The sequence below is a fragment of the Anopheles ziemanni genome, chromosome 3, assembly GCF_943734765.1.
Source record: "Anopheles ziemanni chromosome 3, idAnoZiCoDA_A2_x.2, whole genome shotgun sequence".
NCBI classification, from domain to species: Eukaryota; Metazoa; Arthropoda; class Insecta; order Diptera; family Culicidae; genus Anopheles; species Anopheles ziemanni.
The window spans coordinates 40,924,872-41,213,229 of NC_080706.1; the positions used below are offsets into that span (position 1 = coordinate 40,924,872).

Here is a 288,358-nt window from a genome sequence, read left to right on the forward strand (position 1 = left end):
CAAACAAGCCATTGTTTAGAGTTTAGGCAATAATTTTGTATCATCATTTAACGTGGAAAGGTCGGTGAAGGTAGGCAAACAACTGCAACCGTCAGAGAACTATCTTTTTCATGTGATGTAAAGGGAAAATTAACTTGCCAAGCTGAAGAACCCTGTGGCAAATCTCTTGCTTAGTCTCAGGATCTTATAATTTGTCGAATTAACCAGGGTGCAACTAGGGTAAAGCCGGCAAACAGACATCTTTCGTGGTTAGTCAGTCGCGATGAGATGCTGATTGCTAGAACAGCTATGAAGACCATACTTGAGCTCTCAAACAAGTCGAACGGAGTGTCTAGATCATCAATCATAGGATTTGGATTACAACTCTTATGAAGGTTCTTAGGCAATCATAATAAAGACTGGGAGAGGTGGTACAATGTGTTATACATTGTTGAGACAAAAACAAACAGTTTTATCCCAAAATACGAATAACTATAGAGACCAGACGTCAAACTGAACCATCCACACGAGCAACGTGTTGCTCCACCTAGAAAACACAGTAGTTTTGAGTTTATGTTGTGGTGTTCAAAGGCCATTCATAAGTCTCCGGAATCGATTTCTATACAACGTTTGTTGAAAGATGCTCTGATTTACAGTCAACGGAACATTAACTTGATCTTAGCAGGCCTCTGTAGATCTATTATCGAAAACGGGTCAAAGTTCCAGCATCTTTCGAAAAAGAAAAGCTAGTAGAAATGATACCTTGGCACTTGGCAGGCTGTTACTGAAGCATTGAATGCACCATATTGGCACAATAAATAGCAAAATATTCATCATGTACGGATACTTTGTTGTCATCGATGTTGAGCCTTTTTATGGGTTTTTTTCAAATCGAAATGACTTACAAGTATTTTTTTCGAAATTTTGATGACCAATTGTACAAAATAGTGGTTTACCTACGATATGTCGTTTAAACGGTTGTCCTAGGTCTCGTATTCGCTCAGATAACCAGGCTTAAAGATTAAATTTGTGACTGTGCGGATAATATCCTGACTGACTGTATGTATTACTCCCGGCCGTTCCGACGCGATGACTATGTCAATCTTCTCCGTCGCTCCACTCTTGCTTTATGTCTATTTCGTGCCCTTTTTGGTTTTTTTTGGATGGTTTCCCAAAGAAAGCTGATGGAACATACTATCTGCGATCCAGTGTTGAAATGTAGCTACTATTTACCTCGAATCACCTAACCGGCGATGAGATGATGCGGTCGATCCTTTCGCTATGATATAATTTCTCTAGCTGGCTTGCCATCGGCTTGCCGATTACGTTAGGTGCGGATTGTGTCTACCGGCTAATGCGACTTTACCGTCGTCGTGGCGAGTGTCGTTCCCCTCGGAACCAACCAACGCCTACCACGAGCTGTGAGCTGAGTTGCGCCGTAATGAGTGCCTCGGGCGAGGGGAGGGGGGAGGGTAGTGATGTGTCTCGGAGAACGGTTTGGACAGATGGGGACCTCTACTCTTGGGCGCGATCTGCCGTCGGTGATCGTTCTTAGATGACGGCGCGATGGGATGGATTGGAGAGCGTGCCGGCCAGAAGAGCGCCGAACGTTGTCATGAGCCAAGGGATGACCGGAAGTAACGCCATCAGCGCCAACCAGGCCGTCGTTGATCGGAGCGCGGTGGACCGGTGGAGTGATGTGGCACCGGAGCGCGATGTTGAGCTGGCCACCTGCATCTCCTCCGAGTGGATGTCGGACGTTAACCGTTGCGTGTAGAACTGGAAGATGTCGCTCACCTGCAGATAAAAAAGCCGTTGAATTCGGTTAGTTGTGGAATCGCAAGGATTTCGTCGTGGATCTCACCTCGTTCCAGCCGTATCGGTTCTTCGCCTGCACGATGGCCTCGTACACGGAGCTGTGCTGTAGGCCGCGCAGCGTAAAGGCCATGACGTGCGTCAACGGCTCCGATGGGGGTCGGGGAGCCGGCGTGAGGATGACGTCGTGCCATCGTCCCGGTTGCTGGAATGTCTCGTTCATCTGATGGGTAGAACAAAGGCACAAAAAGAAACAGGGACATCTCGTTTACTCCGAAGACGCACCCATCTTAACCCCCGTGGCCACTTACCATGAGCTTCCGGTAGAGCAGCCGGACCTCCTGCAGCGGCGGGTAGCTCTCCACTTTCCAGGTCAGATTGAAGGTGTCCGTCGAGCGGCTCCACGGTGGCGACAGAAAGTCGGCCGGTCCCGGCCGTCCCGACACTTCCATGTACTTTTTCGACCTTCCGAGCGAGTTATCCGCAACGCAGCTGCGGAAAACAGGATGAAGAGAAAAAAAACCAACGATGATGGCGATGACCCCGACACACGTGTTGTTCATAAATGAAAAACAAAAACCAACGGTTTTCGGGGAACCCGGGAGATCAGAGTGCACCGAAAGATCGTCGGAAGTCGGTACCATCCGTCTTATCGTATGTGCTTTCATAAATAACTTCGTTCGGTGCTTGTTAGCCGGTGCTCCAAAGACCCGAGGCTGAGGTTGGCAGGCTTTATCAAACTTTTTGAAAACGTTCGCTCCAATCGGTGACCAACGATGGTGCACGCGACCCCGAATATTCGTCCAATAACTGCCTGGGAAAATTTGTGGAAAACAAACGACAGACATCGGTGAAAAGGGTCGGCAAAAAAAAGAACTCCACCACTCGACTATCGATCCACGATCGTACGGGAACATTTTCATTTCTAGTTCTCGCCCTTCCCAATGCGCTCCAATATTAACGCTCTGCCAACATGCACTGCCGATTCATTCGCAAGATGAAAAGCGTCTCCGGGTCAGGGGGTTAGGAAAATAGTGTGTGGCGAAAAAAGATGGATCAAAAAATCGAAATGCAAACACACACTGGGGGGAAAAAAACCCCAAGGGGAGCAAAGGGAAAGATCAAATGCAGTCCTGCACTAACCTGTAGTTGCCAAAGTCTTCCTGCTGCACGTGGAGAATGGTGAGCGTGTGTCGGTTGCCTCTGGACGACATCGTACGCCGGTCGGTTGGCTGCAGCGGAAATGAGTTCTGATTCCATGAGACCTGCAAAAAAAAAGGAAAAGAAACGGACCAAAACGGACACGAGTGAGCATCGGTGGAGTACGATTGGCTGGCGTTTAAAAATAGAACAAACAGAGCGCGGTTCGAAATTGGGGCCAAATCTGGAACTATGGTCTGAGACTGGTTTCGCTGGCAATGAATGGTCCCGGGTTCCGAATGGCGTGTCCGTTCCGACGTTTTTGATCCCGATGTTTTTTGTTTCACGTTGTGATGTTTCCTTTCATCTGGTGTTCATTCTGGGTGGTTTTGTTTCTATCCTTTCCATCCCGAGAAACGGTGTGTCCTATTTCCGTGGAAACCAAGGCGACCTGTAGCCTCGCTCCGGAATGAACCAACCAATAACCAAAGGTTCCTCTGAAGTTTTGTACGCCCCGAAAACTGGGAGAAAGGTGGACGGGGCGGAGACGGTGGTCGGAGGATTGCTTTGGTCACACATCGTTTCGCTTGAGGTTTGCCATTATTGCTTCGCCGGGCGATTTCCTCGTGGCTTCGCCCTACGTCCCGTGACCGACCCCGATTGACAATTGAATAAAGTTAGATCGACCCAGTGCCAGCGCCGCATGGAAGAAACTAGGTCCGGGTTAGGCGGATCCTTGGTGTGGGACCACTTTGTGAAGTACGCCTGCCCCGAAAGGAATGGCGAAGTAGAGAGAAAAGCAAATACACTCAACATACGGACCGAGGAGAGGGGGGGAGGGGTAAGGGAGTGACGGAAAAGATTCGCCGACAATTGACATTACACAGAATTGCACCAACTTTCGCTGCCTCGCTGCTCGTGCTTGTGGTAGTAAAAGAGGAAATCTGCCGTAGCAATAGTAATAACAGTGAAATTTTATAACTTCGAATAACTCAATTTATTTAGTTTAATTGATTGTAAAGAAAATATGTCTGGTTTGCTGCTTGAGCGAGAAATTGCGCTCGGGAATTGCTTTCGGGTGGTCGAGAGTGTTTGGAAGTGCTATTATGATATTTTTTTTTTCTGAACCCACAGATTGTTTGCCAAAACATCAGGATAATCAATTTGCTTAGTTATGGCAGCATACATTGCCAAACATTTGGGATTGAGTCTTGGCTGTATTGTATGTGCATGATTGACTAGTCAATAATATAGTTGTTGTTTGTATCTAAAAGGACCTCTGCACTAAAAATAAAACAGAAATTGAACAAACACACTTCTCAGGATGTTCGTCTTCTATTTATCCAACTATAGATTCAACTTAACTAGTTTAGTGTTAGGACACATATGTTAAATAACCAGTTAATGAATGTTATCCAATCGATTTCTTTGTACTCAATTTAACAAATAAGATCTCATGCTAGGCTGATATTGGTGTGTAATTCAACTTTTTGGATTTTTTGATCTCGTTTTCATTTAACTAGTTCATCCTGTTTATAACCCTCTCAGAATGCAATTTTAACGTAAAGGTATAGAACAATGTACACTAATAGTTATTAGTTAAACAGACAGATTCGTAAATGCTGTAATAATTGTATGTTTTGTGTTTCAATGAGCAGTTTGTTAAACAATATCATTTCTCGCGTATTTGTGCAGAAAAATGTTAGGTATTGTCCTTTACACGCTCGTCCTGCGGTCTAAAATATGGCTATACAATTTATCTTAATATGATCGTTGGAACCAAACCATATTACAATATTACTTGACTGCTAACAAACTTACAAATTTCACCTCGTTGTACCATACCGGGCATACTAACAGGACCGTAGGGCTTACATTTAATATCACTAAAGACTTGGCGACCCTTTGTGTATTAAGCCGATGTATTGTAGTCTCGTTAGGGTTGTCGTCGAATAAGGCTTGATCATGTCTGGTGTCGATATACATCAAATTGGAGACAAAGGCTAGAGCCAATATAGCGGAAATGTTCACATTGTGCCGTAAGCAAACTAAATTGGACTGTCCGAAACATTATACCGCTTGCCAGTTATTCGGTTTAGAATCATTACAAATATGTCGACACAACCATCAAGCAAGCTTCACTGAAAGAACACCATTACTTGTGAGTATCGATGCTCCATCCTCACTCGACAGACTCCTTCTTACAGTCCCCCGTTTAACAGCTATGCATCACAGACTACTCCATGAGACAACATGTAACACACAATACGCCAGAAATGCTCCTATAAATGCAATAATTCGAATATTTAATACTCTAGCCGGAATAAAATAATAACATCTTTACAGTGGCAAAGTGCCTTTTTAATTTTTAGTTTATGAATACTCATATTAAAGGAAAAACTGAAATTGGTTCAATTCGATTTTCAAAAAATGTTTCACATTCAAAGGTAGTCTTAATTATTTTTTGTTTGTGAAGAAATTTCTAAATTTCCTCGCGAAATAAATATTGCTGTTGGTTAAACTTTCGACAAGAAAAACCCTCTTCAAACACAAGCGGCTGAAGGCGATGCTATTGAAAACGTGGCCGTGTGTCGTTGTGGGTGTTCATGCTTATGCATGCCCGCAGAAATGCCTGCCAAACCGCAAAGTCTAAACTTCAACATGTTGTCTAAACGTAGCGTCAGTTAGGCCAGTCCTAAAGGCACTTTCGCCGATAGCAGCAATGTGTTTGGTTGGAAAACATTCTCTCACCTTCGACAGTTTGGGGAACACTCAAACACACACACACACATACATAGGGATGGTGTCCCATTTGCCCGAGCGATTGGTAATGGCTTGCCAATGCGTGAGGCAAATTGTGGAACCAATGTGCAAGGGCGTATGTTGATGGAACCAACAGAACCGGTGCAACCAATTAAGAGAAAATTAATACCCAAAACACGACCAGCGGTTGCGTCAAAAATCCCTTCACAAGTCCCACGGTGCACCAGGAACACGGAATACGAGCGTACATTGCGGTTAGCCTGTCGTCGGAAAGCGTTTCCCCATGGAGGGCCATGCAGTTACCATATCCTCGATGCACAGAGTTTGTTCCATGTTGACGAGCATGAGCACTGTTAATACTCTTCAAAGGGTTCGATGCAATGGTCGCTTGCAGCAAAACCATAGAACTGACGTGTGGTAAAGTGTTCCTGGTATGATCGATCTCGGAACACGCGTTCTACATTGGATGTATAGCAAGCACACTGTGTTGATTTTTGAAAGCACAAATAACGATCTCTTTGGAGTTCTGTTGACATGACGGAGCTCAAGCTGGAATTGTTGATTTTTACTATTCCCAACTTTTGATTGCAATTTTAAATGAAATACTCAGCACTTAGCAAGGTAGTTTTACTTCCCGGAAGTATTACAAAGTTCTTGTATAACAACCTTAGTAAGTATCAGATACTTAATTGGTTCTAACACAGTTCAATTCACAATTATTGACTCATTAAACCGAGATCCCAAGTGAACGTTCGTCGATTTATTTTAAGCTCGACAAGCCGGTAAAAACCCCTTCGTTTAATACGGTCGATGGCCGACGGGATCATCCCCCCAACAAAGTCGATCCAGTTAATTGGTAAAATAATTCCCGCAAGCATCAACAACCATCGCAATTGTCTACACGGAAGCCGGCAGGAAAGTGACTTCTATGATAAGCTTTTAATCACTGTGTTTTAAATGTTAAACGCTTCGATGCCACCGAACTGACTGATCCACGGTCATCCGACAGTCAAGTCCGGTGGGTTTCGGAACGCCCACCACCACCACCACCACCACCACTACCACCATCACCACTAGCACAAGTCAACAAACTAAGACCTTTCTAACCTTTCCCATAATCGGGCAAACCGCACGGCGATGTGTGGTGGAAAATGCTAGCGCTAGGTTATTCCACAATCCTACTACCCCCTCCCCTTCCTCCCCTTCTGATCCTCCTCCTCCTCCTCCACCCCCTAGGCACACCAAAAATTTCCTCCCACGAGTAAACAAATCGGGCTCAAAAGGGTTATGCTAACGCAAACAAACGTACGTACGTACGAACAGAACAGTGCGAGCCGCGAGTTGGAGCTAATCCTCTGACAAAACAAATTGGATTTTACGTGTTACGTGCGCTGCACTTGCCGGGCCGAGGGTAGGTGTGTGTATGTGTGTGTGTGTGTGTGTTCGCACCACGTTCGGTTGATGCCCTTTTTTTGGTCACTTTTGGTGCTGGGACTGCCGGTTTTTCCCTTCAAATCCACACGACGCGCCTACACTAACGACTACGTGTCCTCAACGGTACACACGGAAATACACGCGTGTTTCCATTCCCTCAAATACCATCCCAGAGCGATCTCGGATTTCACCATGGAGTGGCGGCGGAATTTCGGGCCAAAGTTGGATCAACGATTGTTTGACGAAAATTCGTTTTACGGCATAAAAGTAGGCTAACCCCTTGGTTACCTTGACTACCTTGACATCCTTTCTGCCATCGGAAAAATTCGGATGAGTCAATATATTAGCGTTCGTTCCGGAAAAAAATGTCAGTTCCTGAAGGAAAAGGGAAAGTCTAAGGGAAAACCCCAGCTGCTCCTCCTCCAGAATTGGTTTGTCGGTAATCCTTTCCAACGAAAGGCTTATCGAGGAGGGCTGTGATGAGGGGGTGGGAAATGAGAAAAAGAACTCCCTGGAGGGGAAGGTGCGGTCCAACAACTGCGGTCAGCATTGTGGCACTTAGTCGGAAGTGATTCGGTAACAACAACAATTACTTGAGCCGTCCGCCGCTCGAGGACCGTCGGATTAATTGATGTAACGGATTAAGGCAGGCAAATCGAACCCACCGGAGCGGCTTTGGAAAGGAAAGGATTGGGAAAGTTGTTTTTCTTTCCATTTCGGCCACATGGCCGGGTGGCGAGGAAATGGAAAACCCATCGAACGTCGCCCCAAAGCCGAACGAAGGAGGTGGATAAAATCATCCTTTGTCCAGCCGTTTTTCCCGCCATTTCCCAGCGTTTACTTCTGGCCGTAGGTCTCATTCATACGCAGCACTGACTCTACTTCTCACTTCCTCCCTCCCCATACCCTTGCTGGAGGAAATTTAACTCCTTCCCGTCACCACCATCACCAGCAAACGGAAGCGTTGAGTGCAAAGGATTCACAGTGAAAACCGAACAACAATGGAAGGCGATTATGCGATTGTGGTTTCTGCGGGTAAATCCAATGCCCCACCATCCCACCGGCAAACTGTCCCCGACGGTTGACCCTTCCCCACCCACACGCACACTTCCCGCTGGCAAACAAATAGGATTATCCCTTTTTTGCTCGCCGAACCGGTTCTGGGGTCGTGTCCTTGTCGTCGTCCTTGCATTTCCCGACGCCGGGACAACCGGATCGTTCGTTTGGGTCGGGGATCATCGGTGCGGGTTTCGAGGATTGGCCATTACGACTGTGGGAGGGTGCACCCGCGGCAATGGGGGAGATTTACATCTTCGTTTACCGAGTTTCTTCCACGTACCGCCGCAGGGCACACGCACTTTCCCGACGAAGGACGCGACCGGTAGAGGGTTTCAGGGTCTTTAAAAAGACCGAATGACGAATGTGACAATATTTCTGGGCGGCCCGCACCGCCAAGGAAAAGAGCCATTTAACAGCCGCAAAGAGGATTAGCCGGGTTAGATTGGGACAAATATGAAATGATTAAAATGTGTCCGTTTCTTGAGCGGATAGAGAAAGGAGCAAAGCCCTAATTAGCAAATGTAATGCTGGTTCTACTGGAGTGGTAAACGAGTTTATGCTACTAGAAATAAGAGAAGTCAGTCTTATTTAATCGTATCAGCTGCCATTCTATGCAGTAATTGCATCATAAACACTAGAAATAAAATATATATTCTCGTCAAATGGGTTATTATTTCCTAAAGCCGTTCAGAAGTTACAAATAAAAGAACTTTCGAACTTTTTTCGTAATAGATTTGAAACGGATTCGGTTCAATGTTTTTATCCAAATTATTTAGTCTATGATCATTATTTTGAAGAATGCGTTCGGACCATTTCGAGCTTGTGAGCTACTGGGCGGCTCCATCATTTCAGATTTTGTCTGATTTAAAATCGCACGTAACAATCCACGGCAAATTATTGTGTTTTTATATCAGCAGAACTTTAAAAGCAATGTGCTCGATGCTATTAAACTAAAAAAAAAAGAATATTGTAATGATTTAACCACAAATCATAGAGAAGCAAACTGGGAAATCTTAGAAACACTCAAAACACGACTAATTAGCTGAATTGTTGTTTACTTCGGAAACCAGTGAGTTTTATTCTAACAATCAAAGATGGTGAATGCTGTGCATATTTGCTCTACTTTTTAGAAGCATAAGATTCCATTTAATCATCATGAACATGGTTCTTGTGGGGATGGTGTACACCCACTAGGCCTCAAAAGTTATTCGTTTTATAGACAAATCTTCTTCCGTGCACTATTGGTGAAATTTTATTTAATTTCTAATATTAATTCACCACGTAACGTATCTTAAGGCAATCAAACACTTCACACAGGTATACCGAACGCATTTTGAGAGAAATAATAACAATTCTGGACACGCGCAAATATACGCAAAAACGGTTTTTGTATTGATTTTGTTTTATTTTAAATTGTCAAAGTACTCTACATCGTTTCAATAAAAGTTGGCACCGTTATAAAAAAAGGTCCACCAACTGTCGCAATCTTTTTAAAGCTGGCGCAATCATCGAAGCAAGTAACATAATCGTTCGGCGGTAGGAAAAATTATTAGATTCTTGACACTGCTCGAGCGGCGTTGCGGAACGACGCCATTCTATTTCGGTCCTTCGGCAAACGATTGCTCGGAAGTGCTCCACCGTAAACATTGTTTATTTGTTGTCTCGAAGCACCCTTCGACCGTAAAATTTCATATCGATGTGCGTCCGCCCACCGACACCCCGTACCGCTGTGTTCATTGTCGTCCCTTCCCACCCAGTGTGTCCAACACCTGCACAGTCGCACTTCCTTCGCCACAATGCGGGGTGGGAACAATGGACGGACGGGAAAAAGGTGGCGGGAAATGTGTCGACAGGGGAGTTTTGCACAACAGTTTACGCCACGTACCGCTAACACCTCTCCCCCTTCCTCCTGGGACTGCCGGGAAAGACGGGGTTGCGGGTGATCGACAAGGCAATCGAAGGAAAGTGAAGATGAGAAATACAGTGGAGTGGAAGCACAAAAGGAAAAAAATAAACAGGCGACAACACATAGAACAACAGTTTTGCGTGACGCTCGAAACCATCATCATCATCATCATGAAGTTGTCTTCGCTCTTGACGCGTTGATTGATCATAAACCAAATGAAAACAACCTCTTAAACGACGCCACCGACGGTTTCGGGATGGTTGTGGCAATGCAATGCCATAAACGTTAAATTTAATGCCAACCGCCAAAGTGTAATAAACACAAGTCGCGAAAAAACGTGTCGGTCGACGACACCGGGGTGCTTCCGGGTGGCAGGGCGTGGGAAGGGATGGTAAACGAAAAGTTGTGTGTGTATGTGTAGAGAAAGGAAATGGAGAAAAACTGCACCCAAGAAAGTAGCAAAGTAGCGGAAAAGTGTGGACGGCACCGCGTTGATTGTAAATTATTGCTTATTGAAATCACACACACACATAGAGAGAGGGACCGACTTTTTGTTTGTTTCAATAAAACGCAACGAAACAAATGGAGAAAAGCTCCGAAACACCTTCGCACGGTTGTACCAGGGAACATAGTTACAACAAACGCCAAAGGAAATGGAAACACGCTCAGCGTGTGATGCATATCTGGACTGATTTAAATTAATTTAGAGCATTTCCAGATGTCCCCAGGATATGGACCCCACGGTGTTCAATATGGTGGCAAACATATACATTCGTTATAAATTGCGCCCAGCACAAAGGAAGGGGCGCATTTCTTTACCTTTAGCTCTTGGGAAACACGATAAGTTCGCCCTTGGCACGGACTCCAAGCCCGTGCGGCCATGAAGCATTTCGCTTTGATGCTTAAAACATGTGACAACATTTCCTTTCCTTAAGGTGTGTGTAATCCGGCCACGTGCGGTGGGACTGTGGATTCATGAATATAAACGATCTCGCTTTCGCCGGGAAATATCCCCGAAGGTGCAGAAGAGCGTATGCCGCAATGGGTGGGAATGTGCTTTCCCGTGTGTGCGTGTGTGTGTGTGTGGGGTTGGGGATTTTTCGACCAGTTTTCTAGGGCCGTTGCTTGGGGGTTTTCTGCGAACGGGTGAAGAGGGGAGGGGATACTGTTGAAGGTAATTCACATAAGTACGGTATAAAGCTTAGTGAAATTGGGTTCCAGTTTGCATGCATGCGCACAAACTCTCGCCCTCGAACATTTATGTACGTCTGTGCACGTTTGCATGTTTATGAGTGCTCTTTTGCCGCTGTCAACCACAACCCATACACCCAACACTCCCCCCTCAAGCGAGAGTCAACACGGGTAGAAGCGGACCGGAGCAGAATCCAACCGAGCGTACAGTAGTTTATAAATAGTTGATGAAGTGATTGCCGGTGATTACCGTTGTTAGGTGCCAATGAGATTATCCGGTGACGATCTCATCTCATCCCCGCCCGCCCCACCCATGGCACGCCCCTCCGACACACTCGCATTTCTTTCAAGTGGGCCATTTTGCAAAACAAATTGACGGTGGCTGGAAGGTTGAAGGTGAATCTTTTAGTGAAGCCAACCCCGAACCCCGGCCTTCCCCGCGGACAGACGAATATGGAAATTCGTTCGGAAAATTGTTTACGACCGCACCGACGTGAGGAACAGATTTTCCAAGGCCTTTTCCCAGGGGAAGTGTACGCATTTAGTTCCACTCCGGAGAGATCTTTGATTTGGTGAACGAAAGTACGCTATTTTCCGGCGAAAGAAATTTTCACAAATTCCATCCTTTGATGAAAGTTACCTTGAAAGACGTTGTAAGATCATTTTAAATTCACCCAACGAATGTGTTCGATTTAAAGTGCTCCATCGCTCTCGCTCCATCTCTGTAGCTCAATCTGTTGATGCACCGAACGGGATTGATTTAAAATGGAGATTAGCGGCAGACTCTATAAATTATCTCCACGGGTCATTCCGACGTTCGATTGCGCCCGGAGAAAATGTAGTTCAAGTGTAGGGCAGGACTAGTGGAACCGCTAGGGCGCGAAGGGAATGAATTATTTATCAAACATCCGCTTCGATCAACCGTGCCGTAGCACCTTTCGCGAGATGTTCTACCACTTTCTAAGATTAGATTTCACACAACCGTGCAAACCGGTTTCGCTGAACCACCCACCCTCCTTCGCCCCGCAGGTTCGGATCGAAAGGAATCGGTCCATAAATTTAAAGCACTGAGGTTGTGAAGCGAAGTAAATCTGTCTGTCGACTGGACGATACACTTGGTGGAAGATTTCCCGTTTTGCTGTACATTCCGAAACCACTACTACGTGACGTTTGGTCTGCAAAGGGAGTTGTGCAGTACGGAGTCCTGGCATCGTTAATACGCTGCTTCCACCAGTCTCATCCTTCGACGTTGTGACCCTTCCGGAGAGTAGTAATTATGAGCATGCAATTTCCCAACCAGGTCGATGGATTTGCTTCTAGATATTCTATTTTTCGGACCCAATCTAGTCCCGGGAGCGGACTTTGTTTAAGCACAGGCTGCAAGCGCTGGACCGGTTCATTATGTTCGCTTCGTTTTTCCCACCCATCGCACGCACATAGCCACCTCCGTTCGGACGGCGTCCGCGGAATAGGAAAGTCTATTAAAATGAACGGATAATTTGCTGCCTACGCGGGCCGCACGAACCGTGGCCTGAAGGTAAACGAAACAATAGACAGCGCGCACGGCGACACGGGCGAGCAATAAGCACCCTTATAAGCGTGGGGGGGCAGCTTTATTAAAATTTCAACCCCGACCGGGAGGGTGGGAAAATTTGTTCACCGACCAGCAAGGGGCAAAGAAAACAGACACCCTCGGTTTTTCCCTGCACAACGCTACCCTTCACTCCACGCTGCACAATGTTGCGGCGGTGGAGGCTGTGCTTGTTGTACGCTGCAACAACGCCAAGCCGCAATGGCCCCTTGCCATTTTCGCAATCATTTATCATCCGACACAAGTGCCCGGACGGTGCGCTCTCCTGCCGGCCATATTTGGGATGGAAAACGAGACTCGGAAGCCGTCGAACCGAATACCGGGCGCACAAAAGAGAGACATCACACGGAGCGCGATAAACCAAAAATAACATCACAATTCAATGAGTGGGAAAATTGAATTTTCCTTTCCCCGTCCACCAAAGGCCACCGGGTTGGCATGTTCCCTTACCGCATCCGGTCGGAAAGCCGCTCTCGGCCGGAATCAGCCACAGCGCAACCATTCACTTGACGTTTTCGCGAGAGAAAGCACCCGGGGTTTTGGGGGAGGAATTTTCTTTTCCATTCCCACCCCGAAGCGGGCGCGCTCGGCTCATCTGCAACTCGACGGTTCACAGTTGTTCCTTGGAATGCGGACACGCGATCGGAACCACGAACCCATGGTTTTTTTCCCCCCATTCGAACGGAATGTGACCCGCCGCCCAATAGGCCTTCCTTTTATTTTTATTCCCGCCTTTTACAATCGATCTCACAACTTTTTCTGCAAAATTTTCCATTCCATCGTCCGCCTGGGGGCGAGTTTTTCTTTTCCAGGGAAGTTTACATTCCCGCACTAATTCCTTAATATTTCCTACGTGCTCGGGGTGCAATAATAAGCTTCGTGTTCGGCCCTTTTCTTCACTCGTTTTGCTCTTTTTTCGGTCGATTTTGTTTTCTTCGGTAGTTTGATTGGGGAAAAAGTTTTCCCTTCTGTTTCACCACCCGCAAGAAATGATGCGTTTTTTTGTCGTTTGTGCCCAAACGCTTTTCTTTATTATTATTGATTTGAAATTTTATCACTTTTCACAGGTTTCGTTGCTGCTCCTTCCTGTTTTCTTTCGGGTTTTCCCTCCGATGGGACACTTTTTTCCCGCTTCTCACCGCACGTGGCACAATGATGTTTACCCGCCGGCTTTTGTTCTGGAATGTTTTCATTCTCTTTCTCCCCCGTCTGATCAATTTTAGGTTGAAGGAAACGAATCCTTCATTTCGGTGGTTTCTATTATCGTAATTTTCGTTCGATTGAATTTAGTGTTGCCATTCTTGGGCATTCGGCACATAATCATCAGCGTCATCGGGCACAGTTTTCGGGACGCAAAAATGAACGAGGACGTGAAAATGGCAGAATCGTGCGGTGACGATTGTGGTAGTGGGTTTCTTTTACTTTCCACTCTCCGGCTCCCTCCCCGGGCGAATGCTGCGGTATACTTTTTTACGACCTCGTGTTGGAATTCCGAAACCGCCTGCCGGCATTCGAGTGACAAGGTGTGATAAGCTACATGACCGTTAACGATCTTTCAGCATAGTCGTAAAGCAGGGGTTAGGGGTTAAAAGAAGAGAAAAAATTCGACCGGAATGTAGTTATGTTATTTCTTTTTTCCTTCTGTTTTGAAGAAAATATGACGAACTTAAAGAGGACTCATGGTTTTCGGAATGTTTTAAAGTGCTGTTTGAAATTTGATTTCAAGAATATTAAAATAAATACAGCCTTTTCCACTTATGTTAAGCTCTAACCCACCGATGATTGAAATAGCTCAACAACTGTTTTCTCTAACTCATCTCCTTTACTTTATGAGTTTACCTATAACTCATCTGACTTTGTCTCTAACCCAATTGAGTTTATCTCCAGCTGAAATTGGGAATTAAGAAATAAATGGTGGTTATACTACATTTTACAACTCCAAAACTCAAAAACATTTATATTTTTGTATGCTTTAAAGCTACTCTTATGTATTTTTGAAGAATTTTGCGTGTATTTTTTATACGTACATGTATGTCAACTAAGAAGGCTGCATTGTGGTGTTTAAGTCAGTGGTATAAATGCACTCTTTTAGCTATCAAGTGACATTGGTTGATCTAAGCTAGTACGTTTATGGCACCTAGTTAAACACCACAATGCTGCCTTCTTAGTTGACATACGTTTGAATGTACATCAAAAAATTATAAGAAAAATCATGCAATAAGAATAACTTAAAAGCATACAAAAATAATTTGTTTATTGTTCTTGGAGTTTTACAATGCAGCATAACCACAATTACTTTGTTTATTCCTCGGTTTGCGGATTAAGACAAACCCAAATGGGTTAGAAACAAAGTCAGATAAGTTAGAGCCAATAGTCGATGAGGTATTTCAAAACAAAGTGCGTTAGAGACAAAATCACCCTATTTCGAGGCAAAGTTGTCTGGCAACGCCTGTAAGATTCACACTTGATCAGTGTTTATTAAGGCTCTGTCGGATGTATAACAATATTACAAGCTTGTTTTTGTTAATATCTTAGTTAAATAGTTGGCTCAGAATATTTTATATAATATCAGAGTATGCGCACCAAAACTTTTTCACAGAACAATAGAACAAAATACATTGAATTTACATATTTTCTATTCAACGGAAAGCACTGTAAAATCACGTTCATTGCAAACGAAAACAATCACATTAATAGATTCGTTGACTAGACCAGCTTGCTTCTACCTCTGATGACACATGCTCCGAATCGGAACCCCTTTGGCTTAACACCGGCTGAGCGCATGTTTGCATCCGACGTATGAACCCCGTGTATCGCACATCATTATCAGCAACTCATCAGCTGTAATAGCAACTGTATCGCCACGTACACGAACACTTCCCAGCGAGCAGTCGGGCGAAACGTTCACTTCCTTCCAGGTTTATCTGAGATTCAGGATGCTTCAGCATGCTGTTGCCGATGGGTAGTGAGACACCGGACAATTACCTTGCTTCAAGCGGGAAGGCGCTAAATGGCTGCCCTTCGGTAGGATAACCCTAGTGACGACGTACGGTAGATCGGTGCATCGGTTTGTTGCTGCGTCATTGCTCGCCGGACGAAACCAGACGAAGGATTATGAAATTAATTTATCAACACAATGCCCGATTTTCTCCCCGATACGCGTTAAAACAGAGCCTGGGTTAAGGGTGCAAGCCAAAGGAACATGGCAAGGATCGGGTTGAAACCGCAACTTCGAAGGCATCTGTTAGTGAAAGCACGTCATCGTGGCTAGAGATCAACCTCGAGGTATCCCTGATTCGGTGAACGGAAGAAAGGCTGATTCCTGACCGGAAAGGACTTGTGAAAGGAAAATAAAATTGCAAGCCACGTCGCTGCAGCCACCGTCTATTATGGCCACTCGAATGGCTGAAGGAGCATCAATATTACTCTATTATGAATTTTAATTACACTTCAGTGTCGGGTGCCACCCTCCCCCGAACCGAAGCGAATGCACCGGCGGAACGGGAAAGGCGGTGAAAGTTGTTCACTTTTCCGCCCCATGTTCAGCCCATGTTGCCGGCCAACATCCAACGTTTCAGAGGAACGACGCTGGAAGGACAGCATGCGAATCGTTGAGATTGAAGTGGGCCTATGATTACATGCTCAATGTGCGCCCCTGTTGCATGTACCACTCCTGCTGGGTGGACGGAAACGAGGCGCGGGAAGGACGATGGGGTTATTTTCCTGCTCTTGACTTTTTCTGCAGTCCTTCGGCGCTGTTGAAGCCGTGTACTGCACTCGAGTAGTGCCTAGCTCGAGGGCACGCCTCGTGTCGGACGTCGCTAGGCGGAGGTAGCCGCGCTTGCACCACTCGAAAAACAGAGCGCTCCAGTCGAGGGTAAAATTGATGACAAGGATGCTACTCACATCGGGCGGACGCAAAGTGAACGCACCAATTAGAAAATTGAACCCACTCAGCAGAACTGGCCCAGCCTGGAACGGATCGGTGCTACGGAACGGGTGGCGGTCACTTATCAGCCGCATCAGCAGCCCGTTTCCTTACACGTCAGTTTGCCAGCAGCAGCAGCGACTTCACCTCCACACGAGAAAATCGGTTTGCATTAATCAAATTGACGGATGGGAACGGGGCGCATTTCGTTCGCCCGTGGTTAAAAGCAGCATAAATTTGTGATGTGCCATAAAATTGAACTGAACAACGCGCCAGGACTTTCCGAGGAGCTTAGATTTGCCACCCCTTCCCCACCCCCTCCCTCCCACAAACTAGTCACCCCGAGCTGTGGTTTTCATCTTGTCTTGCAGACGCTCCGAAAACTTTTACGATCGATCACCATTTTTTGGTGAAAAATTTTCCACACCAGCTGTTTGTGCTGCAAGCGCATGAGTTTATGCTGGCCATGTTTGCCGAAACCATCGGCAGCATTATCGCGTCGAAGCAGCATGTTTTGGCGGTGGACGAAGGTTCTCTGTCGATGCTCAGACTTGCGACGCTTTAATAAAACTTTTGCGAATTTGAACGAGAATGGGAGCGTAAAGTTTCAACAGAGATAAATATGCAACGAGAACGAAGCTTCATATTTGATCTGACGAAAACACACAATGGGGTAGACTAGTGTTTGTCTCTACGGTTGATGAAAGCTCGTTGTTATTTATTGAATTTATCTTTTAGTTTTAAATTTCACTTTATCTGGAACGATCAAATGTACAAGCATTTTCAAGCTCGACCATTTCATTACTTGATTGGTTCCGATGTTCGTGTTGAGAGGAACTAAAAAGTGCATCGAGTCATCGGCTCTTGAACAACGTACGATTTGCATCATGTTTCCGAACCTGACTCTCTATCTAAATATTTAAAATTCCTTTGTTCCCTGCCCCGCCCCGATCCGGAAAGCCATTCGATGCGGGGTTGTCGAGAAATTAAAATTCAATTTGTAGTACAGCCCTAATAGAATTTGAAAAGTTGCCATGTGAGCGTTACGAGTGTTTTTTTTTCCAAGCCGCGCACATATTGGAGCGCATTTGACCCGAGTCCGTTCGAATTTGGGGAAACCGAATATCGAAACTCAATAGCCAATCATTCAAATCTGCTGCACAAGTTGCAGCACTGAGTGGTTTGACATAAAACTGAAGAGGTTTCCCCCTACCGTCGGCCAGTTTCCACTTTGCCATCAAAGCTTCCCCCATCGACTTTCATCGCCGGGAGTTCCATAAAATAATAGAAAAAACATGTTACCAAAAGATCGTCCTCTTAAATTGGATTACCCGGATGGAAGGAGGAAGAAAAGAAAGTTTTCCCCCAAAGCACTCGGAGCGGAGGTTTGTGGCTGGCAGTTTTTTCCTTTTCACCGTTCGAGTTCGATATAGAATTACCTTTTTCGCACCGGGTTTTCTTGCCTTTCCGGGCCCCAAGATGGTGGAGCTGATGGCGATTTCCCATTCGTCTAGCAGTTTGAGGCAAGACGTTCCGTCCACCGGGCCACATGTCAGGAACGATTGTGGGTTTGTTTCTTTTTGCTCTTGCTGCTGAATCGTGCTTCAAATTGAGATTGGCCAGACGGAATGGAGAAGAAAAGCGAGAACACCAAGACTAGACTTCGACGGGCAACCGAAGCATGGCATGATAGGAGTCAATTTTCACACCAGGCTAGAACCCATTCCTTCGTGCACCTTTTCCAACGCACGCAGATGAGTGTCGAGTTAAATTCATCCACACACACTCCCACTCACACACATACACACACTTACCATTTGCTGCGGCCGATTGATCCGCCTCAAGAGCGCCTAGTTTGATTACCACTTGCGCCCGGACCTCCCGCTGCGAGTCTAAGGCCGCTGGCCACACTTTCCGTTTGTCAGGTGCGGGGCAAACAGTGTTTTTATTTAACCTCCATCACACTTCCTTCGCCAGGAGCTTGGACGAACCTGACTGAAATACCAAAAACGGGCCACGGCACCGGGCGAGGCTGTGTCTTTCGCCACATCGGCCATCCCGACCGAAATAAAGTGGTCCATTTTCATTCAATTCAGCCAACTTTTACTCCCCCCGGGTTCCTCCAGGTTCGGAGCGCTTTGAGTTCGAGTTTCATCATCATTGCGTAGGAGAGCGAGATACGCTCGATGATCCAGTTACGGCCAATCTCATCACGGGGAAACAGTTTTGTCCCCAAGCGGTTGGCAATGGGCTTTCCGAGTCGAAGTGTGTGCTTCGAGACGGTCGCTGAAGCGCAATGGCCGGTGCGTGCCGGTGTGAGTGAAAAAATATGATATGTTTTTGCCATTTTCTTCCCCCCTCCTCCCATACCGCACACCTGCCACCCGGGCCAGGTGTGGCACGTGCGAAGCCATGCGTTCGGTTCGAAGGGCGAATGAATGACCGGGCGTCTCCATTTCGTGGTGGAAACAGTTTGGACCGTTACCGGTGAGAGAGCAAGCAATCACTCAATCGTATTAGAGTTGTTTGATAAATGTTCCGGGACGCAGAGGGAATTTTAATAACAGGCTAAATCGCTCCTCACTTTTCTCGTTCGGGTTTTGTCTTTTACTTCCTCCATAAGGTCCGGAGCTAGTGTTAAATGCGGGGTGGGCCTATTTCCACACACGCGGTGCATGTGTGGGGGATGTGAATTTTCAAACTCACTTGTTGCCCGGCCCCGGTGCGGATGACATCCTTCCGAATTCTTTCGCGTCCGACGTAAGTGATTTTCCCCCCGAAGCGTAATTCTAATTTGATAAATGCTACGTGACTTATTTCATTAAACCCAGCAGCACATTCCCAAAACAGGGAAAGCACTGCATGTAGAGAGCTGACGTAAAAACCAAAGTGAGGGTACGCAAAAAAAAAACAAAATGGAACGGAATAATCCCCGATTCGGAAAAGAAAATCGACGGCAAAGCTGATGCTGTTGCCGTTCCGTATTTCCAATTTACAGATGGACTTACCGTCGGTTGCGGATCCGCGTGCACGATACACTCCAGCTGCGCCTCGAACCCCTCGCCCGAGTGGATCCACGACTTTTCCACGCTGATATCCGGCGGATCTGGAATGAAAGTTGAATGAGAAAACATACCCCTCGGTCAGTGAGTTTCGGTGGCGAAAAGCGGGTTTGGCAAACGGGAGCATTAAAATCAATCAATCAGTTTTCGTTTTCGCAGCCGGCCCTCCTCCCCTCGGAATGGATTGCTGTACGGTCGCGTAGGGGAGGGAGGGGGAGGTGGTGAAACACGGGAAGCGAATGGAATGGGGATGGCTAATAAAAATACTGCTTTTAATCAAGAGTTCGCTTCGGTGATGGACATGCTGGTAGCGATTTATCAGCAAACGATTGCGTGGAAAATGAAGCCAGAATCGGAGCGCGGGGGGCTTTCATCGAATGTTGCGACCATTGCGGCCTACCGTTAGGCTGTATTTCGCACACCACCTGACCCCCCCCCTCTTTCCCGGGAATGCGCATTCGCTACGGGAGTCAATTGTGTTGAGTAATATTTCATTGAATGCATCATTATGTTCGTTGCAGGAACCGTATGGTAGCTGGTTGTTTCATTTAAATGCATTTCAATGATGCATTCGCGATTAACTGGCGAAAAAACACACCCGCACCACCACCACCACCAATGCACGGTAGGCCTCCGCTTTCTTGCTGAACATAAACTTTGCGGTGAATCAATGCCAAACTCATGTGTCAACTGTCATGCTGGCCGGTGGAAATGGAAACGAATTGTATGCATACCGGGCCAAATTTGGCTGCATTGAAATGGTGTAGGTGGGGTTTTGATTGGAAGTGGGGGGCTGCATACCACTATATGACGGAAACAAAGCAAATCATTAGTATACGTAACTGAAATGAACGTTGAAATTGACAAGGTTATTTTAAACACACTTTAGTTCAAGAAGTATGGTTGCAGAACAAATTATATTTGAATTTCAACATTGATAGCATGGTCATAAATCTAATATGTGTGACTCAGCATTTCACTAAAACAGGGATCGGTAAACGTTTCCGGAAAAGTTAAAATCCCGAAAATGAGAGAAAAATAGCACAAATGATAGTTCAATGTTTGAAAAATAATGCTACATCAATTTTAAATTGATTATCAATTTTCCAAATATTAAAGGTACTTAAAACTGTGATGTAAGGTAATATATTTAATGTTTTATTTTTTATCGATTTTAGTTATGTGGTATTAATTTAGTTAATTTTGCACATTTTAAACAATTTTTTTTTCTTTTACTCTACTCAAATGACTTTACCATATTATGAAGTACTCTCAGTAACAAAGCTATTTCAGCTTCTTAATAATTTGGGTACTGTGAGTCATATTTTATTCGGTAATGTAAATTGTATTTAATGAATGTAGCTATTGATGTTGTAAAGGAAACATGTTATTTTGCCACTGGATTCTTAATGAGATTCACGAGACAGGTAAATATCAAAAAATCGTCTGATATTTAACTACTCATTTAACATTTTTAATGTTCATTTTTGTCAAAAATTACAAATGAATCGTGAACAAATCCGACAACTATTGAGACTGTTTTTAGTACATTTTTAACACACATTAACATTTTTTTAAGGGTCAGATAAAATTAACTATCAGGTCGGATATGGCCTGCGTCCCGGAATTTGCCGACCCCTGCCCTAAAATATTGATCATTTATCAAGTATAATAACTAATTGCACGTGGCTTCACCGGCAAAATTTCAAATAACAAAAATTCTATAAAATATCATTTGGGTATTCAGGGTTTTTGTTTCTCTCACTGAAGAGATCGAAACGGAACGAACATTTTTCCTATTTTCATTTCATTTCATTTCAATATTTTAATCGGTTTTTAACCAGAATTAATTGAAGCTATGAAGGGATTGATTAAGTTGGAATCAGAGGAATTCATACTGATTTCAATAAAAGCAGTTTAAGTGAAACTACTGAAATGAGTCCACCAACAGGTAGCATAAATCAGTAAAACATTCGATAACGCTGAACTCATGGTTATTTTTAATTTATTTTTTAGGTTTGTACCACTTCAAAACAAATCAAATGTTGCATAAACGTTCCTCATTTAACCACCGCGCAAGCCGCCTGTTTACGATGTTTAATACCCTTTGTGGAATCGCTTCATCGACCCATTTCGACCAGCGCTGCGAAACAATCAGCATCCAGCGCTTATCGTTGGCAGAATGAGAATGTGAAAAGCGTTCCTCTGGGTCCAATTGTCCCGCCGTTGTATAAATGGTTCCAACTCTGCAGGGAGCGACTTACGCCATTGGTCGCCCCACGTCTTCGGCCCCTCGCGGTTCATTAACGCGGATCGAAGGGAAGCTGATTATTTCCCATCGATCGTTGCCTGCGCCACCGGGCCAGAACGGGGCGTCCAGATTTAAGCGTTTACGCGACTGCGAGCCCGTTCGGCCGTTCATTCCGGGCCACCGGAACCGGGCCGGGCCCGTATGCCAGATGAATAAATGATACGCATCCGTTGGCCGAGTCGAGCGACCGCGGCACCCACCGGTCGGCCGGAAGGAAGCTGCAGCGAGAGCATGGCCTCGGGCAGTGAGTGTGTGTTTGAGCGTGTGTGGGGGAGTTGATAAAAAATTCAATCTCACTCTCGCCGCCGGGAAGCTGGCGATTTCACGCAGCCGGACAGCGAATTCCGTAGTGGCAATTTTTGATACGGAAGCCATAAACACTCCCCCCCTCGCTCCGAGCACGACCAGCTCTGGCAGAGCACGCTGGTTGGAGCTGGAATTGGAGCTGCATATTTTATGGCACGCCGCCGATTCGCGGCAGTCGATTGTCTAATCCGATCAGCGCACGCCCCCGGGTTTCATCGTATCGATGTGGTAAATTTAATTAGCGCATTCCCCGCTCGGAAAAGTGCTCTGGTGCATGTGTGCCATGCGCTGCAAGGAATGCACACTCTTGGCTTGGCCCCACCATGCAGCCGGTGCTTGAGAGCGAGGGCTAAATAGTTTGATTTACGGTGCGTCTGTTGGGTGGTGGTGTTTATCTGGGCGGAATGGGGTAGGAAAATCACGGGTGTGCAGCCAGACGCAGCACACTTGTGCCGCAAGAAATATTTTCCACGAGCCGGCGGGGAGCAGGGGACGAAAGGGAGAATTGAGGTGCAGTCGTGTTTGGCAGTTGAAGCAGCGATGCTTAAACAAATACTCTCGCTTCGGTTTAGAATGGCGACGGGAGCTCTATAAGGAGCAGCCTTTTGCCAATTTGCAGTTGCCCCGTTTTCAGCAAAAGGCGAAAATGCTTTCCTCACACTGAAAATCGTAACGTGGTAAGAAGGGATCCAGCAAGGGGAGCTCCACTACGTGTCAATCATCGGTGCCACACGCACAAACGGACGAATGAACTCAATTAGCCCGATGGCTATCCAATTCAAAAGTTGCCAACTTCCGGTCGCGGAAAACACACCCACCAACATCCGCGCTTAACAAGGCCACGCAATGCAAACACACCGGCATGCGAAATCTCTTCTTGGGTAGGTGCATATCGAGCAGAGGGGAAGGGGAACCGTGCCGAACTCGGGAGTAATCGCAAGCATGGTGGAAAGAAGGTCAAAAGTCACGCCGGCTGAAAGAGTTGGTGCACCGGTACAGCACCGTCAATCACCCGACGGTGAGTTGGGGTTTTACGCAACTTCCGGCTCCACAAAAGTTTTGCGATACATCTACAATATCTTCGGGTTGGCCAAGCGGTTCGCATTCAGAGGTCCAATACGTGGCGCAAATCATTTACTCCATGTCGATGTGATGGATGGAGCTGTTGTGGAAGGATTAATTAAACATTGACAGCTTGTTAGGCATTCGGTCGGTTTAACACAAATCACGCCACATATCAAAAGGTAACCAAATATGATGAATCATTTTGTTTCATCAATAAAAAGTGAAATGAACAAAATGGACAACCAAAACGAGCCCAGTGTTTCGAGTTAATACCCCGAAATGCTTAATTGCGAGCGGTAAACGTTACGAAAAATTGATTAACCGGACGGTAGAGTGTTTGATTGCACCGATAAGAAATGTTGCATCCGGGCAATAAATGAAATTAATTGTGGATCGATAAGCTTGTAATTTACCATCCCATAACAGACTGGATTGGGGTTGCTGCTATAGGGTGAAGCGAGGAATGCGAATTTCAATCATAAATGATTGTTTGTTTCACTTTTGAATTCATGTTTAAATTGCTATTGAATTATGCACCACGGTGGTTTCATGTTCGGAGTGCAGCTGAGGTCGAGGTGGCAAATATTATCAACGCGAACCTATGGTTTTGCCTCACCCAAGGGTGTAGGGATAACGTAGGAAAGGTTGTGTAAACAGTTGTGCTAAAACATTTTAAGTTAAAAAACGTTCCAGCAGATTTGTTCATTCAATTGGTGCAGTGACTATTGATATGTTTTGTAATTTTTAAAAGTAAAACCAATAGTATGACAAAACTTTTATGCTTGAACAATTATTAAATTTAATTTATTCCCAGCTTTAAAAATGATTCTCATCATGTCATCGTAATTAATTAACAATGCCATATTCAGTTTTTAGAATCATTCGAAGCTATTACAAGCTTAGTTGTAGTGAGGTGTTTGTGCTTTATTTGCTCAGAGAAAGCAAAGGGATTCTACTGGAAAGCACAGTAACTAAGTAACACAGAATTGGTAAGTAACAAATAAATTTGATCAATGAAACAAAGTAAAATTAGAAAAATTTATAAAGCGAAACACGCGCTTTTAAAATAATTTATTGTGATAGTAACATACTTTATGGCATAGTTATTTTGTGTAAGAAGCCACAACATATTGAGCTCACTTTTCAGTGCAGGAATAAAAAATTCGATTTTTTTTCAATTCTGCAAAGTCTTATTGGTATGAGTAACATTGCGCATCATAGTCGATGTCACAATTCTAATATTGATGATTCGAAAGTAAGGAAAACTTTTTATGCTAATGCTAATGTATATTTTCACTGCATGAACAGTTTTGCTTACTTTTGTACTGTCAATATTAGAATTGTGTAAACATAAGGGCCCATTCCTGTTGCAATTAAGTTGATTGTACATTATAACATAAATCAACCATATGAAATGTGATTTTCATATGAAATCAATAGAAGGGCAATGCATAATACTCCATTACCAAACTGCGTCAGGCAATTAAAAAATAAAAACACATTGTGTTAGCCAAACCCAACGAAACGTTCTTTGGAAGTTTATTCCGCACTTTTCCTAGATGGAAAATGTTGCCGTTTGTAGAATATTATTCAATTCCATTCCAGCGGTGACTGAAATTAATTGCAACTGTAACGCAAACAAAACGAACGGTAGACGGATGGAAGATTAAAGAATGTTCCACAACCTTTCCTAAGTTTTCAGCGTACATAACATTAAAAAAAAAGACCACCGCGGATGGGAAGTGTTTTCCCATTTTACATCATTCAGTTCCAGAGAAAACTAATAGAATTGTGCCGGTAAGAAAAGTCTCCGCTTCGCTGCACCGTCGGGCAGCACAAAAAGCAGTCAAATCGTGTTGCAAGTTCACCCAGCCGGCGCAGTTGCATGCAATGGGTACCGGGAAGCCTCGGTCCGTACATCCAATTATGCCCGATCGTACGGTTTGCCTCTTCTCACCCTCCCCACCCCCGTATTTGAGGACCTCGCTGTTCGCGCATATCGCGAAGAAGGAAGAAACTGTGCGAGAAAAAAAAAGTCCCACCATAATATATTTTAATGTATACGCTCCCGTTTCCGCTTCGGGGTGTCGGTGGAACGAACGATTCGTGACTGGAACGGCGACCACATTCGCGAGGAATGGAATGTGCAAGGAATGGGCGGGAAAACTCTACGGAACAGACCTCGCCTCCTTGCAATGTGCGGCGCTCGGGAGAAACAAAAATGCCAAAATAATAATGTGATACTTTATTTCAGCTTAAGAAGGTTATTAAACTGGCTTCCGCTGGCGGCGGGCGAGGGACGGAGCGCGGTGCGGGACCAGGATCAGGATGTACCGCCCAAAGGCCATGCCATCTCGTGGCTGATTTATGCCCCGTCGCTCCGGCCGTTCCGTGGCACCGAATCGGTTGAGAGCAGAAGCATTACGGGTCGTATAATTTGAAATTATGCCTTCGGGAGGGCGGACGGTGGCTCCTTGGAGCAAAGGGGGAGTGGGGATAAGAAATACTTACACAACACGTCCAGCCGCATGTCCACGGTGACCGGATCACCGACACTGTTGTCCGCGGTGCACTGATACACGCCGGCCTGCTGACGTTCGACGCGCTCCAGCGACAGGACGGGTCCTTCGCCGATCTTGGCCGCCGATTTTCCGGCACCACTCTGCTGGGAAGAATGCGAGAATGAAGGTTGTACACAATTTGGGGAGGAAGGAGTAAGCGATGAGGCTACTTACGCGTTTGGTCCAGTAGATGGATGGGACCGGATTACCGGACGCTTTACACTCGAGCGTAACGGCGCCGCCTTTGCGAGCTGTCACCTGGCCCGTCGGTGGGATGGCGCGGACACTCGGTGGCACTGGAAAGAAGGAAGAGAAAACAAATGAAACACCCGGTATTATTAAAAGCAGAACCAAAAACCAAACCGAGCAAATAAAGTGCCCGAGATGACAAACCATCGTTCATTTATTATTCTGACCAGCCGCCAAGCATGTCACAAAAACCCGGACGGATGAATGGGTAAAATCCGTTTCCTATAAATACGGTTAAAAGCTTTCCGTACTTATCCTAAATTTTACTACTGTCGGCCAGCGGTCCGGGCGATCCGAACCGATGCCTGAAATGTGTACATCCTCATGAACCGAACCGGCATCGAGCCATGTGCCTCAGGCAATGGACTCCGCCGGACGTTCGGTTTCTAAATTGAGATGAATAGTTAATGCGGCTGTCCCAGTGCGCTCATACACCTGAGCTACGAGGTAGCCACCGGCCCTCCCCTGTACCTATCCACCCTTTTCTACACACCCGCCATTGGCCCATCTCACTCAAAAAGGAGCTGTCAGAAATCCATTAAACTAATTTACGTCGATAATACAGCCCCACACAGCCGAATCCGATTCGGATCTTCGGGAATGGCGTGGGTCGGGGAGTGGAATTAAGCAGAGGGTGGGGTGATTTTACGTTCAGACGCGGCCAGGAGGACGGGGGAGGCATGCGACCGGCTGTCATTAATTTGCGGCGGCATGCATGCAATAGTTATGAGGCCTCCCTGAGAGGTGTTTAAACATTGCGCTTCCACCCTTTCCCCCTTTGCTAACGCCAACGCCACCGTTTCTCCTCCCCCTAGCAGCCGGGTCTTGGGTCTGAAGCTGAAGGCAACTGATTGATTCGGTTGAAAAATGGGCAAAATGGTTGGCCATTAGGAAAAACCCACCCGGCATAAATATCGTCGCCCCGGCTGAATGTGCCGTCGTTGGAAATTTATTATCCACCTTCCTGGGACGAGCGGGGTGGTGTGTGCTGGAGGAATGGTAGGGAATTTATTTTATTATTTCACGATAAAAAATCGCTCCCATTCATCCACCTGTTCACCGGGAGCTTTTGGCTTCTTCACTTCCCTGTTTTTTCCTTCCTAAATCCACCGGAGACTTCACAAACGCCCAGAGCGAGTCACATTTCCATCACGCCCATTTCACCCCCTTCCCGGGGTCAGGGGACGCTGGGACAAAACAAGACGTTGATTTATTCAAAACACGTGTTTTCCCAGTGTCCTTCCGGACGACTGCCCTGTGGAGGGAGGGTTGGGAGAACGCAAACGGGGTTTTTGTTGTGCCTGATTCCGGTTGATTTTCCCCAGGGAAGTGAATCAAACTTCCGGCAGTCCGAAGCTGGCCGACCGGGGTGGCAGGTGCAAGGCAGGGGAGAAAGAGTCGTCGTCCTTCAATTCCTTCCCTCGAAAGCCGATTCAGGGGATTCGGGTCCGAGCGGAAGACGAGAAGGGCTCCCCCAAAGGTCATCGGTTTTTCGCACCCCGGGAAAGCCTCGCGGGGTAGGGTTTGCTGAAGGCCGGTGTCGTAAGCGGTTTGACGACTGTCCGTAATCTAGATTTGTGCACGGTACGTGTTGGGCCACCAAAATGTTTTCCTTTTCCTTCCGTCGAACCTTTGTCCGCTTTCTTCTTTCCACCGGCTTTTTTTTGTTCCCAGGGAACATCGCTTCCATTGTCGCTCACCCGGAAGGTTGTTTGATTTTTGCGTCTCCAAAGGCATGGGGAGAGGAAGCAAGGGAATTCTAGGAAGAAATTAATCAAAGCATTTATTCCCCCGCCGCTCGGTACACTTTCTTCGGGATTCTTTCGCTCGGGCAGGGAGAGCCTGAAAAAAAGCAAACCGTCTCAGCATCTTCCTGTTTATTATCTCTGCTTGTCGTTAATCGAATCGATCGAACGGCGATCATTTGTCACAGTGCCATTAACAGTGGGAGCTGTTAAATTGATTTAGGATGATCAAACTCTCGATAGTAAGCATTTTCCCGTACCATAACGAAGGCGAATGAATGCTTTAAGAAGTCCATTTGCATGCCGTAATGATTTATGTGTTCTCGATGGGTAGACAATTCTTTTCTTTGTTTTAAAGAAACATCCATCGCAACGCTTTTTCGTTAAACGGTGAACGGAAGTTCTTTTGAATTATTTGAACATTACTATATTCCAGCAACCATCATACCAAATGGTATTGCATAAAAGCTGTCGGGGTGCAATAAATTTGGCAAAGAAATAGATCCATTTCCCGGTCGCTTGCAATGTGCAATGATTTATTGCCCGGGCAGCTGCAGCTGCGAAGGAAACGGAACCCGGCATTGTGCTGCTGTAAGTTTTAAAAAAACCTTCGCAGAAGCACGACCGCGAAAGGTGGGAAATAAAATGGCAACTACAAAGTTATGCTTTATAGTTTTCCCACCGACTGCGCCCTTGTTAATGGTGAAGCCTGGAAAAAAAAGTGTTGCATAAAAATGTCCATTCGTTGCGAATTAATAAATGCATCGCTTGCTTCCTTCGCACTCGCACGCAACGACCGTCGTCGGTCGCATTCGCTCGGTGACATGTGAGCGAAACAATAGTTCAAGTTTTATGTATTTCGTGAGAACAAAAGCGATTGCCAGCAGCCGGCGCGGGGAGCATAAACTTCGTCACGTGAAAGAAGCAACAATTGTTGCAAAATACATTCCGCAACCGGTGTAAACGCCCCGTATTCATAAATATTGATGAATTTGATCGACAATAGGATGCGATCGGTGTTGACGGGGTGGATTTTCGGTTTGGTTCTTTTGTTTCGTGAGATATTTTTATACGTTTTATGATTGCTTTTCGGTTTGCTCTATTTTGCGTGAGAAAACTTATTCCCGCGCGCCGCTCGGAGGGATCATTTATTGATGACGGGCGCCCAAGAATGGTGATGCACCGGAAAAACTTGTCACCACCGCCAGAACGGTCCCAAGCAGGGACCGGTTGGGGGGAAAAAACGCCGAAATATGGCCAACCCCGGGAAAACTATGACGAACACCGTGCGCGCGACAAGCTGCGAATCAAGTGTCATAAAATAAACGGGACACAATTCATAAAAAGCAAATGTGCGTGAGAGGCGCATAAAACGAAGCCCGTGCACGGACGCACGCACGCACGCACGGTGCGCCATAAACATGGAGCATACGTGAATACAATGGGTGCGATGTCCTTTTTTCACTCGGTTTCCTCCCATCCCGTCTCGTGCCGTACGAGCCCGTGGAGCACTGGGTGGAGCATAACAATACAACTTGAGCTGCTTCTGCCGGAATCGTCACCAGCGATAATAACACTGACGATGCTGATAATGTTCGCCGCGCGCGCGCGGGAAGGGGGTAAAGCGAGGACATGTTGACGTTGGACAATGATTATCCTGCCACTTTCGGCACGCTGAGCATCGAACACGCAGCGCAAGGGAGGGTGGCTTTTTACACTTATTTGCTGCCAGTCCGCATCCTCCCTCCAGGGCAAGGCCGTCGTGACACTGATGGGTATTTATTTCGTGTGTCTATGTGTTTGTGTGCACTGGAGTGAAGGCATCCCGGCGAGCGACATTTTCGGGGTGTTGTCCTATTTATGGTGCAACAGCGCCAGACATCGTTCGAGCGACAATAAAGCGGGCCCCATAATTATATGGCCGCCCGATAGAACCAACCTACGACAACCGGCGGCCGCCAGAGCGAGGGCCGGGAGCCGGGAAAGAATGCGGCAAAAATGTGGAACCCGAGACTCCGCCCTTTCGTGATACTGTGTGTGTGCGCATCCGGCGACGTTCCGAAGGTCCGACGAAGCGGATAATAAACGGGGGAACATGGTTGAAATAAATCCGGTATAGGTTTTTCCCCTTTTTTTTGAGTAGTGAAAAGTCTATAAAGCTGATGTGGATAGGAGTTTTCACAATAAAAAGGAGAAAAATTAGATCGCAAAACAACAGTTTGAATTTCAGACAAGAACATGGCGATCATTTTCAAACGAAAACATCGTGTATTTTGTTTGACATTCCTTTGGTAAAATAATAGTTTAAAGATCAACGTTTTCAAAACATTCAAATGGTTTCGTAATTCAAATTCAAATTGAAAATAAAAACGCACGAAAGTGAACAATGCGTCGAACAACAAGCCTACACAACCATCTGTTTTCGTGAACATTTCACTTAAGGTGGTTCATAAATAAATCACATTTTGTTTGCCTCAATGTACCTCAATGTACAGTGTCCCGGCCATATCGTGTGATTTAGATGATCTCCACCCGATTTGACTGCCATTCGTTTGGATTAACATCGTAGCCTCATAACCGTCCGTCCCGACTCACTCCACCCCACCGGCGCACAAGAAGTGCCAGTATATTATGTATTTAGCAGCTCGAGCGGGACAATTCCAGACACTCTCCGCGTCCAGAGGGCTCCTGAAACATCAAATCCCCACTCCATCATCGCGCGTGTCCTTCGACCGGATCAGTGAGACGGGGCGCCAGAAGGTGCAATAGGAATCGAATGAAATATACATGACACAAATGGACGGTCGCCCCGGGGGAGGGGTACACACAGGAACGGCACTGCGTCACACACCAACATCGGACGGAGTACCGCGGTCACTTCTTCCGGGCCGTTGGGAGTCCGTGATCGGGCCGGGGTCGACAGGAAACGACAACAGCTGGCGTAGTACACCGAGAGCGTCGGCCCGAGGCGCCCTGCGATAGTGATAATGGCAGTAATAAACAGTCGCACTCACAATGTTTTATGCTTTTTATTGCTGTCTCCGCTTGGAGGGGGTGTGGGGATGGGGAGGGGGCATATCCTGAACGAACACAAGTGAAGCGACGAAATGAATCGTTGCCAAAAACGAGCGAGGCCATCAAATTATATGGAGCACCGCTAGAACGCTTCTCGGTGGCGGGACTACGCTGTATTTCTGTGGAGTTCTAGTGTTTGTTCAAGTGTTTGCGACTTACACAAGCCCAAAAGTACCGGCACTAGTCGCAAGTGAACAGTTCATCGGTACTGGAGATATTATTGGCGCTCTCATACGCTGGAATCCGTCGTCCCCAAAAGCTGCTTATTTAGATGAAAAGCGACCATCCCTATCTAGGGGGCCATCTGCAAATCCTTTCTTCCTGGTCTGGCTGCTTCCGATGCAGTACTGCATTGCTTGACTGCAGCGTAAATACATTACTGTGTTCTGTGCCGCTGGTGGTGATGGTGGTGGCTTTTCTTCCGGGTTTTTGGCCCCCAGGTTTCAGAAATGCATCTAATTTCCACCACACTGTCTCGTACTCTCCGCTCGTTCCGTAACCACGAGGTTCAGTACGACGGCACAACAATACCCGAACCACAATTAATGGAGAGAAATTTCAACCAGTGCATTTACGACTCACCGCGCGAGAAGCAGATTTGAAAAACTTCCATAAAGATGTAGCTTTACCCTGCTGTTGTTGCTGCCGCTGTAAGTTGCCCTTTTTCCATCCCCACCCCGGCCAAACAAACAATACAACCCTCGCGGAGGGTGGCAGCGTTAACAAAACCATAATGCATTTTCACAGCTGCTGCCGCAGTATCGATGCATTGTGCAGGCGAGAAATTTGGACCGCGGGGTAGGAAACACGGCGACAGGCGACCGGGAGCAGCCCAACTTGGCGTTGTTAATTACGCTAATGTCGAAGGGCAAACTTCGCGAAGCTGGCTCTTTATTTACACAACAGCAGCAGCAGCAGCAGCAGCAGCGATGGGGTTGCAGTAAAGCAGAACAAAAACAAGCGAAACGATAGGGTTCGCATCGGGAAAATTTTCAAAATTGGAGCACTCGACAAAGTTTTCCCCCACCCAGCCGGGGAGCAGATGGCAAGCGAACGTCCATGGGGAATGAGGGGGAGGGGTTAAGGAAAAGAAATCTTAACAGATACCAACCCGAAAGCTAAGGGAACAATTTATTTTCCCGCGCGACATAATCCTAATGGAAGCAAATATTATTATAACTAAAAGCAATTAGCATCTCAAGTAAGTAGCCGACTTTTGGCTCCGGGTTTTAACCTACCCCCACGCTCGGATCGATGTCTCCAGAGGATCGAGACGGTGGGAGGAAGGTGGGGGGGTGTTAGATCTCGTGCCACCGGCTATCCGTAACGGCCTTTAGTGGAGGGGAAGGGGGGAACACTAATAAGCACCAGATATGCCAGTCACATCGTCCAACACCCGGCAGGGAAGCTTGGCGTTTGTGTGTGTGTGTGTGTGAAGGTGGAAATTTAATTCACATCTCGCACCGAGCTCCTTTTGACGCTTCCCGCTCCAAATGAGTAATGTCCTTTTTTGTGGGGACAATAAGCTACGATCGTAAAACTATTCGTCATTCCCGGCATCCGGAAAAGCGGTTTACCGGAAGCCGCCTCGAATGAATGAAGTAATTCCCGCAACGCCAAAATGGGAAACCGACACCGGTCGTGAAAATTTCGGGCATTTCAAAGATAACACCGTAGCGGGAGAAACTATAAATACATGGGTAACGTCCTCGGCGTCAGAGACTTCCTCCCCCCGGGGTGGCCTTTTTGCCGCTTGCCGGATTATCCGACATCAAACACTTTCCGGTGGTGCCTTCGGGGACGTTGTGGTAAAATTTCCCCGCCCCCTCCGACAAACCCACCCGCTGGCGGTAAATCGTCCAAAGCGAACGACGCTTCCCGAATGCGATGAGGAGCCACTTTTGCCGTAGAAGGTGGGTGTGTGTGTGTGTCCCAAGGTGATAACGATTTCCTACTGATTGTGGCCCTCGAGCGGGGTGGGAGCAAAAAATCATAAAAGATTCAAGAGCCATGCCAACAGATCAGCTCTTAATTCGATAGAATATCCTCCAGCCCGACTTTTCCCATGGAACCGGAACCTCCGGCCCGGAAAAAGGCGTATCTGCGTGCTTTAATCGACACTCGGTCGGTGTCTCTCGAGACACCCTCACACGATGCGGAACGATTGTTCCATATCTCTCACCTGTACAAGCAAGGCCGCCCCCTCCCAGGGCCCCCCCCTCGGATCGGTAGGCACCGAAGTGATAATAGTTTAATGACTGCTGGCCATAAAATCAAAACATGGAAACATTGCGAGGATCATAATCCAACCGGCACGGAATGGCACGTTTCCATGGGGATAAAACCGAAAGTGTTGTGCCGTGACGGTGGAGGCTGATCTGATCTGCCGTCGGAGTTGGGGCTGTAGGCTGCCCCCCGTTCTAGCCTTCTATCCCATGGAGATTCTTTTTTTATCAGATGAAATTTGGATTGGATAAGCTGTGCTTACGAGTGGCTTTAGATGCCGTGTTTGCGATTCGTACCGGGGTTGGCAGTGCACGGCACCTTTCCGGTGAGGAAAACACAAATTGCAACGCCATTTCGGCATTGGTGTGTGGTGTGCCGATGGCTTGGAGTTTTGGTCTGGTAGGTCTTTGAAGACGATCTTCTATAAAATTAATGCACCGCAAACGAGGATATGCTCGACTGTAAGCCACGGCCGATAGGAGAGTACGGCAAATTATCAGGCAGAAGCAACCGGTAGACATAAGGTAGAATATAGTGTGAATTCACCTAATCGGGAGTACTCGGTGGAAAAGAGTGCTTGAATAAATGATAAAGACTATAAACATGAAAGCCTTAATTTGATCACCAAAAGAGAAAACTATCTTTAAAACGATTTAAATCAAAGGCGTGCCTTCGCTTAAAATTTCTCTCAACAGGAGAAGCTTATGACAAGTTGTTGTTTGTATCACCATTTTTCATATTTCATTGTTAAGCAGGATGTAGAGCAAAAGTTTAAACAGTTGTATTGACTTGTTTTATCATGTCTGATGACTCATCTATGATACAGTTTGTTTTGAGACATTGAAACATACATTAAAATACTCGTAAGACAATGTTAAACGAAAATGTCCATTCTTGGAAGTAGCCTAGTAAAATTAAATAGAATTTCTTCACTAAAAGTAAATAATTTTCGATATTCAAGTATCCTCAAAAGTTAGCCTGCATAATTGTGATAGCTGTAACTGTAACACATTCTATTAGAAGAAGAAGATAAACATCCAAAAACGGTTTTAATTCTAAATATTTTACAAACATAAGTTATGGTTATGTTAGAAGTTTTCCTACCTTGAATAACAATTTTTATAGCAGTTCTTATTCGAAAATATAATATATCAGTTTCCATTCGAATGAAACCTTTCTCAAAATGCGTTTTCCAACACAAACTCTTCAGGTTCTGATATATACGTTTTATTCTCCACTATTAGAGCGCTTCTAACATCATATGTCAAATAAAATGTGCACTGTAACATGCTAATTGCAAATGCCCTTTTACTCCACTCCCTCGCTGCCTTATCACGGCCAGGCTCCATTTGTTAGGCTTCCGTGCAGTGCTTCGGGTGCAGAAAATATCGTTCACATAAGCTGACATGTGGAAAATTTATCTGACATTTTTCCCTGTATCATGGTTCGCTGCAAAATGGTGCTCCTCCACTTGCAAATGGCTGTCCCATGCAACGGGTTGGAAAATTCAAATCTAGTTCCAATTCATTTCTAACCCCCTTTTTCCTCCGTCATCACCACCGACCGGCACCGTAACCGTGTTGCCATAAAACAATTTAGAAATTATTACTTGCCTGCAGCCCACTTCCGTTTCTTCCACATCCGTGTCGAAGAGCAACCATGGTACCGATTGCGTTTGGAAGGAACCGACTCATCCGACAGACAAGAGTGGGTTGGGCGAGCATCCATTTTGCTTTCCTTTTCCGCCCAAAGTTCGTGGTTCCTTTCGCGAAACTATCGTGTGAGTATCATTCCGACGACGAAGACAATATATGCTCAGCCCACAAGTGCCATGCTTGATGCTTTTTTGGAATTATGATTGGAAGTCGAGGGATTCCGGAGGGAATTGGCGGCCACGATGGGGACGGTTCTTTTTCCGCTTGCAAACTTTTCCCCCGTGTGCGGATATTGCACGTCGGCGAACCACGTGGCCTCGTGGAGCGACGCTATCATTTACTCGTTATAGGCAAAGTACCTACTCAGCGTGTGCTTCAATATCCGAAGCTGAAGCACTACCCAAGTACACTTACGCTGTCTCGGCTAGGCTAGGTCTTCGCTTGGGAAGACACTACGTTTCTTGCTTGATGCCAATGAAGCGAACGGTAGAACATAAATTTAGTGGAAAAATTTGCATAACATTTTATTAAAACTAATATGAAAGTCAATATAATGGCTGGCCCAGAAGGACCCTGCAGCTCCTTCTTTCATTCCATTTAATGGCTGTGTTCTTAGTAACCCTTTACTCATCGTTCCATTGAGTTTGGGAGGGTTGATGCTTCACTTGTTCGTTTTTTGTTACCGAAGGAAAATATTAAGTCTTAATATTTAAATTTAAGAATATAACATTGGAGGATTTCACTTTGTTAACAGAAGTGTGATCTCAATAAATTTAACTGTCAAAAAGTCTAATACATGCGGTGAAACTTCATAAATGTTAATGTAATATTGTTACAGCAAAAGTTTGTTGTTAACAATAAAATAACATTATAAAAGTGATTTCGGGGCTTTTGGAAATGATTGAGTTTGATTTAATTGTATGTTTCGAATTTTCAATTATTTTGCTACACTTTGCTTAAACAGAATGTTATTAAGTAAACTCTCTTAATTGACTTCTCATGATAAAAGATATTTGTTCGTCGAAACTTAATTAATAGAAAACAAAAATATAAACAACCTAAGCATTTAAATTAAGTTAAAAGTATATTCTGCAAAGAAAAACAAATTTTCCTTTAACACCGAGTTTACCGATTCCCTGGCTGTCCATATTGGCTCCAAAACGTTATTTTAATAAATAAAATTGTGTTTGATGAATTGAACAAACATAAATCATTACAAAGATTCATTTGGTCAAGGATGATGCTTGAGTTAACAAAATTGGCTGTTCCCTTATACCTTACACATGAAGATCAAAACAATCTATACAATAAGTTGTCCCATAAATACGTTTGTTTTACAAAGTCTAACTCTAGCTTCCTTAGCATCCGACAAGTTTTCATCTATAGACCATCACAAACCCAGTTAACGCTCGATCAACAAGAACTCGGAAACAAACTCATTCCAAACATTGCGCGTTCCCAAGCTGCACATCGATGATGTGTTATTCCGGTACGAAACTTTCGCCCGACCAATTTTGCAAATCTTGCCCGCAAAACAATTTCCTAACAAATTCTCCCGCCTGTCCTGACAGTGCAATGTTTACAATATAAACGTCGTGTTCCCACTGTACGCCGCATACCTGTCAGGCCAATCAGAAAAAGCTTATTAATAAACTTCCGCTTCATTCAGCTCCGGCACACAAGATTGTAGCCGGCCTTCGTTGGATGCATGGGCGTGCGCTTTTTGCGGCCGAACCCGTCCATTTCCGGAAAGTTCACTCAATCCATTTAGCCCCCACTCGCCCCGTTGACGCCATCGAATGATTTCTTGCACCGAGCGTCTGCCATCAACTTTTGGTCCATTTGGTCCGGCACCGGCGGCCCGAGGCGGCCCGAAACCCGCACAACATTCAATTTAAAACATCATCTTCCAAGGGCGGCCCCGAAAGTCCGCGGAAATTGTGGTAAAACGGAAGAACCCGAACGATGGCTGCAGCAGCGACGATGGCGGAAAATTGCTCGTTTTCTGAAATATTATTCACACATTCCCCAGGCGGAATGTGGGCCAGTCAACCGCACGCTGGCGTGGAAATTCTTGACCAACAACCGGAGTGCGGGAAGGATAAACTGGTCAAGCTCCGACCAACGCCTTCGAGCAGCAAAATGCAATCGTTTGAGCGCCACGAGTTGGCGGTCCGGGTTTTCTATGTGTTTTTTTTCTATCATCCTTTCTTCCTTCCTTTAACGTTGCTCGTTACGACCAACAGGAACCTGGATCAGAAAAGCCAAAACTATTCCCGAGATTAGTCTATTCGTTTACGGTGGCCGCGGGCGTATGTTTCTTCATGGGCTCTGCTGTTTCTGTTTCGAACGACACAATCCCGAAAGGGGGCAGCCTGGGGTATGCGAGGGAATGGGAGGCCCACGGGGGAAGGGAGGCAACGAGGATGAGGAAAATTGTAAATTATGAATTATGTACCACCATTTTACACATGTACTTTTCATTTCCGCCCACGTTTTCCCTTCTCCGGTACAAACCAAAATAATGAGCATACCCTGGCACTCCTCCAAACCCCATCACTCCCCCACTCTCCACCTACTCCCTCCCTCTCTCTCCGACGATGGTGGTCAGCTTGGGAAACTTTGCCAACCTCGTCCTTGACTTCCGGCGGTGGCGTTGTGTTCGGGTACGGTGTACGTGTTTATGTTTGTGAGTAATTGTGTGGAGAGGAGTGTTTCGGGGTCCGGTTCTTCTTCTTCGGTTGACCCTAAGGATGTGTGCTTATGCTGTGCTGCAGCCCTGCCCAGTGCTGGTGACCGCACTGACCACCTACAGCCACCAGCCCTGCCGCATGTGCACGTTTGTGTACGTGCCGAGTTTGTCCTACGTGAGCGAACGTTGGTTGCGGTTCTCAGTGCTGGTTCGCTTTCCACCCCTCTTCTCCCTCGAATGAGCTATTCTATTCTCCCTCTCTCTCTCTCTTTCTCTAGCGTTGCCTTGAGGCCAGTTTTAAATCAGTCATGTGAAACGAAGAAGAAAAGAAAGCTCCCTGCTGATGCATCTGGAGAGGAGGCTATTTGGAAGATTGCAGTTGTTTTTCTCCTATTTGTGTGATTTTTCCTTTCCAACACCGAACAAAAGCGGGCGAACATAAAATCAACGACCAGCTGGCAGCAAATGCACTTCCCACCCGTTCACGTTCCATTTGAACCGAAAGATGTACCGTTTTGGGTTCGCAGTGAAGTTGCAAACGGGTTGTTTGTTTTTCTGTTACTGTTGTTGCTACTGACTATTTTCCTTTGTGCGATGTAAAGAAAATCCTACGAATCCTTGTCAGCACTGTCCGTTGACTGCGAGGCTTATACCCGTTGCGCAAACTTTGCTCATTCACCAGCGTGTCATGAACTCGAGCCGACCGGGAACATATAAATAGAGATCCCCGTAACCATTTTCAATCGCAAATCGAACCGACCCGTCGGTGGGCGATTAAGGGAAAGGGGTGAAAAAACCACCATCAACCACAGGCCGGACGTAGGTATAGGTTTGCGGAAAAACTTATCTCACCGAAGTAAGCGTCGTCGTGGAGCTTTTTTGGTGTCGCTCTTGATATCTTCCCTTATGAAGACATGGTTGAATCTTGCTTTTTCTTCGTCCCTGGGTTATTGTGGAGACCACCGGTCGGAGCAGTAAACGACCCTTATTTCTGGGCAAAAGTGTGGAAACTGTGCCTGGGAACCTGGGAAAAAACTAAAGTGTGTTGGGGGAAAAAGCCATCTGGCGCAGGAACCCGGGCGTAGTGGCGAAGATGTCTCCGGGACACTCACTTCGGATCATGTTTTGCCGGTTGCTGGATGCGAGGAACTTTATAAATTATGAAAAAGTTTCACCTTCCATCCTCCCCAACCCCTCGCCACCACCCGGGAGAATGTTGTTTGAGGAAAGGAAATTGGGAGAGGGCGAAGCTTAACGTGGCAGGATGTGAAGTTGTACTTTCGCCGGGAACCGGGTGTCAGCCGATGACGCCTAGCGTTGACGAGAACGAAGCGAACGAAACAGAAACGGATGTGAGTGTGTGTGTGTGTGTGTGAGTGGGAATAACTGTTGGCAAACCTGTTCCGTCCGGGCGAGTTAAAGTTTCTCGATGAACCTCCGTGGCGCTGTGTCGTTCCGTTCAAATGAGCTCGACAAACGCGGCCAGGCGAATGGTTTATCCAAACAGCACGCGGAAGACATGACCGCGACGGCTGTCTTCAAAAGTCGGCGGAACTATTTCGGTTAGCCGGGCAACACACGATTGCCCACACCACAGACCGTGCGGGTATGTGTCCCCACGTGGTGATTATGTGGACGCGTGCACGATGGTGCTGGTGGCGGTGTTGTACGTGCGATTAAGAACGGAACAAACGGAACGTGTTTCCCGAGGACTCCCGTGTTGGCGTTGCGAGCAGAAGTTCTTCCAAGCATACGGCAAAAAAACCCCAAGCAAAACAACTCCCTGTCGACCGACGGGCGGGGGGTAAGGGGGGCCCGGAGTGGAGTGGTCAAAAGAAACGTTCAATTTCTTTCATTTTCTTCTGGTGTAAATAGCACAAAGCATTTAATATCCTCCAAATCGTCCACCGGGAAAGGCAACCTTTGCCGACGACGAAGCGGACCGTGGCTGTGGCACATGTAGTTTTGTGTGCGAGATCGTTTCATTTTCCACAAACACACTAAAGAATGAAGTTTCCCCTTTACCGGGCGGCTCCGTTTCAGGGCACGCGGCAAGTTTTGTACCGCACGTTCGACGACGCCGATGGAGGCGCCTGGTGGTTTGTCGTACGTCGTGTTGGCCTTGCGGGTGGAATGCAACTCCCTCGGGAGGTGTGTGTGTGGGGGGGGGGGGGGGGGGGGAGGGGGGAAGAATAAAGGCAATGCGCATTGCACTGGAAGAAACGGGGACGGGTGCCGAGGGAGGGGGCGTGGAACAACAATTTGTGGGACAACAGAAAAAGGATTAGCTTCATATCTAATTCTGTGGCGTTTCCGTTGGGACCGATTCAACCGAGACCAAGCGAGCGATTCTTCGGGAAAGGAAATTGGAAAGGGTCGGGTTTTCCTTGTCGTTTTTCCCCGCCTATGCCAACGTTTGGTCCGGTTTTTTTTCCTTTATTTTTTTGAGCCGCTCCATTTTGTGATTGCATTTCTTTCGCGTGCCATTCGAGCCGGCCCTTCTTCCGCCCACTCCATTTAACTCTCACGACCGGACTCGACATCATGACCGATTGCCTCGCACGATTATGTTTTGTGTAAGGCCATAATTTGTGTGATTACGGGTGAAATGGAAAGAAATAATAAAAATCGTTCAGCGTCCCCACATGGCTTTTCCGCTCCAACCTTGGATTGGATTGCAGTACCACCAAAACCTACCCTTAGGGAAGTTTATTGGAAGCAAGCTATTTTTGACCAATTACAGCTCCACATTTTGTGATTTATGGTAAAGGGAGTTGTTTTGAGAGGGATGGAAGAAAGCCCATGGACCTAGTGAGATCTTTAATGTTGTCAATGATTTTCCGTTTGGTATTTTTTTATAGCGGACTCTGATAAAAGTACTGATATACATTATCAAATGCGTCACGCAGCGAAATATATCTGATTCGATGATGGACAAACTGTTGAATTGTTGAATTTGAGCTTTTAATTGTTAATTTTATTGTTATTATGTAATGTTTTTAGTTTTCTCCCTTTTTGAACTTTGTTATATTTTGTTTAAGCAACGTTGTTCATTTTCAGCCCTCATAAATTAATGTTTCTTTGCCGGAAACATATTGAATAACCATGATGTTGGATATTTATTTACTTTTTGTGTTATTTTGTAGATTGTGTTTGGGGTTATTACATAGTTTTCTGTTATGAATGCCAATCCTGTCAACCATTGTAAACGCCAGATGAACGATATAAGACTATAATTGAAACGTGAATTATATACCGTTAGTAAAAATGGTAGAAATAATATCGATTCGTTACCCATTTTTCCTTTAAACACAAACAAATAGTCGTACAATCCTAGCGAAACAGAATGCAATTAAGGCAAAATCATGCGGCTCAACGCGTCGGGTCCACACGGAAGGGTAAACAACATCGAGATGCGTTGATTCAATTTAATGCATGTTAATTAAAAATTAATAATAAAAAGCGCTTGCTCATCAGACTCACATAGGGCAAACATCATTTCTCATCAGTCAACCTCATCGTGCTGGAGAATGACAGTAGGAGACATAGTTTGGCATGGGAACGAGATTCCACTTCTATCGATCCCACTCGTTGTTTATTACCATCATGGTTCATCACATGTGGTTCAATTTAATTTTTAATTCACAAAGGCAGAAATAAAACTTTTAAATTTCGAACCCATTATTGATATTCTTTTGTAAGCAATAATTAACTTCAGGCAGGGCAAACTCTCCTCGTGACGAGGAGAGTGTTCTTCACTTCATAAATTCATCAACTCGAACGAACCGACGAAAACTTCCGCCATCAGGTTTCCGGGGGGTAGGTACACAACGAAAGCAGCTGAGATTCCGCCCCGAAGGAGGCCCGGATGGATGGACGGGCGTGAAAGTAACGTAAACTTGTGTCTAACAAAAGGGATTTCCTCGCGCACGGGTGGAATAGTGCAGCGCAAAGAGAATAATAAATCAATTGAAACTTTTTTAATCCGAACGCAAAAAAGCTGCTCCGCGCACCATCCCGAGTTTATTTCGTTCTATTCAAGGCGCCAGGGATTTTTTTTCTACTCTCCTCCACTTTCTTCCGGTTTGTTATGCATCTTTACGAACACTTTTTTGCCATGCAAAATTTGGATCTTGAACGAGCTTTTTTTTTGTCGAGCATTTGGCGCAAAAAACAGGAATGGCGGAATAAATCCTTTCAATTTGAAGCCCTACATGGCGCCTGCTCTGTGTCGAGTCCTGATTGCAACTACAAAAAGCGAAGGTGGGGGGAAGTGGGTGGCAAATACCAGGCATACCACACACACACACACACACACACACACATGCCAGCGAACCAACCGTCGCCAACCGGGTTCAAACATCAGACGTAAGTTCTTATTCAAATCAACTAAATCTACCTTCCCGCGACCGGTGATTGCAACCATTCCGAAAATGGGGACATATGGCGCATCGGTAGAGGTTGTTTCGCACCGGTGAACATGTTTGCGCTCGGTTTGGGAGAGTAAAAGTGCATTCCACGGTCGGGCGCGAAATACAACAGAGGAAGAGAGGGAGCTATGAATTTGAGTTATTTCAATATAAAACCTGCCCAACGACCCAGCCCGCCCCGGTTCCGGCTCGAATCGGGGTCGAAGTGGAATGCAAGCGAGGGTGGGTCGAGGGTGGCGGGGTTTCATTCAACAATATTTGCTTTCATACCAGGTGGGCGGTAGTTATGATTGGAAGTCCCCGAGCGCCCGAGAGTGTCTGGCTGCCGGCGTCCTGTTCGCTACGCTTTTCCCCTTCCCCCCCCCCCCTAGCCCGTCGTACGGAACAAATCAGAGTTTTAAGAGAGACAGACAAGCTGTCGAATGAGGTACGAGCTGGCGAAAAAGTAGAGCCCCGTCCCAGCGATTGCGTGGCGTCCTAAACAACGGCGGGCCAGGAAAAGGATGTGTGCCTCGGCGGCGGATGCTTGGGGCGAGAATGGAAAATTGCATATCTCACACACACACACACACGTGGATTCAATGAACTTTGAAAATGCGATTTTGTGTAGAAATTCGTTCCATTTCTCATTTGCAAAGAGCTAGCAAGGTGCCAATTCGCGTCGGTCGGCGCCACGGCGTTTTCTCCGGGCGAATCCTTACGTTCCGAGCGGAGATGAATGGAAAAGAAATGGCTCCACCAAAGCCTACGCCGGCGTCAGTGGTTTCTGCAACAAACTAGTTCCTAAACAAACATGAATACCTGCCCCACGTGGGGGTAGCGCCAGAGTGGTAAGATGGTAATGAAGATAGCGGAAATGGAACCGAAACCGTACCGAGAAGCGGCGTTCCCTTTCGGTGTCTGTTGCTGTGTCCCACCATGCCGAGCCTGTGTGTCGTCGATGAGGTTCAACTACCTTTTGCACCTCGAACCGGTGCCCCCCCCCCTCCCCCCCCCCCCCCGCTTCACCCGCAAGCAATAGCAACAGTCAGTTCGCTTGCTCATCCGAAAGGTTGAGCCCACCTTCCGGTGCCTCCGTTTTCACCCTTCCGCGCCATACTTCGCTGCCTTCAATTTTCTTTTCATGCATGTTTACTCAACGAAACGGTTCCCTGCAGGAAAAGAATTTGATGCGCAATGATTGTACTTTCGTCCCCGGTGCTACATCCAGTGGACTTCAGGCCGGGCGCTTGAGCTCATGATTGCGATGGCCGATGGGGACGGGACGGTGGGGAGGCACAGATAAAAAAAAAAGAAGCCGGCATATTGACGTTGCCTCATCTCATCATCATTACGGCGGACGCGATACCGGGAGACGCGAAGGTGAAGGTGAAGGTGAAAAGACAGTGTCGTAACATCCAACAGTTGAGCCAGCAGCAGCTACCAGAAGCTCGAGTCGGTAAGCCTTCTTACGAACACTTTGCGAACCGGTCCGTGCGTTAGAAGTCAGGTACTCCGGTACGGCGTTGAGGCGATGTAATGCCGCGCGTCACTGAAGCGAAGAAATGAAATGAATGAATGAGAAGGACCCGGCGGTCCTGGCGCGGGTTGGGGGTAAATGTGCGGCGCAACGTTACCACTTCTGCAGATCATCATTCGGCGCGCACACACACACACACGTCATCCGTACTAGTGACAGCAAACGGTATTGACTTCTAAAAGCGATGTTTTTATATCCTTCATTCGGTACTGCATTATTATCGTTCGATGGCTTTCAGGCGACTCTCGCCAGATGCGCAACGGCGACATTTAACGAACTGAAAGCCATGCGTTTCTCTAACGAGACACACACATGCACGCTGAAGAAGAGTATTCGCACCTGGTAGAAGGGCCCGGTGCCCTTCCGGTGTATGCAAATAGTTTTTTACAGGAAAGGAAGTCATGTCTTGTAAAACCGTATCGTTAGTAGTATCATATGATCGGTGCATATCCGTCAACAGATCTCTAGGACGCGTACACACATTAGTCCGTTTTTGATCTTGTTGAGACATCATGCACTACTAAGCTGTGTCAACGAGGAGGTACGCAATTGTACAAGATATGCCATTATTCAAATTAAGCTACATGAAAGACGCAGGACTCTGTCTGTCGTTCAGATACGGCTTTTAATTTTTAAGAGGTTTGTAGGCCTTGCTTTGGCATCTATATTTATGATAGAAACATTTAGCCATGTTGGAGCCAAAACAAAAGTAGTAAGACTATGCATTTTAAACTATTTTACATTGTTATAAATCCATTATCATTCAGATCATCAAATAGTACTGTCTTCTAACTTTGTTTTATTCCAGTATTTGATTATTGATTTGATTGCTTATTATTGATTTGATTGTTTGAAGCTAGATTTGATTTATTTCATAGGATAAATCGATTCGTATTGATATTTTGTTACGCTTAAAATACTTAATAACCCAAAGGAGTCCCAGCGTGCAAAATCGTCATGCTATCTCGTTTTGTTGTTAACAATTGCGAATTAAACAAAATGATTTGATTTGATGATTTGAGCTTTTTCATGGAGATGGAGATCTTTTTCATAACCAATGGGTTTTCTTCAGAGTTGTGTCATAGGGATCTTTTCCCGAGAATCATTCATATGAATTTTCCTCCATAGATCAATTCGAATTAATTCGTGTATCTTTAAAGACTCTTATCTTAAGAGGAAACTATCAAGAATTTTTAAAAATCTTCCATAAATCTTGCTAGAATCTTCACCGGAGGATCTACCGAGCAAAAAAGAAGGAGCAGAATCTTTGGGCTCCAGGAATTGGATATCCCAGGAAAGTTTCATAACTCTGAAAACTAACACAAGACTCATTTGGATTACTAAATCTGAATCTCAATGAGTCTACTCAAGTTGTGTTTTATCAGCAGTTACTAAGAAACAACTAAATCTACATAGAAAATAGTATCAATAATATTTAGTGGAATGATAACTTCCCAAAGATTCACATTCTTTACATGTTCAACTAAACTGAGGTTTCAATTCCAAACCCCTTCGATGTCTGTAAAGTATTTCAAATAATTGAACCTTTCTTCAAACTTTCAATTGTTGCTTTTTGGCGTTTGGCGGCACGAAGGGAAATGACGATGCATGTCCTTACCAAACCAACAACTCACTAACCACACTTTTCATCACCGTTTCATCGCTTGCGGCAAGGTTTTTCCGAGCGAAGTCATCTCCCTTCGTGCGCATCAACTGCATCCCGCACCTTCCGATGCGTGAGCCCAACACGTCGTCAAACGTTCGTTTAAATTCAATCAAGCGAAACAACTTTCAAGCTCCTTGAACGATGTAACTTTTTCTCCCCATCTCACCGTGGCGCCCATCGACGCCCTTTTGTGAGGGAAAATCAGTCGTAGGCAGCAGCGATGGGCGTTGAAAATGCCTTCGTTCATGCCGGGGCGCGTGGAAACGCTAACAAGCTTTCAATCATGGACGCGTCCGTTTGGCGACCTCAGTACAAAACCGCCGGCACCTGTTAAGTGATGGCGTTTACAGGCATTTTCTGAACCAAGCGAGTCTTCTGTCCCCCGACGTTGTTAGTGGGGATGTAATTCTACTTAAATTACATTTTCGCCCATCGCTTCGCGATCAGGCTGGTTTCTTTTCGGCTACAATAAATTACACTCGACGCGCGCGCGTGACCCGTCAAAAACTTACCGAGAATTTCCACCGTGTGCACCTGGTCCTTGTTGACCTTGTCGCTGATCTGACAGACGTAGTCACCGGCGTCCTGCGGTTCCAGCTCGGAGATCTCCAGATTATACCCGTTGACAAGCCGTATTCGCTCGTCGCGCGTTACCATCAGCTGGGACGCGGTGAGCACATTCGAGCCTCGTCGCCACAGCAGCACCAGCGTTCCTGCAAAAAAACACGGAGACCGAAAGCGAATAAGAGACGATAATTAATAAGATTTATGTTTTCCTCCCTCCGGCCGCGTAGCGTGACGTTTCGTGACGTTCTCGCCCGTGCGGGCCGATTGATATTCCACCCGTGTGCCGAAAGCAAAATGGTGACGCGTGCGTCAAAGCAAAGTCGTCCCATCAACCCGGAGCCGGATGAGCGCCGAGATGATCGTGGCTTTGGCTTTGACGAGATGGTCGAGGCTGCTATCACTTTAAGTGCGGGGCTGACATCAACCCGGGTCGCTGGCGTGTAAGAGCTTTAACGTATTTTTAATGGCCGTGGAAAACCGCAACCACCCCGTGGAGGTGCCGTCTTTTCCGACGACAACTTCTTGCCGACTGACAGCTCGCGCAACGAACCATCGTGATCGTAAAGCAGACAAAAAATTACCACCATTTAATTTTCCTCCATACGAATCCGGCACCTTGCGTCACCATATGTGTCGGTGGCGCGTAATGGCGTGTGCGTGTACCGCCGTGTGCACACAATTCACACCCGAGCTCGGGCGGCCCGCGTTGTCCCTTTGGCAAAAGGGAAAAATCCTCCCCCGCAGGGTTGACAAATCTCACTCCCACCGGAAGTGTGGTGAGATAAATTTTAGTATCGTAATTAGATTTCGAGTGGTGCGTGCGATAAATATTCTTTCTTCGCAACCGTCCGCCATGCGGTGGGAAGAGTTTTGGGGGTTGGGAGTGTGATTTTTCGGCAGTTCAACAGTGCGGTTCTAATGGGAAAACGAGTGCCGGGTTTGGTTAACGAGCTCGATGCTTGCGCTAACTTTCTCATTAGTACTTTTCCTAATGGACTGCACGGATGGGAGCGAATATTAATAGGACATAAGACGTCTTTATGTTTGTTTGGCGTGCGTCGAGGAGAGCAAAGCTTCAACATGAGTTATGTGTGAAGCATACTCCAAGGTCGTTTCGTGTGCTTTTCCTTAGAGCAGTGATGTCGAACTAAAATAGATTTTTGGGTCAAAATGTAACATTAGGTGGGTTTATGAAACTAGGTTCTTATCAGAGTGCTTTTAACTTACCAATCATGATTTACATTTTTGATGAATTATTTTTACTCTTATAAATTTGCTTTGAATCATATCCAACTTTTCATTATCACGCCAATATATGGTGGACAAGAGCAAGTGTTTAACATGTTTGACACTAGCAAATTAATAGTGTTCATGGAAAACAAAGCTGGAAAACTACAAGAGCATTCTACATGAATTTACTGATGTTGAGCAATCAGTTAGCTGTAGTAATAATACATTTTTACTCTACCAACAAGCACAATAGTGCTGAATTACAAAATATGTTTAAATAAAAGCACAATAGAATTTGGAAAGCGATTGCATGTCTGCGAACATTGGCTTCAAATTCCTTGAACATCATGTATAAAAAACGCGGGCTTTACTCTCCGTTACAACCAGAGTAAAAAGAACATTTTCATCTGCTTATTAAGTAAGAAAGTAAATCTATTTTGTTCGTCGTTCTGCTATTTATTTCAGGTAATAATCAGCTTTCGTCAATTCAAAATAGACATTCATAACCATTTTTTGCCATTCAAACAAAAGCCAATACTGAAGGTTTAAAACTTTCCATGTATCGTTTCAAAGGGTTGTTTGACATCCCTGCTTTAGCAGAACTTTGCAAACGACGCAAACTTTTATGATCGATACCATGAGGAAGGTTGCACGATGCGAAAGTTGATTTTAAATTCCTCTTTTGGAATGCAATTTTATTTTGGGAAGCTCAATTTTAAGATTATTGAAATTTAACATTTTAGGAATTAACTGCAAACCCGCAGCAGTTAGTGTAAAATATACCGTTGTGCGGATTGGTATGGATTAAAGCTTAATCTTGTTTCACTAAAAAGCTGCAACGACTTGCTTGCAATTTTAACATCATTTCAAAATTGAATTTAAAACACTATGCTTTGATGCAGATAATGTTTTTGCCAGAAATTCATTTGTACAAAGCCAATGATAAAAAAGGAACACATTCAGCAGGACCAAAAAAACAAACACGCGCCAGAGCTGAACGGAAAAGTTTCTTTAAACACTTGCTCAGAAAGCCGCTCGGTCGCCGGGTAAGCTATCCGGGCTAGTGTAATCATAAGTGCACGATCGCTCGTGCCATCGTTCCCGGTGGTCGACTCAACGTGGAAACAAAAACACAACGAAACAGCCCCATGCTGTTGAACCAAAATGAAACCGGAAAGAGTAGCGCACATAAACAAGGATTAATAATTTTGACCAACAGATTACCGCCACTATCAGGGAACAGGTTTTTTACCGTTCGCGTTCACACCATGGCTCACCTTTGAACCGGCCCCGGTGGTTCGTGCTGCTGCTTGCATAGCCGACTCATTCTGGCGATGGTGATAGGAAAAGTCAAGAGAAAAGCGCAAACAAACTTTTTCGCTGTGCGAAATGAAATCGCAGCACATTGGAACCGGGATGGTTCCACGATCCCGAACTCATCCTCGCTGCAGAGAAGCTGAAGCGGCCGACCAACCGCTTCGAGGTGATCCTTATGGAAAGCACCCGTTTCCGGTCGGGAAAGGTCAACCAGCAGAGGGCGTGAAGCATGTGCTGGCCCCGTTACGCTGGCAGATTGTCATTTGTGGTTTTGGCTATTGTTTTTTTCTTCCCGTGTGTCTGTGTGCGGTTCCTCCTCGAAGGCTGGCTATTCCCATTTGTCGTCGTGGTGTCGAAGTGGTTTTTTTTCGAACCATCGTACAAAAGTTTGTGCCTTCTTGGGGGCCCGGGTGAACTGGTGGACCGAATTTACCGATTCCAAAGCCATCCGCCCTTTCCCATTTGAAAACGCAAAACGTCCCTCTCGTCCGCTCCCCACCCACAACAAAGCGTTTCAATCCAACATATTTGCTCGTGGCCGAATCACGAAAGCACTAATTCCTCTCTCTTATCCCTAAACGGCCGCCGAGGGTGGCCCTTTTGTCGGGCCAGAAATCAGAACGCGCAACGCCACAGGAATGCGCTCACCCCAGCACCAGCGAGAGCGTGGTTGGGCATTTTCCAGACCGGAACTTTTCGACCAAATTACTGGAAAATTATGATTCGACAGAAAATTGGAAAAGTTTTCATTTTGAAAATAAAATAAGAAAAAAAAACGAAGCCAACGAGAAAGACGATTGGGGGAATCAGATGAAAGTGAAGCGAAAGGCCACAATCCGGGATTCCGAAACTGACTTGCCATTTTCTATCGCAAGCAAGTTTCTTTTATTCTTCTCTAATTTCAGTCCCGCCCGACACAATGGAAGCTTTTCCCCACCCCTTGCTTACCGAGGGAACTCTCCCGGGAACTGAATTTTAAGAAATCGAAAAGCATTCTTTTGTTGTCAATAGTTTTCGTTTCGCTTCCGGTTGGTTGCTGGCGTAAAAATGCATCCAGTTCTTTATTTGGTGGTTGTTTTTTTCTTTCCTCCTCTGCTTGATGTACTTTATAATGCACAAAAGTAGAACCTCACAGCAAATTTGTGGACCGGGGTTGGGGGAGAAAAAATATCAAAACGACTAACAACTTCATGGCGCAGAATCGGCAACAAAGTCCGAACTATAATAACGTGCTGCTCGGTAGCTTATTTTTTTTTTTTTAACTTTTTGTTGTCCCGACATGAACTTTAAATCATTCAGAGAAACTAGCCACCATTCAAAAAGAAGTGGCCACATTCCATCTTTTCCAATGATGATGTGACAGCGTTCACGAAAGTGTCTACGATTGACTGACTGGTTTTCCATTCTTTCTCTTCACCGTAGAAAGTAACATAAAACTCCTGCTTCCTTAGCCTACCATACCAATTTACAGCGACCGCCTCTGAAACGGTGGTCCGGTCACTGTAGTGTCACTGTTTCACCACGCTGTTTGTCTTTCGGGGAATTTATTCTCCTGACCTGCCACAAACAAACACAGACAGCGAACAGTACGAGCGGCAATCGAAACAATTTAATTGCAAGTAGCCCACCAAACACGCCACATAAAGTTCTAACGACCAACCGAACAACAGAAAACGAAACGGACTTGAGCGGGTGGGGTACAGTGAAACTTTCTCAAGCGAATTTCCCCCAGCGAAGCTCAAACTGTCCGGGGAAAATTCATCCAAACGCCGGTCGACTTCGCGTAGGACAATAATTTGAGTCGATGTTTGGAGCTTTCTTGCTCACCCAAGGACATCGCATACCTTTGTCAATTGCAAGTGGCACCGAGCGGGCGAGGATGTGCAAGTGGAACGTGGACGTTTTATGCGTTCGGTTTCCAAAGTTTAGGCCTAGGCTAGTTTGCTCGGTTGCCTTCGGTGCGGTTAATTTGTACCGGCACTTATTTACGACCAAACGGATGGCAACCCTCAGCGGGTTCGGATGTTTTCCCTCGGTCGGAACGGAGACAATCCAAAATTGTGTCATTAACTGCTCAAAAGCCAACACCGACACGAGGATATATCACCGAAATCGGACACATATGTCACATGGAAGCAGGCTTCTCCCGCTGTTGCTAAGCGGATGGCGATCGTAAAAGATGTAATAAAAAAGTTCATCCCAAACTCTACCGCACAGCAACCGATCAAACTTGTCACAAGCGTGGCCACCGAAAAAGGGGCGGCACTAATCATTCAGGACATTTGTCGAGTCATTTACCAAATCGGTCGATTGAGTTCAGGAAACATTGCCGGGAAGAAGAAGAAGGAGCGCGCGCAAAAACAAAGTACCCACGCACACAGTTCGCTAACTTTCGCGACTCATCGTGTCCCAAGCGGTGGCCTTGGTTAATTGAAATCCCGGCCCGGGCAGGAGTGCTTGGAAAATGTGATCCCCGCGGAGAAAGTTGGCCCGTTCCTTGGTACGTCCTCGAACGTCTTCTCTTTCGAGCACGTGACACAAAGTCCGGTGTCTGCGCGTGTGAGAGCGCTTCGGAGGTGGAATTCGTCACGTTTTCAAGGACTTCAGACCGGATCGGACCGGATGACGAAGCACTAGCGGGAAAAGGAAAACCCGTTAGGAAATCATTTCCCGTGGTAGCAACCCGCAATGGGTTCCCATTCTCGTAAATCTTTCACGGATATCAGCACGCATTGATCCGGATCCGACAAGCAAGGCCTTTCATGCTCGATTGATGACCATATTTATAGAGACTTCCGCCCATCGGCTCAAAGACGTTCATTTCATCCACTCGGAAACCGGGCAAGACACTAATCAACTGGCCGTCCGCTGCTGGAATCCTTGGCGCTCCGGAGGAACGCGTCCGATTGAACGATGATCAAACACACGTCCGACCATCGTCGGCATCGATGGCCCGGGTCGGCTTCCCGGTCCAAGGGACAAGCGGATGCGGTGCGCCTAAAATTATTCTCGTCGACTGACCACACGTAGCAGTCCGGTCTACGGAAAGCACTAATCTACTAAAATCTGGGCAAACCTCTGGCAAGCCGCTCGGACACCGGTCTGGAAACGATCCGGAGATGCTCGTGGAATCCCTTTGCCTCCGAGCAATGGATGCGAGATTGTACTAATCCTCGTGGGCTTAAGACATTACGTCCCAACGGCCGACCGGAGGCGGAGAACCATACGCAGCTCGATTTGTCTCGACATGGTTGGCCTGGTTTTCTTCACCCCCTCAGCCTTCCACCGGCAAACATCCCAGCACACCAATACAGCTGACATTCCAGTCGGCAAAAACAACAGTGTCTAGCGGCCCCGAATGTTGTAAACATTGCGCTTCAGTACTCTCAGCGGACGCACAGGTACAAAGCCGTCTAATCTTCTTACCTTGGCTGGGTTAGCTGTTACACTATGCGCATATCCAGCTGACACACGGAACGGTGCCGATGTTGGTTACGAAATACACAAATTGAAATATTTGATTACTTTTGAATTTGTCCACATTAAACATTTGAGGTAGACTCGAATTTAAACTCATGGGGGCCCTAAGCGGTCAAACGAACGGGGCCCTGCTATTTAACAAAATCAATGTAAGTTATAACTTTTATCCTACAATCGATAAGTTTCTTCGACGATTCAGTTGATGAATTTTGTCTAGCAATTCTTGTTCAATAAATAGTGTAGAAAATTTATATAATTTTACTTCTCCCATTAAGACATTTCGTATAAAGTATTTGTTTAAACAAGTTAGAATTGTTCATTTTAGAAGGAATGACGATTTTTGTTAAGAATGGTATGCAGATTATTCAAATGTATGGAAAAATGTAACAGGATTTCAAAAACACTTCGTTTGATATCAGATAGATGTAGATGTTTTAGTTTTTCAAAGCATCATCTTAGTCATATGCTTGATGTTTTCCAAATTCTTGTTGTTTTCATGCAAAAACATGCTTATTTACAACTGATTAATTATTAAATATTTTTCTTCTGTTTCTCTCTACTGTGATTATTCATTGGACTATCCGTACATTATTTGGTTATGGCTCATTAACTTTTATATGTACAGTAAAATTAGCAATAGTTGTAAGACTGACCCCGTTCCAATTTATTATCTTTCAATAAAGAAGGCTGTGAATTCTACTATAAAACATTTGTTTAAGTATAAATCTTGGCCTTTGGAGGTTCGGGGTCCCCCGCGGCCACTCAGAGATCGTCCTCAATGCTGTTTACTTTTTCTATGGGACAGCGTCAAGAAAACGCTGTCTCAAAACCTCGACAAAAAATCTCGACGAAAAATCACGATGACCACAATTATCTTTACACTGTTCTTTAGTTTATCATTTTATGATGCCTTTTTAATCATTTTACCATTCTGTTAAATTTCAATCTTTCAACCAAAAAAACATTGAAATTGCATTGATTAGATAAAACTTTCAACTGACTATGTCATGCTCATGGTTAACCATTTTTTGGCACTTGTAAGATGTTCTGTTTTCGCTCATATGACATTAAATTGATTTTCCTCAAAAACAAGACTAACCCTTACTTAAGCAATAATGTGTACGTGTATGCTCTGGAAAGGATCTAGTAGAAAAAAAAAAACAAACAAATAATCACCAATAACTATCATCAATTCTTCTTCCGATAGGCCATTTCGTTAGCTTTTCCCTGTATTCTGTAGGGAACCGTATTTTCATGTTTATTAAGACGGACCTAAATAGTAAATGTTTGTAGATTATAAGCGTCCCCACCCAATCCCGATCGACCCAATTTTGTCCCGTTTTCGAACAACGTCCCTTGCACCGGTAACTGATTGCCTGGTCAGGGCTCCCTTGAGGAGTATTCCTTACGAAAGTTGGACCATCCTTGAGTAGGTCGCAATCGGGCCGGACTGTGATTTATTGGCAGTGGAATCGGTTTACTTTACTATCAAAATTGTTAAGAAATATGTTTCCCCAGACGGTTGGATTTGTACTACGACAAACCGGATGTTGACGGTAGGAGGAAATATGTTTTAAATAACAAGAATGTACCACCCGTGGAAACTGGAAAAGGGTGAAGCATTGCGATGATTTTCCCATCAAAGGCAGCATTTTCCATGCCCCTAAGCTACCTGCTGTAATACTTAACTTGAACGTCCCCGAGACTTATCTTAATTTCTCGTAACCATTACAAGAAAATAAACCCCTGTTTTTACAACGACAGCCCACAGAAGACCCCGATAAAAAAGGCGATTGAGTTATCACGAGCGAACCCTCCCGTTTGCTCTTTCAGCGATGAAAAACGATGAACCGGGAGTCAATTCGTTGGCGAGCAAGCAAGCAAATTTCCCTTCCATCAACCCCTTTTACACTCGAAGGGTTAAGCGAATGAGCGACGGAAGGGAGCACTTGTAAAGCGAAGACGGTTGCATGCTTCGATGCAGTAAATCTTCTGTCCGCTTCCTAGGTTGCTATCGTAATTGACTCCGGTTTCTTGCAGCCCGCCGGGCATCGGGCGCAATACCGGGAAGCGGCGAACCATCATCCGGGCGCACGGTGGAACATCGAAAGGATACGATTCGCCAGCGTCGATTATTTCTCCGGGAAGGAAAACAAAAATCAAAGCTGTAAAACTTAATTTCCCGAGCGTCGTAGAGTGCAACCTTTCTCCGCACAAGAAACATTTGTAGAAATGGAAGTTCCCATTTATGCGCGGTCGGTGGGAGATTTCTGCTCCCATTTTCCCCCGCGGTGCAAACGCTTTCCGCGGTGGAAACCCTTTTTGCAAGATTCCAACCATCAGATTTCCCTTTAATCGTCCCGCCACCCGCGAAGCAATGGTTTTCGTTTCGTTTTCCGGTTCATATTCCTTTCATGCTCGGGTCCAATTGGTTCGTGCAAAATATCGCTTTGAAGTAATTTATTTTTTAATCGTCCAACCCGGTTCAGAGAAAGTGAAACATTATTTTTTGTTAATGTGTAGGCGGGGCACATTATTGTGACGCTGAATTTTATTTTCCTGTACGCTGCTTCCAGGTACGCTGTCGGGCGTTGTCGTACGCAAAAGGGATTGCGTGGTTATCTCGAGCTCCGAAATTGCACTGGGTAATAACCCGAAGGCTTTTTTCCTGCAATATTTTGTTTGGTTTATTATGTCTCTCTCAGGACGCACTCCAGGGGAAGGTAATTAGTTTATGTTTAATGTTGATACTTCCATTATTTGAGCCTTTGATGTACAAAATAGGTAGAACATTACATCAGCAGTTTCGGGTAAATTTGCTAGTGAGCAATAATTCTTAAGCATCTTTTATTTTTGACTCCACATTCAGGAAAATGACATTACTAGTCAAATAACATTAACGAAAGATAAGTATAAAAATTGTTTATACCTGTTTTTTTCAAATAAACAATTCATACTGCCTATATTTGACTCAATTTTAAAACATTCAGTCTATTGCAAGGCGCGTGCAAATAGAATTTTATATCGCCGTCAAACCGATCTTTTTCTGACTCGTTTCAAGCGAATAACGAAGCTTAACGAAACTTTTTCCCAACCTTCATCATGTCTGGAAAGCATTTTTCTTTCTACCACCACTACCACCAACAGTGCCTCTCACCCTGGTTGCACCCCGTAAAACAGAGTAAAACTTTGGGTGAGTTGGTAGAACTAAAAAAAAAAAACTAATTTCACGGTTGATGAACACTGAAACATGTGTCTCGCGGAACTGTATCGCTTCATTTTGCCGCTGCCGCCTCTCCCCCACGCCCGACGCCATGTGCCGTGTCTAGCAGCATTTTTCAGCGGAAATAACGAATAGAGTTTATAATACGGGACAGCATCCGGAGTCCGGACCGACGCAGCTGATTCAATGGGACTGCCCACCGTCACGTCGCCTACCTGGGGCGGACCGGGAACCGACGTCGCCCAGGATAAGTCTCACCCTTAAGCTGGCGAAGAATATCGTTCTAAACGACTGTCTTTATGTAGCCTTTGTGCTGGGCGTGCGGTAGGAGGAGGGATCCGAGAAGGGATAAATTCATCTTCCCCCTTTTGCTTCTTGAGACCCGCGCGGACAGGAGGACATGACGTGAAACTCTTCCGGTTCCACCATGGTGGCCCACTTAAGACCATCTGTGTGTGTGTGTGTGTGTCCCTGGGTGCTTTCGGGCGCGATGTTGTGGCTGCCAGGAGAAAGTTTTCCGCTTTCCCACCACTAAGTCGTGGGTCTCCTCTGGGGAAGCGTACGAAGGAATTCGTTCCGCGCGGACACCGGGGCACGCAGAAAGCATCGAAATCTGAGACTCGGGCGTCGGTGCACAACGAACACGCAACACGGTTCCACAATATGTGCTCGCCGGTTTTTCTGCTCTGCCTTCTGGCCTTTGTGCCGCTTCTGGGTGTATTCCTCAGTGGATGGGGAACATCACTAGCCGTAATTACTCGCAGTGGGACACCGTTCCACGGTTCAAGGGTCCCTACGGATCGCTGGTGGGCTCTTGGGTGCTGTTCGTGCGATTCCTATAAATTAAACTTAATGAGTTTTTATTTTTACAACCTGGTCGTTTTGGATAACCCGCTAGTAATAACAGAAAAATAAAGTTGAAATGCGTCACACGTTTGTTTGTAACGTGATGCTTCACGCACACTGCAATTTACGTTTGGAATGATTCTAACAAAACGCCCTATATTAATAGCATTTAATAAACCTGACTTATTTTCCATACACCGTTCTATTGAATTTATGTCAATAATTGTACCCTTATTTTAACCATTTACCTACACAACCAGCGGCCATTGTGACCAACCCAGTACATCAATATAAAGGTAGAAAATAGGAATACGAAGTTGGCAAAAGGGACCGACACTGTGAAACGCAAGCGTTCTTCCGTTTCATTAAAAATAGCTTTGGATAAACGTCTCTTTAAGCTGCTTACCAGGTTGACGGGCGTAAACAAACTTTTCCGCCTGCCTTCCCAACGCCCTCTCAACCCCTCTGTGGGAACCACATTCCCAGCAGACCAACTTTCCCACCACAGGTCACTAGGTGAGGTACCCATTCGTTTCCACTCTGCCGTAACCGGCATCGGGGCTTCGATCCGGGCCGTCGCCCAAAGCACCGCTGCTCCGTCTTACAACCAAGCCAAACCAGCGCCACCATATCGGACACCTTTGCGCCACACCTTCATCCATTCCTTCGGGGTTTGCGTCTGGTGGCGGGTTTGGGTTTTCTTTCGCCCGGATCACACGAAGGAACGCAGATTGAAAGGAACGCGCGACGTGCCGAAGGGGAGAGAAAAGTTTCGTTTCAAGTTTTGCGGTGAAGCTTTTTATTCTTTGATTTTGCGATGTAGTCTGTTGTTTTTTTTGTTAAGCACCAACTCCTTACTTCTTCCTTGTGGCCACTCCGATTGACTTGGGATTGGACGCTCCATTGGACTCGTATCCCGCGGGGGAAAATCTCGCGAATCCGTACCGTGACGGTTAATAAGGTGCGAGTAAAACTTTGACCAGATTATCGATCGGAAGTGGTTCGATGTCCGTCTCACCCTCCCCTCGGTGCGTCCCGGAGGCAGTTTATGGATGGGTTTTCGGGCTTTATTTATGAGGTGCGACTTGCGATCGGCGATGGAGTGGAAATAAACCGGACAGGATTCGATTTTCGACAAGAAGATTTTAAACTCTATCAAATGAAAATTCAAATCTTGCTCAAAATCAGCACTGACTATGCTTGAACTCAGGAGTTAGAGCTGAAATCAAACGTGGCAGACTAATATAGATTTTTTTTCTCATTCCAACGTACATTCATTGTTTGATTCCAACCGAACGGAAAGCAGCTGCAATCATCCAGTCCCTATCAAGGTGTCATTAAATAATTGATACTCGGAAATGTAGTTCCTTCCTACCGGGGAAAAAAACGAAAGCAGGTGGAGAAATCAATTACTTCGGCATCCGGCATCGGTTATACACGCCATCTTAAACATCCGCCGCACACCCCGGAAAGACATTTACTAAATTGAAGACAATTTCCCAGCGCTCCTTCATGCTTGCCCTGGCAGAACATGAGATTTTCGCTCATGGGGCAGCAGTAAGTCAATCTCATCAGCTTCACTGACAGGACCTCGTTCAAAAGGAGGAAACAAAAAACCGGCGAAAGCAATTTAACCCGTTGGCGATTAATGGAAAATTGCAATTTATTTCCCTTCGTGGAATGAATGCACTGTGCCCGGTTTGCTAACGGATGTTTCATGGCAAACAATTAAAAATAGAACACGCGGACAAGTGGAGTGCTATTACTTCCTTCTAGCACCAGACTGCTCCTCGAACGATATGTTCATCCGGAAAGAGATGTGTTTGCAATCAGCGGCCAACGACAACGTGGCGCAGGAGGAGCAAACCAACACGTTGGCTGTTCTCAAGCGTCACAAAACTGTAATTATTTCGTGATTAAACTGTCATTAATGTTACCACCGTGTCCTTTTGTCGCGGTTTGCCATTCCAAGTAAGACCGGGTGGGGGAAGTTTTTTTTGTTCCATCGCATGCAATGTGCTGCCTCCAAACATTCACCAGGTGTGCGAAGCTCTTCGCGTCCATTAGCAAATTCTATCCAACGTGAAAATTAGAAGCCGAGACCGGCATTTAACATCACTTACTTGGTCTTGTGTTCGGTTTTGTCCTTGGCAAAAATGGCCACCAATCAAACCGAATTGCAACCTGATGCCAAAGTGAGGGGGTTCTTCTTACCGAATCAGCAAGCAAACACCGCCGGAAAGGTTTCCTTTTCATGTTTTTGGATCACTTTAGAAAGCTCATTATTTATGAATACATCTACAGCCCTAGAAACGAAGATTTAGAATGGCTTCAGACGAAAAGGATTCATCATCAAATCGAAATCGAAATGCAATACTGAAAAGTGTAGGATCGAAGATTTGACTGTCTGTTTGTAAAGACTTGTTGAATTAGAGTGTTTTTAGGATCGTTTTCCTCGTCTAGGCCAATATCTGAAGTCTAATCGGAAATGTAATAAACTTTACCAAGAAATATGGCCTTCTGTATACGACAAGTAGATCTTATGCAACATTTTTAAATTTTGAAAACTCATAATGTGGTGAAAAAGTATCATTTTTCAATAACTTTGTAATTGGTATTGGAAGAAAATATGTTTCCCCACTTTTCCTGTGGATCAAAGCTGTCCAAAATTGAAAAGAAAATCCCAACCACAATCAATGTGTGAAAGCTCCTCTCCAGTGCGTCCAGTAAATGGAGTCATCAAAGCTTCACTTCATCGAACGATGCCTCGGCCTATCGTTTCACCGATTGGAAGAAATATCAATCATAGCGCAACGTGACACACCGGTGATGATAGTCCTCGTCAATGAAACCTTCTTCCCGGCGGCGAAGAAAAAGAGGCGAGTTAGAAGTATCCCAAAACGACCGGTACTCAACACTGTTGTCAATTTTCAGTTTTGAAGCAATGCTGCCCGAAATAGGGAAATAGGGAGAAAAACCTTCGCCCAAGTCCATCTTTCCTCACCCGAAACGGCAACGAATCTCCGACGGCGTAGGGCTTTTTTTCCGGCGTGTGCAACGGACTGTGATAAATTAACAACTTCTGACTGCCGAATCGATCACGTCTGGATGGGCCTGGAAGCCCTTCAGCGTAGACCGGCGCGTCGTTCAATAGGGAGTTCGTTGGCAAGTCCTTTCGCCGTTCTTCGTTCTCCCAAGCGCTCGATAGGACAACACGACAGCTGTAGCAAATCGTTCTTTTCACCCACCACCACCCTACCGTCAGTCCCTTCGAAAGTGAGAGCAGGGAAGGGAAGTAATTCTTCACAGGTGACTGGGGGACATAAAACCCCGACGCGCAAACCGTATGCTCCGGTTACAGCAGCAGCAACAAGCGTAAGGAGCCCGTCCGTCGGTAGACGGAGAAAGACGTGAATAATAAATTAAAAGAAATATATTTTAAATGCACGCAATTTCGTGTCGCCATTCTACACCGCGTGGAGTGGGAAGATGGTCGTGCGTTTTTTCCTTTCTTCAAAACCATACAGCTTGGAGATGGTGAAGGTATTTTTTCCTTTTTGCTGATTCTGCAACCCGGATCCCGGATTACGGAGCATTATTTTCGCGCCCCGGGAGTGTGGGAAACAATTGTGACCAAATTTAGCCCACCATTACCGGGGGAAAACCCATAAAGAGCGGGAAATACTCGAGCATCTCCCGGGGAGGTCAGCCACCGCCAAAGCCAAGGGCAGATTATCATTCATCGCCTTTCGCGTGTAGTTCTTTTTATGCGCTCGGTTGTTGTTTTTTTTTACTTCCTCCCCCTCCCCTAGGCCCTCCCGTTCGAGCCCGGTTCAGTTCAGCCCGACGGAAATGGAACGGGAGTTGCGTGACACGAATATTATTCAACCAACCCCGGTGTCCTTTATTTGGATTATACGATTTCGGATTTCGGGCCGGGGTGCAGGCCAGGTTTTGGGCTTTTCCTCGAGCCTTCAATCTTTGGGCTTTCGTCGACGCCGGTGGTCTCGGTTTTCATGTCATTTCCTAATGATAAAAGAAATGACCAACGACGAGTTTTTTTCTTCTTTTTCCCGGCCCCTCGTAGCTCGTAAACAAATCTCCTGCGACCCAGTGTCCGGGAGGGAGTGGGGAAGAAAAGTGGACAAAGGTCGGTGGCCACGTGGACAATAAAATCAGCTACCGTATCGTGTTATCGCAAATCTGACAGGCAAAAGCGACCGCAACAAAGCGCTGCCCTTGGCCGGGGGGGTTCCCAGGTTCCTCCGTTCGTTGCTTGCGTGTGCGACAACAACCACGACACGCGCCCAACTACGTAGTGACGTTGCGTGGTGGGCTTTCGATTTTGTTTGGTTTTTCCGCTTTCACCCGAAGGTGCACTGCCGGGGGCCGGACGTGATCGAACGTCATGTGGCATTCGTCGCTTCCGGGAGGATGAGGGAAAAGGGAGGTGGTGGTCCGATTCCCTCATTAACTGCGCAGCAAAATAATATCACAACCATTTCCTTCGACGCGCCACGGGAGGGGAGCGGGGACAACTTTACAATTTCGGTTCATAAATCATCAAAAACATTTCCGTCTTTACTAAACGACCCGCGGGCGCTCCCCAAACCCAATGCAGGGAGGGAGGAGGGAGAGGGTAGGGGTGAAAACAACGAGCGAGTCTCGTAAGGCCTTTTACGGCAGACGGTATGCCAAAAATCTAATACCACCAAAAACCAACCAAGCCAGACCGGTAGCAGACGGAATTGAGTGGAAGCAACATATCGCGTTGGTTTCCTCACCGCCCTGCAAAGGGAAGAGTCGCCCGGTATGTGTGCCCCGCAGCCCATTCCCTTCGCTCCTGCAGGTGCTGACGCAACGGTGTTCACGAAACGAAAACTCTCGTCGTTTATCATCATTATTTATATATTAAGTTCGCGAGATTCCGACGAACTTCCATTGCGTCCAACACGGCGAGCGAAGGAATTTTTGCTCCTCGTCGTCGGGTTTTGGTTGGGTGCCTTCGAGAAAACGGAAGCACCCAACGACGAACGCGACCATCGGGCGACATACGGAGCGAACCGTGTGGGGAGGGGGTGGATGGCTCGGGCCGGTCGATCACTCTTCCTGCGTAATTTGGCTGCCTAATATGTGGCCGTGCGTGCACTTTCGTGCAGCGCCGGCGGCGTATGATAAATCTTGCCGCTCGAAACGACCCCTCACGAAACGACCCTTTAACCCTTCCGAGTTCGTAGCTGTTTTGAATCTCTAAAATCGATTTGCCAGGAATGTTCACCTTCCTGCCAGGCGGATGTTATCTTCCAGTTTCATTTTTTAAGGCTTCATTTCAAACTCCGAGGTACAATTACGATGCCATGGAGAGGATGGACAAATTACGTAACGTTTCGTTGTTGATCGTTTTTTTTTACATATGCTTTACTAAGTACCAATTCGAGCTAAGAAATTAATACATACAAGTATTGATAAATAAAGCTCCCTCTCACTCCTTCACGCGAAAACAAATGGTTTGGACAAACATTTCTTGTTCATCATGATTTTTAAAAGGTGTAATTTAACATAAATACTAGGAGCATCTGTGTGAAACCTCGCCTGTAGCTTAAATCTCGCTGAAGTTTAGTCGTGAACAGCGTATTTACCCAAGAACCTTGTTTTATAATCATCGGTAAGGTGTTCGTTTCGTGGATGGAAAAGATCTTTGTTGGACGAATTGAAATCATCGTCAACTAGAATAACTATTCTTTCAAATCGATATTTCCTCACGATTTCTAATTGTTGATGCACATTTGTTCGAATCCCGTTTCCCGTTATCAGTCTGTTGATTTGAAAACATGATTTCATGTACACTTTAAATAAGTATGGTTTATTTTACTTATTTTCAGCATGACACATTGGAACTGAGCACTTTAATAGTAAAATATTTTCTTTTTAAAAATTAATTGTCTTATATTGAGGGGACAACATTTTTGCTATAAGATGGTAATATTATTCCACTAAAGAAAATCAGACCAATTGCTTACATAAACCTAGTGAAAGTATAAATTTTTTCATTAGCATTTACGTTCTGGTTTCCTCTTTCACTGATATAAAATCACATTAAAAATAGTAAAGAAACATTTTTGATTTGATCTTGCAATAATTCAAGTAGGGTTAACAACAGGATTCAGCAATCAGCAATCACTTATTTTTAAGTGTGCAATCAGCGGTTTGAGGGGCACAAAGCGAATATGACACCTTTTCTATGCTCTTTTGATAAAAGTAATCGTAAAAAAAGTCATGGAACTAGAAACGAACCATTTAGGGAGCTCAAATCATTGACGAATACCAATGCAAATGCATTGGTCAAAATGCATTGATGATGACTATGAAAATGATGACGATAAAAGGTACTATGAGACCACACGTTTAAAAACTTCGTAGGATAGAAACTCACAGCCAGTTTCGTGAGTAAGAACGAAAAACCGTTCCATTCGTCGCTCGATGTTGCAGGAACAATGGTGAACATACAATTGCAGAGCACAGGAAAGACAATTCAGCCGAGCTCATCCTGCGCTGGAGCCAATCGTGCAATACCTGTTGTTTCAGTAATGACGAGGTGCCGTTTTGTGCACTATCCATCCGCATCACGGAAGTGCCAGCCTCGGTGAACCGTCACCAAAAACACACATCCGCCTCGGAAGTGGCTGTTGGATAGCGAAAAGGAGTGACAGACGAGAGAGAGAGACATGGAGGACTTATGCATGGTACTCTTTTGCGTGATTCGTAAAACTCGGCCGTTTCCAAGGGAAATCCATACGAGTGACGCTGACGTTACGCAAAAACAACAGTTCAGAAAAAAGAAAGCCCTCAACTACCACTCGGTCGATTGCGTGCCTGCTGATGATACCACTTTTCTCGCCGCTCGATTGTCCAGCAGTCTCCCTGCTGCCACTTCCGGACCGTTGGCCCCTCAAACATGGTCTCCCCATTGCGTGTCTGGAGGACGGTCCTGCTACCTTTGCGTTGGGCGCCGGAAATGTGCAATCTTGGCACATGAAACCAACAACCCGGTGTCGATGCGTGTGAAAATGGGGCGGCAGTTAACGATGCAGCATGTAAATCATCGTTTTTATCACAACAGTGACGTGTTGAGCTTTTGTGGATGTAAGGTGCACGATCGTTGCCAACCATTGGGATGTGTTGATCCTTTGTTGCAATCGAAATCTGTCTTCCGAAGCAAATGGATGTCACGTGAATGATGACACGCAGCACAACAATGCGGCTGAGCATAATTTGCATCCGGATCGTGTGACCTAATAGATTGTTTTAGAAAGTGAAACAAAGTACAGAGCGCTTTATTTTCTCGTAAATAAATCCAATTCGCCTTATTTAAAACACTGCACATATAAAATATTATTGTGAAACATAAAAAACTAATCGATGCACGACGTGCGCAAAATATTCACCCTGAATAAAAACGAAACATAAAATGATTGAAATGAAAGCTTGATTTACTAAATCAGAAATTTCTCCTACATGCTTCGTTCCTTCGTGGTCCTTTTTTTGTAGTTGTATCACAAGCTCATGTGTCGGTGCACAAAATGGCAAAACAATATCACCCAAGTATAAGAGAAAACAAAACGAATTCAGAAACACACCGAAACGTGGTATAAATAACGAAATTTGTTAAACTGTTTCAAAACGCTACTGGTTGAAACCGCAGCTCGGATGGTTGAAAATCTCGGTCAAATTGTTTTTTTTTTTGTTTACCATCAGTTTTTTATTCCAAGCACAACCGAACCGCGTGCTGGACTTCAGAAGGGAACAACAAAGGAAGAAATAAAAAACCCCTCCAACGCTATCGCATTCCCTAACAATGGTGGTATGCACAAAATGCAAAAAATTACATTAGAAGAAACCGTGGACAGGAAAAACTCATTGCCTTGCACACGGATTTTCACCGGGCGAAGGACGGGGAAGGGGAAGCAAACCGCTGGGCAAAAGCGGAGTAACGGTTGCTACCCCACCGATCCCAAACCGGATAATCGCTGCCCTGTTTTTTCCCCCCATGTTCATTGTTTTTTCTCTCCCAACCCCGAGATGCAAATGAATCGCAGCAAAATGTCTGCCAAATCGGAGTAAAATGAGTTAATGGTGTGGAATTTAGCCGTGCGGTACGGACGCTTTGATGTATTGACCAAAAAGTGGGCCATTGCTGCGACCGATTTAACGAAGCGATAAGACCAAGCGAGCGAGTTGTTCTCGGGCGGGAAAATCGTTGCACATTTTCCGTGCACTTGAAGAGCACAATGTCAATACTTTTCGACTAATGAGATTCGCAAAAGCCAACACATCACCACACACAAAGAGAAGTTCCGGTACCGGTTGCTCATCCTCTTTGTCGGCGAAAAGCCAAAAAAACAATACATTATCAATCGACCCATCGCCAGTCAGTGACCGGGGGGGCCATCGGTCGACCGGCTGCAGACTGATAAAAATAATCAAATTCAACTGAATCCGAGAGCATTGATTATTCATGATGTTTCATTGCGTTACTTTCTTTCGCATTCATCCCTTTTTTCCCATTGCACTGGCAACGAATCTGGCCACAAATGAAACATCCGTTTGTACCCTGCACCACCCACCACAGTCACCCACGCTCCTTCCACACCCTCCCCGCTTTCCAAGCTCCTTGGTTACTGCCGCTGCGAGTAACAGTGTTTTAATTGCAGTCAGTAAAGTGTGTATTATTTACCTCCCGATGGGGTGGCGTTTTTCTTTGTACCGGGCACCAACACCGGCCGACACCGTTTGTTGGCTCCTGACGGTGGCTCAGAAAGTCGAGAGGATAATTAATCACTACATTGCCACTAATTATGGTGGGTCTCATATATTTGATTACTGCTGCAATCGTGATGAAAGTGAAGCGAACCGCAGGCCCTTGTGTGGGGCTCCGGTTCGTACGATTTGGCCTCCCCACCCCGTATGGTCTTGCGGGTGGCAATTAGTAACAGATACCGAGAATTGAATTTATGCTCGAGTGATGCTAGTACCTGGTTTACCATGAAAGTGGAATTCACGTAAAATTAAATTACAATTACAAGGAACAACATTTCAGTAAAATTAATTTAACTTGGATAGTGATTTTGTTCGACAGATTTTAAACCAAAGAAAACAACGATAAGGGTTCAATTAAAACTAAAAATTAGTCGAATTATATTTTCGGGCTTCTCAAACTAAATCAATTCACTTTCTGAATTGCTTTGATGGTAATTTTACGATTCTGCGTAAAGTCTTGTTAGATATTAGTTATTCACTTCATTTTCCTGTTTTTCATGCTTTTATTTATTTATTTATTTATTTATTTATTTTTTAAATTTATTTACCATTTTTTATTCCAGATTCAACAGCGCCATCACCCAAATGAATCATCAATTTTAACAAATAGTTTACAAAAACAATCTTCTGTTATCAAATAGGACTTAATTGCTACTCTAACATTGAATTCATAAGTCCTTAACACATCAATTATATAGCTAAACTTATTCACAGAACGACACATTGAGAGTATCGGAGCATTGTCTGCGTACCTCGTTGAGGTTGGATTCACATATAAGAACTCATTACTTCGCGTAGAGTACGCGTAGTAGTATGAGGATGATGTAGTAGTAACAAGCAATTAAACCTATTTTTTAGCTTAGTGTCACACAAAAGTAAAGTGAGTGTATTTGGTATTTGGTGCGCTACAATTTTATAAACCCGTTTGCGTTAAAAACATACTCCCAGCAATGGCCATAAATGACAGCACTTTCAACCTTCACCCGGTCTCAAGTACCCGGGAGGTATTCGAACGTGACAGAATCTCGCCCGAAAAAGCCACCGTTTAAGATGATGAATGATGAGTGTGCGATGATTTGCTTTATTCACCCCGGAACCGCAGCGCACTAACCCAGGGTCGGCCTAAATCTTTCTGTCGCACGGGTGTCACGGCTTGTACCGGAAAAGGCGAAAGGCCACCGCAAACCACCAAACAAACGGTCGCCCAAATCTAGGTCCTTCCAGTGACGCGTATTTTCGTGGACCATTTATCACAGGCTGCCGCATAAATATCACTCTCGCGTGGCCTGGCCTCCGCAGGGGTGCGACATCCCGGATGCGTTATTGACTTCCGGAACCAGAGCAAGAAGCGCCCAGAAGCGAGCAGCTCGTACCGAACACTCCGGACGGTCCGAACATTAAGGGATAAATCAAAATCGAATGTAAACAGATTAGCCCGGGTGGACCGTTGCGACGTACCGTTTGCTAACGCACTTCGCCGCATATTCGCTACCGGAGGGTCCGTCGTTTGTGGTTTTTGGTGGAAAACATTCCCCACGGGATGCGTGTCGCACGTGACGGCGTTTTTTTTTCTTCTACTTCCTTTGTGCGATGTCACAGAAGTCAACGAAAACCACCAGGCGCCCCCATCGATATTTACGACGAGTGTGCGAGATAAAGCCGAAGGCTATCAATTTGCCATATTTAGACGAGCCCCCGGGCAATGGCGTGCACACGTGGAGCAAATAGACCTTCGAGAAGGAAAAAAATATGGAAAGTTACAAAAACCCACCGTTTAAGTTTACTCAGTATCAATCAGAAGAAAATCATTCCCGACTCCGACTCCGTGTTACTGGGTCATGGTAATGTCGTTTGTTGGGCGCCACAGAATGGAGCTGATATTTGTACAAACCCTTGTCAAAATACTACACGTTTTTTCCTCAAAACACTCATCCAAGGACGAGATAAATGAGCGACACTGCTAATCCGCTTGACACGGCGCATTTGTCAAGAAAACGTGCTGCTCCAAAGCAGTCATCCATTTCATTTCTCTTTTGATGAAAATGGCGTTCTTCTTGTATATTTTGAAGCCTTTTCTGGATGGATGTCTCTTTATATCTTTTTTGAAGTAACAATGAGGCAAAGTATAGAAGCAAAACATAATCAACAATGAGGCAGCGTATGGAAGCAAAGTGAAATCTAATTAAACCAATTGCATTGTACTTTCATTCCGTTTTGGTGAACATTGACGAAACGCGCGATAAAGCGAAGTTTCCATACGAGTGACACGAACAGTAAAATAATTCCAGTTTTTGACTGTTTGCATGATACTTTCAACAACGGGTTACTTTCCGACAAAGTCTCAACACCGAATGACAGTGAGCTAGTTTGCCTATGTCTTATCCTTTGCTTGCCTTAATTCCAATCATTTGATAATTTGCTGACAACATGCCTGCACACTTACAAGCAACAAAATTGTCAGCTCAAGGGATTAAAACGAAATTCGGCGGATAATAACGGCACATTTCATTAATCAAATCAGAGTTCTGACAGAACTGCTCTAATTGACGCTGACATAGCCGTGACTTCCCGGTTAATCACCTTCCATTTTCCACCCCCTCTGTCTTAGCTATAAGCGCCACGTTGCCCACAATTAATCGTAGCTTTTTGGAGATTTATCGCGATTTAGCAGAAACAACAACCCACCCCGGTCGGAGATGCTTTGCTCGAGCGACGAACCTCTGCTCAATGGTTCATCCTTGTTGATGAGTGCCCGGATTATGGGACGTACGGTAAGTTTCCGTCAGAGTCGGAAATTCCTGAAATGATATTTTTGGAATAAAATTTGTGCCTCACGAGAATATTTGAATGTATAAAAATAATCAGACAATGCGTACCGAGCTTTAAAGAGGATAAAAATTCATCCAAACCCATTGTTCGCTAGCGGCAGATTTATGCGGACTTTTTAATCGATTTAAAAGTAAATATTCTCGATAAAACCATACGAAGATCCATGTTACGCTAGTGATTGAATACGGATTTTGTTTCGACATCATTCGATTCGCCCACCACTGGAATGTTCGACGGGCGCGTTAAAAAACAATCGACTCGATTTAAACATCAATGCTGCAAAATCTCACCATTCCCGGCTGACCACACGTTGATCCGCAAAATTGTCGGTATGGCCGATTTTATTTTATTTCCCACACACAACGGTACGAGCTAGCAAAATCGATTCCGCAGCGCTAACACCAACATTGGATTGCGTTGGATGTTGGTGGTTGTTGTTTTTCCTTCGGTGGTTGTTTATGCGCCTTTAAAATCGGTCCCCCACCCGACGTGGTTCCACGTGGTTCTTTATTTTCCTTCGTACTTCATTCACCCGACCAGTCCCGTCGGTTTGACCACCGCACTCAGGTTCGTCGAAGTGCGTTCAATTGCTTTTTGTTTGGCTTCTGCGACCCGCGATCCCGCGAAGCACCACAACAAAGTGCATCGTCACACATTCGTGCAGTTTGTAGAGGTGTGTCCTGTCTTGCATTTCTTTATTTATGGTCCCACAAAGCTCCACTCGCCGGGCATTACTGCGTCCCTTTGATGACGCTGATCCACTCCAATCCGGGACGGGATAATACGGTGGGGAAGGTTGTTCCCGTTTCCTCCGTACGCATTTTTTGTATGCCCACGACTACGGTCGTTATGATTTTATTCATCCGTTCAACATGAATCACATAAATTTCGCAAACCGAAGTACTACACCCCTCGCCACCTTCCACCATTCATCCGCGAGTCTGCACTTTCGCACCGCAGCACACAATCCCGGGTGGAAATGAAAACATACAATCACACATGTTTGCGGTATATCTTGGCCAAAGGGTGTATTTTTGTTTGGCGATAACACGCACGGGGGGGCGGTTGGGCGCGCGGGAAGCGGCTGGTCGTGGGATGAAAAGGCTGAAGTTCTTCGGATATGTTTTTCATTGGATTGCACCTGCAGCTAAAATGTCCGAACGAATGAAAAAGGGCTTCTCGAGCGGTACCTACTCGAAAGAGGATTCAAACGAAAAATTAAAGCGACTTACTTCGTCTGAACTTGAAAAAAAGGAGATTAATTTAACACAAAGAGTTTCCACACCAGTGCATGCAAAGGGAAATAATTTCTTAATGCTTATTGTAAATTGCACGAAACGTTCCCTGTTGTTCACTTTTCATTGTGATTTATTCTGCCACGCTCAAGTTTATTGAATTTGTAAGTTCATCGGTATCAAATATTAATAATGTTGAACTGATCGACTCGACTCAAGAAATCATAGAATAACTTGTGGAATCTTAATAAATGCAGACGTATTTCATACCAATCCAATATCATTTTCAAAAGCATTGTAATTTACAAAAGAGATTAACATGAATTTTATCGTTCAATCCGAATTGAACCTTCATTCTTTTGCTTACACTCTCATGCAACCAAGGTTCTGGAAGTCCAAGTGTGCAAGTTCAACCCAAATTGGAATGTTTTATTAACTTCTTTTCGCAGTCCATCTAAGTAAAAGTTGAGGAAAATGGTCAAAAAACTTTCCTGCATTTGCTTACTTACCCAGATTTTCAACCTCGCACGGTAGCACAAGGGTGTCCCCGACCACCGCCCGGTAAGTGTGCCCCCTAGAGATAAACCGTGGCACCAGCCCGTTGTTTGGCGACGAACTGCTCTTACTGCTGCTGCTGCTGCCTGGAAAAGGAAATGAAAAATAAGAGAGATAAACGATCATTACATTTTTGTTACAGATGATTCTGTTTTTCATTTAGTTTACACTTTACTCATCATAAAATCGAATACGTTTTGATCATCTCTCATAGTTTACATCATTCTGCGTAACACGTTAAATTATTCTACCACTACATTTACGCGACAAACCGTGACCTAGAAACATCCAGAGCTTGAACAGCGGTAATTAAATCTCCGAAAATCTATACGTGGCTCACGGCTCGCGTTAACGATGGTTAATTTCACATCGCGTAACAACAGCACAGATTTCGTGACCTGCCGTAAGCTCACCCGGGCTCGCTCGATCGAACCGCTTCGCCTTCGCGGAAAAATGAAATCAATTATCGGGGGTGGCTTGCGGTGGGGATGGCCGTGAGAAAATCCATCGATCTTTTGCCCATCGATTGCTAACGAGGAAAGTTGGCGATGAACGCAGAACGTGAGTAAAATCGTAACGTGTCAATCGACCGGAATCGTAACACCCGGAGAGGCGCCCGGCGAAAGAAGTGATCAACTCACCCTGGCCGCTTTTTCTTTTAACGAAATAAACGATATTTGGTCCTGGACGAGGTGCCGAAAAGAACCTACGAATCGCACTAATCGAATTACGCACTTGTCAGACACAATTCAGCACGATAAAGGCAACCAAAGGATATTACATTTGACACATTCATTAGCGGTGCCAGTCGGGTCTGTGCGCGCGTTTGGCTAAGTGAGCGAAATCATGTGGCCGTAGCGTCTCGACATCGATTATAGTTGATTCGTGCTAAGCCCAAAAGCGAGCAGTTGTGCTGTGCTTAACAATGTAATAGACATACAAATTAGGTCGGTTTTCCACGTAGGAGTTGATACGGAAACTTTCACCATTAGTCGAAAGATTATTGAACACGATGAAAAACTCAAGATTCCTTGTGAATGTGAACGTCAAACATGGTTGTATTTTAATTTAAGTTTCAAATAAGTGTTTATTTAATTTGCTTACGAAAAATGCACGAATGATGAGAAGCGTTAAAATAATAAGCAATATAGAAAAAATATTCAGCTTTGTCATTTCCAGGCACGTCGCCTGTCGACTGAATTACATGATAATTATTCCCGCGGTTCCACGAACCACGCCAGAACAGCTTGACGTTGCCACCTGGGAAAACTTTCCGCAACGGCTAACTGTTCGCCTGATGCTTTACGTCTGTAATTAATAATGCACCTTTTTGTAACGATGTTTTTTTTATTTCATTCTATTTTTTTCACTCCAGTTTCTTTGGCAATATGCCGAACGGCAATTCTGTAAATTTGCCTTTTCTAATTTAATGCTGCTGTAATTATTCGCAGGGGGACAATCGTGGTTACGTAGTCAGAGTCCTGTGGATCCACTTTTCTCTAGCTAAGCATGCAGGTTTCGACGAAGTAGAGATGGAATACGCTTTTAGTTTGCCTACTTTTCCATGGCAGTTGAAGTAAGAATGAATCATGTTTAATTTTATCCTATTTTGCTTAAATAATGCAAATGATTGTTTGTTGAGCTGGAAATTTCCGTTGGTATTGTAAAATACTAAATTAGAGAAATTTTTAAACAACAAAGAGCAAATGTAAAGTGAATCATTAAAACATAGCTCGTACAAAATAACTTAAATGTGTTATGTAAAAATAAAATCAAGTCTAAAATACGAAAGAATCACTGCCTTTTGAAAGTAATATATAATCGGCAACAGTTGACACGTTTGATTGGTAAAAAATTAAATTTGATTGAATGTTTTTAGAATGGTTCGTTCAGAGTATACGATGTTGAATCACGGATAACACAAAACCTTTTAATGAATCTGTCATCCTTTTCAGTGACATGAATTTGTCATGTTTATAAAGGTTCGTTGTTGCTTTTCGATCAGGTTTAATTAAACCGAAGCAACACTGTGAATGTAAAACATTTTGCAAAACTGAAAAAAATCGGATTCAATTTTGTCCGCACAAAAGAATCGTGGTCGCTTTTGCATTCGTTATCATATGATTTTCACTATCTTTTAAGCGTTTTGCGTAGAAAATCAAAACACAATGATGAATATTGTGTAGTTTTTTCAAGAGAGAAATAAAAACGCCTCGAGTGTTAAGAGTGTTATCACAATTCAGATCAAATAAAGAACACATCGAGAAGCAGTCCACCTTCAACCTAACATTTTTGAGAGTTTATTATCCTTTTTTTCTTCTTTCGTTAGTTCGCTTTCTATATATTCACCATACGACAAACGTAAAAGAAAAAACTTTCGCCATTTACAGTCCAAGGCCCACTGTGCGTAGGAAAATGGAAAAGTTTCTTTTTGCGTTTACGATTTTCCCTTCGTTCTTTCGCCCCGTCAAGCATTCCGAACAATGATCGTCGAGGGATTCAACTTCATGATTATGCTCGGTGCAAGATGATGGTGAATCCGCGACGGAAAGAAACGACTGGCCAATGAGCGGTGAGCTTTTCTCAAGCACACCACCACGAGGAACGTTGAAGAGATGGTACAGCGAGGGAATGATGCTGATGATGATGATGATGATGATGATGATGAAGTGCCCAACGGAGGAATCGGGCGGGATAGACGATCCCTCTTGGTCGACGGAGAATGAAAAGTTTAATCACCATGTAATGTTTCGATAATATGGTTTACCGTTGCAAAGAAGTGGCGTAATGAGATTTTCTGATTGTCTTTACGTCGGAAAAAGAGAGTGCGAGTGGGTACCTGACGGTGATGAAGTCGTGCGAACGCTACCAACTGTATAATGGTAAAGAAAATATGTACGCCCCTTTCAGTTTAGAGACCCACCGACCGGATCGGCTTTTTATCGTAAAGCAGTCATGATGTGTGGTTTTATTTTAAGATTACTATCATTTTTTTATTTTTTTCTTTTCATAACACGTTAATCTTTTTAAATAAGTAGTAAATACGTAGTTTTAAAAAACACAAAACTAGTAATCAGTAGAAATGAATTAAACCCAATAATTGACCATAGTAAACAGCAAAATTTGACGCAAAGCAAATTGAGACTGTATAATAGTCAGTACAATAACAATTTGTTGAAATAAAATAAAATTATTGCCAAAGATGTGAAAGCAGCAAGAGCAAATAAATTTTAGAAAAAACTCCTTTTTCGTTTCTATCGTAAATAACCGAAGGTATCCTTTTAAGTTGAATTGTATGAACAATACAAAACTACAGTTGTGTATCTAAAAGTATAATTTAAAAACCTTTTCTATACACATTTGTATTCACATAAAATGACCCAATTATTTAGAGAAGCAGTTAGTAACCGACAATCGATTTGTTCAGAGTAGAAGAAATTCATCGGCCAATGCATGTTGGTCGTATAGAGCAGGGGTCGGCAAAGTCCGGCCCGCGGGCCAAATCCGGCCCGCCAGCTGATTTCATCCGGCCCGCGTGAAAATTTTGGTAACAATCAAAACCAACATCAATTGTGTTGTTTCTGTTTTTTGAACGAATGAACCAAATATTTTGATAACTTTACCGTTAGCCAAACGATTACCGATGCGCGGTGCTCGAACTTGGTAGAAGGTGACCAAAAGAATTCGCAAAAGACAGGCTACTCAACAAGAATCATTCAATACATGTTGAGCGAGAAACAAATATAAAAAGTGGGGCATAGCACTGGCGGGTTATTTCGGTAGGTAGAGTGAAATGGGATATGCTGTTCGCAAGTGGCGATCGGCGAAGTTGCTCAAAGCAAACTTCGACTCGTCCCCACATTCTCCATTTCTAGTGTTTAAGCCGCACACATCACGCTGTCTCTACATATCTCTCGCGTTCTACCAAGCTTTCGCTTTCTTCATTGCTTTTCACATTGTTTCGTGCATTTCGTGCTCGTTTTCGATAGCGATATCAGTCTGCGGTAGGTGCACTAACCGTGAAGGACATACCGTTTTACTCGCTGACTAGTTTGCTTGTACATTCCCGTTGTCGTGATCAAGTTGATAATTGACATACTATTCAAATTCACCAGCCTAACCATGTCTACGACACAGAAGAGAAGAAAAATTGATTTAGAAAATCGTGTTTTTAATCCAACATGGAATGTGCAGTATTTCGTGTCAGAATTCAACGGTAAAATAACGTGTTTGCTTTGCAACGACGTAATTGCAATATGCAAGGAATACAATATTCGACGCCATTACCAGACTAAACACGAATCAAAATATTCAAATCTCTCCGAAACTGAACGGGTGCAAAAATTTGAAGCTATGAATCGGGGTGTATCTGCACAACGTAATTTATTCGTTAATATCAAAAGTGAAAACGAATCAATAACTAAAACCAGCCTTAGAATAGCTCATTTAATAGCAAAACATGGCAAGCCCTTCACGAATAGCGAATTGATCAAATCATGTTTGGTAATGGCAGCAGAGGAATTATGCCCAGAGAAGAAAAAATTGTTTGAAACTATTCCACTTTCTGCTCGAACAACCGTCAGAAGAATAGAAGAAATAAGTAAAGATATCGGGGTACAATTAAAAGAAAAAGTGTCGAAATTTCATTGGTTTTCGTTGACTATCGACGAATCCACAGACGTTACTGATACTGCACAACTACTCATTTTTATTAGAGGAGTTGATAGTGAGTTTGAAATTACTGAAGAATTACTGTCTATGCAAAGTATCCATGATAGGACTACTGGTGAAAACATATTCAAGGAGGTTGAAATTTCTTTGAAAAATTTTAATTTGCAATGGGATAAGCTGAAGGCGGTAACAACGGACGGTGCTAAAAACATGTGTGGAACAGGGAAAGGATTAATGGGACATATTTTTAACGCTTGTAAAGAGCTAAATTGTCCAAATCCTATAGCAATACACTGCATTATCCACCAGCAAGTTCTTTGTTCCAAAATTGCAAATGTCGTAAGTGTAGTTGAAGTAGTGTCTCCTATGGTGAACTTTATCCGTTCTCGGGGATTAAACCATCGCCAGTTTCGAGAATTCTTACGAGAAATTCAATCCGACTATACGGATATCCCATACCACACTGCTGTACGATGGCTTAGTAACGGAGAAGTTCTGCTTAGGTTTTTCAAATTAAGACAAGAAATAGCAGCTTTTTTAAAAGAAAAAAACTATCCACAACAAGCAGTACTATCAAATGAGGAATGGCTTTGGAAATTAGCGTTTGTCACCGATATCGTAGGTTATCTTAATAAGTTTAATTTGAAATTGCAAGGTGAAACAAAATTAATTTGTGAAATGTATTCGTTGGTAAAATCTTATAGGCAAAAATTTGAATTGTTCAAAACCCAAGTCGCATCAAATAATTTTGACCATTTCACCTGTTGCAAAACACTACAGGCTTCGTTAACTGCGCCTTTCCCTAATAATTTTGCCTCTGAAATTTTGATAGATCTTAGGGAACAATTACAACAGCGCTTTGCAGACGTGGATTCGAATTCAAAAAATCTTTTATGTTTTCAAAACCCCTTTAATTGTGTAGTGAACGAGGTTCCATCCGAATTACAATTAGAAATAATAGAATTACAAAACGATGAAACGCTCAAAAATAAGTTCAATAATATGGATCTTGTCAGTTTTTATAAAATGCTTCCGGAAGCGGAATATAGTAACCTCAAATCATTTGGAAGATCTTTCATATCTATTTTTGGTAGTACATATTTATGTGAAAAAACTTTTTCAAAAATGAACTATGTAAAATCACATTACAGATCATCACTAACCGACGATCATTTACAATCCGTTTTAATTGCAGGATGTACACAATTAGACCCTCGTTTTGATAGAATAATTTCAGGTCAGAAATAAAAACCTATGAACTTCTGAAATATCTTCATTGTTTATTGTTTTATTTTAAGATTCGCTTGCAAAAATGTATAAGTATGACTTTATTCGCTACATCACCTTATTTAAGATATTTGTTTGGTGAATATGGCCCGCAGAGTCAGGCTTATTTTTCTTGTCTGGCCCTTTTAGTTAAAACTGTGCCGACCCCTGGTATAGAGTGAACTAATAATGCTATTCAAATTCCACCTGCAAACCATTCACTCCATAAACGCATTCATAACATTCGGATCCCATTTCCACCGGGGGCGGTCGATGAATGCAAATCGCAACCAGTTTATAACCTGCCGGTGCGTGTTCGTGACCACGTTTTCTCTAGCGTCGATAAAACCGCGCACCGGCAGAGGCTGCCGGATACCTGCTGCTTTCGGTCGATCGATCACGGATCGCATGCCTCGACCAGTCCCAGCCGTTGGGTTGATAGGCGAACACATCATAAAACAGGCGCTAAACGACAGGCGGAAAGCGTCAAATAAAAGCTCGCCGCCAGCACGGCACCCCCTTCGTGCCTGACGTCACCACCACCATCAGCCCCAACACTACCGGAACGGAGAGTAAGGATACGCACCGGGAATCGACCACGAGAGCTGCTCGTGATTATTTTAATAACATGTTGTAGATAATTAAAATTTATGGGAAAATTAATCGCTATCGTAAGCGAAACGGGGACAGTTTGACCCCGTGCGCAAACGGTGCCGCAGTCCGTGCCATTCGGTACCATTCCGGCGGTGATGATGATTTATCACGAAACCGAAGTGTTTGATGCTGACCGGGCTAAGTTGAGCGGTGTGCAACTAAACGCAAAATAGTACGTTGTTCGAAGTCGCACCCGGGGCGAGTTGTTTGAGGCACTGATGACTTTATTAGCCGTATGAACGATGACGCTGCCCAACCGGCGGGTTTCCAACAAGCTTCAATCCCTATGTCAAGCAGGTTATTTTTTTAATTTTCCAGAAGACGTATATTTAAATAACATTTTATTTTACAAAAACGTTTTTTAGATAACGAGTACATTACAACAATGTCAAAACGACTTGTTTGACTGACTTGTTTAGGGTTTTGATAATTTTAAAATAGTCCTACTTTAGTTAGAAGCAGTAACTTAAGCAGTATTCATAAAAAGGTCTTGTAGCTTCAATTTGGAGTGATTAAATGCAACCATAGCAGATTACATGTTCAACCCATCCCTAGCATGATTCCATTGCGAGCCACGTTTTGTTCAAAGAGTCAAGAAATCAAAGCGGTACAATCGAATCTTGGCCATTGTTGTTGCGTCATGCTTTCAGACAGACTCTACACAACTCACTTACTTACAATCACTATCTGGAGTTCCCCTTCCCTGAGTGGCGTCTTGTGCCACACCCGCAGGGCTTCTCGCTCGACGTTGACTGACTTCAGGCGGGTGCACTCGAGCCGGCTTTGATGTGCAGTTGTACAAGCAGAACTACCACAGCCTGCACGCCAACCATCCGTCACCCACTCGAACAAGAGCAAGATGCTCTCGAGCGCAAGGACCTGCCGGGGGAGAAGTCGATGCGACTGGCGGCTGGTTTATCCGTTTCGTTGCACAAAACCCGCAGCAGTCCTACATTCAGTTGTCATGAGCCGGTGATTTTTGCCTATCGAGGAACGAGCGGTTCTGCTCGTATCCGAATCGGTTCCGGGACGCTTCCATTGCCGCTCCAGTGAAAGGAGTCTCCCCATTTTTTTGAACCAGACGAGGGAAAGTAAACGAAACGACACACAACGCCGCAAACGTTGAATGTGTGCACCAAATCCATGGTACGATGCCGTGCGCCAGATTGACGAGGCGCTCCGGAACGGGACGGATGCCTACGACGTGCAGCATGCGATCGATGACGTTCCGCATGCTACTACTCCTGCGAGCTGTCGGTTGCTGGTGCTGCATCATGGACCGGTACGTCCGGTAACGATGACAACGAACATTGGCCGGCTTCGTCGACTGAACGACGGCGGCATGGGGCACGAGCAGCGCGCGGGAGTTGTTGGTGATGAAAAATTGAAATTGAATTTCTCATTTGCAAGTGTATCAATCATGCATTGGTTCGATGCTCCGACCCTCCGAACCACCGCACATATGCGCTTGCGAGCTTTTGGAGCCGGGTTTGTCACGGGGCACTTTTGATGATTCGGTTGACACGATGTAATGTCGATGTTGCCTTAAATAAAGACTGCCGGTAACGTATGACGAGGCCCGATTTTCATGGAAAATTAAGCAACGTCGGCACGGCAGGAAGAATTCACTCCGGTACGATATTTTCCTCTCCAGGAGCAACAGATATTGATTATTTTAGTTGACAATCATTGCGTAGTGATTGGAAGGGGGGTTTTCCTCTGAAGTTTCAATGACCACCGGGACTATAGTGACACTTTTAGAGTTACCCGTTTGATTTTCAGATAAATAGGACTCTACGATGAATATATTAAGTTTAGATGACGACAAATTTATTATACAATTACACTAATTTACTTAAATTGGTAAATGTGTCATTCAAATGCACAATCAATCAACTATATACTGGAAAAGTAATAAGAAATGCTTTTCAGATGCTACAAAAATAAATTGAATGTCATTTGAGAATAAAATTTAATTACCTTTAATTCACATATTATTGCTTTTCTCTTGATGTTTTGGTCAAGTATATTTTCACTATATTTTGAACAAGTTAATGTGACATTTTCGATGCATCTGATAAAAAATTACTTTGGCACCAGTTTTAGAAGAACAAATGCGTTATTCGGTTGTTTTCCATTACATCGGATGCATGTTGTTATTCCATCGGATGAAGTTAGTTTAACTTATGAATAAGTTTCAAAGAATATGGTGTAATATGTACAATTGAAGGAAGCGATGAGAAAACTCGTAGTTAAAGAAGTAACCAAAGAAAGGGGAGCGAAAAAGAGCATTTCAAAAGTTCCTTCTCTTAACCATTGCTGAACTACGTAAATTGAGTTGAAAAAATATAAGTTCTTAAGTTCTTCTTACTTGTTGATACAATGAAACCCGTTTCTATGCATTTAAAAACGATCAATACTAATGATTGCCCATTTTAGAAAGAAAACTAATGATGTTGTTGATGATGACTATGATGTTTGCATCTAACTAAAGCGGTACAAATTTGAAGTTACATAGATTAATAGATTGATGATGTAAACCACAAAACTAGCAATTTGGAATACATAAACCAAAGCAACTGAACCAGTCAACTCGAAACTATCGTTGTCAAGTGATAGCAAATTACTTGACGTACTCGAACGAAGCAGTGCAGGGAAAGTTATAACAAAACATGATTGTTCAGATGTGTGAGAGAAAAGCTAAAGAAAAGTAGACAAACAACATTCCCTGAATCATCCCCGTGTTGAACAAATTTCGTTTGTTTATGAGCGGTACAAAGTGATAACTTTCAATCGTTTTCTCCCACATGTCCAGAAGTAACTTTCACCTAGCACATTGTCAACCTGATTCCGAGCGGTCAGCCCTACTTTCTCGCCCGCGCCAGTGGGCAGGGAACAGAACGCCCCACCCCCACCGGCGAACAACGGTTGTGCCGGGGATGGACAGTTTGGAAAAGTTTGTCCGTTTTTTCCTTCCTTCCTTCCTTCCTTCCGCCGTGCCGAGCGCCATCCCGAAAGAGTGTGCACCATTTCTAGGCAAAATGTTTGGTGAACTTTTGTGTACCGGTTCTGCGTTTTTGTGTCCACTAGCACTTCCCCAAAGTCCGCCACACCCACCGACGAGCGTGGTAGTGAAGTCCTTAAAGAACCCAGCTGAGATGGGGCAAAAACGAAGTGTAGAAAATGTTGTAAACTTTCTCTTGGATAGATTTTACAGTGTTGCTGTTTTATTATATTCCCTCTCGCTAGTTGATCAGTGCTGGGATCCCTAAAGGGCAGTGAGAAGGGAGAAAAAAACAACACCCGAACCAGAGGACTGAAATTTTGTCTCAGTTTACAGTTTACAGTGTACGTTCGACCAGTCGCTTTTCTTTCGCCATCGTGCTATTTTCGTGCAGCTCGTGCTACTTCGCTGTCAGTTTGTATCGAACTCCTACTCGGCATTGATGCCGACCATCGGGACAATCTTCTTGGGTTTTGTTGACGCAACGCCGAGTCTTGGGGGGGTTTGGGAAAAAGTTTTCCTTACACACCACGAACGTCCCGGCGGGAGATGAGAGTGTACTTTCTAGTTTCCATCCACTTTTTTTCCTTACTTCCGACTGAAAGCTACCCTTGACAAATCAGGGACTTCCGGTGACGAATGTAATCGATCCGATGGAAACTCACCACACACAGTTTCTTCATTCCCAAACAAGGAAGTAACAACCAAGGACAACACAAACAGGCTCCGACTAAATAAATAAAAAACCCAAAAAATGAAATCCCACCGACTGACCAGCGTGGGCTCAATCCTCAAAGGGCTTCCATCGGCAGGCGGGGATGGGATAAAGTTTTCCACCGGTCAAAACTTTCCCAAGCAACCCACATGCCGCCAGGAACTTGCGCTTCGGTCGGAAGCGTCTGCTAAGCCATGGAGCGGACAAAAACTTTGTCCTTCTCCGCACGGAAAAGCAGCGGCACAAAGTAAAAAAAAGCTCCCCTACACAGGATCCGCCCGGAGGTGGAGATATGCTCAATCACATTTGGGTTTTAATTTAACCTTGCTCGGTGGGAAGTCCGAAAAAACCAAATTAACACTCCATTGCGAAGGGTTAGGGATCCGGAGAATTCACCGGTGTTCTTGCTGATCCGGTTGTCTCCACTTCCTTCCCTGCCACGGCAAATCGACCCATTCTAAAAACTTGGAGCGTCCGGGAGGGTCTTCCGGTTCGTGAAACTTGTAACACAAGTGATAACTAAGCAAAAACTATACGGGGATACGCATCAACCACATGCGTTGGACGCTTCCGGTCTTCCACTTATCTGTTGAGTACGGTTTTCTTTTCCATTGGGGAATAGATAATTTTTTAATCAATATCGACGATGTCGTACTAATGGCAATTCTCACCGGTAGGGATAAAGGGAACCGACGCAATTAAATTTTAATCAAACTTATTGCCTTTTTAGTGAGCTAGTAAATGAGACTTGTAGGAAATGAAAACTTAATGATATTGTCAATAAATCAACGGATTGACAACGGCAAATACATTCGACGAGTTCTCCATTAAAACACACATTGCCTTTGTGCTTTGTTTTCATCCAAGTAATCTACAAACAACTCAGATACGCAGAACGTTTCCAGTTCACCAACTTCAGGAAAGATCCTGGTTTTCCATCTCTATTACTGAGCTACATTAGCATTAAAAATTAATGCTATAAGCTCCAATGAAACCACTTCGGCCAAGGCGGACTACGAAGGGGGAAAAAAAATGAGTAAAGTTTCACTTCTGCGAACTTTCGGGAACGCAAATAAAATTCACTCAACCGTTTTTCACACACTTGATGGGACGGTTAAAAAATGGAAGAAAATTGTCCTTTGCTTCAATGTGTCCCTTACCCCCAGTAGCGTCGTTATTGCCTATCGCCCGTCCCTGCCTTGGTACTGTCACCGGGTACACGTCTCTGCACTGCCAAACTTTGCACAAAAGATAATAATTATTTCATTAGCAAGAAAGACACACCAGGGCAAGGTCCTTCTAGATTGCATCCGTCCGCTGGTTTTGCCGACCAACCGAAAATAGAGCCCACGAGCGGTGAATATTCCATCGCCAGCCAGGTCACAGGTAATGTTGGCAAGAAGGACAAATTAAAATAAAATTAAATCCTCCCGTGCGCTGGTGTCGTGGCAGTTTTCGACCCGAGCGTTGTCTACCGGTCGGCCATTCCGTCGGTGAAACTGAACAAATTTTTCCATTTCCCCATGTAGCGCTTACTTGTTCTGTCTACATTAAAAACTCTAATTGTGTAAATATTATGGGCAGAACTACCAAATTTATACAAAATGGATTCTGTCGCGATCACAGGTTAAGCAAATTAATGTTCCCTTACTTTTTTGGTTTGGTTTACCTCTCAGTATGATAATGCCACTCCAACTCCGAAGCAGCGACAATTTGAACGTCCAACATAAACCGCATACCCGCCGAGTGACGATGCAGTTTTCCTGCGAGTTCGACCACAGATAGCAAACCACCTTTCTAACCCCAAACTTGTGACGACTTTCGTGTGGAACTGTATGTGTCGTATACGTGGTTCGCAACTCAATTTCACATATTTGCGCGTGGCTGGTTTGCCGAAGGTGGATTAACGTTAAGCTATACGGGGGTCGGCTTCTAAACCGATGATCCTGGTGACCCTACGGGATTGAGCTGGAGCGTATGGAGTCGGGGTATTAAATTCCGATTTGTAGGACCAATCCGGGCAGCGTTGCCTTGAGTGTACTTTTCGGTGGATGTGGTTTGGTGATTGAAAAACTTCCGTTTACTAACAGACATTGCATGAGTTTTCCTTTCGACCACTTGCAGCTTAGTTTCGGGTGCTGCCACAACCTCATCTTCAGTTTGTGTACATTACGACACGGACACGTTATTTACAGGCTGAATTCGAAGCAAAATGCTGCTTTAGTGATGCTCTTATAGTGCTGCTGATTATGAGATTCTGGTTAATCACGCAAGCTGTTGGAAATCTTCAACCAGGGAACGATTCGTATGAGAAAAATTGCAAAATGAATTTCAAATTAAAATTCAGGAAATGAGAGATAAAATTCAGGCAATGAGAGATTAAAACTATTCAACAGAATGAAGCGCACATAACATGTTCCATACTCAATGAAATCTTCACAGAAATAGTGAAGTTTGAAACTCTAACTTTCCTTAATGTAATACGAGATTAGAATTGTAATCCTTCCTGTCCTCGATCGTCGTTATTTATATATCGTTATGATTCATGGTTTCTATCGAGCATCATGGTTTCAAATGGTTTCTTTCGAGCACCTTCAAGGATTAACGCATATCGACTCAAAAGGTACCCTCAGTAAAATTTATCTAATTCCCTCAAAATCCGTTTTACTTCCCATGATTCTTGTCATTTTCTCAGAACTGGAAAAAAACTCCAAAGCACTCAGATGACGTTCTGTAGAAGTTTATTGATGAAAAAATCATTCAACCATACTACAGATAAGAAACGAACCGAAAGGTCGAATTCAGTGAAGTTTGCTTTCCATTTGCTGCTTGGCTTCGGTAGAAAGAAATTTCAAGTATGTTTTACGAAAGGTGACACTTCCGCGAATAGAGTCATCCACCTTCGAGATTGCCAAAGCGAACGACACCGAATTTGAAGGTGTCGACTGAGCAACCCTCTATTGATAACACGAAAGGAACATTTCAAGTACTATACAAAAGGACCCATTTCCAAGCGAAATGGTCAAGGATGTTGATTGAAAATCAGTCAAATGGGAGTTCAAAGGAACAGATTAACTAAGATGAAGAGAAATTAACTCCAAAGTGGTCTAGTTGTGAGGCTTTAAATTTAAAAGTTAGCGGTGGCGACTGAGGCAATTAGTTAAATAATGCTGCATTTTACAATTAAAGCAAAAACGCAACGGCGAATATAGACAGTGAAACGTTAGGATCAGTAAAGTCCTGTTTTTCTGAACTGATTGTGAGATTCATGAACATTTAAACGATACAAATTTAAATCAACAAAGCGATGGTCTATTTCTCCTGGAAATCTAAAAACTAGAACCCAATCCTTAGGCGATTGAAATATAAATCTGTCTTGCCATAATGAGCATCGAATAGGTCCGTTAGGCTAAAACATTAGCGTCTTACGTAAAAGTTGCAACTAAAATCTCTCATTTATTTGACTCATTTTAGTGATTTTAAACACTACAAATTAGGAATTCGATAATCTAATACGTAACTGCGTTGGTTTATGCATTGTAAAGGAGCAAGTGATCAGAAAGTTGTTTATAAAATGTCTCTAAAGAAAAATTAGATTATTATGATGCCTTTCTAAATCTTAAGATGAGCAAAAGGATAGAAGATATTTACAACTTGTTCAAAAGCATGTCCCTAAAGATTGTTTTTATATGTAGAGCATAAACAAGAATATTCGGAAATTACCTTAATGACATCCACAACAAATAGGCATTAAACGCACCAACGTAACACGCAGGTTTAGTTAGTACTTCGCAATGGTTTACCAATTTCTTCCCATTTGCATTATTTTATGCAATTCATGACCGATCAATTTCTTGTTTGCTTTGAAAACTTTAAATGAAAATGGTCAAGTAACTGATAACATTCCCAATACATCATCATAAAAACGTTAACATTATACCTGCATCATCGTGATCTAGGATTATCTTCAAATAAACCAATATCCCATTGCAGCAATGGTGATTGTTTACGAGACCTAATTATTGTCCACTGCCTACATTTTTCTTATGATATCCATTGTTTTCGTTTATTCGTGGTTCCATGATTGGATCAATCAAAACACAATACAAATGATGGTGAAATGATGGCGCAATGGAGCCACACACTTTTACGAGCCGTTCATTTAGCGCTCCCCACAAAAACACTCATCCAACTTATCACACACGTCGACTTTTCGAGCCAAGTTGGGAGCCCTGACGATAATGTCACATTGGCATTATTCGCCTCAGGGTAGAACCTCATTCCATGGTAACTACCATCAAACCACGCTTCCATGGATGGGAAGATGTTTCCAAATCCTCCATAGGATGCATAAACTTCCGCCCGGTGGGTGAGTGCTGCGTTTTGTAACAGCGATTCCATTTCGGTTGACGTGTGCCGGTGGACATTGGACACAAAACACAAACCGACCGACCTGCTGGAGTGTAATTTCGGCAGATTGTATTAAGGTTGTTTGGCTTTACGGCCGGTAGAGCGGAGACGTGTGTGGAGATGTGGGTGAGAACTAAAGCTTTCATTAACATTACTGACAAGACTGACTTAAGGTTCGTTTCCTATAAATATATAACCGAACCAGATATGCGAGAAAAAGTATTTACAATTTTAAAGTTAGAAGGTCTCATCATTTTTTCTACATTCTCCTTTCTTCTTTTAATTTGGAGTGAGATTCCAATAATCACGGTTATCCAATAACGGGTTTTAAAGATCTTGTAATGAATGAAGCTAATGTCGGTATTGTCTAACCCCTCCCCCCTCGGCTATTTCTCATCCGTTTTCAATAAAAACTCACCGGATAGCTCGGCCAGTTGATTCTGAACGAACGGTTTGGCCCTCCGTGGCGGTACTGCACGCGAATGTGATTCGCAGAAGGCCCGCGAAATGCAATCACTGATAAATCACCCACACGATCGTGTACACCCATGGGCCAAAGTGGTTCTGGCATTTGGAACCATTACGCGGAATCCCCCGTGTTGGCGAGTTCGTTCGGCTACCGCAAGGGTCAATGCTGGAGCTCGGGAAACCTCTGGAAGATGCACCATCAGGCCACGTCCTGCGTCTGGTTGTCCGCTTGTGCGAACGCACGGAATGGTGGTCGCCATTATTTTATGGCCCACCCGATTGTGTTCGGCAGAAGGCACAACCCACGACCGGCTTCGTCCCGGGAAGACTTTGTGTGATTGCAAATTCCAGTCCAGTCCATCCATCCCCCGTGGGTGGTGAGATGCTGAGGGCAAATTTTACGACTCACCTTTCACTCACGCCACGGTCCCACGGTCCCATCGGCATACCATTCTCGGCAGACGAGCGCCAACAAAGAGTGCAAGCGATCGCTCGTCCATCGCCGGCTTTTATGACGTTGGTTCCCCGGGATCCAGGGTTGTCTTGTGAAGAGGGCAAAAAATCTTTCCGAATGCCTCTACATGCGAGCGGATTCGGAGAGTTTGGATATTGGGGAACTATAAAAAATCCCCCACATCTTCCGTAGAACACCACCCCGCGATTGGCTGTGAGGGAAAAGTGATCCCAACAGGGGAGGATCCTTTTCATTGGCTCTTGGTTGTCCGGGATGGCGTCCATGATCACTGCTGGAAACTCTTCCACCATCAGGGAAGCCCTGCATGCCGCCATTTTATCATTCAACCTCCACTCCCCCTCACCCCCCACCCCTTCGGACGGACTCGAGGAGATAAAACGCAACACGAGGAACGAAGGCATGTAGGCTTCGGGAGATGGCTCGGAAATCCCATAAAGGTTCATATTTCATTGGCGGAACGCACACTCCACCTAAGGGCCTTGTAATATGCATGTTCATCGTGGCTGGCCGTCAATGGCCCATCAGTTCCCTTCTTCCCCGCACTCAGGCCAGGATGGAGGAAAAAAACACGGGTAATATGCTTATGAAAAATGAGCCAAAAATGTTCCCTTGATTGTTTTCTCCCGTTATGGCCGCAAGAATTGTGGTTATGTGTAGCCCATTTGGTTTTTTTTATCTTTATTTCCATCTTCCTACCACCAGTTTTGCACCTTTCTCACCGAAGAGCCCCAACCTGAAGCCTGGATACTTGGAAAATTTTCAATCCAAACAAAGAAAAACACGCCTTCGCACCGGAATGGTTTGTTCGTCGGGTTTTTCTTTCCCCATTGAACGGATGCATCTAAGCAAGGGAACGTTTCTTTTACCTTAGTATTGAAAACATATTGAGTGTCTGGAATTATTACCGCGTGATGGCAGTGTTGTGGGAAGAAAAGCAGCTCAAAAAAGCAGCATAGCTTTTTCCCCGAGCTAAAACCGACTTTCTAAGACTTATATACTTTTTACTCTGAACATTACTGTACTTTCGCGAAGAAAAACAGCCACGAAAAGCCAGAATGAAAGGTCGGAATCGGCCAAGAAATATAAGGCACTGGCAGAATAATAAAGATGCCACGCTATGCATCATTCGTGCAATGTTACTTTGTCACGGAACGTAATAAGGTACAGCAATAAAAATCATTTACCTTTACTACCCGGTGAAGCCGGGCAACACACACACACACAAGTGTGGCCCGCAATTCAACCGTTCGGCTGCGTTCGCATTCCGGCGAGCGCGTCGATCCGGATGTCCTTTTTTGCCACGCCGAACGCCTTCCAAACATACCATAGTGCGTCATGCCGAGGACGGTTGGGCCTTAGAACAGCAATTATTCATTTGTAAAAGATCTACACCTCGAGTTTCGCGCCACTCGTTGCATCCCGGACGCAACTGACAGGCAAATTCTCGTGCCCTTTTCATAGAACTGTAGCGCTTTTCCTTTCCACGAGGCACGCTTTTCCAACGCCATCAACAAGAAATGGCACGGCGCTCGAGCGGGTTTTCCTCAAATCTTTGTGTGCGTGTGTGTGTGTTTCTTTTTCTACTCCCCAAGTCAACACGGTGACTTTCGGCCCAGTAAGAAGCCGATGACAACGCTGACAATTGTTTGCTGCCGTGTTTCTGTCAGTAGCGAGCACATGACCCGGTGCGTAGGTTAACCGCCATACGGTCTCTGCCCGAGGCTCTGTGTGTGTGTGTGTGTGTGCGTGTCTGAGGGCGTGGATTGTGGTTCAAACGAACGGAGAAGACAAATAGACATTTCTTCGCTCGTTTAACCCATTCATCGTACCTGATTTCTGCCTTCCGGCATCGGAGTGTGTAAGGATTTTCCGAATCTGTACTCGCGTACGACACGCGTCCTAGTGGCATTTCCAGCACCATCACCTTTTGCAGCATTTTTCCCCCGCCCGACATGGCTCATTAACGCTGTTCACTGCGAGTGAAGCGGCCATTGTTCGTCGGCCTGTCAGCGTTACATGCCCTCCATTGTATCCATTGTGTGATGTTTCGTGGAGGTGGATGAAAAAAGGTACACCATCGCCATGCGTTCATCAATCTGCTCCTGACAAGGTGCGTCGATGAACGAGCGCCCGACGGTCGGGAAACAAAAGGTTCCACTTCCCTTGCGACACACGGTGTTTGACATGGTGTTAGAAAGAAGCGGATATAAATCAAATGAATGTTTCACTTTTCAAATTAGTAGTTTTTTTATGCTGGTTTACAACTATGATAAAAATATTCATCTCGAAAAGATTGATGAACACTATACAGTATATCCCCGCAGTACGCTATACTCGATATTCGCGATTGTTTTTTAAATGACAGTTCATATCGTTTTGCGTTGTTGCTTGAGTTCTGTTTGGTCAATGTTACTTTGTTTTGGTGGAATGAAGTTTTTAATAGGTTTTAAACAGCTGTTAAAAGGCCATGACTGCAACGGCCAGAATTCCCAAAATTATTGAATTGCTTTCGCAATCAATACACGTTGATTCATGTTTCGTTAAGCTGCACTATAATCCTGAAGAGATTAATATTGCATCAAATAATAAAAGTAGTCAAAAGAAGTGTACTATAATAATTTCAGAAAAGTTAGAAATAGTGAAGATGTTCGAAAAAGGAAAGAATTATGCAACATTAGCCCGGCAGATGAAGTATAAGCGATATGGCAGAGGAAATTCCCTATAAGTGAAAACTCGACATACGCTATAACGTTCGATCCCAAACATTAGCGTAAAGCGGGGAACTACTGTAATGATTTGGAAAAATACATCATTTCAATTTGTTATAAACGAACATGAATGAAGGGAACTCACACTATTCTCTTTACATAAAGGGTATATTTTGTTCGTTTTTATATCTCCATTTGTGAGCCTAAACAAAAAACTTGTAGTATCTAAGAATCAACCATTGATTCTTCAGTTCCTTGGCGTAAAGACCGTTACTAAACTTTTTCCCTTTGTGTGCGTGGAAAGTCCTCTCAGTCAGTTAGTCGTACTGGGGAGGGTCCCGTCTCGGTTGGGATATTCGTTGATTATTCAAGCCTTGATTTATTTATACTCACAATCTTACAATCTATAGTTTAGTCAAAAATTCAAAATTGGACAAGTTCAGACCAACACCACTCAAATTTAATGAAATTAAAACCAATTTGTATGAAATGAAACTTTTCCAAGCTAAAAATATAACACAAATTGGCACAATCGCGACATTTTCCATTATTTACAAAACCCATTTATCCATTAAGGCCACTTCCAATGGCATCAGAGTAAAACAACATCTCGTTCATTCGTCGAACTGACCGTAGAAATCGAACTCAACTGAAGCAAGGCCGACGGCATCCCATCTTTCGTACATGTAAGCCAAGCAATTCACATAAATCTCTATAGAACATTGAATTGGAGTGGCTTTTCATTGCTCTAACCTCGGCCGACGGGTGGGGGGGGGGCTATTTTGCAAACGGGGGGTCACACGAGATGTAAAAGTCTCCGTGTGAAGCCCTGTTCATGTTTATTTAAATTTCAGCCTTTTTCATCGTTTGCGGTCGCGAGCGTCACGTGATCCGTGCTCGTAGTCAAATCGGCGGAATACACGCAAGTAAAACCTCCTGTACCACATCAAACGACATTGTTCGATACACGACGAGTTTGCGAAAGTAAAAAACGAACCGCACAGCCTGTCCTACCGGTGACACAAATTATTATTTCGAAGCGTGATAGATGCCCAGACGAGTCGCGTCAGGTGAAGGGAGAAGTGCGCCGGATGGGACGGAGTTGGCAGGAAAATGGTTGCCCGCCTTCCTCGGTGTGCCTTCCCGGATAGACCACCGAGATAACGAAGGACTAGGCCTTGCATGTTGGCCGACGGTTGGGCCGCCGTGCCCACCGTGCGATAGTTTTATTGCCAGTTTATGCGTTGATTTGATTAAAATGGAACATTTCGCTGGTTCAATAGACTTTTTCCAAGGTTTTCGCAAGGTCGCGAAATCAGCCCGCCAACGTTTTTGCGACCCCCAAGTCTTGGTGTGGAAAATTACGACGAACGTTAATGCATCTGCCGTTCGTGCAGCTCACCTTCTTGAGAGCTAATGAGAAGTAATTAATGGCAGTTCGGAATGGGTTTCTCCAGCCGTTCGGGAGCAGATCAGTTGCCTCGGGAATATGGATAGCAAATGGAAATAATGCTTGAGATAAGGCTTTAGGGTTTTGGGGTTAGAGGGGGTAAACCCATCAATTAAATATATCCAGTTTATAGCGGCATAAAGTTAGCAATAAAACATAATTTTCATGCACCTTGAAATATGGTTTGAACTGGTAGATATATTAGCTCATATATTCAACTACAAAATTCTTATGAAATGAAGCCGGTATGAGAATTCAGTCAGACTCGGATTAGGCGTTCTAGGGGTTCCAAACAGGTATGAATGGGTTTTCCCAATACATTCACCTTTCGATTTTATATTCCAATAGTAATTATAAAATTTAATTTTCAACTGGACCATATATTTTTAACAATGAATGGAATTTAAATTAATTTACAATTTTCGGTAATCCTATTTCATTGCAAAGTTTTCATTGTCGAAAGCCTGATTGGCAAAGCTTTATTAGCAAAGGGAATAATTTTTCACGAAAATAATTTTCTATGAACCAAATTGACAAGTAGTTTATTTTTTATTTTTTATAAGAATATTTTTTGAGGTGATTTGAAATTTACCAAACAAAATTAACAAGCAAATCTAATATATTTGAAAATGAGCAAATCATGTCCATTGTTTTTAAACAATCCGAGAATTTTCCTCCCCTTATATGTCTTTACACTGATTTCTTTAATTTACGTTTGTGCAACAATTTCATATTTTATCTAAAAACACAGCACCTGTTCTTCATCAAAACATAATTCAGATAAGTTGGAGCATAATAAAAGTTTTAAAAAAGCATAATATAAGTTTTAATATATAATAAATAATAAATGCACAACCTCATCAAGCATTTGATAAAACAAGCAAATTTGTAACAAAATAATAAAAAAAAATCCAATATTAAATTTAAAAAGTGGGCCAAAATGATGTAACCCCTGGAAAACTCGGACCCCATGCAGCTGCTCAGTTTGCTTACCCTATGATCTGCCTTTGAATGCAGCAACATATTCAGTAATTAGAACCGACGCTACGATTGTGACGTGGAGATTTTATAATGGCGCCCGAACCGTGGCTACCTTCCAGGGATTAATTGTTCGACTACGTTAATTATCTCATTGACAGAAGTGTAATTTGCTGACGGTTCCGCTGTGCTCAAGAAAATTATACGGTAGAGAAAAACAAACGGAAAAGTGCTTCTCATCAAGGATGCTTATGACTCAACCAACAGTTCTTCTATGAGAACTGGATTGGTGGGATGGGATAGGTTGGGTCTGGACGGCTCTGGTCAAGAAGGCTCCAAACTTTTGCTCTCAATGGCACTCCGCGGGAACTTCAAAACCGCACACACACACACACACAAACGGTACTCATTTGCCAGGGCAGTGGCGCGCCAAGATGACGGATGAAGTTGTGCAAGTGTCGAAACAATTTCGCAGCTCATGTTTCTCCGGTAGGTGAGAAAAAGTTGCTCTTTCATTTTCCCCGCCCGTTTAGTGAATCGAACACACGCGGATGTGGGTAGAGGTGAGAAAATAATAGTTAATGCAAACCACCAAAGCGCACGCCAAAAAGGTGTCCCGCTCCCAAACCCACCGGTTCCCGTGCATCCGACAAGATCCAGGTTGGCGAAAAATTTCCCTTGTTTATTTTACAGTTCGTTTGTGGGCTAATAATTTAAATGTTTGCCCGGTTTCTTCCCGACCGGAGCACGGTCGTTGCAATGTGCAAGGATGCGAAGGAGCACGTTCGGAGCTGCAACGGGAAAACTTGTCCCCGCCTTCCACCCCGTTGCTCGGGCGACGACGAATTTATTCCCTTTCGTTGAACGCGGTAATGAGAAAACCGGGCTTTCCCACCTGCACCCACGAAAAACGTTCGACTAACCATTTGCACACGCGTCACCGAACCGTTGCCAGGAAATGGAAAATTGCGAATCCACACAAACGGCGCGCCAAGGAGCATTCCTTTGGCAAACGAAGGAAAATTGTTCCAACTTCTGTGCGCTCGGTGAAAAAAAAAAGGAAAATTGCCGCTTCCAATAGGAACGAAAATAATAATAAACTTTTCCCTGCCAAGCGCGTCGCGAAAGTGAAGGAAAATAATTTTACTTTGGTTCTCGCATGTGTGTCGTTTTGAACTTATGAAGTTTTTCCTGTTCTTTCTATGAAAACTGCAACCCATTTCTTAGCGTTGTTCAGCCAAGCCGGGTTGTGAGAGAAATACTTGAAAGAAAATTCAATAGAATTCCCTTTTCGCTCCAGACACAAATTAAAAACTCCTTTCACGAGTGGATGTAATAACGCGTTCAAATTGAACAATCCACTTATAATGGCATAATTTATCGACAGTCCCATTGATGTCCCGCAAGTGCTTGGTCGGAGGGTACGGTCACCCTCCGGGAAGCCAGGCCGGCGCGAGAGGGCACCCTGATGGCATAATAAAACTTACCACGGCAGCCAATAAATTACGATGGCTGCGGTTATCGGGGTCGATCCCTGCACCGATAATCCCGACGTCCCAAGACTCGCCCACCTCCGCGACGCCATACGCTAATGAAAACCACCGAGGCAGCGAGAGGAGGACACTTTTCTCCCCCGGCTGCGAGCGGAAAGCGTCTCGGTTCGACATCCGCTTCCGCAGCACCGAGGTGTCCACCGGCTTGAGAGCTGGAATGCTCGAATGCTTGGCAATAGGTTCTTGCTCGTCCTCTGGCGTAGATCTGTTGAACACCCTGTGCAGCACAGTCCCACCATGGTTGCACGGGGTTACCGTGATGGTGTAAGGGCATGTGGTCGATTGGTTGAAAATTTTATTTCATTAGTTCCATCCAAATGCGGACCGGAATTCAACGCCCTCTGGTGGAATTTGTGACTTTCGACCAGAAATGGGAAGAAAAAAGATCGCGGGGGTTGCATAAATCGGCCACCCAGAGAGTTTCTTGCACTTGCACGTAAAAAAAACTCATTTGCATCGAACAAAAGCTATACACGAGTGGGGAGCTGGCAATAAAAGAAGAAATCAAACGGGACGGGAGAAAAGCAGTTCGTCCCTTCACCCTCCCCAGCGAACCAGGTTGATAACAGTAACATGTGAAACAAATGTTCCATCTCGTGCACTTTTCCCAACCTTCTCATCGTGCATTCAACGGCCCTTTGTCCAGCGTCCGGTTTGCCGGCTGGATTTGGCGGACCGCCGGAATTCGAGCACCGCAGATCACAACGGTTGCCAAAAAGGGTGGTCTGGTTCGATCCGACCATTCCGAACGGTTTTCCACCCGCGCGGGAGGATAAGCGTCAGCGAAACGATCGAAGAGGACACAGTTACGAGTGGTGGAACCGGTCCCCCGCCCCCCGCCATCTTCTTTCTTCGTACACTCCAGAGCACTGCGTTGCCTTCGGTCGTAATCGTCGTTGTCGTCGGTGCGGTCGCCATCGTGGTTGGTCTTCTGCTTGCCGCTCGGTGAGAGGGTTTTTATCATTATTTTATAGAAAAGCATGATTTACATTGCAAATTGATCTCTTCACGTTTCCACGCTCCGTCTCCGGCTTCCCGCCCCAGCGCCCCCGTTACGTCGCGGGCTCAACAACATTTGCCATTCTTAAGGCTCTTCTTATCCTTTCTATCGTCGCATCGCCCCGTTGGCTCGATGCCTTCCACTGGTCCATGTGCTTTCATTGGAAATTTCAACTAGGACTGATTACTCGGGGAAAAGGATATCCGCAGCACCCACCCGGGAACCGCCGGCCCCACTCCTCCCACCACGGCGGGTGGCAGTGGGTGTGCTTTGAATAATTTAATTTGAAAAAGGTGGATTCTATCATGATTTATTCAAGAAATCTTTGGGCAAGATGTTTTCAATCAAAAGGATTGTGGGCATGAGCTAACCCCCCCCCCCCCCCCTCCCACTTTACTACCGTTGGTTTAGTTGGGAATGCTTTGCTTTTGTTTTGCACTGTACTTCAGTTCTCCAATCAACCCGAAAGGGTCTTTAACTTCTGACGAATGAAATGGATTACAATGTTTGAAAAGTGCATTCAGTGATTTTGTTTGAATATTAATTGATTAGCTGGTTTGAAAACTATTTTTGAAATTAATTTAACATTTACAATCAAATTAAGTGGCATTCAATACATCTTAGTGCTTCGTTTGGTATTACAAGGGCCGCCTACATAGTGTATAATTTAAAAGAGTCCTCCGAGTAAAGCCCTTGGCAAATCTCATTTCGAGTAAATTTCATTTTCAATAGGTATTTACCCGACATAAAGCACCCGGAACCATCTCTTCCCTATCTCTTTGGATTCGTTTCTTCTCCGGAAGCTCTTTGGTTTTGTTTCCGATCAATTTGAATCACCTAGTTACTGCAGATAGCGTTACCTTGCTTGACCGAATCGTTAGGTAATGGTTAATGGTTTTTCTCTATTCATATAGTTTCTACTAGCGATCGATAATCTCATCTTGGAAGGAAGAGGTCACTCCGGCTTGAACTGTCCAAAGACAGGCCTGTCCCAGCAGGCATTCGCTGATCCGCTCGTATGTAGATGGGGCCGATTACAAGAGCTTCCCGTTCGAAGGCCCCAACCGGAGCCGAGTAGCCTAACCACGCATATATCAATCCAATCGAGTTACGTGATAAATTGACGAATAAATTGCGGATAAACTTCCACATCGTCGCACGGTCGTTTGTGTATGGGGTGTGCTTTGTGCTAACCGAGGCGAACGGCCCATCGTGCAAGGAAGCCCGCATGCTGTGCTTTCAAGCGGGCTTCCGGGCTTTCGCTGCATCCACATGGTCAGCAAGAACCCTGCTGGGCAGCGTCCATTGTCCATTAGCCTCCACCGCCCTACATGCTACACCATCCAAGCCACCTACCGTAAGACGATGTTTTAGGGCACGAAGACTTTCGACTAATAATCACAATTTGCTCGCTGAAACGTTTCCCGAAGCTTTAGTTTGATCGAGCGCAACCGTTCCGTTTGAAACGATCTTCCATTTGTCAGCGGGTGCCTGAAGCAACATGGCTAGAAGAATTGGCCCGGCTCGGTACAACACCCCCTCCTTCCTGCCACAGTAAACGTGTAAACGAGCCCGCCCTTCTCAAGGGCCGTGGTAAAGTGCTGAAACCGAGAAGCTCTTTTATTAATTCTCGACCACTCAAACCAATGAGCTTCGTGACTTTCAACTTTCCAACACCGTTCGGCCAGGGCGGGAGAGGGGGAAGGATACGACGTGTGCACGGCCAGGAACTACGTGCCACCGCGGGCTGCAAAGGCATACCGGAGGAATATCGTGATTTATCGATGATTGTATAAATTGACGCGCATCGATTGAGGGCTTTATTTACTGTATCTCGCAGCCGAGGAGCAGGTCACTAATGAAGCGTTTCCGGATAATGAAGCTAAGCGAGTCCGATAAAGATACAGGCAAAAGGTCCCCGGAATGATGGCGTATACGAATTAAAACAAAAGTAGAGCCGGATGATTGAAAAAAAAAACAAAACAAAAAAAAAAGGAACAGGACGAAATCCAATCCAACTCCGACCCAGGCAGCAACGGGCTTAATGGCGCGTAACGAAATGAATTGGTGGAATGTGTTGCCTTCGTGCTCTGGGCAGGACCCATTGCTTCCCAGGGCGCTTTTTATCACTCTACGTATTCTTTACGACCGTTCAAAGGCACCATACCATGCTCGGCTGCTTTTGCGGAGAACTTGCATAAGAGCGCAATTATTTACTTTGTGCAACACTAATTAGTAAAGGGATAAACAACGACCACAGGGACGCGCTGACCGGTCGCTGGTTGTTTCTAGCTGTATTATGTTCTATTGCAGTAAACAAGTCTTTTAATCAAGGAACCGCTCTGGAACGATGACGTCAAAGGCAACTCTGTTGATTAGAAATATGGCAGTAGTTTAGTCTCTTTTAATTCATAGAGATTATACCACGATTTTCACGGTTACACTTAAGATTTAACATTATTTAATATCAGCATGGGATAAGGCATGTATAGGGTCTCCCAGTATGTGTAACCATGATTTAAGAAAACCTATTTTTAGTTTCATTCATTCATTCAATTTTATACTCTACTATCATCTTCATTATTTGGAGGATAATAATACCAATTCCATATTTTCGTAAGCCAAAGATCGACCTTTGCTCTTACACTTCTTATTATCTTCAACCTAGGCTGATTGCCGAAAATGTTGGATACTTTTCTCCTATCTTTTTTTAAATTTGATGACGGAATCTGCTGCTTGGATAATTTGTCTTTGTCAGGGTTCAAACATTTCCTAAACCCTTTTATTTCGTGCTTTTTTAGAAAAAAAGATTAACAAAATATTATTTACCTCATATGCAATATCGTAAAGTCGGAGGAAATTCTCGGATTTACTCACTCATACGTAATAGGTCAGATTAATCTATCCACGAATCGGCGTTATAAGGATGACCTACAGCTCTCGAACACGAATGTTGGTTTCCGGTTTGGTATGTAACCATATTACAGCATGGTTTCATTTTCCTTAACAATGTGGCTCACCCCTTAAATCTTGAAGAATATCACCTCCGAAAATATGAACTATGCTCGAAATAGACCTTCTGTCAAAGGAGTTCCCCCCTCTTAGTCCCACCGACCGGCAACAAATCAGTCTAATTTGTAGCAATTTTTCAGCGTTTTCAATCCCCTAGCAATCGCGCCACCCTGCCCTGCCGAGAAGGAATTTATCAAACGGAATTTAAGTACCTCGCATTCCGGTAATAGACCTACTTCCCTTACGCCAAAGAACCGGAACGTCGGAATTGGCGCCGGAGAGCCGTTTTGAGCCCTTTGCTCCCGGTGAGCTCTTATTAAAAATCCAATCGTGCCCATTGGGACTTGCTTGGTGCACACAACACACACACATACACACAAGCACACGCTACTAAATACTCCCCATGACCCAGGCTTAACCCAGCGCAAGCTCTAGGATGGCCGAGAATATGGGCGCGATTGAATGGAGTTTTTCGCTTTTCGTCGCTTGCACCTTCAGCCCTATTTTATTTCCCGCCCCCTCACTGCACAGCAGGCCCCATTCGGCCCCGTTTCCCGTCCAACCTCCACCGGCGGCAACTGTTTAACACATTTTCCACCAGGGTTTAATTGCACATAAATTATCGCTACCGTTCGGAACCCACCATCGACGCTGGGGCGTTTAGCACCGCCTGCCGTGTCCTTTTTGTGCCAGCTCTTGGCTCTGTAGGGGGTGGCGGAAGCGGGGTGGATTTTTCGGGAGGATTCGGTGCCCATACCGAAGGTCGGATGCATGGCCCACAGCGCGAAAGCTAAGCTGCGGAGAGAGAAAGGCAACAAAGTTTTACCTCACGCCGGTGAGCACATGCGAGAAATAGCTTCAGCCATGTCTGGGACGATGATGCTGAGCGTGACGCCGGTTGTGTGCTGCCTTCACCTTCTACCACCCCCGACAAACGACTCAGTCTCCGCGCGGCCATTAATTTGTCCTCTGGGTTCGTGGTCGTTACGTGAGCCTGTGGGCCTTGGAGCTACATTCCTTCGTGTGTAAGTGGATGCCACTCGATTGCATTTACTGAAGACGTGGCTGCATTGCAAGGGTGACAATGCAGGTGGGTCCCCCCGGGAGGGGGAGGGAGGGGGCGTTGGAAAGTGCGGTGTTGCATGAATCAATCTTCAAGCGACGAGCCCGGTGCGCAGTCAGCAACGTCGGCAAACGAAACCCCGAACCAGACCCGTCGGCACGGAAGGGCAAGGTTTTGGGAATACGACTCGTACGGCCGGTCCGTCGTTTCCTTGTGGCTGACTTCAGATGCAGATTTGTGCGATGCAGCCCGGCGCTCAACCCATTATCAGGTGCTGACGATATGCTGAAGGTGCTAGTGACACATAATTTATGACCACACTCGCTCACCGGGATGGCATTCCTGGGTGCGGGTCGCCCTAGAGCTCGCTGGCGAAACTTACCTGGCGAAAGCGAGGGAAGAAAGAGAACGAAAATAAAATAGAATTAGCACACTCTGCAGGATAATCCCGAGGTCATAAAATGGTAAGTGAAACAGTACATTCCCACGGACTCCCAACGGCAGGAACCAGAGTTCCTAAGACATCGGTCACTGTCAATTAGAGCGCGCTCGCGTTTCAAGCGGGCGCATTTCGAGCAGAGGACAGGACGGGCAAGGTTCATTCTCTACCACTCCGGATGGCTACGTTGTCATTGACAAAACAGTCTCGGAGGCAGTTGGTCATAACGAACCATGGTGCGGACTAAAATCCCTCCTAGATCATAAAGAGACTCCGCAGGGAGTCTTCTCTTTCTTGGTCCGTGCATTAAAATTTGCATTATCATAAACAAACAATAAAATTCTAAACAGAGTCCATCTTTTGAGATATCAACCAATCTCGATTGTCAAAGTTGCTTTCATGACGCTCTAAAAATAAGATGCTTTCCTACTGTATTGTTGGTATGAATGTTCAGTTCTTGGTTTTAGTTCATTCATAACATTTTGTCATAATCAGATATCTCTCTATTTTTAGTTTTATAAATTTGATTACTTGAAACAATATACAAACTGTAAAACCGGTTGAAAACTTTTGTAACTTAACCTTCAACTTGCTTACTGATGTTGTAATAGCTTTTTTTGCATTTAACTTAAGTATTGCACTAAAAACCTTTAAGTTTGCTTTAGCAAACGATTCTGTAATACTTATCTGCTGAATATGTTAATATGAGTGAAAGTATTATTTTTTCGTTACTTTGTCAAGAATAGAGATTGTGTAATGCCTAGTGTAATTTTTGTCAAGTTCTTTTAATGCAGTCATATGAAAAACATGTGAAGAAAATTAAAACCTTTATCGTTTTATTGTTCGTTTGATTGCAGGGATTAAGTTCAAAAGGCGTTTAAAGAAACTAACAACCTTTTTCATCCGAAAGAAAACGAGGGCAGAGAGTCGGGCTTAATCGTACCTCCAATGGAAGCGGAGACTTGGAAAGTCTTGTTACGTTTGCACGTGACTCTTTGTGTGCCGGAAAGTGGTACCGTTTTTTGTTGGACTTCTTACGTGCGCGTTTGAAGAGACCGCTCGTTCTCTATCCATGCGTTAAAGAAAAGAACGGAGGGAGGACAGTTCAAAGTGAGCCGGTGGTTGGATTGCAACCGAACCGTGGCCTTTCGGAAAGTAAAGCGCTGGCACTCATGTCACTTATGACTTCTCGTCGATGCGGCGACCAACTGCCAATCCGTTACCTTCGGCCCGCACCGGAAGAGCTTTGTGCAAGCGGTTCACCTATCGCCGCCGATTCCGTTCCGGGTGTCAGGTTAACCAGGGTCGGGAGCTCAGCGTTTGTCTAGTACCATGCGCCTCCATTCCTCTCGCTCCCGACACTCCACTCGACATGGCACTCGAACGATACGTTTGTTTCCCCAAAGGTGAACACCGTTGCCAGGCGGGCGGAAGGAAAAGTGCCAAGTGTATAAGTATAATGTGAACATATGGAGTAAAAGTATAAAGCTATTAAAATAATGCCAGCAGCTATTACGTGCTTGGACTGTAGCACTCGCTATTCAGCGTGGTTAAATCCACGCGAACCACCGTGGGCGGAGGCTACTTTAACGCCGGGCGCCGTACGACTTCATACGATTCCGCGCAGCCGTTACGGGCAAAAGTTGACAATAAACGTCTTGCGGAAAACTTCGCCTTCGGGCAGGGGATGAGGGAGGATATAAAAAAGTTTTTCGTTCGCCCTCTAACTGCCTCCGCCTCGCAGCGGGCAGTGGGAAATCTTCTCGCAGCTTAAGAACTCCCTGGGACAAAGACAAAGGGTTCAGTGTTTGACACGGGATGGTTCGTGCATTCTTTGCACAATTAATCAGCAAGCGATTGAGCTGTCTTTCGCCGTTTGCAGTTGCCATGGTGACACTTTTTGCCGCTAAGTTCTAATCGTTTCGTATGCACGATTAGTTTAATGTTCTGCTCAACAAAACTGTCAAATTTTTTGAAATTCCTTTCCATTAATTTCCAAAAATACGAACATTTTGAACGCATGAATAAATAGTGCTTAGTGGTTATGTAATAAATCATTCAACTGAATTATTGCTTCATTAAACAAGTTAATAAATCGCTTCTATACCGAGATCGGTTGGGAGATCAAACAAAACATCGTACGTAAAAAATATCTAATGAGCTCTTTTCCTAAATGAAGTACCCTCTGCTGTACGTCAAAGGTTGACACGTTGATCGCTGAAACTCCCCGCGTTACCGCAACGCTTTTTTGTCGCATCAATTAATTCAGTAAAACCACTAAGCTTTATCTAACGCGCCAAATCAAACGGTACAGTCGAGTCGAATAGGTTATTTGTCGCGGAACAATGTGTCAATCACTCCGACACTCGTCACCCGGACACCACGATTCACCACGGACAAGCAAACGCGGTGTAATGGGGACACATTTTACAGTCTATTGATTCCGGTCGCACTGGGCCGTGCAAAATCGAACCGATCCCGAACCATTCCCATCCCCGTCGACCCCAAAGGACACGGATTGCTATCGTGGGACTCTCCATAATCGGTCAAATGGAATGCAAAGCCAGCGCGTGTGTGTATGTGTGTTAACTCGGCCTCCTTCCCTCTCCCCGTGGGGGAGACAAAACCAATCGTTAGTGGGCAAGTGCATTGTCACGTACGGATGATGACCGTGGGCAGTGGACGTATACCGCACACGCATGCACACGTTGCATCATCCCCAGGAGCGCTACAGGTAACCACTGCAGTTGGCCCTTTCCACGTGTATCCATCGTTCCCACTGGGCAAACCTCCCTCCCCCTACGACGAATGGACAGTACAATCCTGGCCCGAGCAAGGGCAGATGGAAAAGAGTTTGTTCTGTTTTTATTTTTTAGGAAAAAAAACGGTGCTATGATCGATGTCAACCGGGAGCCATCGTAACGATGCTAACGAGTGTCCCGGGGTTTGCCCCGAACGCGACCCCAAAATTCTGCCAATTTGTCGCACCACGCACACAGAAACTGAGACTGTTTATTTGCGTTTAATTATTGTTTCATTCGCAGCTTGGCCCGAAAATCAATTACACCATCAAACAATTTGGTGCCGCTTTCCGAAACGAGCTTTTCCCGGCGCAGGGTACGTGACGGCGCGCTTCAGGATTAGTTCTACGCGCGCACAATACTACCACTTACGCCCCAGCACTAGGGAATCACTGAGGCTTGTTTGCGGGTCCGGACTTAAAAGAGCACACGGGGTGACATTTGACCGAGCAACGTGATCGAATCGCATGTCATTTAACGTCACATTAGAGAACCGGTGGACCACTAAAATCCGTACGTTCGCGTTCTGTTTTTTGGTGTACACACACACCTGCCTACCCGGGTGCAGGGGACGCTTTTGCACCGTGCAGATATCGGATAACGTTCACCGGTGTACACTGCATTTGCCAATTTTCCGCTCAACTGCCCATGTTTCCCTACAAAAGCACAAAAATGGCCGGGCTTTTCCCCGAGATGCGAGCCGCATCCAATAGTTGGGGATTAAAATGCAAAGCGTTTGATGTCGGTTTGGAGCTTGATTTGTACGGAACGCCATCGCCGATGGTGGTGGTGGTGGTGAAGGGAAATAACCCTTTTGATAAAATTATGAAACAAATCTCAAGTTATTCAAAACAAATCATCAATAATGAATTTACCCCAATCGACGAGGGGATGGCGATCACGTGGCGATAACGTCGGCCCGGGAGCAGGCCTCATTTCCACACTGTGACGGTTTCGCCAGAATATCGACACGTCCCGTGAACTGTCGCGGACCTGGCGGACGTGCAAATCGCTGCAGGATGTTTGCTCCGGAAATTGACTCCCCGTGTAAGGCTGAGCACTGGCTGAGGGTTCCTGGTAAAACGTTGGAACATTTCCCCAGATGTAGCAAACGGAACGCCAACCGGAATCAGGTAACACCCGTAGCGATTGGAGACGGTCTGGAGTTTATCAGGAACAGCTCATCATTTCACTACGTACACAAGGGCTTGCGGTGAACATTTTGTACCGAACCCTCGGCCCGTGTTCCGGCCCGTGTGTCTAGCGGAACGGATCGATCGCTTGGAACTCTCCGGCCGGCTTTGTGGCCGCAACGTGTTGCTCCTTTCGACCTCTGCTATCGAACACCGTCAGCGGAAAGGGTGAGTAAGAGCCGGTCCTCGGGGCACCGATTGGATAACGAATCTAAAACTGTGTTAGATTGGCGGTTTTCCCATCGCACCTCCGCAGTCTAAACAGAGCGAACCTGCGTTCGGGAAAGGGATACTTATAAACCTACCCCCCAGGAACAGGAGCTTCACGAACCGTCACCACCATGCTACCAATTTATGACTCTTACATCCATTTGGCGCTCGTTGCTGCCACCGTTGAGCCACCCGGTCTGTGGCCACCTTGCAGAAATCATTTTGTAATTGCAAAGCCATCCTTCCGCGGGGGTGTGCAGTGTCCAATGTCCGTAGCACATGCTGAGGATCATCGCCGAGCACGGGACATACGCTGGGAAAGGTTTTCCCGGGAGTGCAAAAATTGACTTTCCAAATTTCCCCTCTGACCCGGTCTGCGGTCCGGTTGGAAAACAATAAGTCAAAAGCGGGAAGCGATGGTTCTACACATGCAGTATTGCACGATGCAACCTGCACGGACGTTCCGTGTCGGGCTTTGGGATTGCATAGCATTTCCAGCTCAGTTGGTATGTAATTTTGCTTATGGATTAGCAATGCGTTGCGGGAAGGGTTTCGGTTTGCGGGATGGAAACATTTTGATAATAGCAAAACTGGATGATATGTTCTCTGCAAATAAAGGCAAGAACGGAAGCATTTCAATATTATTTTTGAAAAGATATGCAGAGCGCAAGGTAAATAAATCTGGTTATGGTTTGCAGTTTCCTGCCTTGCATGATATGCAGGGAGCAGTTGAGGTTGAGGTAGCTAGAAATGAGTTAGAGCAGAGCGCTCAAAATGTGAAGGATTTTGTTTGCTTCAAATTTCATTAAGCATCGAACATTCTGTACCGATTCTTTTTACAGCAACGGTTCATATTGATCTCATATGCCTCAACATTACAAACTTTTCCATAAAAATAATATATCCAAAATTTCAGAAAGGAAATGGGTATGCATGTATCTCTGATCCAACAACTATCTATAATTACACAATCGACTTATCCATTACATATTTTAGCTTGTACAAATATGTCAAGGTGTATCCAACATAGTTATGAAACAAGGTTTATACAACACGGGGAAATCGAGGAAATATCAACCATTTTAAATATGCCGTTATTGTAACTATTAAATCAAAACATAACTCGCAAGTAAAGTGTTAAAACCACAATCCTTTTCTGAATCCCTTCTTCATTGAGCATCACCGGGGCGGCTAGCTAGTTTTACATACGAGAGCTTGGAATGCAAAATGTAAATAAAAAGTGGAAGTAAGTAAGAGTTAAAGAGGAGTTTGGCGTAAATGTTCGATATTCGCATTTGAAAATAGAACTCATAACAGAAAGCAATTAGCAAGCGATGAGTAGGAAAATCAGCTATTAGAAAACTGTTGTGATTATGCAAAAGAAAGAGCCTCACATATATTTGAAATATGATTCTGTTGTCCGTATCTGCGTTGACTGCAGGCCCTTAATCAGTGAATGATATCATTCGCTTCCCATTTACTTTAAAATAGACTTTAACTTTATAACGTACGAGGTTGCAACTACATGTAATTGAATCCTTAACAGAGTCATCCCTTACAATACCAAGGGTAACCGGCTAAAGACTGCTTGACGACACTGCGAGATACCCCGCATCCCATTCACTCAACTTGTCTTTGTAAGAAAAAAGAAGAAAACAGACACCAGAGCCGGACCGGTATCACCCGAAAACTAATGACCGCAATTAAACCTAACAAATGATGTTCATCTCCTCACTAATTGTCGCTCTATTTCCTGGCCCCGTGTGTTCTTGCCAGCCTCGCCGGGGTCCAAAGACGGATGGAGATCTATCGGGGGACTCGAGGTGGACCATGGTCGAGCTAGGTGTAAGTTTAACTCAACGGAGAAGACTACGGCCAGGTGACCGCACCGACAACTCCGGCCGTTCGATGTCGATTTTAGCTCTCCTACACGTTACTGGCACCGGAATAAAATGAACTGGCACACACCGGGCCGTTTGCAAGAGTTCCGTCCGACGTCGCTTATCTTTATATCCCGCGCTCGCTTCGCTGGGAATGTGGTGAAACTGGAGCCGCCGGAAATATTCATTGGTTCAATTAAACGGCCGCGCTCTTAAAGAACACCGCAAGCAAAGGCCCAGATCAACGGGTGGGCGGAGTAGGTGGGAAGGAAAATAAAATTCGTCCGTTTTTTCCCAACCCGGTGTTGTGCGTTGGGTGCTGAAAACCCAACCGAGAGGAAAACCGGCGTTATCACCTTCCGGCGTTTGGCGTTAAAAAATAGTAATGGTGTAGAAAGAAAATGCAAATTTTGTAGCATTTTTTATGGGAATAATTATGAAAACTCCACGCCGGTAGAGCCCGGGCAACTGGTTGGCCGGAAAGGAAAAACCAAATAAAAAAGGTTTCCTACTGCGCGCTTCCCGCACTCAATATCGGTGTGGCTAATCGTGCCGCTTCCAAATCCAAATTAAACCGTAACTGCTCAGGTCTCAGCTAGAAAGAAAGAAAGAAAGAAAAAACAAGCCGAGAGGGAAAAAAAACATCAACCTTGGCTAGGGTTCAATCATTTTTCCGCGTCATTGACATCGCGGGATGCGGGAGCGAGGGTTGCGAGCGAACCCCCGGAGGACATCCGGAAGCAAACAGAGGCATCGCACACCGATCCGGGTTCCGGATAATGGAGTAAGTTCGCCGAGCCGAAGTTTGCGTCCCCAAGCCATCGCACCTTTCCATTTTAACCCTCCGGCCATCAACCTCGCCCCCACTTTATGGGTGGGGTTGCTGAAGTATCTTTTCACCAACTGGACGGAAATGGAAAAATCGTTGCCACGGCACGGTACGCCTCCGCCAAACGAGGATGATGAAGACAATGATTACTTCTCGGTATCTCCTAGACAAAACTCGCCTCGGGTCACAATTTCGAGCTTAGACATCGACCGTCCTTCCCGCCCCACCTCCCACCCATCTGATGGGCTTCGTTGCGGTCGTGGTTTGACTATCGAAAATCGCGGCAAAGACTATATGGCCCGGTCCCGGCGAAAAAGGGATGAAACACTGCCGAGCGCAAGGACCCGTCCTGGGATTGCGCTATAAATAAACCACTATATGAAGCATCCCTTTAAATCTGCCCAACCCCGGGGGGTACCGGCACGAGCGGGGGGGAAAAGGTTTCCACCGGGCGAACGGTACACGGATCGGATCGCTTCGACCATGAAACGGATATTTACCGATGAAGTTCTAATATCCTCCTATGTTTGGACTTTCTTAAAACGGGCTTCCGCTCTCGTGGCTTAATGCCGGATCGACAAACCCAGCTCTAAAACGATTCCATTCGATCACTTTCCATCTTGGAATCCACTTGGGGCGCACGAGGGCCCGGATAGGGCGTGATGGGGTGTACTCGGGGTGTATGGGAAAGTTTCCGTTTACGTTTCAAACTGCATTTCCTGCCTCGGTCTTGGCGAAAGAATGGCGAAGGCCCTCGGATCGCATGTTTGTGTTTGTTGTCTGTGCTAGCAACCGGGCGCCCGAGGGGGTTCGTGATGGGACGGAACAGTTTGTGGCAACCGTCGGTAGACGTCTTTTGGCAGTCTAATTGCTGGGAGGGATTTGGTTCTGGTTGGCAAGTAATGGACTCTTTATACTTTCAGGATTTTCTCGCCCATAAAAGACTATCAGATCGCCGATGCAAAATGAACGTGTGGAGCAAAGTTCCCAATTCAAATTACATATTCAGAAAGGTTCCGGAAAAGGAGAAACAAAGTTTTTGAAATTTCATAAAAAAATGTCCAAACCTAAACAGCGTAATATTCGTGGCTTTGGAGTTTGATAATAACGTTGAAGTAATAAAAGTAACGTCTTAACTTTCAATAAGCAAGTGTGGTTTGATGAAAAAACAAGTCCAACTCAAAGAAGTTCTACTTCCATGAATGTAAAGTGTATTAAAACGGATTTGAACACTAAAGAAGCCGATCCTAGCAAAATTCAAATATAATATACTGAAAGTTATTTAGTAAAAATCTGCATAACATAAATTAAAAAACTAATATAACCATGGAATGTCTAGGTGGGATGAAAATGCATGAGAATTCCTATGAAAACTTGCGGCAAAATCGTACTTAAATTACATATCGATAAAAAAGCTTCTATCCGGGTGGAAAAAAACGAGTCCCACCAGAAAAGGCAGTTTTATCATTAGTTGCAAAGAACACTCGTTTCAGCGACGTTATCTAGGCCTCGTTTGTTTCATTTCGGTTTCAGCGTTTTGCCATTTCACGCTTTTGCGTGGCCCTTGCCACTAAAAAAACCTCATTTACTTCAAATTATCAAGGATGGACTTTTTTCCATTCTTACGTCTGCTTGTTCTTCTGGTCCTTCCACCCTCCGACCAAACGACCCGGCCACGTGGACTGGAAATGATTTTGTTTATAGTGCAATTACAAAAGTTCCTTTAATTAAGATAATTCTATTGCAATTAAACGTACTTTACGGTGCCTCGTCCGTACGGCACACCCGACTTGCATGAGCACCTCGTTTTGGTGTGATTTTTTGTTTTTTCCTTTCGCTGAGTGCTGGGGAGATTTACTTTTAACTAGTTTTCGATCGATTGTTCGCTTTTTGTTTGTTCTTCATTTGCCTTACCCCGAGCTCGTAGGTTTTGTTCTTTTTAAGTCGATTAACGAATGTGAAATGTAAACATATAGCAATAATTACCTAAAATTAACCCTCCGCTTTGAAGGTATTATTTTATTCGACAATCGAATCGTAAGGTAGACCTAATAGGCTGGAAATTGAGCAGCTTTTTGTTTGGGAAAATTTTCTATCGGAATCTTATTAATCAACCATATTGTGCCAATGAGCCTGCCGCTCAAACAGCCTGGGAATCGGTACGAGGTTCTTAACATAATTTCTACTTTGCTGCTCCGTAAATCGACCTCCGCTTAAACCGGAACCTGGGGCAATCAACAACGGCGTAGGGCCATGAAATGTTCAATAATTCATTCCAGTGAAAATGATTTCAAACCATCGATCGTCAAAGAGCTTAAAGCGTTCCCCCGCCCGCCTGGTTCCACACAGGAGCGGCCTGGGCGTTCGGCAGATGGTGTAATTATTTCCCGTGTGATTTATCGAGGCTAATTCATTAATAAATTAGCTGTAAATTATTCGATGTTCTAGAACTTACCCGAACCAGCTCGAAACCGGACGACTTCGATTTACGAACTCAACGGAACGAGTTGGTCTGTTGAGAAACGCCGCATCACCAAAGACGCCATCACCAAACTGCCTGTGTTTTCTCCTGACGCAATCGTGAATGTTTGATAGATCGTATTTCTTGCACAACTTTTCTGTTCGGAAGAAATTCACTCATGATATTTGTGTATCCAAAGCCATTGAAAGTATTGCAACAGGGGTCAGCTTTACACGGACACTTCCTATTTATCATTTGATGGAGTACAAGCAAAACTGCGACATAACGAACGCCTTCTTAGATAAGATACTTGCCCAGTACTTTTTGTGTGGATCTAGGTTACGCAAAATCACTTTAGCAAAGGTTTCACTTGAAGAAGTTACAGAAAGCACTTCCTCGTACTAACGCCTAACGACATTCGTGAAAAACAAACCCCAAAATTTAAATTCTCTATCTTCCAGTCGAACAAAGCGCTCCAAGAAGAGCGTTTCGATGCGTGCGAAACGAACGACAGGCAGCACTGCTTTGCAGGAACTTCGCAAGCGCAAGTGTGTGCGTGATCCGTTTACGTTGCTTTACATGAGTGCGTGCGGTCGATGTAAGTTGCAAAGTGTAGGTTTAGCAAACGCTACTACTCGCCGCATCCTTGCAGCGCATTCGAGCAGGATGGCAGATACACGAAGGGTACGCAATTAGTAGAAGTGTGTGTGTAAGGGCTTTAGTTGCTGCGTTGGGAAATACTTGGAAAAAAAGGGAAAGCTAAATCAGATTCGCGCTAATTGCCCTTCGAGTTGGTCGTCTTGTGTAGTCTATTGTGAAGTTCTACCGTTTTTGTTACCGTTTACGATGCCTGTGACGTGGCTTGGGAAAACGTATCACGTAAAGTACGTGAACGCCCGTTGCGTGATCGGTCCACCGATCGAAGATTCTACGCTCGTGGAGCGTAAATACGAAGTGTGTGTATCGGGCATCCCGCCAAACTTTGGACCGGACGAATTGGTGCCGATCTTTTCGTTCGCCGGCGACATCCACGAGGTGCGCCTGCTGATGAATTTCAACATGACCAACCGAGGAATGGCCTTTGTGCAGTACAAGAACAGCTCGAGCGTGAAAAAAGCGTTCAAATTACATAATATGGAAATTCTACAAGGCCATCGGTTGCGAGTCCGAAAAAGCTTTGACGTGCGCACTGTGAGTCTGCGCGCATTAGATGTAACTGCGAATGTCGATCCCATCATCAAAATGGCAGCGGATGTTGCGCAACTCCCTATCGTAAGCTATCTGACTATGATCTTTTTCGGCTACGCGTTTTACAGTCGCTAGCCTCCGGTTTCTATTGAGAATGGTTTTTCAATAACGTTTCCAATATGGTCATTTTTCCTTTGTTCCAGGTAAAAACGTTCTCCTTCAACAGGTACCAAAAGTTGAATGTCGATCTGACTTTTGCTACGAACGATGACGCCATCTTAGCGCTCCGCCGTCTTAGCCATTGCAGTTATTTTTTCGGCCCAAATTGCCGAATTTTTATGAAACGCGTTAATGAACGGTCGTTCCAGTACGATTGGGGTTTCCACTACCAAAACATGCGCGTGTTTTAAAGTACAAATATTGTTTCCCATTTTTTCTGAATTGCCTATTATCATTTTTATCTTTTTATCTTATTAAAATAGTATTTTTATCTTTTTATCGTATTCAAATTGTAAATATAACCCTCAAAACGAATGTTGAATATATTCCATTTCTCTATTGACTTATGCAATGGAATGTGCCTTAGTTGCGTTTCTTTTTTCACAGAATTCGATACCAAAACGTACAGCATAAGATTTTATATGTTCCAAGTAAACAAAATGATTCCACGCAGATGTCTTAAAGAATATATAGGATGCGCTATGCCCACTTCCGTGTATGCTTAAAGATGGATCCATGTTTTCCAGCACCTCCCGTAATAGAGTAGTTAAACGGGCAACAATTAACAACCGATGCCAATGCCTGTTAACGTGCTCCTAATTTGAAGCGGAGACCTCACGCTGGATACAAACCCTCTGGACGACGAGCCCGTCATATAAATAGAGAAAATAAATCGTGTTTCTTATTTATGGCGAAGCATTAACGGCAGACATCTCGCATTTGTTCCCATCGTTATTCTGTCGAGGGAACCCGGGATGACCCGAGAACATCTCCTCTTCCCGTTTTCCAACAGCCTAGCATTAGCATAGCAAAGGATGAGTTTTGTTTCACCCTTATTAGTAACGGATGCTAAAAATAAAACGTTACTTTCACTGCTACTGTTGTGGTTGGTTATCTTTTGCTCTTTTTTCTTCCTCTTATTGTTGTGCGGGCAAACTGGCAAAGTAATTAATTTATCGCTCGTTTCCATTATTGAGCTTTTTCCTGTAAGTGTTGTGTAGATATACAGCCTTGTTAGTAAGCTGTCAACAAAAAGAAGTAGTGTGTCGTAGTAAAGACACAAGGGTGGCATTTAAACAACTCTTTAACGATTTCCGGTATTGTTTGAGAAGCTTGCATTCCACATACCAAATATTGGTTCATTATTTTGATAATGATTCATTGTCTTCTGAATCTTAGAACTAAGACCGATCTTACTTTCAATCAATAGATGCTTATTATTATGATACAACCCGAAGGTAATCAAATATTGACCCGCTCAGAAGTTGCCGATATCACAGTCCTTATCGGGAAAACAATGTGTCATCGATTAGTTGGGTGTGGGTTCAGCAGTCTATGGTATTCTTCAGTCGTCGAGGTCGTATTCCGTTCGGTGCTGTTGAGACATTCTACTCATAATTGAATCTTTGCTCAATAATGTAACCACAAACATGGCTGTTCACCATTGCCGGACAAACATCCTGTGACCTTAGAGGCAAATGATGCTGCCTCCGTGATAGCTCGACATGATCCACCTCCACCGATACGGAAAGGCGTTGGGAATGAGTGCTGTTTGCACATCATCAGGATCTACCCCGGTGGATAGCAACAACCAACAGCGTCGGCCAACCGGGTAAAACACTAGGCGGCCCCATGCAGATGGTGGCGTGCGCGCGGAATGCTACCCGTCAAAGGAAAGGTGGTTGGTTCAAGGTCTCCCGATGTCAGCAGGACGCCTACGCTCCCCATAAGGCTGCAAGGTGTTGCGACAGAGATTTCGAGAGACGACGGGAAAAATGTGATTTTATTTGTCTGCAATCACTTTCGTCCGAGAACTCAACGACAAGACGAGTGCTCGTCAAATCTTCATTCTTGTCAGTATGTCGCGCATAAACGAGTTGAGCAGTGGAATTTATTATTCGTGAAGGTAAATGCGTTAACGGAAGACGTTTCTCTGTGCACTAACATGTAAATGTTCTCTTTCCAGGTTTATTTTTAGGTAACGTTTCGATTGACAATGGAGTTGTGCATGAGTTTATTTGGAGAAAAATCATTTAAATGCTTTGAACCAATGTATTTTAAGGAAAGCAACTACATTGTAATGCTACTACTGCTTAAACCACGATACGAAGGCGAAGGCGTATCGTAACTTTGGAGGAAATTTTTATGCAACGGTTTCCATATTTTTAAATACACTGATTGCCACCTGCACGCTTCCGTGCAAATCTGGCTATCCGTGTTTTTCCCATTTATTATCGCGCCGGAAAAGCCGGTCGGAGGGAAGCGACCGTAGTGGGGATGCCCCCGCCCCTAAACAGCGGGCTTTTTCGCGCTCGTCAGGTATCAGGATGGCGTGTAATTCGTGCGCAAACAGTACGTGATACAATTTACTTCGCCCTCGTGCGAATCACACGGCCCCGCGCTTCAAACAAACCCAGAAGATGCCTGCCCCACTTCAGCCTGCCAGCTATCAGCCGGCTCGATCGTCAGACACGTCCCGGCAATGATGGTTCACCGCCCCCTGTGCTCCCATCGCCATCCCACTCAGCCCTGACCTTTGCACACCCGGTACGATTGTGCGCGATTGATACCGCAGCGTTCGGGAGAAGATTGCGCCGGATAAATCCGATTTGAATCAAAAGTTGTATGTACACATCGATGGCGTCGATTTCTGTCGCTTTTTGCGGGCGAAAAGCGAGTTTTCTGCCTGCGCGAGCGAACGGGAAGTGGGGTGGGTTTTATGAGATGCTTCCCTTTGGGCGATGTTCTTACAACGCCACCCTCCCACGCCGGTGGCTTCTGTTTGACGTACTTGGGATTTGTTTGCGATCTTCATAAGAGTAGCTAATGGCTTGTTTGATATGATTCTCCTTCCGCCACTCAATCTCCACCCCACCATGCCATCGTTGGACGTACGGTGCGACCTTTAGGAATTGATTTCGTTCGATTTTTTTCTAGCTTGCCTCTTTGCCAGCCAGGATCATCTGCGCCGTCTGGGAAAGCCGGCAAGCTTTGAAGTGAGCTGACAAGCGGTTGAACGAAAATGTAGTCTTAAAGACTACACGGTGTTTACTAGATTATTGGCGAACCTGGCGACGAATTTATTTAGAAGCTATAAACAATCAATTGCCACCGGGAATGTTGCATCGACCATGAGAGCCAGTTGGTACTATTTCGTTTTGATCTTCGTTTTCCCGAGCCGAGAATGCCTTAAGGTAGTGCAGTTTTCGTAGCAACAACACAAAAAAGCGGACCACGAATCGATCCCACTCGCCAAGCGAAGGAAAGCAAAGCCAAACCCTGCGAAGTGGGTGCAGTGAATAAAATGTTAAAATTTATGCACGCTGCTAAATTATTCAATGAGCAGCCTGAGCCTCCGACGGAGCCCGGGCTCGACCCGCTCCCGAGCGCAATGGAAAAGGGGTTATTTTTCGCTCTTTCGCTTTGAAAAATGCATGATTATGCCAAGTGGTTGGGTTGTCGACTTCGGTTCGCCGTTAAACGATGCAAACGTTGTCCCCACAAAAGCGTGGCGCAAGTTTGTGTTTAGCGAAACGACCTATTTGAAAAGCCGCCCGGGAGCCGGGCTTTCTGTTCTCTTTCCGTTTTGCAGGTTTTCCGACACGTGTTACTCTTTCTGCCCCCCCACCGGGGAGTGGGTGTGGGTCCTTGTCCTGATTTATGGAAAATAAAATTATCGAACCATTGACTTCATCTTGGTGGGATATAAAAATCGCTTCACTCAACGACGACGCTATCCCCGGACGCCAGACTGTTGAAAACGAAAATTATGCAAATGGTGCCACGCGAGCGCAAGTCAAGATGATTTTAATTTCGCCGGCGCTTTCGCTACCGTTGTCATCGTTATCGTGCTCGTCACTTGCAGGAAACGACCCGCACCGTCGGCTGGAGTGGTCCCTTTGTAGTCATCAGGGCAGCAAGCACTCCTCCGGCTCCTCGACGACGCTGTCACTTGCCGTTCGTTTGAGTGATTGTTCGGTTGCGATGCGACGGGTCCTGCCTGGTGCGACGGGGACGGCGGCAGCGAGGGGAACATCAAAAACCGCCAAACATCAATAATGCATTACGCGGGAGCCATTATCAAGGGCAGTGAAAAGCGTGCAGCATTCCGTATCGGCGGCTTGCCATTGCCAACGACGTTGGAATGGAAGGGTTTGCCGTAATCATCATCGTCATTATCGCGGTAGCCTTGTGTGTCTTCCGCAAACCTGTAACGATCCGGATCCATCCAGTGGCACGAGTGGGTCACTTTACTCCACCTTTAAAAGGTACATCCAGCAAGAAGCATCGAGCGTGCCATCAGTTCTGCTTCATGCCGTACCGGAAAACGTTATAACGTTGACGGTTAATTGATACCGATGCGTAAATCTACGTTGCTACTGCTCTTCTACAAAATCCGAAACGTACCGATTATCCATCGTAGGGAAAAGTTTTCCGCTGCAGGGAATACACCAAAAATCTCTGGATGGGAACCGAACGGGTTGGATAACTGGAAAACTTTTTATCTGTTAAAAGGCTTCAACCGGGCGGAAGCAACGAACTGAGAGCTGGTTTCATATTTCCAATCAAATTGAATGGAGTTGAGCGGAGGCTTGGAAAAATATCCTTTCCCGTTTCGGGTGCCAGTGCATTGCCGACCAGTTGTGGATCGTCTGCTTTCAATCCTAGCGGAGTAGGAGTTTTAAAACATCACTCGATACGCATAGCGATTTAATAACTATCAATGCTTTGTCGTTTAGCGAGTATTATTCTTTCCAATGTGTATTATTTGAGTGTATCGCTTAAAGGTAGACGGTAGTGACAATACAAATACACCATAAAGTATTGTCGCTAGGTAATGGTTGTATTTTTAATGCAAAATCTATCTCTTGGAATAGAGTTTGTTTGCAATAGCTTGTATTTAAAATATGAGCATTGGTATCAGCAAATGTACTGGAGTGCTTTGATTTGCTACCGTTCCTTCTAGAGGCGGATCTATCTATGTGCGGACTGAGCGGAAGCAGGGGACCTCAAGGGGGCCCCGGAGAGAAAACCTAAGACCAAAAAAGTAATCACCGATATTATGTATCACTTATGTTTCGCACTTTGGTATACTTTGGACAAGATATTTTTGGCGTACTTTGCTATTGCTTTATCATTTTTAATGTTAACCTTCTAAGCCTTGTTCGGGCATGTTATTGTTTGTCTTGTTTACGCCGGGGCTTTCCGTTTCCGACTCAAAGTGCCTGCGATACATGAGCAAAAGTTCAACACAAGTATTGTTACCCTTGCAAATTATTATCTTTATCGCAGTGTAAATTATTCAAAGGACATAATAATAGAAGAGAAATTTTAAATGCAACTATGAAGAATCGAAGGGTATATGATAGTCATTTGAACTTGACAAAAAACATCTTCTATTGACGATGGTAATATATTCAAATTTGTAAAACGAAGAAGAAAAGAATGAATTTATTGGAGAAATGTATTAACAAGAGTACTTTACAATAGTCCTGCTCAGTTTGGGATTTGAAGGCCATAATTGATAGAAATAAGGGTTTTTTTTTAACTTTTTAACTCTTCTTCGAGTATGCTGAATTTCTAGAGTCTCAAATGATGGAAAAGATATTGTGAATTACATTATAAAGTTAATACATTTATAGAAATAATTGGAAATCGAATCTCAATAAACATCCAAAGGATTACAAACTCTTACAAAAAAGCACAACTTTGCCCTTTGAGTAAAGGAACATTAAATGGAGGAACGGAATGGATTGATCCGCCTCTGGTTACTTCAAATAGATTCACAATCAATGCGACCTATGAATTGTGAAAAGCTGATTAAACCGCTTAACGTGCAACGCCCATTGTTTGCAACACTCGACAACATCAGTTCTAGCTAGCAATTCATAAACTGTCACTCTCATGGACACGTGCGTTCCCGGTCCATTGTCACAGTCAACGTGTTAACGGTGTGCGTGCACTAAAAATCATTTACTAAATTACACCTGCCAGGATGCCGTTCCCGCCTGGCGTTGGCCACTGAAGCTAAGCAGCTTCGCTTATGCTGGCCGCTCTTGGTTTAATGCTGCCCTGGTCGAACCCCTCGGAAGTGCTTGATTATTATGCACAACTCTTCTCGCTAATGTTAATCAAATTGTGCTCTCAATTCACGTACTTTGGTGGCGCTGGTGTGGTGGGTGGCCCCACCAGCCTCCCATATGCGCAATGTGTGTCCCACTGGGCAGTACCAAGCCCCCCAACCCCCTCGCCCGTTCGACTGCACTCCAACCGACGGGCGGATTTATTCTCTAAGCAGAACGCAAACACAAACATCAGCACCGAGCGTCGGTGCAATGGCGCACATGCCACACAAATGCCCCCGGATTTCCTCGCCGTTTCCTCCGGCGGACGGAAAAGGCCAATTTAAATCAATAATTTAAACGACACAGCCAAAAACATCATGTGACGCAGTTAATTTTAAATGAAATTACAAACACCGCTTTCCAACCGGGTGGCGGAGAAGGTGCGCCAATGGTGCGCCAATGTTCCGCAGGATGTAGCGAGCTCATTAAAGTGTCGAACCATTCGGTGCAGCTGCAGTTCCAAACAATCCGATCCCTGTTCTCGTGGCCCGAGTAAGTTGTGCGTGTATTAGGATTGACGATTTCGGTTGCTTCCGGAGGGCTGCAATGAAGCACCCACGAGAGCGCATTGCTGGTCGAGTCCCGATTAAATGCTGTTTTCCCTCACGCTTGATAGATGTAAAGTCGACGTTTGTGGAGTGCGTTTGATGGTGCGTTCGACATAATCCCTTGTGTGGTGCGGGTTTACTAGCGTCAAGTTGAGACGCGAGTTGAGTTGAGTGATGTTTGGAAAATTGCAAATCCGTTGCTCAACGACCATCATTTCTCTAATAATGGTAGCTTTTTGATTTGAATTTTGCTTTAATGTTTTCAAAGGATACCGTTTGTTGAGAGGCTTTTTACAGATTGAGTTTGTTTACAGTCAAGCTGGTTTATGTTTAAACAACAGTTGATTTTACAGATGTATGCTTTTTGTTTCTTCCACTCCACAAAGGTTAAATATGGCCCTCGACCGACTGCGTCAATCATATAATTGAAACATGCTCAATATAAAACAAACCCCTGCCTCCACCCGCATTCCCCTTGAACCGTAAAACTTTCTCCCAATAAGTTGCTCATAACGGGACTAGCAACTTTTCCGACGCAGCAGTTATCTGCGCGTTGAGAATGATGGCGTGTTGTACCATTTTTGCGAGCCGAAATGAAATATCACATGATGTTTCAAAAAATAAGTTTCCCTCCCCCACCCAACCGGGGACACAGCCGATACGGGGAAAACTGGGTGCCAACAACGGATGGCTAACAACGAGGCGAAAGCATAACAGCCCCGAACCCACACTTAAATTTCAATTACATCGCCAACTCTCGGCTACACGCGCGGTGGAAAAACAACTTCCCGGCGGGAGGTCAACGATATTTGTCCACGAGTTTTCCACCGCCCGCGTGCCCCGTAAAAAAAAAACACGATGAAGAACAAGACTGCCGGGAGATCCAACTCACTCGTCCCCCCACCTCCACTCACCCCGTCCCCCAGCGGCTACGGAAAGCGCCAATTTGGAAAATTAAAAATTCAACTGCAAAACCATATTCATCCATTTAATGCCAGCGCTGGGACAAGGGGCGGGTTTGGACGAAGGAAAGGAGGGAAGGGAGGGGGAGTTGCTTTCATCCGTTGTTGGTGGTTTTGTAATCCTTCGTGTCTGATTGCGAGTCGTAAAGCTGTTCGAGCGCCAGGACACGTGCGCGTCCCCGTGATAGGCTGTGAATTGTGCCCATCGGACGGAGAGACAGAGAGAGAGAGAGAGAGAGGTTGGTCCCGCGAGGACCCAAACAACAGGAACTCGAATAAAACAATGGAGCAAAGGAAAGAAAAAACAAGTCCTACCACCCGCACAAAAGGTTCCAAAACATAAACAACGGAAATAAACATGAATCCGCGCGGAAGGAAAAACCACGCGGGCGCGTGTCTTCGACATTCCGGTGGGGGTGCCGGGGCTTCCGGTGTGATGTGCTGCTGAAAAGAAAGTGGAATGCGCTATAAAACGTGCCGCCAGCAAAACATGACATCGCGCGCGGGTTCCAGCATCATTCAAAAAACAAAATAAAAAAAAGGGGGCGGCGTGAGTACGATTCCGATATGTTTCATCGTGTTGACTTTACAACGTGGCCCTCGGATGCTGTTAACACTCTGCTCTGGTGACTCCTCCGAGACCCCGGGTTCGGGAACGTGAGCGGGCGAAATTCGTGTGTTTGTTTTGGCATTCCTCTGCCGCTGTGCTTTCCCCGGGTTTTCCCGTGCCAACCCGACGAAAATGCGGAACCCGGTCTCGGTTGGAATGACTGAGAAAAAAACAAGGACCACTGTAAAACTGTAGCATTATCAGAAGGGCAAACAAAAATCACACATGAAAACTCGCTTACCGCTGTCCACTGTTGCGCTCCCACCCCCCCCTCGCTCGTGAAACGGTGCGGTTGGCGCTCGGGCATCGGATTTAATTTGAATGTATTTTTTAATTTTAATTTCAATTAAATTATTTTCCACTTCCAACCTGACTTTCCTTCGCGGGGCAAGGCATCGGTCAATCCGTTTACAGGGTGCGAAACGAAGACGCGGCAAGGGGAAAGGATGTATGGACATGGATGCAGTACACGGAGTTCGGGGAGTTTTAACGCGAGCACACGCACGATCACCATCACGATCATTTGCATTCGAGCTCTGCGTCGAAATTCGTGACGCGTTGGTGCTTGACTCAACGAGCCCGTGAGCGCTTCGGCACTGATTTCCGGCCGGCCGGGTGGGTTCGTTAGTATGCGTCGGGGCGCGAGTGGCGTGGGGTGCATTTTTGGAGCTTTGTTTAATTATATTTTAAACGACAGTCGACGGTGGTGGATTGACGTGAAGAGTTTTTCGCGTCGGAATGGAGGCAAGCGAATCCCGAAACATCCCCTCCTCGTTATCCAAAATGCTCTCTCACACACACGCACGCGGGAATAAACAAATCTGGTGGCACTCGGGGTGGCCAAATCGGCACTCCCGACGCGGACTGCGCTTCCGGTGGCTCGCATAGACGAGTGGTTTCGGTGGAAAAATGATCATGATTAGGTTCCGCCCGAGAAGGAGCGTTGGACAAAATATATATTATTTCCATACAGATCCAGGCGCATATGGATGTGAACACTCCCGGGCCCGGCCGAGGGTGTGATTTGACGATATTGAAATTTGAACGCGCATACCGCGAAACACGGCGCTGGCACTTCCGCATTATTATGAAATCAGATGGGATTTGTTACGAGATGGCGAAGCGTGCGCTTGGGGTCGCCTGTAATTTGCATATAAATTTTGTTTCCCCTTCCACCACATGGCTCAGGCAGGGAAAAGTTTTCCACCGGCCCGCGGAGGGAGGCTCGAATCGTATGCGTCACGCGATATGGAGGACGCCAAACATGTCGTGTGCCATTAAGGATTAGCTGGAGTGTGCTATGGTTGCATTTGGGTGGCTAATCGAAACAATATCGTGGCATGGAATGGTGTTGGGGCGAGGGGGGGGGGGGGGGGGGGGGTGGGAGGACGCATCGCCCTCAGAGCAGACGCTGGTGGAGTCACTTTCGGATAAAATACAATTGCAACAAACAACAAATTGCATGCTTCCGTAGAATGACTCTTTGGGAAGCGGTGCTATTTTAATAGGAAGTTCAATTAACTGGCATAGCTTGAAAATGCGTTTTATTTAGCCATCGAAAATAATTATAATAGTTTTGTTTAATTATTCAAGCATTTATAATTAACATATTGAATCTATTTCCCCAAATTCCTAATGATTTTGATGCCCATTCCCTATTTTTCTCAGTAAAATTTACTATGCTTTATTTTCGGTGAGTTTGTTATGCATATGTAACTGTACCTATTTTTTTATGAGTCCATCATTAGATTCCTGCAATCAATTAATAAAAATTTCATTCAATAGGTCAACGCTAATGTTTCGTGGAAGCATGTTTTACATTTAAATCATTTTCAGAACGTAATCCAATATTGAATTACTAACTATATCATTATTACATTTTGATGATTTGTCATGATTTAACCATGAAATCATGATAATTCATAATATTTGATTTTTTTATTAATTTACTTATTTATTCATGGACGTCAAACAAGAAGACCATGTAAAAATTTATGGTGATATCTAAATAGTATACCTGGCTTTTGGTAACTGGTTACCAAGTTGCACTATTTTATTGTTTTGGGTTTATGTTGGAAGATATAACTGCCAGTCTTTATTACTTAAAATTTAAGTAACTATCATAAGTAAGATAGCCATTTTTTATGTTTACGATCAAACGCTTCATTTCCGCATTCATTTGAAATTTTCAAATTCTAGAAAACAAAACAAAACACAATGCCGGTCAAGAATTCATCATCAACTCTACAGTCTTAGCAAATTATTGCTAAAATGGCAAAATGTGGGTAGTATACTTTTGGTGCATTATATATTTTTCTTTCATGGGTTGGGTTTGTTGACCAAGTAATTTCATTACCGATTTCATTTACTTCCTTGAGTCTTCAGACAAAGACATTGCCGTGGTTTAGATACTCGCTTCTTACGCAAATACGCTGTGTTGAACTGTTAGAAAAGTTCTCACCTACAATCTATTTTTCAATTTCGACACACCCTAGACTTAGGGAAAACCCCCTCAGAAGTAAAGCAGTCCCCGGAAAGTATACGCTTTGACCGGGCGATATATTTGCGACAATGAGAGAAAATATCATTTTCGGCCGCTTTAAAGACCGGTTCGAGGAAGGCGATTAAAGAATCCCTGCCTCGGCCGACCAGAAGGAAGTGAAACGTGGAGACAAAATCAAAGCTTGCCAACCTCATCAAAACGACTGCTTCGCACGCATAAACATGCAGATAAAATCGGACTCGCCCATGAAGCCCAGGCCCAGGCCACCGAGGAGCGGGGGAGGTTGGAGGTGGACCCCTCAGAAAAACTATAAAACCCAACTCCCGTTGTGACAATTTTTCCAGATAAAACTCTCCACTTCCCGTCCGCGGTCCTTATCGAGCACTATATGACCCTGAGTTTTATGGCGTTCTTTTGCGAGCAAATCGTTGCGACGCTGACAAGGCAGTTGGACAAAACGCCGAGGGGTGAAAAGAGAAAAATAAAACATCACAATGACAAATTGGTGTGAGCGTGAGCATATTTTTCCGGTCCTTTTAATAATGGCAAAACAGAATCCTTCGGCTGGAAGTTCCTACCGGTTCCTAGCCTATTCCCGGTAGGAACGCCCTCGCGAACGAATTGCTCCCGGGGAATGCAAATGCCGTCTCCGATTCGTTGGCCGTCGCAGACGAACGAATCCGACGGGGAAATTTTTATTTTATTTGAATTTTTATTACACACCGGGTTTCCCCGGCCCCCAAGTTTCCCGGCCGCAACAAAGTAGCTGCACAGAGGCAGAAGAAACAAAAACTTCTACGAATGCGCCCCAATGCTCCCGGCTGGCTGGCTCTCGGCATCGGCGAGGGCCAACTCCACCGGCGTGGACAGGCTATTTTCATTACAATCCGAAGGGGTTTTTCCTGCGCGTCGAAATAAGCAAGTGAAATTACTGCTGAGACTACGAATGCGGAGCTGCCATCATTTCGCGCTCGACGACTGTTACCGGACGCGGATAGTCGGAAAACACCCGAGACCCCGGGCACGGCACGGGGGCGCGGGTGGACGGAGGGGTCCACGGCATCGGACGGAACGTAAGAAATGAAATGTTTATCGTCCGGCGCGTAGAGCCAACGCTCTTCATCCGTGTTGTTGATGCAAACGTTCTCACGTTTTCTTCTATCGTGAAGTCGTACGTACTTCTTCGGAACATTTCCCTTCCGGTATCTTGCCCTTGGCGAAGCTCGACTTCCGGATTCTAGCACTTCACGGAGTAGCTGTAACCCTCGTAAGCCGATCGCACTTCTTGGCTGGGTTATCTGTTCCCGTGCTACTCAAGGCCGGCCTTGGGGGAGAAGCAGAACGGATTCTCATTCTTTTTGATTTCTTTAGAGAATTTGTGCTAATATTTGCTTTATGCTCCGGGCTCGCTGTTTACTCGTTTGTGTTTGGTTGGATTAATTTTTACTTTATTTTTAGCTTCGTTTCTTTCTGTCGTTACTAGCTCGTTTGTTTGGCGCTGGGTTTTCTTTTGTAACCCGGTTTGTTTTCGTCCGTGCACAGCATCGTTCAATTTAGCTTGATGAGATTGTGCTGTTTCATTTTTTTGTGCAACGTAAATTCATTCAATTTTACCCTCCCACTGACGAACGATGCGCGCAAACAACTTTAATACCACTCTTCATTTTGTTCTGTTTTGGCTGTTGGTAGCGAACACGCTGGCCCGGCCAAACGTCCGATGGAGCACCGATGCAAATGCTTGCCTACATAAAATAATCTATAGTTCGCTTTAAGTTGGCCAGAATTACTTCACCATGAAATGGATTTTAAATTGTCCTTCGATTCCGCGTCCATTCGCACGAACTCCAGTCGGAGCGGGAACGCTTTCCCAATCAGCCGACGCGGTGGAGCTTAAGCACGATCAGAAGAATCGATCGAGAGGAAAACTTATTGTGCATGGATGTGCATATTACGCGGAGCGAAGTCCGAAATGGCACCGTTTTGCAAACTGCGCGCCCGCAACTGGCGCGTTTTGTTTGCCATCCGACCCGTTCCGAGGTAGCTTTATGAACTTTGTCCCGGTGGAACGGAGACCGACCGGGGGTAGGGTGCCAATGAAAATGGCAAGCCGAAGTGCAAGTGAAGCAAATCCAATCAACCGACAGATAAACCCGTACCGGAAAGTATCCGTTTGCGAAGGAGCGCCGAACCGGCGGGCTGCAGTGAAGGTGGTGGTGGTGGTGGTGGTCGAGTCCGTAAAGGAAGCGCCGGGAAGCCGCTCAAAGAGCAGCAGGAATGGCTCCGAGTTAGTGGCTTATCCGGTGGTGTCTTAGATGGTCTGCGCCGAGCAGCCGAAGGGAACAACCGATGCTCGAGAAGCCGGCGTGCGATGTTTGCAAGATGCATAAATAAGCTTAAGCTTCTGCTTCCGATTGTGCGATCCCAAAGACGGACCCGGACGACGGCTCGAGCGACAGACGTCTGACGATGTTTGACTGGCGTTCGGTCGACGATTTCGCCTCGCTCCGTCGTACGAATTGTTATGATTATTGCCCTACTGTCGCTGAGAATAGTCCACTTCCGTTCAGCGCAACCGAGCGCAGCCGATCGGGAGCTGTTTGCATGGCTTCGATTATTAGTTTCTGTCTAGTTGAATTTTTGCTCCAACAAACGAGCTGCTTTCAACTCGAATGACGTGCACATTTGTTTCGAACGTGGCAGTTGTGAGCGAGGAAAGTTGCCGAGTGTTATTTTCATTCGCCTTTTTTTTATGCTTTTGATTTCTCAAAGAAGCAAGATTAACATTTGAATCATGAAAAAGAAAATAGCCCTCGTAATCCTTGGATCAGTGGATGGAAGCTCGTAGCATAAGTCTTTGAAATGTTAGTTCATATTAATGAAATTGAACACTCTTGGCACGGTACGGTTTAGCCTTTTTTCATGGTATTTATGTTGTATCTTTAGTCTATATGTTTCAAAAGTTTTTTAAGTGACAAAATTAAACAATACTTTTATGGGAACTTATGCGTGTTTCGATATTTTTAAATAGTCTATTTGTTACATAAAATTGTTGTTCCTTATGAATTTCATTCTTTTAGGTTTAAATTATTATGTTTTTTATGCCCCAAAATCAACATTTATTATTTTCATTTTTTTTCTAAAACACTATTTTTTCATATATTTTTTCACAATATTAACAAAAAATAATTTCATGAAAATTAAAACAAATTCACATGTTTTTCTCCGTAATTTTTTCATACAACATCATTTTTCTTCGTTTATTATTTGTTAAAAAGCACATCAAAACTAATCATCTTGCTCAAACTGCCGGCGATGTGATACATACATTTTTGAAGACAATGCGTTTTATATACTCTGATGGTCAAATAATAGTTCCTTTCAACTACTGCAAGTCATACAATGTATATACATGCAATATGGTAATTTTTGAATGCATAAACTGTTTGGTTTTGTAATGAAATAATGTGTGTTACAAAGCGACTTTAAAAAGGTAGCCTTTTTGTATAGAAACAACGATTGAACGGCAAAACTCCTTCTTGGTCGCCAAACAGCCAATCGTGCGTTCAGCAAAGTCAGCATTTCCGCGAATCTATCTGAAGTGAATACGCCGGTCGCTGATGAACATGGAGAGCAAAAATCAATAGATATAAATAAGGCCACCATCCCATGGAATAAAGTTCGAAAAGCATCCTGCATTACGCTGGTCCATTCGATATGAACACATACAGCTGCACCAGCAGTGCAGAAATGCATGTGAGCAGCACGGCAGTAAGTGATTGGATGACTGCATGACGGTAGCGCCAGAGGCGAAAGAGGCATGGAAAAATGTGCAGCACACTCAAACACACACGTAGAAAAACATCTCCCAACCCTTTCGACGGTGAATGAGATTTTTATGGGTTTGTCCATTTCATGGCTGCTTTTTTTTTCCTGCATCCGGTTTCCGAGACCATTTTCCGACCACACGTCAGGGACATCGCTTTGGTCGCCGTAGCTGACGATGACGCCAACGAAGAGAGCCATCCTGCATGTGTCAGCAATCTTTGACCGAGTTCAATATTCAAAGCAACTTTCTCGCCATCGGCATTGGGATGGGACGAGCAGGAGGACGGTAAAATGGGGCGTTCTCGGATGTCCGAAAAACTCGGGGTGTAGCCCAAGTCCGTTGATGATCCTTTCTCCGCAGCCCGTCGGAAGGAAGCGAGTTCCGCCCGGCGCTTTTCCTTGTCCACCCTTCGGCGCTCGCTATCACCGAAATCACATCATCTCCGGCTCCGAAGCGAGTGACGGATACTTGCGATCGAACCAACTTTACGCTACGACCCAATCCGGACTGTTCCGCTTGACCGGTTCCGGAGCTTCGGATTTGATGAAATATGAACATCTTTTGTGGTTCCGGACTCGAACAGTCGACCGTTATCGCATCTCGATGTCTCTGTTTTGCGGCTACCCTTCTCGGTTCCCTTCCCCGGCACGGCGGCGAACACAAACACACAACCGTGGACGCATGCCAAAGGATTTGACCCCAAAACAATGCCGGACGGGCGTTGCGTACACTGCTGGCCGATGGAGGCAGTGACTGTGGGTTGATCGTTTCCGCCCCTTATTGACCCGATTTTCCGACTCCGTCGAGTTCAAATATGTGCCCGCGTTGCGTTGTGTGACAGGTCCGGATACATTCTGGCCGGTTTTCGACACGACGTCAATCATGTCCATCAAAGTGACTGGCCGGTGTTTTGGCGGACGAACAATGTGCCAGATAATTGCAACGCTCTGCGACAGCTCATTATCCTTCCATGGCATGGTTTGCCTTTAATGGGGCGCATAAAACATTAAACAATGGATGGACAAACTTAAGCCGCTAGATAATGCTGCTGATTCGCATAAGTTATTGGTACGGTTTGCGGCAGAAGTTGGTTTCTATTTTAAGGACTACCAGGAACAACCGAAGGCGAAAATACAATTCTGTGAAAAGACCAGATTAGTTTGTGAGGTTTTGCGTACCACGGTTCCGATTTCTAATAAGCCCGGCCGTCTAATAACCATTCAGCTATAAATTATTTAATCTTGGAGTTAGTGATGAGAATCTTCTTCTTCTTCTTATTGGCGTAACGACCTCTTGGTCATGCCTGCCCGTTAAGGGCTTACGAGACTTGTTTCCCTGTTGTACGTGGATAGTCAGTCCTCTCGTACAGGGGATGGTCCGGTCTCGGGATTCGAACCCACGCCGTCGAGGTGGGGAGCCCCGGCGCTCATGGGCCGATTTTCTAACCGGCGCTACCGCTCGGCTGTCGCGGACCCCCAAAGTGATGAGAATAACAACTCTTTTTTGAGATTTGAATCAGAGTGAACAATCATCACGATGATTCGAATCGTTAAATCACTCTTAACAGAGATTTGAATCCCAAAAGAGTGTTTGAGTGAGTAAAAGAGATGCTAGTCGTCATAGAATCGAATCTCAAATAGGGATTGGGGACTAACAACTCTTTTACACACTCTTGGAAATCGAATCTCTACTTGTGATTCGAATCTATACTTGTGATTCGAATCTAAACTTGTGATTCGAATCTTTACTTGGGATTCAAATCTCTATAACGACTAGCTATTCTTGTACTCAATCTTTCACTCTTTTATTATTCGAATCCCAGTTTTGGATTCAACTAAAAAAGGAGCAAGAAAACCTTTCTGTTAGGATTTAAATCAAACTTACTTCTTACTCAGTGCGCATATCACTACTTGGAATGGTTCGCATTTCATCAAATTTGAGTCAATCTAAACCTTGAGGTAGAAATATTGGAAGAAATTATAATACATCGTTGACAATCATAAACCTTAAGCTTTACGATAAATCTAAACTGATTGATGTGCTAAAAGAATTATTTTACATCGTATCCAAACTCAGGTGATTGCATTGATTTTTTATTTGTATAGAAAATATGCAAAGTATTGTTTTTCCGAAGAGAGCCACGATAAACACCAATAGATAGTTTCTACGATTCAACGATTGAGTTTCTAAAAGCTTTATAAAATCACAATGCGTTCTTTAAAACATTAAAAAAGGCTTTCCAACGAAAAAGGACGATTAAAACAAAAACATAGATTTTATCAAAGATTCCAGCTTTAAATAAAATCAATAATCCCACCCCTGACCACTTCGCAAAATCTGACATTCTCAGAAAAAAGTGCTCTGTCCTTTTTCTCCGACAGACTGAAACCCGAGACTTGGAAAATCAATGACAAGACACACGGAGCGAAAGAATGATGTGCGGGTTCCGTTAAGGTTAACGATAAGGTTAAGGAACTAGAAGTAGCCAGCCACCACCACAATGGACCACGCGTATAGTAAGCATGATTAACGGTACATTTAAATTCATACTAGCAACAGAAACAACCAAAAGCACACTTTCTGGGTGTGTGGCTTTCCGTCTCACACGCTTCACTTTCGCTGTCTCTATCACTCCGCCGCAATTGGCTGGTAGGATTAGGAGCATCTGCATTGTGATACCGTCGTGATGTATCTTTTACTTCACTAGGGTAGGTTTCCCAGCGGGAGAAAATCGGATCATTTTTCATCAGAAACGAGCTAGAACATCTTGTCGGAGCCTGCGTCTGCGGCAGTGAAGGAAAGGATATTCGGAACATCCTTAACCTAGAAGCCGCACCAACACCGGTCCGAAGATTGTCCCAGCTCGGTGACAACACTTTTCCCCGGCGCCATCGCAAGGTGCGGACAAGACGAACAGGTTTCCCGGGGCGTACCGACCCCATCGGTGTTCGCTCGATTGTCCTCGCATTTGAGATGATTTTGCTGAAAGAAGGTGTATTTTCTATCCTCCCCAACACACGCCCCAAACCCCTCCGCTCAACCGACGCCGGTGAATGGGGGAGCCATTTTTCTTCCGGCAGCTTTCGCAGTTTGGGGAAAATCATTCATCTCACCGCCGGTCGCGTCCGCCGTTCGCGACCCACCGTGGGAATGTCAATGTTTTCACAACACAAGCGACCATTGTTTCTTTGTCGCCTTTTATTTTCTTATCATCGTGCGACACCGACACGAGCAGCTCGCATCATCTTGGACCGCGGACGGAGTTCGACGCGCAAGATTGATGAGATGCTATCGGAATGAAATTGAATAAAACTGTCCTGCTCCCCCCCTTACCCTCTCCTCTCCTTATCGGTGGCGATGGGATGGAAATACGTTTCGTACGGAACAAACAAATCGCCACCGAAAACGGTGCCGAGTGTCGTTGAACGATGGTGGCGCGGCACGGGCGGAGGGTGGCAAAAATAATCCCCAAAATGGATTTGAACTCTGCTGACGGTGGAAAAGAGCGACTTCAGCGCGATATTTTCCAGAAAATTTGCAAATAACCAAACAAACCATCTGTTTGTATGAATTAACATTTCGAGACACCTCAAATACTGGCTCGCGTTTTTTAAATCTTTCGCCCTGCTGGCTTCAGTTTAAATTTATGATATAAAATGGTAATACATACCGAATAGTACATACACTCACCCCGAAGGACCGACTAAACTTCAGGTGCCCTCCTCCAGTCCCACCGTCCGGTATCGGTTCGCGTTTCGGTGCACAATCAATTAATAAATAATTCCCATTTGTCAGGGCGGTATTATTTGATATTAATCACTGCATCCCGTCGGCCACGCTGGCGTTGGGCCGGCGCGCGTGTTTACCGCAAACCCGGCGAGACAAATAGTGGCACAACTAAACGACACCTAACCGGGTAACTCATTTTCCTAACCCTATCCCCCTCCCTGTATAGCCTGGAAGCGTACGGGGCTCTAAATTGTGCTATCGATGCGCAAATGGGTCGTTTATGCGAATGGTAGATAAGAGCGGAAGTCCTCCAACGGTCACCATCATCACACGATTAGCCGGAGCCGGTGGTTGGTGGAGAGGAATTTGGGAGGGGGCAAATTTCGAATGCATTAGAGGTGCACTCGTTGCGTGGATGCGAGGTTAAACATCGCCCGGAAAACTACTCTTGCCATAAACCAATATTTGTTCAACCCAAAAATGTACGGAACGAATCTTTAAAGCGAAAAATGATTTTCTAACAGAATCCATTTGCAAAGTACGCTTCATTGAGATTGCATAACGGAGTTCTGCGTGAAGCAGGTTCGAGTTTGTGTATTTGCGAAACCTTATCGACAAAAAGCTCATTTTCTTTTAGCATGAAGAAAGAAAACCGACGGAGAAAGATAACCAGCAATCAGTTTGATGATAACTAAGTGGCATAACTACCTACATGGCATGCAATAATGACTAAATCAAATGTTTTAGAAGAGGATTATTCTCGAAAAATAACATATAACTAGAGATTGAATATTTACGACTATTCCGATAGCCAAAAACTATTAACTATTATTCGGGATAAAATATATGTTCAATGAACACGTAAGCAGCATATCACTAAAACTATTAACAATAACAACATGGTAAATATACATAACACAAATTTATAAGTCACTTTGGGTCGGGTAATAATGAAAAAAAAAATTTTTTCTTGTCCTATATCCTAATGCAACTTTATTATGTCTAATACGGACATAACGTTCTATACATTGTAGAACAATCTTAGTGAAGTTTCCAATTCCATAACATAGTGAATTATACCACAGAATAAGAGAACTGATGAGCGTCTCCCAAGATAATTAAACCATTGTTTCCTCTAACGTTTTTCAGTGGATAACTCTCTGCCTTGTTTTTGCTTGGCGTAAATACCGTATTCGATTATGCCTACCCTTAAAGGAGTTACTGTACTTGTTTCCCTTTGGCTGTTCCAAACTCCCGTAGAACTAACTCCCCTTAATTTAGGACACTTTTTGCTAAATCTAAATATTGGGAATATTTCGTTATTATTCAAGACAAAAATTACATTCCCAATCATATTGGTGAGTTTGGTGGGAAAATTAAAGCAACTCCAATGAAACCCCCTCATTAGTGATATTGCATGCACTGTTAATTGATATTGATAGAGGTTAATGTGCAGTGAAAAATATATTCTTGTCGATGTAGCATAATTCCGTTCCGGTCCATGTCAATGTAATATAATCCAGTCATCACCAAAACTGCAATTTGCGGAGGGAAATTGATTGATTAAAAAAATAAACAATAGTACCCTCGGATGCCCCAATGATCAATTCAATTTGTGACGCCTGGTATCCGTTTGAGGAGGTGGTAAACCAACGTTTTAAAACCACTGAACGTTGTAAAACGGGCGGGTATAGAACTCCGCAATCATAGTAATTATATAAACAATGTGTATGGATGTGGGAAATTGGAGCGCTAATGCCGACCCGGCAACTGTCAACAATGAGGTGAAATACTCATTACAACACGAACTCGTCCGTATTCGCAAAAGCCACTGCGCTCTGTTTATAGGTTTTTGATTTCAATAAAAATTGCAGCCAATTATTTGCGGCTTAATTATTTACCATCGGATGACCGAAACAAGCTGCATGCACACCACAGAAAAGAATGTCTCTCGGTGTCCGCACCCACCCCTACCCAGCCACACTCCACAACCCTCGGTTCTTTTCCAGAATTCATGATTACGAGTGGAACTGGGTCCGTTTTGTGTCAGCCAACCAACGGCACAGCGATGCTTAATAAAAGCTTTATCTGACAGCTCGGATCACCGTATCGAAATTAAAGATTAATGTGGCTAAATATTTGCATACAGTATACGGAAATCATTCACTTTCACCGGTATTATAATGAAAACCACAGAGGTTCGGTTTGAAAACATACATTTTTCCGTCCTTATGTCACGCTGCTGCCGTTGTATTTGAGTTTGATTTTTGCTTTGTGGCAATCAATTGATAAATTGCCAAAGAGATGGAGATAATGATTGCAAAACGTTCAACACGGAAATTTGTATCAAACAAGAAGGGTTGACGTTTGGTGAGGAACATTATAAATCGAACTGAATATGATGACGACCGTTTTTAATGTAGAAACAAAACGTATTTTAAGCGTATTTGTAAACGTATTTTGTTTCTTACGCAAGATACCTAAGAAACTATTTTTGGAACAATAGTTCACCCCAATTCTTTAAATATTCATTTTAATTATTATTTTCAGTTTTTCAGCGTCTTACAAATCAACATTTACGTGCACCAAATTTAAATGGAACGCTTTATTCATAAGCGAAATATCTCGAATGACTACTCAGACATAAATCAAAACACGGATTGAAAAAAAGAACCCATCTTAAACAGGTTCATAATTGCGACCTATTCCACTCTAATGTGCCAAACGTCAAGCAAATCGCAAGCCCATGGTTACACACCAAAGTCTCGCTTGCAGCCGCGAGCAACTATATTTGGAAACCACCGAACTCTATCAAAAGTGTGGCATGGACAGGACTTTTGAGTGGATGGATGCGTGCCAAAAAAGCGCTGTTTTCATTACGCCATTCGTCCGCCCTCAACTGAAACACGGCCGAGTCATATCGAGAGCGCCGGAAGGACGCACTTGCGACGGATGCCAAATGTGACTCATCGTCTGCGCCGGAAGCAGTAATCACATAACCTCGCCCGTCCCACCACCATCGGCCTTTCGATTTTTCACCAGCCGACGGCGCGGAATGACACAACCGGAAAGGAAATTTATGCCACGAAATGGAAACATGGAACAAAACAACGAGCAAGAGAGAAAGAGAGAACGAGAGGGAGGGACAGAAAAATACATCCTTCCGCATCGCAGCAAAGTGCAACGCGAAGTGCGCAAAAGGAGAGAATTCAATTATGAATCCTTCGCAACCGATGGCGCTTTTCTTTGGGCTTTTCGCACACGGGTTTTCCCACTCCCCCTCCGCCCGGTGGGTTGATGTTTGCTTTTGGCCACGATTCAACCGCCGCTTGGAGGTTTGGGAAAAAAAGCTGGATAAACAAAAACCATGAACGACGAGCAACCGCACGCTCGATTGTTGCTGCAATCCCAATCCGGACCTGCCGGATGTCATCTTCGATCCGATAGCATGGATCACCGGAGGGGGATTCTTCTGATGTGCATCCACTTGTTCTCGCCATCTTTTCCACCGACGTGGGCCAACCGTTTTCTCCCGTTCGCAATTGCACTTGGCTGTAGGCTGAAGCCTTCGCTTGTCGAAGCGATTGAAGTTGAGAGCAGAAAAAAGGGCGAGCACGATGTATTTTTCATTAGCCCAAGAGATCCTTCAGCGGCTCAGTGAGCCGGAGTCTCGAAGTGGTCATCAAAATCGCCCATCCCCGCGGGATGAGTGGCCTTGCTACACCACCTTCCAATAGGCGAATTTTCATAACACTTTCCTGAACCATGCTGGCTATCTTTCGGTGCATCCGCTTTCCAAAGTGTTGTTTTATCGGGTTCTTGTGTGCCATTTTACCTCCCGCACTCGGACCACCCTCGGACCGTTGCACGAGAAGTATCTGGAGTGCATTTCATTTCGTGCTTGTTCGGAGTTTTGTGTTTGAATGTCGAGCTTTTTTCCGTTTTTTTTTGTTTTGTTTTTTACTCTGACAACACAATTTCCAACCGATCCTGTTTCGAGTCGCCTTTTTCCCGGCTACCAAACCCCTTTGCGGGGGTCAAATAAAAACACTGCCCGGTTTGGAATGCTGGAATACAAAATCAAAAGCGTTCGAGCACTCTCACTCACTCACTCTTTCTCTTTCTATCCCCTCTCGAGTGGTGGCGCGAGTTCCGTGATCAGTCCTGAACGCTCGAGGACGCGCCGCCTTGACGCTTGTTTACTCGGGCTGAGCCGAGTCCACTTCTGTCGATGGGTTTTACCGCTGTTTTAAACATTGATAAAGAGAGCACCCATCGAAGTTGACCCGGAATTGGAATGCGCTTTTATGCTCGCCGTTTCTTTTTTTGTTTTTTACTTTCATCCCCCGACTCCGACCGACCGCCGGATGTTTCGCGATGCACCGGTTTGGCCATCCGGCGGCGTGGGGCCGTTTGTGGAGAGTTTATTTTATTTCCACACCGCGCACTGCAATCGATGGTTGTTGCTGGGACGCGAGCTGTGAGAAGCTCTTTATGAAAGCGATTTGGTTTTTCCACTCCCATTTTTCCCTCGGTTTTATACACGGGCGAGAGACTGGCCGGAGCTTGGAAAAACGGCATGCTGGAGGAGGTCAAACGCGACATCAATCAATATTAGAACACGTGAACATTCGAGCATCCGCCGTATCATAGTAGCCGGAAGTGAGGCGTGGGAAGTGTCACGTTTCGCCCACTCGCTTTTCGCTCGGCAAAACTCTATTTCCAGCCAATCAAATCGCGAAGTTTTCCAAAAAACCCAAAAATGAAAAATGGCAACTTCAGAGCGGGTGGTTTTTCCCCCGTTTTCCCCCTCGGAATTCATCGTGGCGGGAAGCGTGTTTCCCAAAGATTTATTCATCGACGTGCTTCCGCCATTCGGACGTTCGAGTGCTGCGGAGTAAAACAAAGAGAGAATAAATAGAGTCATACCACCGAGCCATCGAGGCAGACATTTGTCGAGAATACTTCGAAGCAGTTCAGCTTAACACACTTCTGGAGGAGTTTGGTGACGTTCAAAGAGAAAATAAAACCCAAGTGCGCTAAGTTCCGTTAAAATGTCGTTTCCTCCAAACCGTCGACGCTGCCTGCGTGAAGTTTCTAAACAAAGTGTTTTCTAGCCTCGTCGCAAACGGTTTCACGGGCGATTGACGAAATTCATGATTTTTCATTCGGCGACCGCTAGCAAATTTGGAGCAACACACAGTGGTGGTAGTGACTGCATCAGTTGTTGAATTATTGAAATTGTTCGAGGTTCTTTATTGCACCTTCGCTTGCATCCAATCACCTCCAACCGAGCGAAAGCAAGAACCATGCGACAACTGAAGACTGACAACGGAGAACCGTTTCGAAACATCTCGCTCGGGTTTGGAGCTGTATCGGCAAGTGTTCTGCACTAGAACTTGTGACGCGGGACAAGGCTACAGGGAAGAAGAAATAGAACTTGCACTGGTCGGGTGAATGCATCCCGTTCCGACGCCGGAAAACACACAGGAATCACGGCGGAACTGATAGACGTGCATCACTCCCGGCGCTGTCGAGAAGAAACGGCACAAACGGAACGCTGATCCAGGGCTAAATATTCTGCCGATGCAACCGGGAAAATGAAGTGTGTTCTCTGAAGGAAAAATCGTTCGCTTTCGCGCCGGGGCGCCTAGTCTTGATTCCTTGATTCGGAACAAGAAGAAAACCCACACTATACTTGCACCAAATGGTTGAACGTATGTTGGCTGGGAGACAGGAATTTATTGACAATCAATGCCGCACCGATCCGGTTCCGGAACCGGCAAACATGTGTCCTTCCAGCCCAGCAACAATTGTGCTGCGGATGTGGGTGTATCGGGTTGATTGCAACTTGCGACGAGTGCCCTTTTCGTACCGTGATCCGTTCACTTCATCAGTACATCCTTCGGGGTGGAAGGAACTGCAAGAACGAAAGCTTTGTGGCTTCCTATTATGTATGATCCTTTTCGCTTCGTCTTCTCCTTCAAAATAGCGTCGTTTTTCAATCACACCAAATCAATGCTGCAACTGATGAGTGTTTTGTGTGCGTGAATTCCTTGGGTGAAGGCATCCTCCCGAGACCCGCAGATGCTACAACCGGATGACAAATGCATTTTCTTACGACTCGCACCAGAAATGAACAAACGGGCGCCCACAAAAGCCTTTGCTTCCTGGATCCCGACGCACCAGGGCTCGCCTTTCGGTAAACAAGCAACACGTTTGAACTCTGACTTTCGGTTTGCCGAAACGAAGGACGATCTAGAATCAGAGCGGGCAGGCGAGTTTTCCCTTCCTTGCAAGCGGCGTTGCACAAACAGCCACAAACGGAAGGCACAATTTAAGCAAACGAACAACACATGTAAGAGCACCCTCCGAACCGAAACCGGGTACGACGATGCGCTGGTGGCGCTGACTAATTGTCCTTCTGACACGGCAGCAAAGTGAAGCAGTTAGCACTTCACGATGTTTGCCCTGCTCACAGACGCACTCAACAAGTTACGGGGACAGCTTCAGCCGATGTTTTGGGCGATTGTTTCCAGTTTCCTGAAGTTTGCCTAGCTATTTCTGGCCCGCCAGGAGATCCGAAGGACACGCTAAACGGTAGAAGTAGTCGCCCCCGACGCTTTACAACCCACTTCACTGCTTAACGTCGATCAATGTCATTGTGAGAAAAGGCAAACGCCTAACGATCGCTCCTCGCTACGATGAGGTAAGGAAAATAATACGAGCCTCGTTTAATTCGCGCCTTTTTCCCAATAAAGAGTAGGTGGTGGTGGAAAAATCTCCCTCCCCCCACTCCCACCTTCTTTGTGCCTCGGTGGCGCTCCAAACGATTATGTTTATAAATAAAACATCAAACCCGTAAACGACCTATCGAAAATCGAATCAAACCCGAGCTTCCACGATCCCGGTTCGCGATGTCACCGGCGCGCGGCAGGAAATTGAATGAAACATAATAACAATCCTGTTATACCCGAGCTCCCCCTCCTCTAACACACATCCACACCTTACCCGTGACACCTTTTCCCAAGGACATCGTCAGACTCTACGCTTCACCTTGCACGAAGTGCCGCTTCCACCGAATCACCGGAGCAACGTGCGCCATAACGAAGCCAATTGCGAAGGGGTTGATCCAGCCCGGCCCCGCTTGGTTGGCGAAGGAAAATAACAATCAATCGACACCTATATTCAATTTTCTTCCATCCTTTTCCCTTTTTTTTTCTACACACCCCGCCGAAAATGTCCCTTCGGTTTATGTCTTTATACCGGGGCGCGGGAAAACCCTGCATTTTTTCATCGCCCACAGAAAGCGTGTCATTCACGGTTCACGACTTTGAATGCCGGAAAATGGGCTTCGAATAGAAAACGGGGGGGCTTAAAATAAAAAAAAAAAAACGAAGTGTATACAACACAACACTTTCCCAACAATGAACAAACGGACAAACGGTGGGCCATGAGCACGCACGGCGAACACCCTCCCCCCCAAATGGGCTCCGACCGTTTACGGCTGTTTGCATCTTATTACCTGCGAACGCGGCCGGAAAATGTGCCACTTGTCACTTGCGGAGGGATTTCCTTCCATTCTCCTAAGCAAAAAAAGAGAAATAAGGCTCGAAAAAGCTCAATCAATCGAGTAAAACTTTTCCCGTTTCGGAATTTGATGAAAATGCTTTTCCAAGGGGTTTTTTCTGTTCAGGGTTGCCGCCACGTTTTCTGGAAGGAAATGTACTTCCCTCTACTTCTTACTCGCAACACTTTGGGCAGATAATATTTACACCCTTGCCCGGAAATTCGGCAAATGTTGCCGGGAAACTTTGCCGGAGCAATCGCGAACTAAGGCGAGGCCGATTGCGCCAAAACCGCGCTGGTGTAGATTCAATTGATCGACCGAAATAACTTTTTCCGCCCTCCAACCCAGCCCGCACTTAAACCTAAACCAAAACCCCACCCAGACGGCTTTATCAATCGCTGCTCCATCGCCGTTTTCGATTGGATTACTGAACGAATCGTTGGGGTTTTTTGGTGTGTGTGTGTGTGTGGGTGTGTGTCGATACAATTGTTTGCCGGAAGAAAGTTGAGCCTTGAGTCCCATCGACAACCCGTTTATAAATTATGTAATAAAATAAAATTAACCACTTTCACATTTTTAAACAGTGGTTGCAATTTGATTATGAAGAATATAACTATTCTTTAACATTTGCTCTCTCTCTTTTTCTTTATAACAAAGAAGCTTAAAGCCAGTACAAAAGAATAAAATTATCAATTTTCAATTATTTCACTCTGGATCATTGTCGAAAATAGTTCAAAACATCTTGTGTTCCAAAAATTTACATTATTTTTATTCCTGAAATAATAAGAGTTTGCACAGTGCCTCTTTATATAAGCTTTAAAAAATCGTAGCTGGCATTTAAGCAGTAAGCTGGTTTTAGTGCTATAAAGATCTACCTTAAATGCTATGCAAAAGGTCTGAGTTTTTAACACCCACCAATATATTCTATTTCGTTCAGTTTTCCACTTCCATCTTTGGATTCACTTGAATCATTTTAGTAGCCTGTATTTATTTCTCTTGGAAATGAAATCGTCATCAACTTACTCACAGTTCTAAGAAATGGTGAGCTCTTCTGAAGAGGCAACATGAGCAAGCGCCTCTTTGAACATTGTGACCTATGCAAGCTTACGTAAAAAAGCTTAGTAGTTGAGAGCATGCTTTCAGCTCTTTTTTTATTTGAATATTGTACTTACATAAGTATAGAAACGTTCTTCGCTGGCCGTTTACAAAAATAGAATCCCTTACCTAAGTCGCGACGTAAGGTTTGATCCTTGCGAGAAAAGGATGAAAACTCCTCACAGCAGCAGGATAATCCATTGCGGTTCCGGAATGTTTAACATGAGTAGTACTCAATAAACGTCCCACATTCAGAGTTAAAATAGATAATTTAACCTTCAAATGCAGCAACATTATGTCGATGCTTTCAAAGATTCCCAAACAGAAAAGTCATGCCTAGTCTGTCACATAAATTGCTATTGCATACGCTAAAATCTTACTTCTAGAAAAATTCTGAAAATCTTTCCCAACACAAATTTTTGGAGTAATTTTTTTTATATTCAACCAGGAGTTTTAAATCTGCTATTTCTTATTGATGTGTTTTTACAGATTTTACGTATCATGGCCATTTATACAACCATGAATATTGAATAGTTGCTTGTTAAATTGTTCTGCAAGCTAATCATGAGAGATTTTAAAATCATAACAAGTACTTAATTGCTTCCCATCATAATTGAATTAGAAACAGGATTAGATAAACCCACCTCGCTTTCATCGGAGCTTGCCCGATAGCATTGTCACCCGTCAAAGTAGAAACATCGAAAACCTTTCTTTCGATCATCATCGGTCACACATTTCCCAGCTAAAGCACACTTCATCGCGGGCATCATCGCGCGCGGCGAAAGACGCTTGCCTAATCCAATAATGCCGTCCGATCACCGGACCTGGTAAATCATTATCTGCGTCAACTTAACTGACAACTTCCTCGGCGGACAAATAACACAAACGTAAAAGTGCTTTTCCGGAGCCGGTGGGTGGGGGCATTTTTACTGTGACTGTGACAGGGAGCTCGAAATAAAAATCGCAACTCAAGTCCGCCCAACCTGACCCGACGATGGGTCAACGTCAGATGGACGCCACTTCGGCCGTCGTTTCCTAATTCGGCTGCCGATGACAAAAAAAGACGCCAGAATGTTTTGCATGTTTTGACTCTGTCCATAGTAAAGTGAAATTTGTTGTATGATGAGCACGTCCGTCCGCCCACTTGCTCTAACTTTGCCCTTTTATCCTCCGCAGCGCCGGCCATCGACCGACCCCGCAAGCCCCGCAACTCGCGGCCCGGGAAATGTCAGTCTAACGGATGGCTTCGAGGCTCAACAGCACGGTATTATCAGCAGCGCGGTGATAGCTCAATGTTAGAACGGCTGCCGACGGATCGGTCTGTGGGAAAGTGTGTCCGAATCGGCAGCTGTCCGAAGATGTGGATAGGTCGTTGACAATGCCATTGGGATCGGAAGGAGGGAGGGAGGGAGGGATTTTCTGAGAGTTTCATTTTTTGGCGTGAAGTTTTACCTTCCCGTGGTCGGACGTGACCGGAACGACAGATTAAAATTCACTCTTCGGAATGGAAATTGTGTTCGGCTTAGTGCACCGTTTGCAAGAAGGAAATCATGGGTCCGTGTGTGTGTGCGTGTGTGGGTGTGAAATGGGGGATGCAAAACGACCGAAAAGCGTTTAATCTGGCTGCAAATTGGACAAACATTTCCTGAAACTTTCGCACATGTGCATAAGCTCTTTCACCGTGCGTTTGGTTTCCTCTGGTCCGAACTCGTCACCGGTTGGTGGTCGATCGTAATTTATTTTAGAACGCCTTCGTTGAGCGTCGAAACTTGTGCGTGTGTATATGTTTTTCCCTTCCTGCTCGAGAAGGTTACGTACCTGCAACGGAAGAAAACAAACGGAAAATGGTCCGAATTAGTGTCATGGAATTTTTTTCTTACCATCAGGAATGGATTTTTCACTGGGGTCGGGGAAGTCTTTGATCTTCGCGAGGGTAGGGCAGTTTTCGGAAGACGGATCGGTTAAACCAGCGAACATGTTGATTTTTCTAACGCCTTCATTCCGCCATTTGGGGAAAGTGTTTCCGTGTCGGGCGGATCGTTCGAAAAAGCGAATGTTGTTGTACCACGGACGGAAGTCGATGGATTTGGAAAGACCCATATCATTCGCAACAAAAACAGCTTCCACTTGCCTACGATGGCTGGGAGCCGTACAGCCAAGTAGGTGGGCGTAAAGGGCGCAGTGGGCCATTTTCCCTCGGCATAAGATGCTTTGGCATCGAGCAAAAACAACACCAAAGTCATGTTTTGTCTACATCACGAAGGGAACGGGGCTTAAGTTCTGACTTTTTGCCTCACTTTTGCCTCCCGCGCGAGAATCGATCGGCCGATCTTTTCATCGGAGCCGGAGGCAGTGGTGGTGGTGGTGGTGTTGACGGGCCTTTCTCAAATTTCGGCGGATTTTCCCAGTTGATTTGAAAGGTTGTTTCAATTAGCATTTTCAAACGACTTCCCTTGTTAGGCTCCGGCCGAGGTTTTCCCTTGCCGCGCGCACCAACTCGGCGAGAGCGGTTGCTTATGCCTATCCTTCCCTGAACACGGCCAGCCTGAAGGATAAACGAAAACATTCGGCCTACCGCCAGCGGTTGGGCCCGTCGAGTCGGTCGTGGGCGAATGAGTTTTCCGGCGAAATTTGTGAAGACGGTTTGACGTACTCTCAACCCGTCACTTTCATACGACAGAAAAGTATGAATCTTACGAACTAGGACCACACGGGGCGCACACGTGGAGGGTAAGGTTGTGGGAATTCAATCCTAGCATTCCACACGTGCTACAAAAGGTTTCGTACGAGGTATCGCAACTACATATTATCGCATAATTCATAAACTCGCAGATGAAATTGATTTCAGTTGATGGTATGCGCGGCAATATTCTTGATTCTTGTGAAAGGTGAAGACGCACAATACACATGAGCTTATTCGCTTTCAACGAAATGCCATGAACTTTTCTAAGAAACTTCCAATAACAAATACCGCCGTTTTGCGTTTGTGGAAATACAAAATACAAAGAACGCTTCTTGGAAGAATGAACATTTATAATCAAACATTTCTTGCAGAAAACATGAAAATTCGCCTGAATTTCAGACACCTTCGGTAATATTTTTAGCCACAGCAGTTTTACTCACACCTTAAAATGCATGTTAGTAGTTTAAATGACGTTATGTTAGTTTGTTGATGAGGGATGGAATATTTCTGAATAATTTCAGCGTTTTACGAACTCTCCCAATCATGTATATTTTGAAAAGTATGATCTACAAGGTTTATTTACAATTAATATTTCGAACCAACTTAGTGTTGGTGTTTAACGCCAGCTTGTACACTTAACTGTTACCTGACTAGGGAACATAATAATGCGACTGTGTATGCTTTTGCTAAATTTCTCAGATTCATACTATCTAATACTAAATATTAGCAGTTCAAGCTTACACACTAAGATCTTATTTGATTATTTTTAATCAAAATGTCAATATGTCCAAGTCAATAATACAGTTTCGTTGACCGTCAAACTGTTTCTAGCTTCGCTAATGTAAACAAGTTCTCTCGAGGGAGAACAGACATGCATGTCATGTTCAAAACTGTGGGTTCGTTTATTCAGTTTCATTTCAATATTGTCATTCATAAAGCTGTTTACCATGTTTACGAACCAGAAAAAGTCTTTAATTTTTCATATTTTCAACCATCACACTTTTTTCTGTGCAAAATAATTAGCTCTGGCCAGCAACATCTATTTCTTGCAAATATAAGAACTAACGTTCCGTGAAGTTATTAGTCAAAATGTTAGTCGTTCTCACCAAAGCCTAAAAAAGTACACGGCTGTGTAGAACCACTTAATCTACGCAAAAATGAACGGCTCCAAGGTACCTTCCATACCTCTGATTTGGCGAGGATATCCGGTAGAATTAGAATTTCGCTGGCTGCGTGTTAGACGTCGGGCCTAACACCAACATCGTCAGCGTTTCCTCGCACCTTTCTTCCGCTGGCGAAACCATTTATCATTTCGAGCATCGTTGTACGGCGATACACCACGAAACCGTTTAGAGGTGTTATTACAATAAATTCCTAATCATAACATGGCACCCTTCCGCCACCCTCGTGCTTCCCATCGCCACCGTACCGATAGTTTCCATGCCACGAGCTGGAAAGTGGAGGTAGGAAGTCGCGATGGTAGAATGAAAAAAAAGGCTGCACGCGCAACTTCGAAACTAGCAGCCGTACATGTGCCCACCATCGGGCAGGCTCGCGGAACCACCCATGCCAGCCAGCGGGAAAGGAAGCCTGAAGGAGCCGAAGTGTATTCGTTCGAGTGCTTTTCTAGTAGTTTTCAAGTCTGGGTTACAACAAACTCGTTCAACTAGTTCTCCCTCCGATGGGCGTGTAGTGTTGGCCCGGTGGAAGCGCAGCGGAATGGGTTTGCGGAGCGTGCGGTTGGCACGGCAAACTCTCTATATCGCCCGATTCAACAAGCCACCAACCGGACCGACCGACCGAAGCTCCAGGATCGCCGACTGGGAGGCAGAGCACTCGTGCGGATTGGTCCTGCCGGTAGGAAAATTATTGCTCCCAACCTCAAGGCCACGTCGAGCGGTGCGCCGGGGGAAAAGCGGCCGACGAAGCCGGGTCTCCGTTCGCCCAAGCGCTACGTGTACGCTTCGTGCATGCACACCAACACCTTTAATGCATACATTCACGCATGGCATGTTTTAGCAATATTTTATGCACCTCCCAGAGACAGCAATCTTGGCAACGCAACCACGATGGATTGCACAGCGGTCGACAAGGGAACCATGGAATGGGACAAAAGTGTCCCAAGGAACCATTGTGGCTTTTCATCAAAACTTTGTTTTAATTAATCACAATATTCATATTTTCATGTGCAAATAAGCATAGGTATTTCGAAGGTTTTCTCCAATGTACCGAAATTAAATCGTGAAGAATGAGTATTTCACATATTTATATACATTTCTTTTTCGTGTAGGAAAACTGTAAAATTAATTAATTAAAATATTTTAGAACTGATTAATTTCTCATTTAATGGTCATTGACATAGTTTTCTGAATAACCCTTCACACTAAATTAAACAAATTGAATATTTAAAAAAGGGATACATGAATGTTTTAAGTTTTTTTTTACCAACATCTACGGTAATTTATGATGTCAATGTTTGGAGATTTTCTTAACCATCTCGAATGAAAAATACGTATGAATAAACCAACGGAATTGTACGGACATTTAGCATGCGTTCAATCTTCTTCTGTTTATGTTGTTAGTGGCATATTGCTTAAATTTTCTGATCAATATTTGTTTGTGGCATGAACAGATTGTTTCACGAGCTTGTTGAACTATGATAACTCTTAGTAAAGCAATGTAAAATGTTATAAGAATTGTGCAATGATGTAGCTTTTTATAACATTTTCGAAAACAAATACTTAAAAGAACGTAGGAAACAGTTTGGGTGAAGAAATTCAATCAAAGACTTTTGTAACGGTTTAATCGGACCGGTTGGCAAAACTGTCCAGCTAACCGCAGCGTGCAACTCACGCCGGTTGGCAACCGGTATCACCATCACCGTGACGACATCCTGCCGAGTGTAGGAGACTGATTCAAAACCGATTTGTCACGCCACGGCAGTCCTGCGCTCCTTTCGGAAAAGTGTGTCTTTCCAGCGGTAGTTCCAAGCAGTGCTCCAAGCACCCCGCGGTGCCCACTTGCGAGCTCCAACCCCAAACCGTTGCAGGTAGTGTGGCTGATGGTGGTGATGGTCGGAAGGTGAAAACGATCCTGTAAGCAATTTCCAAACCTGTTCCGCCTCCTTTTCCGAGCACATCGTTTACAATGACGCCGCTCGGGTGCTAGGCGAGTGCGGGCGAGTTGGTAGTGAAGGGGGAGTGGGTTACCAGAGAAAAGAAGGTCAGCAGGTTCACGGTGAGCTCGAGGTGCCCGGCAGAAGGAGGAGGAGAAGGCAGGTGAAGGAGTTTACGAGTACTGCCAGCCATCGATGGGCATTACCGGCGAATAATTTATTACCACTCGGTAGTTGGTCACGGGTGCACACCGGGACTAGTTTTCCGCCGAGTTTTCCTACACACACACACACACACACACACACACCTAATTGTCGATAGTGCGCAGTTTATTACGGCACATTTGGGAACACGGCACAGAGAGGTTCGCGGGGGCCCGTTTGAGCAATTGCTTTAATTTGTGATACTTTGAGAAACGGCTTATGGTATTGCACAACTGTCTTGAAGGTGATACTTCACGGCGCTCCCAATATCGTCCATTTTCCGTTCAATGAAGCCATCCAGGGGAGTAATGGATGTTGTTTGTTGTTCCTATTGAAATGTACCAGGAAAAAAAAGAATGCTTCGGCCTCGACATTTTCTAATAGAAAGGCATTTTCGCACAAATTTCGGACAATCAGAACCAATCAATGCCATGACCGCAGTGTTTAATGACAACTCAGACCTCTTTAGCTTTGAAATGTCCCAAGTAACTTTCCGTGACTCTCTGCGTGCTCGTTTTGCCTAGTTTTGTTATATAGTTCATAAGTGTTCATGTAGACTAATAATGTCCGATGGACCCAATAAATAAATAAACATAAACAAAATATCCACAGATTTTATTGAACCGGTCGCCAAATGGTTTCACTACCCCAAGGGAGTGCACTGCTGATGAAATATTTTTAATTACAGCTTCTTTTGATGCTCGAGCGCACCTAACAAACGTACCTACCGACGGCTAAAAATAAAAAAAGTTTCCACCAGTCCCTTGCCTATGTTTGACAGCGTCAGATTGGACAGTTCAAAGGCGCGTCCACCAAAACATGAAAACGAACGGCACAGCGTTGCAGCAAAACAAACATTTAATTAATCTTTCATCACATTCCCGTGAACCGAGCTGTCACATTTATAATCTAATTATCATGCGCCGAGGGACGCCGGCGACGAAAATGGATGAAAGGCGTTTGAAGTTAATGTAATTTTATAAAAGAAATCATCGTTACATGTGGGCGTGGGGTGGTCGAAAAAACAACTCCACGGATGAAGGGGGACTAAAAACGAACATCCAAATGTTTTTGACGTGAACCAATGCGCCATCGGCTAGGCTTCAAATGAACTGGTGAAATGCTTTTTTATTATAACTATTTCTATTTTGTCATCAACAGCGTTTGGCGTTAATTGGAAGTGCGGCAAACATGGCAAACAAATCAAAGCCAGGGTTTGCTATCGGCGCACACTTTGGTGGTTTCAAATTTGTCATTTTTGATCTTACCTCAGTTGGAGAGATGTGCTTTTTATTCCTCTAGTGAACTAACGAATCGCTTGTTGTCGCATGAAATAAACGCTAGCCCTTTTTCACGCACAACCGAAAATTGGGATTTTCTAGAAAAACCGATCAAACCATCCATCATGCCCGGGACAATCTCTGATGCCCCGCAGATGCGGACCACCACCTCCCAGTCCTCCAACCGTTCGGCGAATTGGGGATGAACGGGAGCGCTGATAACGATTATCCCCTTGTTGCAGAACCCCGCTGGGATGGACATCCCTGGGGCTCCCTGGGGTTTTCCCGGTTTTTCATGCTTGTTCTTCTTCCTCATGAACTGCTACTTCCACACTTTCATCGTGCACAACATCATCGTCATCCGCCGGAGCAGCGGCCAACATCCGGCGCTCCCATCATCAGCGTGCTTTCTAATGGGATACACTCGACGAGCGTTTGAGAAAATCGTGTCCTTTTTGCATCACTGTCACCCACGTTCGAGGTGGTGGGGGGGATGGTGGACGACTGCCAGGAAGGCGCGCGCGAAAATCAATGTAAATTTAATAAAAAAAAGCGCACACCCCGAGCGCAAAAAAAGCGTAATTCAATTAAGGCGAAATTACATGCAGAATAAATTTCTGTCTCCGTTCTGGCCACGTTCGTTGCTTGGAGCTGGGAGGAACATTTCAACCCACCCACCCCCTGCACCGTTTGCGCCCGTTGGTGTCATTCAGTATGGGATAAGCAATTTCCCGGGTTTCTGATTTTTCGCCCGGGCTCTCCAAACGATCCTCTAGGTGACCGGAGCGAAAGCTTTTTCTCACCTCCGCCAGGATAGTTCCCGTGGACCTTTCGCCACCTTATCCTTCGAGAGCGGCATCCGTTCGCCTGTTCTTGCGTTTCCACCATTCCTGTTTGTTTCTTACAGGAGATGGCAGGAAGAAAAACGAAGCCTACGATAGAAAATGTTAATGTAAACAAAATAACATTTGTCCATTGGCCGTTCTCGTGGAAGCGTCTTGCCGGCGCAACGTGGGAAAATTGTTCAAGTCACGTGTTTTCGTTTATTTTTTCCATCCAGCGCGAGGTAAAGGGCGTGTAAAATGTGTTCATCAACTTCCGGTATGCGGGGCCCTCTTTTTGAAGTGTCATTTTTTGTCCACCAACGTGGTAGGTTCAGCGTCGTTCGGTTTGTTTGTTAAAAAATTCGTCGTTGGTGCAAGATTTCGTAATTAAAAATGTATTTTCCTTCCGAAACAGTTTAATTGCATGTAAAGAACAAGAGCAAAACTCATCAAGTTCATTTTTGGTTTTCTATAAAAAGTAATAATAGACTTTTCATATAGGTTAACCATCAAGTCTTGCTCTGTTGCAACAGTTTATTAATGTTATTTTACATCGCCGACCAAAATTGTAAGTGAGTAAACTTTTATTTTTCGCTCTCGCTGACCAAGCACTACAGTGCTATAAAAAACCGTTTCGCCAATATCCGCACTATCACATCAGCTGCGGTGGTCCGTTTCGTTCAATTACCCACCAACGAACGCACCGAAAACCTCCTGCGACCCTGCCGAAACGTTTTGCTGGCGGTACAAGCCTTGAGTCGCAGGTGGTCTTTCGTTTCGCCAAATCGGTATCCGAAGCCTTCGACCTAAGTGCTTTCGACCATTATCGTCAAAATTCCTAATCTACGAGGAATGTTTCTGCGGGTAAGGAGTTTTTCGGGTTTTTCGCCGAAGACGAAAAACGAAAATGGAAAGAAAAATGCCCTTGCCGGAATCATTCTTCACGCACGCTTCCGTTGTTCGACGGCGTTGTTCCGACAAGTCACAGGAAACACGGGACGCGCGAAACTTGAAATTACGATGAATTGTGGTCGTCGTGGCCTGCGCTCGAACCATAATTATGATGTATGGCCCTAATGCAGTTCCGGTGTGCCTTAAATATGTGTCTCTCTTCCATCAGCTCCCGCCTAAGAGCGACATCACATTTCAATTTTAAGCAATGCGATTCTTCACGGGCAGAGATAGATGGATGGATGGATGGGAATCATTCAACACAGTTAGCGAGCGCCAGAAATATCCACGAACTTTCCCGGTGTCAACGAACTGTCTCCATTAGCCATGTATATTTGGACCAGGTATTAATTATGTATGCTATCTGCTCGTATAATGACAACGAAAGTACACACAAATTGGCCGCGGTGAATTTGCACGATGCGTTTTACGAACTGTGACGGCTGCAGAAAGCGAGAAGTTGAAAATTATTAGGCATTAGCTTTTGTTGAAAAATAAATTCGTAAAATATTTAAATTTCGGTTTCTCGCGTTCCATTCCGTTCGTTCTTTATTATTTTGACCACTTTCGTGATAACAACATTAGTTGAACTTTGAACGGCGAAGCGTAAGAATTTTTCAAAACATGAAATTTCCCTTCTCGTGAGCATTAAACTACTTTATTGCGATCATACAAATTATAGGAAGTTAAACATATCAAGTTTCGTATAAAATGTCTGAAAAACAAAAGAGAACATCGAGCTTACTCTTCCGATTTATTATACTCAATTTTTTCAATTCATTAGTGCTGATGGATGCAAACATGAAAATCATGAAACTGCTATTCTAATTAGTTGCTCGATTCATTACATTTTCGCTTTGATTCTGACTATTTTAATTGTAAAAGCAGTCCTAAGTTTGTATGTAACGCATTTTTATCTGCTATCGGGGATAAAGGGTGACATTTAAAACAACATTAGGTTAAGGCCTTTGAATGAAAAATTTACAATACAATCTTCACAGACCAAACACAAAACATGTTGAATGCAATGGCCGCTGAAATGATTTCTATGGCAAAGGGGTTTTTGAATTTCGGGAATTTACTATTGAAGTAATTTTAAAGGCATACAAAAAACAAAACCCAAAAAAATGGAGGACATTCATTTCGTTTTTTTTAAAGTCAATATTTATATGGACATAAATTACATTTTAGATCAAACATGCTGGCCATTTAACATAAAATAATAGACGATAGTCAACCAAAAGGTGAACCGCTCTGGGGGTCGCTCTCCAAACGTTCTGCCCGCCCCCGATTGGAATTTGCGAATTAAATTCAGCCGAACGCAACAATAAATAAAAAAAGAAATTCTATTGAACGAAACAATAAATGCGAGCCCGCACGCTTTTCCAACTATCCGGTCTGATTGACTTTCCGTTCCGTTTGCGAGCAACGGGTTTCGATTAGAATTTCAAATTCATTCCGTTGCGCTCGGGCATTTCGAGGGCCCTGAATATCGAGTAGGCGCAACCCGCGCACCGACACATTGCCTCCGGTCATGTCAGAGAGCATTTCGGATTTTCCGAATAAGGCCTCTAAAATATGGCTCACACACACACAATCACACACACAACCGGGTGGCTGCACTCCGCCCGGCGGCTGGGAAGGAACAAAAAATCGTTCCAGAACGAATGCCAACGCAAATAATAGCAGCAATGATAATGATGATAACTATGGCGAACAACAAGCAAGGGAAGGAGAAGAAAAAAAAAACCACCCGAACACGAATACGATCGAAATATATATTGAACCAATCGAAAAGACTTCGAGTGCTGATCGAAAAAATGACAAAACCCACCCCGGTTGCACGGGGTCGGAATAAATGAATATCTTTAAGCCACTCCAGCATTCCGAAGCCGGTACGCGGCCGGTCATACGCAAGGCACGCCAGTTTCGCACAAATCTGTTCCCGGTGGAGAAGAAAAGAACAACAATAAAAAAACCCGGAAAAGCGAAAAGTCAACTTTGTCACAAAAGCATCTGCCGTACTCAACCGTATACAAGCGGGACGGTGATGAAATTTCGTGGATTTTATTAAAACTTTTACCCCTTTCCTCGAGCAGGCCACTTGGCGTCAAGTCCCGGGCGATGAATGGAAATGCCACCGCTTGCCTTGTCTTTTGTTGTGGAAAATGTCACAAATTTGTCGCAACCTCTCAACAGTCTCTAATCCCACTCTGATCCAGCCGAACATCCAGCGTGGCACATTCTCAAAGTCACATCGAAGATAATGGATTGTCGGCGATCCATCGTCAGCTGTCCGGCGGGCTTTGACGGCTTTATGTCCGGATTGCATCGACAAAGGTGTGGCACAAAAGGAAGTGTCCACAGTGTCCGTACCGTTTCCTCGCAGCTCGAGGAGTTATCACTGTCAACCCACCGGGGGGGCTCTCATTTTCCCAGCCTTAGGTTGAGGGATAAATGTCATTCTTCCCTCCTTCTACCGATCAATCGTACGATGGTTTTTGATGCAACTCGGTACCGAAATACTCTCGACGAAGCTAGAGCCGCTCGAATGCCGGTGCGTTTGGGTATTTCCGGGACAACGGGAGATCCGCTTCCTCTAATCGGAAGTTGGGTCAACGAGGCGCTGCTCTACTATCGCGTCAAAGGCCAATGGAAAATCGCACTGCAAAATAAAACATTTCTTCCGCTTCGTCGCATCATTTGCTTCGCACAGCGGTTGTCGGCCCTGTCGGGATCCGTTGATGCCGTAGGTTGAATTTCTGATGCCTCCCCCGCACTGCCTCAACTCACCCACAAGCACACCATTTCCTTTCTACACACATACAGATATTGGGAAGCATTTGTTCGGAGATATTTACATATTGATAGTATAAATAACGCCGCAAAAGCTAGACGACCCAGTGCATGCTGGGTGTTACGCCTCGAACATTGCCATGTCCTGCCAACAGACACACACACAGTTGATAAGCTTCCGTACACAGAGCAGGAGCTTCCCGGCCGGGGTTTGAAGCGGGTATGACACAAAATAGCGTGGCATTCGGCAACACACCAACCAAACCACCTCCACGTTCCCAAACGCATACTTCGTCCGCGGCCCGGTATTTCCGTTCGCTTTTCGATTGGTATTGCCGGATCTTCCGCCACGATAGTGAAGGCAACAACAACAAAAAAAAAAGATGTCAAACACATTTCAGAGGCCAGCACAAAAATCAGCACCAGTGTCGGATGTGCGAATGTCGACGGTGTTAGGATCACGAACCGACGATCTGATCGTCCAAATAACTGGATTCGATTGTTGCCCCAAAGTGTGCGTGTGAGTGTCCCAATGTGTGTGTGTGTGTGTGTGTGAGAGAGAGAGAGAGAAAGAGAAAGTCCAATAGGTTCGACTGGCGATGAAATGCGGCTTATCAGTCCCAGCGAATTTTCACAGTTGTCCATTGTGTGAGCGAAATCTGTTGACGACCTTTTCAGGGGGGGTGGGAGATTGTTATGGGTGGGTGGCATGTTTTCGGAAGCGGCGTTGAGCGCTAGCCGAAGTATCCTTCGGCAGGACACCGGACTGACGTGCGCGCTACGGGGGATCGGCACAATCGAGCTGCGGAGGGAGGATTGACACGAAATCTGTTCATGATTTTTGTGACTGACGAAAATCGACATTTGATATCGCCAAAGGTGATTAGATTTCTTATCGTACCGGAGTTTTGTCGCTACCAGCCGCCTGGCCACGGCTTATGTTCTCCTCACGCTCCTTCTTCTTACGCCCGTGTTGGTGAGATTGTTTGGCGCAAAATAGGTGTTTCGTGCTGATTACGGCGTCGGAAAAATCTACCTCCGTCCTGCTCGATCCTCGTCCTTGCCGCCGGCGGATAAATTTCCCAGCCAGTCCGGACAATCTAACACGTCACAGCGTTTTCCATCTCGGCGCGCTTATGATCGAACGAGAGTCCGATATCTGATAGAGCTATCGATACCTTTACCAAATTTGCTATTCATTTATTTCTGCCACTTTTTGTTTTTGTTTTTTTGTTATTAACGCTACCCGAAATAAATCAAACAGCAGAATGGTTTTGATTGATGAGATTGATTTTCGGGAAATTTGCTGCGTTCTCGATAAGCTTTCTCCGAGCAGCCAAAGATTGGTTCCCCGAACTGATTGCTAATGTGCTCTACCATTGACCAAGGGATTTATAGTTTCATTTTTCCAATTGCTTAAACGCAAATACAATTTTAAGCTATGCAAAAGACGAAGAAGAGTGACCCAAACGGAGTAAATTTCCGTTGCTAAATAGATCTTGTTATGAAGATCGTTCCATCGGTCGTTAAGAATTGTTTCGAGCTGCCGCTACCTCTAACACTCGCCAACTTCCCGAACAAACCTTCCCTTAACGACTGATAGGAGTTATTTTCTTCCGCTTCCGAGCCAGTTCCCGGGGAGAATCAAGACGCGTTTAATCAAATTAATTGATTACCGCTTCGTCCGACCCTCGACCTTCGAGAGAGGGAGCGTGGCGCCGTAATTAAAGCGCCAAATGAAATTCCCAAAATCTGCCCACTGGCAGATCGGGCTCGACCTCCGGACCTCCGGGTTCGGCGAAACATAATAATCCCACTCCCTTTTCTCACCGGAAAACTTCTTTTCCTCCCACCACACGTACCGGGGGAGCAAAAATGAACGAGTATGGGCGCCGGGAAGACCCGGTTCCTTTGAGCGATAACCTTTTCGGATATCCTTCAAAATCCGTACAATAGGACAAGTGTGTCGGCATAGCCTTTTTCTGGTAGCAAAATATCCCGATGGGATGGAATGTCCTTTTGCTAAAAATCAACGCTTTGATGTTCTGACGAGCGCCAAGTACTGGGCATTGCCTAATCGGATGTAAGGGATCAACAAACTCTTTAGCTTTCACCGGAGCTATCAATAGCCTGTATTGAGGGGTTGAAGAACCCTGTGGACTCTGGAGATGACTTATTCTTTGCTGAATTTGGTATACATTGAAGTGGAATTTCACCTTTCCGGAACAAGCCGGCTCTTTTAACGACTGAAGCAAAGGTTGATGAGTTCAAAGTCAGCGTTAAATCTGATTAAACCGGATCTTGAAATAAACGTCGGTAGTATTAATGGAAGATCGAAAGACAGACGCTGTTGCAGATATCAAGGAATTATTTTCCTTACCTCGGTGATTGATAGTGAAGTGGTGATGAAGTGAAACCGTCAATCGTGAATTTAAGCAAACCAAGTTGTCATTCAAAATTATCCCCTTTTGGCACTACGGCGAAAGTGAAAACGACTACCAAAGCGAAACAAACGCAATAACACGCTGCTGCTCGATGACAGCATTAAAAATGATGCTCGAGTAGATCGCATCGGAGGGTTAAAAAAGAACCATCCGATGTCAAGCGAGCTTTCGCGCCGCTTTTAACTCTGGCAGTCGTGACGATCTCCATTCCGTGGTGTCTCTCACTTTCGGAGCGTTTGTGCGCCTCAGCTGGCGATGCATAATGTGATTTCAACTTCAAAATCAACATCACATCTACATAATCCCCACTCCCCCCAGCACCACACTGCTCCTCGGGCCCTTCTGGTGGTTGCTTTAAAACCCGTCCCGTCCTGAGACCAAGAGTCGCATTTGGTTTTCGTTCCATTTTCCTTCCTTTTCCGCGCACCGTACGAGAACTGGCCCTCCGCGTCGAATAGAGCTATTTGGAAAATTGGCTGCAATAACACAAAGTGGTTCGCCCCATTCGCGACTTTTCTTTTCAATTCGCCATCACCATCACCACAATTGAAAACAGTAACGGGAAAATCTAGCATCAGCACTGGGAAAGGCAAGTGGCACATTCGGCTGAGAAAAAGGATTCCATTCGAACTGCTTCCCATTGGACACCAACACCCGGGGTGGGTAAGCAAAGGGTGTCTCTAGATCACGATCGTCCCCCCCCCCCCCCCCCCCCTCGTCCTTCCTACCCATTATAACGTGGAGCCAAAGACGAGTGAATCTAAGGGAATCGTTCTCTCGTTTTTACCAGGATCGGTCCGGTTCGGATCGGGGTCGCTTTTGTTGGGGTGCTTTTGTTTTTGAAATTAATTGAATCAAATTAATTAGCTCCCGGGGCAGTAAAAACAACAGATAACTATCAAACTCCCGAGGGGGTAACGTTGGCCAGGCGGGATGGCTGAGAAAAAGCGAGCGTGCGGTTAAGGGTGCCATTTTTCGGTGTGTTATTGCGTTGCGTTTTTCGGTTTTCCTTCGTGAGGGGGGAGGAGGGCGTTGGCGGCCGCGATTTCGTGGGAAATGTTCGGCCGGGTGGAAAATTTAGCGAAAAAGAATGTTTTCCCACTGCCTCCCAAGAACACCCGAAGCCCTCCAAGATCTCGCATAACCACCGAGTAACATACAGTTGAACAGTTGAACTTATCATATCGGGGTCGAATTCTTAACGGGATGGTATTTTTGTTCCAGCGAAAATAAATGCCAAGTATTTAGCGTTCTGTACGGACACAGTCATGGCGGTGTGCGCCTTTTTCTCCAGCTCGGGGTGCGCCGGTAAGGGAAGAAGAAGATTTTCTGCAAAGAATGCGGCAGAAACATTCAATTCACTTTCGATAATTTGTTGGTGAAATTTATTCCCGATGAACCCCGCCCAAACGAAGGAAGGGAGGGCTTGAGTGTCGCGGGGAAGGCCCCATAGGTTGGCTGTTTTGCGTCATAGCTCTCGCACCCATGCGGCCGACAATGTGCGCTCCTTAGGCCAGCATTCTTTCAGCCGATGAAACGGACAAAGTTCCCAAGCCTGTAAACACAAGCAAAGCTGGGAAATATGCTCCAACCATTTATTTGCCTAGAAGGCTGAGTTTACATTATTGAACAGTTTTCATTGTTGAAAACTTTGTCTAAACATTGGCGCTCGGGCAGGGCTTTCAATTACCGATCATCTTTGTATTTCAAGCCAACCAGAGGTAGAGGAGGCCTTATCTTTCGCCGTCGCACAAAAGCGGCATCGTTTTCAATCGCACACTCATAAGAAAGCTGCTTGGTCAACAAACTTTCTCACAAGCGCTCATTATGCTTAAATTATGTACTACTTAATGAGTAAACAAATCCCATCAACCATAAACTTTAAAAACATCGTTCAATCCGTCCAAAAGTTAGAGCAACTCTTCAACGTGTGTTACTTTGGACAGAAACTACACAATGAGGCAAACTTCAGGCTACAACGCAAACACAAGCTGCTCTAACTTTATGACATGTTGGATATGAAATATAGAGAAAACAAGACCTTCCTCTTTAGTTTCACTATAAACTGTCCTATCGTTAAAGGTAAAACAAAACAAACACATATCTTTCGACAAACTGTAATTTAAATCATCGAAACTTCGACAGAACAACCATAACAGGGTAAAGTATTTTTTAAGAAACAAAACTCTTAGATACATATTCAGAATCATGCAAATAGATGATAAGTTTGTGGTGTAGCTATTAGTGATTATTTTACATTAGAAATAATGCCACCTGAACACCCCTAACAAAATAACAAAATCCGATAACACTTGAAAATATTGAAGTTTCCGTACACCAAAATCTGTAAAAGTATTACGTAAAATATTTTAAGTTACTTTTCCTTGATTTAGGCGAAAATTCATCGTTCTAAAAGTATTCAATTTGTTGATAAAATTCTGTCTTCACCATTTGGATATAATAAGTGGCTAAATGAACTTATGAGAACAACGCTTTTTATCGGTAGAAAACTCGAAGAGAAATGTTAGAATGTTTAAGAACACATTTAAAAATCAGACATTATACTCAAAAATACACCAGACTTTCACGTTGTGAGTAAGATTATGTATAAAAAAAGTAAACAGAATATTTCAACGTACAACCCAACCCCTCTTCACGCGTTGCAAAAAAAAAAATACTGGTAGCCAAAACGAAAGCATTATGCTAACCTCTCGCTCGCCAGACCCAATTCCATGGGATTTTCAATTTTGCCTACATCACAACACCGGCCATGCCCTTTCCATTACGGCCGGCAAAATTGCAAAGGGATATTTACAAAGGTAAGGCTAGAAACTGATCTCGCAGCATTCAAATGTACACCTACCTACCTACCTACCTACCTACCGCTACCGGACGCACGCCGTCCGTCTCCGCACCGTGACTTCCGGTCGAGTAAAAAGTGATAATAAACTGCCGAAATTTATGCAAAAGGAAATTAACACCCACCCGGGATCAGGCCAAAGGATGCTCGCTTCCCGCTCGTCTGGCGAATGCCCTGCCCTCCCCCTCGTCGGAATATTGACGATGTCTGGCAGCCGGCTTGCTTTCCACACTTTTCCACCTGTTTTCCGCCGCCCAGATCAAACTGATGTGAGTTGGAAGTGCTCGGGTACGGTTGGGTTTTTCTTTTCGGCTTTCAATTCCGGCCCCAGCACAAGAAACCCTCGGACGGCCTTTTCGGATTCGACCGGATGGACCGGTGGACAACAAAAATTCTCCCGACGGCCCCAATGCCGGATCATAAACGGATACTTCGACCCGCGAATTAGGTTACTTTCTGGGTTCTGTTTTTTTTTTCTTCGTATGCATCGACAAGACTGCCGAGTGGACCCTCGAGTGGGAAGAAATCACAAGCTGCCGAAACGCAACCCTCGGGGGACCTAAAGTTTTATCCAGCGTTTTTTTTTGTTCCCCCGCTCCAGTCCACCATTCACCCGGAAAAGCATCGGCAGGTGCGAAGAAAAAAACGGTTTCAATAAAAGTGAACCAAAGTTTGGTTCGCAAAATTAACAAAAAAAGAAAAGGATCCGCTTCGATTTCCAATTACTCGCTGAATAGGTGGCATCATTTTGAGCGTCGTATATTTCCCCCCCCCCCCCATCAGCCGGCATGAATGGAACAGCGGTAGTGCGCTCGTAGGCGACACTTTTCCGAACCGTCGGGATGAGGCTTCATGTGCCTGAAATTTACTACTTCGAAGTTCGTAAAAAGCGCATGAAAAAGATCCTTTCCTTTTCGAGATCCGGCAAGCCTGGCCGGGGTGCGATGGGGGACGAGCGTACCCGACCCATCCCGATGTGCGCATACGGGGATGAATATTTTAAAGGCTTTTACTGGCCAATTTCCCAGCCACCGCCCTAGGTGCCACCGCCCCTTGCAAGTCCCGTCCCCATTCCGCATCCGGGTTTTGAGAGCGGACGAGCTAGTCGACGGATAGGACGCACTAAAAACCCCGAACGATGATTGGACAAATAAAAACCGATTATCGACATGTTGCCGATAAGTTCGAGCCCTCGAGCCGGCCGGAATCCGTCAAGAAGCAGATGCTTTCGGCGAAGGATTCCTGCCCCGGCCGGTTCCCGTCAGTACCTTCGGGTGTTGGACAGTGATGAGAAGGTACCGGATGAGCCGAGGATGCTTTTAGCATTATTCAACTTCTTTTTCCCTTCCAGAACCATCTCACGCCGGCCTCCTCGTCGAGAGGGTGTTCTGCGTGAAGGGATGCGAAAGGGAGAAATAAACACCATCGGCCGGAATTCCCAATCCATGAGCCCCCAAGGCATCATCCATTTCGCGGGCTTAGCTGAAAACCCGAGGTTGCATCCGCTACCTTTCGAGGCACCCTCCGCTATGGAAGAGATCACTTCATCGGGTTGGTTGTGAGATAGGTTTTTGCTTGCTTGCCGACAAAGCACCTATGCACTTGGGCGGGAAATATTTTTCAGCCACGCGTGACCGTAAGCCTGTGAAAGGGCACAACTTCTTACGGAGTGGCGGAATATTTTGCCCATTCCCAAGAAGGTCATTAGGATTCGAACACCAACAACAAGGACCAAAAAATTCAACCAATCTTTCATCGGACAACAATGCCTACCATGGAAACCAGGGTATTGTTTATCACTTTTGCCCCTAACCTGTAGTCAGACGGTACGATACCTTGAGTCGAAAAGAAAAATAAAATCACACAAACTCCATTAGCGGGGCAAAAGGGGGGAAATCATCGGGAAAATAACTGATGAATGATAAATGCGATTCGACAGAACGATCAATCGAAATCTTGCCGTGGAAACGAATTCATCAAAAAATAAATCCCTCCAAGCGGCCAACCACAAACCCGGGGGAAGAGGTCCCGATCGACATCAAAGGGATAATTTGTACGCTTTTCATGCAATTCCAAGGCCGGACTCTCCAAGGCCTGCTTTACAAACCTTTTTCTTCGGGTTCGTTTTTTCGTTATCGTTAATGAAATTGAAATATTTATCGTTTGAAGGAATGAATGATCGTTTGTTTGATGTTCTGGGTCACATTTAAGTACTAGGAAATCTGTCTGTGACTGGCAAATTTTAATGAAAAATCTATTTCGTTTCCACGTACGACTGGTGCAAACAAAGGTATACAAAGTTTCACACATGAATAAATACACACATTGAGAGGGCAATTACGTTGATAAGTCTTTCATTTAAGTCTTTAAGTTCCAGTTCAAAATGTCTCATCGCCATAAAATGTTTCATAGAGTTAGAACAAAGGGGAAACATTTGGTGCCAGCGGTTAGGGTCGATAACCGTTCAACCGAAAATAAAAGGCATTGGAATGTTGTACAATCATGAATAAGTACTAAGACATGAAAAAAGAAGTTCAACTCGGTAACAAATTTGCAATACGAGGTACAAATTGTCATGTCATCTTGTTGAGAACCAACTCTGAGGCGGACGCGTCTAACCTATGGTGGATCAAAAGTTTTAAAAAGTAACTATGACTGGAACATATAAAAACTTCCCCAAATTAGCTTAAATTCGATGATCCACCCAGGTGCACCAAACGCGGCCACGTTTTGCCGACGCAGAATTATGAATTCAACATGGATTTCCACCCGTCGGAAGCGGGGTTGCGGGGAATTTTCCCAACAATTTCCCACCACCCCGCGCCCAGACAGCCGGGCGGCGGCTAAACTCCGGAAGGAAGTTCACAATCAAACGACGGTACGTGTTTCTGTTTCAATTTTGCACCGATGCTTGCGGTGTGCCCGGAATTCAAGGACTACGGTATTGGGCGCTTCTCGTGAATCGATTGCACGGTTCGGCTCACCGAGCGGCAGGGCATTGAAGTTTTATGGATGAAAAAAGTTCAAATTTTTCCACTTTCACGCTCCCGGCAAACCGGCAATCCGGCGGTCCGGTCCATCGAACAGGAAGTAATCGCTTCGCATTCCATCTCCGGCGCCGCGCTCGATGGTATTGGGGGGACGTTCAGCTTCTCCTGCCGCCATAACGCCAGATCATTTTCTCACCCACGCGAAACGGCAATGCCGGAGTAAACAAAATGCAATGGTCACGAAAACGATAGCAGGTAAACATACACCAGGTTCGATTCGAAAGCAAACCAAACTTGCGATTGGCTTTAACCTTTCTTTAACCTTTAACCAGTTTTCTACTGAAAAGCGAATAAATCGGTTTTCAGAAACATTGTACAGCATATACTTAGAATTTGGAAAACTGAACTACTTAGACTAAACTACGCTCTCAAAAACAATTTGAATGTCAGTTCGAAACTTTTCGTGGCTTCGTCTTCAACCAATATGATATCGATACTTTATCATCGTACCTTGAAACGAAAGCTTAATTAAGATTTTACTCCCATCGCTTTAAAGCCCACTTTGTCCAGGCAAGTACTGGGTGGAAATTGTTGAGAAAACATCGACATAATGAAACCCAAACCAAAAGGCGAAAAGCCGGAACGAAAATAGCCCACCGAGAACCGAGCTGCTCAGCCCGCAAGCAGTGTGTACCATCATTGGCAGACGTGTGAACCCCAGCTCAGAGGAATGGAAGGATGGAGGAAAAATAAGATAAATGTTTTCACAAAGTGCGCACATACACACACACACACTTGCGAGATTTCTTTCACGGGTATTCACGCATTCACTAACGACTCGCTCGGATCCTGCCCGGCAATTCATGCGTGCTTTTCTGGTGCGTTCTATTTAAACCTTCTTTGTTCGAGTGGTGCTTCATTCTGTTTTTCTCATTTTTTGTTTCTTTTCTTTTTCTTTGTTGTTGGTACGTACCTCACTTTGCTCTAGGTTCGTTTCTACAAGCAATACGGAACCTTTTCCGGGCACAATCACTTTCCCTGCAGGAGACCAAAACAAAAGTCTCGGGAACCACAAAAAAACGGGCATGACCGGAGTAAGAAAAATGTTTTTCTTTCAAGCCGCTTAAGTGGAATTCTCTGTAAAAAAAAGAACCTCCCCAATGTGAGATCGTTTTTCCGCTGTGGGTTCACGGTAGTTGTTTGTGAAGCGCGTTTGAGCGACTACAGCAACACAACAAGGACCAAAAAAAAGAACGAAAAAATCTGGATTTTCAATCCTTTTTTCCCGTTACTTTGTATTGACTTCGGATACGCATCGAATCGGCTAAGGCGCTCCCTGCGTTCATTCGGACATTCTTGTCACGTATAATGGGAAATTATCGTTTTAAGAGGATCTGCAACAAATGGGTAAAAAATAGTGCCGCAGTTCTTTAATATGGCAGTTCTAGAGTTTGAGTTTGGGTGAAAATTACTAAAATATATATTTTTTCATGTTGCTACTTTTGTTAATTTAAGCAGATAATTTCTTATCTACATTTAAAAAATGTATTATCTGACCAATTTCCTGATTTTTTTTTTTTAGATTCTTGTTAGATGAGTAATAAATTAAACAACGCAAGAATATTATAAAAAGATATTTAATACAACTTTATGGATGCTGGAGGGATAATTTTCCTCAAGTCATGCAAAATGTTTCAATCAAACATAAAAACCATGTCATTGAACTTTGAGCTTCATCAACCAGCAAAACAAAAACAAAGGCTATTAATTTTGATCCAGTTGTCAACCCGCTCCAGTTTGTCTCCTCCAAAGGCAGACAGTTTCCAATTTCTCGATCATCTTCTAGTCAATCACATTTCTTGCCTCACGCATATACACATACGTACGCGCACAGACCAATATAACGTTCCTATGTGTTGTGCGTTCAATTTGTCCATCCCTAATCTACCCGCCAGGAAGGGGAATCGGTGGAACTGAGCCTCAAAAAGAGCCATCTCATCGTCGAAGGCATTCTTCAGCGGGCGCCGAATGAACCGGAAACCATTATCATCCATCAACCTCGAAGAGCGGAGCCGAAATGAGCTTCGCCAGTTTCTAAGTTCGCTCGAAAAAGTGCTTCATAAATCGTGAGATTTTTATTATTCCTGCCAACAAAAGCGCCACCATCCGGTTTGTGGCTGTGTTTTTCAGCAAATAGTCGCAAGCAATAGAACCATATGGCCCCTGCCCGGGAAACTATCGCTGGCGCTGTCTGTAGCTGACGTTATGATGAGCTTCGGTTGCCCTTTTATCGGCTATGACGTCATGCGACTGTGTCGATCGATCGCAATGCTCGAAATGTATGCTTTTTTTATATTTAGTTTTAAAATAATCATCGAGTGTATTTTTATACAAACGCAATTTCATTTCGTCACTAATGTTAACTAAGCAAAGTATTAGTCAATGCTTATCGAATCATGGTTTATCCTAGCGCTTTATGTTCTAAACAATAACATAATATTTTAAGTATTCTTAAAAAAACACTGAGAATACCCAGATGGTACAAAATCGTTTAAATTATTATGACCAACCGTTCCTATAACATGTTTATTTTAGACATTATACTATATCATATCTTTTTGTCATCCTGTAACGTAACAATAAACATAAACAAAATCAAACAAACAAGGAAAAACCAAACAAAAACAGTCGACATCCGTGGGAAACCAAGTTGCTTTCATGTAAAGCACAAATAGTGTCACAAAAATGTTTCATCCTTCCTTCCCTTCTCCGTTGTAGGTAGCACTTTTCTTGACTACTGCTCGTCACGAAGCAAAACTGCCACCCAAACTCCCCACCGCATATCTCAATTTCGTCTTATCGGTGCAATGTAGTTACTCCGCTGGGAAAAGAACGGAAAACTCGCCGACCGACGGAAAACTCGCCGATGACCGTGGACCGTGGTTGTGGTTTGCTTTCAGCGAAAATCCCTGCCGGAATCATTGTCCACGCAGCGGGTGGCCGTCAGTGTTGCGCTAGTTGTTGCGAAGACCGAGTTTCCCCACCCGAATCAGCGGATGCGCCCTTCAGAGGAAGCGGAAAAATCCAAGACGCCGGCGACGGTGAGCAAATGTAATTAGTAAACGTCATTCACGCTTATTGTCTTTTGTCGGGTGGCAGGTTTCGAAAGGTCCAGGGCTCCCGTATTTGTTTCCTTTCTGGGTTTATACATTTTTATTTTGCCCGCTCCGTTCGTTTGCGCATGAAGAGGGCTCTTCATTCATTCAAGTTTCATCCGTTCATTCTTTAATTTTCCAACACTTTCACAAAGCCACATGGGACATCGTCTTGACACGAATTGTCCCTCCAGCGCAAGCTATTGCTCGTTTTTGCTCGCTCCACGCGAATTACTAGTGGCTACTGTTTTTGCCTTAATGCCACTTATTTGCGTTGCTCAACTTCACGAACCACGAAGAAGCGCTTAGCTTGAGCATGGGGGAACGATGTTGAAGAGCTTTTTGGCGCGGGAAACAGAACCTAACCCTCTTTCGAAGGCGATTATATTGTGTTGTAGTCGAGTGTTGTAAAATTTTACTGATGGTCCTGATTGACGTCATAATTTAACACAAAACAAATTGTTGCCAAATTATTAAAGAATATCCGACCCCTAAAACAGGGTCAGTTGGGCAGATATTCAATAACAAACAAACGTATCAATTCAAAATGAACTACAGTAGATTTTAAACTTAATTTTAGGAGTATCTCTGGAAGAAATTCTTATGAGTTCCTATTGATTTTCCATTGACTTTCTAATATCAATCCGTCATTTTTGAAAACGACATTTTTGATGAAAAAATTATTGAATATCTCTCTATCAAACCGTTTTGGAATAAAATGCAAAAGTGCTTGTTTTCATTCTACGGTGTGTCAAATACCGCAGACATAATTGTTATATGTTTTAATATACTTGTATGTGTTGTTATATAATTGTTTATTTATCAAATCTTTTGAGTTGTTGTATGCTTTAAATTGCTGTTTCTTTCATTAGTACATTTGAACATAAAAATATTGTTTCATTGTTCATCTCATCGTCATCATGTTTCAGAATATATTCATCGACAACTCTTGATTTTAACAAGGTTTCTTTCTTACTTTGAACTTTGTGCCAATGGCCATTTAATGAAGCAAAGGACTTTCGTTCCGCGTTATTCTCTGATGAATTCAATAAAGGATTTCCAGAATGATGTTGCATGTTGGGCGAAAGGAAGTGAATCAATAAACACCGTTCGGTGAGCGATTCTTATCACCATGTAAAAACTAAAATAGTTACTGACTATCTTTCCGGTCCGATCTGCTCAGAGTCCGACCCAAGCGCCAATCCTTGCCCTTAAACTTTGTTATGGCGGTTCGTGCGAAGGAGCTTCAGCTCGGCGAAACGTGGCTGGTTGAGTAATGTGAGAGAATCGGCGTAATAAAGTGCGAGAAAGAGAGTGTGCCGTGGTCCTGCCGGAACGGACAATGGACTAAGGATGTTCAACAGCACATTGCTTAACTCAACACCCCGAGCGCTAATAAGTAGTAACGAGCGTCAGCGTCTCGCACCCACGGTGCGAATGATGCGACGCGCTTTACGCACCTAACGAGGACACTTTTCTCCGAACCGAAACCGTCCGCCCAGCTCGGTCCAGCCTGGAGCCACGCTTTCTTCGCCACGTTTTCTTGCCCGGGAAAACACAGGCTGAGCAAACGCCCTCTTGTCTTCCAACGCCCAGAGCAAACAATGGCAGATGGGTGGGGGAGGGTGGCCGTGTGTAAAACGAGAAGATATTACATTATTACGATCATCATAATCATAATGCGCTTATGTGTCGTCATAATTCGCCCGCTACGGCATAATTTTAGCGATGGCCAAAACCGGAACGCAACCGATGAGAGGGAGAAAAAAAATACCGTTCCGCCCTTGCCGGAAAAGCGACACCATTGCATGGGCCTGGAGATGTAATGACGTTTTTGTCACCATCATCGCCGTCCCCTGCTTTCCCTCCCACGCAAAATCGTTAGAATGGAAAACTTTTTTCCCGGGTGAAACGGTGTGAAGTGTTTTTCTTTTCCCTTTCCGATTTTCATTTTTCCACTCATTCACCGCTACCTCCTCACGGTCGCGGCGAGCGGATGGGGCTGTCTTTTGTTCCCGGCTCGGAGTTCGGCCCGTCCGCCCCCAGGAGAGCCCTCCGGAGATGAAGTACCAGATGGTTTTTTCCCTGTGCCGCTCCGCGTCCACTTTCCGTGGCCTCCCACCGGAGGCATTTCGCGTGCTCGATGGTGTATGTTCCCGGAGAGGATGCCCCGGCTCGGTCCGTGCTTTGGTGTTTGCGTCAGCTCAAGTTGCTCGTTTGAGCGTGAAGAAGTTGTCATAAAATAGCGATCATCAAACGATCGGAAAGTGACGCAAGGGCGATGGACAGGATCCCGGGAACGGTTGGATGAGCAACGAGGAGAGAACAGCAGTGGAAAAAATAAGATATCTTTCAAACGCGGGAGACCACTCCGGGGAAAGACAAGGGACGGCATGCGTTGGGAAATGAGTGGGGGGCCGTTGGTCACCGGACACCAAAACCCATCAACGCGCGTAATGGTTTGATTGGATTGAAGTAAACAAATAAAATGATAAAAAAAAGCAGTGCAGCTCGCCCGCACCGGATGACGAATCGCATGGGAGCCAACCTTCATTGAACCGTCGATGGATGGTGGCCCCTGGTGGGATTATTGGGCGTGCAAATGTACGAACATCTTACGACGCAGTGCCATTAAATTGTTTATCTTCAGCGAGAAGTGCAAGATAATCGTAAAACGGGATTTCACTTTCGTTTCGAAGCATTTAGTGAAACGATTCTTATCGCGGGAGGATGAAGAACGAAATCGGATTTGGAATCGGCAACCGTGACTGCAGCTGTTTGGTACGATAAAAGGAAACGCTAGGCAACGAACAGCAGTATCTTGAATGGTTTTATCAATCATCTGAACTGTTTGATTGTATCGCGAACAACCGACCGATCGACTTTATGTTCCCTCATCTATTTTAAGTTAAAACCGGAATAAGTGATTCTCGATAAATGCGGATTATATCTAACGTGATTTTTATATTGCCCATCAAATTACCAAATAAGCACAAGTAGGATTCCTTTACATTTTCGCTATTCATGGATTCAAGTTGTTGATTAATTAAATTTTGTGCATCACACATATCCAGTTAATCGTTTTATTAACCCCTTATTGCTTGAACACTGAAGTCGTCGTCGTGACGGTTTTCAAGTTTGATTTTTGAAAAGTACACAAAAACAAAAGATTAATGATCAAACAGTAAGAAAAATCTATTTGTAAAGAATACAAAACAATAAAACCTGCATGGTTTTTCAAATGTTTAAAAAGCTGTTGGTTAATTCACTCGTTAACTCTCGGTTACTAGCATTTGCCGTGAACTCGAAACATCCAAATGCATTGGTTTAACAAGTTTTCGAAACATGAACATTTCGACTAGTCCTAAAAAAAGCTTAGAAACGGTGTGCATTTAAACAAAGTAAACGAATTACTTGTTAAAGCTGTATAATTATACTTTATAAACATTGTACAATTAAAATACCACGCGTAGATCAATCCACAGTCATTTGTATAATATTTTATAAACTAACTTCTGATTTAATTCGACCTACTATAACTGGAGTTTCTACTATTCTTGTAAGTGTGACTATTTTTCTATTGGTATGATGTTACTTACAAGATAAGCGTCACATGAAAGTGTCAAAATGCGATTAAAAAAATTAGCTAGTATTCCTTTTTAAAATATTAATATGTTTCAGATACTCAAATTGACGATTACTAAGCCAACAACAGCATTAAAGGGGTTCGTTTTTCGTAAAAGAACATCCAACGGTTGTCAACAAAAAAGTTGTACATCATCAAAACTCGACACCATAGCAAAAATATCGAAGAGTAAAGCAAACTATTGGCATAAGAAAACAGGAAACCTCAACCTGCTTCAACAGCAAGGGTAAATGTATGTTCAAATATTTTGTGTCTGTGCTCACAACACTTTGATTTTTCCAACCGCCGAAAGGAAGCTGAAACCTACGTCAAACGTTAGCTACAAGAGATAAATGGACGTCTATTAGGCCTGATGCAATTTCTTACCGAAACCAATAATAGAGTCTTAATAAAAACGAATGGATCGTCCTCACTTCTCGCTACCATCCGCTCCCTTGCTACGGGTTTTCGGTGGAAAAACCCTTGTCAGCCCCTTGTAGAGGTGTTGGTGGAAAAATTCGGCTGCTAAAATAAATATAAGATAACCAGCAATCTCATCCTATCTCCATATCGCAGTTCACTGGCGATGCCGCAGCTTCATGGGCCAACCGATCCATCCATTCCAATCATTTCCATCGTCATAAATCTCCACCGTTAGTTTACGGCCCCAGGAGTTGGTGGGCTGTTTCGTTCACTTCCGGGTTTCTTTCCCCCTCCCTCCCCCCTCCTTCCCCAACCGTTCCAGGAATGGGATCGACTGCTTGTACCAGCACCGGTACATTAAGCTATCAACCGCTCTTCAAATAAAACGAAAATAGGAACCCATCGTGCGTTTTCCTGAACGCAAGTGGCATGTGGGGCGTCTTTACTAACCCTTAGGGTTCTTTTTTCGGTTGGGATAAGTTTCTAACCGCCCCATCTTCCTCCCCTCCGCTCGATGGGAGGAAGAAGGAGCGGTTTCAATCCGGCCATTTTCACACATCTGCCCGCGCCGTGGGTGAAGTGAACTGGTGCCGTTTTCAAGGACGCTGTTGGAGGGTGGCACAAGTTTGGGCCCATCGCTTCGCTTCCTTCCTTTCGCCCAAGTCAGTGCTCAGAAATAAATCACCGGCAGAGGGTCAGAGCATCGGCCCCCAGCTGAACGTGCTGGATCAAGCCGAGGGTCCAACCCGGATGGTAGGCATCCCTGCAAAAAGTGTGCTTTACCGAAACACTTTCGCACGTAACCGTTACCAAATGTCATAAATTATTCATTTGTCAAATATTTGAAGGGCTCTCCCGTCGCTTTCTAACGATCGTTTCACACTCCTTAAAGATCTTGTAGCGGGGTTTCGCTTTGGGGTCAGCGATAGCTTGCACAATCCACCATTTTTTATTAACGCATCCAATTTTGGGGGGAGAACTCAAACACACATTCGAAAGCAACATAGAGAAGCTGTTCGCCGAAATCGGATTGTTTGGGAATTTTTCTGCTGAAAAACGTCGTCGCCGAGGGCCGTCATCCCTTTCGATCCGTCCTATAGCAGCAATAGATCCTTTTTGAAGACAGCGTGGGTTTAGGATCGCTCAAGTGAAGCGAACCTCCCCCCCCCGTCCACCTCTCTCACTCTCCCGGCATCTTTCCTTGTTCCCACTAGCAGGAGAAATCGAAAGTGGCTAGTCCGCTGTCCAATAAAAAACCCATATAAATCTCATAACATCAATTAAGTTAATGGCAAAACGTAATAAATATTTCCTATCCGCATTTCCGCGCCGCAAAGGTGCTGCCCGGGTCCCGGATGCTCTCCCGGTCGACGGGTACTTACGCCGTCACAGCTCAGCACACACCAAGTCGGGTTGGCGAAGGAGAAAAACTGTCGCTTTTCTTTAACCCCGCCTCCCGCCCCAACGCTAGAAATCGGTCAAATCGTTTTCCATCGCCACATTTTCTTTTCGTTCTAGCGCAGCTCGCGCGCCTCGTAAGTGATGTTCGAGAACGTTGTCGCTGAGTGTGAGGTGGGAGGGGGGGGGGGGGGGGGGAGAGAGAAGCGGGATGTGTCTTGAAGGATGCCCAGGTTACAGCCCACGAAGGAGTTAAGTTGTTTGCTTGTTGTTTGGTGGCAAGAGCAAAATTATTGAAATCGTTGCCAATAAATTTTCTTCGATCGAGCATTCGTGGGGTGCGCCGGGCCTTTTCCAGTCTCCGATTCGAGTGTATGTTTTTAGGGGCGGGCCGGGGGGTGCGGGGGGCGTTTTCGAGCATCATAAGCACGCTAATATGAGTGTGTCTAACACGTGCGTGCGGCCGTTAGCGTCGTCGTTGCCGTTGCCGTCGGCAGAAGAAGCTCTAAATTTATGGAAATGTCTTCGCCACATCCGGCTGCCGCTGGATCGCTTGGATCGGTATCCGGTTTTTCCGATTGCTGCTATTGATTCCTTTTAGAAATCGATCGTTGGGAGAAGAGAAGAGGGAAAACTCAACCGGCGCTGATTTATGCACCCTCTCGAACGGAGGAAGTAAAAGCAGCGAACGGCAGGGGAACTCATACCAACGCCTGAGAGGCTCAATAACGTTCGCTTCATATCAACTGATTCTCGGATCTGTGGAAACACGGGGAAAAACAGCATTATGGTCCCCAAGTTCAATGTAACGCACCATCCGCGAGTGTCCTTAGGCAGCGATGTTTTCTTTCAATTAACTCAAACGGACACTTTCGCGTGCCATTTTTTTCTTTTGCTCCTCTTCTCATCACCATGGGAAGGAAAATTGATTTTCCCGGCGCCTGGAAATGGCGCTCACAGGCATGTCTCTTTCACACTCTGTATTTTTTCGCGAATCGTTGTCGCGGAGTTCGGACGACAAGTGTTCCTTTTCTCCTTCGCTTTTGCCCTGCCTGACCGCTGCTGGAGGTGTGGGTCAAACCGAAGAACAAAGTGGAAGCATTATGGTAATCCACGAAACTGATAGCGTCGTGGCGTGCCCTCGGAAAGCTCCAGCGCACAGCCGTAAAAATGGGCCCACGCGCGCCCACCGGAGCGGAAAGAATGCGAATGGCCGCGTGTACTACGCGTGTAGTACTTACAGGCGACGTACAGGCCACCCAAATGGTGGCGCCATTTATGCTGCGTGAACACGCACTAAGCCTCATTTGCGAAAGCAAGGTAGGATTACGCTGGAAACGGTGGCGTTTGTTTGCGATGCTTTTGCTAGTGCGGGGAAAACTTTGCCCTTTTTGCCATCCACGCGCTCGATGGCATCCAACAACATGGACTAGAAACGAACACACACCGGGCCAACAAGTCAAAGATTGGAAATTATTCGCCATACAAGATGTAAAGTCGTCAGTTAGTATTAAAAGAATGTTGAGTGAATTAACAAACACAAGTGAAAACACTGTGTATGGTTGTTTCACATCAAAAGAAGAGTTCTATTTTAATTTTTTTTTTTAATTTCATCACATTGCTGATTCACTCAACATTGAGAACAAGACACAGCTTATAAAATCATATGCTATAATGTGTAATACAATCGACAAGTATGTCAATTTTTGACGAACCAGCTTTCTGAATGCTTATAGTGGAATCGAAAACTTCTGTACAAATACACCTTAGATGCTACGAGAGTATTGCAACATCTTATTTTATTTACCGTGCCAGCGTGAAGGATCGCTGCAGTAATCAGTGGTGCGACGCTGTCATAATTCACGGTCGTTCGTATAATGATGCAAACTTTCAACATGCCCGTAAAATAATTAGAGAATGCTGTCACAAGTGCGGCGAGTTGATATCATTAAAACAGTACGAGAAACTAGTAGCTGAAACAGCTACAGAAGGGTTTGCTATCCATCCGGCGATTTGTGTACTCACATGTCTCCATTAATGAGGATGGGAATGACTTACCTGAAAGTAAAGAAGAGAGTACAATTTATTACAATTAAAATAAACCACGAAAGATTGCTATAAGACACATCAAACTGCTAGACTCTTCAGTCCAGAAGTGGACCAGTAGACTGTAGACTAGAAACACTTGAAATTACACACCGTACAAACATGAAATGACGATGTTAAACCCTAGAAGAGTCATTAGGACGTCAACAGCGGGGTTTTCAGTAAGTATGTTGTTGCATATATGGTACGGCCCGAGACCGAATGTTATATTCTAATGACATGGGGCTCCATGTCATACCTCGATCGGTACTCACACTTGGTTGTACTACTCGGTATGGTGGCTCAGTAATGCAATATACCAATTGAAAACGCATTAAATTTATTGCATCGATCAAGACTGCAAAAAATATTACCATTTTTTTTTAAATCTCTGCATCACTGAATGGTGCAAACATTATCATGCATACAATGAATCTCTCATTTATTTTGGATTTACAAAAAGATTTTCCTTGAAAACGGAAGTTTAGGAGAGGAAGGTAGCTTATTAAACAATTATCAAACCCATACACTTGTCTTGTCACCGCCACGAAGTGAATGTATACAATATTTCCTTTCTACGATCGTTAATATAAAATTACCACTCATTCTAGTTATTAGAAATCAATAATACAGCATAAAATACAAGCGACAATACAGCGCAAAACTAAGACCAGTGCGACCGTAGAGAAATTTGCATTTTTATTCCAATGACCTTTAATTTACATATAAAAGTAATATGACGTTTCTACCTAATTTAGAACTAGCTTAACGCGGTTTCAGCTTATATAATTAAAGTTATGAAACTAAACTAACTGTTTTGGCAAAGGAACGAAATGAGTTTACTTTATTAAAGTTGCTTCATGAAGTGCTAACCTCTTCGTTGTTAGTTAGTAAGTAACAACACACTGGTTGGAAAACTTATGAACCAGCACTCAATATGCTTATGAACCGAATAAATATTCGAAATAAAACAAAACAAAGCATCCATTATTTATTTAGTGTAAAACGAATCGTAAAACTATATGTCAGTAACATTTTACATTCAATTTTAAATGATTGAGCAAAGAAAAAGTTTGTCATACCGATTGCTCTTACGCAAGTGTATGATATTGTGGAGCTTCTACAATATTTTTCCTCCATTTAAAAGTAAATTTCTAAGAAAAGCAAATCCCAGCGAGTGGCCCAGTCGTCGTCGAGTTCTTGGTACGGCTGGTAGGGAAACTTTTCCGCTTGTGCGACCCATCGCACCAAAGACGGACTGCTGTGACGGCGATGCGACAGGTGACAGCTGAACCCCGGCAGGGATTCATGTCCTTTTTAAAGCTCAACCTTGCCATCCGGCCCGAGCCTCTCCCTCTCGCTCTATTTCTTCATCTCGTTCGCCCGCTTGCTCACGCGGCCGACTATCTTTAACCGACAACATCACCTCGGGGGACCGTAAAGCATCCAACGCCTTTTTTCGCCGTCCTCCAAATGCGCCCCGACGCTTTCCGCTGCGTTCCGTGATCCCGCGGAGGGACAGCGAAAGTGCCATGTTTTGCTTGTGATTAGGTGTTGCCCGGGCGCCACCGGGGACACGGGCATCTCCGGTTGGTGTTTGGCGTGCGCGAGAAGCTGCACCTTCTGGGAGGAGGAGGGTGACGAAACGGGACGGTTTGCGCGTAAGTGATGATACCGACAGCCGCCAGCGACACCCATCAGGACTTACAGGAGTGCAATCATGAGTGGGGAGGAGAGGGAGAGGGTAGGGAGAAAGGATAGGACGCCAAAGGATGCAACAAAGGCAGGTCGCAGGTAAACAATCACAACGAGCACAATCAAGGCACTGCAGATTGAGATGCTAAACGGAAGGTTAAGTCTTACGTAAGACGCACCCTGCACGATCCGAAAAGCTTCACCGTATACGAGGTCTGAGGTTCCAACTTGGAAGAAGATATACCAAACCGGTTCGTTGTGAACGCCAGCTCGGATGCTCGGATGCTTGGAATTGTTTACCACCCGGCGGGAAAAACTTATTCCCTGTCAGTTGTTAGCTTTTCTTGCTGCACAGATTCTGCACAATCGCTCCACCGAAGCCTCCTCCCCCCTCTTTGTCCATCGAGCTGTCATTTCACGGTGCCAAATAGAGCGTTCGAAGCATTCCAATCGGGCGGGGCTCTCACCGATAGGTCCTCGTGTCCCGGCCGGTTCCGCCCGTTGTTCTTTTAACGATCTGGAAACAAACAGACATTCCTTCCAACGCAAGCCAGGCATTATCTCTGAAATACCTATCCCGAGGACCGGCGTACCTCGACGGGGCGAGACCTCCCCGAAAAACCCGTGCTCGTTATTTGTCCTTTCGGGCAAAACTTCACTAATGATGGTCTCGAGCGCGTTTTGGAGAAAACTACATCACGCTCACGCGCCTCACCGGTTCGTTAATGGTATGACTTGTTTAATTGGATCGCAATCAACACTCCGGTGCCGCGACGGTGCCCTGCTTTCAGTCAGCTCCAAGGCAACAAGCGGTGAACAGTTTCCGAACCGACCCCCCAACTCTTCGGAGCGGATCTTGTTTGCATCATTGGTAAGCAGTATTTGAATAACTACGTCTACGAAAACAATATCGTTGGCGGTAGTCAATATTCATAAAGTTTCTGCCAATTTTCCACCCGCACACGCATTTTCCTCCCCCCCTTTCGACCAACCGTGGATCGTACCTACGTTGTAAATGCCACGACGGGAGCACGAGCGTGAAGGATGGCTGCCGACGACGGAACGCTCAAGAAAACCGGCGAGCGCTCCATTAACAATTATAATTTTCCCATTTTCTCGCACTCATCACGTTTGATTTCCGTTCGTTACCACACGAACTGCGGACTGCGGGGGCCCTTTTCTGAGATCTGCTGACTCGTGCGTCGATCGTCGGTAGTCCGTCCGCCATGTGTGTTGGGGAATATTATTCGGAGAAATTATTTCGTACGCAACAGTTATTCTTCCCTGGAGAAGCGTAGGTTCAGAGCGTAAGTAAATTAAACCATACGTCCAGAGGCGGATCTACCTATGAGCGGACTGAGCGGCCGCGGGGGGCCCCGAGTTTAAGGGGGCCCCGTGATGAAACCCCCAGATCGCTAGAGTAACCGATTTTATCATCTAAAAAAAATCATCTAATAATGACCGTTTGACTTAAAATGCTCTCAATTCACGGTCCATCAGCAAAAGTCTGCATTGTTACCCTGTTAAATTGTTTTCGTCATCGGTTTTAAAATTGATAACATGATTTGATAATTTGAGAGGGATTTAAAAACCCCTGTTGTGATTTAGCACACATAAAAAAACATCTATGAACAGTAATCTACATTTGCATTAACTTAAAAAAAGAAAAACATGACATTTATCGCAGAAAAATAATAAAATGATTAGTTTTCAATAGGTCTGTCTGATTTAGGATGTGGAGGCCATAATTAACAGAACGAAAGGAATTTTATTAACTTGTTCAGATTGCTTAATTCAGAGTAATTATTTTCAGATAATGAAGATCTAACATCTGATTTCATGAAACAAGCAAATTGTGTGAAAGGAATTGTAAGTTACCTATCACATTATATTGTTGAATTTGTTTATTTATTTTAGATGCTTTGAATTAATATTTACTATAAGATATGTGACGAAGTTATGGATAATAACGAAAAGATGTGTAGAATTTATACCTATCAAAAATCGTGGAGATTACATGCTGAAAATCTGTATAAAGGATTGCAAGCTGTTGTAAAAAATAAGTTCAATTTTGGCCACAGGTATAGAAACATTTATAGCAATGGAAATGTTTGGAGGGCCCCGTTTATCCAACCGCTTGGGGCCCCCGAACGGATTGATCCGCTTCTGCATACGTCTGCCGACGGGGGACTAAATGCTTAGCCGTTTCAGGAATCTGATTGTTTTTCTTTCGTAACATGAAAGGCCTTGCAAAAATATGCCTTTTACTTAGTATTTATTTTTTATCATTCATTAGACATTATTGTATGCATGCTCTGTTTGTTTTTACCGGATCAGTGATGTTCAGTTTTAACCCTTGGCATTCGAGCGGCTTCAGAACGGTATGCAGCGGATTTTATGTTATTATCTTTTCGCATGAGTTATTTTGGGCTGGTTTATACAGATGTGTGCTATATTTATTCAGTTACAATGCAGAACTTATGAGAGGATTTTATAATTTTAATGCGGCTTTCTTCAGCAGTCTGTGATCTTCCTGTAAAATGTCGGACATTAAATCTCAAAATATGTTTAGTCAACGTTGCTTACGTTTGCTTCTATGCATTTACCAAGCAAATTGCTGGTTCCAATTCCAAGGATGGTTATATCAGTTTTGTAAAAACAAATTTTTTGCCACGTTTTTCGACATTTCAACACTCGATGAAGGGCCAAATGCATTCTGCAAATGCATCAATGCATCGAAATTTCAAATTTTAAATTCAAAGCTCGCTAAGTTGGTATAAGCATGGAGAAACCAAATTAACTTTTATAGTTCATTGGCTGAGAAACAAAACACAACATCTGTCGTTAACACACCTGAGCTTGTCTTTAACACACTAGATTTGTCTCTTGATGAGCACATGCACATTAAAAGGGTAATTGTGGATTTGCTAGATAAATACACAGTAACAACAATAAAAATGTATCAATGTAAACTTTACATCTAACTTGTGCCTGTTATCATTATTTTTTTAAATGATTTTCCGATTAATTTTTGTTTGCGCATTTCAAACCGCACAAAAGCAGGAAATTTGGGAAAATAAACATGTTACCACAAACTGCTAAATGTCGTTTGTTTGGTTGTTCACAATCGCTGCCGTAAAACTTTCAAATTTTCTTCAATACTCAATTTCAAATTTGTACCTTTCTAAGTAGTTTTATAAAATAACTTTTACTACAAGCAGCAATTTTCATATTTACATTCATTATAATTAAGAAAGTTGTTAGATAGGGCCAAATTGAAATCAGGAGATAAAACCAGAAGAGCACGATACAAAAGCTGATGAGTTCAGATGCGTTACGTTACAGTTCAATCATGGGTGGGTTAGAGGCTAGAGGAAAGATAAGAGGCAACGACTAAGCAATCCGAAGAATGTCTTCAATTCGGCTTAAAACCATTGTAAAATGAAACGGATAAATTCAAATACCATTGTAATTTGATCGAAATCGCCTCGAGCTACCGGTTTGCTCTAGCGAAAATGCTATCAAGTGCAAAGGATTTATATAACTGGAGCTTTGTTTTATTAATATCACTTCGATCTTTGAAATCGATGACTTGTAACGTAACTTGTGCACAGAGGTTTTCTTTACCTTATAATTTCTTAAGAGGGAATAATAATTCCAACAACATGTTATTACTGCAAACCCCCGCCCGTCTCACTGAGACAACCGGCAGAAGTAGATTCCTTCCGAACGGAATTATCAAGAGGACTAGGACAAGTGGAACTAGCACTAGGCAACTCTTCAATTGTTCCTCTCTTGCTCAAACCCAACCGTCAGCTTTTCCGCATTGACCCAATTTCCAACGGTCCATCGACACATGCCTGTTAGAGAATGTATGTCCGTCTGTATGTGAGTGTGGAGCATTGTTTGCTTGACGTGTTTTTGTGGATGTGACATGAATCAGGAAAACGAGACGACCATCACTTCCACTACCGACCAGCCTTCAGTGGGCTCCTCCCCGTGCGTCTGCCGTTGAGGAAATTATCGGAAAGTATCATAGAAATTACCATATTTTGCCCGAGTACGAAATACGAGCGGATTTGTTGGAGCACGGCAAAGGCAACCGGAAGGACGGGAAGCTGTTGGTTTTGATATGCAGCATGTTTTGTTATGACTCATCCGGAAACTGGAGGATATTGGCTGCGGCGATGAGGAACCGGAGTGGAAAAGACAGTAGAATGCCTTCGGGATTCGACGAATGCAGGCTGGGTTAACTTTACAAAAGGAATTCTATTCTCAGAACTTGCACCATCAGCTCTGATTATCTCGAACCAGGAACGATTCAATATGCTCTCGATTGTGCATTGTCTTACGCTCTGATCGATCAAAACACATCCCTCTCCGTTGTACGAACATAAGTCCCAATTAGAAGTAAAGCAAGCTGTAAATTCGCCCAAACAAGAACGAGGTCCTGTAGAGATCGGGGAAATTTACGATACAACGAACGAGGGAGCTGATCTTTAACCCCGAGCAGCGATGTTTATTTAAATGAACTAAGCGTTGGTAGTGTTTAGGAAATATTTACAAAAATCTTCAGCTACGGCAGGCGAGGGAGCCTTGCGGACGATAAATTTAACTCAGTCAAATTTGCTTCAAACCCGTTTCGAGACAAAGAAACTGTTGGCCAAACCTGGCAATGGAGTGCCACTCGTGAACTAGCCGGAAAAATGCTCCAAGGCCAAACCGGCTTGCTTACCACCATTTCGTCAAAATGAAGTTATTTATATTCATACTTTTCCAGCAGTAAAAATGAATCCAGCACCATTTGGGACTTTGGGGCGCAAAATGGGCCAGCACAGAATCTAGATAAAACACGACGACCTCGCATTCATTCTTGTTTGTATTCACCGGGATCTTTGCGACACGCGAAATAATACACTGCAGACGTGCGCCCCTCGAAGACAGACTTGTCCGGGCGGGAACTTGCGAATTCAGAAGTGAAGTCCGATGGAAATTGTTGAACTACTTTCACTATTTTATTGTCCCTCACGGATGCTGCAGATGGAAGAGCGACTACGAACGAAAGTTGCTTTAAGTTGCTCGTGGTGAAGTGGCTGTTGACTCAACGGAAGTGACAAGATTTGATAGTTACACCACGACAAAAGAACATTATAAGTAAGAAAATTGTTCCACTCGAACATAATCTGTATTTTCTTAAGTTCTTTCGGCTCGCGGAGAGACACGAACCGGGAGAAGGTTAGGTTAGGAGTGAAATATTCAACACAGAGTGACTGAATTATCGTCCGGATGGAAAACCAAATGGCGGTTCGGACCCTGACCATAAGCTGCCGCCGCTCGTCATCAGAAACGAATGCTTTTCCGTACACGTGCGACCGAGAGTAGTACCATCTGGAGTGCTCAGAAAAGCTGATGATCAAAAAACGGAGCGACCAAAAAAAAAACGTTCCTTTTTCTCCCAGATGGCCATCATGCGTTAACGTAACGCCGGTTGAGGTCCTCCCGGTCCGCCTCGATTCCGGGCCGGGATGTTTTTCATAAGATTAGACAACTTAAGGAAGGACAAAAATTCCTGCATAATCCCGTCCCGTGCGCCATGGCTGGACCTTCCATAAGTTTATCTGCCGTAGATTGGAGATGTGATTTTTCGTTTCGTGCTTTTTTCCCTCCCTCGTGCCTCTTCCGAAACGATACGGATCCGTCCGTTTTCAAGCTCAAGTGGTTTCCCGTCGCGCGGCTGACTTTATCCACCTCGGTCACCCCGTGGTGCACTGTTGTGGACGAATAAATCGAAACATTTCGGGCCCCAAAATCGTCCCGCGTCACATCCCAAACCACCTGAAACCAATAAACCTGTGAACGAACAGTGGATTTTCGGCAAAATCTGTTTGATAAACAGATGCTTGAAAATCCGAAAGCTACCGTTTGAAGCTAACGATGAGCAACCACCCCCCGGGGAGGGCTGCGCGGGGACAAAGGATAAGAAATCGTATGAATAAAGAAATAAAATGGCAAGCTCGTGGCCATTGGCCGAAAATTCGACGCGTGGAAGAGAGAGAATGTGTGTGCGTGTGTGGAAAGAATGGAGGGGCACACATAAAAGGACATTATTTGAACCCCCGCACGAAACCCGGTCAGAACGGGTCAGTTTGCTCTTCGACAAAGCGCTCCTTGAGCCGACTTCAGGTAGTGGCCCCGGGATACCTCGCCTCGATTGGTGATCGCCAGGCCGGGCTAAATGTCCCCAGTTTCTTTTGAAACCGAACGACACGCCGTCGTGGATGCAGTCAATTGAGCAGAAGAAGAGCCCTCTCGGGCTGACCCTCGGGGGAGGGCCGTGTGGGGCGAATGAATTTTAAAGCATGCCCGAAGTCGAACCAACGTCTTACTTGCTGAACAGCCCAACTTTCGGACTTTCGGGAGCTGCTAAACGTATCGCTTAACGTTCTGCCCAGTTTCGATCCCGTCCGGTGTGTGTGCGTGTGTGTGTGTGTATGTGGCTCCTTCATCCGACCTCAGCAAGCATGGCCAAATCCGATCGATAATGTTTAACTTTTTCCTTTTGTAGTTTTCGCACAACTTATTCCTGTAAGCGAACCGTGCCGTCGTTCGGTCCCTTGCTTTCTTTCGCTTGCGTCACCGAAAGGAAAACCGGACCCTTGGACCCAAAAGGGACGACAAATTTGTGGCCGCACGGGTGCTCGACAGATTGTCCGAAGTTATTCAACCGTATGTCCACACACACACACACATACACCCACTTTCCTCAAACAGGAAGGCCGGCTAGGAAGGCAACCTTCCCGATGGACCTACTCCGGCCGGCCTTCGGTTTCGGTCCGGTGAAATGGTTTTCATAGTTTCCGTAGTTGACTTTAGTAAGCTCTCGAAGAATTGTTTCTCTTTCTCGAGGGCTTTTATGGGGTTTTGTCAGAGCAAGTGGGCACCCGGCCGGTCCCGGAGTACGGCAAACGGGAGTCCGAGATTGCTTCATCCGCCCGTTTGCCGAGGGAAGGGAAACCGAGCCGATGCTTTAGCACGCTCTCCACAGCACGCCTACCAGCGCAACCGTGGGCATTTCCCGACCGGGGGAGGGGAGAGGGCGAGCAACCGGGGGCAAAGCAGTGACAAAAGCGAACCCCAACAACCGAACCGAGGGGGGGGGGGGGGGATCAAGCCTCGTTCTCGTAAAGTATGCCAATTTGCTGGCATTGTAACGTTTCTACGAAACCAAAATTTGTCTTGTTGCTCCGGGGGCTTGTTTGTATTAATTTGCACAAGCCATACATTTTAATGAATCCTAATATTTTACATCAATTAAATTTATACACCACCGGGCTGCTGGCTGTGGCCGGTTCTCATCGTTGGTAGTGGCGGTTGGAGGCTCGTAGGGAACATACAGATGTTGGTGTAGTTGTTTTTTTTTAGGCTAAAAATTTAAACAAAACTCCATTTCAACCTAAATATGGACCCGAGCGGGTGTGGCGCAGGTGTCTGACGGGTGACAGGTGACGGGTGGACCCGCCGAGCGAATCCCGCTCGGATGAAAAACCGTTCGTCAGCCCGCGCAGACATCATTTGGGAGAAAACGGTTATTAATGAAGCAAAATAATGATAATTTCTAGTGGCGATGAATTTCAGTCGTTGTGCAGTCGTTACGAATCCAATCTTTGCTGGAGGAACGAGGAAAGCAGGGCGGGTTTCTGCCTCCGAAATGACACCCCGGTCTAATGGATTTCGTATCCATTTTCATCTGTTTTATAATTATGTGGCCTTTCAGCGTTATTATCGGGTTCCGCCGCGAGTTCCTGGGTCGCGTTTGCGTTCACTCGACGGCCATTAGGCGGGCAGGCGCTAAGTTAAACGGTGAGGTGAAATGTCAATTGAAAATCATACCGGTGGCGGCCATTCGAAAACACGCTCAAGCGCTCTAGTTTATACACGCTGACCTTGTTGTTGTTGTGGTACATTAAAACATGATGTTTGATGTGGTTCCCCATCCGAAGTGCGGACGGAAGTGGGGTTTCAAGCTGTCCTAGTTTGGAGCTGCGCAATTTGTTAAACAGTAATTAGCATTCCTCGACCTCCTCTTGCCGGTGGTGCGATTGTCAATTCGTGTTGCATAATAAATAAGATTGATGCAATGATGAGTTTTAATTGCCTAGCCTTTAAATTGTGACTAGTTCTTTATAACTAAGAATATTTTAATTTTTTCATTATACTAAATAAAAACTGATAAAAATGTTTGTAATGATGTATAAAGGACGATTAAGTGTTGGGTCACTTTTTTGATAATTTATTAATCATTTTTCTGGTTTATGGAATTTAAAATTTGACTTTCTGTACAACTGTAAAGAAATATATGCACTATATTTTCGTTTGATTCATATTCAGGATCCAAATACTAATACAGGGTGTTTCAAGTAAATTTTACAGTTACCAACGGCAAAAGAAAAATAAATTGTAGGAAGAATTAACAATTAAGACAACTTTTTTGCAGATGCTGATGCCCACATTTGTGAGTATAGTATGAAATACAACTTCATAATTGACTTCATTTTAATAAGTATTGTTTATGATACAGTCAGTATTAATTAAATAAGAACTTTTCATTATGAAAGGAACATATGCTTGCGTTTATAACACTAGCTTTTCCATCAAGGACAATTTGCTGAAAAGGTGCGAAGGTGTCGTTTACGGGATTTGCACTATATTTACTTTACCCAGTAGAGATTCCTTTCTATGAATGTGATAAGCAGGACAAACACACATACGGCATGGTCCATCTTATTAAAAAAAAATAGGAGAAACACATGAAATTTAGCTTCTCTTCTCTTTTCTTTTCTGTTGCAAAAACCGTGGAAAAGAATAGCCAAATGTCTATAAAATATTTAGTCAAGAGTTGATACAACACAATTTTAATTTTATTACCTTTAAAACACTGTTATAGATAATTTTGAGCAACAAGTACATATATTCAAGTGTTATTCTGACAATATAAACAAAACTAGCCTGACAAATTTCAAATTGTTAAAACGCATATTTGTATCAAAATGGATGAAATTGTGAGCGTTTTGTTAAAGATCACATTTATATTTCTTGTACATGAGTATTGCGTCACTCAAAGTAAAGCAATATTCGCCAAACAATTACTTTCGGCCCACGCACTATGACCCGGAGTGGCTGCTGCGGCTTGATAAATAAGAAACATCATTCTTGTCCCTTACCCGCAACGTTATTGTATTATCCGAAATAGGATGAATTTCAAGGATATTAATGCAGTTTAAACCCGTTCGCCGACGTCCGGCATGCTTTGTTCATGTTGCGAATTCGGATCGAAATTCCTCGAACGCTCGCTGGTTCGTGTGCCAAGCTCCGGGTGTTAAACATTTGTTTCAAGGACTTGCCCATTCCGGCTCGCCTGACTAACGCCGATCTGCACCGTCCAGCTAGCTAACAACCGACATTCCAGCGAGCATGGTTACGAGGAATGTGGCCTCGACACGGGGAACCCTCGTGCACGAGAAGGTCAACAAAGTTTTTGGCACCGGGTAGGCCTGCTCTGTAACGGGTTCCTCCCTTCCGTCCCTCCAGCACGGACCGCTTTCCCCAGCGTTGAATATTTGCTGAGCATATCGTTTTATCTTCTACCATGCGGTGTTTACTGGCGTCGATCAAAACGCCGCCGGAACAGGAAAGGAACACCCATCTCGTAGACGATATTTCGCAACATCGACACACACACCACATAAACACATTCGTGCTCTCGATGCTGATGATGATAAAATTTGGCCAACACCGTAGGAAAAACCACCGATTCCGATTGCGAAACGCCTTAGCGAACGCTTCCGGCCAAGGCCAGCACATGTCGGTAGCGAAAGCGCGCCGAATAGTTGAAGATTAAGACCTTCGTCTTTGGTCTGGGTGGTGGTGGATTGACACAACGTAAGGCTCGTTAGAGATAAAAACTTTATTTCACACCATCGTTTCCATCTGCGACGAGGGGCTTTCTTGCGGAACAAAGGCGAGAAGAAGAAAACAGAACGGGAAAAAGCGAACCGAGCAATGCAGCAACTGAGGAATGCTTCGGTCGCCCCTGGACACAACCGTTTCAATGGCAGGAGTTGTTGTGCGCTATCGGGTTGGAAAATTATTGAGTGTGACGATTCACAGTTTTTCCGCTCGAACGCCGAACGGAATGCTGCACAGCTGGGTATGCTGGCATTGGCGAGAGTGACAGGCTTTAAAATTGGCACAAATTTATGTCACAACTTAGGTTTGTGTAAAAGATAGCTGTTGGTGTTCGTAATCTGCAAAGTGGTTGAGAAATAAGTGGCCTTATTGTTAAGAAGCAGATGTGCGAAGAAAACTTTTACAAAATAAAAGAGAAACTTTATACAAGACTCTCTGGTTGTTCAATAAACACTTCAAAATTATTTCATCAAACAAAATTACAATAGCTCGCAGTAGGCAAATATATTGCTGTATAGCAATACTCACTTTTATATTGAACATTTTAATTTGTATTGAGTGTTTCATGATACACCATAATTATCAAATGCTTTACAAAACCTTTCGTAAGTGTTTGTTCTTTTGTAAACATTATTATCTATTTTCCACTGCGTACTTATGCCGTTCAAACCCATCCAGAGGCAACGGACGGTTTGCAAGTTGTATTCAGCCATACCAGATCTTCTGGTAACTAACGAATTGGAACAAATTTTTATTGCTACCCCATTCGTTTCAGTAACATTAATGACCGGACTTGGGTGCGAGAAACAATCCGCCAAACCGCGCGGCCAACCCAAACGGTTCAACCCCAACTCACTTCTCCTTCCACGGTCCTTCCAAAGAGCTAAACTTTGTCCAACGATGGACACTTTTCTTTCTAACTAGAGCAGCAAAAAAACTGAAAATAAAACAAAAATAAGAGTGCTACCGCAAAACTTTAAACGATTCCATTTGCTTTAAAGTAATGGCTTCTTTGGCAAAACTCGCGCACTCTCAATTTCGTTCGTTCATCGAAAACAAACCACTAGCAAGTTCGGGAGCCCAATGCCCCTTTTGCCGAAGCAGTCCACGGGTTGAGTCCGAACCCCAATGTCGTAATTTTTAAACTTAAAATCTTATGGCTTTATCTGAAGCGCAATCTTCCGGGGTCAGTCTAGAGGTTAAAAAGGCACGCTCAAAAGGGAGCATTGCGAAAGAAAACTGGCGAAGCAAAACAGCGCAGACAGCGCAAGACATCAAACGGTGGAGCGAGCTGGTGGAAGGAAAAGATCGAATGATAACGCACAGTTGAACAGCGCTGGAAACTTTCTCACCACTGCCGTGTTTTGGCAAGCATTTGCGTGCCCTTTTGCGCGATAAAGTTGTCACCATATTTGTTTCAATTTCGAATCTCGGCAACACGGTGTGCGATAGCGTTTTTCGTGGTGATGTTGAAAAGCATGAAGTATTTTTGAGTAAAAAAACCAGTTGTACTAGCGATAATAAAGCGAAGAACAATGTTCGCATCATCGAATATCGGTAAGTTAGTTTATAATTGTAGTATTAAAATTGCATCTTGATATGTAAAGCAGCTTAAAAAATAATGTATAAGGATTAAATAAGTAATAATGTATAGTATTCCGCGACAGCCGAGCGGTAGCGGCGGTTAGAAAATCGGCCCATGAGCGCTCACCACCACGACGGCGTGGGTTCGAATCCCAACCGAGACCGGACCCTCCCCTGTACGAGAGGACTGACTATCCACGTACAACAGGGAAACAAGTCTCGTAAGCCCTTAACGGGCAGGCATGACCAAGAGGTCGTTACGCCAAGAAGAAGAATGTATAGTGTTATAGTTGTTTCTACCCATAGTACAACCACATTAATAAAAAAGTGCTAGATGTGGGTCATAATCAACATCAATGGAAACTATCACAAACGCAGAACAAACAGTTTATCGAGCGCTATTTAAAAACCACTACCCCAACGCATGAAGTAGACCCTTCCGTTTGAAACTGCTTCCGGTCGGAGTCTGTGGTCGAAATCAATATAAAATATTCATTCACTCATAACCGTTCAGAATATTTGCGGCCAATAGTGGTCAACTTGAAACGGGAATGGTAAGCCACGAATGCTAGTTGGGACTAAAGCGCTTCGTACCATTCGTTGCCATTGAAGGGGGGTCACTTCTCTTGTCGAAACTCTTGTCTTTCTGCCGGTGCCGGTCAAGCACCAAAGTGTGTTCGGTGTACCATCAGCTAATCCTTTTCGATTTTATCCTCATCCAAGGGTTAGTTTTCTTGCAGCCATTTTGGCGTGGATGCTCATGGCTGCTCACGATTTCCGAGAATGCGCTGAATGAGAAGTTAATCCTTTTGTCTTTGCTACGCGTCCATGATCCCCTCCAATGGCAATGGAAAATTGTAACGAGCAATGGTACTAATCGAAAACAGGGAAATTACCAGCACGAACTCACACAAAATACCGTGGCAGGATATTTAAGCGAATCAGATCCATTCCGAGTGCAATTGTGATGTCGGTTCAGCTAGCGACTTTCATCACGATCGCGGCCCACCCCTAACTGGTGGGAACGTTTTCCTTACCGGCTCCAGGATGGGCACAAAAGGAAGACGTACGAGGACATCCCATCGGGCGTACCAACCACTCGGGGAACGCTTTGCATTGAGAGCAGTGCAAAAACCGAAACCATTAATAAAATAAGGTTCGTTTGCAATACGGGAAATCAGGGCAAACGCGAGCGGATGCGTTACAAAGCGGTTGCTACATTACGAACAACCGGTAACGCCTGGAGCAGGGTTTTCAAGCTCTCCTGGATGGTTGCGAGCTCCTGCAAGACTATACGCCATTGTCCAACTCAGCCGAGCGATGATAATAATCATGCAACTGACTGCACGACCTACGGAAACGTGGCAGTTCGGCGAAGTTAGCCCGTCAGAAGTCATCCCGGGCCGAGCTTGGGCGAGAGGTCTTTGGGTCAACGTTTTTTTATTCCTGTTTGAGTAAATGATCCTCCGCTGGCAGTGTCTATGCTGGTCAGAGAAAAATGGACCACAACCATATGTGGTACACGTACGAAACCAGAGCAAACCTTTCCCAGATAACTATTCTCAGCTCAGCTCAATGCCCCGGCCAGGTCATGTGTGCTGACTGCTGGTGACAGCGCTATATTAGCCCAACGAGAACATTGTTCTCTTTTTGGGCGAAATGTGCAAAGTGAATGCTTTAACCACGATGCTTATGATGTTTTAAAAGCTGCATTTCATGTAACTTTCAGTAAGCACTGTTTTGTTTTTAGCTAATGACAGTTTCATTCATAATTGAAGGCACTGGAGTTTATTTGAAGAAATCTTAGGCAAAATTTCAATGAAAGTTTGAAACAAAGTTGAAAATTACGAAATGTTCACAATAAACAAAATGGAGACTTGTTATAAGTTTAAACAAATCCAATAAACTTATGTCAAGCCGAATGCAACATTAATACTGAACAATTGCTTTAAAAAATATGCCGATTTACCGGGAATTGTTTATTTACAAAGCATAAGCAATTGATAAATTTCACTAATTTGTTTAAAATCTAAGTTTTTTCTAATATTTCAATTTTGTGAAAGAAACAGCTACAACATCAAATAAAACCCTTTTTATGTTTCACGTAGAAAACAGATCGTATGGATCTAATAAATTTGTACAATTAGAATAAAATATTTGAAAAATAAAATGAAGAAAAAAAGATGGCTAAGTATACAAAGGTAAGAGGTAAGGTGTAACAAACATGTAAAATAACACATACAACCTCTATCATAAACGAAACATACAGTAGCATCTGACAAACGTCAGAGGCCAACCGTGGGTAGGCATGAATGTAACCCTCCCATGACCTTCGTCAAACAACCTTCCATTGTCTGTGTGAAGCATAAATGTTCCGAGGAACAGAAACATATAAATTATCATCTCCGCAATGTTCTCCCTAAACGAACCGTTGCCTCAATCATCAATTATGAATGAACTTCAGGCCAGTGTTCTAATTACGTTGAGCGTCACATTTCGATGCTCGGCCGCCGCCACCCATGCCTCTGCGCCGCTCGATTGCAATTCGATTTCCATTTGGCGTGTGGCAATAATTGAGCAAAATCATTAACGAGTGCCCCAGCACCAGGAAGTCGCGAGGCTAAAGCGCTGGAAGAGGACAGCCTTACCAGTTGCACGTCCCTTGCCTAGCTCTCCGTCAGGATATGGCTCGCCGGGAAGGATAAATACAATCAACATGAAATCAGCACAATCGGAGCTCGGTAGTGCTGGTGTATCTCTGCCCGGTTACACCTGCCCTCAGGACCAACGCTATCCAACATCAAGCCGATGCGTGGTGGAATTTAAATAAATGAATATTAAATTACATTCCAAAGTGCCATAAATCTTCACGCTCATTTTCAGCGCCAACACCGCGCGCCCTGTTTCGGTGCCTCATCAGTTGCCCACGGCCTGGGGAATCGCGCCGGTTCGTCAAGACACCCCTTCCTAAAAGGCGCAGGGTGTCAAATTTCCGAGATTTTTCATGCACTTCCGTCGGTTGAGAAGGGTTTTGCCTTTCTTCGCCCGTTTGTTTGTTCTTGTTTGGAAACAAGCATTTGTGTCTTTTTGTATGTTTACTTTCGCCAACCACCGCCTACTCTCGCATGCGTACGATAATTTTTCGACTCGCGTACGTGTAATGATTAATTACTGCACCGCGCAACGCTACGTTCTCCAACCAACGCCATCCGAATAAGGCCTCCGGTACCAGCTTCCGTGTCTCGGGCAGAACCGTGTCAGATATCTCGCGTAGCACGGATGCCCTCCGAGCAAACTTCGATACCCTCTCGGGTGGAATCAATGTGTGCTCGAGGAAAGGCTTCGGCCCATTATTCTAACCGTGCCAGCGCGAAGAAAACTCCACTCCACAGCGCTCCGTCGGCGGGCGGCCATAAGTGAATATCGTTTTCGATGATTAATTACCTTCTCATTCTTCATACGTACGAACGTACGGGGTACTTTTTTTCCCCGGGTACGTTAACATCCTTCGGTTTCGTCGCCTTTCCCGACACCCGTCCCCCGCCGTCGGCAAGCGCTCCCAGCGAGCCATGGAACATACGTTCGCCTGTGAAACACATGTGAAAATTTCCGAAAAACTATGGGAAAATATCGCCTTTCCCCAACTGGGTACGAAAATTGCTCAACATCACCGCCACCTCCGCGGGCATTCCCTCCGGCGGCCGATTGGGCGACTTGCGCCACCGCATCTCGAATTCCCGTCGGCACTGGATTAGCGCACAGTATGGTGGAAAAGTTCGTTACACGAGAGAATGGAACGAAAAAACAAAACTATGGTGCGCCATGTGTTGGGTAGTTGGGGAAGATAAAGTACCAGCATTCCTTTCCTTTCGGTGCTGTACTTTTCTTTTTTCACATATCGAGCACGTGTGTAGGTACGTACGATTTTTGTGTGTTTTAGTTTCAGATCCATCCCACGCTTGTCGCTACTTAGTTGCAGTGTGTAGCACAAAAAGAAAAACACTAGTTTCCTTGGCAACGCGACGGATACTTCGACATTTTCTACTAAAAAGCGTACAGCGTTGAGAAGTTCGGCAACAAAGAGGGACAGCTTTCGCTCGATTTGGAACGTTGTTAAGTTTGCCGGGGAATAGCTTTAACGTCAAAAGGAAAAATGGATTCAACCAGATGCATTTGTACAAGAATCCCGAGTGGATTAGTTTTATTTTTCAAGAAGTCACACTTTAGACTATCGCTTTTTGAAAGGCGTAAAGGGAAGTGGAGAATTTTCAACCAAAAACAAATCGAAAGCACGGAAAACTGTCGCCCGTGTGTTGGAGCTGATGAATAGAGTTTAATAAAGTTAATATTCGACCAAAGTCAGCCACCGGCGACGACGACGACGAAAACGAATAAAGCACGTGTTGGATCATGGAAGTCCGCACTTTTCCTCCCAATTCGATCGATCCGCGAGCTTGCCAAAGTCAATACGGTCGAGATGGTGGCTCTGCACCGGAAACGGAAACAAGTTCAATTGAAAGGAAAATAGCGCTAGCTCGTGTGACGCCACCCTTCGTTTTCGAAAAAGGAAAGAAAAAACGCCAAGATATTGGGCCGGCTTAAGGCAGGCCCCGGAAGTGCCAGTTCCATTCGGGACCGATTGACGGTTCGTCTCTGGACCGTGTGGCGACTTCGGAACGACTTCCGGCCATTGCGGGGCAACACACCAGTACGCGGGGAACCATTTTATCCCATTCATTTCGGGGAGACACCGTTAATCATTCGATCCCGGGGCTAAAGGGGATAATATTATTTAATGGTGATGGGTTTGCCGTACGACCGGCCCGATGTAAGTGCAATGGAAGTGCAGAAAAAAGAAAAAACCTTCAACAGGAACCTCTCCTTTCTTACTCTCAGCACCTTTCGGTTTTTGCTTCCACCTTTGGTTCGCAGTCGAGAACAAATGCAATTTACGGTTCCACTTCATCATACAAACTAGAAAGAAGAAAGTAAAATAAAAAGTCTTGTTCCCGTGTACATTAACGCTCATGAATTTCCCCCAGCTGACGGTCGCAGTTGTTGAAAGATTATTTTCATTTATCATTACTTTGGCGATTGCTGGTGCCGTGGTAGGAAGGTATGGCCGATAAGGAAAAGGGAGACTGAAAAAAAAAACTGTCAAATATAGCACCGAGATCATTCTTCATCGCGCTTAAACGACCGGAACAAGGGAGAACTATCGAAAAGCATTATTGAGGAAATTCGTTTAGCGTATTCTTTTTTTACCAATTGTCTTTTGACAGCTGTTTTACCGATCACTCCTTGATGAAGACTACTGTAGAGCTTAAAAATTACATGATTAATACCAAACAGACATGATTTCTTTGTGAAAATTTATTTTAAATTTGTATAATTAATGCTTTTATAATCAGCCTGTCAAATTTCATGGCTTATCATGATATATAAATATAGTTCAAAAACCCCATTGTGTAGATTTCTTACATACAAACTTAATAAATGCATATTAAGCTCATGCCATCTTCGTTAAACATAATCAGATTTTTTATTACTCAGATTACATGATTGATACCAAACAGACGCGATTTGAATGTGAAAATTTATTTCAAAATGTATAATTAATGCTTTAATAATCAGTACGTCAAAATTCATTACTTATCACGATATTTAAATATAGTTTAAAAACCCCAATGTGTAGATTTCTTACACGCAAACTTAATAAATGCATATTAAGCTAAGCTATCCTCGTTTAATATTCTCAAATTTTTGATATAGTACTAAAAATATATTCTGGTCATCTAATGTATGTGAATTCTGGTGATAGATTTATTGGAAGTTAAAAATTTCGAACTTGCCTTTTATCAATTAATTTAAAAATTAAACCAAATATGAAAGATAGGAAAGAAAGAAAGGTATACAATTTAAAAATGTCTAAATTAATTAAATGCTAGAAAGCTACGAGCTGAGTTTCATCGCAAGATAGAAGTCGATAGATAGAGCAAGTTTGATGCATATTAATTTTAATTTATATTATTAGTTTCCCAGTGTTCTAGAATTTTGTTCCATTCCTTTATAGTTTCATTCCTTTAGTTAGTTAACTCAAATGTGTTTCTTACTGTTTTTTTATTGACAAATATCTTTTCATAAAGTGCAATAACTACTAAACATATTTGTTTTCTAAAATGTTCTGAATTCATTAAAATTCTGAAGCCCTCTTAATTGTCCTAGAGGAAAAACTTTGCTGGCAAAGTAGTGTAAGAAGTTCTCGCACAAAATGAACTCGTGCTTCAAGCACCTTTAAAAGATTCATCAAAAGGTAGCTTTAATAAAAGCGTCAATCGGGAGGACTCCAAATTCACTCCCTTCGCATGATGCATGAAGCATTAAAAATTCAAAAGCGCTACGTGTCTGGTCAACAATGCCGCCGTTGTTACTAAAATGCCTTGCGGCTGGCTCTCGGTGCCGATGGTCCGGCCGATTTCAGCCGTCGAGAGACGAATCCTACGTCACAGCAGGACGCAAAAGAGCTGGATGGGAAAAAAAACCGCTCGGTCGGACGGAGGACCACTCAGACCCTCGGTCGACGGTGGTTCTCGAAGGACTCGAACAGTGTCCTGCTGACAACTGGCCCCGCCGGCTCCAGCGTCCGTCGCGGAAAAACGGGAGCTTCCATCGGCTAATGTGCTCTTCCACAGGCGCAACAGTAGCGACACTGGACGCATCAAACGTCGCAGCCTTCGCAGACGATGTTTTATGGACCCACTTTTCCTTAACCTTTTCCCCACCCCGCTTCCTTGTGGCACCCCGTGCCATCCCTCGGCCGTAAATGACCACTTGTGAACCGGGCAGCCAGCCGTAATGTGCTCTGCATTTATTTACCACCATCACGGCGCGTTGGCTCGGCAGGAGCGGGAATATTTCACGCCGTGTTGGCACCCAAGCACGGACACCTATGGAACACGGTGTATTCCTCACTCCACTAAAAACACTCGCACACACATACCCACACTCCGTGGCATCACTTTCCGGCACTCCGGATTTCTCCGGTTTTGTTTAAGCGCCGTGCATTGGTGTCGCCCTTTTTTGCGTGTTATTCTTTTTGTTATCTCTTATCCATCGTCACGTGGCGCAAGGATCAGGCAGGCACGTCGCCCCCGGCGGAGACGACCGCCAAGAACGAGCACAACTCAACGGCTCCGGCAGCGATATCTTTCGCCAGGGACCTGCCGAGCTATCTTTGCGACAAGCGCCCGTTGCGCATTCCGTTGTTTTATTCTTTCCCAGCTTCAGCTCCAGCTCCTGCTCGGCGTTATCCTTGCCACCACGTTGGACGTGCATGTTTCTGTGTCTTTTTATGTGTGTGTGTATGTGTGTGCCGGCCACGGGTAATGTATGTGTGCCATGACCGTGTTTCGCACTTCGTATGCTGATAACTGATTCCATACGTGCCGACCGGCGCGCTGATACCGGGAACGCTGGCCCTTTGGCAACCCTGCACGTCTCGGGCGCTTTGGGGGAAATTATGGCCATAGCCGTTCCCGAGCGCCTGCCTGCTTGCGATTTATAGTGCCAGGGTCAACAGATCGTCCTAACTCACTCCCGGTCGGTTCGCCCCATCCCTCGTTCGCTGCCTTGTTCCTAACGCTTACGTGCAGTTAACGAACTAATCTTCCTGCCACCCGCGATCCACACACACACACAAACACACACCACACGAAGTAGGGCGGTGATAACACTGTCTTATCGCCGAAACTACGAGAACGACGACGGCAGCGCGGCGGTGAAAGGACACGGGTTCTCATTAAGATAAACATGACAGCAGATAGGAGGTCATAAGTCACCCGATTGCATACGAAAATTATCGACCAATGGTGGGTGGTCAATTAAAAACCGACAACCAATCAACCGGACTGTCCTAAATCAAACGTCCATAGTAGATTGAATTGGTATCCCACCATTTTAGATCGAATTATGTATTATTGAGTGCGAAGCCAACCTGTACGCCGTTCACATAACAAATTAAATAGAAACTAATTTAATTAGCAAATTGAATCACAACAAAAATTTAGTCTAAAAATATCAAGCACATAGTGATGTACTGTAAAACAATAACTTAGCAAAAAGATGGTTGCTAATGAGGAGGCTTAACTAGAAATTCAATCATCATAAACAGTTTTAAAACTCTTCTGTTGTTGCTTAGAAAGTTGAAGCATAACTGGGATTGAATGAATGAATTATATGATTTTTGGATTGCATGATGTTTGTTCAGATCAATCAAAATAACTAAAAAAAGTCTTAATAAGAATTAGAAAGTTATTTGTAACACAAGTTTTCAAACTGGTGTTGTTTTTCATTTGTAGATTAATATAATCACTGATTGTAACACCATAACTTCACACAATTGAATTACGTCTGATAAAATCGATTATTGATTCTAACATCAACTTTAAGTTTTCTGGTTCAGATTGTAATCGAGGGAACTCTTTCTTTTAATAAATTCCGTCATCAACGTTTTAGCTTAGATTAATTTTTGGATTCAATTGTTATATAAGTCAGTTATCCTGATGCTACACAATTGTTTTTATGAGCAAAATTTCACAGGCCATAAGTTGAAAATCACTGATAGAGAATTAGAATGAATGGGAATGAGAATGAGAATTAATTAACATTAAAAATTCTGTTGGTCTACGTTAAATAACGTCTTAAGAATCGGTGTTTTTGGAGGGCCGCAATCGAATTCATACACTCATTTAACATGATTATTGACTCCCCCTTCGTTGATGCGCTTTGTTTAAGTTAATTACAGCCAACCGTTCACTTAGCGTTGCTCGAACCAGGACCATGATTGGGAGATACACAAGTTCGATAAACGATGGAAACGCGTGCCAGTTTTCCTCATTGATTCTGTTTTCTTTTTTCCATTCATTTATTTTTAGCCTCCTAATCAGCTTAGGTTTAATTCCTAGCGATTCGATGCCAAATCCACTCCCCAGCAGCGATTAGGCGCCTCTTCCACCCGGAGCGCCTCATTCGGACTGACACGAATGGTAGGCACGTTCTAGCAGTCGCGCGCTCCGCGATCATCCGCCGTTGGCCCTGCGTATTCCAATTCAGAAATATCCAATCAACAAATAAGCTATCGTCAAAACCGTTGCCTTAAGGTTCGATGTTTTTTTTCATTCCATTCATCCCCGCTCGTTCGTCAGTAATCATTCTTTACCAAGTGTTTCCCGCTGAGAAACTGGGCCTCACGAAAATGGAGCAACAATGCCACGGGATAGGAAGTGGGGTCTGCGCAGAGAGGGAAGGAATACAAAATTCTTCCTAATCCAATAAGCACGGTAATTTTCAACCTTCACTCATTCGAGACGACTTTCGAGGGAATTCACGGGTGGGCGTTGCTCGACGCTGGCAGCCTCATTCCTATGAAAACCTACCAACATTCTGTCGTCAGGATTGTTGAAGGAAAGGTTCTCTATTTTAGTTTTTTTTTTTTTTTTTGTTGTTCGACATAAAGTTCGACGAAGTCATTCAGAAGAAAATAATAGCCTAAAATAGATCCTAACTACCAGTCGATTTAAAAATGTCACGCGTAGTTTGAGAACCGTCTTCTATTTTATGCCTCAATGTATTCTGTTATAAATGCTGATATTAACCGATCTTGCAAGTTGTAGACTCGCAGAGAACTCATTCGCGTACGAAGTGTAGTTCTTTCTAAAAGAAAAAAGACAATAGATATTCCATACACCGATAGAAGCTTAGGAAATGGCCCATTCATAATAGCTGTAAAAATATATGTGCAATTCTCTTCCTAAACCTGTCACGAACAGGACTTCTAAGGTTCTAACCGAATCTTTCAAAGAAATAAAGATGTTCCCTTTTCAGCGTGCAAGCTTTTGCAAATATGTCCATCGAATTCGAATGGGTACACTGAACCGTGTGGGATGTTCGCTTTAGCAGAAAAATATCCAAAATGGTTTCTCAAGTCCCCGCCACACACAATGGGCTTTGCCAATGCCGAAGAATAGCTGATCGATGGGCGGTTCGAGTAACATTTCCATTTGCTAATTGAGAGGTTTTTCAAAAAGGGCTAACTTCTTTCCGGCCGTTCGCAGACCTTCAAACCCTTTTCGGACCCATTGTTGTCGCGTACCACGGAGTTGCTTCTTTGCCGGTTCACGTTGCGAGCCTACCCAATAATGGTACCCGGGTCCCGTTCCGCCCATTCGAACGCTGTCTTCTTCAAAATGAAAGCATACCGAGAACAAAGGGATTCGGTCCGATGCGAAGCGTTGGTGGTTTGGTTGGATGAAGGCAATGGGCAGCTGGCATGGCACGTGTTCTCTCCAGCCATAACCCATTCGAAGCGTGGCCGACCGAAGGCCGAAAGAAATTGCCCAAAACCTGAAATTCAATCATAATCACTTTCTTCTCCACCCGGGCAACAAGGGAAATGGCGCCTGGAGGAGCCACTTGTCTCGGCCCCGGGTCCGAAATATGTGTTCAGATTGTTCCGCAATGACATCTGTCGAACGAAACGTCAATCGGTAAAGTGTTTTCGGGCGGCACGGGGCACCGGAACCCGTCCCCGAGCCGACCCCGATACTGCTAATTTTAATTAATTTCTCCCCAATTGCACACCTTACCGCAAACGATAGGGCGATCGACGTGAAGCAACCACCTGCCGGGTACCTGCCTGGTCGCCTTATTCTGACCGGCCGATCACGGACCGCCGGTCCTGCAGCCTAATTAAAATACCATACGAATGAAGCTAGACGAGAGAGGACCGGACAGGCCGCTTTTCGGTCGATTTGATTTGCAAACCGAAATTATGCCAAACGCGCGTCACTGTGGTTGTGAAACGACACGAGCCGTCCGTAACGGATCGACCTGTCCGAGCAGGTGGGTTGGAATTGAAATTAGCACCAATCCCACGAATCGAAGCATCACTCAACAAAGTCTAGTAAATGTTCGTCGTCAGGGATAAGTGTGCGAAAATGTGGCGATTAAAAACTAGCACAAAAATAAAAGCCTCAAAGTGTTGAGGAGTTTTGAAATAAATCTTCCTAAGTCACATGTGCTGAGAAATGTCCGGTAGTATCTTTTTCCCATACAAAATGTCCGCTTTAGTATTCATACTTCATAAATGACTTAAGAATACAACATACTGATGGAATTGTGAAGATCGCTATGAAGATATGATTAGCAAAACCAACATGTCTTTCGATTTAGTTCGTAAACAGACGTGTAAATTCAACGATGCTTTATGCATAAGAATTTTATTTGTCAGCCTAATCCATTTTCAGTTTGGGTCGGTTGCGGGGTGCCCTTCCACAGATCGTTGGGTCAAATGACTCGAAAAAGACCTTAAGATATAGGCATGTAATTAGACTTTAAGGTGACCAAAAATCTCTTTGATACTTCATAGGTCTCTTGATAGGGCTCGAAACTTTAAAAAATCATCGAGATAAGGCTAAAATTATGTTTACAGTAAATTTACCGAATGGTAAAATTGATGAACCCCATCTCCTAATATAGTAACGTTTTCTCGAACCTATATTAAACTCAAAATCAAACAACTTACTTTCAAAGAAGCTATACAGCAGCTACTCAGTTATTGTTTCACATAATGTTATTGTTTGCCTAGAGCCTAAAGTGGCTTACAAGAAAAAACAAATAATGCAAATAAAACTGTATAAAATAAATAAATCTAATTTATTTAAACTAAAATAAATTACATTTAAAATACAATTAATATCAATCCAACATGTTGCTTTGTAACGGATAACACTTACGTGCTCATTGGTAATGACCCGCGCCCGTCCACGTAAGGATTCTTGACGGATTGCGCAACAAAGTCGATTTGTGCGAGCCGATTTTTGCTACTCTTTTTTTCACATGATAGTTTTCCACTTCCTTTAAAGAAGTTAATAATAACATAAACTATGTTAGCGTCGTGGTTCAGGCCACGGAAGCCATACAACGTACGAACGACCAGGCGCACGCTGGTGAAAAGAGTGGAAATCTCCGGGCAGACAAGAAAGCAACCCAGGCAGCAGGCTGACGGGGTGGGGGACTAAAAGTTCGACAACAATAACCGGCCTCCACCGATGGTTGCACCTAATCCCGGCTTACACTGGCTAAGTAAATGGGCTCTTTACTTTGCTGGGTCGCATTTCGTTAATTGATTGATGGAGGCGCCCAGTCCTTCGTACCGTAAACACGTGCCCGAAGGTTCGGAAACTCTCATGTAAAAAGAAAAACCGATCGTGGCCCGCAAATGGCCCTGTTTATGGCATAATCTTTACGGTTCGGTTCCCCCGAAAAAATTGATCTATTTACGACCAGCCTCTTTTGCCACAGCTTGTTAACAGGTCACTCGCATCGCATCCGGGGGATCATTTGAATATTTTACTATGTGAGCGAACTCCCCTGAGTGGGCCGTATTCAATTGGGAGACTTTTGCCAATAAGCCATCGCCAGATAACAGCTTCCAGTGGCGTGCTGTGGTTTGGAGGCTGTTCAAAAATGGGAAGAAGTGAAGGCGTCTAATAAAATCATTTCTCCCTTGTTTCTTAAAAATACATTTTCCACAGGACGAGTTTTCCTGCCTCCGTTTCCTCACCTATTTCAACGGTGGTCTCTCTTCACCATTTTATGCGTACAACGAAATTGCTTTGTTATATTGTTTTCCAATGGCCCCCGGTTCCAATGATGGCGGTAAATGAAGGAAACGCATAACAACCGGAAACACTGTAAAACCCAAGGCTTGGAAAAATTCCCTCACCCATCATTACGACCCATCATGATGCTTCGGTCAAACCGGTGGCACGGTGGCTTCCGATCCGTCGAACGGAACCGTAAAACCGTGAAACAACCTGACCGGGCTGACGGAGGAAAACTCGTCTATGGTTTTTCTTCTCTCCTGTCACTCCCTCCCTGTTTCTATCCTCCCAGTTAGCTTTTCCTCCTGTTTCGCACATTCGATTTTATTTCCTATCGTTTGATTTTATTTTATTTTTATAGGCCAAAGTGAGAATGAAATGAACACCCGAAAGTGTGTGCGCCCCTCGTGGGTGAAGTGCGTCGGGGTAGGTCAGGGCAGAAGGAACGGACCGAACTAGAATCCTCTAAAAGAAAAAAAAGCCGCCCACACTCAGTTTGGCTCGAAAAATGAAACATTTTCCCGTTTTCGTGCGTCCCAAATCGGCGATTCGTTCAACCAATCAAGTTTTGTGCTTTTTCCATCGCTTTTCCCGCGTGAACGAAAAGTTCTCCCCCTCCGTTCTTCCTCCCTCGCCGGCGGAATGGCATCGTTCGGACTGTCGGAATTTGTTGTGTTAAGCTCTCGAACCCATCACTTTCTCGGTCGGAAATGTTTCTATCGAACATGTTACCCCGTTAAATCCCCTCCGCCTTTCGGTCGCGGTTGCTTTTTGATGGATAAATGATAAATGTTATTTTCCTGATACGAAAAACGCATGTACGAATTAGAACATAGTTTCACCAACCCCTTCAGAGCATAAGCGTAGATTAATGTGTACAAAACGGAATTGTGGTGAACACACTATTCCTTCGATATAACTATGATTTTCCAATCTCAAATTGATTGAAATGAATAAACACAAAGCTACACGATGCTACATAGGAGTAAAATGTCTGCTTGCAACTTGTTGTCTGGCTGTGAACGAAAAAACGAAAAAACCAAGGCTGGAAAATTGCTACAATTGTTTGGTGTTGGTTCAACCCACCCCCATCGAATGTTGGGAAGTAAAACTAATTTCAGCATAAATCAATACGTTCGATACGATCGTCAAAAATATGCCGAATGTTCCTAAACGAAAGACAATCCTTAGACTCAATTCCAACGATTTTCCATTCCCAATCCGGGGGCCCGATGGTTCGGATTTGTGTGCCATTCAACGTTCGGCACAGTTTTCGGTGAATCACTGCCCGCAAATGAAACCGAAGCCGGTTGCAGAATGTTTCTTAAGCATTTCCATTGGTCCGGTTTCGATTGATTTGGTCGATGCTTAGGGGGGAAAAAAGGCGAGCCAAAAACCGCCGGGTTGGGCTCCGTTTTTCCTCGGAAAGGCGAATCAAATAAATCACCATGCTACCGCCCTTCACCGTGAATGCTCAACTTGCTTGTGCGCACTTGTCCATTTCCCTGTTCGCGAACAACGGGTCCTTTTTTTTCGTCGGCAGCTCGAAGCGAAAAAATACGCACACAGGAAGTAATTACTTCAAGTCGATAAATATTTAGTGTACTACCACCCCGCTTCATCTTGTCCCTGCGAGACCGACGACGACGGACGGGTGGCTACGAGAAAGTGTTGCTATCTGTTTGAGTTTCTCATCAGGTGGCCTCCGGTTGAATGTATGTGCGTGTGTGTGTGTGGCCGTGTTTTGGTGTTGGCGTGAAAGCGCCACCCAACTCGCTGACAGCGCTGAGCACATACTTCGGCATTATAGGCATTGCATTAAATTAAAACGAAGAAGCAACGCAAACGCACGACGTGAGAAAAACTGCTTCGAGTGTTGAGTTTTCCCGCCGAAAGAGAAAAGTGGAGCCATTCTGTATAGCCTCCTTTGCCAACCGTTCGGTCATGGTAGGCGCTTCCTGGCAGTTCCGGGCTTTACCCGCAGGGGGTTTTATGAAAGATGTTGCTTCAAACACACGAACCTCCCACACCTCGCACAGTGGCTCGGTGAGTGGTCATTTGATTTGATGTCACATTCAAATCAAATTAAAAAATCTCTTGTCCCTTTCGTATGGAATGATACTTTGATAACAAGTATTCTGAATATTAATCATTTTAATACGCATGTATAAGCGCAAAATGAAAACTAGAAGGAAATTTTGGATGCATGAGTTTTAACTTTGTCTCCATTCTTGCGACATATAAAAAATATTTTTTAAAGTATATCATACATTGTTGAAGAGATAATTTTATTTATTGTGAAAAAACTTTAGAATCTTGTGAAGAAACTTAAAAAAATAATTCGTTTAATTATTTGTTCATTTTGAACAGTGAAACAAAAACTAAATGAATATTTTTCTATGACAAGATTCAAAGACCTAGTACTTTTGGGAACTAAACAGAACTTCGGAACTATGAATTCGTTAACCTTCGGTTTTGGGAGACTCAAGTATATTCATTTTTCAATTGCAATCAGGCATCCAGAGCATCAGTTTTGTTAATAACATGACCAAGATATTTTTCGTTTCCCACACCTCAGGAATTTCTACGTCGTGCTGAAAAATATAAAATTATGTTCCAAAGAAATAAGAGATATACATCATGGTTGAGCAAAGAAACCATAGCTCGTGAAACGCTCCCGTTTTATGGAATGTGGTTCTTCTAATATCATTTGCAAACATAATAAATTATAATATTCATTATTTCAAGTACCAGAAGCTATAAATCTTTTTTAGTTTTGTTCAACAACAAAACAATAAAAAATTGCGTGAATCATTGAGAAAACCGGACAGCCTCTCCGATTGAGCCACTGTGCCTCGGTTCCCCAACAGAAATGAGAAAAAGAAATGCAACCTATCTTGTCTATGCCACGGTGATTGCCTTCACTCCCAGGAGGAGCAGGTACGTTGGAACACGTTGCGTGGTCGTGAATGAAAAGACTGTTCGGTGAAATGTAAGAAGTCCCGGGCCGTGTTGATTCGTGCCCACACCCCCGGAACGTGTTCGTCAGCGTTTTTTCTCCCCACAGTCTTCAGATCGCCGCCAGGCGATGTTGCAGGAAGTTTGCGCAAGTTTGTTTGCCGTATGAAAATTGTTGGAAAATAATTTGGCCCTAAACGAGCCAAATATTTGCTTTTGCAAATTTATCCTGCCCAGCTCGGAATGTAATGAGCTCCCGGGTAACAGCATGGACAGCCCGTGCAACAGCCTTATTACAATAAACGTCCCGTTAAACCACTCCCGCTCCGTTCGAGTGTCTTGGTCGCGTTCAATAATGATATTGAATGGTTAAAACATTACCAAACCTTGGGCCGGCACCGACCGCTGGCCGATTCATTCATAATGGATGTGCTACCATTATTTCCCCTCCCTCCCCCAGGTCCTCCGTTCCGGGCGTCCCGGAAAAGCCATCGCCATCATCATCATTAATCGCGGCGATCGTCCGGCGGAGATAATGTCACAAGGAGTGCCATTTTCCAAATAATCAATCCACTGCCAGTTTCGATCAATCGAAGTGATCGAACTCTGGGATGGAGCTCGGTTTCCGGTCGGTTTGCTACCCGATCGGAGCTCGACTCGCTTATCGCGCGGGTGAGAAACTGGCCTTTAATGGATTTACAGCCATTAGATCGATTTATGTCAGCATTTATTTGCTCCCCCTTTCAACCCGGGGGCTGGTACGGGAGCGCTGGAATGGATATATATATTCTTTCGGGCACACACACTCGACAAAAGGAAGACACTCACCGGGCTCCCTGTCGTGCTCGGACAGGAAGAGCCACTCGCACTTGTCTCTTCATTTATTTTATTTAGTAATGCCATCGTCCACCGCAATCGTTTGCCCGCTCCGTTCCGTTCCACTACACGAATGCACGAACTAGGTGTGGGGGTTTGGCATACTCGAAGACAACAGAACAAGGTGGTCGTACGGTGGGAGTTTTGCTGGAGAAAACCCCACAAGAAAGACTACGACTCGAGCTGGATTGTTTCGGGCGAGGTTTAGATTTCTACCCTTTTCCTGCGGAGCTCGAGAACGTGGTGGAGATCGGAGCTGCTTTTAATGCTCTGCCGTCCCCGGAACCGGATGCCGAGTTGGGTGGGCGGTGGACCCTTGCGTTGACGGACGTTGAGGTAAACCCAAGTGCAGGATACAACACGGATCGGGCTTTTGCCGTAGCCATAACCTTTTCCGCCTGCATACCAATACCGGATCTGATGCGGAAGACTTTCCCACTCTTTCTCTCTATATTCTCTCTCTATATCGCTCCCTGTATCTGTTTCTCCGGGAACCGTTTACGACAATCGTCCTTCGGTTCGCCTGCTTGCGCTACTTGCACCACTCCGCTCGCTTGTTCCGTCGTGTGTCTTCCGCTTGATTTATGGTAAAAAGTTCCACAGCTTCCTCCCACCTCCTCCAGCTTACCGCGTGTGGGTGTGTGTTTTTTTTCTCACAAACCTAACCACCCCTCCGCGCCCCCTCCGGAAAATCCGGAGTGGTTGAAAGTTTTCAACTGTGGATAAGAAAATGGATTTGTCTCGTGGCAGTATCACGATTTTGTTGATTGCATTGCATTGTGTTGTCTTTCGATTGCGCCCATGGTGGCCCAAACGGGGGGAGGGTGGAGGCAGGGGGTTGTGCGCGGTTTGTGGTGACCATTGCTGTCGCCCCGGCACCGACAGATAAGCCACCGAACGACCAACGACTCGACAACATCGGCGTGACCCACAGCCAACCCACCGAGAACCGACCCACCAAGACGCGCAAAGGAGCGGGGGAAGAAAAAAAGCACCACCCAGAGAGATAGATGGATGGATGGAAAGTCCATTAGGAACTTTTCAATTGTTTAATGGGAGCGAAATTAGGCTCCCGGCAGCTACCTCCAGGCGGACCGGCGGAAATCTAGCCGCGGCTTCCACGCGATGCATTCACATGACTCGATGTTGGCCACATTGTTCCGGGAGAGGAGGAGGGAGGGGGGGAGAGGATAGATAAATTGTTATTTATGGTAATTTAATGGCGTTTGATGTAAATCATTATGTTCCTGTTTAGTTGTGTACGATTTCGAGGTGATGTATTTTTTCGGTACTCGATTTCCGCACGATTGTCCAACTTTAGGATGGTTGGTTCCTGTTTGATTCCGGCTAGCTGGCAGCGGGAAGTTTTTCCTCCCAAACATCCGCCAAACACACACTCTCACACACACACAGACACCGACCCAAGCAGGCACCGGGTGAAAGTAAACGGAAAGTTGCTCGACTTGACTTCAGCGAGGCGTGTCTTTCGTTTCGGTTTCGCGGTGTCAGTATAAATCATTTGCAGGTTGCCCCCCGAAACACCGGCCGGCTGGCCGAGTGGAAGATGTTTTTCCCAGCTCCTCACCCGTGGAAAACGGGGGATGGGGTGGGGGAGGAATATGCACATGTTTGCCAGAGCTCGGCCATTCTTGAGAAGGAACGCCGGAGCAAGATTTATGACTAAATAACCCCCCCGAAAACTAGCTATCATTCGCCGCTTGCCATAAGCACCCGTGGTTCCATCTGACGCCACCCGGGGAAGGTGAAAAGTTGGGAATATGCTGATGTGGGGGTTTGATTTTTGTTTGCTGACGGTTGGCTGATTTACAAGAGTCACAACAACGGTGTTTAGCTACGAAAGTGGCTAGAAGCCGAGTGGTGGTGATTTTCAACCCCAGTCGAAGCCAGAAACGGTGGAGAGCATAGTTGTTATAATGATCATAAAGCACAGATAACGATTCGCTAAAACTAGCTTTTACATGACACGATAAAGACCAGATCCAGTCAAACATTGTGCCGGATAGCTCTTGCTACCAGGAGTTGTTCGCCGCACGGCAATGGATTATAATTATTCATGATTTTATGATGGTACAAAATAGAGAAAAATATCAAAGAACAACATAAAACATGTAATATGTTTCAAGTATCTAATCTTATCGTTGAGAAAACTAAAACATATATAAAATATAAACAATATTCTCGGTTTGGTTTGTAATCAACGATAAGAAAGGACATCAACAAGATGAAAGTCAAACATAGTTTCCATACATTTTTGTGGAATGCTACAACATATTTAAGTGGTTTTTTTTAAAATATCGTATGCTACGCGTAAAAGCTATTTCAAATATAACCGACTCATAAAATTTAAAAATTGAAAATGGAAAAAAGGATCATGCTAAAAATCTATAGCATTAGGAAAAGAGAACAGTCTGTGCCGTTTTCAGGTCTTAACCTACTCATGAAAAACGTTTTAATGTATAACTTCTTCAGAAGTTTGGGTTATTCATGAAATCGCCAAAAAATTATTCATGAAGCCGCAGAATCAAGCTTTAACAACATCACAAATGTATTGATTTTAAAAAATTAAGAAAATATTGACACAAATTTATACTATTTAAGCTTAACAGTCACACTAAATGCCTGCTAACATGACTCAACTTGTTGACTCCTCTGTATTCGTTTTGATTTTTAGTTCGGCCGGTAAATTTTCTACATTTTCATCAAATTTGTTATGGTACGAATAAAAAAAGGACATTGACTAGATCTTAAATGAAACACTTGTTTCGAACATTAATGGCTAGTAAGCATCTAACTGTGGATAAATGTACATTATTGTTCACCGATTGGTAAATTTAGTACAGCAAAGTAAACTACTTTACTTTATTTTTTATTTTTATTTTACTTTGAGTAAAATAAGTTCATTTTAAAAATTCCAAAAATTTAAAATTATTTTATTTTAATTAATTACTTATGTTGGAAAAAACCTTTTTTTTGTTTTAAAATTTCTTGGAAACTCTATTCTTACTGTAATCGCATGTATCTGACATGCATTTGCGTGATGATCTTATTATCCGTTGAATTCGATTATCCGGAATCAGCCTGGTCCCGAACGCCCCGGATAATTCTTTTGTACATCAATCGGATTTACAACTCTCACAATGTTCTACAATCCTGAAATTCTGCAATTCTAAAATACGCAATGTTTTATTTTTATTTTATCTCTTAACCAACAAATAAAAAAGAAACGAACTGTTTCCAAACCAACAATCGGTACACCATAATTTGGTCGCTATCTTGCCTCAAATGAAAAATTGCGGGGAGCTAACTGTTACAAGAAGAAAATGGCTGTGAAAGTGAACGATTTTTCACCAATTTTACAAATACCCCCCCACATCTTATAAACTTCTAGACAACATATAAATTTTTCCTGTATGCGATGTGCGAAATGCACCTTACATGTGTTTGTAAACCTGACCACGGATAGGCGAAAGAAACACGTGCTCCTGTGCAGTGCCAGTAGCCACTCAAACGGTCTAGCTGTTAATCGTTGCCCATGTGAGGAAATTATCCGCACAAACCGCCAACGTCACCAGCGCAGCCCCGGGGGAATCGTTAAATTGTTTCATTTATTAATGTCACGTCACGGGGAAATGTCAAGAACATCTTCAATTTCCACCACTTGTCACCGGTGTGCCCGCGCGCGCGCGCTTTCCCGGGTGCGTATGTGAGTGTGCAAGTGGCGTGTAATAAAGCCATCCGCCGTCACCAGCCTCGACCACGGTCCTTTCCCGCCCCACGCCAAAGCCACCACACACCCAACACTCCCTCTCTTTCTCTCTCTCTCTCTCGGTCGAGGAAGTGGTAGAATCGTTAGGAAAATCCCCTCTCGAAGGGAATCGGGGTGGGGTGGGGGCAAAAAAAACCGTCCGCCAGGAACGTTATTAACTCACCACGACTGGAGATGACCGCATCTGTCGTTGACACTAGCAGACTGCTGACGACGATGAGGAGAATGAAAATGTTGCGAAGGAAAATAAATCGTAGAAAGCAATTAACTACGCCTCGTTGACTTCGATGGTCGACGCTGGCCGCGGCCACTCTGTTGCTGGCGCAGTTTACGGTGGCGATGGATCGGACGCCGCGCTTGGCGGGATCGTTGCCACTGTTGATGGTGTCGGGTGCGCCGTTTTTGCCGGCCGCCATTCTGCTAATAGCCGTCGCCGGATGTGCTTGATACCACCGGGCGGTATTTAGTGCGGCCATCGTTGCGCGGGCCCGGTCTGGACGATTGTTTCGTAAGCTTCGTTCGGTGCTGCAGTTTTTGCCCCCCGGTTTTCCCGCTTTGTTTTTTCAACACTCACACAGAAGGTGGTTTTTTTCTGCACCCAGCTAACAGTTACTAAACACGGCACGGCGAACACTGGCGAACGATTCTGCGAAAACCGACTCGATTCCTTCGGCGCTAGGATACGGCTGGCGTGCTAAGCCGCTACTTATCAAACCGCGATAGTTCCCACCTTCACACGGCTACACTCACCAAGAAGTGCGTGGGACGCACACAAATTAGTCCGACACATACACCCATACACACACACACACACCAGCACAACGGACACGCCGGAGCAGAATCACCGATTTTTCGACAGGACGCCACTCGCAGGTTGAAAATTCTTCCAATCCATCCGGCTGTTGCTGTCCCCACGAGCGCACCACTTCCTGCCTCACGCACCGCTTCCTTCCGCCGGCCTGCCAAACTGCTTCATTGTAGGGCTGCGCGCTCCCCTAATGAACCTGCCGGCCGTCAAACTTTCGCGCCCCGCGAAACCTACCACATTAGCGGGCGCAGCAACACCTGTTCGCGAGCTGTTTTCGATATCAATTAGGTGTGCGCTCCGCCCCTCACTGAAACGATGGCCAGCCCCGCAGGAGAGAAAAAAAAACAACCGAACCACGGCGAGCGTGCGAAGTGAGAAATGGATAATTAAAATGCAATTATCAGCTAAACTCTTGCCGGGCGCTCGTCAAGGGCTGCAGTGGAGTGTTTTTCTTCTTGCCGAGCCCTGAAGCAACGTGTGCCGCGCGATTGTCTGTTGCATAAAAGCCCGATCGGGCGCTTCCCTTCGACACCCCGGTTTTTTATGTCTATTGTTTCACAGTTTCGGCTCCACTTATTTGCTCACGCAAACGCACTGTTCGTGGAGTTGGAAGATTGTTGTTCCGGAATTGGGCGAAATATTCTGCAAAGAAAAATGGTTGGAAAATTAGCAAATTGGTTTGTTTTAACACTTTTCGATATCCTCGATGTTGTATGAGTGTTGAAATTTATGTTTCTGAAAATTTATGTTTTTTTTTATTTCATTCAAATGGGAACTTGAGACAAAAACTCAATTATGCCCAAAAGAGTAAAATTGAAGCCTGTATCTTCACTTGTCATTGTGACAAGTTCTTATCCTTTGAGATTTTATGTTGCAACTTTGCGTCAAAACCGGCGCGATCTACATGTAAAATCTGTAGCATCCGAGTTTTATAAAAAAACCCAACCCCAACCTTCGAGCAGATAACAACGAAAGAAATCATAAACAAAATACAAAGGTCCCTAGTCATACGCAATATGAAAACTGAAATGGTTTACTTTAAACCAAAACATAGCTATAATTGCCCAAAAAAAATTGGAAATGATAAAGTGAAATGCATGTTTCCTGATATGTTGTTTAAAATAATTTATACTTGGATTTTTAATAGAGTCCAATTTTTATTGACAAATTTAACATATGCTGAAAATAACACCGAAAATCACTTTTGTTATGAGAATCCTAGAATTTATTCAATCTTAGCCAAACTATTGATTTGAAGCAAAATTATCATGCTCAGTGTTCAGTGTTGATTAAAGTTATGTAATTCCGATTCAAATTTATGAATGTGAATGATTCTTTGTATCGTTTTCATTAATAGCAATAGAACAGAAAAGTAAAGCCGAAAAAATTGGTAGAGACACCTTTTTGTGTTGTTCGTTCGATCTACGCCTGTGCAAGCATCATGAAGATTCGTGAAACATCCATTTGAGGTTACGAAAAATTCTTCAATATTTTAATATTCGAATGCCAAAAGATTAATCAAACATTCTGAATAAATATTAGATGAAAGAGTCATCTGAATGAATCCCGCCTAAAGATCATAAGGCACATCACTAGTTTTGATGTTGTAAGTAAAAATCGAACTCCATACATATCAATTATCAGTAGTCCTCTTAGTGGTTGTTTGGAAAGTTTTCAAACAATTGAACATTAAACAAAGGAGTTTCAGCGCACATTTAACAAAAACAAAACCTAAAATACATAGCAAATTAATAGGTTTTTTAAATCGTTCGTGGAGCTGTATATGTCATATTTGAACAGGTAAAAGAATGTGGTATGGTTTGCTTCCCTTATTTCCACAAAGTCAACTTTGAAACCACTCATTATTTGGAAAATCTCCGGTTGTGCTAATGAATGTAAAAATATAGATTTACGCCAACTAGCTTATGCAACCGGAAATAAAGAACCCAATTAATTACAACGTCGGAATAGTCCTTTAACCAAGTAAGAAGAGGTGTGTCGGGTTGAACCGAGAGGTTTCCCTCTCGTCAATTCAGGAACCGTAAAGTAAACTAATTTGTATCTACATTTTGATTAATTAACTCACAACGCTTCGGTGGAATGGTTCGTGAACATTTCAGCCCGCTGAAGCTTTTCCAAACTCGAATAGATCCAACAGGAAGTATGTTACCTCGGATGGATGGTGAAAAATAAGCTTAGCGGCTTTTTACAGAGTGTCTTAGTTTCTGACTACTATAAGCTCGCTATACGTTTTATTATGTCTTCTCAAGAGATACTAGAGTGATATGAAAGTCGTTACTCTGTTTTTATTTCTTCATACACTCGCTGCAAAATACACGATGCGCACCTGCATGCACGTTTGCTCATTTGCATACGTATGCATTCGGCCGAACACTTTTGATTCAATCTCATCACCGACGAAACTTTCCTTGCCCCAAATGAGTTGCCAGTTCCAAAGCATCTGGGAAACTCGTTGCACTCGAGCGAGCAGAAAATCAAATAAAAACAACGGTGCCTTAAATCTGTCTTGCAACAAGCGCCGCCCCACCAACCCTCGGGAAAAGTGTCGCGTGGGAACCAACGCTCCGACGTTCCGAGCCTTGCCTTCAACAATGTTGATTCTTCGACAGCATCCTTCGCTTGTTAACGTGCGCTTCTCGTCTTAATCTCATCACCGTCGTTTGTCTCCGCCGCCGGCACCAGCCCACTGTCTTCCCGGTTGCACACTATGGCACTGAGAATTTGCAATTGCAACTAGCCGAAATTCCTGGCGGAAGCGGGTTCGCGCTGGTGACGGTGGCAAAAATCTAAATAAATTCATGAATACCGCTCACTAGCGCCCTTCACTACTCATCACGCAAGTGCAAGCTATTCCCGGGCGTACCGAATTAAAATTTCTCATTTCAAATTTATGAAAACGTCAACGCATCCGTGCGCTTCCGTCATCCGGGAAACGCGATCTTAACACCTTGGCAGCTTTAACAAAATGCACAACACCTGCACACGTTGCAGGTCGGAGCATGTTGAAGTACGCAAAACTTTAAAAACAACACAACCACTCACCAAGCTCAGGTGTTGTGTTGAGCATGCGCCGAGCGAGCAACCAAAACATAAAAAGAAAATGAAAAGGCAAACGATAATTGCGCAGAGGAACGTTTCAATTCGGAACTAATTTAAATCAATTATGGAAGGCACTCGATGCTAAGAAAATCGCACCGGTAATGCTAATTGAGTATTAGCAGCATAAACACTATCAAGCAGGCTTTCCTCCGCATTTGAATTAATTTCTTTACTCGTGTCAACACTATCATTTTATTAGGAACATAATTTTATTCATATTTTCAACTGAAGCCAAATCGATTTGACTTTTTCTTATTTTAAACACAATTTGTTGATATGGATGGATGATAAACATCTGCAAAAAACATGTTAACAGACATTTTCAGTCGTAAATATTTTTTATTTGAATGCTCATAACAAATTTATAGATAAAACCATAAACAAACTGTTTACACTTTCATTTTGTAGTAGCAATAGAGTTGTGTAATTTAGATTCAGATTCATGAATCTGAATGATTCTTTGCGTTTCGAAGATTCATTAATCTTTTAATGAGAGATTTATGAATCATAAAAAGATGCACAAACTGATGAAAACTTAGGAGCAAGAAATTGATAAAGGGACCCTTTGTTTTTTTATGAAAGACGCCAATGAAAGAATCATAGAGATTCGTGAAAGATTCGTGAAAGATTCATTAAGGTATCGAAAGATTCATTAACGTTTATTGATTCGAATCCCAAAAGTTTCATGAATCTTAGGCGAAAGATTCATAGAATGAATCTCGCCAAAACATTCATAAGGCACAACACTAGTTAGCAACTATTATTTCACATTGCCCTGAAGAACCGTCCCGCGGAAGAAAGAATCCAGTCCGGTGAGAAAATCGGTTTCCTTTGAAGTGATAGTTTAATCGCTCTCAAGACCGTTTCACTAACTGTTGCGATCATATTAATAGTTCTTTCGTTTCTGTTGAGTTTATCGCCTCGGTAGACTTTCGCACTAATTGAACTAGACGATAGCGAAACGAAAGACACCCGTTCCTTCCCGGCAGTCGTTCAGGTAGCGGAAGAAGCGGAAGGAGTTCAATCGGCCCGTGCCAATCTCGAACCATAGAACCACAGCCACGGTAATCGATCGGTTCGGGCTACCGTGCATCGATCGGCTCGCACCGAAACCAATCTGCTCGGTTGCTTTTCGCCGTATCCTGTACCGCAGAATTTATTCGCCCGATAAAAGTGCATCACTCGCCCCCTCGAAGACGGAAATAAAGAGCAATAGCGGACGGAGATAAGGCAACGGGTCCTTCGTTTTCCCAACCGCACTTCCCAAAGGATGGCAAAAATCCCAAGACACGCCAGCTGGTAGGACGGTGCGACGGATCGATTGAAAGCAATTTAAATGCACTAGCTTGAAGTGGATACTCCCGACGAACAGACTGACGAGACACGTCTTGGGCGGCTGAATGTCGGTAGAATCATCATCTTTAGCTCCGGCAGTCTGTTGACCGGACGCACCGCAGACCCGGGCGGAACGATTAATCGAAAACTGAGTGATAACGCTCGGATTGAACCGGCTCCGGTGCTTCGGGACAGTTGATCGTTTGAATTGCTTTTCATCAAATCCATCCAGCGACGCCATTCATTCTAAGGTTCTTTCCATTTTCTTTCCCTTTATCAAAAGCAGAGAAGCTCGAAAAAGTCACTGTTCAAACTCAGCTCGGGCGGCTCTGGTGAATGTCTTTTCCCAGCGCAAAGGTTGGAAGTGTTAGGACACTTTTCCCACATTTTCTTGTTGTCGAAAATAAAGAGAGAAAGAGAGAGAGAGAGAGAGAGTTAAGGAGAAATAAAAAAAACCAACCCCTCAACCACTTGCGAGCAAAATTTATCGGTCATTTCACGATCAACGAAGAAAAGCTCCACCTCCTCTTACAGGCTCGGTGCCTCCGGTTACCTTGGCCACAGCTTCTTCAGGCCCTTTTTTTTTGGAAGCACGATAGCGATGACGCAAAACTGCTCCCTTGTACCGGCGGTTCCTGCCTTCCGCTTCCGCCGGTTCGTTCGTTCGGTGCCGTTCCATTACCGCCCCATGGGTCGGGTGGATTTTCCATTAACCAGATATTGCCCGTTTTCGTGACGTGAAAGAGAGCGAAAGTGGGCGTCGAATTAGGACGAGAGAGAGTGAGTGAGAGAGCACAAATGATCCACATCTCTGATACCACGGATTTCATGGAAATGGTAAAGAAAAGCCTGGCAGTGGAGGGAGGAAAGCAAAAAAAAAGGCCCCAAAATCACCGGTCGACCTTCGGCACGGAGCTTTTCCGGTTTCCTGTTTCGTGTTTTCGAGGTGTACACACGCTCGGGCCGGTGCTCTGAAGTGGGATGAAAGAAAGAAATAAAAGCAATGGCAACCATATTCCAATCCATCCTGAAAGCGAGCGGAAATATAAACATAAAATTTTATTATAATACAACTGTGATTCAGATTAGGTCCTTCGACGGTTCGGTTTCTTCATCTTTTCGGCTTTCTCGCCACTTTCGAACCGGACACTTGACGTGGTGGTTGATTTTCCACCTCCCCCCAAACCCATGTGTGTGTGTGTGCGTCACAGGGATACAACGTCTTGATGTCAACAAATGGTACCGCCGATCATGTTGCTGCCATGTCACCTGCCAGCACGCGAAATATGGTGCTGAGTTTGATTTCGGGAGAAACGATACGGAACGATAAAATAATCGACACGCTGACGATTTTTCTAAGAAATAGGGACGGAATATTTTTCGTTTATAACTCACACGGATATCTTCTTGACCATGCGATTCTTTCTTCTAAAGGAAAATGACATTTAAAATTATCAAGCTGTTTGTTTCATTTTGGAATTGTTTCGTTTTCTCTTAACGATTTGTAAATCTTATCAATTTGGGTGAAAATCTATTCAAAATATACCCCCCAAATTCCCCGTTTGAGCTTCATGTGATAGATGTATAATCCTCCGAAACATATTGTAAGGTTTTAAAGGTGACGGTGAGTATTGAACACTTATGCTCAAACGTGGCGAGTGTCAAATTGCAAATACATTTGAAAGATGCTTTTTCTGCATATACCACAAAACGCTTCATGTGTCTCGTTCTCTTTAAGAGCATCACTTGTTGGAGTGTTTTATTATTATATTATTTTATTATTTTGTCATTAAATAGCAAAACAAGAATTTTCCAAATAATCAAATATGTAAGTCATAATAAATATGATGCAGTCTTATAAATCTGGAACGATTTAACTATATTTTACTAAATTTATCCAAAGATAAGGGCTTTTTCAAGTGCCGTTTAGTACATGTAGAACTGATAAAAGAATAAAATATAAAAAAAAACTGATAAAAGAAGAATAAAAGGACTTTAACACTCTGACTGTCACGTCACCCATATTGTTTAACCGTATAGTAGTGAACTTATATCAAAGTAGGCTATAGTAATTACAAAAAAAACTGTGTCCTTTAGGAAGCCTAGGTTTTGTATGATTTCATTAATCTGCTTATTGAATAACATCTGAACCCAAATTTTACAAATGGCATTGCTTTAACACTCACTTGTACAGTAGTGGACTTATCAGTAAACCATAGTAATTACAAAAAATATATCCTTTTGGAAGTCTAGGATTTGCTAAGTTTTAGACAACTGTTTATTAAATAATGTTTGAATCTAAATTTTAGCAACATTGATTGTAACAAAAACATTTGAATGGATGTATCTTTTGAAAATGTAATTAAAAACTCCACAGTCATAAACAAATCCGCTAAAGGTAATAACAATTCAATATTGACCATCGCGAGTGCATAAGAAAAGTGTCTGTGAAAGAATATATCCCACTATCGTGGAAGAAAAAGCGTTTAATGCCAAGATTAGTAGAACCATCACCCATCATAGTAATCCGTTTCCGTTTGGATTTCACAACTTTTGGCAACGGGCGCGAACCAACCGAAGCCATTGCTGGTAGGAAAAAGAATAAAAATCACATTCCTTTATCGCAAACACGAGTTGAAACATTTTTGTTCAATGTTTCCCCATCCACTTCAGTAGGAAGATAGCGGATAAAACAATGCCGTTGCTCGAACTTTGCATTACACATTCTCATCAAATATTTCTTCCCGAAACTTTCCGTTTCGTTCGCCCGGCGCTTCGATAAGACTGTTTTCCCGCAGCCATTACCCTGGCTTGGTGTCTTGAGCGAAAGGTAACCGGTCGCACCGTGAAGCACCATAAAATCATGAATATGCTTCGCGCAATCTTGGTGCACAAACATTACCTTTCGTTTTGATGTTGCATCCATCCGTCGTCCCCGTGCCTTCCGGGCGGACCATATCGAAACATTTCATCGAAGCCACACCGACCGAACTCCGCGGCACTCCGACTCACCTGGAATGGCACCGGGGAGAGAGTTCCATCCTTCCCGGGCGCGTATAAATTTTTATTTACGAATCTTAATTAAAATCGTAAACATTCCATCACATTACACTCACACCAACCGAACGCACGTCGAAGACGTTGCAAACCATCATAATCTGCTCGCTGGTTGGTGCTCCAGCCCCGGGCCCTGGCGCGAATGGCCCCTGGAAAAACCACATTTTTCTCTCTCCCCCCCCCCCCCCCCCCAGCCACCGCGAGGGGTTTTTACGATGGCGGTCTATTTTCCACACAGGTGCCACCGGAGTTTCGTTTCCACCACGGTGTCGTTAACGGTGGCGGAGAAGAAAACCACGGCGAGCCACGGATACCGGGGAAACATACGAAAATTTAGGGTGTAGATGTCATAAAAGTGAAACTTTTCCCTCCGCCCGCGAGGCGAACCGAAAATCATAATCATTATGGTTTGCCATTTTCCGTGCTGGTCCGCCCGATCTCCGCGGCTCCGTCGCGCTGTGGTTTGTGTTTCCTTCTGGCACAGGTTTAATTTCACTCCACACGAACGCACGAACGCCGGAACCGAAAGTGAAAAACATCACGCAAATGCGTGGCGGGGGCAGTTTGTACAGGTTTTCCTTTTTTCTTCATGCTCGTTTTCGTTCATTTGATGTCTTTGATTCCTTGCCTTTCGGTCCGCGTCGCAGGATGCTGAAGTAAACATTAATTAACTAAAACCATTCGCAATGACGCATGGCCCGAGAGTCGTCAAGCGAACGGCGATCAATCCCTGGTGCACCCTCCCGAGACCCCCGTCCCCACTCGCCAGCCATATTTCCCCAGCGGCCCCACCGAGCGCTATCGGGTCAAATCAGGCGGGAAAATTTAATTGATGACCTTATCTCACCAAAGAGCCTTCTTCGGCCCGAAGGGAGGAAAAAAAAACCTCATCCTTCGGCCATCTGGAAGCCGCCGGGAGCCAATCGGCCGGATGACGATGCCCGTGATGCCCGGTGATGGCGCACTTAATCCTCCATAGACCGTGAAATCACTTGCCTTCCAACCTCTCCACATCGCGGACAGCTCTAATTAACGAGTCCGCTCCGGCGGGTGCGTTTTTCCTTGGGATGGGATCGGGAAAACTCACCGACTTTGTCGCTTCATCGGTCCGTCCGGGCGATAAGGATCGGTTTTTTGGGCGAAAATATTGTTTCCCTTTTTCGCATTCCTTTTCCTTTACGTAATAAAAACCGGTCGCCCGTCTTGCTTGAGGAAGATCGCGCGATTGATTCTCTTCTTTTTTAAAAATAACCCCGCTACTGCAATCCACAAACCGGTCACATTTGTGTTGAACGTGGCAGAAGGTAAAAAAAGGGACGTCCGACCAGGGAGCACAATTAACCTGAAAAACCCAAACGTCGTCCTTCGTCATAATTAAATCGTAATTATTAATTACACCCGATGATCGGGTCACCATTGAAACGGACCGTCCGGGGCGGGTGGTTGCCAGTGTTGCCAGTTTTCCCGCCGCTCCCGGAGTAAATTATCTCCACGCGGGAGCGGGCAATCTCTGAGTTCTGAACCGACCGGACTAAACTGCTTCGGATGTGGATAAATATTTCATTATCGATTTCCTTCCCGTAGCGAAGAATGAAAAAGAACTCAACTCGTAATACACTTCTGGTGAAAAACGTATCACGTTGTGTGTAGGATGAGGTTAAAAAATTCCAAACCCCTCCCACTCCTTCCCCATTTTCCCACCACCGAGCCACTCGAAGCAACCGGGGGGTGGCAAGTGCTGGGGAAGAAAAATTGGCTACAGTTTAGGGCGCGATGCGAACCATTATTGTTGGCTTCCCGCGTTCGGAGAGGGCGCACCTTTGACGCAACCGTCCGCTCTCGGACCACCCCCATCACCTTCAGGTGCTTCACTCACGCGGCCAGTTCGACAAATTGATTTATAAAAGTCTTTTAATTAAAATTCTTCTCGTCCCGCCTCGCGAAACAACGGCAACCGGCCATGCCTGCTGGCTTTCGGTCTTCGGTTGGCCTTCCGTTACCTCAATTCCGGATTGTGAGAGGGACGTGTGGGGGAGGGAGGTTGGACTCTACCCCCGTTAGTAGCGGGGTATGATGAAATCGGTAAACATTAGAAGGATCATGCGCTCCGGCCAGGTGACCGGTCCGGGTTTGGAGCGTGGAACCACTCAAAAAAGGCCTCGGAAGAGGGGACCTAGCAGAAGGATGGGGTGGGGGCTAGATTCGTCCATCACGACGGGCATAGCGTTTTACCGGGAAAAACGGACGAAACCCATCGCTCCTCCGACGGTGGCCGCAATCGTCCGCACTTGAGGCTAAATTGAGTTATTTGCTTTATAATTTCATTATGCTGTGTTTTCGTTCCACTCGTTCGTGGAAATCGACAATTTCCTTCATCACCCTCCACCTCCCCCCCGACCCGGAGCATTTGGCCAACAGACCAACAATAAAGCCCTATGCATGAGGAGTTTGGGGGGAGCGATGGGAGGAAGGAATCAAAATTTGCTTTTTAATTTAACCGAGCCATTCTGGGCAGACGGTGCGCGCGGCACACGTCACGGGCGCCAGCAATTTTTCCCTAGCCATTTTCCAACCGAAAAAGCCGGCACTTTTCCCTAGCGACACTCCGGCACTTATCCCCACGCGTTTCCCCCCTGTGGCAAAGGTGTATGAATTCTTACCACCCCAAACCGGCCACCCTTACCCGAAAGTGAAAACTCGTGTAAGTAAACATAACAATACCTGCTGCTCGTAGGAGGGTTCCTTTTCGTTGTTCCCGCCTAACAAATATTTTCCCTTTCGCAAGTGCTAGTTTTAAAACTCTATCCAGTAACGAAAACAGCAACCGGGACGGCCGGTGGTTCAAGGTTTTTCCATCTTCCGCATACCGCCGGAACGGCAACCCGCGTGGATAATTCAAGTTTATTTGCACACAATTTTTGCCGAAGCAACACCAAAGGGAGGGGGAAAGCAAATCTAAATTAAATATCTTTGGCCAGCCCGGGCAAATGCTTCCTCCGGCGTGGGTGGCATCGCGGGGATGGTTTAGTAAAATAACAGGTTTTTACATTCCAATCATCTTGGTTTCAACTTCCGGCCAAACGGAGCGAACCGTCCGGTGGAATATTTTTAACGCCGGCAGGTAAACACTGGGAAATGCAAACCGGCGGGAACTGAATCTCGCAAAGTAAACTGGACGACTCGTTGTGTAAACTCGCAATTGATCTAGCGTACGCGCACAGACATACACAAACACAAAAAATCATTTTGCTTAAATAAGAGCGTCCAAGAGAAAACGAACGGCATAGAGCATGAGGCGGAAAATGGAAAAAACGAACGGGAAAATTAATTAAACTCACCACCCGCGTTCCGGCGATGAAACGGTGAGTTCCTCCTACCCTCCTCCAATGAGGAAAAGTGGACCTGTGCATAGAACAACTATTTTGATTTTCCTCTCCGAAAGGTTATCGTCGGCAGTTAGCGCGAGGTAACCACCTTCAAATTGGCGGCTTTGCGTTTTGATGGGATATTCGGAGCTGTCAGTTTAATTACTTGGCTGCTGCACACAAACCCGCCCCCCCCCCCCCCCCCCCCCTTCCCCCTACCACCAGCACTGTTACAATAAGATCTCTTCGGTAACCATCTCGGTTTTGTTTCGCGTCCTCCTTTGGCGCGCGACTTAAGTCGGGATTCTTGAGTGAATTCAAGGACCCGGCCGCAAAAGGAGTCTGTTGGGATAGGGCTATCAGGGGTTTTTCCCCCCTCTCTTTTACTGTTCGTATCGTAAAATTGTGCACAAGGAGGGTGTGTGTGTGTGTGTGTTTGTGTGCTTTTCCCCTCACACCAACGATCCTTGTGGCGTCCCAACGCTCATCAGAATCCCGAATGAGGCTCGAATCGAACGAGGAGCGTCTCGAAATTAAATGATAATCAAACAAGCGAACGAACGATGGGATAAGATAAGATAAGAAAAAACACCCTCGAGCCCCCCGGAGATCGCTTGAGAGGGTTCTCCCGGTGCCCTTCTCCCCTGGGCCGCAAGACAACAGACGCCCGTTTGTCAAAAAACTCGACTCGCTCCATTTACCGACCGACCGACCGACCGACTGCAGTCTCCTCCCTTCGCTCCCCGGGGGACCAATATCCGGAACGCAAATGGGAACGTCCTTACGTCGTATAGCCGCTCGGCTTCCGCGATTAAGAGCGTGATGATAATAATGTTCCCCGGGAACGCGATTTCTGGCGATTCCAGCAGGATTGCTGGTTTCCCTGGTTGACCCACTTTTCGCGTGGCGTTCAGGCTGCCAGGCTCTGATACTGATTATTTTGGTGCGGGGGTTTTAGTTTTATTCCACCGAGAACCTAAAGGAAAGAGGATGAAAAACAGGCCGTGTTGTAAGCGACCAGCGTTCAGGAGCGGATCTCGCGTGGTAGTATCCTTTTTTTTCCTGTCGGGAACAAGAAACGGCTCACCAGTTTTACAATTGCGATCGGTGTTGAAGAAGGAAAACAATTTGAATGCGGAAGCATGGAAGAAAAAGCCCAACCATCATCCCATCTCTTGGCTTTCCCATTTTCCCGGTACAAGCGGTTTTGCGGTGGCGAAATCGCGTGTCTAAATGGATTGTCTACGAGTTTTTGGTGCCATTTTTCTGAACCATTAAATTCAGAACAGTTCCGCAAATTCGAGCAGACGCCGCGAGCCGCGAAAACGAACGAACACACACACACATTCTGGGAGGATCTTGGCACTTGCTGTCTTGGGTGTTGTCTTCCGATCCACAACAACTGTATCCGACGGAGGCGTTCGGAGCAGCGATGGAAAGACCACCATAAAAAGAACAACTATAAAAAAAAGAGCACAAGGAAGGAAAAGCCCAAAACCAAATGGCTCACTTCTGGACGCAAGCCGGACCCGGATATAATCTGATAATTAATTGTGTTATTAATTGATCCCCAGCCCGGATCGGAGGAGGAGCGGGGTCTAATTTATATGTGCTCCTGACATTCGACAGCCCCAAACAAACGTGAGGTCGGGAGGTTTTTCTTTTGATGGCGCCAACCCGGATGGTGGTGGTTTAGGCAACGCGTGGCAACATGTAAATTGAGCTCGAACCCCGAGGAAAGCACGTCCGCCGTCGTGGAGTAAATAAAGACACATCTATCATAACGTTGTCGAATTTTCCGCCCAATTGGGTCGATTCGGGCTCAGCACCAATAACAATAAAAAATAACCTTTCTCGAACGACCCAACAGAGGGGAAGCTTTGACGCGACATCGGTTCTAATGTCCTTAAAAAAACTCCTCCCCAAAATCCTCCTTGTTTGCGTGCGTGTGTGTGTGTTTTCGCTTTCCTTTTTGAGACACATTCGATCTGCGGGTTCCGAGAATGGGCAATAAAGGCGACTACGGGTTCAACACATCTATTGTGCTAGCACATATTCACACACACGCACACGCATACGATGTGAAATAATAAAACTCGAGGTTGTACCCAAAGCTAATTCACACCCGCTCACACCAACCTCCCGCCATTCGGGGGTTTTTCCCCCGTCGAGGATTTGGGGTTGAATCGCATGATATAAAAATAAAAAAAACCGAGCCGACACCGTTTGTCGCATGCTGATTGAAAAGTGGAAAACTGTATCGGATCGACCCCTAGTCGATGACTGTGTGTGTGTCTGGTCGCTTTCTTATCCACCCGATACGCCCGTTTTCACTTATTGCCTCGACCCGGGGCCCAAAGACGAAGCGGCTGCGACTCCGTCGGCGGGAAATGAGGGGAGAGAAAAACCCCGGGTCCCTTTCCGTCTCGACGACTCGACTCGGATAGGTCGGGCGGTCGGTTTTCCCGGCGCTCCCGGTCCTTTATTTTGTGTTTTTTTTTGTTTTGTTGTTGCTGTTGCTGTTTTTCTTTGCTCAGTCCCAGTGCCGGCCAATTTTCACTCGCTCGCAGGTTCGATTCTTCCGCAAGCGCCATTGTGGCACATCCTTACGTTGTCCTGCGTACGAAGTGGAAAATTGGCTCTAACGTAAAAAGTTGATTATCAAGCTAGAAAATAAAGTTCTGCCACGGTGTCCGGCTTTCTTTCGTTTCCGGGAGGGATGGGGGAGGGGGAAGGAGGATGAAGAAGGGTGGAGAGGTTCGGTCCATTTTACCGTACCCTTCCACTCGCCTTCCGCATTGTCATGCCGGTCCCATTATCCTAAGCATCGTCTCGGGATCAATGCGTCCGGGGATGCGGGAAGCTAGTGCAGGAGTTTTTCCTTTTTCTCATGCTCCGGGTTTTTCACTCCTCCTCTATCAAATAATCCGACGGCTTCTTCGTGCTCTCTCCATCCGTGTCGCGCTATCCCTTTAACCTTTTGTTCCCACGGTTTTCCCGGCGTACGAATTGAATCCGACTCCGATATGGTCCGATACCGGGAGGGGTTTTTCCGCCCCGGCAGGAGGCAAATGAATGGTTCCGAATCCGAAACGTAACCGGAGCGTACTGGAGTTGGGGGGTTACTTTTGTCTCTATTGAATAAATTGTTAATCCTCTTCCGTTCGGTTCGGTTTTCTCTTCCGTGACGCTACACTACACCTTGCCGTGCGGAAGAGATCGGTGAAAAAGCTTTTCCATGACCCGGCAACTTAGCATCAGTCATTCGCCCTGAGTCAGTTCACCAGGGAGGAGGGGACGCAGTTAAATTTTCCTCCAAGCACTTTAACGAGCGAAGCGAAGGTTGGGGTTTTTTTCTCCTTAAAAGGAAGAAATATCCTGTCTTTTCATTCCCACCTCGAGACGGCAGTAACCAGTTAGCTCACATACGACACAAATGTCCGGCCCACCGGAGACCCTCCCCCCGCCTCACACGAGTCGTTGTGATTGTTTTATTACTCTCGATCGCTTCTTCAGGTTGGCTTGTGTCCTGGCTATCGCTAGTTATCAACTCTCGGCCTCTTACGAGACAGCAATAAAATAGTTTAAGGTCTTTATTGAAATTTAAGTGGAAAATCGATTTCACACAGTGGCACACACTCGAGTGTGAGTGTGAAATCCTTCCGCCTTCCTTCGAGGGCGCAGGCAGAACAGATTATTTTTGTCCACCTCCATTGCGCTCCGTTGGCTGTTTGTTGGTCGTTGGGAAAAAGTGGAAATGTTTACCAAATGCCTGAACCGAAACCGGCCAACCCCAACGTGGAATGTTCTTATTCACGCTCGTTCCCAATTTTCCCGGGCCCGCTCCTGCCGCCCCCACCCGGCCGGTTTCGTCGGAGGCCAACCTCGGTGGGGAAAACTCGGCCCGTCACTCGGTCACACGGACACTCCGGGCTTGGTGAGTGAGCCCGAGGTTGCTACAGAGGCACCATAAATAAATTCGGCTTCGGATAGGACACCAAATTGCTACCGCACCCTCACGCACCCGTTTCCCTGACCTTCACGCCACGGTGGCCGGCGTTTGCGAATTTTCTCCCTTCAAACAATCCGGGTGGTTGAGGGTAGTGGAGCAAAAAGGAAGGGGTGGTAACAGAATTGCAGTTGTTTTTGCACCGGGCCCAACACCGCTTTCCCGTCGCTCGTGACCCCAAAGTGACACTTTCTCCGGCAACAGCACGGACCCGCTTCCGGGTTTTGGGATGGCGGCTGGAAGCCTTTGCGAATGGGGTGGTGAATTCTCAATACTAAACCCCGGTTTCTGGGCGTACAAGGACACGGCGCACACGACACACACGGCTGCGAGTTCGGTACCCAGTGACCCGGTTTGAATTATTATACTCCTTGTTTTCGTTGCGCGTTATTGTGCTCGCCGAAACTGCAGGCTGAGATTTGTCTCTGTGTACGTATTTTTATCTTTAATTTATCACAACGGGTGCTCTCCTTTACTGCATTAATATATGTTTTCATCAGTGTGGCATTTTGTGTTTTTTACGACTTTTGAATTTTCTCACCAAAATGTAACTTTGCCAAAGGGGAACTATAATTCTTCACTTTTCCTCACTCATAGTGGCATCATTATTCTGTACAGTTCCCCATATCTATAACGAACAGCTTTTGTTTTGATTTCGGTCGCTCCTGCGCCAAACTTTACCTTTTTGATTCAGTACATCGTTAGCAATGAATACCGTAATCCAGCATGAAATACTTGAAAACATTCAAAAAGGTTCACGACTCGTCAACACTGGTTATCACTGGCACTCAAACTATTTGCACATACACACTCATACACACACTCACACTTACTCGATCGATTAGACTTGACATTCAATGCCTGATGTTCTTCGCGAAAGGCGATGAAATTTCCACTTCAGAGCGAAATCGTGTCACGTGCACAAATCGTTGGTTTAATTTTATATCAATTTTTCGTGCGTATCAGAGATGCTGCAGCATCGCGCCACACGGCAGACAGAGAAATTCCCACTGCACAAGCACCGCGAAGGGTTTTCTTTTAGCTTCTGCCTGCAGTTGAGCTTTTCACCATAATCAACACACAATGCCAGAAAACTCGCGGCTCCTGCGTACCCGACACGAGATGCTCGCGTATCAATCGCAAGGAAAATACTGAACAGTCGACCGACCGGAGCAGGGCGCCGTCCGTATTCGTCCGCAGCGGTGTGCACCGTGGCACACAAACACACACATCCCGTCGTAGAAAAAAAAACACCCGAACAACATCCTTTCTGCCCATCGAGCGGCGCTAGGATTAAATGCGACGGGAGAGAAAAGTGAGCGGGAGAGTTCGTGCCGATGCGTTTGCATGGAAGAAAGAGCAGATTGCGCGAGATGAGAAACGGTTGACGATTTTTATCCCCGGGAGAGTGAGAGCATTTGGGCACGAGAGAACGAGGATAAAATTTTCCCGGTTCTCATTTTCCCAGCCTTATTGCGGTACCGCGAACCGTTAACGATTCTGGTTCGGATTTTGCTCTCCATCGGGGTTGTTTTCCCGAGCACGGGCCGGGAAAAGCGGCCGAGGAAAAACCCGAACGCAACACCCGACTGGCTGACAGTTAGGGCACCCTGTTACGGTGGCCCGCGCTCGTGCCCACCCCCTCAGCTGGGCCGTGCCGTTTTTCGAAGCAGTTTTCGAACATAAAACACGTGACTAGGGAGCATTCCTCGGCTGTCAGCTGGCTGGCAAGCGGGAAAACATGTTGCATCACGACAAAGGACTGCGCGACATTTTTCGAACATGCCCGGACGATGCTTTGAAAGTAAACGCGCGTTTTTCCAAAGTATGCAACATAACAGAAGCGAAGCGATTCGATTCAAACGTGGTGTTTTCCGTTCGAAACAACATAACTATGCTTCAAAGACGAACATATAATCATGTCTATTAACACGAGTGAAAACAAAATTGTTTAAGCTCACTCTCAAATTCGAAAAATGCGAAATTTTAAAACTAAAATTCTAAATCATGTTAAGAAATATACTTGTTTAATACGACGGAATGCAATTCAGTGCGACTGATAGAAATTATTGGATCGGCCCGATTTAAAATTTAAATTTGAAAAAATAATAAGTATAAAATGATAAAATGGAAGGAATAGTATTCAAAACATTTATAAACGATTCACATTAGAATGATTTAACTTTAACACAAGAATTTGGAATAGTCTTCCTTGGAATCAAAGCAATTCCAACAAAAAAATTTGATAACTAACCACAAATAAAGCCTTAACGGTAAACGAAATCATGAGAATCACAGAGGAAAACAATTGGTGAATCCTGTAAAAGTAAAGCAAATTGTACTACGTAGTGAACTCAGTTGCAAACAAATAAAACAAATAATAATAATTATAATAATAACTAAAAGATAATAATAGTAATATTTACGATAAAAGAAGTAATAACAATAGTAGTGACAATAATAATAATAGTATGATTTAACTATAACGAAAGTTTGGAAACACTACGTAAAAATTTGATTTGTTTTTTAATGATTTTTTCTAACAAAACATTTTCAACAAATTGGATGTTGATAGCGCTATTTTTATCTTACTTTGAGGCAATGGATATTTTTGAACAAAGATATAATACAAAACCGGGTAAGCTTTGGTTGAAACTATAAAAATAGTTGATGATACCAGTTTTCACATTATTTTTAAACAATTTACTTTAAAAAAAAAATTTGAACATATTTTATAAACGAATGCTTATAAATAATGAGGATGGTGGGGTCGGCTTTGAAAGTTTTCAATAATAAAATATAATAATTATAAATGGTTGAAATCACGTACCTAAAATACCAGATGGAAACAATAGTAAAAAATTTTCATTCAACACTTATTGACCGACGTAGATTACGGATTTCGTGGCTAAGATAGCAAACTGTTTTAAACTGCACAATTCACAGAACACAATTGAAAAAAATCATACAGAAAAATAGCCTTGGAACTGCAGATTTCCTTCATCTACAACTATTACTGCAGTGACAGAGTGCAGCCCAAAACAGCAACCCTCCAATGCAGAACCCTTTCCCAGACGGTTTTTATGCGAGTCCGCTTTCTATTTCCTATTTCGGTTCGTTTTCCGACCACGCCGACCATTTTCAAGCACCATCCCGGTACCGATCTCCCAAAAATGGACGAGAAACAAATTTATGACGCTTATCTTTAATCTCGGCTCACCGGTACCGGTTGCTGACCCCGTGCGGAGGTGGTTTTTCCGAGCGATTCACCAATCATAGGAGAACGGCTGTGGCCCGGGCCTATGGTACGGAACGGTTCCACGCTTCGTTCCGACGCAAATCGGACACCGCACGGTAGATATCCCTCTCACGGTTTGATCTATGAACACGGAACGGTCCCTGTTTGCCACCAACGTTCGTAGGGTTTGCTCCTTTCACTCAACCTTTCCAGCGGAAGTCGGCTAGAAGCGTTGGGCCACAACCACAGCCAAAGCCGGTGAAACTGAGCTCGAAATTTGATGATTCTTATCGACAAATATTTATCTTCCCGACCGCCGCAAAATACGAGCGGGATAGTAAAACAAATGTCACGCGATATCGGCGACATGGCGGGTGACGTTAGTGTGAGCCAGGTGGAGCGGGATGGGTTGTCGCAACCGAGAACTCAGGTTTGAAAACATACAGTACATCGAAATCCCGCTGATTTTCGGGTGTAACATTTGATGGCCACCAGTCGTTTCGGTGCGTGGGCCACTGCACTGGCGATGGATTATGGATTATGATGGGCAGACGACAGAAGCACTACCACTACGTTGGCAGAGAACAAGGGCCGTTATTTTCGACTGACCTTTTTAAATACCTACTAATCACGCGGACTCAAACGCAAAATGGAGAGATTATAGTGGTTAGAACGCACCATTAAGACCATTATGGTTGCCGAGCATGGACAAGCGTCATTTAGTTTCGGTAAAGCTTTCATCCCACCAGGGATTAAAGTAAGGGGAGGTAAAAAATTGCTAAGCACTATGCTACAATTTAAGTTGCAAACTAACTTTTTAGGGTTATTAAACTGGAAGAAAAAACGAATAGTCCAGAGAAACAATAAAATAACAATATCGTTACGAAACAAATCTCGCTAAAAGGATTAACAACAAATGGAACCGCAACACAATCTCAAAACTAACAAAAACAATAGAGTCTAAATTTCAAATATTAGATAGAAATTGTAATATTAGATAGAATAAAGTAAGTTTAGAGCTACATAAGACTTCATCTTTTCTCGGATTGCAAGTTTAGATATGATTTTCATCTGTTATAGCAGTTGATAACCATAATGGAAAAGGGGTGAGATTAATAATTATAAAAATTAAATTAAAACATGCATTTTTTTAAGACAAGCCATCAATTCAACATCCTTCACTAGTTTATTACTTTTTGTTATCTCAAGAAGAGTGAACATTCACCCATTTTGATAGTAATTTACAGGACGGGAAAACATTAAAACGGAAAAGCGTTACGACCCTTTAAACAAGGGGCAAAGGAATCAACGAATCGGTCAGGATGGTACAATTAAATTAATATCAAAACAGTTTACCCAACTTTCAAAGAACTATTGATGCAATCGAAGCTACTGCCATTTGCAATAAAATATTAGATTAAAAAGGATTATTTTTGTTCCATGTATGAAGTATGTACTCAATTTCACTTCTAGCATATATTCATTGACACTGATTCTTCAATTACGTTACAAATATATGATATTAGGTGAGAAAAACTAATTTTTCATACTCGAGTGTTATAATCACACATGCGTAAGAAATTGCATACCAACTGCAAAACAAAACAGAAAATTCGAGTTCAAATGTAAAAGTAATTTTCCAGTTGTTTGAATTATTTTATAAAGATGATATTTTCATCTTTCGTGCTGGAAATTATTTTATTTATTTGGGTTATTTTAATTTTATGAATGGATAATCCCATTGTTTTAACGAAAGTTTTGCTTGTTGTTTTAATTTATTGTTCATAAACATAGCTACAAAAACAAAGTCTCGTCACATCAGAAAGAGGTAAAAATTTAACATTTTACCTGCAAGAAAATGGGGTCGAGATATGTATGTTGTACTTTTTTCTACTAAATGCCCCAATGTGAACACTCAGCAATTAGGTTAGAACTCCTCCCCTCGGTTGCTGAACCTGCTCACATCTTCACCGGAAGACCCAGAAGCTATTGTTCTCCGGGTGCTTCTTGGAAGGCAGACACCAGCTGTGCACCACGATAGCATTTATTTGCAATGTATGATGTATATTTTATTCTTATTGATCTTCCCCTCCGACGGCTTATCTGGCCATTAAGCAATCTGCCGGCCAGCAGCCGGGGGTGTGACTTAAGTGCGGTAATAAATCCGAAACGAATTGCACACTCGATCCATCGTGGCACACCGAGACCACCGAGGCGGTGGGTGGAGTATCGGGAGGGGTGGCGGGGGGAGGCAGAATTGAAATTTAAATATGCACCAGCCCGATTGCAGCTGCAACTGCCATATCGAATTCATGGCGCTCCGGGGAACGTTAACTTGATGTTGGTACGCTCCGGGTTTTGCCATGGCCGTAAAGGTGCTGTCGATGCCACACAACGCCTCGCCGGTCACTTCCAGGGCCGGTGCCGGTTCTTAGCCAACCCAGTGCCGGGACCGAACGGCAGCGCTATCTTAACCGGAACCGGTGTACGATCGTTCCTTGGTGTGTCATCAAACTTCAAGTGCCGATGCAGGCGACAAACTCTTATCGGGTGCCGGTTTGCCTCCGATATTGAATTACCCTTATTACTGCCGGCTATCGTTCTCCATTACTATCATTATCTGAAGATCATTCCCAGCAGTGTCTCGCCGTGCCAAAGCATCGTTCCCCGCGACCTGCACACCCTCCCCTCCGAACCCGCCCGCGTGCTTGATGCTGTAGCTGACAGAACCTTCACCCACGCCGGACCGGAAGACGTAAACATGTCCCACAAGTGCCATCGTCAATATTCCAGCTCGTTGGCTGTGCACTTCCGCATAGCCGAGACGCTTCGGCAGCGATGCAGCTCATCGCCCTCCATTATCATCGCCCGGTGAGCGTCCCCTTCACCCCTCGTCTGGGACGGTTCAGGAAAAGTCAAACAAGTCAACTAATACGTGGAACTGTCTTGGCAACACCGACCGCACACCGTACTGGTCGATGCAAACCGCAACTATCTTAGGAAACACAAGATTTTGACGCCGGATCAAAAATCCCTTCCCAGGACGCTGTCGGCGCGCCGGAGCCTTCACCCAACCTCCGGCATCTACAGACGATGGGAAAACTGCAGATTTCCAGCAGAACTCTCAAGCCCCGACACCGACTTCCGCTCGCATCAGCTTCCGGACAGTCAGTCCCGGCGCAGCACCATCTCTTGCCGTCCAACAATACCAACAACTTCATTACGAACACCCTTCAAACACCCCCAATCGCTTCCAGCTGAAGATACCCCGTAGTGCTTGCCGAAGTTGCGGTCCCGTTCGTCGTCCTGCCAGTGCCAAACATAATGTCACTTCCGGTTCGCCCATCCGGTCCGCAAGGCCTCCAATGGCCGCAAGATGTTTAGATAATAAATTATCCATATTATTACATCTATTATGTTTTGACACGTCTCGCACGGTTTGACGGTGGAAGCGCTAAGGCAGCTTATAAACACAACCACCTTCGCACTTCGTCAAACACCCACACAAACGCGCCCCGAACGTCCATCGGAAGCCACCGCCGGGAGAGGTTTTCGTAAAGTTTAATTAAATTTTCACTCTCCACGATTCCTCGGGAGGGCCTTCGGTGAAGGCAACATTGCTCCAATGCCGGCTCATTCCCGCACTTTCGGCCATCTTTTGCGGAATGTGAGGCACCAAATCGGATCTGCAAATGTCTTCACCTCACTAGTCGGTGGCCGGTTTCATTTTATCTGGGCTGGCTCCTGCCCGAGAACATCGATCTCGCCGGCTGATTCGGCGATAGGCCATGGTTGGGAATTCCGAATTGAAAGGGTCCAAAAGTTTTTCACCTCAATCGTACCTCAACTTCTCCATCGGGGAGGTTCTCTCCCCGATGACGACGACAACGACGATGACGTGGAAAATGGGAAAGTCGACACACGGTCTCTCGGGGTGCACAAGTTTGCTTCGCCAAGCCAACGAAAACTTACCCGATCTAGGCCTGCCGCTATAGATTGAGTTATACCGTCTCAGGTCCGGCCCAACCCAAGAGTTGCCGTCTTCACCTGAAAAGATCATAGAAGACAAATTACTTAAGTTGATTATGGTTCGGCATTACAACGGTCGGGACGGTATGGGAAGCCATCTCAATGATTCCAGCCACTTCGGATGACAAGTGAATCATATTTCGCGAACAATTTTGATATGCGACATACCGACGCTCGTTGACATTGGGTTGGTCACAAACTCGTTCCCTTCGTTAGCTCCATTACGAGCAAAGTGTTGTTACCTATTCGATCAAACAAAATTGGACATATTTATCGGATACTCTTGGGGTATTATTATCGCCACATTTGGACGTTGGACATGAAAGTTAAACGAAGAGCACTGAAATTACAAAATCCCGCACGCATGAGCAAATGCACATCGGGGAAAAAAATGCCTAGGGCATTAAAAGCGGCAAAGTTTTCAGCCGTAGGACTTACTGCGTTACTTCGAACGCAGAGCAATTCATTACGGAAAATCTCTCACAAATCTTGTGACATGGGCGTGAAAAAAGTAAACAAATATCCATCCCAACATCAACATCGACTTCGAAGCTTCACAGCGTGCATTATTCATCGCACTTCTGAGAACAATTTCAAAGTTTGCAATCATCAAAGCTTGGCTGGTTGGTTTACTGTTTCTTTTCGCACATCAAATGAGCGATTAGATAAACCGTGCGGCCTCCATCACTGTCGAGGGCAGTCGAGCACTCGAGAAAGATGTCTAGATAAATTGTTTGTTTTTCTTGTATGCATAAGAAAGTGGGCCTCGCTGCTTGCTTACCGTGAATGGATTCGGCTCTAAGGCCGTTGCATGATTTTTGAGCGATACATTATTTACTGGCAAGCATCAGCTCAAGTTGAAAAAAAAATACAATTACTGTGTTAATGTGATCATTCACAGAATCATTTCAATACAGTACTACAAAAGTTCAAACAATCGTACGGTATTTGTAAAGCTGTCTTGTTTTTACCGATAAATAGCAATTAATGAGAATTTCCCGGCGCTATTCTCTTGGAAGGAAATTCAGATTCCAAGAAACCGAAAGATTTTTTCCAGATGAACAATTTTTCCTTTTTAACAAACTCATGTGTTAAATGTATTTGTAGTATTCTTTATTATCATAAAATTCAAACACAATAAGTGAATTGAGAATCCATTCAAAGGTAATTTTTAAGCAACCATGTTTATAAACCATTTTTTTACGTAACCCTATTCATGGTCTTCTACCAGGTTGTTTATGTATGCTCCAGATTATTCAAATCAGTAGATTAACGGTTTAAAATGTGTTTTTATCAAACACATTTCCTTTTTAATGTTATTAGACATTTCAAACGCTTAAGTGAAAGTGTTAACACTATCAAGAAAAGAAAAGAACTATAAAAATGTGGTTATTGATTTCGACAAAATGTTTTTATCATTTCATGCTTCAGTAGTAATGAAACAACAATATTACTCCAAATATGGTGCCTTAATTCCCCTTCAAGCAAACAAACCTACCCTTTAGCACCCTTGCCACCCATCAAGGGTGCATTACCTCTTAAGGTAATGCGTCATCGCTCAATTTTCAGTTACGTGCCCCTTCAAAAGGGCTTAAATCCGAACGGGCGGCCATGCGCTGGCGGGATGCAACAGAATCTCGCTTAATTATTCGCCAAACCACGGTACAATCCTAAGTAAATCGAGGCGTTGTCGGAGAAAGCAATTCAGCTTAATTAATAGACCACGGCGATGCACCGGATCCGTCCAATTCGATTACGGCCCAATCGATTGTCACACACGGAGATGGCCTCCTACACCGGTCGTTCCGTCCATTACATACGCACAAATGCAAATGCTAGTACACAGGCACTCGTACACCGACGCACAGGTACTCCAACGCAGACGTCCGAAGCGGCGAGTCAATTAAACGGTTAATTACTAAGCTTTCATCAATTCCGTGCCGTCCCATGGAAGACAATCGACACTAATCGCCAAACAAAGGGATCACATTTTCTTCGACCATCTTCGAGGATTATTTCCTTCGTCTCGCGCGCCTCGGCCAGGTCGGTTGTGGCGCGACCAATTTCAATTATCGCGCAGGCAGCGCCGACCGTGCGTATGCATACACACCGTATAAGATATCGAAGCTGGGCTGGCCATAGGAGGTGGACCACGCATTCCGTTGCATTATTTTGGGAAGACGAGTGAAGTCGATGCACTTTGGGGGGTGTTTCGTACCGGAAACAGGTTGAACGGCACACTTTGCCAGTGCTTTTGGAGCACATCCATTTAAGAGAAGTAATATGGTTTAAAAGGAAATAAATAAGTAGTAAAAATGTATCGACTCTAGTGCATGGAATTAGCCATTGCTTAATTTTGCCACTAATTAACCATCAAAATCAACCACTAATCAGCGGATTTAAATTCGTTCTCCTTTACTTTTCCTTATCCGGTCCCTCCCACTACCTAAAAATATTCAGATGCTACAGAAGTATCGAGAGTCGAGTGAAATTAGCTTCGAAGATCTAGTTTCATCTTACTGATGAATCCATGTTGGCAAGTCAAACGAAAATATAAGAATATTCACGAGACGGAAAAACTACCTCATAATAAAAAAAAAAAATAAACAGACTTTGTTTGACTTTGTAGACAGCATGTTTGAAGCAACTTGTTTGATATAATTTTGAACGAAAGCAGAATTTATCTTCCAACTTACACCACAAAATAGCTATTTAGAAAAGTAAAGCAAAATTGTAACTATGTCCTCGTTATACTTATAAAAGTAAGAACTACTTGATATATGCAAACAATCAGATAACTTTCTGCTTTTGTGTTCTTTTGTGTTTTGTGTATAACAGCGTCAAGCTTTCATCCTATACGCTATTTGTTCTGTTTTCTTATGCAATTCTTCTTCTTGGCGTAACGACCTCTTGGTCATGCCTGCCCGTTAAGGGCTTACGAGACTTGTTTCCATGTTGTTCGTGGATGTTCGAGGACTGACTTCCTCTCGTACAGGGGAGGGTTCGGCCTCGGTTGGGATTCGAACCCACGCCGTGTAGGTGGTGAGCCCCGGCGTTCATGGGCCGATTTAATAACCGGCGCTACCGCTCGGCTGTTGCGGACTTCCTAATCTCATTATTTACGGATTACGTTTTGGAATATTTGCTTAGATAAATAAACATAAATCGAAACCAAAATGTATTTCAATACATCTTGAAATGTCATCTAGGTGTGGTTTTTTTTATATCCCAAGGCATATTCAACATCACAACATAAATCACATTTCTGAAATGTAGTCCTACATTGCCTCTTGCCCATCGTTATCGTTAATAATATCGTTTATAATATGAATTTCTTATAACCATTCGAACAGAAAGTATGGTCAACGTTGTCTAACAAACAGTATGTAAACTTTTGCGTAACCACTACAATATTTAATTCATTTGACTGTAATTCGAATCGACAAAAACTCAATCGCATATAGAACATCGGGTTGTTTTTACATCACTTCAAATCAACAATGATAAAAACACCACTATTAAGTAACTTCACCTTTTGCTTCTAAAACACCACGTTACATCGGGAGCAATAAAGTTCACTACCGCCGCGAAGCTTTAATAACACCGTTCCGTTCTAATTTACTGCCGGTAAAGGTCTTTAGCTTCGACCGTAAACTTTAACATCGCATATTCGCAACGCTGCATTTCCGCAGCTGTCTACATTTTTCCAGGTTTACTGCGGATTTCGCACCAACGGCAGCACTACGCCGTCCACCCGTGGGCGTTATTATGATCCAACGGGGAGGATCTGTTCGCCCACCAGAGCTCCACACAGGTGCCACGTGGGGCTAAAAATTCCTCCGTCAAGCAACTGCAACACCCCGGGCTCGCGATCGAATGCACACCGTTTCCCAATAAATCGACTTCCGGTTTGGCGATTATCTGTCATGAATTCATTATGCCGGGTGTATGAATAAGCCATAGACTTTAACTGGCCCTGAAGGCAAACCGATGCCTACAACCGGGAACGGTTTACCAGCCAAGTAGACACCTCGGCTCGGCTGTAGTGTCTGCCGTGAAATTCGTTCATCATCGGTTGAATAATTAAGTGGCCTCCTTCCACCTCCACCCACACCCGCGTACTTTGTCAAAGAAGCGCACCATTTTCTGGAATGTTTTTCCGATTAGCTGGCGGAAGAACCAACGGTGGCTGGCGGGGGGCGTGAAATATCTTCACCTCCACCGACACGCGCTCTAAAACTGTATCGATGATAATACCGGGCAGGCCACGGGCCAGGGAGCCGATGTCCGGACGGAGCGCTTTTAAAGGTTTACCGGTGGTACATAAATAATCGAACCTCTCATTCCCGTTCGAACTATCCGTTCAAAAAAGGCGCCCTCGGCTCCAACGGTTTAGATCCTTCGAGCTTCCGACTGTCGTTCAACTGACGCTTCCGGCTTGAACCGGGCAAAACTGGCCACCCCGCCCTCTCCCACCCCCCGTTCCGGGTTCCCGACTGTCGGAAGTGATTGATGCCAAGATGAATAATTAACCGCCACCCCACACGGTCGCACGTTTCCCGAGGCTGGCGCGACTCCTGGACTAATTGTCTCGCAGGCCAGGCGTTACTCGAACCGGCCCGATCAGGCCACGGTCACGGGTTTCCCGTCCGTGGCTGGCAACAATCTATCCCACGGAAGATGACACTCGCCAGCGGAACGGACAGCGCAAACGAATTTACGCCCGTTTTAGGTTTTCCGATCCGGCCAAGGTTCCAGTGCCGATGTTTTTGGGGGGAGAATTTCCCGATCGTTGCCGCCATTGACCTTATTGGAATTGGAGTGTGGCGGTTGACGTCGAAATGATTGATTTTCCGGCAGTTAAACGATCCGTCTCTCTAGCCCGTCCGGCCAGGGACGCCATGGCGAGCGGGAATCCCTTTCGGTGATGCGGTGGAAATGTGTCAACAGGTTGGTTAGCCCATGTAAAACTTCGAGAATGGAGCTTCGATATCTAGGCACACATTTCCCACCGACATTGCCCAGGGGACGGGGAAGTGACGGTGACCCACGTGACGGTTAATGGGACTGCCGCCCTGTCGAACTAAACAACGCTTAATTACCAGCCACTAAAATATGCAAAACTAACCACGCTTGCCACAATTGTCCTCCTTTGTCCTCCGGGTGGGGCTTCGACACTTTGGTGGTTTTGTAGTGGGCGTCAAGAAGGTTAATCTGTGGGCGAGAGCCTTGCCGGGTTGGGAGTGTTTTAGTGTGTCGACTCTTTTTTTTCTCTCGTTTTAAAAGCACCCCGTTTTCGAAGGTACACAAAACGATCCGTAAATGAGGACTTGGGCCCATAATTGTGCGGCAATTTTCGTCATATTTTTGCTTTCAACACTCCCACCGTCCTTGAAGTGGGCCGAGGGTTGCGGAAGGGATGGTAATTTTGGGAGTTAATAAGCACCTGAAGCGTGTTTTCTGTTTTGATCCACGGTTTTACGACAATGAACGGTCATGATTTATTTAGCGAGAGGGAGCGGGAACTCAAATTGATTCCGCCCAATTACCGTGCGCTTTAGCTGGAGGACACTTTTCAGCCGCTTTGCCATGGTACTTCCGGTGCTTGTACCAGAAACAGAATAGAGCCCATTCTGATCCTTCGTCATCAGTTAATAAGTGCATGTCAGCTAGCACTAGTCGGCGAATTGGTTGAACAACGAATTGTGACACATTTTCAAAGTATTAAAGTGATACTCGATGCAAATGGTGTGTGCAGGGCATACAGATAACATTATATGAATTGTTTCGTGGTTTTATTTTCAAAATAAAACATTGGTTTTAAAAAACTCAATAAATCATCATGTATCCACGAGAGCTTACCTATTTGACGTACGCATGGTGCACTTTGCCGAAAGAATACAATTGTTTCAAATTAGTCTACCTATTTCATTCACCCAACTTTTTTAAGAGTTCCATATTTTTCACCTTCTTGATTAATAAATAATTCATAATATACAAGTGACACTTTGTAGCAAATGTACAAAAAAGAATCTTTTAGATTGTTTAATATCTTTTCGTTCCTTCGTTGGATTTCCTCCCATTTTGTGGAGCAAGATAAGAAATTTGTTCAAGCAAGAAAAAAATGTTCTTTCTTAAAAAAAATGTTTACTTTTATCTTCAAATTACGTACGTATCAAGTCTATGTAAAACGCATTTTCGAGACTGATACATACATGTATGTATTACAGTTAACAATTTTCTATTCTGCCTATCCTGAGCTAGAATTTTAAATCTTCGACGTACACTTTAAATTAAAAAATTCTATGTTAGGGAAACTTTATGTGTTTAATATGAATATTATTAAACACTGATACTTTCTCTACCATGTATATTATTTTTTTTAATTTGGTAATGTAATGGTGGTAACTTCAATGTTTTAGTTTGATAATATTATTTTAAGGCAATGTAACCTAGTGAAATAAAAACGTACGTTTGAAACCTATGAGTCAGCTATTCGGTTTAATCTATTAAAAATCAATAACTGTTTTTTAACTCCCACTTTACACAAAATCGATGAAACTGTGGAATGTTACCCAATTTAGCTTTAGCAAATGACATTATTCTTTGTCATTTCCTCGCCAAAGAATATTCCAAGTTCCACCCAGTTCACCTACAATTTCTAATAAAGCCACACCAAAAGCGCTTTAGAAACGGGAACATCGAGGAAAGCGGAACATTTTCCAATTGGCAGCGGACAGCAAAAGCAAACGCTAACCGTAACCATTTGTCCCATCTGCCACCTTTTCCGGGTGTCAAAGATCATCGCACCAGCAGGTGATCGGCCACTCCGTGAAGAGTATCTTCCAGACCAGTCCGCACTTTGCACGCTGGTGCTTTTAATTCATTAGTTACATTTGCATGAGTCCACTTTCTTCTGTTCGCCGGAAGAAAAAAGGCCGGTCCACATCGAAATCCGCAGAAACGAAAAAATGTAGGCATTTGCTTTTAACCACCGAATGGACTTAAATGGCGTTCCCGGCGTTGGCGAATGTTTGCGTTCTGCTGGGCTGCAATCCAGAACCTTTTTTAAAATTTAAACTAGAGTGCACGTCTACCATCGGAAGCTTACCGACCACCACCACCACTTTGTGCACCGGAATGCGTCAGCCTCAAGTCAAAGGCCGGGGCGTAGAGCTGTCGTCACATTCAACCTCAAGACTGCAGCACTACTTCATACCTGCTGCTGCTCTTCTAACTCAAACATAGAAGATTTCCATTCATTATATGTACAGTGGATGATTTGAAAAACACTTTAGTGCTTTCGATTCGTTTTTTTTTTACTTTCACCAATAATGGTGACGTTTTTTATTCCACATTGTTCGTCATCTGTGATGCGATGGGTCACAAACGGGGCTTTCGGAATGCTAAAATAGCTTCGATAAGAAGACCAACGTTGGTGTGCAACGACGGCTGCGGGTCCACTTCCGGAGCGGAGGGAAACTCCGGAGAAAATGGCAATGATAGGCCACCCAATTGAAAAACCCGGAAACGAACGGGTGGTTGAAGAAAAAATCTCCTCCAAATTAACAGCGAAAGAAGGACACAAAAGGAAAAAAAAACACCGCAAATCCCAAAGCCGTGTGTTGGACGCACGTGGGGCCGGATGGATGATTCATGATCTTGATGAAACCCGAGGATGCTTCCCGGGCATGTGGCGCAGCTGTAGCTTGGGTACCCTAACGTTCCAAAACCGAAGAGTCTCACATGTATGTACGTCCGGGAAAGGCGAATAGCAGGGGATAAGGATTAGAACGGCGGAAAATGCGGTTCGAGCTTTGGAGACGCTCGAGCAAAAGGAAGGAATGTTTAATGTACCGTTTCTGAGTGATGTTTTGATTAATTTGCAGGATTTTGGCATGTGCTTTTATTTTTCCGCACCACTTTCCACCGCTCCGGAGCGGAACGATGCCGGATCGAGTTGTGAGTGGAGTTTTATCCACTTTTGTTCGATAGAGGTTTTTTTCTTAAAGCAGCTAGCGATCCGTTAATTCCAAATGGTGCAAATTCAGGGGTTTAACGCTTGAAAGTTTCTATGAAACAGCAGTTTAAGCGAGTTCTGATCTGAAACTAACATGAAATGAAATGGTTTGAGCCATGAACATAATTTCTCACAGGTCCCAAAAAGTGATCAAAATAATCTTAGGGGAAAACCACAAACCAATCATAAAAAGAACCTAGTAGCACTGTAGAATGGCGTGCTCATGTTTTCAATGTTGATTTAAAGTATTTATAAACAGAAAAATAGAAAAAACGGAAAGAAAAGATAATAAACTAGTAAGGGAGCCATCGTTTCTTGGTTGGAAGATTGTTAACATTAATTTTAGGAACCCCGCTTAGGTCGGCTTGAGTCAAATAATAAAATTGCGAGAAATTGCATTTTGTAAAACAATTTAAAACAACGAGCAATAAGCTAAAATCCAGCAAGTCATTAAAGGACAACTTTTAACTACCTATTTTGAGACTTGAAGTGTAATTTTATATTTTTCCAGTCTGAAAAATACTAAGACGATGAAAATTATCGTCAAATAGATTTATCTGTTGAAGGAAAAAGGCATTTTGTTATAAAATTACCACTAGAGATATGTTACGCTTGCGTTCAGCCTTCATGAAACACAATCTATACCGTTAGACATTCTAATCCATCCTTCAGCAGCATCGTTATTGGCACTAACAAGCCTATGATGTAAGTGCACTCCCATAACCACAACCCACCTTGTACGTCACTAATTTGTGTCACTCACAGAGGCCGAATCGTTACACCAGAGTTCGCGTCACCGACCACACGGAGAAGTGCAGTTTTATCGGCATGAAATGACTCCAAATAAGCTTCCGATAAGGACGCGGCCACGAAACGCCAGTTAAAAGCCCACCATCGAGTGAGGCTGTAGCGTGAAGGCAGCTGAAGAGTGCCACTCCGGCAACAAGGCGATTGTTTCACGGGAACTCGACTACAAGCGGATGTTGTTCCGGCAGTGCCGTTCGTATGTTTGATTCCACAGAATGGGGAATGGGACCCACAGTCGTCCGCTTCGGTTGCTGCACCGTGTCACGCCCGAACGAAACGCCAACTCTAGAGAGTGGTGCAAATATTTACAACCGTCCAACTTTCCAGCAACACCCGCATCCGTCCGGCAGTAGTTTCATGCACACCCCTCCCGCTCCTGGAGTTCCGCTTTCCTCTCGTGACGATGAGGGAAACAATCCGAGCCGGACGGATGCCGGGGGTTGAAAACAACGGCACAACGATTTTCCGATTTCCGACTCCTTGGGCATATTTGTGTCGACTGTCGACAGTTTAAACAAACAGAATGCTTAAACGGTGAAGTTTGTGGGGTGCTCGGGGCCGACTTGATTACGACCCGACTGACTCGACTCCCGTGGCCATTCCGGGTGAAGCGTGTTACGAGCACGCACAAATTAAAATGCACCTTCACGGCTGTTCGCCCGACACTTGACGACGTCAGTGTAAATAGAAATACAATTTAATTTCCACCGCGTGAGGGTCCTGCACCGGTTTTACGCACGGAAACCTGCATCATTGTGCACTATAAATTTGGTTTTGAAGTGATTTTTTATGCTTTATGTTCTTTTTCGCGTATGCCATGAACACAAATCAAGACGATGCAAAGCATATAGTTGAGAGTAAAAAATATATGTCTTTGAAATTGTTTCTAATTGATAATTACTTACAGTTTATCGGGTAAAATTTTCCAACGAAGGGTATCTACTACCAATCCTGGCGGATTACCTCGGCAAAAATTCACTTACTCAAGATACAGCTGCAAAAATTCAAAAGGAAAACTTTAAAATCTGTCATCATCCCTTTACACGCAGCTTGTGTAACATAAGAACCCGGCTCCGATCGGTGGAACTTTATGAAGTCCATTAGAAAGGCACAAGTTTTTTTGCGCTCGCTGATGGTTTACTAATGCACGTTCCTAGTGGAAATTACTTGTAAAAATTGACATTAAACATTGCTTTGCAGTTTAGAAACATGAACTTCTTTTCCATCCGGCTTTGAACTTCCCTACGCGATGCTAAAAGTACTTTCGAAGCACTTTCGATGTAACTGTTTGATGGGATGACGTTTTATAGCCTTGTGAAACTTCATGGAAGTGTTGCTATCGAAAGATAGCATGATGATTATTGCAACCCCTTGGCACTCCTTATCTGGGTAATCATCTGTTTACTTACAAGGCTTCTAAGAAAAGGTTGACATTTTCCGAGAAATGGAAATGTTCAATACATACCTATTCATCAAACACACATCTCGGATTGCTTCTCAAATGTAAAGATGCATTTAAATTTTCTATGAATTCGCTCAAAGCGTACATCGTATCTTACCCATCGGGCTTTCTCACATCGATGTTTTCGTACTGTTGCATAGATAAAACCGATGGAAGAGATAACATGTCTCATTGTACTCTGCTGCTTAAACACTGCATTTGTAGCACTTCAAATAATTAATCATCAACTCCATCCGACCGCTTCCTTACGAACAATGCTAACCGCAGTCGGTGACTATTCAAATTTTATCAAATCAGATGAAACAGATCGAAACCCTTCAACGTGTCTATAACAAATTTTCAGTATGATTTGGGCTCGACAATGTTGCGACAATTGATGTAGATAAGTAATTGAAAATGTTTTTTGTTTGAAAACACATTCGGTCTGAAGATGATAAACACTGGAACGTCTCGAAGACTTGCACCGTCGTGTTCAGTCGACACTGCATGAAAGATTGCTGATAATAAATGAAACGGATACAAATCATATTCTTCGAATAGCTTTCCAGCCTCCACCCGAACCTACGCACCCATCAGAAACCGTTCATTCAACAATAGGACCATGTTTCACCCTTTAACCTCCAGCGACCCTTCGACCCTTCGACCGGTAAAGGAAGAAAACATCGGTACATGGATTCGAGCAAACGAGTTCGGTTCTCTGGGAAAGGGTTTTTGATTTGCTCGGAGCAAGGGAAGCAGGCAAAGGCGGAGGGGAATCAAGCACACTGGGCAGCGATGGTCAGCACAGCGTATGGTTTGCTATTCCCATATCGAAATCCTTGGAAGGATCGAGAGACATGAGACAAAATTAGTAAAAATTATCATCCTACGGGCATAACCCCGATCCCAGCCCCGAACCGCTTCGCCCCCCTTTCGGGCGTAACATGCAAAACCACCACGTTCATCCATTGCAATCCCAACCCCCAACTGCTCCGCAAACGACAACGACAAGGGTGGACAGGTACAGGCCTAATGTCTGTGTTGAAACATTCCGTACCGGTTTCTCCAAGACGGTGCATGTACACACGCGACGAGGGGGAGGGGTAAGACATTCCGGACTTTTCGTCTCTGTAAATTTCCATCCCCGGAACGGAACGAGGCTACCCTACGGTATGGTAATGCAAGTGGTCAACCGTAACCCTGCAAATGGGACAAGCAACAGCTGAGCCCGTGCTGAGAAAAGTGACCGCTGGTGCTGGGAAAGGACTCCTGTGGACTCGGAGGACAAGCGGAGACACGAGCTCGATGGCCGGATACCGTTTGGTTGTAGTTGGTTATCTCCAAGGAATGGAGCATGGCTGTCCTTGTTTGTAAGGTGAACAGCAAGGAAAGGATTTATTACCAGAGCGACGCCGGAACCCTTCATTAACTAGGCCGGCTTCGCTTTGGGGGTCCTCTTTCTTCTGGTTTACTTGTTTGGGGCTGCCTCAGAACCCGATCGGACCTAATTCCTTCTCGATGCGAATTGGTTTGAAAATATATTTATGGCCTAAGCATCTTTACAAGCACTCCACCCTGTGTATATTGCTGACTAGCTTGAATCTTCGGTCGTATGGTTTACTTTTCGAAATGAAAAAAACGACAAACAATTTCATGTAAAAATGCCTGGAAAAAGTCATATTAAACAGTCTTTAGAACTTTCTAACTCAAGCATCTACACAATGTCTCCTAGTTATTCGTAAAGCAATAATTGTGATATGCAAAGATAAATGTAATTAACATATCTAACCGTCATCGATCGATAGCATCGATGGAAACAGCACGAGGCGAAATGTAAAACCCCAACACAAACAAACACCTGCGAAAGTGAATTCATTTGGACTCACAAAAGGAAGTGCGCACCTTTGAAACATGCTACCAATCCTGTAGACACTTACTTTACAAGCTCAGAATTAGACGGCATTAGGACGTGAGGCCCGTTCAAACCGTTGCCAACACATGGCAGTGTCAGATAAGTGTGGCTTGTGTACCGATGTTTTCTTTTGTTTCACCGGGCGGATTAGTTGAGGATTAATAATAAATAAAACTGCCCTCCGCAAGCCAGCCTCCCCCTTTTTCCACGCCGTTCACAATTTGTCATGATGGCAAACGAAGTCGCATGTTTGTGGAACGGATTTTCCCAGTCGGCGAACTGATTTGCTGACGTGCTATCGTGTTGTTTCACCTGGCGCTGGCGAACGGTTTCGTGCGGCGCGCGGGACCAACTTTCCGGTACGCAAAGCTCCCACACAGAAAAAAGGTTGAGTGCACACAAGGCTTAGCAAGCAGTCCGCCCGCCCACCCGCTCGTTGACAAAGAAATCAATCACATTTACGCGATTTTAATGTAGAAAGAATGTTTCTCGCTTCTACGGAAAACGCGCACATTAACGGTTCGCGCGTGGAAGTGAACGCGTGTTGCGTGATTTACAAGACCCAGGCTTTCTACCACCTACACGTAAGCTAAATTGGTTTTAGCTCGTACCGGATGGATTCTCTAAGAAACGATGGCTCAACTTAATACGAGATTTCATTGTGTTAGAATCTTGCCCGAATCAGTTTTGGCGGTCTTTTCAACGTGTTAAAACTTACAGCGTAGCTTCGTCGTGTTTGAAGATTACTCATATATTTTTAATAAACTTGTTGACTATCTATTGACGTTTTAAATTTTTTTTGTATTTCTTCATCATTCCTCTAGATCGGTGTAAAGAAAGCAGATCGAATTGGAGAGAACTTGTGTTCGTTCACATCTTTACGTTTTTCAGTAGGTCTTAAACTAACATTATTTCATAGAAATGATTAAAAATATTTTTAAGATCAAATTAAAACTTTGAGTTTAGTGCAATAAAAAAAATAAAATCAAAGTAGCTTTGCTGCCCAAAAAGTAATAAATAAAAATATAAATTTTGAAAAATTAGCAGAGGAATGCTAAAATCCGTTTTAAATTAACAATACGAACGACAAACCAATAGTCCGAGCAATACACGAACAATTCTATATTATGATATTTTGCTTGAACAAATGGTACACTTACAAAACCATTAAAGTATATACTTTTTTAATCAAAACTTCTGTTCGACAACTGTTAAAAAAATTTGCGAAGGAATTTTATCTCACACATTTTAATTTTCAACATAATTGCACGCTTACAATTATCTATTTGGGTGACGACACGTTTTCAGAATACGAAAATAATATTTCTTTAGTAGTATTTACTTAAGCTTATTTTTTCTTCTCCGGCTTACCCAACTTTTTGTTTTGAAACATTGCCGGTAATCGCGGCACGTTCTATCACTTTTTAGGGCCATGAATTTGAAATAAAATAAAATTACTAACCTAACGCAGCACTTTCTGTTGGCAGCGGGCCATGAACTTTGAACACGAATCAAGTGAATTGTTAAAAGTTACTAACCTTCCCCGTAACGATTCGTTTGCACAGCACGGTGGCGTGCGTGGTGTGGATGAAGGCTATGCTAAAAATTCACGTTCGACAAGCAGACACGGACAGCAAACTGTCAACAATTGGCATTAGAATGATGCGCACGGTAGAGCTAATTGAATCATCCACGGCCATTCAAATTTGCACGTCGATGCAGGTGCGATTTTACAGTTAAACCATTTTGCAATCGCGTCAAACCCGTGGCCAAAATCAAACATAACTCGTGGGACATTTTTTTCTCCCATTTTTACCATTACATTACCAGTTTAGCGAAATCAAACTTCCATTGGTCAATCATTTGGTATTCAGTAGACGATAGCGTATGAGAACGTGATAACCGTGTTGCTATTTACGTTGAAACAAAGGAAGTGGAGCATAAAACAACTAAATAAAAAACGATAAAATGAAAAGTATGAAACGGTGTGTTTATTAGAAGCATCGCAAACGTTGTCTAGCAAAAAATGTACACAACATGTTGAAACACATAAAATTACTCAATCGAATAGAAGCAGTGTGAGCTGGAATTAATCCATCCGCTAGACCTCCACATGTGCTGAAACTGAATTTGTATATCGTAAAGTTGTTCAAAAAACTTGTATCTAAATCTCATGTTAGTGCAAATTCAAATGTCATCGTTTTATTTATTGTTAACAATTGGTAGTTGTTTTGTATATTTATTTTTAAATATAAACTGTTAGAGGAGAGTGCGATAATGTATACTATGAAGTTAGAATATGCAAATTTTTTCGGCAATATGAATCAAGTCCATTCATCATAAGAAATAAAAGGAAATAAAGGATATTTTTTAAACTCAAAAAGAATTCTATGAAATGATGTTTTCGAAAAATGGATTCATCAACTATTCACGAATAAAATTGAACATTCCTTTTCTAATGTATGCTAAAATCCTCCTCCTTTTGCTAAAAATAAACTAAAAACTTCGGCTTATTTCTTAATTGTGTTTTCATTTAGAATGAAGCAAAACTTGGAATGAATTGTTTTCGACAAAAAAATTATATAATTCTTACAAAATTTATAGCATCTAAGAAAAATTTTGTGTGATGTGGGTTTATAAGTCTTTTCTTTATAAAACTTCTTTCGTGCGTAAAAATGTTTCCTGTACGAAATTTCTTTGTAGCAGAGGTCGGTTTATTTGTATCCAATAATTATTTAAAAATAAAAATCGTTGGGTAAATGCAATATTTGTATTCTTTTTCTTCGCCAAAAGAAAAACTTTGTTTGGTTGTTCAAGTGAAAGAATGTTTGGATCTACTGAAACTAACAACTAAACCAACGTATGTTTCAGTTAAACGCGCTGTGCCGTTGCCATCATTTATTTTTGTTTCGTTGCATTGTGTTTGTGAAAACGACTCAAACATGATTTTAATTCAATATTTCTAGAAAATGAAGCTTCCCTTTGTCGTATGTTACATTTTGTAGGCACTTCTCTTCTCATCAGCCTGTGTCAGAGTAGCTTATATGGATAAGGTGAGCGCAGAGTGTTTAGGTACGATTTCAAACTGCAGCGCCAATTCTTAGGCAAGTGATTAACATGTCTTGGCCGACGCGTGGCACAAACAAATCAACCTTCTTCAACGCCACACTCGAGCCCAACGTTCGCAGTAGATCTTGCTTGTGTAAGGCGTCTGTCTTTTACTGAATTGAAGAGCCGCCAGCAAGACGAGCGCCCAATTGTTGCGCCACCGTGTCTAACCCGCTTTATCTACGAAATGGTGTTGCTACCCATTCCGGCCGGTCCGGGAAAACCTGTACAAGATCGTGAAAATGAAGGGTCCGCCGTCCTGTGAGGACCTGCGAAGTGAACAGCACAGCGCTGTGGGTGATGCTTTAATTAATTTCACAGCATAAATCTTCCGCCACCAAAGGCACGAAAGCGGGCAACCTTTAGACCCATCGTACATGGCCGCCAAGAGAAGGTTTGTCTCTTTCCGTTGGCAACTTACTTATCGCGGACCTGCGAAACCGACACATGCGGACGGTAGTAGGCAAACATTGGCCTTGTAAGCGCCGCCCGGGACAGAGTGATGATGTATTAGCGTTTGATAGGCTTTACAGCTCAGTGGAACCAAGGCTCACTCAAGGAGCTGCTTTTAATTATGTTCGCCTTGCCCGTGCGTCATTCAAGGATGCGCTCTCGTAAGAGTGGCTTTCAAGAAGGTACAGCCTATACAAGCCCTACAACTGTACGCTGGGGTGCAAATGAAAAATGTATAAAATTTACACTTTCCTTGTATGCTTGCTACGTACCATTGAGAACTTTACAAACTAAGATAAGTACACTGAAGAACACATAAACAATATCTGACATATAAAATTGAATGCACGAAACCCAACGCTCAAGTGAACAAACTCTAATTCAAATAATAATTAGCAAAAGGACTATCTCACCATTCTGCACTTAAACAAACGCTAGAGGTGTTACATGCCTGTTGTGATGTCCACGAAACAATTTCGACTATTTTTTCTCTCTTAGCTTCTTTTTTTACACAATCTCCATAAACTCTCGTCAAAATCAATCACAAGACTGATGGTTCAATCATTTTCGTCTTTCAATGTCTACTTTGTTGCATCTTTTTCAATATGCAGATCCATCTCGGTTCAGTAGTAGGCCATCGCTCTTCCAATTTTCGTTGCTGTCTAGCGAATGATTTCATTTTTAATTTGTCTTTGCCTCGCATTCGAAATTCATTCGTTTATAATTTTGATCAATTCGTTCATAATTACTATTTTTAATATATAATTTAATATTCATCTAGCTCGGCTCAATCCCTGCAATGCCTTTTGTAGTTTTACTAAACAGTTTTGAAATTATCAATCATGTGTAAAGTACATATATTAAAATACTTTACTGTCCTGCTCAGTAAGTATCACTAGCGCTGTTATTTAGTGGCCTTAGAGAATCTACCTCTAGCATCGAGCTACTTGTCGTAGTATTATTTGAACTCACAGTGACTTTGTGGATATTTATCGCAATTTGTTGTAGCTCGTTGGTTTATCCACTCAATTAAATGCACACAACTTATATGATTTTTATACTAAAACCACAAATGCAACATCAAAGCAACGTATGAACGTAGTTCAAATGAAGAAAAATTAGAAAGAAAAAATAAATATTTGCATGAGTTTCCAAAATGATCCAATCGACTGAATTCCAAACATTTTTCCAGTGGACTTGGCATGCCATCAAAGACTGTACTTGAGAACGGTTTGTTAATTGACACAGTTTGTGTACGGCTTGAAAGGTTTTTCTATTGGAATGTACGATATGTTGTTTGCTGACTGCTAATATATTTGTTTGCATGTAAGGCGTATATTGGTAACGAAACCAAACAGTTCCTTGTGAAACGAAGTTTCCGATTGCATAACACTCTTCCTTGGGTTACATCTCACTTTTCTTCTCATTGCATGAATTGTATCCTCTTGATACATTGATAAGACCAAGCCCTCTCGATGAACTCACTTTTTAATGTTGGATTGAATATATAGACGTTAACGATGATCGTATGATCTCGGTCCAAAACCTCGAACATATTTGTTTTAGCTAGGCAATGATTATGTTTCTGCTTCCTATCCACAATAAAACTATTTTCCTATTTTGATTTCAAGGATAAACTTAAAATTTATGTAATTTGCACGACAAATATTATAATCGTTTAGTTTTGCAGTAATGCACTATTTAAAAGCGAGCATAATTTGAATTCCATTCCTATTTAACATGTGTAATATTGTATATTACTCCTAATTCCACATGAAAAGCACTGTAAAAAGCTAAAAGACAACTGCCAAACAACTCACGGGCAATCTTCTACCCAATTTCTTTTGTTTCCAAGGGACCCAAGTGTTTATCCGCATTACAGCTGCGACGGATCGCATGGCGGTGGATCAAATACCTAGTAAGTGTCAAACGGCAGGAAAGAGCGCTTGGCAAACATGCATTACCACATGACGCCGGGAAGAAAAAATAAAGCAACAAATGGAAGGACGACGCTTGACACGGTGCTGGTAATCGTTAGGCAAATGAGCAAATGGGGGCAACCCCGGACGACCGGCCCAGGGATCGTCATCCTGATAAAGCGGACGATGGTGGTTGATGGTTGTGTAAAGATAGAAAGCAAGGGCAAAAAGGAAAGGCGCCACCACAGCGTGATGCTCGCCCGTTGATGGCGAGCATAAATAACAGGCGCATATGTTTAACACTTTCAAAAATCTTACGTAATAGGATTAACAAACATTTTGGGTCAGCGAGACGAATGGTGCGGGTACGGTTTGCTATTCATTTGTAATAGTTTTTTCTTGTCATCCGATCCGGATGGAGCCTCTGTGTCACGGTGCAGCTGCACGGTGGCTTTCCACGAGCAGCGCGAAAGGATGGGTATTTGCAGAGTGAGCAAACGCTGACAGAGTCGAGCAAAACCGCCAGTTTATTTGGCAGGAACTGTACAGCGATGTAGGTTGGATAGCTGCCGTCTTCCGTTTGACAACAGGTCGGTTCTGTAAGATCGTACATTATATGTGTACTGAAGAAATTCCTTGCAAAGGACGAATAGGGAGAACAACGACAAAATTCTATGATTTGACTTTGTTTGGCAATTTTATCCCTCTATCGTAAACCCATATGCTATTTTGAGCTATTTGATGTTCGTTTTGAGTTCTGATTGACAAATAAATTCAATTCACAACGACAACTTGAACTTGTAGATTTTAGTTGCCACTGAGAAATCAAATCTACTAATTTAGTTTTACCAAATATTAAATAATACATGGTTTTTCCGATGATTTCATAACATTGTTATAATATAAACTGCAGCGATTCTGATTTCAACTGGCAAAGTTATAATAAACATTATCGCGTTATAAAATCAACTGATGCAGTCAGAACAACTAAGAAAATGAAAATATTATGTAATGAAGAATTTTTCAGATCTTTTCTTGATAAAACCCATCGAATCACACACAAAATAGATCCCATACAAAGGTATTCTGTCCGCAGGGATTGAATTAATATGAAAAATATAGTAAATTTATGTAAATTTAAATAAAAATTGTATGTGTAATTTTTGTAAGTTTTTTTATCTATTTTTCAGAACTACATTTCTTTGTCAAGTTGTTTTCGGAGCAGAACCAATGATTTAAAAACCTAATTAATCGGAACAAGGGCGCAGATGTACGGTTGAAAAAATAATACAAATAGGGTAAGCAAACCATTGTAAGTTAAACAAATAAAAACAAAACGGCAATAATGGCCATTTAAAAGCTAACAGTAGCAACACTTACAAAAAATGTTAGACTATGTGAAACCTAAAACCTTCAAAAATGGGGTTTCTACGTTTTTCATTTGATTTGTTCATTTGCATTTCCTTCGTATAAAAAATGACTAGCAATGGAATATGAAAACATTTTACAATTACTTTCCTGAAACTTGATATCTAAAACCAAAACAAAACATCTTTTCTTAACTGGGCATATATTAAGTTTAAAAAAAAAAAAAAGATGCACCATCATAAATAAAAGCATTAAGCTCTCCACTTCATAGAAAATGCAAAAATGGCAAATCCTAAAGTGAGCACTAATCCCCTTAACGATGTGAAAACAGAGCCAAGAAAAGTATGGACCGGATTCCTTTTAACGATCTGATGTATTTATTTGTTTCTGGTCTTTTTTTGCTTTTGCCTCTTTCTCTCTCACCCTTTCTTACGTTCCATACACCGGTGGCAAATGTCGCCCCGAGTACAGATCTCGGGCAGATTTGGCTGTTTTGTGATTCCCAACCCATCCCAAACCCAAGCGGGAGCAAAAGCAAAGGGACCGACGCTCGGGTACTGGGAACGGTTGGGATAAGCGAATGCGACTCTTTCGCCCTATAATTTTCCCCTAAATCCTGCACCCTCCCGGTCGCACGCCAGTCAACCGCTCGCGGCGAGAAGACACCATTCGATCCCCGGGGCCGTTTGTGTTTTGCTTGGCGTCGGCCGTACGACCGATTAGGGTGCCGCGGGAAATTCGTAAAGATATAATGGAGTGTAATTGCAGTATGAATGAACCACGGAGTCGGCCGATTGTCGTCGTGATTGTTTTGCCCGTTTCCGTCGGAAGTGCTTAACTCGCTGACACCTTTACGATGAACCGGCGCGCGAAGGGTTCGCCTTGGGCTGCTGCCGGCACAAATTGGGAAGCCTCCGAAACCGAAACGGCTTTCGGCCACGCCGGGAAAAAGGGTCGTGGTGCGTTTGTTTTTATTCCCCCGTCGGGGTTAGCCGGCCGCTAAACCCAATCGTAACGTAAACCTCAAACGGGCGGTGGCTGACTCTCGAGTGGCAGCATGGTGATGAGCAAATTGGGTCTCTACTGGCGGATCGGATCGTCATAAGCAGTCGGAACTCCACTGCCACTCGAAGGCTCGGGCGAAGAAAGGGAATCCAATAAAACGAAACAAAACGACCGAAAGAGGTCCTCCACCGGTATCTTCGACCATAAATCCGTTTAACACCATAAAGATCAACTCGGTGCGCTACGTGATCTTGACCAGCAAATAAAATGCATCCACGAACGGAGTGTGTTCGTTTATTTGTCCTTTTTTTGTGTTGCACACACTCAAGCAAGGGCCGAGAGAATCCTTCGCTGGACGTAAGAATTGTCTTTTTCTCCAACCCAGGCAGCCAGCATTCAACAGGCGGTATTTACCTGAGCATCTGCCAGCAAAAAAAAATCCATCCCAAGCACGCAATTTCTAGCTTTCACCACAGTTTCGTTGTTCGCAACGAACGGTGCCGGGTTTTCGGGGTGGAGTATGGTATTCCTGGGTGCGCCGGGCGGAAGATAAAAGACATAATAATGCTAATATGCTTTCAGTTGAAAACGAATTTCAAGTAGACACACAAAGTCGAGGGATGCAAGGCGTGTGTGAGTGAGTAACGACCAGCGAGGAGGAAAGAGAAGGTAGTGAAAAATCTTCACGTGCAAAAAAAGATCACCTCCCCCCTGGTGGCTTAAAGGGGGCAAGGAAGCGTGGATTGGCATCCGTTGGCTATATCCCCGAGAGAAGCTCTAAGGACACTCGTATATATCTAAGTGGACACTATGCACAAACAGTTTAAAAAGACACCACCGAGCTGGTCGGTTCTTTTGTCCCGCACAATAGGTCTATTGATATTTTTATGCGAGTTTTTACTATACAATCGAATTAATATCCTTTTTAAATAAAAATATGTGTTTATAAGCCATATTTTACGTACAGTTTGGTTGGGTTTGCTCAATTGACGAATGCATGTTTTTCACCAGCTTATTTGGAATCGATTGAAAGCTCCTCTTAACACGATGACTGCCATGTCACCCAAAAGTAGGTGACAGCAGAAATCAGTTCTAAAAAGTTTTTGACCCATAAATAAATTAAAATGCAACAAAAAGTTATAATAATATTTTATTTTATTTTAAGTTTTTGCTTAGCCTTCAAAAATCGTTGGTTTGATAAATGTTGTAAACAAATTTTATTAAAAAATATTCTACAAAAAAAAGTGTGTTAAAAACGCTTAACAGTCAACGTGTTAAAGGAAAATAGATTTGTCTACCGATATAAAAATGACTATTCGTCTCGCATATATGGTGAAAAAAAGTTAATTTGCTGGTAATATCTAATAATATAATAATTTAATTCGTCGAAGCAATATTCATATTTAACGTCAATTTACTCGACTCAACCATCCCACTGTCCACCGGTGGTGGCCCATGGTGGTGTAGAAATCTTACGAAAATGGCTTTATCTATTCATGAATTCCATAAATTTGAATAACATTTCAACACCGTCGCGCGTTATTTTTCTCTCCTGCTCCCGAGTTCTTCCCAAACGTTCCTTCTTCCATTCCACACACGTGGCTGTGAGTGATCTGCTTCCGGAACGGTCGAACAAACTACTTTCGCGCGGGCTTTGCTGGGAAGGAGCTTGTGGGAGCCAAACGAGGCTCGATGCCAGACAGACCCGGCGGGCGAGATGGAGGGCAGCCGGTATGCTTTAATCCACCCAAAACGAAATCCTTCCTTCGTTCCATTCCGTTTCAGTAGTGTTAATTGGGTAATCTTTCAGTACTGTATTTAAGGACCATCACCACTCACCCCCCACTAAGTAATGACCGTAAAAGAGCTAATCTTACGAAACTTACATCGCCGACGGCGTCGCCAGGAAATCAAACACACACACACACACACACACGCACGCATTGAAAGATTGGAACGGTGATCGAAACGCTTCCCGTTTGACGACCGGCTTCCGGTCCCGGTAACGAACAACAGCCATAAAGCTATAATATTTTCCCGGAGGTTTGTCACGCGGCAGGCCAACAATCTGCTTTCCCCCAGAGCCATAAAACGTCCCTCCCGTGGCAACCGTACCGACGGGCCGGTAACGATTGCGTTCCTGATTACGAGTATCGAGGGTACGGCCACAAATCGCGTTCTCGGGAGAAGGAAGTCTGGGAATAAATTATTTGTCGCACAACAGCGCTGCTGTTCTCATTGATAAGTTTCGATAGCGTGGTCGGGCGTTTCGGCCGGAAACCGGACATGGCTGAGATACGGTCGACGCCCGTGCCTAATCAAACCGTTTGGGTAACGATGTCGGGCTGAAGCTCAGCAAACAAGCATTGCTTTCGCAGTCAAGATGAAGACCGCCAAGAGGGGAGCCGGTTCAGAAAATTCAACATCCACACCTCGGTTCCGCAATGAGCAGCACCAATTTATTCGCACTTCATCCAACACGGTCGTCCCTCGTCAAAAGTTCGGAAGGTGCACTAAGACGCAATGGGTCGTTGTTCTACCTTTTTGCCAAGCATCATTAAAATAACGAACGTCACCAAGCGGACGAGCGGTTGGTAATAGTGAGCCATCTAAACTTTTCTCATCTCTATGCATTTCTCTCGTCGGACGCGGAGTCTTCCCGGAAAAGTGGGCCGAAGAAATTCACCCAAACTTGGTGAAAGTTTGTAGCCGTAACTCGTGCCCGTTTGTCGCTGCCGGTAACATTCACATTCGCTCCCATTTTGAGCGAACGGGTCGATCCTGAACCGCGGGAAAAAAAGGATAATAAAAATAAATAATCGAAACCACCGAAACACGGCCCGCGTTCGACCATCGAGCTTCGGGACACGCAAGCCCAGAGGGTCGGCGGAGGGGAGAGGAAGGGTAGCAAACACAGGCAGGCCGCAACCAATGGGAAAACATACACACACAAAACCCCGTACCGGGACCGGCGTGCAGCATTTTATTGAAGCACAAATGATAATTTATGAAATTTGAAACTACCACGATGCATTGCCCATTTCTACACCCCTCGCGGTGGTGTGCGCGGGGAAATGGGAAAATCGAAATGGACAAAGAAGCAAAACATGAGAAGAAAAAAAAATCCTTCCGTGAATCGGATATGGCCCCCGTTTTTCGTTCGCCTAATCCGTTGTGATTTATAGCGCCTGGGAACCGGGCCGAAAGTAAGCCCGGGAGAAGGGAAACCTGGTGGTGGTGGAAGCCGGCCGAAAAGGAAACCTTCGATTCGTTGCCAAAAGCGCAATCCTTCATCACCTCCGTCGCGGTAGGCACGTGCTGCAACAATAGTGCTTCCTGCCATCCCCAGTAGGCTTGTTTCAGTTTAATTTTCGCATTCGTTCTACTCGGACAGTTTCGTAGCAAAATTCTAAATTTGAAGTTGAAATGCCTGCTAAAAAAAATCCAACCAACGATGAACGTAAAAGCAGTCTTCTCATATCCGTCAACCAACCGAAGCCAGCGTCCAACGAACCAGTGAAACCACCGGGACGCGAATGTAGTCCGGCACGCTCGAACAAACAGCGGCGGGAATGTAATCTGCTCGAAAACTTACGCAAATCACTGCAGCCACCGGATAACGGTGGACCTCCCGCACCACCGACCTACTGGTGATGATGGTAAGCACCACCACCACCACCAACACGATTTCATTCACCGTGGCGCGATGCGAAAAACATCTGTTCATCGAGTTCATAATCATAATCCCCGCTGGTGAATCGTCTTGCAATTCCCCGGTCCGGTTCGGATGCGAGAAAAATCAATCAGACACAGAATCATTATCAGATTGACAGCGTTCAGCCGCAGTCAAGAGGCAGGAAGTTCCGGTCGAACGTCTCCCGTCGTCTTCCCGCCGCTCCCAGCCGGTGCGCACCGACTTTGCCGGGCGTGTTTACATTGCGTACACTTATTTACACTCCATTAAAAAGCCATTAATCACAGTTGACGGTCGAGTGTCAAATCCATTTACTTCCGACATGCTGCCGGAGTCTACCCTTAGCCTCTGTGCCCGGGGGGGTTGCGGTTTTCAGTGCCGTGGGCTGGAATACTCCCGAGAAAAGCGAACCCAATCGAAGCGTGTGGTAAAGGCAGCCTTTCCGGATGGGTTCGGAGCAAGATTGGCCGGAGCGCTTCTTTCCCAATTCGATCCCACGACAACGAAAGCAGCGCACCAGTTCTTTGTTTATGAATAAAAGATGCTTTCGCGTCCTTGCATCGTATGCTCGGTAAGGTTCCTCGCACGGTCATCGCATGTATCCGGGTTCGATCCGTGCAGAAAGGCAATTGAATTAAGCAGCTTCATTGCGGAGCCGCTCGCTGATGGCGGCTTAATTATGATTGATCCTTTGCGAAAACGAAACGGTTGCGAAGGATGCACCACCGCAACAACACAACCGCGAGGAAGGGACGAACCGGTGTGCCGATGCCGATGACGGACGGTGGCGACAACCCATTCCGTTTCCAACTGGCCGGAGCTATTTAATCCCGTCCGGATGTGTCCGCCGGAGTTGGCGGTCGGCCGGGATGAGTCATCGTCGGGAAAGTATGATTTGTGTGCCTTTCGCGAACACATTTGTGTGTCCATTGTTTTACTTTGTTTCTTCCGTTCCGATTCCCGAGCCGGAGCCCGTGCGAACTCTTAACCGCGGGTGACATGCGGAAATCGTTGTTTTGAAAATAAATACGCTTCCGGTGATGGGCCCGACGGAAAGCCATCTTCGGAATGCCACGGCGCTAAGCAGATCGTACACAGGTTCAAAAATCATTCCTCGTTTGGAAATGGAAACGGGCGCACGGGCGAATCCCCGCGTATGTTTGTGGGTTGTGAATCGGGCTCTCCAAAACCACCGGTTTGAAAGTCATTCCGGCCTCTGGCATTTCGGAACTATCGTTTGTACCGCCGCACGGTGACGCCTTGCCAACCCGCGAGCCGGGGCGGCGTCCGCAAACAAACAGTTTGCCAACCGCCGGGAAAACGCAGCCGAACGCGGCCCCGGGTGGACGAACGTACATCAGGATAATCAGATTAAGGTGGCTCTGGTGGAAAAGCTGAAATGAAAATAAATACCCCCACCGCGGTAGGGGTGGTTTGCGGGTTTAAGCTGCGATTTCGCGGGAAGACAATTTACGGCACAAAACGGTGAACGCTGGAAACTAGCGGCTTGAGGAGAATTTCTAATATTCCCGATGTAAGGCTTAGGCTTAGGTTGGCATTTATTAATTCGAAATATTCTTTTTTTCTCATTTTCCCATATGAAGGAACCTGAAATATTATTTTTTCGTATTAATTTTTGTTATATTCTACCAAAGGAAACAATTTTCCAAAAAATGGATAACCATTTTTCATGCGTGCAGGAAGGAAGAAAAAGGTGAACGCGTTCCAGTTTTTAAATGTTCTCTAGCTTCTATTTTATTCACACTACCAATAAACTTTTGAAAGTTTTTCAAGAAAATTTTCTATATTATCGTTACATCATTGCTTAAAAGTTATGTTTATCTACTTTAAACCAAAATTACTCATGTATTGTTGTTAGAGCTTGATTCTCCAGTATAGTCATTATTGTCTTCACTCTTATTGTGTTTCATTTATTATTTGTGCCTGGAGATAAAAATACTGGAGAACTGGAGTCTGATAGCAACTACTGTTTGTAATATACAGTTTTCTATAAAACAAATTAAATCTACGAAAAAATTTAAAAAATATTGTAATATGTTAAAGAGATTTATACAAGAATTTGTTTACACAGTTTTTGGTTTCGTTTAGTTTGATGATTAAAAATACATTTTCCCCCACGAAGCGGACTTTTCATGATAATTTTCATGTTTTTGATTATGTCAATGTTGTTATTGTCCAAAAAAGTCGGTCATTGGAAAATTTAAAATTGTACATGTAATACGTAGGTTGCCTTTTAAGTTTCGGGATTTGAAAAAACTGGTGATGCAATCTACCAACTAACAATTTTATCGTAAAGTTTGATGTTTTTGGGGTTATACCTACTCAGAACGTTTTGACATACGAGCGCTATTTGTGTTGTTAAAAAAATGTTAAAAGTGTCAATGTCCGCCAAATTGTGGAATTGGGTCGTGGACATTTTCGTGCGATTATTTTTTGCAACTTTCGACGTGAATTGACACAGCAGTAGTGCATGAATGAACTTAATTCAACTTTTGGCGATGAAGCTCCATCAATGATCAGTATTTATCGATAGTTTGGAGAATTAAATCGTGGTCGGAGTTCACTCCAAGATGATTTTCGTGAGGGTCGTCCAAAATCAGTTGTCGTTCCGAAAACAATTGATGCTATCCGTGAACGGATATTGCAAGATCGTCATGTGACTTTTTGTGAGATAGAGACAACCTTAGGTATTATTGGGACCAACATATACTTAATATTGCATGAACATTTAACTGTCAAAAAAATTTGCTCGTGTTGGATTCCACACAATTTGTCAATCACTCAAAAAAAGACTCGTGTCGATTGGCCGGAAGAATTGCTCGAAAAATACGACTGCGGTGCTTCAAAACTCGTCTTTAATATCGTGACAGCTGATAACTCGTGGATTTACGCGAATGAGCCCGAAACTAAACTGCAATCGACTGTATGGGTGTTTCAAGATGAGCCGAACCCAACCAAAGATGTTCACGCACGAAGCACTTCCAAGCAAATGGTCGCATGTTTTTTCGGAAAAACTGGATATATCGCAACCAAACCTCTAAAACAACGCAGAACAGTCTATTCTGAGTGGTACACAACAATTTGTTTGCCAGTTGTCTTCCAAGAAATCAGGAAATTCAACCGCTGTCGACGGATCACCCATCACCACGACAATGCGAGCTCTCACACATCGGCTCAAACAACTGCATTTTTGAGTACTCAAAACATCGATTTAATGAGTCATCCGCCATATAGTCCTGGATCTAGCACCAAATGACTTCTTTTAATTCCCGTAGGTAAAAAATAAACTGAGAGGTCAACGTTTTTCAACACCTGAAGAAGCGAAGATCTCTCAAAAAAGACTCCTGTCGATTGAAACTTTAAACATTTTTTTAACAACACAAATAGCGTTCGTATGTCAAAACGTTCTGAGTACGTATAACCTCAAAAACGTCAAACTTTACGATAAAATTATTAATTAACAGATTGCATCACCAGTTTTTCCAAATCCCGAAACTTAAAAGGCAACCCTCGTACAAGTAACTTTGGCGCACTTTTGCATGGTTTTACCATTTCGGTAGCATTACAAAAACGCGGACACGGTGGCAAACATCGTCGCTTTCGATAAAAAAATACATGTTCGGGATAACGCAATGCGGTTTTATTTTACTACTAGACCGTGGCATCTAGGTGAACAATTTTAAAGCCAGATAATTTGCGAGTAAAATCCGTTGCCCCCATCCTCGCTGATGGCACGAACAGGGAAGCATGTACCGATCGTAAACAAATTCTCTAAGCTGCCGTAAAAAAATTTACCACCACATTCTAGGCGGATTTAACGGGCGATGCAAATGGTCGCTCGACAACCTGTAGGCATTATCTGGTTTTACTCAATCAATCAGGACGTGCTGCACTAACGTTTTTACAGTTTATCTGTTGTTGTTTTTCCTTTCTTTTATATTAGTCTCTTGCAGCTGGAATGAAATGCATTGCTGTTCGCTTCATAAAGTTTACCGACTGCAAAACAGCGAACGATAAAAATTTGCCGGTGAGACATTTTGGCCGGCGCCGTACCTACGTTATCTGATTTTATTTCTACTCATCCAATGTTCCCTGCCGTATGCGTGGGGTTGATGATGATAAGAAGAGCTTTCAGAAAACAATATGGCTAACACAAATAAATGTTTCATTCAGCATGATGTTTGGGACGCCCTCCGTGACATATTCAAAGCTTGTCAAACATGACAACAAAATATATTGTTAAGTATGATCGCAACAGCATCTAACATGCATTTTTCTTAATTTTGCATTAAACAGACATTTCTTTTGTATATTATAAAGTTCCAAAAAACATTTTACGTATTCGTCATTGAAAATTGAAAATTTAAGTTCGTTACTTTACAATTTAATTGAAACTTTCCATGCATTTCCAAAATCAAACATCAAAAATGCAAAGGAGCAGAAAGTGAAAATGACATAAATTCAAGATCACTTCTTTTACAACTTCCACGCAGACACCCGGAAGCTCCGAAGGGGTTCCCGTTCGTCATTACTTCGTCGAGTCGCTTTCGAAATTATGCTCCCCGTTGGATGTCCCGATGCTCAAGAGTATGGCAGCGTATACGGAAAAGTATATTATTGTCATCAGTGGGTGTTGTCGTCGTAAAAAATACTGCCACTTTCATCCATGTGTCCCTTGCATTACCAGTTGGAAACCAAAACCCCCTTCGATGGGGGGTTTTCCACGGGTTCTTCATTTCCACGTCATTCCCTTTCCTCTACGCTCGATCAAGTTCATATATTGTTGTGTGAGAGTTTCTGTCCGATTGTACGGGTAAGAGAAAAAATCCATTAACGTAAGAGTTGCCGTTTTTATGCACAAAACTTTCGAGCTTCAACTTTCATTGTGTTCGAGGTATTTTCTTTCCCCCTTTACTTCCGTTTTTACCACTAGTACACAAAGCTAAGTTCGTCTTCAAGCTGACTGAATGGAAGACCTGTGATATCCTGTTTCTAGCACATGTTGTTCGGCCCATTTCTTTCGCACTTAGCGAAATAATATTAGAATCAGTTTATTTTTTTAAATATTACATTTTGTTTTGACGATGTTTTAGCGAAAAAGTAAACAACTCTTTTCTGCATTTAATTTCATTCATTCCATTTTGACAACTTGCGAAATAAAGAACAACATAGAACAACTTGCGAAATAAATTTAAGAATAACGCACTGCAAACTTGCAAAACATGATACCAGGCAATGATAATAGGTATACATTTTTGTTTGGGAAAGGATCACGTAAACTCTTGCATGAAAAAATCACTCGTCGCAAACAGTGAATAAAAAGCTAGACTTAACAAACATGTAAACGTAAGCAAAAATATTGCTTTAAAAAACTTATCTGCAGCAAACTGTTTATCGGACCGGAGTACGTGGTTGCGTAGATTCGACCGAAGTTGCCGCGAAAAATGCCACGAAACGTTGGAGTGGGAAAACCGTAAGCCCTTAAGGAAGGAAAATATCTCTAGAGTCCGTTATAACTCTCCTCGGTGCAGACACATCCATTTTGTTTGATTTTTTCTTTATCTCCCTCACCACCGACCCCCTCGCCACGTCATCGGACCGATCGGGTTGGAGAGGGAGCATTCATTTTCGCTTTCTTTGCTTTTTCCTAACCGACCCAAACGGGCAACGGTGCGTCGCAACCACCGCCAACCACCATCGAAACCTACTGCCAGCTTCCTGCGGAATAAGCATGGAGTTTTCCAGAGGTTTCCTTTCTGTAAATTTTTACTTCGCTTGATTTTTTTTTCCCCCCTTTCGTTTGGTCTCTCCGTTGACTGCACTTCGTTTTACGACCCACCATCAACACCATCATCAACCGAAAGCTTCGTGTCTGTTTTGGGGGCCGATCGTAAAGAAAGAAAGGAAAAACTGTTGAGGAACTGCTGCTTCATCCATCTCCGGTGGCACATTCTTTTCCCTGTGCCGGCCGAGGCCGTATCTTTCCAGTGCCATATCTTGCTTTCTTGTTCGGTGATTTTTTTCGAAACCCTTCCTTTTCCTCCCGCACCTCCTGTCTCTGCTTACCCCTTCCGCGATCGCTTTGAGGACAATTCTATGCGGGCACGTATGAGTGGTTTTTCAGATTTTTATACCCGCTAAAAGCATTTTCCCATCATTTTCCACCTTATTAGGTGGGATGAATATTTTAAAGCAAACTTTACTCTCTCACCTAAAACAGCTTCACCCTCGTCACACCCGGCGAACCCGGTCCAGTCGTATAAGCGACCGAAAGTGTCAACGGCGTGCCTTTCCGCGCCACAAACCAGCATTGGCAGGAGTCTTTAAAATCAAAACCCATCGTCGCTGGCGCATGTTCCATTTGCAGATGCAGCATGAATCGGCGCCCGGGACAAAGATTGTCGAATTCATCGACGGGAAAGGAATTTCGAGAATTCAAGAATCGGAAAGTGAAACACAGCCACATGTGCAAACATCTTTCGTTGGTCTCGGAGAAGGTATGTTTCTTCTTCCACCTCGTTTTCCCCTTCCTCACTCCATTTATTGTTGATTTGGCTAAGCTCTGGCTGCTGGCAGTATGCCTTCGTCCTATGGGTGGAGGAAGTGGAGGAAGAGAAGAATCCCCAAGTTTGCATCCTCCAGCGGAATCGAATGCGAGGTAAGAGCTTCTTTCGGAAAATGTTCAGCTCTAACTTTGACTCGGCAAAAACTTTCCCTCGGCCGCGAAATAAAAAGGATCATTCGCTTATGTGCCACCACAGGCACACTTACGTGCACACGTACACGACACATTATCGCACAAAAGTCCATTAAACTGTTCAAAAGCTGCTGTTGGTGTTTGGGATTGGATTGTTTGTTTTTACATGTTTCTTTTTCCCGACCCACGCACGCTGCGGGAACCATTTGCCAGTATCCACTGTCAATAATGGTGGAATACGAAGACTTTCGACAGCTACCGACGCTGACTCATCCTACGCCACGCACTTTCCATAATGCAAATACCTTTGCGAGCTCTTTCATAACCATTAGACGCCTTTGATTGGAGGTACAAAGGGAAATAAAACTCATGTTTGTGATCAATTTTCCTTCCACAGAAAAAGAGACATGTGTTGAGTTTGGTTGTTGCTAAGCCCTTTTCATTCACCGCTTGTGCATTTGTCCTACGTAGCAAGTTTACGGAACACACCTTGAGGAAGAAAAATAATTAGTCCGCCAGCAAACTTCCCCAGAAAAGGCTTCTTTCACAGGAATCCTGACCATGGTGGCGTGCGTTTGTCACACGCACGAACTGCAAGCTCACGTGTTCGTGCCATCGATACCGTTCGACATTCGATACCATTCTTCCTACAATTCTCATTGCGGCACACCCTGCCGGGTTCTACGGACGGAACAACTTGATTACGTAGTACTTTCCCTCTTCTCCACTTCTGCCTGAAAGGGGAGTTTTCCACAGCATCCAATGCCTAACTCTTGGACTGTAAGGGAAGAATGTTGAACCCGGTTCCGACAGGCATTTGAAGTGATGAGTAGCGGAAGAGGAACGCTCCGGATGAAATGAGATCGACCATATCCCCTCACCAGCGATCTTGGCTTCATCGAAACCACCAATTTCGTCACCAGTGGATGGTAATTTTATGCTGCGCGGGAGGAAGTGGATGATCTTTTGCCGCTGTCAAAGATGAGTGAACGTGTTCCATAACATATCAGCAGTAGAGAGGTACCAGAAAAGCTATTTGAGAAGGCATTTGGCAATTTTAGGATACAGTGATAGTTTGGGTTATCAATGAGAATCTGTAAGATTGTGCTGATATTTAAACGAAAATATTTCTCAAACAAAATATTTTCTATTTATAATTCTATTGGATTTCTAACAATCCAATATATTTCATGTTAATTTTCTGATGTGTTTGAAGAGTTTATTTTTGTAATGTATACTAGTATAGAAACAATGTTTAAATGTTATACCTCTTGATTCTTTCAATTGAACGGTCCGGTATCCGGGTTGAATCTGGTTTGAATCAGGTATCCGGTTGAATCCGGTTGAATCCTGTTGAATCCGGATGGATCTGGTTAAATCCCGTTGAATCCGTTTGAATGCGGTTGAATCTGAGTAGAATCCGGTTCAATCTGGTTGAATCCGAGTGAATCTAGTTGAATCCGGTTGAACCCAGTTGAATCCGTATGAATCTGGTTGAATCCGTTGGAATCAGTTTGAATCTAGTGAACATTTCCATCTAAATCCCAATTTTCTTCTTTAAATGGATGGAATGGAAATAAAATTTTCATTAAAACATCAAAACAATTATAAATCTGATGTTTCGGTCTATCCATATTGTTCCTCTAAACCGGCCATGATGCATAACGTATTAATATCTCTGGACCGACGGAAAGTATATTGTTCTTGAGCGAGTTTTCGTTCGGACCCTGTCGAACATGTTTTCGGAATTTTGGTTACGCTGTCAGGTTACCCAGTGATTTTGGTAGAAGAGAGAGATGATTTATTTTAGCTCACATATTTACCATATTTTTTTAGTTCCTTTTTGTACCTGTGCCAGGGTTCGGGCCCATAAATTTATTATGGCCGAAATTGCCATAATGGGCTTACGCAATGTTGTTTTGGTTTGCACCGGACATTTCACCTATCTGATCATCTAGTATTCTACCTCGTGAAAAGATATAGCTATCAGACCGTTCATCGTAGATAATACAACTGTCACGGTTTTGATGTCAAAAATGTACACCAGAGATGCAGTTCAATCACTACCTGATACCGAATCCAAACCACCAATCTAATGCTACGGTCGTGTCGTTTGCCGGTTCCCCACGAGCGGCTGGATTAGTTTTATCCGATGCGACCGATATTGACGCCTGATTACCGTTTTGTGTCGTGGCAAAAATGAACCAGCTCCTCTGCCAGACGCCCGATCATGCAAACCGCAGACCTTTCGCATGCTGATGAGAACACCGTCGCCTGACAACCGGCGAACGGGCATGGCTCGCAATGCAATTCGAACAGATCTGTCGGGCGGTTGATCCGCGCGTGCGATAAAGATTCGAACCTTGCCGTCCCTGTCCGTGCCCGGAGCTGGACCCCGTGTGTCTGATAGTGTGTTCCGTGGCGAGCCCCGATAGTTTCACCAACAACGCCAGTACCGACCGACGGGCGGACAGAAATCTTTCACCCAGCAGCTCCCGGCCGAAGAGCGGCGTCGGCATGATAAGGAAACTTCTAATTTCGCATGCAGATCATGCGCCCTCCGAGGGGAAAAAGTCGCACTTTACGATGCTGGGCGGGATTCCGTTTTATCGTTTCGCTTTGTGTCGGGTGTGCACCATGACAATATGGGTCCCCCCGTCCCCGTCCGTGCTGTCCCGGCCGGTGGATCCCTGGGTTTGCAAGTCGTCGTCCTCCGGATCCGTTCGCGAACGGATCTGGCTGACATCGAATTATTCGCGACAACCTCCGCCTCGTTCCACCGGTTGATCCACCTAAGGCAGACCCTTCCGTGGCCATACTTCGAGGCCCCGATTCCCATCCCAAAGGTTTGGCACCCCCGTTTTTCTAGGCAAACCGGCCAACAAATGATTCCGGACTATCGCGAACGGCGCGAACTTCCGAATGCCGTCGAGACGTCCCGGGCTTCCGGAGATCCCGCCTACATGCACGGCGTTCATTAAATGTCACCGTTTGATTCCCTAGTTTCGGCGACTGTCGACCGAGCGCCTCCGTTGACAGCACGTCGCCGGAAGTCATAACTGATAACCCGAAGGCCCAAAGGCCACCACTCATGGCTCAGTTCGGGGTGTGAGCATCGATACGAGCTGCACGTTGCTCCGTCGATCGCGATTGAACCATTGGGAAACGACGCCAAGCAGCGGGAAAGAACTGCAATAATAATGTCCTTTCCCGAGCCGGGGTTTGCGTCTTGCGTGCGAAAAGTTTTGAGCAAAGTTTTGCTCGCAATGATTTATGGAACGCCCGGTTTTCTTTTTTTAATTTGCTTTCCACCCCGTGGCCATTCGTTTCGCTTCATTATTATTATATTGTAATTAAATCCGTACCATGTCATTTTCGGACGACCGTTCTACACACCACCACCGCTCACGGCTCCCTCCCCTGGGTCAAAACCTGGGGGTGTCCTGTTTGTGAAACAAATGGGTCGTTTGTATGAAAAATCGAGAGAGCCAGAAACGCACATACACACACACATTCGGTTGTTAAATAAGAACCACCAAATACCGAATCGTCAAACCCCACTTTCCCCCCCTGCCTCGGACCGGAATACCATTGCTCCCCGTCACCCGGGGTTTGGTGTTAATTGTTTCTGCACGCGAAAAACAGCGACAGGAAAATAGGCACTCCGGTGACATGGATACGGCTTAATGGTTTGGTGATTAATATTCATAGCACTTTTTGCGATGGGGTGACGGCCCGGCATTCTGACGTTAATGGGAGGGTGAAAGTCAAAGGCCAGGGAATGGGAAGCGGCCCACCACCGAGCAGCAAATGGAACCGATAGAAACAAAATGGTCCTTTCAATCAGTTCGGTTAGTAATGAACGCAGAATGGGTGACACGTGGCGCAAGGGAAAGTACAAGCAGGATCAATATGAGAAGTTTTTACTCAAGCAAAAGCTAGAAGATAAATACAAGTTATGCGTTGTTTACGATAAATTTTATTGATAGATAACAAAAATTATACTTGTTCCTCATGCAGAAGTATGTAGGGTCCGTAACGAATTTTTGCAGTAATTTAAGAAAATTATTTCACATGTTTGCGTAAATTTTGATAAACTTGGCTGCACTGGAAAGGTTATTATGTATTGTTTATACGTAAACCAAACTTATGCGAGTATATTAAAACAGGATCGTACGTTTTGGACTTGCTAACAAATTCGTTATCCATTATGAATTCTACATTCTTCTTTAAATAACTATTCGTATTTATTTTATTTTTTATTTATTTTCATATTATGTGGCCTTAAGTGATGAAATCCTTCATAAATCGCAAAGCAAATAATGAAAAGTAAATGAAAATTTAAATAGATATTTTAAACCGTAATATTTGATTTTCATCTTTGTTCTATGCTCCCTTGAAAGGATTTATGGTTATCTTGAAAATATAGTATAGGTAAAAGGGACGGTACGAATAGCAGTAGTTATAATTACTAGTAGTGGTAGTAGTAATAGTAGTAGAGAGGAGTAATAAGATAACGCCAACTAGATCGGTGCCGGTCAGTCGATTACGAACGTTGAACAAATAAAGATCATAACAGCAACGTTACCAGACCGTTCAGAGTTGAACAAGATTTTACAAAGATAATTATCTAATTTCTCGACGACTTTAGTGCTACTCTAGCCATAACAAGACCATTAATTTAAAAACCCCTATCCCATTACGACGGCGAGCGCGATGATCCTGGTTCCGTAAGATAAACAATTCATCAGACCGTGGCCAATATTTACCAAAATCTGCTTCATGGGAAAACATCGTTCAACGAAACATCGTTTTTCTTTTCTTCGTTGCTTTACCGACAGCCCCGCCCCTACCACCTACCCACCCTTTCCCCAAAAACATACATACTTACATGCTAATACCAGGCTTTTTTGTTCATATGTGTATCAATGCCATTAGCATAACTCAGATTCCGTCGCCCGTTCCAGATTTACATTCCGAAATGGAATTTCCCCGCATTGAAATCATCAATTTCCCTTTCATTTTTACCGTTTTTTGCTGCTGCTCCCATGCGTACCGGGAAGATTTGTCGAAAGCTTTCCTTCCCATGGCCCCGTATTTTTTCTTTACCCTTCTCGCTCGATATTTCACTCAACGCATCCTTTGAAACTCGTGTGGACGTGTGAGTGTTTTTGTGTGCGTAACCTCCATTCCAACGTGTGTGCGTGTGTCTGTGCGTGCGTGCTCACCGTTTGATTAAATCATTTCTAATAAACTCGCTTATCTCTGTCAATAAATTTTCCGGCAAGCTAAATCACAAACCTTTGCTGTCATTTCGAATCTACGCGTTTCGACGGGTTCGAGCGCCGTCATTTTCTTCCCCACGACACTTTTTTTTTGTTGCGTTCTGCTAACCTCTGTCAAAGGTCCAACAGAACAAAAAAAAATAGAAATGAACCCAAATCCGAGAACATTGGCAAAAAACGCAAACCTCCCGTAATCGTAGGCAACGGGAAAGAAAATGAAGAATTTCTTCGAAAGAAAAAGCCCTGCTGCCATTCTTTACGGCTCGCCGTGAAGTCTTCCCAACGTCACCTCATATCCACGCACATGCGTGTGGACCCGGTTGGGGGCCAAATCTTTTTTTTTCCCGGCGAGTAGAGCGACAACCGAACCGTGGAAAGAAAACTCTTTTTCTTCCCCCGCCCCCCGCATTCGCCTACGGGCGCGACCTGAGTCCCCTCGACACACCAGGCCAAAAGGAAGGAAGGAAGGAATGAAAAAAAAAACGCAACAAGAAAGCGAATTATCCACTTCATTTCCCAATTTGTGCCCACCACCATCACTACCTACTACCACCCCACCCGCGTCTTGGTTGTGGAAATTTTGCTTCAGCTTTCCGCGTTTGGCGTTTGTGTCAAACTTCTTCCCTTTTTTCTGCTGCTTTTGTGGCAAACAATTTGTGTTGTTCACTGTGAGTCTAGCGTGCGTCTGTTGGCTTTCGTTTCGCGAACCGTCATCCACATCAAACCGTCGAATATGCTTTCCCAACGTTACACGGCTCTCAAGGAGGGCCTTCCTCTTACAAACGTGTGCTTCATCCCATCTGGGAGATGAATTTCACAACAGAGAGAGAGAGGGAGGGAAAAAAAAACATCCCAGTAAACCTCGAACCTCGCCGACGTCGTGATCTGGCGCTTAACGGTTCGGTTTTACGCTGGTGCGTATCTACGCGAGACGCATCGAGATTGCTGATTGCTTTCCGTTGTCCTTTGTCAATTGTAGTCCAGCGTTCGCGAAGGGAAGCGTCCCTCCCGACGACACAACCCAAAAAACCCGCCTCCCCGGGAATGGACCATTCCCGTTATCAACACGTTGGGGAAGGGGAGCAGGAGAGGGGGATGGGGTGAACATAAAAAAACAAAACCTCCCACAAAGAAGCGCCTTAGCGTAAACATAAGCATCAAGGGCAGCAAGACGAAGGTCTCCTAGAACACTTCACTGATTTGAAGCTCCTCAAAGGAAAGCACCCCTGCGAAGACAGTTGGGAAATAAATTTAGCTTTAAGCTCTCCCGGCACACAAACACCCGCACCCACACATGCAAGCCCACGCAGGGGATCCGGAGGAAGGTGGAAAAAAAAACACAACCAGCCTCCGGGTTGGAGGATTTTCGCAACTCATTTAATTTATTGCTCGGTGTTCTATTTCTCCGGCACGTCCGCTTTCCGAGGTTCGATCCACGCCGTTGACCTTTACGCGGACGGTGAAAGTGAAAGTCCGACTCCTTCTAGGAAGCGTCCCCCCCCCCCCCCCCCCCCTGGCTGCTTCCTCCGACCGGAAGTATGATTTATGCTTATCTCTTCTCGCAGCGTAGCGAGCACAGGCATACGAGCAGGGTAATCCGCGTTGGACGTTTCACAAGAGAAGCCACTCGCCACTTACTCGGCACTCGCACATGCACGAACGGTAAGGCGTGCTTGTGTGTGTGGGAGGGGGTTTCGCTCCCGGTACATGGACCCCCCCAGCACACAGGGAATAAAAAAAGAAGAACGTCCCTTTTCAAAACTCCCATGAATAAAGGACTCGACTGACGCAGGCCGGGCAACATTGGCATGGGATGAAAATTCCCCAGAATCACTGACCCACAATGAAGGAATAAAAAGCGGTGTCGCTACGGCTATCCGAATATTACAATCGCCCGGAGGCACCGCAATGGGCGCATTCTCTGTGGAGTCCGATTGTTCAGAAAAGGAAAAACAAACCCCCAGGCTGGAACCGGGAGGGACATCGGACCTCAATCGTCTATTCCAGCCGCGCGCGCTCCACCCGGCGGAGACGGTGGTTCTATTCTCGCAACGCAACCAACCATAACAACGGATCAGTTTCCGAGTCCTCGTAGGTTCCTCCCGGTGGCCGGCCGGTCTTGATCGTCCTTCCAAACTACTCCCGAAAAAAAAAGAAACACTAAACGAGAAAAAAACCCCGGGATGTACCGTTCGGGAGCTGGTACGCGCCAGAAATAATAAAAGCATGATCCTTGCGTGTTCCTTTATTATGCGCCACAACTATTGGTCCTGTCGTCCTTGACTACGCGGCTCACGGGAGTTCGGTTGTTTTTCCACCCCGCCCCATCCCGCTCGAAATCCGTCGGTTTATTTGGCTTCATGTTTCTGCCCGGGAAAAGTTCTCCACTCACTTGCTCCTCGTACTACCGATCGTACGGGATGGATAACACACCCATGCCAACACGCAACACTTGTGCCTCAACACACACACACACACACACATACTCGCCCTAGCACATCAACAAGTGCCACCATTGCAATTTGAGATTGGAAAAACCGACGATTGCGCAAGTTTTATAAACTGGTGTGCGGGGAAAAGCAACTTCTCCCGGCGTAGTACGATGTAAATATACACACATTCACCACCACGCCAGGCCCGCACGTTTCATCAACCGCACGCGCCGTAAAGGTTTTCCCATTTCCACAGCAGTCGTAGGCATTCCGGGTGGATAGTTTATTTACCGTTGTCGTCGTTTTTCCTGCGAAACAATACCGGCATCATCCGTTGCAATAAAATTTTGAACAATGCATGCAGCATAATGCAATCATCGTTGATCGCTCGAACAACTTCGTCGTTTCGACAGTGGACACAGCACAATGTTATGACCCACATGTACAATGCGAATTGGAATGACAATTTATTACCTTCGAAGCGAGAGATTTATTGAAAGAAGTTTTTATTGGAAGTCTCTTTGGCAATCAAAACCAGTAAACATGAATAAGGTATCATTTGAGGAAAAACAAACAGAGATAAAAGCCATCAAAATGTTCCTCACATTATAGCTAATTAACTCGCGGTACAACGACATTTTTGTTGATCTTATATCGTAAATAGCTTTGAAATTGTTTCATGCTTGATCTAATTATCTTTGATTATATTTTATTGTATTGAACATTCCAGTTTGTTATTAGATACTTTGCTGCTAAATATTTTGCGTATGAAGAAACATCATTAAGAATCTTTTAGCACAGAATCGGATATGAATGAAAGCCACCAATCGGTGAAAGTTGCTGCCACTTAAATATCATGTAAAAGCAGAGATCGAAATATTGGCTTCTCTTCTATCATCACTTCTACTCTGATGATGTCCGTTGACCTAAGGCCTTGATCAATTGCTCTGCAATTTCCTTTTCGTATACCTGAAGTTAGAGGAACTTCCATCAGTATTATATTTGGTACAGTAAATTTATTGTATTTTACCTTTCAAACCTGTTTTAAAACTACTAATATTTTGGATAAATAATACGTTCTGGAAAAGGTACGAGTGAGATGCGTATCGTTCAGAGAATAAGCTCGTAATGATCTTTATTTACTTCTACAGTAATTTATATTCTAACTTAAAACTAACGCACTTATCTACTGGCGTACTATAGCAGTATATAGTACGCCGTGATGTGCTCTGTTCTACATTTGCTCGCTACATTACCACTTGCAGTTGGCATGTAGGAGTGTCAATCATATAACTATATATTCAACATTCTCATGAACAACGAAAAAAAGTTCAACAACTACATAGTGAATAGTCTGTTTAGCATTGTATTGTAGCGTACAGCACACTTTTATTTATTTATTCCATTTATATATGCCTATTTAAAAGCTTAGAAGCAAACAAAACAGGTTTTAAATCGTTTTGACGTACAAACACAAGAGAAGAGAAGAGACAACGAAATAAGAATGGAAAAAAGATTGCGTACAATATTTAATATAGTACCTATTCTTCATTTAGATTTTTTTTCAATACTTTGCTTTGAAGATACCAACAATCAACAAAAAGTAAGTAAGACAATTCACATACAGAGAAAGATAGCGTCAGAAAGTAACCTCAAAATAATTCCATGAGGTTTTATTGAGGAGATATTGAGAATACAAAATTTGTAAGTTCATTTTTCCAACAAAATGATAGTTTCTTGTGCTTCTTTTTTACCAGGCTTTCTAATTTTTAATAACTTTAACATTTCTGGGTTTTTAATCTAGAGGAATAACAAAATAGTAAAATAGAGAACACTGCTATTTTCAAGTTGTTCTTTATTAGCTATTTTACTCTAGGTGTTCTCTCAAAATCCAAAGTCTAAGAAACAATGCCAAAAAATGCGACTTGTATATTAAACTTAAAAAAAACGTTTAATCCAGTAAGCAAATTCTTTATAGTTATTAAATCAGTTATTGGATGAGACGCCAACAAATTACCATGACGTTTATCCCAAGCGAAGCAACTCGACGGCACGAACAAAAACAACGATCGCTTACTGCTCAATCGCCAACAAGACGAAAGATTAGCCGCTCGTGGCTGCGGTGTGCACCGAAACTGAAGGTAACAACTCCCTAGCCTTCACGAACCACCGGCATCCAGACCAGGACCACGCCTGGGCCAGGACGACCGCGGGAAAACCACCCGCTTATAGCACTCCGGCGCTACGTACGTTCGGTGCTAAAGAACGCGGGAGGAAAGTTTTGCGCTTGCCAGGAATAATCGTGTAACTTTATGTAAATTTTGATTTACGCCTCTGATAAACGGTACGTTTGAGTCCGTGATCTAATGCGTGCGTTTTTGCGGGCTTGTATATCGTTGGCAACCCGGGAGCGTTCCTACCGCGAGATCTTGGCCACTCGCTGGCGCTACTCGCTATGTGGGTGCGCGTGTGTGTGCGAGTAAATGTAGGTATGTACCAGCTTTTGGTGTGGGCATGTTTCCGCGATTGTTCGTGTGCGCCAACATGCTACGTGCCTTACCTTGGGGAGCATTTTGGAGCGCTGAAGCGTTGGCTTCCGAAGCTACACTTAATCATTCGTCCGTGATGCGCGAGCTCTGCGTCAGTGTGTGTAGGTATGTGCGTATGTGTGTGTATTCTGTGTGGTCTAGTTGCTTATCTGGTTAAGGGGGTGAAAGAACAAATTAGAGTAAACCAATCTCGGTGGCAGAATCTGCGCGGCCATACGCGTAATTTTGGCTCCAACTTGTTCCGGGCCAACACGCAAGGAAGTGGTGGTTGCGGGACGACGATTTGGTTGGCTTTGAGCGACTCCGAACCACTGGCACCGGCGGGCGGGGTACGGCCACTTGCCAAAGTTAAACATATTTCATACATTAATGTGACTTTTTGTCAGTTCAACGGCGTACCCGGAAAAGAGATGGGAGAAAAACGAAAACATGTTTGCATGCTAAATTACTTGTTTTTCTACACTCTATGCTTTTTATTCTGCACCCTAAGCTAGCAGTAAAGAAGGATACTGCAAACAAGAAGAATAAATTAGCAGCAGTTAAACAAGAAGTAAAACAAATTAAAACAACAAAGTATTTGGCTATCAGCACTAGTTAATTTTAACTAAAATAAATAATTGAAAATTAAATCTTAACTCACCCGCCAAAATCATGCAACCATTAGAAGCTTCTTTTTTTTATCAAACGAAATCTCGCAACTGATTCTTTTTTTAATGAGTTTTAAGGTACCAGGGTATGAAAAGTTCAACGCCAATACAATAAACTGCCAAGCTTAAAAAAGAATAAAGTTCAACAAAGTTTACTCGTTCCCTACATAATCATAAAAACGTTCCGTGTTTGGATGTACTTCACTCCATTACTTCGTTCTGTCGTGGAGCTACAAAAATAAGTTAAATACTATGTCTCGACATGCAAATTGACGTTAAATAAAATGTAACATCAATGGAACAAAGTGTTTTATTAGAACGCTTATTTATTTGTACAAAATCTAAAAAAGTATAAATGTTAACAAATAATGTGTAGTAGATTATTATACCTAAGCTTTGTGAACTCTGTTGCTTAACAACATAATTTATTATAAAATCTGACAGTTTTTAAAAGGTCATATTTACTACAATTGAAATGTGACGATTCTGGTAACCAAGTTTAGAAACGTAAGAACCAAAAAACAAATGATTTACTTGTAAAAAAACGCTTACCATATCTGGTGATCAGATATGCAGGTAGATCTTGTTTGGCGTTAAAAGAATACATAAATTCGTAGCATAAAAAAAACTAAAATTATAAATTAGATTTTAAATCAAAGTTCTTCGACAGTCTTCACGTTTTTACCTCTTGTTTTATTTCCGAGATTATCTTAACCTTTGACATACCTTTCTCTAGTGCCATCAATTAATAGTTAAATTAAGACACAATCTATAATATTCTTAACAACTCCTACTGATTGCTGTAGTTGTTTTTCCTCTTATGAAAGTATTAAAATACTGATTTAATTAAAAAAATTCCCTTTGATTAATTTTAAAATTAGGAAAAGTGTATTCGTTAGCCTACGGGAATAACTCTGCCACATCAAAAACTCTGAGTTAGCAACACAAGTAAGTGAAACTAGGATGCAGAGCCTCGGTACCGGTACAGATGTTAGACCACCCCCACATCCCCACCTTCCCCTAGGACAATCGATGCAGAAACTAATCTGCCATGAATAATTACCATCAACCGGTACGCTCGCCGTTTGTTCGGGCCAACTCGGAAGCAATCAAATCAGATTTATGCTCATTTGATTAACATATGTAAACAACGCCATTAAAAAGGGACCCGCGACGCAGCGGAGTCACCGATCTCGCTGTCGCCGTCATTTGGTGGCGCTAGTCGAACGGGCGGGGGAAAAAGGCGCACCGAAAAGGCGGCAGAGAACAGCCTTCGATGCGCGAACGACGCACCCGGCGTAAATGGATTTTCCCCCAGCAAAATCGGCGGCCACGGTCTCCATACGGTACGCGGCGGCTTCTGGCCGAACGGGAGTCCATTTTCGTTTCGTCCATTCATCAATTAAACTTAATGTACCGTGGCCGGACGATTGGAAGCGACCGTCGATCGGTGTGGATATTTCCTTTTTTTTCACTTCACAAAAGAATTATCCATGTTCCCTGGTTCGAGCGGATAGCTTGGAGGGAGGGAGGGAAATGAAATGATTTCGCCCGAACATGATCATGCCCTGTGTCAGCGATGATGGGGAAAATTGGCCCTCCGAGGGGTGCCAGTGTCCCGGAAGAGAAAGGAAAGATCGCTGTCTCAAGGGAGCATCGATGGCGTAACATTGGCTTCATCGGTTGCATTTCCTCCGGTTTCCATCGACGTTACGTAACATCGGATGCTCGATGCCTGGTGCCCGACCCCGGATAACAGTCCTCGGCTCGGTCCAGCTTGCCTCATGGCTCCACCGTAACGCATTGTGTCCGCGTGAACGGACGCCCGGTATGGGACGGCTCCGGAACTGAACGGATAGTTTTTCTATGTTTTCCTGCCGCCACCGGGTTCACCCCATTTCGGTGAACCGCATGGCAGTGGCTCAACCCACTGGCCGGGCGGTGGAAAACGTCTCAAGTTTCCCGGCCCCATACGCCGGGTGCGCACGCAATGTGCGTGTGCGTGCATCACTACCGGTTACTGATGGAAAAAATAACTCCTTTCTCTACGACACGTGCGCGGCCACAATGGAATCCCCTGCCCGGTTGCGTTTCTTTTCCTCCCCTCCCCCAGCCAGCTGCACCTGATTCCTGATACCGCGAGAAGCTGGCCGGGACGACCGAAAGACTTCGGTAAAATAAACACACAAACACACACACCCACGGGCTACCGAACGCAAAGGCAAACAAGTGCACAATTTTTAATTAACTAAAATTCATACATTCAACCCACATTCAGCTGGACGGATGCTTCGTATGCCACGGAACAGAACACCGGATTCCATGAATCGAAAAGCAACAGATAGAAGGCACAAAAAACATTGTTCTAAACATGGCAAGTCGAGCACTAAACGAACGGAAAACTCTTAACAAATTAATTAAATGAAACAAAATAGAACAAAATGGTAATAAATTATAAGTGAAGTATTACATGCTACGGCACGCAAACCACTATTTAGAATATGTTTGATGTTCCTGTATAAGCTGAATATCTAATTCGACTATGATTTTGTTCCGTTCTAGTGAAATGATTGGTTTTTATTAACCTGTTCTACTGGAAGGTAACTAAACTATTTGTTTTGAAGAATGATACTGAGTTTTCTCTATTGGAAAGGACCAAAAATGTATGATGAAATTTTCGTAAAAATTTGCGAAATAAGTTTTTTTTCATCAAATTTTTGAAAACAATGGGTTTGTTAACAATAAAATCATATTAAACTATGACAAGCGAAGAATAAAAATCGAAAACAGTTCACTTTAATTTAAACACAAAACTACATAAGGAAAAATACTTCAAACCCTGTCTATTATACTAAACAAAAATGTACATTCCTCGTTATTTGTGTCTATTCCTCAAACGTTTCAATTCATGCAAACCGAACAGCGATTGCTCGAATAAACAGTTTTCATTGAACCACGTTTCCGAAGCGAATGCATTTGTTTGCACTTTTGCCAATTCCGATGTTTTATTTTTTGATGGTTGCATTTTTCAGCTTGCCTAATGAAAAAACGACAACTGTCCCTCAACTCCACCCCCGCAATGCCGCCGGAGGGTGGGAGAAATGATGCCCATTCGGTACCTGCATTGAACGCCACTCATCGTGTTTCACGGCGAAGTGATTGGGAAAAAATTGCACCCGCCGAAGATTCGCTCTGCTTTGGTTTGGCCGTTTCGCTTTTGTTTTGCTTTTTGTTTTGCTTTTTGTCCCGACTTTTCCGGCTTTATCTGTCCTGCCTCTTGTTTTGATTTTCCACCTCTATCCAGCCAGCGCGCGTGCACTGGCCAACAAGTGATAGGCAATCAAATTATTGGCCATATAACAAAGTTTTCCGTGGACATACCTCGTTTTTTCGCCATCCGGCCCTGCCACAAGGAACAAATATTCCGATTTCGGCCCAATTTCGGCCCCGGATGCGTACAAATGCAGCCATCGTCCCGTCATCCGGGATTGGGCGGAGGATGCCCGACATTGCATACCATTAGTTCCCGCGTGCAGTTCCATCAGCCGTTCCCCTTTCCCTGCCACGTTGCTCCATTTGCGACCAATTCGGGAAGAATGGAAATGCTTTTTTCATCTTCTATTTCGTAATTTCGTGTTTGTGTGTGTGTGTGCGCGTTTGTTTCTTGTTGTTCCATTGCGCAGCACTCGCCGGAGCATCAGCACTTACCGGATGCACTGCGCTTCGTTAGAACGTTGGTAGACTGGTTGATTTCCGGCTCCCTTCACTGCCGCCGCCCTTGTGAAAGCTAAAATGTGATTAAAATCCGATAAGTGAAGCCGGCCACCAACGCTTCGAACGTGAGACAAAAACACCAATTGGTACAAAGTGAAGTGCGCGTCGAATAAGGCAGCTGGTAGAAGCTGTAAAGTCAAACTGAACTTTGTTGCACAATCGCACATCTGTAGAAACTTCGTTAACAAAAAGATATCCAATCCTAAAAGAGCATTTCTATTTTCTATCTAAATGTGAAAACGAGCAACAATAAAGACTTTACGTTGAGTTCCGTTTCCGAAGCACAATGGTTTTAAGTACAAGTAAATTAGAAAGAAAAGATTTTTTCCCCTTATATTTAAAAATGTGATACTAACATCACTAAACAGAAAACTAAAGCAATCAAGAGAAAAAATCTATGAGCCCCCACAAAAAACCATCAACAACGTTCTTAATATGAATTTTTGTGCCAATTTCAGGTAGTACACATTATTATGGCTCTTATGCCATAATATCCAATCGTATGTAATCAACTATCGCTAACTATTTTTCCATATTAATACAAACATACAAGCTTTTATAGCGACAGCTATTGCATTTCTAATGAAATGTTTCCCCCGGTTTCTACCCTGTATAAAACATTGACCCATTTGTACCATTTCGATAAAACAACCACTGTCTAGAATAAATTGAACTAATATTTTTCTTCATTTGTTAATGACCAGAAAAAAGCAGAAAAAACATGTTTTAAAGAAATGTGAATAAAATAAACAAAATTATATTATTGGATAAAAGAGCGTGTAAAAATAAAGCAAATTCAACATTGCATGAATAATGCTTTTAGTATGGCTAGCACATTTTTAACTAATAATATGCACTCCATAAAATCCATACTTTAACACAAAAATGGCAAGCTTCATTAATTCATCGAAAAAGAAAAAAAATGGTACATAATAATAGATATATGCCAATTAAATTAATTTATTCATATTTTTTATTAAATCATGAAATTGAAAAATGATGAAATAGTGCAGTGCTTCCGCATTTTTATTTGTTTCATCTTTTTTTCCAATTAGGCAATAAATTCGTTGCCAATCACACTTAACTTCAGCACATTGTTGAATAAGAGATAATTACAGCATGTATGAGCTTATTTCGAAATCAATACGGTGTTAATCAAAAGCTAACTCCGTCCATTAAAACGATACACTGATTAAAAATGAAACTCCGCAGCACGACCAGGAGTTTCATGAAACCCTTTTTATCGGTGCCCATTAAAGAGTGGTGCCAGTTCATTTAAACCTGCCGTCACATTAGCGGCGTTATGGCAAACAAGCATCGCATGCACAGACGCATTTGTTTGATGTTTCGATTGCCGTTTTACACGAACCGACGGACGAGATTCTACGCCGGTCATGGGAATTTGTAATCACCGATAGATCACCCATTTGGGATTCACGTGCCATTGCGTACCCAGTGCTGTCCACCGACACTGCCATCCCGTTCCTTTCTCCTTCCGGCACGGTAATCGGCCACCCACCTCCCTGCCCAGTTGCCCACTAATCAGTTCCGGGCACTCCAAGAAATGGAGTAGTGCCCGAGTGGTTTCGTTGCCCGAGGTTCCGCTCGAATTCCGCTCGCTCGGACGAACCCGATCGTATTGCCGCTACGTTGGCCCTACAACCCTTCACTGGGCCAACGCAGCGCCACGGCCGATGGTCTTCGGAAGCCCCAAAACCGATTCGGAACCGTCCCACCCCCAACGGCGTGGAAACGGGTTTCTTATAAATATTGCACTTTAAGACCCGGAGAGGTGCATTCCCTCAGTGAGCAAGAAAGTGACCACAAGGCCCCGGTGTTGGGCAAACGTGAAACCCCGAACGGAACGGTTCATTTCCCTTTTCGAAGGTTGTCCGAAAGAAAAAGTGAACCACAGTTGGGGTCGGTGGCAGTTTCGTGATTGGCGTGTCGGATTGTATTTTTCAATGTTGTTTGCTAAATCAGTGACAGTGTGGTGAAAAATATCGAATCGAGCTCAAACGCAGCCACGAGGGTTAGAAAATGTTTAAACAAGTGAGTACCACCGGAATGCGTGCGTCCGGGCGATGTTTGTGATATCTTGTGTGCCGTGTTCTTAAACGTCGGTTCTCGCCTCCAGGTGGTTTTCTTCGTGGTGAGCGGCGGCGTACTGTTGCTGCTAACGGTCGGCTCCTGCCATGCGAATCCCGTGCCAGCAAAAATCCTCGGCAAGTACGTGCTGTCGTATCAACCGCCCGGGCCTCGGCTGGAACTGAACCCGCACGGCGATCCGGAAGATGACGACTTGGACGAGCTTTCGAACGGGCTCGAAAGTGGGGAGGGCGATGGCGAAGATTCCGATTCGCAGCCATCCTCCGACCATTATCGCTATCGGCCATACTACCAGCACTCGGTGAGACAGCAGTATGACGAACAGGAGCAAGATCAGGACGTGGACTATGTGGAAGATTCCGCCCCGGCTAGTGCGAACCATCAGCACAAGTACATGACGACGTATAAGACGGTGACGAGGCATGTGGGTGGAGCGGGTCACGGTCACTCGAGCTACTCCGATTCAGGAAGCGAGGAAGACGAGGAAGATGGTACCAGTGCCAGTGAGGAATCTCATGCTTACGATGCCTACCGGGCTTATGGTGGGAAAGGCAAGAAACATCCGGGTCATCACACATCCGGCGGAGGACTAACTTCTTCAACGAGCTATGGAGGAAGTCACCAGGATCATCATCATCATCATCACCACCATTCCCATCATTCCCAGCAGCCGCAACAGCATCAGAAGCAGCACCACCAGCAACAGCAGCAGCATCGCCAGCAAGCCCAGCAGCAGCACCAGCTAAATCAGTACCACTCCCTCCATAGTTCCTACCATCCGCAGCTGATCCAAGCCTACAAGATCCTGCACGGCACTCCAAACCGACTGCCGACGTCGCACGAGTACCACGACGACGACAGCAGCGAGGAGGAAGACGAGGACTTCCGCAGTGGAGCCGCCATCGGTGCGGCCATCAGCCCGTCCGGGTACGGTGGCTACGGATCACCGCAGGTCATCCACACCAAGGGCCGAGCCGTTCCCATCAGCGAGCACGTGGAAATCGAGACACCCGTACCGGTGCCGTACGTCAAGAAGATCCACGTACCGATCCCGCAAGAGGTGCGCGTCAAGATCCCGCACCCCGTGCTGGTCCCCGTCCCGCGGCCCTATCCCGTCCACATACCCGTCTCGCAGCCGATCGCCGTGCCGGACATCAAGGAGATAACGGTGCCGATCGAGAAGGTGGTCCCGTACCCGGTGGAAAAGAAGATCCCCGTACCGATCGAGAAACCGGTCCCGTACCCGATCGAGAAGCACGTGCCCGTCTACCTTCCCCAGCCGATCCCGGTGAAGGTTCCGATCGTGAAAACCATCATCCACAAGGTCAAGCAGCAGACAGCCAGCGGGCCTCCGCTTCCTCCCGGAAGTGGTTCCTTCTGGTGAATACACAGGAAGGTGGGGCTACGAGTCAACGGTGGACCGGTTGCTTTTGCCATTTGATGCTCCGACGTTTTCCTCGTTCCTTGCGCTACCAACTATCATTTTATTCTTCTCTTTCCGCACTCGAATATGTACGTCTCCTTTGCGCTCTTCTTCGGTTGTTTGTTTGTTGAAAACAACGCACCAACGCTGCATTCAGATCGGTTTTAAAATGGCCCACGCAACACTTCCCTACGGCTGGCTGGCCGGACAGGAAAAACCCTTTAAGTAGCTCGATTTTATTTTCTCTCACCTCTTTTTTTGCAATCAATTTTCTCACCTTTCTATGCTTTGACCACTTCCTTCCCGATTCGCTAGCGATGGTTTATGTTTCGCCGGTTGCGAGTGAAACCGAGTTGTGTAATAACCGCGCATGATGGTGATTAATTTATTCCATGCCAATTACGCTATCAGTGCTGTTTTTCGATAGTTTGTTGTTTTTCCCCACGCTATCAAACGCGGGTAAACTTCACTTTCATGTTTTGCGATAACTGGTACGGACCGGTGCGAGCGCCTACAATGTTGTCCGAGCACTTGTTAACACTCGTCTACGGGCGTTTTACTGCCATTTATTGGTTGGGCAAGCGTGGAAAATGGACTGACGCCCGGGCAGCACGTGGGGTGGCTCGGTGCAGGCGGATGCACTTTTTGTTTTACTTTTTCCTTCCTTCACTCGAACGCTTTCCTTCGCAAAACCGTTGACCGTAAGCAGTGCCAGTGCAGTGCGACACTGCAAAAATGCTGCCATTTTGTTGAAATTTCCACCGGACCGTGGAATCGCACCCCCAGACGTAGCGAGGGCGGCGTCGCACCAATAGCTCTTCATTTTCGTGAGGGCTCAATTGATATTTATTTATGTGTGTGTGTGCGCGCTGCAGAGATGGCTTTCCGATGGGATGGATTGTGTATTGTTGTTGTTGTGATATTACACCTTGATTTTCCAACCGTTCGACATCAGTAAGCACGAAACCACATAACATTCGGCTTATGCTGTGCACTTTGTTCAATGCGATCATTTTGAAAATGGACCAATTTAAAATTGTTCGATTTGATGCACCAAAACCAAAACTATTTTAGTATCTAAACACAAATTGGTCTTCAAAATCACCTTTCATAAAATTGTTATTAGGTTTGTATATACAATTACCCAACGTATTGGCTGTCCCAGCCCAACAAGTTGTCCATTGGCTTGTTTGTTGTTTTGTTTTGCTCGCTCAATTATATCCAGTTGTTTTATCTAAGCACATTGTAGATAAAAACGTTCCTACCAAACCCACCGAAGGTAGATTAATGCAGTATTGACCCTACCGTAATAGTTTGCTAACCCTAAAAAATAACCAACTCAAACGAGCGCAATAAAGTTATCCCAGTAAGGGCTTTTGAAATGACATTGTTGATATGATTTTCGTAAAAAAACTGAGACACGGCAGGTTGACGGGTAAGTATATATAAATTTCATAATAAGAACATCTTAGAAAATCAGTAACTCGTGAAGTTTACTAGAAATGACTATATATCTAGTTTTACTTGTTCTTAGGAAAACAGATTAATTGAAATAAGGCAGACGAAGTAAAATAATGCAGATTCAATATCTAACCCATAAGCACTATTCCATACAAGAATTTGCAAAACTGGGCAAACAAATTTTATGTTTTGAAACTCTTGTTCCATAGATGATAATAAAATTTTACACAATTTTTTGTGACATTCTTTATATTATTACCACTTTTACAGATTAACAGTAATTTTTAACAGTTTTGAAAAACTGTAACTTTCCAAAGCATTAAATCCTGTTTAAATCAATAATAATCACCATTTAGATAAAAGCGAAACTTGACAAAACGATTTGAAAATTAGAACGTAATTAGAAGAAAATAAACCCAACACAAAAAAAAATGAATGACGTTCTCTGTCCGTTAATGAACGATATTTTCATAAACATAAATAATGAAAGGAAATTCGCAAAGTATACTTTCCCCTAGACAGAATGTTGCGGGTATCGGGAAATTCACCCCCAAAAGCGGAACATGGTTGCACAGAACGGAAAGATTCAACGGAGCCAAACGTAAATCACCGCAGCAGTGAAAGGCAGAAAGAAAGGGCAGGGCACAAAGATGGACGATGATGATAGTGTGTTCCTTTGGGGTGGATGGCAGGGTGACGATAAAAGAGGAAACTTATAGGTATTATAACGATGTTAAAATGTACGTGTACGGCGTACTAATTTTCCCCCCGAATACAGAACACAGAGGATCCTTTTCCCGGACCATCCGTACGAACGTAGCAAACCAGTCCAGTCGGTTTTCGAACACTTTCACTTTCCCTTGACGCAGTCTCAGAACTCAGCATTGAGGATATCTTTTCCCCAGTGCCGGGCATCGCATTAAAATGGACACCGGGATGCAAAGAGAAAAAATACTAATTTTCTTCGGTTTCATTCATACGTGCATGAAGGCTACACTTTGTCATCTTATTCTGCACCTCCGGTACACCGTTCATATCCATTCCATTCGAACAATCCGTAGTCACCATCACCTTTGTTTTGCAACGGGCCATTTGCACCTTGACATGTAAAACCGTAGCGTAGAACGTAACGCTCATGCAAGAATCGGAACGATCTTCCTGTCGACGGTAGGTCGCCCGGTACTAAAAATACCCGAAAAGGGTCACCTAGATTATACCGTGAGTCACGGCGGACGGTGAAACACGGCTGGGAAATTCCGGTAAACCACCGACGCCCATGTAAAATAATCCCGTACTTCCGTACACGTAATAACTTTTCCCACTTCATTGCATTGCAAGCCGCGTGACTGATGCTTGGCGCTGACTAGCAACGCTGGGTGGAACCATAAATTATCTAAGCGTTATTGCGTGGAATGCCAGCTAAAAGAGCTTCATACTTTCGCGAGGTATGGGATCGGCCCTTACGAGCGGGCAAAAACAAACAAGTCGCGACTTTCGCCCACTCTCACGATGCGTAACCACGTGGAACTGGACTGGTACTTCACGCCATTTCACTTTCAAGGGCAATTATCACCTCGTTTCATTTACCCAACCAACCACACCTTGCTGTGGCGTGCGCGTGCCAGTGACATCCGCATTAACCCCGGCGAACCGATCCGTTCCGGTCGGAACCACTCTCGCTGGCAAGCGGTCACACAAAGTTCATGGGAGTACAGCGCCTCTCCGGGTGCTACAATGGCATCGAAAAAGTGCGCAAAAGTACCATGTATCTACGTAGTAAAGGAATTTTATCTTATTACTTCTGTATCTCACCTGTTTGGGTTGTTTCCACAAAATGTGTCTGCTGCGACACTTGCTGAACCAAGCTGCTGTCTTTTCCTACAATCTACTTACTTGTGCAAACTACAATACCACACGCACACACAGGCATACATGGTCACTGATAGAAAGGCCGCTGTTACTTGTTTGGCTACGGAATCCATCCCGATGGATGGAGATCTCTTGTCTGATAGCAACAAAAGACACCAACCGTGTTCCAATTAGCACCCGGCCGGGTTTGCCCGTTTTCTTCCGTGTTCCTTCACGATTGTGCTCTACTTTTTCACATTCCCCCCCGCAAAACACCCAGCCTCCACGTGGCACTTCCTGTGCGGGGAACGGGATCTTCCTGCGATCGCCGTATTTATCTCCCGCTGCCTGGTCACACAACCATTTGCCGCAAACGAACTGCGTAATCACTGTGTCAACAGCGGCCCCGGCGCGCGGCGGTCATCGATATGACACCACTGACGTACAGCATCACCGTCGATCCTCGTCCCAACCTCGAGCGTCACCTACATTGTCATGGACCCTGCCTTGGTATCTGCCACACGTTGTGTCGTGACCGTGCTGCTATTGTTGTTGTCCCGCGCCGACACCAGCGTGGCGTAATGTGAAAAAGAGAGAAGAGCCCAACAGGAGAGGCGCTGGCTGTTTTATCTCGCGCACCGTTTATCGTTGTCTTCTACAAAACAAACCCGAGCGAGATTTATCCGCCCGCGCACAGGATATTTGGAGGCGAGCTCGATCGTGCACGGGACAGTTTGCGGCGCGTCGTGCAACCGTACGGTTCGGATGATCAATCGAGTTCGATCGACAATCAGCAACGCACCGGGGAAGCCTCCGCAGCTGCGTTCCAGGAAGCTATCGATCTAGAGCGTGACCTCTTAACGCGTCCATTGTCCGGTGCGCGTGTGTGTGATTGTGGTGGTTTGGTTTCCTCAACCGTTGTGGTTCAAAATGTAGCACCGTAAGTAGTGCGGCGACCTGATCGATCAATCGATCGGGTTCAGTGGTCGGTGTGGTGCTGATTGGTGAATCGGAATGTGAACCATCCGCGTGTTACTATCGTTGCAGATGAAGCTCCAGCAGTGCATCATTGATTTCGCTATCTTCCTGATAACGATCCCTTCGCTCGTCGTCGTGGCACTGCTACTGGATCACATCCTGAACCATACCGGATGGGCGGACCAGCTGGAGACGCAGATCATTATGGCCGCCCTGTCGGTCGCCTTCTTTCTGATCTGCATCATGATATCGGTCTACCTAACGCACCGGGTTGGCAACTGCCTCTGGGCCGGACCGCAGAGCGATCAGCAGTCGATCTACACGATCGAACGGGGCACTCTGGGCGGCCGGGAGGACATGCCGCCCCCGACGTACGACACGATCATGAGCGAATGCGAACCGCCGTCCTACGAGAAGATCAGCAAGCTATTTCCTCCCCAGGAGCCGCCGCCTTCGTACGCCGCGACAATTGCGGCGCACGATCCTGCGGCGCATATCTGATCTACGTGCCATAAGTCTGGCCTCGCCAGCGATTGTTGATCGAGACTTGTTTTTCTCCCCGTTATCGCGCGGTGGTTTCTTTGTTTTCGGGATGCAAAGCGAAATAAACGTACACCGGTACTGCAAATAACTTAACCGCGCTGGCGCCCCATTTGATACTGTGTCGTGTATTCTGAGAAAAATCCCCCCGGCTATTCCGTCTTGGGTTTTGCGCCGTCCGGGGCTTGGAGCGCCCCGGCCGGTTTCGAGTGACGCTTGAAGATAAGATAGTATCCGAGCGCGATCAGCAGCACTACGGCAACCATGTCGAGACCGTACACCTGATACGGGGCCATATCGCGCGTCGGGGCACGCAGATAGCGCAGCCCCTTGCCGGCGATCACTTTCTCGATCCAGAAGATGGCCCGATCGAGCGGCGTCTCCGGTTGCGTGCGGAAGCGAACCGACAGCTCTTTGGCACGTGCACGATAACTGCAAACGACAACAGAACGGTGTGAACGTGATCGATGGTCTCGTCACTCGTGTTGGTTTCCTTTCTCTCTATCTCTCTCTTCCTTACCTGGGATCGCTCAACAGTTTGTCCATTGCCTCTTTCAGGGTTTCGGCGTTCAGTTTGGTCGACGGTATGCCGATACCAATGCCGGCCACCTCGAGCCGGTGCACGTTCGAGAACTGATCGGCAAAGAAGGGCACCCCGATAACAGGCACACCGTTCCAGGCGGCTTCCTGTAAGCTAAGCAACCCGCCGTGGCTTACCAGCAGCTTCGTGCGACCGTCGGCCAGCACCGCCGACTGGGGTACCCAGGAAGTCATTAGCACATTCGGTGGCATCACCTTCTTTTCGGCGTTCGCATGCTTCCAGATGAACCCGTACTCGGGCATGCTGCGAAACAGTTCCAGCAGCTGGCGGTTCACTTCCGTACCGAGCATTTCGCTCTGCACGTTCGTGCCGAAGCTGAACACTATAACACCCCTGCTGGCGCGTGCCATAAACTGTTTCATCATCTGACACCGATGCGGGGAGAGAAAAGAATACATATTAATGATGTTTTCTGGTGCACAAAAGGGGGTGCACACTTACCACGGGCATTTCTTCGGTGCGCTTTATATGCAACCCGCCCACCTGCACCACGTTCGGTGGCAGCAGTTGGTAAAAGTCGACCGCCGGATCACTGTTCACCAGCACCAGCTCCGACCGGCGCTCGAGCAGTTTAACGTGCGTCAAATTAGCGCCCGGAAAGACGCGCTTCATGCGCTGGTTCTCGTTGGGCATGTACACTTGCTGCCGGTAGAGCATATCGAACCCCCAGTAGAGTGTGTTCTTCACCCGCTCGATGAAGGTCATCTGCGAGCTGAAGGTGGAGGTCGGGTGCGGCACATACGTCGGGTAGAGCGGAATGTCCGCCAGGTACTGCGTGTACGAGGGAATGTTGTACGGCGAGATGGACACGAGCGGCGGGTTACGGAAGTGTTCCACAAATCCGAGCAAAAACTGTCCCATCGTGAAATCGTGGATGATCAGATCGAAGCGGAACGACTTCGGGTAGTCCAGTAACTGCTTGATCGCGTCCTGTTCCTCCAGAATCCGACCGCTCACGGTGTAATACTGATACACGTTCATAATGTTCCCAAACGTGTTCTCGTAGGAGTAGAAATCGGACGCACTGTCAGCAAACGCTGCCATCATCTTTTCGTAAAACCCTTCCATTACCAGAAACGTTTTGCCCGGCACGGAGGTTTCCTGCTCGAACGAGAGAATCGTGAGATTGTGGCCATTCTCGTACAAGCGGTCGAAAATTTGCCGATTCCAGATGTGATGGCTTTTCGATGGAGTGGACTGCAGGAAAAGTATGTTCTCCGCACGCACGCAGCAAGTCACGGCCGCCAGCGTGACAAATGACACCAGCCATCTGAAAGCCATCATGACGACGACGACGACGACCGACGACCCTTGGCGTTCTATTCTACCAAAAGCTGTCCCGTGTTCACCGACACAACCGCACAACGAAACACCCCCTGGGAATGGCCAACGACCGCGATTGACTGCTTGCGTTGATAATTGGAACCTGTGGCTTCCCTCATTAACTTTTCACAAACGACGCACCGAGAGAAGTATCGCAATCGAAACTGGGGAGATTAAATCCGGTAAAGTCACACAATCCCTAGCGGGTCCCCTGGGATACCCCGCGGTATCTTATCAGCCTGGCCGTGTCGGCAGCAATTATCACCGTCCCTTTCGATGTCTTGGTGCCAACGATGATTAGGGGTTGCGACGTCGGCGATGACCGAAATGCCAATCCATGTTGAATCAAACCTAGTTAAACATCACGACTGAAATGAAGTATTGACTTGGTCGTCGTTCGACCCAGTACCAACGCTGGACACGGTTCACTAGCTTCCAACACATACCAAAACAAGGTACAATGGAACATTATCCTATACATGATAGACGCATTTCATCCAATCGTGTAACAGGGTGTACTGTAAGTTGACCTTGCTTGAGTTTTTTAAATGTAACGCATTTAAAAATAACCTTCAATACCATTGCAATTGAATACAGTACGATCAGAGCCTGAATGCTCTTAAGTTCCGTTGATCAGTTTGCCGACATCATTATGTGTTGTGCGTTTAAATATTTCATTTTTTTGTTATCATCGATAGCTATAGGACTGTTCAATTCTCCGGTATTTTATTAGCAAGTAACGGTTTTGTGTTTTACACTGCCATGCAAACCACAGCGGAACATTAATGATTTGATAATACATCGTCGCAGCGCGTCGTTTCACATCAGATGAGCCCAAAATACCCCCGTTCGAAGAGTTGTTAATCAATAAAAGAAACACACTTGCACGTGCACGACAAATGTATCCGCAAAGAAGATACCGGAAGGGTAAATTCCCACATAATTAGCAACAAGGAAAATATTAAGAAAAAAATACGAATGTTTTGCCACATCGCATTAGCAAAAAACACGATATAAGTTGAAATAGTTTGTATCGCAAGCTAACAAGTGAGAATTTTAAACATCTACGTGTTTTAGCTGCTAATCAGTTTTGTTTCTAGTAATGTGCTTACACGAGTGAATATTTTCAGACGAAGTGCAGAAGATTTAAGAGATCCAAGAAGATTAAGACAGATCCATAAGATAGCATTTAATGTTGTATATTGATATTGTTTATTGGAAACACACATTTTATGATATTTTGTCCCTCGATATGATGAATGCACAATCTTGTTAAACACGAAACATTCTTAAGCTTTAACTATTTTTCATATTTAATCAGTTTTATTTTATCATCCTTTTATTTTGTATCACATTGTTTATGTTCTAATAAATTCACTTAAAAACAAGCTTAATAATTGATAAGTTGTTTTAATGTGGTTATTTGATGTGGTGGTGATGAGTTTGTAAATTTAGTTGTGAATTAAATGTTATACAGAATAGGAATTCTGGTTTGATGCACACCAACGGGCCGTGTTTTTCGGGTAAAAATATGATAATGATGCAGTAGCATACATTAAAGAGATCAGTGTAACGATTTGATTAAATAAGAGGAAAGTTCTCAGAATCTAGTTTCAGGATAATGGGCATGGATTAGCTAAATGAACGTTTTGAACATTTTGAAATATAGTAATTTTGCCTAATATTGTTTGCCATTTTCTTTTTCAAACATTTCACGATTGTCAATTTTGAATGGACTCAAAACAATTCAATTAAAAAGTACAAAGACAAATTACTAATCAATTTGGTTCATATAAAGTTATATTCTTGGAAAGTTATAGACGGTTCCACATGAAATAAGCCTTTCAAAATTTTTTGGGAAACTTTTTTATGGAATAGCATTCGTAGTTTGATTTAAATTTCATTCCTTAATAAAAATGGGTGGTGTAATCTAAATTGAAATTTTATGAATTTTGGAATAAAAATTGAATAGTGAATGTATTACATGTCTTTGGAACCTTCAACGTATACCTGCCTAGAGCTCCTAGAACTTTTAATCCATAGCCTCTCCATAAGACATCAGATTTGTACTACCTCTAAGGCAAATATACCACAAGCGTTTTAATTAACGTTTTAACGAGAGTAAAGTTTCAAATATTTAGCCTACAAGCGCTTAACTAGCTTAGTTTTGGACCAACTTCTAACAGAAAAGTTGCGTTTAAATATACATTCACTTCTTTTAGTATAAATTGTTTTCCAATGCTGATCTCCGCGGATCAGTGACGGTCAAAAACTAATTTCCATGTATGTAGACATCATTGTGCACTTTATCTCAAGCGTTTGATTTGAGAGATCCACGAATTTTTTGAAAGCAACTTACGCTTAAAATGCTTCTAATAATAGTTTATTAATTGGAAGTAGCTGGTGGTAAGTGACAAATGGAAAAGATCATATTATTGTTATACTTATGCTAGTGAATAGTTTTAAAACTCTATGATTTACACATCAGTTTTAACCGAGCCAATGATATGTAATATTTATGATTAATTTGAGATATTATATCACTTAAGCGCAGCGTGTTAGTACACCAAGCTCTTCTCATTATTTACTATTACTCATTTGTATCTTCTAACGTTTCACTGCCTCGTTGTGCATTTCCAGCTAGATATTGTTTTGTTGATATTATTATCTCAACCTTCCTCACCTTCTCGGCAGCCAGGAACGATAGTTATACGTATGCCCGCCCTACGAAGCCCCATAGTGAGGAGTCCTTACCGTGAGCGGGTGGTACGCTTGTCTGCCCGTCGAGAACACTCTCCCGTACATATGCTTACGCACACGGGCGAAGCGACGCAGGAACGCAAGCAAACACTGGCCGCATGTTTACTCATCCGTTCATCTGTTCCGGTTTCCGGCCCCCGGAAGCAATACAAGCCAGGAAGAATAGAGAACGACAGTGCGGCTTCGGTGGCCGTGCGAAGAGGGTTGTGAAGATCTACCTAGTAGTGCCATGTCGTTCGGTGCACACAACGAGTGATGATATAGAAAGCCAGTAAAGTAATGTAAACAAGAAATCTGATGTAATTTATGGACAAGTAGCAGCACCACCACCTACAGGAGCAGCAGCAGTGGCAGCCACATCCAAGCTTCTACCATGATGATTCGCGTCGCTTGAGGTTCGAGCGGCAAGAACCGAGCGTTGAGGGAGTGCAGGAAACAGGACTGACTGTTCGAGGTACAAGCACCAACCCACCGGTTGCAGTTGTTCTTACCAGAGCGACCAACAATGGGAGTTTTCCGGCCGTCGTTAAGACGCCCAAGAATGCCAGCCCGAGCATCCCGCCATCCAGAGCCATTCCAACACTTCCAGCCACCGCCAGGGTTGCTTTGACCCACCCTCCTTCCCGGCTGATGAGGTTGATGATGTTGATTTATGCACGTTTGCACCGAAAATGGCGTCAGCATTATAGTAAACCCCTGCTCCGGAGACGGGCCGAGCAGGGGCGGGCCAGAGTCTGCAAAATCGGGGGGAAAAAATATCAACATCTAAATTGCATGTTGATACACCCAAGGAACACAATAATCATGTCAGCGCGACAAAGGCGCGACTTGCTTCCCGCGTGGAGTCGGGGACGTTTATGAGCGCACATTTAAAGCAAATATAGTTGAAATTAATCTTTTCCTTGCGCGAGCGAAAGATGCTGCCAACTCTGCTCGACTCGCAAAAACGCATCACAAATCTAATCATTCTCGGCCCGGATGAAGTAAACCAACATTTGCTTTCCCCGGGAAGAGGGAAGAAATAAAAAGGACTTTTTTTTTTGTTTTCCTCTCCACTATATTTGCCGTTGTCGTTGAAGTTTCTCGCCCAGCGCCCGAGGGTATCGCTCGTTGTTAGAATATCCCCTACATCATGCACGGCCAATATGTTTCAAATACCAAACGGTTGGCTTTATAATAAGTAAAGCCATGGTAGGGCACCCAACCTCTAACATGGTGATGGGCGTTATTATGCGTGCAACATCGACTGCTTGCTACACATGGCCCGAAGGCCCCGGAACTTTCTACGCACGTCGGATAACATCGATCTCCTTATCCCAACGTTTTTATTTATAACTTTTCCTTTTCGTCCAGACTTCGAACTTCCGGTTGGAAATGTGCTCCTCCCCATTTGGCACCAGGAAACTCCCTCCTTCACCGGGGCTCCACTTCATACTGCATCAATAAAAACATCCGGCTCTTCGCTCTTATTTACCCCTCCCCCCATGGCCTAAAACTTGCCTACCCACACACCACTACAAAACATCGTACGGACCAATTCATTCGGAATTGAACCGAGAATGAGCGATGGCGGAAAGAAGTCGAGATTTTTCGCCAAACAATATGCATATATGGGTGGGAGGAGAGAAGGGGGACATAACCAAGGACCTTTCGGAGCTGAGGATGGGGCGTCGATTTGTAGTAAGCATGGAGGGTACATTACTCTCGGGTACGATTACATCGCTTATATTCGTGGCGATAGAATATGAAATAGACTGCGGAAAAGGGCGAATGCATGGAAGCTAGGAACCGGAAACGAATATGCTAATTTAAGCACTGCTTTTTCCGCACTCCTAGTGGGCCGCCTTCCCCAAGGTCGGCTCAAAGCGTGGTGTCATGCTTTGTATGTACACGAAATGCAGGTCGTGTTTATTTGATGTGCCATACGCTCAAAGAACGAAACCCGCGGCATCGACTCGAGCTCTCAAACGACGCGTACAATCAACGGCAAGCGCCAGCAAAAGGATTGTGTTTATGAGTTGAAAAATTCTCTCCAAGAATTCTACGTTAGATACTGTGTATTTAATTGCCGGCAGCAGGCATGCCAGGCCCGCGCTACCCGAAAGGTTTTTGAAGTTGAGTCTAAAAACGAACCTGACGGGAGCGCATCTTCTAGCCGACATACGGGACGTTCCGCTCAACTGAAGACGAGGCTCGAAAAATAGCACGAGCCAAAAGATTGCCCGGCTCGCTTCTTCCCTGTCCCTTGCGAGCGAACTGTATGAAACTTTAACATCCAAGGTTCATAATTTGCATATGTGAGAGCGTTATAATTTTAATTAAAATATTTAGTATAATTAGAAATTTTAGCTTTAAACGAAAATCCTGCATGGGGTTGTTTTGAGTATTTTTCTCTTGCGCTGCCGGTAGTCCTCGTCCTGCTCGCTCTATCTGACCAGAGGCGCACGGACCGTAAAGTGAAAATCCTACACATCGTTTTTCGTTGAATATCTTCGGACACAATTAAACTCCACCGACACGTGCCCTGCACTGTGCGCCTTGTCCTCGAGTCCTTGTCCTTACGAATTGTTTACCGTCTTGAGGCCCCGAAGCCACTTCGAACCATCCGGGCGGGGAGAGGGGGTAGGAATGAAGAGGGATGGCTGCCGATACAAGCGTAAACAACGAACGTGTGCCAGTGTCGCCGTAGGGAAAAACCTGTCCCAACCCCTTGTTTGGGCGGCGCAGACCCGGATCGATTCGGTTCAGCGACCAGTTCGGGCCGGGATTGGAATCACGTGCGCATGAAATACCCCCGGCCATTGAGAGGATACACTGAGCTGGTTCAGTTTTTCTTTCCTTTTTTATTGATATCGAACGTTAAAACTGGCATGAAAATGTAATTAGAAAATTATTAAGTCAAGCACTCTTTGGCACTCGGCGAACGACGTCCGTTTCGGAAAGCCCCTGTTTAGGGCGAGCAAATTGTAGCACAAATGTGGTACCACGAGGAAAATTTGTAATTGCCAAACAATTTTCGAACCCAAAAAGTTGTTCATCTGGCCGGCGTTTGACGGTGGTCAGGGCAATGAAGCTAGGCGCCATTGTTATCGATAATGTAAAATGCATTAAACCCTTAAAACAACGGGAGAAACCACACCCAACGGCATCTGTTACATCTAACTGTAGCAGTTTTATAATACGATTGTCCATAATTAGGGTTTTTATTTCATGTTAAAACAATTCAAAACACAGTTATCCATGTTGTTTTAATATTTTAGCCCCATTCGAATGGAACTAATGATTTTTATAAATAAATGAATTCCACTAAATAGATTTTCCATGTTGTGCATATTAAATACAGTTGATTATGAAATTTCAGGAATGAACGCATCGCAGTATTGTTATAGATGCAGCCGTATGTTATACGATACTGAATCAGGTTGGAATGTAATGGGTAATATTTTAAGGAATGTGATCATTTTTTTAACCCGTAATTAATGGATTTCAAATTTTATGTCCTGCTTCATAATCAATTGAAAATTATAGATTCTTCGAAAAATATTGCAAAAAAGTGTGTTATTCGATTGAATCATTCGTGCATGAACAGTAACTATATTTTTATTCACTCCGATAGAATTGATGAGACCCGTATGTAATTTTTTTTGGGAAGAAAACCACAATAGAAAAAAAACATCAGTCATTACTTAAAACTTAAAACACACTATACTATGAGCAAAAAACTACGGGATGATTTAAACTAATATTGCTCAAAAATACTTATTCCATCTGTAAAAGAGCTGAATATTGCGTAAATTGAATAGAGGAAAATGATCGCAGGACAAGACAATATTAATTTCATTTGCAGAAATGCCAAAATGTATTTTGCATATTGCAAAAACATGCAAGAGATGAAACCTCAAACCGGTAGGTCCAGTTGAAAACAATGAAAACTGCTTAACTGATATCAATCAATGCTGGACACTTACTCGTTAAAAAATAGTTAATTAACGGTATTATAGACTTTATAGACTTTCAACAAAAAGTCGTTGTGTTCGACAGTTGAGAGATGGTTGGAAATTTGCAAAATGTGTGAAATATGCAAAATGTACTATTATTTAGCAGTCAGGTTTAAGGTATCGAAAGCTTGTTTGACAAGTTTACTTTTATTTGTCTTATGTTTTGGTCAGGACCTCATGTTGCTCATGTAAATTGATTTGGTTATTTTTAACGCTAATTGAAATGTTTATTGATTTAATCGCCGGATTTCGAGCTGAGACACTTCGTCGTTTTCAATTTCTTAATTAATTGTAAACATAACCTTAAATGCACAGCGTCCTTTTGCCTGGCCTGCAATCCAGGCATAGGACATCTTCGTTAATCTTCTATCATCCCTGTTCAAATTTGTCCTAAACTAATACCTTTCGCTGCACAGCAACATGCGGCTCAGGATTGGGTTTTGCCCGACATTTGGCAACATAGTACGTCAAATCTATGTGTAATCCCTTTCTTTCATCCAGGCCGAGACAATATGTACCCCGCTCGGGGACACAAACACTCCACTCCACTTCACGTCCGGCGACCGATCGATGTCGTTGTTTGCCTGTTTGTCCCGCACATTCTTCCATTCCCCGTACGTTCGCCCTAATTCATCACGGAATCGGAAGTTTATCCAGGTTTTAAATTACTATTTACCATCGTGTTCGGTAGTTTCCTCCGTGTCCGCCCGTGGACGCCCCGTTGGAATCGGTTCCGAAATCAGCCACCCTCGCTCAATCTTGACGGTTCAGTTTCACTTCAACACCCCTAGTAAGCCGATCCCTCGGTGCCTTGTCGCTCCGACCACTCCTCCAAAGCGGGGAGTATGGGTTGCGTATGCGTACGCTGCCCGGATTCATATCTCATGCTATCAAAACGCATTTCACGCATTGACACTTACGTGTACGCGTACCGGAAGGTGCCGGCCGCATATGCTGGCATTCCCGGGCGTTTTGCGGGAAGCGCGACGAAAACATATGTATCGCAACATGAAGTTGCGAACTCGCGGATTGTTGCATCCCACGGGAAGCGCCCGTTTTCAATGTACGCCTGAAATTAGACTCCTTGTTCTCGCTGCAGAAGCAAGAGCAGCATGTTGGACGGGTTTGATGTTTGGTTTGTAGTGGCGGTGCCAGGGGTTGGAGACGTGCTTCACGTCCGTCTCCTTCCGCCATCCCCGCCAACCCGACTCGTCCGCCAGAAGGTCTAGGCGTGGTTCATAAATTTTCCCCCAAAACTTGTGACAAAAGCCCATGATGGAAAGCGTAGCCTAGGGGATTTATTTTTTGTTTTCGCTATTACTCTTCTCCCTCCCGGTGCGTTCGACAAGGACCTTTCAAATTGCATTAAATTTAGTCACCATCCCTCCCTCCCTTCCTCCCTCGTTCCGCACAACACATTGGCAATGTTGTCCTCCTCGCTAAGCGACCCGAACGCATTATTTATCACGACAATCACTCATGCTATTACTAGTGACAATTATTTGATGCGTGTTTCGTACATATTCTCCACGGATGGCGCGTCCTGAATGGGGTCCAGTCTCGGTTGCCAGACCCCGCAAGGCTGGAGGTGTCCCTAAAGCAACCCCTTTTTACGATGAACGAAGGTAGGAGGACACTATCGCGACCCCGGATGCACACCCGTTGCATGTCACTGTCGCCCCCGGGGTCCCGCGTCGTTTTTGTTTGATATTTTAATTTTAGCCAAATAATGTTACGCTTTTCCATCTAATGAACGATGCTTCGGGTACACTGATTTATCATGGGTGACAGCATTTCCGCACGCGCAAGGGTGTGTCTCGACCCCGCAGCCTTAGAGTCGTACCGTTTGCCTTCCCTGCGTGCTGATGAGAATAAGTGCGGTCCCTTCTGCGCACCGTGGTGTGGTTTCCTGGAATTAAGTTATTGCACGGCCGACGCAGGTGTCCCCGAATCCAGGCTGCTTTGATGTCACCATCGTATCACGCTCACCAGTGTTGGTTCAATTAAATCGATGCCAAGTTTTCCACCGGAAGGTTCCAATCTCTGCTGCGAGAGTTTCGGAAGAGCCGAATGGAAGGAATTTTAATTCTCCTATCACACGCAGAAAGCCTGCCCCGAAGGCGTTCAATCTGTGTTGCTCAATCAATGGCAACCCAGGTCTGTGTTCGTGGAAGGATTTAACCGAGAACATCCAATCTGCCGTGTTCTGAGTCCGTGAGGGTTGCGTTTCCGTTATGATTCGCTGGAGAATGAAGGAAAATCCCGATCCGGCCATTCAAAATGCTTTCTTGATGGTGACAGTTCGTTGCTTAACGCATCACAAATGCGTTATCCTTGAATAGAATCGGATAAGTGCTTTGAACATACGTAAGTTGCACATCATGGGTGAGCAGATTAATCACTCCAATAGCAATTTTGTGCTGATCCTTACTAGGATCCTCCATATTTAAATAAATCCCAACAAACGACCAAAACCAATAGCTTGGCCGAGTGCCAAGTTATGCTAGTTAAAGTTAAAGAACAGGAATCATCCAATATTATTTTTGTAAAAACGTGTTTTAAATGTTTATTTGATACTCAACCAATATTATTCCCTCGTTAAAAGCAAACCGCGGTGCATTATTTCAAGTACGAGAACTAATCATACTTTTCTACTATTTTAGAAACCCCATTTCTATCTTGTTTTACATGATGGTAAGTTTGTAAAACACAAATGGTTTGTTAGAAATGATATGTTTTTCTCAAGTAAGTTTGTTCAAACCACTTTTTCTTTCTCATGCAAGCTATAAATTCGGCTCTGAATAAAAAAACGCAATAAAGCGCCAAGAAAAAAAAGAGGACCTTAGAGATCAACTAACTGATTGTCTGGATCGTAACCATCGAAGTCAAACTAATTTCAACAAAAATGCACGGAAGACAATTAGAAAATCACTAGAAGAATTGATGCCGATTGATAATCAATCACAAAATCATGTAATTGTACACACTATTTTTTAATTTAAAAATGATTTGAAAATCTCATGAGCCAGAGAAGGAAACACAGTACAAGTTAGACTTTCATAGCTCATGGAAGCATAAGAGGGATTGGAATTAATTTTACTTTCTAAAATTCAAGTTTTTAGTTAGTCCAATGAAAAGAATAAAAGAGTAAAAATGTCATTCAACTACGTCAACAAGCCGACCGGATTATTCAATAAAATATGTATTTTATCATTAAGGAATACAAAATTAGTTATCAAAATGTTTGCAGCTTGTTCAATTTAACGACCAAATTCGTTCAGAGTTATATTCTGATCAGTTAAACACAGAACGTAAAATGTTCCAGAGATATAACCAACTGATCGAATCTTACGTGAATTGAAAATATGAGGGTTTTTTTAAACTAGACATTGATCAACTACAAATGTTCATGGTACTTCCCAAAATGTACTTTTAATTTGGTTTGTAGATAGACAAGATTGATTGAAGTTCTTTATGAAACCCGTGGTATAACGGAACCTCAAAAGAAGGTTTGGAACCACAAAAACACAATGAAACAATTTAAATCCCTTGAACCACTAACGTACCGTATCAACTTACCGCAATATTTCCGAAAGACATTCATTACGTTCAATCAATTCGGTTCAATGTCGCCCGATCGACAGCAGCTCTCCGAGGTTGACAAATGATTATGACACGGACCGACATAATGTAACCATTTTAATTTACCCTCCTCACCCCCCCAGTTCCGGTAGTTCCGTTGCAAATCGAATGAAGATTTTTATTTCTCATTTCACCGGAG

The 288,358-nt window shown here is 44.4% G+C and overlaps 4 protein-coding genes across 5 annotated transcripts; 2 read left to right on the top strand and 2 right to left on the bottom strand.

The window, feature by feature from the left end:
• Window positions 1-1,148: 1,148 nt before the first annotated feature.
• On the bottom strand, window positions 1,149-199,921 carry LOC131286676 (hemicentin-1). Of its 2 annotated transcripts, none has more exons than XM_058315662.1 (10): window positions 199,607-199,921; window positions 69,422-69,553; window positions 45,881-46,081; window positions 26,286-26,407; window positions 26,062-26,212; window positions 19,815-19,912; window positions 2,938-3,059; window positions 2,106-2,286; window positions 1,844-2,017; window positions 1,149-1,776 (listed from the first exon to the last, which is right to left on the bottom strand). In XM_058315662.1, the coding sequence occupies exons 1-10, from the start codon at window positions 199,917-199,919 to the stop codon at window positions 1,531-1,533; spliced, it is 1,740 nt and encodes a 579-aa protein (XP_058171645.1). In that variant the 5' UTR covers window positions 199,920-199,921; the 3' UTR covers window positions 1,149-1,530. The 2 variants fall into 2 exon arrangements, with proteins under 2 accessions (XP_058171645.1, XP_058171646.1); XM_058315663.1 differs by having other exon boundaries at window positions 26,062-26,215.
• A 69,655-nt stretch (window positions 199,922-269,576) lies between these two features.
• Window positions 269,577-271,029, top strand: LOC131284739 (uncharacterized). Its single transcript, XM_058313600.1, has 2 exons — window positions 269,577-269,588; window positions 269,674-271,029. Exons 1-2 carry the CDS (start codon window positions 269,577-269,579, stop codon window positions 271,027-271,029), a joined length of 1,368 nt encoding a protein of 455 aa, XP_058169583.1.
• A 4,219-nt stretch (window positions 271,030-275,248) lies between these two features.
• Window positions 275,249-276,126, top strand: LOC131289029 (uncharacterized). The gene is made up of 2 exons (XM_058318224.1): window positions 275,249-275,317; window positions 275,425-276,126. Exon 2 carries the CDS (start codon window positions 275,425-275,427, stop codon window positions 275,854-275,856), a length of 432 nt encoding a protein of 143 aa, XP_058174207.1. The 5' UTR covers window positions 275,249-275,317; the 3' UTR covers window positions 275,857-276,126.
• Window positions 275,629-277,777, bottom strand: LOC131284740 (UDP-glycosyltransferase UGT5-like). Its single transcript, XM_058313601.1, has 3 exons — window positions 276,938-277,777; window positions 276,416-276,861; window positions 275,629-276,327 (listed from the first exon to the last, which is right to left on the bottom strand). The coding sequence occupies exons 1-3, from the start codon at window positions 277,775-277,777 to the stop codon at window positions 276,048-276,050; spliced, it is 1,566 nt and encodes a 521-aa protein (XP_058169584.1). The 3' UTR covers window positions 275,629-276,047.
• Between the last annotated feature and the right edge of the window lie 10,581 nt (window positions 277,778-288,358).

Bases quoted from the DNA above. Each gene is read 5' to 3' on its own strand.
- LOC131286676 (XM_058315663.1), bottom strand. From the start codon at position 199,919: ATGGCCGCACTAAATACCGCCCGGTGGTATCAAGCACATCCGGCGACG. The intron at 26,408-45,880 runs GTAAGTTTTTGA...CCTTCTTTCCAG, and splicing joins GCACACGGTGGAAATTCTCG to TGCCACCGAGTGTCCGCGCC. The intron at 2,287-2,937 runs GTTAGTGCAGGA...TGTTTTCCGCAG, and splicing joins GAAGACTTTGGCAACTACAG to CTGCGTTGCGGATAACTCGC.
- LOC131289029 (XM_058318224.1), top strand. From the start codon at position 275,425: ATGAAGCTCCAGCAGTGCATCATTGATTTCGCTATCTTCCTGATAACG.
- LOC131284740 (XM_058313601.1), bottom strand. From the start codon at position 277,777: ATGGCTTTCAGATGGCTGGTGTCATTTGTCACGCTGGCGGCCGTGACT. The intron at 276,862-276,937 runs GTAAGTGTGCAC...CATCGGTGTCAG, and splicing joins GCACCGAAGAAATGCCCGTG to ATGATGAAACAGTTTATGGC. The intron at 276,328-276,415 runs GTAAGGAAGAGA...TGTCGTTTGCAG, and splicing joins AAACTGTTGAGCGATCCCAG to TTATCGTGCACGTGCCAAAG.